Source organism: Hypanus sabinus, chromosome 3, assembly GCF_030144855.1.
Source record: "Hypanus sabinus isolate sHypSab1 chromosome 3, sHypSab1.hap1, whole genome shotgun sequence".
NCBI classification, from domain to species: Eukaryota; Metazoa; Chordata; class Chondrichthyes; order Myliobatiformes; family Dasyatidae; genus Hypanus; species Hypanus sabinus.
In genome coordinates this window covers 67,803,115-68,091,472 of record NC_082708.1, presented here as the reverse complement: position 1 = coordinate 68,091,472, position 288,358 = coordinate 67,803,115, and the positions used below count along the sequence as shown (strand labels likewise).

Genomic DNA, 288,358 nt, shown 5'->3' with positions numbered 1-288,358 from the left:
TGCTCTTCTTGGAAACCATAAAACATAAAACATAGGTGTAAAATTAGGCCTATTGGCTCACAGGGCCTGTTCCACCTTTCCATAGTGGCTGACTTATTATCCCTCTTAGTCCCATTCTCCTGCTTTCTCCTCGTAACTTTTGACACTGACTAATCAAGGACTTATTAACCTCCATTTTAAATATACTCAATGACGACCTTCAGATGTCTATAGCAATGAATTCCCTCTAGCTAAAGAAATTCCTCCTCATCTGTGTTTTATATGAATGTTCATCTATACTGAGGTTGTAACCTCTGGTCCTAGACTCACCCACTATAGGGAGCATTTTCCCCAGATTCACTCTACCTAGGCTTTTCAATATTCAATTGGCTTCTTTGAACTCCAGCAAATAATGACCAGAGCCATCAAACACTCCTCATATGTTGACCCTTTCATTCCCAGGATCATTCTCGTGAATTTCCTCTGGACCCTCTCTAATGCGAGAACGTCTGTTCTTAGATAAGAGACCCAGAACTGCTCCAAGTGTGGTCTGACCAATGCCTGATAAAGTCTCAGCAATACATCTTTATTTTTGAACCCTAGTCTTCTCAAAAAAGAATGCAAATGTTGCATTTGCCTTCCTTACCACTGACTCAACCTGCAAATTAACCTTTAGGGAATCCTGCACAAGGACTCCCAAGTTCCTTTGCACCTCTAGTTTTTGACTTTTCTCCCCTGTTTAGAAAATAGTCTATGCCTTTATTCTTTCTACTAAACTGCATGAATATACACATCTATACATTATATTCTATCTGCCACTTCTTTGACCATTCTCCTAATATGTTTAATTCCTTCTGTAGACTCTCTACTTCCTCAACACTCCCTGCCCATCTACCTATCTTCATATTTTTCACAATTACCAAAAAGCTATCAATTCCATCATCCATATCACAGAAAAGAAGTGGTCCCAACACTGACAAAGGCCCCCTTTATTCCTACACTTTGCCTCCTGCCAATCAGTAATCTTCTATCCATGGTAGTATCCTTCCTGTAATACCATGTTCTCTTACGTTGTTAAGCAGCCTAATCTCTGGTACCTTGTCAAAGCCCTCTGAAAATCCAATTAAATAATATCTGCTCACTCTCCTTTGTCCATTCTGCCTGGTATTTCCTTCAGGAATTCCAAGAAATTTTCCAGGCAAGATCTCCCCTTAAGGAAATCTCCCCATAAGGCCTATTTTATCATGTCCTTCCATGTACCCGGAAACCTCATCCTTAATAATGGGCTCCAACATCTTCCCAACAACTGAAGTCAGATTAACTGGTATCTTATTTATTTTCAGACCTTTTAGCTTCCCAAGCATCTTCTCCTTAGAGAGAGCAACTACACTCACTTCTGTCCCCTGAAACTCTTGGATTTCTGGCATGCATTAGTGTATTTTACAGTGAAGACTGATGCCTGATGCGCCATCAATAACTCTCGGAGACGTGAGTCGAGATAGATCTTTTATTAGCTGGAAGAAAGCACCGTCAGCAGTGTCAGCAGCAAGAGCCACCACACAACATCCTGGAGACTGAGGGAGGAGCAGTGTCTCCAATCGCCTTTATACAGGGGTCTGTGGGAGGAGCCACAGGAGCAGTCAGCTGGAGGGGGCGTGTCCAGACAGGTATATGTAGTTCACCACATTCACCGCCCCCCCCCCCTTTGTTTTAAAAGAGAGTCCCCATGAGGCAAAGTTTCTTACAAGTATATTTACAGGTTAAGTCTATCAGGTGGTCAAATCTGTTGCTGCGATCTACGTAGCACTGGCGGTGATTGCACTGGTGCCGATGGTGATTGCACCAGAGACGGTGGTTGTGCTGGTTCCGGCCTGACTTGAGGTGTCAGCCCATTAGGCATCAGTGATCCCTCATACATGTGCAAGGTGCCCGGTATATGTGAGGTGCCTGGTATGGGAGTGTCGTGAGGAGTTCATGTAGGGCTTGGTGTGCGTGGTGTCAGGTGGGTATACACCTCAGTGGGTACAGGGTTCATAGTTACCGTGGAGTGTTCGGGGTAGTGATCTGCTGCTCCTGCGGGTGCCAGGTCGCGGATGGAGTCCGTGTCCTCCCGCCCATCAGGTAAGACCACATAGGCATACCGGGGGTTCGCATGTTGTAGGTGAACTCTCTCGACCAGCGGGGAGTATTTATTGCTCTGCGCATGTTTCCAGAGCAGCACTGGCCCTGGGGACGTCAGCCAAGCTGGTAGGGTGGTCCCAGTAGCAGATTTCCTGGGAAAGGAAAAGAGGCGCTCATGAGGGGTGGCATTGGTGGACGTAGATAACAGAGAGTGGATGGAGTGGAGTGCCTCGGGGAGGACCTCCTGCCATCGAGAGACCGGCAACCCCTTTGTGTTAAGGGCTAAAAGTGTGGCCTTCCACACTGTGGCATTCTCCCTCTCCACCTGTCCATTTCCCCGGGGATTATAGCTCGTGGTCCTACTAGTAGCAATACCCCTAGCCAGCAGGTATTGGCGCAGCTCTTCACTCATAAAGGTGGACCCTCTATCACTGTGGATATAGCAGGGATATCTGAACAGAGTGAAGAGCTGGCACAGGGCTTTTATGACGGACGTGGCAGTGGTGTCGGGGCAGGGGATGGCAAAGGGGAACCGTGAGTACTCGTCGATAATGTTGAGGAAGTAGACATTGTGGTCGGTGGAGGGAAGGGGGCCCTTAAGTCAACACTCAGTTCCTCAAAGGGGCGGGTGGCCTTGATAAGTTGCTCCTTTTCAGGACGGTAGAAGTGCGGTTTGCACTCAGCGCAGACTTGGCAGTCCCTGGACATCGTCCTGATCTCCTCAAGGGAGTAAGGTAGGTTCCGGGCTTTCACGAAATGGTAAAATCAGTTGACCCCCGGGTGGCAAAGATCTGCATGGAGGGCGTATAGCTGGTCGAGCTGCGTGCTGGCACACGCTTCCCGGTATAGGGCATCAGGGGGCACATTGAGCCTTCCAGGCCGGTACAGAATATCATAGTTGTAGGTGGAGAGTTCTATTCTCCACCACAAAATTTTATCATTTTTGACTTTGCCCCGCTGTTGGTTGCTGAACATGAACGCAGCTGAGCGCTGGTCGGTCAGCAAGGTGAACCTTTTGCCAGCGAGATAGTGCCTCCAGTGCCTAATAGCTTCCACTATGGCCTGGGCTTCTTTCTCCACCGTGGAGTGCCATATTTCAGGGCCTTGAAAGGTACGAGAGAAGAATGCTACTGGCCTGCCTGCCTGATTGAGAATAGCAGCCAGCACGAAATCGGAGGCGTCACTCTCTACTTGGAAGGGAATGGTCTTGTCCACCGCATGCATCATTGCTTTGGCAATGTCCCCTTTAATGCGGCTGAAGGCCGCGCGGGCCTCGGCAGAGAGGGGAAATGTGGTGGACATGACCAGGGGGCGGGCCTTGTCTGTGTAATGAGGGAAATTAGGCGTAATAGGAAAAGAAGCCCAGGCACCGTCTGAGGGCTGAGGGTGGTGGGAAGAGGGAGTTCTAACAGAGGCGCATACGGTTGGGATCAGGGCCAATGACCCCGTTCTCCACGACATACCCAAGGATAGCGAGTCGGATGGTTCCAAGTGTCCCTGTTATAGGTAAGGTTCAGAGCTTTGGCCACTTGGAAAAATTGTTGGAGGTTGGTGTTGTGATCCAGCCAGTCATGACTGCAGATGGTGATGTTATCCAGATATAGAAATGTGGCCTTCAGTTGGCACTGGTCCACCATCCGGTCCATTTCCCTCTGGGAGACAGAGACACCATTCGTGACACCGAAGGGGACGTGCAGGAAGTGATAGAGCCTGCCGCCCGCCTCGAAGGCAGTGTAGGGGCAGTCCTCTGGGCAGATGGGGAGCTGGTGGTAAGCGGATTTCAGATCTATGGTTGAGTACACCTTGTACTGAGCTATCTGGTTGACCATATCCGCGATGCAGGGTAGAGGGTACATGTCAAGCTGCATGAACCTACTGATGGTCTGGCTATAGTCCACGACCATCCTATTTTTCTGCCCGGTCCGAACAACAACTACCTGGGCCCTCCAAGGACTTGTGCTTGGCTCAATGATCCCCTCCCTGAGCAGCTGCTGCACCTCCAACTGAATGAAGGCCCTGTCCCCCATGCTGTACCTCCTGCTTTTAGCTGCCACAGGTTTACAGTCAGGGGTCAGGTTTGCGAACAACGGTGGGGGAGGGATCTTGAGGGTGGAGAGGCTGCAAGTGGTGTCAGTAGCTCAGCTGTCGGCATGGTGCTGGATGGGATGTGTGTGTGTGTGTGTGTGTGTGTGGTCAGTAGCGGGGTATATGACGAAGTCCCACAAAACTGAGGATTCCTGACAGTGAGTGGTGGGAGGGGCTCGTCATATGCCATAGTCACACTTTTTAGGTGGCTCTGGTTGTCCAGCCCCAATAGCACAGGCGCACACAGTTGAGGCATGGCCTGTAGCACAAAGTCCTGATATTCTGTGCCCTGCACCACCAATGTTGCTGCACAACCCCCCTGGATGTCTGTGGAATGCGACCCAGAAGCCATGGTGACCCTCTGGCTTACCGGCTGTGTCACGAGTCCGCAGCGTTGCACCGTGTCTGGGTAAATAAAACTCTCAGTGCTGCCAGTGTCAAACAGCCAGCTAAACCTGTGCCCGTCCACCAGGATGTCCATCATTGACCTTGCAAGCTGGTGTAGGGCACTTTGGTTGAGTGTTACGGAGGCCAGAGTTGAATCGCCGTCTTGGTGCCCGGTTAGCACCCGTTGGTTGGAGGCAAGGTGGCCCCGACAACGATGGCCGACCCCATGCCTCGCACGAGGCAGGCAGGCAGGCAAGATGGCGGCGACCAAAATGGTGACCCTCATGCCTTGCACACTGCTCGACCCCGCTCGTGGATTAGACTTACAGACCTTGGCGAAATGGCCCTTCTTTCTGCAGCTGGAGCAAGTAGCTTCTCGGGGCAGGCAGCGTTTTCGAGGGTGCTTTTCGAGTCCGCAGAAGTAACACGGCACAGACTTGTGACTGGCAGCAGCTGTGGTCACTTCGCCGGAGGGTTTTGGGGAGTTCGTGGACTCACGAGTGGCCGGGTCTTGGGGTCTGCGGTGTCCACGGGGCCAGCGGGAGATCGCGTGGTTGGACAGTGTCAGCATTGTGCAGAGCAGCCTGCAGCGTGTCGGCCAGTTCGATTGCCGAGCGTAAGGTAAGATCAGTGTTTTCCAGCAGCCGCTGGTACACGTTCACTGACCTGATCCCCGTAACGAAGATGTCTCGTACCAGGAGCTCCGCATTCTGTTCCACCGTCAGTCCCCTGCAGTCGCAGGCCTGCACAACTGTCTGTAGGGCCCGGATAAACTCAGCACTCAACTCTCCTGCCTGCTGCCGCCATGTCACTAAGCGATGTCTTGCATAGATGGTGTTCACCGGCTGCAGGTACTGTCTTTTGAGGGCGTCCAGTGCCCCTTGGTAGGTCGGCAGGTCCCTGATAAGGGAGTATATCTGCAGACTGACTCTGAAGAGGAGGATTTTGTGCATTGTGGCAGGCTCAGTCATGGGAATCTCTTCCAAGTATGATTGGAAGCATGCAAGCCAGAGTTCAAAGGCAATAGCTGCTTCTGAGGCTTGAGGATCAATGTCCAATTTTTCCGGACGTAAAATACTTTCCATGTTTTAAAATTCCAGCTAATAAAATTGATGCACCATCAATAACTCTCAGAGATGTGAGTCAAGATAGGCTTTTATTAGCTGGAAAAAAGCACCATCAGCAGCAAGAGCCCACCACACAACATCCTGGAGACTGAGGGAGGAGCAGTGCCTCCAATCGCCTTTATACAGGGGTCTGTGGGAGGAGCCACAGGAGCAGTCAGTGGGGGTGGGGGGGTGTGTCCAGACAGGTATATGTAGTTCACCACACCAATACTTAAGTTTGTCTGCCAATTCCTTGTCCCCCATTACTAACTCTCCAGTTTCATTTTCCAGACATCTGACATCCAGTCTCACCTCTCTTTTGCTCTTTATATATTTGAAAAAGAACTTTTAGTATCTTCTTTTATTTTATTGGCTAGCTTTCCTTCATATTTCATCTTTTCTCTCCTTATGGCTTTTTAATTCCCTTCTGTTAGTTTTAAAAACTTCCCAATTCTCTAACCTTCCACTAATTCTTGCTATATTGTATGCATTCTCTTTTCTATTTATGCCATCTTTGACTGCCTTTGTCAACCATGGTTGCCCCATCCTCCCTTTAAAATACTTCCTCATCTTTGTGATGTATCTACTGCACAATCCGATTTGCCCCCAGAAAATACAGTCATTGCTGTTCTGTCACCATCCCTGCTAGAGTCCCATTTTAATCAAATTTGGCCAACTCCTCTCTCATGTCTCTGTAGTTCACTTTACTTTATCTCCTCCCTCTCAAACTGCAGGGTGAATTCAATCATATTATGATCACTGCCTCCAAAAAGTTCCTTTACCTTAAACTCCCTAATGAAATCAGGTTCATTACACAATGTCCAGTCCAGAACTTCTCTTCCCCTGGTGGGCTTAACCACAAGCTGCTCTAGAAATTCCCTCTCTTGAGATTCAGCACCAACCTGGTTTTCCCAATTTACCTGCATATTAAAATCCCCCAAGACTATCATAACATTGTCCTTTTTATGTGCCTTTTCTATCTCCCACTGTAATTTGTATCCCACATCCTGGCTACTGTTCAGAGGCCTGTATAAAGCTCTCATCAAAATCTTCTTACCCTTAAAATTTTTTAACTCTACTCACCATGATTCCACATCTTCTGATTCTCTGTCATCACTTTCTAAGAATTTGATTAAGTTTTTACCAACTGAGCCACCCCAGCCTCTCTGCCTACCTGCCTGTCCTTTTGATACACTGTGTATTTTTGGATGTTAAACTCCCAACTATGATCTTCTTTTAGCCAAGACTCACTGATGCCTGTGTCATACCTACCCATCGCTAAATGTGGTACAAGATAATCTACATTATTCCATTTACAGTGTGCATTCAAATACAACACCGTCACTCCTGTGTTCATCACCCTTTTCAATTTTGTCCCCAATATTACACTTTATCTAATCTCAATGAATGCAATTTTGCCCTATAATCTGTCTACCCTTCCACACAGTCTTACTACACACTACATCTATTTATATACCAACTGCCCCATCCTCAGCCCTATCACTCCAGTTCCCACCTCCCCTAAATTAGTTTAATCCCTCCCAAACAGCTCTGGTAAACCTGACTACAAGGATATTGCTTCCCCTGGGATTCGGGTATAACTCATCTTTTTTGTGCAGGCCATACTGTACCTTCCAGAGGAGTAATCTCAATGATTTGGAAATCTGAAATCCTGTTCCCTGCACATCCTATACTTACATTCAATGGCACATGGCACAGGTAGCAATCCAGAGATTACTAACCTGGAGGTCCTGCTTTTCAGCTTTCTACCTATTCTGAATATTCTCTCTTTAGGACCTCCTCCCTTTTCCTACCTATGTCGTTGGTACCAATACATATCACAACTTCTGGCAGTTTACCTTTCCCCTTTAGAATGCTGTGAAGTCTATCCAAGACATCCCTGTTCCTGGTACGTAGGAGGCAACGTTACATTTGAGCATCGTTTTCACATCCACAAAATCTCCCGTGTGCTCCTGTAACTATGAAATCCCCTTTCACTACTGTACTTCTCTTCTCCTCCCTTCCTTTCGGAGCCACAGAGACCTCTCCACCCCACCCCTCAACAATGCATATCAGTAACCAAAGCATTATACTTCTTTATCGAATTATTATTGAAAAGAACAGCCATAGGGATTCTCTGCACTGCCTTCTCATTTCCTTTCCCTCACCTGACAGTTACCCAGACACCTGCCTCTTGCAAGTTAGAGGGGACCACATCCCAGTAGCTCCTATTTATCACCTTCTCATTTTCCTGTAGGAGCCAAAGGTCATCAAGCTGTAGCTCGGTTTCCTTAACATGGTCTCTAAGGAGCTGCAGTTTGCTGCACCGGTATGATTGATGTCCTTTTGAAGTAGTTGGGAATCTGTAACTGCGGCACTGAGAGGCTCAAGATGTCCTTGAACACCGCAGCCAGTTGATCAGCACAAATTTTCAATTCCCTGCCAAGTACACTGTCAGGGCCTGACACATCACAAGGGTTCATCCGTTTAAGTGATGTTCTCACATTAGCCTCTGAAATGGAGATCACCTATGCTGTGCAATGGCATATTGAGACCAAAACTTAGGCTGGATACTAAGGATACAGCCCCTACATCTACATGACAGAAAATACTTACATCATTCAATATCCCAGACCAGATGAGGGGTCTCAAAGCAAAACATTTCTCTCCACACATGTTCCTTCAGCATCTTTTTGCTTCAGATTACACTATCTATAGTGTCTTGGGTTTTTGTTGTTCAATATAGCATGTTGAGAAATGCCATAAAGTCAACATTGCAACCTTGAAAGGCAGTATGTTCTCCATTATATAACTGATGTTAGAAATATTTAGTAAGTCTGACAATATCTGTGGGGTATTGTCAACAACATAAATGCTTCGGATCAATACTACTGGAAATTTCCGTTTCCGAAGATACTGCCTGATCTACTGAATACTCTAGAATATTTTGTTTTTCAGATTTTAGCAACCACAGTTTTTGATTCTTAATACTAAAATCAACTTTGACTGAATTAGTGTTAAGTGAAGAATTACTGTACAGATGAAAACATTTGGGGTGTGAAAATAATACTGCTTTAAAATATGTTCATTGTAAATTGCAATAATATGTAAAGGCTCCTATTAAAGATGGGGCAGTACTTGACCTTATCCTAAGAAATGAAACAGGGCATATATTGGAAGTGTTGGTAGGGGAACACTTTGGGAACAGTGACCAAAGCTATTACTGCAGTTGTGGAACTTGAATTTACACCTGAACTTGAATTAGATAAGATTTATCCTTAAGTTAAAGTCTTGAAGTGGGGGAAGGCTGATTTCAAGAGTGTAGGAGAGGACCTGACAAAAGTAAATTGGGAGAGGAATAAGTTGAGGAGGATAAATGGAGCTGGGGTGGGTGGAGGCAGAAATAATGGCTGGAAGGTGGAAGGGAAGACAACAAGGGCATCAGACTCTGGAATCTGATAAAGTAAAGGAGGTGATAAGTGAAACTGGATTAGGAAGATAGAAATAGCAAAGGGATTGATATCCAAAAATCACTGAGGGCAAGGGAACTAGATACACAGAATCTAGAAGCTCTTTACCTAAGAGTCCCATAGGAGTAACTTCAGCAAGAAGATTACAATCGTTTAATAAGAAGGCACCATCTATAATGTAGTCAGGTTGACCCTTGCCAATGATGCCAGCAATCCATAAACAAAAAGTAATTGTAATAATTGTCACCTACTATATTTTGCACCTCACAATCTACAACAGATTAAATACCAGAAATCTTTATCTTAAGACCATAAGAACATAAGATATAGGAGCCGAAGTAGACCATTCGGTTCATTGAGTCTGCTCCACCATTCAATCATGGTCTGACCAATTCTTCCAGTTGGGTGAGTGTGAGTCTAAGATGTGGTTACACAACCTCAGAATAGAGGGCCGTCCTTTTAGGATGGAGATGGGGAAGGATTTCTTTAGCCAGAGCCAGAGAGTGGTGAATACATGGAATTTGCTGCCACAGGTGGATGTGGAGGCCAAATCATTGGGTATATTTAAGGCTGTGGTTGATAGATTGTCGATTAGTCAGGACATGAAGGGAGAAGGCAGGAGATACAGGCTGAGAGGGAAAATGGATCAGCCATGATGGAGCAGACTCAATGGTCCAAATAGCCTAATTCTCCTCTTAAGTCTTTTGATCTTGTCTAAGATTGGCTGGCTGACGGGAAGTAAATTGTGGGAATAAAGGTGGCCTTTTCTGGTTGGCCTCTGGTGACTAGTGATATTCCACAGGGGGCAGTGTTAAGACCACTGCTTTTTACTTTCTATATCAATGACAGAATTGATGGCTTTGTTGCCATGTTTGTGGATGATACAAATGTAGGTGTAGGGGGGCAGGTAATATGTAGGAAGCAGGAAGCCTGGAGATGAATTTGGCCAGATTAGGAGAATGAGCAAAGACGTAGCAGATGGAATACAGTGTAGGGAAGTGGATGGTCATGCACTTTGGTAGAATGAATAAAGTAAACTATTTTTATAAACAGGGGGCAAATTCAGAAGTGAAAGGTGAAAAAGGACTTTGGAGACCTTGTGCAGATCGTGCTAAGAATTAACTGGCGGGTTGAGTTTGTAGCAAGGAAGGCAAATGCAATGTTAACATTCATTCAAGTGGACTAGAATATAAAAACAAGGATGTGATGCTGAGGCTTTATAAGGCATTGGTCAGACTGCACTTGGAGTATTCATGAGCAGTCTTGGGGCCCCTTATCACAGAAAGGATGTGCTGCCATTGGAGGTGGTCCAAAGATTGTTTATAATAATTAGACTGGAGATGAAAGGGTTAATGTGTGAGGTGCAGTTGATGGCTCTTGGTCTGTACTTGCTGACATTTAGAAGAATGGGGGTGATCTCATTGACACCTATTGAATATTGAAAGGCCTATATAGAGTGTATACGAAGAGGTTGTTGCCAGTAGTGGGAGAGTCCAGGAACAAAGGATAGTGGGAGGGTTTAGGAACAGAAGGCGCATCTTCAGAATGCAATAACATCCATTTAGAACAGAGATGACAAAAAATTTATTTAGTCAGGGGATGATGAATCAATGGAATTCATTGCTACAAACAGCTGTGGAGGCCAAGTCATTGTCTGCATTTAAAGTGCAGGTTGATAGGTTCTTGATTAGTAAGGGTGTCAAATATTAAGGCAGGAAAGTGAGTTTGAGAGGGATAATAAATGAGTCATGATTGAATGGCAGAGCAGACTTGATGGGCCAAATGGTCAAATTCTTCTCCTATGTCTTATGATCTTAATGGCATAGTCCAAAACAGAATGAAGCCAACTGTAGCAAAATCAGAATATGTTTGTATTTCTGTAGTTTTGTAATTTGGGATATGAGCAGAAAGTCATTTTGATGGAATAGTTTTCATATTTTATTTTTGAGGAACATAGAACAAAAACTGGATAACTAGAAACCTCTGAAAAGTATTTAAATTCAAACAGTTAGTTAAAAATAATTAAAGGCTCTTGCTTATCAACTTGGTTTAAAACTGTTACCAAGGGTATAAGAAGATGTTGAAAAACAGATGCTCAGAAGTTATTCAGTTACCAATTTGTAGCAATTTGTTCTGTTCTGAACTAGTATGAAGTTTCATTTTCTGCAAGTTCCTTATCATTTCATTACTAACTGAAGTAGTCAATGGAATTTAGTTTTCAAAATATTTATAACCATCAGGTGAAAAGTTCAATTCATAATATCTTGCACTGTTTTACCTTTCAAACCCTACTGATCATATATTAATTTGTTTCATGCTGCTCTTTAAGCATTCTACGCGTACTCACTTACCTTCACTAATTCTTGTCCAAGTCTCTAAATATCCTCATCTATGTTTTCATGTCTCTCTATGGCCTTGTCTGTCTCTGAGCCTTTGAGAACTCTGCTTTCTAGTTCCAGTCTCTTGTATATCTCCAAGTTTTAATCCCAACACCAATGGCAGATGTGTTTTCAGCTGCTTTAGCCATAAACTGTGTAATTCACTTCTTAAACTTCTATTGGATATCTTTCTTAAAACATACCATTTAACCATGTTTTAATTCATTTTTCCTGATATATTCTTCTGTAGCTGAGAGTCAAAGTAGTTGTTTTTACTGATGGAGATCTATTGAATGCCTTGGTATGTAGGAAGACAGACTGTAATCAGAAGTTTTTGTTAGCTGATAACTTGCCTTGAATACATTGGTTTTCATCTGCAAGATGAATGAAACATTTTCTATATTATAGATGTAATATCCAAGCCTTGAACTTCTAAAATTGTTTACATGTATCCTCAATCAACCTTCTTCGATGCTTTTTGCACTCTTTTGAGAAAATTCTGCAAGAGGTCTTTATAAGAGGATATCTGATGGGGACAGGAATTTTATTCCCCAGCACTGTCTTTTTTGATTACCCCAGCTGAATCGCCTGCTGTCATATCTCATTTGTCAGTAATTTCTACTCATTGCACTTGGGAGCATAAAAAAGAAGTTTGAAATGTGTTGAAACTTGTTATGAGTAAATCAGTAATTTATTAAACCCTAAGACTAATATATAAAACAATTACAAACATTTATTTGAAATAAGTTAAGACTTGGGCTAAAGTAGCTCACAGAGGAAAGACTAACAAATGTATTAATCAATTATCTTCTAGAATGCTTGGAAATAATTTATAGGTTTCTAAGTTGCATTGGTTTGTAACACCTCCCTATGTGTTTGTAAATTCAAAGTTTATACCTTGCTAGAATGACTCACTAATCTGCCTTTGACCACAACATAGGTTACTGAAAATAAAAATAAAATATTGTAATCTTTAGGCAAAGCTTACATATCTTGTGACTTGACTAGCCAACATTTGCACATCTGCACTTTAGTTCATAGCAGCATCCTGAAAATGAATGAAACCTGACTTTCAAAGCTGACAACATGTAAGTTGCCAAAAACATAAGAAGAGAAAAAAAAATAAAGCCCTTCAGAGATCAAGCCAAAATTGAAATGAAGGGAAACAGACAGAAAGTGCTTAAAATTGATTTGCAAGAGAGGACTTGTGTTGGTTTGGCATTACGACAGCTTGTTATTTTTAAGGATTATTGGTTTCTGTGTTGTGACAACGGAAGATATTCCTACAGCTGGTACAAACATCTTCTGGAAAGCATATGCACATACATTTGGCATTTGGTCTTTGGTTGTTGTACTGTTTTGCAGTTTGCAGCATGTTTGGTTTTTCCAGTGGTTATATTGTGGTTTGTATTAAGCATTTCAACAATGATTGGCTATTATTCTAAAATGTAATCCATACAGGGAAAGCCTAATAAGGAACACAGGAGGCCACTTAGTCACAGAAAATCTGCTTGTGTAAGCATGTGTTTGGCAGTTACTTGCATGCTATCAAAGTAAGCTCAGGAAAATGAGTATACTTTGTTGTGGGTTTTTGCTATTAGTAAAATAAAAATTAATACATATTCTTTAATGCATCTTGCAACGAATAATGTATAATTGAATAGCAAGAAGCTTGTAGCAGAGAAATAAACCATTTGGCTCCTTAAATTTGTTAAATTTTCTTTTTCTATGGGATACTAACTCTGATACTGATCTTCTGACCATGAATCATAGAATTATATGACATAGGAAGAAGCTACTTGGCCTTTTATGTTTGTGTTGGCTCTTTGGAACAGCCAAAAATTCACCAAACTAAGTTCCTCTTTCCACTCAACTCTATCAAGCTTTTATACAAGCTTTTATGTTATTTACTGTATCTGTTACTACCATTCCAAATAATGCAATTGTCCAAAAGAAGTGTGTGGCTGTTGCACCTACTGTACCAATGCCATTCTGGATAGATACAAAGTTTTTCACTATACCTCAGTAAACTAATACTTAGATCCTTAAAAAGGTCATAAGACCATAAAATGTAGGAGCAGATTTAGGCCATTTGGCCCATTGAGCCTGCTTCGCCAATTCATTATGGTTGATCCATTTTTCCTCTCAGCCACAATTTCCTGCCTTTCCTGCCCATATCCCTTCATGCCCTGATCAATCAAGAATCTATCAACCTCTGCCTTAAATGTGCATAAAGACTTGACCTCCATGGCTGCTTGTGGCTACAAATTCCACATATTTATCACCCACTAGCTAAAGAAATCCTTCCTCATCTCCACTCTAAAAGGACATCCCTTTCTTCTGAGGCTGTGTCCTCTGGTCATAGACACTCCCAACATAGGAAACATCCTCTCCACATCTGCCTGATTTAACTGGTGTATTCACATTGCAGTGAGATAGAGAGAGACAGAGATAGAGCAGTGAGTATACATAGACAATAGTATTAGTACATAGTACTAAGGGGAAGGGTCAATATTCTAAAATAAATTAATTCATACAGTACAGGTATTGGCTCCCTTGGGTTCAGGTGTAACCCATCCCTTTTGTACAGGTCATTCCTTCCCCAGAAGAAATCCCAGTGATCCATAAATCTGAATCTCTGCCCCATATCAGTTTCTCATCCACACATACACCTGAAAAATCTTCTATTCTTACCCTCACCAGCATATGGCACAGGCATGAATCCAGAGATCATTATCCCGGAGATCTTGTTTCTCAGCTTTCTACCTAGCTCCCTAAAATCTGTCTTCAGAACCTCCTCACCTTGTCTACCAGTAGTATGGCAATAATAAATCAATTTACCAATTGATAAAGATATATAAAATCATGATGGGAAAGATAAGTTGAATGGTCAGTCTTTTTACTAAGAGTCTGAAACTAGAGGGTATAGATTGAAGCTGAGGAGGGAGAGAGGTTTATTCTTGGGTGCAGCAGTTACTTTACCTGTCTTAAAGCTCTCCATTTCTTTCTACAATGTGACATCAAGCACCTCGACTTCTCCACTCCCCTAGCTGACTCCAACCTCACCTCCTATGAAAGTGCAGCTTTTGTACCTATCACAACTTTGTCATCAAGCCCACAGACAAAGGTAGTGTTGCTATAGTCAGGCAGACTGACCTTTGCTTTGCAGAGGCCAAGCAATGGCTCTCAGATAAATCCTCTTACCAACTTCTGGACAATAAGCCTATCAACAAATACCAGGCTATCCTCTCCAGCACTGTCATAATGCTCATCAGATCAGGAGATCTCCCCTACCTACAGCTTCTAACCTGAGAGTACTGCAACTGTGTACTTTCCACTCTATCTCTTACCCAAGATCCACTGGTACTGGTACGTTCATTGTTTCTGTTTGCTCTTATCCTGCTGAATTTATCTTCTCATACCTCAACTACATTCTGTCTCTCCTTGTCTATTCCTTACCTCCCTGCATTCAGGATATATCACATGGTCACCATTTGGTCAACTTCTTATTCCTTTGCCCCTATTATTTCATCTTCCCTATGGACGTCAAATCTTTATACACATCCATCCCCCATCAGAAAGGTCTTGAAATCCTCTACTTTTTTATGCAACAAAGATTCAACCAGTTTTCCCTCGATCAGCACTCTTATCTGCCTGGTCAAATCCTTTTTTACCCTGGTCAATGTTCTTTTGATTCTTCACACTTTTTCAAAATCAAAGGTGTAACCATGGCCACCTGCATGCGCTCAAAATATGCCTATCTTTTCACTGGCTATGTGGAAATGTCCCTGTTCCAAACCTACTTTGGTACCAGTTCCCAACCTCTCCATCAATTGTTGACTGTATTGTCACTGTTTTTTGCATCCATGCAGAACTCATCAATTTTATCACCTTTGCCACCAACTTCAGCCTGCTCCCAAAATCGCACAGACTGTTTTTGAAACTTCACTCCCTTTACTTGATCTCTCTGTCTCCACCTTGGGAGACAAACTATCCACTTATATTTGTAATAAACCTATCAACTCTCACAGCTGCTTTGGCTACTCCTCTTCCCACCCTATCTCTTGAAAGAATGCCATTCCTTTCTGCCAGTTATTTTGCCTCTGCCGCAGTTGCTCTCAGGATAATGTTTTCTGTTTGAAAATATATGAGATGTCCTCCTTTTTCAGGAAGTATGGCTTCCTTCTGCTGAGATTGATGGAGCCCAATCTTGCATATCCTGTTTCTCGTACTTCTGCTCTCACCCACCTCCTCCCAAATAGAACAGAAATATACATCACCTCATCCTCATCTTTCACTCTATGAAACTCCAAATACAGCACCACATCATGCTTCATCATCTCTGCCAGCTATAATGAAATCCCACTGTTGGTCACATCCTTTCTTCCCCACCCTGTTCCATGTTCCGCGGGGACCACTCCTTCCACGATGCACTGGTCTGCTTATCGCTCCACACTCATCCATCGCTAACCCCTGGCTCTTTCCCCTTCCCTTACAGTACCACTAGTCCTTTCAGCTCCACCCTCACCATCATCCAGGGAGCTGAGCTGTACTTCCAGGAGAGGTAAACGTTCAAATGCATCTCCTCCAACTCAATTTACTCCATTAGATGCTCCCCCGTTGTGTCCACTACATTGGCGAGACGAAGCACAGACTTAGTGACCTTTTCACTACATTGGAAGTAACCCGATTGTTGTATTATGGTCTGGTACAGCAATCTGAATATGCAAGATTGAAAGAAGCTGCAGAGTAGTGAACTCAGCCCAATACGTTACTGACACACTTCTTCTCACCATTCGTAGCATCCACTTGAGGCACAGCCTGAAGAAGGCAACAATGCAGCCACAATAGACTGTTTTTTATTCTAATAGAGTCATAGAAAAGCACAGCACAGAACCAGGTCCTTCAGCCCATCTATTTAGTCTGTGCCAAACCATTTAAACTGCCTACTCCCATCAATCTGCACCGGGACCATAACTCTCCATACTGCTCCCATCTATGTACCTATTCAAACAAAAGGTAAAACTGAGTTTGCATGCACCACTTGTGCTGGCAGCTCATTCCACACTCTCATGACCCTCTGAGTGAAGACATTTCCCCTCATGGTCACCTTAAACTTTTAACCATTCACCCTTAACCTATGACCTCTGGTTGTAGTTCCGCCCAGCCTCCGTGGAAAAAAACCCCATCTATTCCCTCAATTTTGTATGCCTCTATCAAACCTCACCTCAGTCTTCTACATTCTAAGGAATAGAGTCCTAACAAAAAATCAATCCTTCCTTATAACTCCAGTCCTCCAGATTGGGAAATGTCCTTGTAAATTTTCTCTGTACACTTTAAATCTTATTTACATTTTTCCTGTAGGTAGGTGACCAAAGCTGCACAAAATACCCAAATTAAGCCTCACCAATGTTTTATACAACTTCAACATAACATCCCATCTCCTGTACTCAATACTTTAATCTACGAAGGTCAATGTACAAAAAACTTTCTTTACAACCCTATCTACCTGTGATAGCACTTTCAATGAATTATGGACTTGTATTCCCAGATCCCTTTGTTTCACTGCACTCCTCAGTACCCTACCGATCATTGTGTAAGATTTACCCTGGTTGATCCTATCAAAGTGCCATATCTCACACTTGTCTGTATTAAATTGCATCTGCCATTTTTCAGCCCATTTTCCCATCTGGTCCAGAACCTGCTGCACACCATAATAGCATCCCTCAATATCTACTACACCCCTAATCTTGATGTCATCTGCAAATTTGTTGATCCAGGTAAACCACATTATCATCCAAATTGTTGACATAGATACAAACAATGGACCCAGCACCGATCCCTGTATCCCTGTAGCCACAAAACTTCAGTCAGAAAGGCAAACATCTACTAGCACTCTACCACAAAATCAATGTCTAATCCAATTTACTACCTCATCTTGAATGTTGAGCGACAGAACCTTTTTGACCAACCTCCCACGTGGGACCTTGTTAGATGCTTTGTTAAAGTCCATGTAGACAACATCCACTGCCTAGCCTTCATCCACTTTCCTGGTAACTTCTTCAAAATCTCTATTGGTTAGACATGACCTACCATGTGCACAGCCATGCTGACTATCCTTAATCAGTCCGTGTCTATCCAAATACTTATATATCCTGTCCCTTAGAATACCTTCCAAAAACCTTCCCACTACTGATATCAGGCTTACTAGCCTATAATTTTCTGGTTTTTTTATTAGAGCCTTTTAGAGTTAAATAGCAGAACAGTATTGGCTATTCTGTAATCCTCTGGTACCTCACCTGTCACTAAGGATTAATTAAATATCTTTGCCGGGGCCCCAGCAGTTTCTGCACTTGCTTCCCACACGGTCCAAGGGAACACCTTGTCAGGCCCTGAGGATTTATCTACCCTATCTTGCCTCAGGACAGCAAACACCTACTCATCTGTAATCTGGATAAGGTCTGTGAAGTTGACGTCACTTTGCCTCACTTCAAAAGACTCTGTGTCCAGCTCCTGAGTAAATACAGGTGCAAAAAAAATGTAAGATTTATAACTGTGTTCTTTCTTGTGAAATTTTTGTATAATTTATATTTTTCTTATGAATGATGTGTATGTAATGTTATGTACCCATGATGCTGCAAACAATAACTTAATGTCCTGGCATATTTCTCATTCTGCTATTGCTATCAAACCAATGATCAACCCTAGTTCTATCAAGAATGCAGGTGTGCTTGCTAGGGTGCCAGCCCAGTGAAGAAGCAGGACAGAATTACTTGCGTGTTAAACTGCAAATACAGCATGCAATAGACAGAAGAGTAATCCCACAACCAATGAAGTTTTAAAAATAATTAATGGTATTAAACAATTAAACAGCAGAAGTGAGAAGTTTGCAAGCACTTTGCCATCTTCAGTGATGACACAAACCAGCACATGAGTGCTTAAAAAATAGACTGAAGCATTTACAATTGTTTACCTTGGCTTTCTTTTAAAATCTCAGCCAATTCAATTCACTCCACATGACATAAAGAGGTGATTCTTTAATTAGGGTAACTTTTTTGTCCCTGGAGTAGATGTTCAAGAAAAAAATAGTTTTTACTAAAACAGGTATTCTGGTTTTAAAAGTAATGTAATAGTAACTCTAAATTTTTTTCAGTATGCTTCATAATAATATTTTCTTAAATTTTGAGTGAATGAAAAACTTAAATGTGCCAGATGTCACTATTTTGGGCTTGTTCCCTACCAAGACTCCAATTTTGTCTTCAAATTAAAGTATTAAATTCATGAAACTTCTAGTTTGTATTTTCTTACAAGAGCTTTTAAATCACATGTCAATTCATGCAGTTATTCTTTATACAATTTGTACATTTTTTATGACAAAGAACTGCTTTCCCAAACAGTCAACACATTTTAAAAACCAATCAAGTTTTTTCAAACAACTGCTTATGCCGTTGCCATAACAATGAGAAGTGACAGGGGAGCATATGGCTGTCATGGCAGAAGACTAACATTTTGATGTCTAGGAATGTGAGTAATTTATACCTCCTGATCAGAGAGGATGTTTTTTTATGTGTCATTACCAAACGAGTTACTATTTGTGCTTTAACTGAAAAATCAATAACTTCACTTTATTTCTGTATATTTAAATTATATTTATAACCTAACTATCCAGTTGAGTTAGCAAGTGCAAGACTTAACCAACTTTTTCTTTAAAAACTGAGAAATATCATTAGCATCACAATCCTTTACCATCACACAACTGGTTGTGAAGTTGTCAAAATGGCCCCAAAATCATCAACAGACCAATTAAAAAATACTGAGACACAATTAAAGAAGACCCAGTGGAACATCACCAGTACTTTGAAAGAGGAAGCAAGAGATACAAAAAAAAGGGTGACAGGAAAACGTAAGATCATCTTACAATTATCAAAGCACGAACAGAGACTGAAGAGATAAGTGAGAGTTAATCAAAAAAACAAAAGGGTTGCTGATAAGAAAAGATAGTAAAAACTTTTATATCAGCTGTGTGCATACATCTACTGATGCTTCTGGACACATCATCAGTGATGTTCCTGGAATCATCGGGTGTTTCGGGTCTTTCAACATCATACACCCTTCTCCAGGTGACCCAGCCGGGGCTGATCAGACCCCAGCTTGTGTCCAGATGGCTAGCTACACATGACTCCATGGCTCCCCTCTCTTGAGCCACAGCCACCATGAGGCTCTCTCTGCCACCTTGAGGCCCTCTACTTGTGCCTGAGTCTACGAAGCAGGTGGTGATGCTGGAGCTGACAGTCCCACGGGAAGATCACGTGGAAAAGGCCTTTGAAAGGAATCTATCGAAGTACGCAGGACTGGTCAGCATCTGCCAGCAGGCTGGATGGAGAGCGAGGAGTCTTCCAGTGAAAGTTGGTTGTAGGGGATTTGCAGCCCGTTCCTTAGCCAGAGCCTTCAGCAATTTGGGCATCGAGGGAGAAAGGAAGAGGAGAGCCATCCACAGTACCAGACATGCTCTGCCAGAATCTCCTATAGGCCAGCTACAAGAACAAAATGACCTCCATCTTCCAAAGACTTCACCAATGCACCAATAGAGACTATAAGAAGGTGCTTTAAATTTCAAATATTGTTTTTTACAGGTTGCTGAGATTTCTGTGAATGTTTCATAAGACTTACTGATTTAAAAAAAATGTGTAGAAAGCTGAGTAAATGTTTTGTCAGTGTTAAAAAAAGTGTTTTCTCTCTTATGGACAGTTGAAAAATAATGATTTTTATAATCTGTTTGAAATTTGAATTGTAGCTTTTTCCAGAGTTGAGGAAAGTTAGGCAGATGTTTTGTAAGCAATATTGTGATGAATAAATTCTTCTTGGACTTCCAGCCAGGTACAGGTATCAATTATAACAGATGTTTCAATGACAAATTTGTTGCCAGCTGTTGCTAATTTCTACTTGGAGCACTTTGAGGACAGGGCTCAGAGTTCATTGTCCTTACACCCCAAATGAAGGAGAAAAGAGAAACTACCTTTCAACTCACGAGAGAGTTTAGGCCATCAACTTTTTTGCTGTTGATGTTTCTGTAACAGGCAATTTCTTTCTTCATGAGGTCAAGTTGCTAGCTCGACGGTCAACCCTGCATGGATGGAAAGTGTGCAAGGGAGTGGCTGGATTCAAACTTGGGACCTTCCACCCCGAAGTCCAGTGCTGATGCTACTACGCCACCAGCTGGCACACCCCAAGCGCTTCTTCAGATATGTTGTTGACACCTTTGTAGTGTGGCCTCATGGACACCAGGCACTCCAACAGTTTCACGACCATTTGAAAGGTATTCATCCAAACATTCAATGTATGATGGAGATGGAGGAGGATGGATGCCTCCCATTGCTGGACTTTCTAATATGATGGAAATCAGATGATAGCCTTGGACATGGCATCTATTGGAAACCCACTCACATGGACTTAAACCTCAACAATACCACCCAGCATCATGCTTCCCAGTGTAGATCAGACCTTTCTACTTTGATTAACCACACAAAAGCTATTTTGGAGAGTGTCCCCAAGGAAATAAACAATTGTGTACAACATTCCTACAGAATATCTACAAAGTGAAGGAAATCATTCAGGCCCTTAAAAGGCCTGACAGAAAAACCAGGAAACCTAACAACAAGGAGCAAACTGTTGCTACTGCCTGTTTTCCCTATATTTCCACAATATCTGGGTCATTAGGATCGTGAAGAACTACCTTGTTAATGCCATCCACAAACATGTAAGAAAGCTGAAGTCACAGCTTACGTGGGTCAAAGATGACCTGGGATTCAGGTCAGCTGGCGTTTACAGATTCCCTGTGAATGTGGAGCAGTGTATATTGCCCAGCTGAAACACACAGTAGAAACCTGCATCAAAGAACACAGAAGGTGTAACCATTTGGGTTACCCACAGAAATCAGTGGTTGCAGAACTCTGCATTTGCAATGGCCATGGGATTTACTACGGCACAAAACTACTGTGCCATGACAATGGCTTTTGGGACCACCTAGTCAAGGAAGCCATTGAAGTAAAACTAGAGGGAAATAATTTTAACAAAGACGAAGGTCTTGCTCTAAGTAAGAACTGGAATTTGATTGTAAACAAGGTGGGAGAGTGGAATCCTGATTGGATGAAGGCTGACCAATCAGGAGGGAAGGACTACGGGGATATAAATACCAACAGTTTTGACATGCCCAAGCATCATCCCTGAAGAAGATGGCAGAGTTTGTCATCAAAATGTTGGTTATAATTGATACCTGTACCCAGGGAAGGTAGGGGAGAGCCCAAGAAGAATTGATTTGTCATACATGCTGGGAAAATACTAGATCTTTATTTGTTGTTGTGTTTTTTTTCACAAGACTAGACAATGCCTAGTTTAGCTGGGCTGCCTATGTTCATGTTTCACATGGATTTTTAACTGAAGTTCTCTAGCCGCCTGCCTAATAGTGCAGATGGTAGGGATGTGTTTTTAATTGTGTTGCTTCTTCCAGATGGACAGATGTTTTGTCAGAGTTAATGTTAAACTAAATCCATTGCTTGTCAATGTCAAAAGTATTTGGTCATTACCAACACAGTTTGATGGGAAATGAAGTTTTGTTTTATAGTATTGGTCTGAACTCATTTGCTGGAGTCTAGTGTTTTGATGCCAGAATCAGCATTCTGTCAAAAAGCATCAAATTTTCAATAGTCTAATTAGTGAACAAGTGTTTCGTTGTTTAGCCAATGAAAATATTGACACGCAAAAGAAAATGTGTCTCAAAAATATATTCTGAATGTACTTAAAATGAGCTAAAATGAGTTTGAAATCTTTGTTTGTCGTTTCATTTTACATTAAATTCAGTATTTTGATGGTGTGTTGGTAATGACATCCATGAAAACTCTGCAAAAACACTTTAAAAATATAAAAACTCTTTAAGGTTGATTAATGCCAAGATCTGGTCTTCATTCCAGAGCCTAAAATAAAGGTTATAACATAAACAAAACAGAGTTCAAGAAACACACTCAAAATACTAGAAGAACTCAGGAGGCCAGGCAGCATCTATAGAAAAAGTACAGTCAACGTTTCGGGCCAAGACCAGTCGTGATGAAGGGTCTCGCCCAAAACATCAGCTGTGCTGTTTTCCATAGATGCTACCTGGCCTGCTGAAATCCTCCAGCATTTTGTGAGTGCTGCTTGGATTTTCATCATCTGCAGATTTTCTCTTGTTTCAGATTTCAAGAAATTTCATTTTTCAGAATTTCAAGTAGACAAAAGAGCCCCTAATTGAAGAATCACCCAAAGACATTGCTGAGAACACTGAATACAAACACATTAGGAACAGACAACATCCCAATTAAAGGCATACATCTAGAAACTAATTGTTTCAGTGATTAAGTTTTTCCAGCACTGTTAAAATGCTGGCAACATGCAAACCTGTCCAGACTTTCATGAAAAGCAGGAAAAATCCAATTTGGCTAGTCTACTCTTAATCATTAACAGTGTGATGAAAGCTGGTATTGACAATATCATTAAGAGGGACTGAGTTGGGGAAAATAGTGCCAGTGAACAACATGACAAAGGGTGACATCCTTCAGATTGGACAGATTGAATGGGTTGCACCTGAACTCGAGGGGGAGCAATATCCTTGCTGGTAGGTTTGCTAGCATGGTTTGGGAGGGTTTAAACTAATTTGCAAGGGGATGGGACCTGGAGCGATAGAGCAGTGAAAGAAGTGCATGGAGTAAAGTCAGATCTAACATATAGAGAGGCTTTGAGGAGAGAGCAGCAGAATAAAGGGTAGAAAGGTAGTAAGGTAGAAGGGCTAAAGTGTGTGTACTTCAAAGCAAGAAGCATCAGGAACAAAGGTGATGAACTGAGAGCTTGGATACATACATGAAATTATGATGTAGAGGCTATTACGGAGACTTGGCTGGCACCAGGGCAGGAATGGATTCTCAATATTCCTGGATTTCAGTGCTTTAAAAGGGGGGAAAGGGGAGGAGGGGTAGCATTACTGGTCAGGGATACTATTACAGCTTCAGAAAGGGTGGGTAATTGATGCACCATCAAGAACTCTCTGAGACGTGAGGTGAGATATCGGCTTTTATTGACTGGAAGAAAGAACAAGCAGCAGTTGACCACCATGCTACATCCTGGAGACTGAGGGCTGGGCTCAGGCCTCATTCGCCTTTATACCGGTCTCTGTGAGAGGAGCCATAGTCAGTGGGAGGAGCCACATGAACAGTCAGCGGTGGGGGGGGGGGGGGCGTGTCCAGACAGGTATATGTAGTTCACTACAGTAATGTAGCAGGATCCTCTTTTGAGTCAGTATGGGTGGAAGTCAGGAACAGGAAGGGAGCAGTTACTCTACTGGGGGTATTCTATAGGCCCCCTGGTAGCAGCAGAGATACAGAGGAGCAGATTGGGAGGCAGATTTTGATTTTGGAAAGGTGCAAAAATAACAGGGTTGTTATCATGGGTGACTTTAACTTCCCTAATATTGATTGGCACTTGATTAGTTCCAAGGTTTAGATGGGGCAGAGTTTGTTAAGTGTGTCCAGGATGGATTCCTGTCACAGTATGTTGACAGGCTGACTACGGGGAATGCCATACTAGATCTAGTATTAGGTAACGAACTGGGTCAGGTCACAGATCTGTCAGTGGGTGAGAATCTGGGGGACAGTGATCACCACTCCATGACCTTTAGCATTATCATGGAAAAGGATAGAATCAGAGAGGACAGGAACATTTTTAATTGGGGAAGGGCAAATTATGAGGCTTTCAGGCTAGAACTTGCGGGTGTGAATTGGGATGATGTTTTTGCAGGGAAATGTACTACAGACATGTGGTCGCTGTTTAGGGATCTCTTGCAAGATGTTAGGGATATATTTGTCCCGAGGAGGAAGATAAAGAATGGTAGGGTGAAGGAACCATGGGTGACAAGTGAAGTGGAAAATCTAGTCAGGTGGAAGAAGACAGCATACATGAGATTTAGGAAGCAAGGATCAGATGGATCTTTTGAGGAATATAGGGTAGCAAGAAAGGAACTTAAGAAGGGGCTGAGAAGAGCAAGAATGGGTCATGAGAAGGCCTTGGTGAGTAGAGTAAAGGAAAACCCCAAGGCATTCTTCAATTAGGTGAAGAACAAAAGGATGACAGGAGTAAAGGTAGGACCGATTAGAGATACAAGTGGGAAGATGTGCCTGGAGGCTGTGGAAGTGAGCGAGGTCCTCAATGAATACTTCTCTTCGGTATTCACCACTGAGAGGGAACTTGATGACGGTGAGGACAATATGAGTGAGGTTGATGTTCTGGAGCATGTTGATATTAAAGGAGGGGAGGTGTTGGAGTTGTTAAAATACATTAGGACGGTTAAGTCCCCGGGGCCTGACGGAATATTCCCCAGGCTGCTCCACGAGGTGAGGGAAGAGATTGCTGAGCCTCTGGCTAGGATCTTTATGTCCTCGTTGTCCACAGGAATGGTACCGGAGGATTGAAGGGAGGTGAATGTTGTCCCCTTGTTCAAAAAAGGTAGTAGGGATAGTCCAGGTAATTATAGACCAGTTAGCCTTATGTCTGTGGTGGGAAAGCTGTTGGAAAAGATTCTTAGAGATAGGATCTATGGGCATTTAGAGAATCATGGTCTGATCAGGGACAGTCAACATGGCTTTGTGAAGGGCAGATTGTGCCTAACAAGCCTGATAGAGTTCTTTGAGGAGGTGACCAGGAATGTAGATGAGGGTAGTGCAGTGGATGTGATCTACATGGATTTTAGTAAGGCATTTGACAAGGTTCCACATAGTAGGCTTATTCAGAAAGTCAGAAGGCATGGGATCCAGGGAAGTTTGGCCAGGTGGATTCAGAATTGGCTTGCCTGCAGAAGGCAGAGGATCGTGGTGGAGGGAGTACATTCAGATTGGAAGGTTGTGACTAGTGGCGTCCCACAAGGATCTGTTCTGGGACCTCTACTTTTCATGATTTTTATTAACGACCTGGATGTGGGGGTAGAAGGGTGGGTTGGCAAGTTTGCAGACGACACAGTGGTGTTATAGATTGTGTAGAGGATTGTCGAAGATTGCAGGGATATATTGATAGGATGCAGAAGTGGGCTGAGCAGTGGCAGATGGAGTTCAACCCAGAGAAGTGTGAGGTGGTACATTTTGGAAGGACAAACTCTAAGGTAGAGTACAAAGTAAATGGCAGGATACTTGGTAGTGTGGAGGAGCAGAGGGATCTGGGGGTACATGTCCACAGATCCCTGAAAGTTGCCTCACAGGTAGATAGGGTAGTTAAGAAAGCTTATGGGGTGTTAGCTTTCATAAGTCGAGGGATAGAGTTTAAGAGATGCGATGTAACGATGCAGCTTTATAAAACTCTAATTAGGCCACACTTGGAGTCCTGTGTCCAGTTCTGGTCGCCTCACTATAGGAAGGATGTGGAAGCATTGGAAAGGGTACAGAGGAGATTTACCAGGATGCTGCCTGGTTTAGAGAATATGGATTATGATCAGAGATTAAGGGAGCTAGGGCTTTACTCTTTGGAGAGAAGGAGGATGAGAGGAGACATGATAGAGGTGTACAAGATATTAAGAGGAATAGACAAAGTGGACAGTCAGCGCCTCTTCCTCAGGGCACCACTGCTCAGTACAAGAGGACATGGCTTTAAGGTAAGGGGAGGGAAGTTCAAGGGGGATATTAGAGGAAGGTTTTTCACTCAGAGTGGTTGGTGCGTGGAATGCACTGCCTGAGTCAGTGGTGGAGGCAGATACACTAGTGAAGTTTAAGAGACTACTAGACAAGTAAATGGAGGAATTTAAGGTGGGGGGTTATATGTGAGGCAGGGTTTGAGGGTCAGCACAACATTGTGGGCCAAAGGGCCTGTAATGTGCTTTACTATTCTATGTTTATATGGTTCACAGATCTACTTCTTTCACTTCTTTTTCTTTCAAATGTAGTTCTGGTACTGTTGGAGCTTGTAATTTACATTTTGGTGTGTATTTCAGGCCGATTGAACAATCTGGTGCTTTGTTGCCTCTAAGGGAGAGATGGGACACGAGCCCATGGTCAACTCTATTTTTTTTGCCAGTCTCAATGATTAAAGCATCGAGGAGGACTGAAAGAATTGAGAATGAGAGCGAAATGTGAGCGGGTGTTTGCACCGTCTATTTATGGGTGACTGTTATCTTGCTTGCTGATGCCGGAGGAAGATGTCTGCATGTGATGATTTCTTTCTCTCTCTCCCTCGCATGTGCTGTTCCCAGAGGAAGGTCCCTGCCTTCAAATGGTCTCTCTCTCTCTCCCTCTTGCTCAATGGTGCCAGAGTCCTGTGTCTTGGGCAAGGTTTAACAGATCTGGTTTGTGGATTGGGTATGAAGTGTTTTTGATTTCTGGTTGCTCCTCTTTTGCTGCTGTTTTGGGCGAGTTTCATCATGGCAGACTGGCTCAGTGGCCTGATGTTAACGAACAACACACTGCTAGATTGAACTGAACTGAATATGCCTGGACTGGTTCGATGATTTGTGCTTTGGTGTTTTATATCTGTGGTTTTTCTTTTTTTTTGCCATTAGCACAATTTGTTTTTATTTTGTGCGTTGGGGGCGTGACATGTTTCTTTGAACGGGTTCCATGGTTTTCTTGCTTTGTTTCATGGCTCTCTGTGGGAAGACGAGTCTCAGGGTTGTACACTGCATACGTACCCTGAGATGTAAATGTATTTTGGATCTTTGATAACATTCACCAATGCCCAATATGGATCTGCCATTAACTCAAAGAGCTGAATACTTGAGATGACATGTGGCAAACTTGACATCAAGCAGCAGTTTACCAAATACAGGTGTCCCCCGTTTTTCGAATGTTTGCTTTACGACAACTTGCTGTTACAAAAGACCTACATTAGTTACCTGTTTTTGCTAACAGAAGGTGCTTTCACTGTTGCAAAAAAAGGCAGCGTGCCCTGAGCAGCCAAGCCCCTTCCCAGGAACTGCATTGAAGCTGCCACTGCTTCAACACATACCTGTGAGCATCTGTGCTTTATGTCAATTTATTTTGTGCATTCGTTAGTATGATGAGTTCTAAGGTATCAGAAAAGCCTAAAAGAGCACGTAAGGGTGTTACACTTAGTGTAAAACTAGACATAATTAAACGTTTCGATCGTGGTGAACAAAGTAAGGACATTGTGAGTTTGGCTAAGGAGACTGAGTCTGTGGAAGTTGACAAGGATGATGTTGAAGTGGTTTTGGCATCCCATGACCAAGAAGTGACAGATGAAGAGCTGATGGAGAGGAAAGGATAACAATTGAAACCAAACGCAGTAGTGAATGGCCTGAAAGTGAAGACATCCAGGAACTGAATGTGAAGCAATTGTGTGAGATTTTTGCTGCGATTGACAATGCTGCAATGATTGCAGAAAAGTATGACTTTAATTTTGAAAGGGTACGTAGGTTTAGGGCATATTTGCAGGATGGTTTGAGTGCTTACAAAGAACTGTATGATAGAAAAATGCACAAGGCCAAGCAGTCAAGCATACTGTCGTTTTTCAGGCCTTCTACATCAGCTACATCAGACGACAAACCTCGACTTTCGACATCGAGGCAGGCAGACGTAGAAGAAGGTGATCTGTCTGCCCTGATGGAAACAGACAACGATGAGATGACACCCCAGTGTCCCACCACACTAACCGCCGATGACTCAGCCTAACACACCATCATCAGTGTGCTCGCTGTCTTCCCGATTGCAGTAAGTGAAACTACACTGTACATAAGTTATTTCTACTTTATATAGGCTGTGTATTTTTATGTGTTATTTGGTATGATTTGGCAGGTTCAGAGCACTTGCGCAGTGTGTTTCTGCAGAGAGTGCTTGCGCCGAGTGCCTCTGCCAAGAGCGCTTGCATGAGATTTTCACTGCGGTGGACAGTGCTGCAATATTCCTACTTTATATAGGCTGTGTATTTATCAGATCATTCCTGCTTTTACTATATATTACTATTATTTTAGGTTTTATGTGTAATTTGGCATGATGTGGTCGGTTATTTTTTGGGTCTGCTAACACTCACAAATTTTTCCCATATAAATAAATGGTAATTGCTTCTTCACTTTATGACATTCCGCCTTACAAACCATTTCATAGGAACGCTCTACCTTCGAATAGTGGGGGAAACCTGTATGCACAGAGGAGTCCTGGCAAAGCTACAGTCGATGGGTATCAAAGAGAAAAGACTGCAGTGATTAGAATGATAATCTTGCACAAAGGAAAATGGCTTTGATAGCAGAGATCAGGTCATCTCGAGCCCCTGGACAGGAATTCCTCAGACCTTGGCCAACCATATTGTGGTGCTTCATCAACAAATTTCTTTGTATCATACGGCCAGAAGTGTAGGTGTTCCCAATAATGGTGCTAGTTTTAAATTCTTAGATAGTGTTTCAAAATTTCTAGTCAAGAATTTCAGTCAACCAAAGCTCCATGAATACAGTGCTGCTGAATTCTTAGACAAAATTACTTTTAATCTGCCGGTAGCAGAGTTAACAGCAGTGTTTAACTAATTAGGGAATTTACGGACTCTAGACCCAGCAACAGCAACTTGGCCTGGGTGGCTCAGCTGAGGAAGCAGCAGATACAGATGGTGAAAGAAGAAGTAAAAATGCAGCAGGAGAGCCAGAGCACTAGCTAGGCTGAGAGCTAAACTGACTAGGCTGGAGGTAACATTACTTTCCTGGCAAACATCTGATTGCTAGAAAATAAAATGAACTCACAGAGACTAAGAATGAATCCATAGGAAGAGATGTGAAACTGCTGCATCTGGTTTTCACCAAAATGTGGCAAAACAACAAAATGTTTGACTTGGAGTTTCATCTTGACAGGATGGTGGAATCTCTGTGTACATCAACAAAGGTTGGTGCACAAACTCATCTGTAGTTAGCAGTCACTGTTCAGTGGCAATTGAACAACTTTCAATTGGATGCTGGCTACAGTACCAGCTCAGGGAGTTTACTGTTGTGTTCATCACCCCCTGCAGTCTACATTCCCCCATGTGTGAACACCAAGGACACACTGGGAGAACTTTACAGTGTTATCAGCTTTCTACAAATCAAGCATCTGGATGCTCTCTTCCTAATTGCAGGAGATTTCAGTCATGTTAACTTGCAGGACATTTTACCCAAATTCCACCAACACATCACCATGGCCACTAGGGAAACAAATGGACTTAACAATGTTATGCAAACACATGCAATACTTTTAACAAAGCAATCCCACACCCTCATTTGGCCTCTCTGACCACATCTGCATAATGTCAATCCCAGCATACCAATCTCTGCTGAAGATGGAGAAACCAGTAAAGAGGACCATCATTACATGGCCTCATAGAGCAATCTTTATGCTTCAGGATTGTTTTGAACACACTAGTTGGCAGATGTTCAAGGAGGCCACCACAGATGGAGAAGACACAGTGTGATAATCTTCAGACAAGCAGACCCAGGTGTGGACCAAACTCAGGACTCAATAGTAGAAATTAATGATGAAGATTTATTTGGAGAGTAATACAAGGAATATGACCATGAGGCTTAAGAGTAGACTTGGGCTATTCAGCCCATTGTGTCTGCTCTGCTGTTCATTCATGGCTGATCCCGGATCCCACTCAACCCCACACACCTGTCTTCTCGCCATATCTTTTTGATGCCCTGACTGATCAGGAAACTATCTACTTCCACCTTAAATATGCCTACTGAATTGGCCTCCTCTGCTGTCTGTGGCAGAGCATTCCACAGATTCATGACTCCTGGGCTAAAAAAATTCCTCCTTACCTCTGTTCTAAAAAGTCTTCCCTCAATTTTGAGGCTATGCCCTCTAGTTCTGGATATCCCCACCATAACAAACATCCTCTTCCTACTCTATCTGGTCCTTTCAACATTCAGTAGGTTTGAATGAGATGCACTCACATTCTTCTAAATTCTATTGAGTACAGGCCCAAAGCTGCCAAACGCTCTTTATATGTTAACCCCTTCATTTTCAGAATCATCCTCATGAACCTCCTCTGGACTCTCTCCAATGATAATGCATCCTTTCTGAGTTATGTTGACAATTCTCCAAGTGACAAGCATTTTATAAAGCCTCAATGTTATCTCCTTGCTTTTATATTCTGTTCCCCTTGAAATAAATGTCAACATTGCATTTGCCTTCTTTACCACAGACTCAACCTGTAAATTAACCGTCTGGGAGTCTTGCACAAGGACTCTTACATCCCTCTGCACTTCTGATATTTGAAACTATCAAACTAAGAGCTCACTTACTCAGGTCCTCAGCACATAGAACAGTAGTTCACGCAGATCTCCAATCCAGGACTCAGCAATGCGCAGTGATCCAATGAGAATGGCATGGTAGCATAGTGGTTAGCAGAACGCTTTACAATACCAGTGACCTGGGTTCAATTCCCACTGCTCCCGGAAAGGTGTTTGTAAGTTCTTATCATGTCAGCATACAGCATAGGTTTCCTGGTTTCCTCCCACAGTCCAAAGACATTGTCCAATGGCCAGGATTAAATCAAGGGATTGCTGGTCGGGGCAGCTCGAATGGCTGGAAGGGCCTATTCAGTCTTGTATCTCAATCAATCAATAAATGAGTAGCCTTAAATAGAACATAAAACAGGAAACCTCTGTGGTTGAAATCAGAAATTAGTCGCTTAAGAACGAGAAGCATAAGGAAGCTGTAATTGCATAATGAATATTACAATAAACATAGCGACAGCTTAACAATAGAAGGAGTCATTAAACAAATCAAATAAACTCAAATGATGTTTAGGTGTGCTCCCTGGCGCTCCTTGCTGGTCCAAAGGGTTCATGACACATAGACCTCGAGGAATGTGCCTCATCTATCACCGGCTACATCAGTAAATGTATGAATGACCTTGTTATCTCAAGAATCATCATCTGATGGCCCAACCAGAAGCCTTGGCTGTACACTGAAATGCATTTCCTACTAAAAGCCTGGTATGCCATTTCCAACTTTGGTGACAAAACAGCTCTCAGAGTGGCCAGGAGAAACCGTAACTTAGATATCAAGAGGACCAAGACTGCCTATGCTCAAAAAATTCAGGAACACCTGTAAAATAATGATCACTGGCATATGTGGCTAGGCAGCAAGGACATTACTGACTACACAAGGAAAAGCAGTGCAGACTGTACCAGTTATGCTTCCCTCCCTGTTATGCTAAACAACTTTTCTGCGCGCTTTGAGGCACGCAACACAACACCAGCCACAAAAGCTATCCCCCACTTCAGGTAAGCAGCCATCGTCTGTAACGGCAGCAAACTGAAGAAAGCCACTCCAGAGGGTAAACCCCTATAAGGCGGCCAGCCCAGACCAGATCCCAGGTGGACCACTCAGGGAGCATGCACACTAGCTCATTGCGTCTTTACGGACACCTGTCATGCAACTGGCCCTGACACACCTTACGTCAGACTGCTGTTTCTGGATTTCAGTTCAGCATTCAACGGTATTGTCCCACAGACCATGGTAGACAAACTCCTACTCCTCGGTCTAAAAACACCAGTGTGAAATTGAGTGTTAGACTTCCTAACAAATGGATCTCAGATAGTCAGGATGCACAACCACTCCTCCTCAACATGAGCTCCCAGGGTTGTGTGCTGAGTTCATTGCTGTACACTGCACAGTTAGACACTCAAGTATTCACATTGTCAAGTTCGCTTATGATATGACAGAGGTGGGGCTCATTACCACTAACAGTGAGATGGCCTATAGAGAGGAGGTGGAAGACCTTAAGCCCTAGTGCCAGGCAAATAACCTCTTCCTCAATGAAAAGAAGACAAAGGAGATAGTTACCAACTTCAGAAGAACTCACGTCCCTCTTTACATCGGCAGCACAGGGAGGAAACTGTGAACAGTTTCAAATTCCTGGGTGTGCACATCACGCATAAACTCTCATGGTCCCAGAACACATTCTATTTAATAAGGAAAGCTCACCAATTCTTCTTCTTTCTGAAGAAGCTGAAGAGAGCTGAACAATGCACATCTATCCTCATGTCATTCTACAAATGAGCAGTAGAGAGCATTTTATCAAGCTGCATCTCTGCATTGTACGGAAACTGTACTGGGGTGGACAGGAGGGCTCTATAACAGCTAGTCAAAACTGCCCAACACTTCACCAGCACCAGCACACTCACCATCAAGGACAAATACACAGAAAGGTGCTGGAAAATGACCAGTAACTTCATGTTCATCCCACCTACCCTGCTCGTGGAATGTTTGTCCCACTCCCATCAAGGAGGCTTGATATCTTGCCAGGTCCACCGGACTTAAAACAGTTGCTTTCACCAAGCAGTAAGGTTGATCAGCACCTCCACCCACTAAACCACCCTTCCAAAACCCCAAGCTACTTTATCTTTTCCTGTCAGTCACCTTACATACAGACACTCCTGTGCTATCCGATGCAGCAGAACCGAGGCGAGGTTAGTGGAGGTGGCGGGGCCTGAGACCAAGGAAAGACCCGAGTTTAATTGATTTAAGCACTAGGTCGATTTGGAAAGGTCAGGTGCAGGCCGAGCAAAGTAGCTGGAACCGAGCCCGAGAATGTATCAAAGTGGCAGGGCCTGAATCCAAGAGCGAGAAATGAAGTGAGTTTTGGACGGTTTAAGTGCTGGGCCAGATTGAAAAACTCAGGATGTTGGGGCAAGAGACAAGAGATGGACAGTTCAGCTCACTGCTCCTTGAGGTTTACTCATCTTTGCACTGAACTGAAGCTGTGGCCTGCAACTAATGACCTCCTGAATTGGCTGCTGTGATGACAGGCTTGTGGCTGTGGACTCACTTTCATGAACAACATTAGTTCTGAATGTTATTTGCCTACTTTTATTGTTTGCATGATTTGTTTTTTATCTGCACATTGGGCGTTCAACAGTCTTTTTTAATTGTTTCAATTGTATTTCTCAAGGTTATATATAGTATAGTGTACATACTTTGATAATAAATGTATTTTGAACTTTGAACAATTATTTCATTCAACTTTATACTTGTGTACTGGAAATGACATTAAACAATCTTGAATTCACTGCTTATCACACTATGTTCAAATCAATTTGCAAGTCCCTATCAAAAGATGCATTTCATGCCTTCATACTGTTAGACATAGATAACATTTAAATTGGGATGACAAGTGGCAAATTAAATTTGCACCCTAAAGGAATAGTCTCCAACTAGAAGGAATCACCACTACCATTGAGATTCAATGACATTATCATTGCCCAGTTATCCAGTATTAATATCCTAGGGATCACCTTTGACCAGAAACTCACTGAGAACCAGCATGGGAATTCCGTGGTTGCAAAAGGAGGTTGGAGCAGTAGGTATCCTGCAATAAATAACTTATCTCCTGAAACTCCAAGGCCTTTGCATCATCTTTAAGACACATGAGCATGGTGGATTATTCTTCAACTATCACCCAAGAAACTTAACACCATGCAGCATATAGATCCCACTTAACTGGGGCACGGTGTAAACTACCTTTAACATTCATACCCTCCATCACCAGGACCATCATCTGCAGTATGTACCTTCAACAAGATGCACTGTGGTTTCTTATCCTGACTATTCTGACAGAAACTGCCAAATCAGCAACTTTTACTGTCAAGAATGACAAGGGCAAATACAATGAAACACACCTATCTGCAGGTTGCCATGGAAGTTACAGGCCCCCCGATTTGAAATATTGGTCAAGCCTTAACTGTTGCTGGATCTAAATTCTGGAACACCCTGTTTAAAAGCATCATGGGAGTGCTTTGCAAGACAAGTTGCAGTGGTTCAAGAAGGAGGACCACCAACATCATTTTAAAGGATAATTAAGATAATGTTCAGAACTTGAACATAAATTTTAAAAGTTCTTACAGTTTTCAAAAGATAGTGACAGGGTTGGGGTTTCTCCTAGAAGGGGTGACTAGAATCAGGGGTCAGAGTTTCAAAAGAAAGTGGCAGGCATTCACCCAGAAAGTTTTTCAACATAGAGGCTAGATAATTCTGCGGAAATTTTGCCCCTGTATATATTGAAGATTGAAACTGATAGATTTCTTTGCATTAAGGAAATGTTTAGTCAAAGCGAGAAAGAGACTGATGCTCTGACCCTGTTGAATTGTGGGATAAGTATGAGAGGTCAGATGGTCTCTTCCTGCTTCTGTCTTTTGTGTTTAATCTAAGATTTTTTAAAAAGGAGAAGTGAATTATAAACACAAAAATTATTATAGAAAAGATTATCTTAAACAAAATTAAATAATTAAAAATCTCTTCTATTCCATTTTATATTCCAGTTTCCTTTATAATTTGCAGCCTGAGCAAACATGGTATCTAATAGTGTGGAAAGTCTGACTTATTGGTGAATCAAAAACATGCTTTGTAGTGTCCTAGTAAGCCTGTGGTTCACCTGTCCAGAAGTAAAGTGCTTTAATACATTTGGCAACATCTGTCAAATAGTAAGCTTTAGACTTCCATGCTTCAAACAGCTGACTAAGGTGTCTATGGTTGAAATTGCTGAGAAAACCCAATGAGAGAATTGATAGAGCTGTACATTATTGTGAGCGATATAGACAGGGTAAATGCAAGCTTGCTTTTTCCACTAAGTTTGGTGAAACTAGAACTAGAGGTCATAGGTTACGTGTGAAAGATTAAATGTTTTGGGGAACATAAGAGGGAACTTCTTCACTCAGAAGGTGGAAAGAGTGTGGTATGAGCTGTCAGCAGAAGCGATGGATTTACGTTTAATTTCAACACTTAAGAGAACTTTGGATAAGTACATGGATGGGAGGGGTATGGAGAGATATAGTCTAGGTGTAGGTTGATGGGAATAGGCAGAATAATAGTTTTGCACAGACTCGATAGACCAAAGGGCCTATTTCTGTGCTGGAGTTCTCTATGACTCTATGATTCCAAAAAATCACTTCCAAAATTCTCCCTTAATCCTCTGTTGTGCTAGATCTTTTCCACCCTTGGAAAAATAAACTAACATTTTCACTGTGACTTCTTGCATCACTAGGTTTGTCTCTTTTCTGAAGACATTAACAGTGTGAGATATTTTCCTATTTCTTTGTCTAGCATCCACAGTTTGCAGAAATCTTCTGTGCCTTTTATATTGATGATGATGCAGGATGAGTAAAGTATACTGCTTTGTTTCATTTCATTTTTCAATCTTTTTTATTGATTTCCAAATAAAGAATATACAAATTGGAAGAGGAGTTTAACAAGTAGATAATATAAAAGACATATAAACAGCAATAGTGAAAACAGAAAGTATATAATGTCAAAATCAAATCAGTAAAATATTATGCTGTTATATATACAATTGTAAAAAAACTACAACTCCTCATAGCAATCATAAAAAAATTGGAAATTTTATTGATAAGGAAAAAGAACCCACTAAGTTGAAACAAAAAAATAAAGAAAGAGTAAAAAAAGGAAAGACGAAGAAAGATTGGGCAGTCCAATTGAGGATAAAATTAGAAAAAAGAGAGAGAGAAAAAAAAACACATCCTTCCAGTCATCTCCGAACCTTCATGGACAAGGATTTTCTCCAAAGAGAATAAAGAAAAATAAATAAATAAAAATAAATTAAATCATGTGAAAATATTGAATAAAGGGTCGCCAGACTTGTTCAAAATTAAAGGATGTATCAAATGTCCAGCTTCTAATTTTCTCCAAGCTTAGACATGACATAATGGAGGAGAGCCAATAGAAAACAGTAGGTGGATTAGATTCTTTCCAGTGTAACAAGATAGCTCTCCTAGCCAGTAAAGTTGAAAAAGCTATCACATGTTGGGCTGAAGCAGACACTTTGCTTGCTTCCTCTGGAATAATCCCAAAAATTGCTGTAAGTGGATTAGGTTGAACATCCATATCTATAACTTTAGATAATATTCCAAACACATCCTTCCAAAAATTACTTAAACTTACACATGACCAAAACATATGAGTTAGAGTAGCCATTTCTGCATTACATCTGTCATAAATAGGCCTTATATTAGGAAAAATATGCACCAGTTTATCTTTGGACATATGGGCCCTTACTGCTTTGTAATGAAGCCTGCATCAGAGGGACACAAAAAATGATACACTTCAGAAAAGTGACCAAGGCAAGCTTCTAAAATTGTAACCATGTGTAACATTGAAGCAGGTTTACAGGTTTGCTGAGTGAGACAGAAAACACTGACTATGAGTAAGCATATTAATCATTTATTTACAAACAGTAAAGTTCTATCAAACATTTAAATTCCCCCAATTTACACAAACTGCAGAACTAAATATTCAAAGAGCAGACACTTGGTTAAAAGTGTGTGTGAAGCATATCTTCCCGACGGTCTGGGGACAATGGAAAAGAGAGAGAATTTCTCACATGTGCTATTTGTCATACCCCTGGTGTTTAAAACTGGACATAAGATACCATGGCATGCAAGCCAACCGATGGGAAGAGCGGCTGCAAGTTTTTAAACCGACCACTCATAATCGATACAATGGAAGTGAAATTAGACAGAAATAAGCCATGCCTCTCCCAAAGGACACCATGGCATAAAATAATATATATTTGCCTTAGCAGCTACAATGAAAATAAACATACTGTAATGTGATACACAAGAATCACTTCAACATGTCCTCCACCAATAAACTCAGTAGTGACACTTTTTGTAAAAGATTAGCAAAAGTTCACCAAATATATCTTTGTCCATTTAACTAGATTCTGTGACTAAACACCAATATTGAAAATAGGTAATTGACAATGGCATGCTGCAGTATGTTCTTGTGATTCACATTGCTTCCCTGTTGTTACATCCTTCATGATGTCCTAAACTTAGTTTCAAAGCTGCATTTCATTAAACTCTTAAAAATGTTTCACTATAGAAACAAAACAAGAAAGAATATTAATTATCTCCTACATTATGTATGTTCAAGTTTTTGTCTTTGTAGGCCTTGTAACTTCATGGCCTAGACTCAAACAATGAGTCATGTAAATTCACATTTAGCATATCTCTAAAGTTGTTACTTCCAAAACATATTGACTCTCTGGTTGAGGACTCACTCTTTAATGACTCACATCAATACAACAGCTCTCTTTAAAGTTTCAGGGCCACAAAACATAGAGAAGATCAGCTAGTGAATATGACTGTACTTCGCAGCCAGATTGTCTTGACTCCTGGTTCTCCTCAAAATCACAGACTAACGTGACATGAAAACGTAATGCTGATCCTCCATTATTGCTGGGTTTAAACCTTGCAAAATTCTTCCAAACCAGAATGCGGGGATACTTTCTCAAGAAGACTGCATTCCTTTCAGAAGGTGATTTGCCACTTTAATGGCAATATATATAACTCTTTTAACTGACATCCACAGGTTTAAAAATTTCAAAGAACGACCATAAATTACTGTAACTGAAACTCATAAGAATCAAGGAGGATTTTCAGTATTTTCCCCGATGAATTAATCAAGCATCCTGGTTGGAAAAGATACCCTTGTAGGAAATATTGATTTCTTTCCTCTCTTGGTTTGCTGCATTGTTGCTTTTTACTTATTGGGCACAATCTTAACTCAGTGCATCCAACTGAGGTAAAGTGTAATAAGCATTCTGGCTGGAACAGTAAGGAGCTAACCAATCAACCGAGCTGCTATTAAATATGAATATGAAGATGTTGGCATAGGGATATAGTAATGCAGTAGCTAATGGTGCTAGCTCACAATGCCAGTGTCCTGTGATCAATTCTGACTTCAAGTATTGTATGTGCAGAGGTTGTACTTTCTCTTCACCATCCATGTGGGTTTCCCTTGTGTACTCATTTCCTCCCATATCCAAAAGATGTTGACTTTGCATGACTAAAGAAAAAAAAAATCAAAGGGGAGCTGATGAGCAAACCTAAGAGTGAAAATTATACAGGGAAATAAAGACAGAGGATATATAGGAATAGAATTGTAACCCCAGGGGTTAGCTTGTACCTAATGAGCTGATGGCCTCTTTTTGTATGAGATAAGCTGGTAGAATCTCTCTTTTTTATAAATAGCAATCATTTCCCAATGACCCTCTTCTCCTCATGTTCCACTTAAACTTTTCACCTTTCATCTTTAACCTATGACCTCTAGTTGTAGGCCCACCCAACCTCAGTGGAAAAAGCCTGCTTGTACTTACCCTATCTATAACCCTCATAATTTTGTATTCCTCTATCAAATCTCCTCACCAATGTCTTATACAACTTCAACATAACATCCCAGCTCCTGTAATCAGTACTTTGATTTATGAAGGCATATGTGCCAAAAGCTTTCTTTACGACCCTATCTACCTGTGTTGCCACTTTCACTGAATTATGGACCTATATTTCCAGATTACTTTGCTCTACTACAGTCCTCATTTCCCTATAACTCACGGTGTAAGACCTACCCTGGTTGGTCCGACTGAAGTGCAGTAGTTCATATTTGTCTTCATTAAATTCCGTCTGCCATTTTTCAGCCCATTTTTCCATCTGGTCCAGAACCACTGCAAGCTCTGATAGTCTTCCTTGCTGTCCACTACACACCCAGTCTTGGTGTTATCTGCAAGTTTGCTGATCCAGTAAACCACATTAACATAAGCATCAATTGACTCAGCAGTCCAAGAATCACAGGCCTCCAGTCAGAGACACAACCATCTACTACCACTCTCTGGTTTCTCCCACAAAACCAATGTCTAATCCAATTTACTACATCATCTTGAATTCTGAGTAACTGAACCTTCCTGACCAACCACCCATGTGGATCCTTGTCTAATGCTTTGCTGAAGTCCATGTAGACAACAACCACCACCTTATCTTCATCAATTTTCCTGGTAACTTCCTCAAAAATTATCTGACTCCATTTTAAGTTTTTTTGACATAATTTCTACTATACCATTTTTCTTCCTCCTCTTCTAAAAGCACTGATTTTATTTCCCGACAGATATAGTTGTTATCTTGTACATTGCTGACTTAATTACTTTTCATATTGTAAGCCAAGGGAATTAGTGCTTGAAAAGCTGTTTATTCTTCGATGGCACAATGTCAACAAGTTATCTTGCCTTTACCTGATATTCAGAAAAGAAAGGTTTTCAATTGTTTTTACTCAATTCTAGTCAAGATTTGAAGACCTATAATTTCCTGCCATCACCTACTGTAGCTTTACAAATGTACTAGTTCCCACTAACAATAATCAAATTAGGAGTGAGCTATGGAAGGCTGTGAGAAAATAAATAGCAATGATAACCTTATATTTAAGTCCCAAGGAAGGGTCTCGGACTGAAACATCAACTGTTTATTCATTTTCTTAGATGTTGCCTGACATTTTGAGTTCTTTCACCAGATTGTGTGTGATACGATATTTATAATTGACTGGCTAACTTTTAGAATAGACACATATGAAAGCTTTCTGGTAGCTAGTCTAAAAAGGAGAAGAGCATTTCAGAGCTTGGATATGTTATTCTCTGTTCAATGCATGTTAAAAAACCATTAAAAGCAACACACTGAATTTTTATCTACTCTACCAAACCCATTCATAATTTATATTCACAAATGAATGTAATTGTAGTGCAAACATTATTTTAAACTTGCATCAAAATTGGTTCAGCGCAGTTTGGATAACCTTCAAGAGGACCACAATCTTGTTGTGGTTTGGAGGCTTGTGTGCCTCAGTGACCTGGAGAGCTATACTGGCTGGAGTATATGCTTTATGCTTTGGCTCTTGTTAGGGTCACCCATGCCAAATAGTCAAAGGGTAGAAGCCAGACTAAAAATGGTCCACCAATCCTCTAGGTTGGGGCATTCAGCTCAGGGCTAACAAGTCTGACTGGTCAAACAAAACTGTTACGGAGACGGCATGAAGAATATTTCTATAGTACATCTGTGTGCAATGGTATTCATGAGTCTCCACCCTGGGCTTGTAAACTGAGAGGAAGCTACTGACATGATGAAGGAAGCTATGAATGCCACCAGAGATGGAAGACCTTCACTGCTGTCCTAAATGCCAGTGGTGTTAACAGGCAAAAGAACAGTTTGGGTGAAGGGTATAGATTTGGTCCTATATAAGAGACTTAGAACCACCAAAGAAATAATAAAAATGAAAAAGGTTATATCAGATTGAGATGTTGAGTTAAGACATAGCAGGCTTGGTTACTTTTCAAGAGCATTGAAAGCTAAGAGATAACTTAATAGGAAACATAAACTATGAATGGGTTTGGTGGGGTAGGTAAAAAGAAGATCTGGGACCAAAAATATAAAATAGTCTTCAATAAATCCGATAAGTAATTCAGAAGATATTTCTTAACTCGAAAAGTGATTAAAATATTAACACAAGAAGTCATTCAGAGGAATGTACTTAACAACATGAGATGAACAGAATCTGCTAAAATGATGAAGGTAAGTGTAAAGAAGTTAATGTGGAACATAAGTTACTGCAATAACCAGATGTGCTGAAAGAACTTCCATTTGGCTAAAAACTCTATCATATTCAAAATTGACAGGAAAAACAATTCTCAGATTCCCTGGTTTAAATGGTCTAGTTTCAGTGCAGTAATACTGGGACTTCTGGAAACAGTTTATAACATTTCAAATAAGTTTGAAATTTAAATTAGTGAACTGAATGTTTACTGTGGAATGTAATTTTTTTTTAAAAAAACAAATCCATTACTACTGTATTCTGGAGGCATATTATAGAAGCAAGTTGGTGTTTGTGGCATTAGGAACAGGAAGTTGTTCACTAAACACTTAAAGCTCTAAATTTATTAGTGGCTGCATCATACAACAATGCCCTGATGACTATAACAGCGCTAAAAGTGAAGTTCAACAAAAATTACATACCAGCCAAAGTTATGTACTGGGATACTGTTTTACTTGCATGTAATGATTTTAGTAACTCGTGCTATTCATGCACACTTTGGCAATACAATGTGTTTATTTCAGCATCATCAGGATTAAACAAGTAAGAGTAAGACCCGGTGATCTAAAAATAGGTATTTACATATGACATGTTTGTTGGTTCAGTCAACACGTACAATCAAGCTGGATGAACTCAGCAGGTCGGGCAGCATCCGTTGAAAGGAGCAGTTGACGTTTCAGGCCGTGACCCTTCATCAGGACTATTTGACTTGATTTGACCACAGCATCTGCAGTGTACCTTGTGTTGCTTATGTTTGTTGGTGTTGTGGCCTAATTTCTCTCCTTTTTTTACTGATCAGAAACATAAGTAATTAAACGTGGATTGCCAGTTAGTTACTGTGTGTGTGTGGTTGATAGCCAGCATATGGAAAAGACAGATGCAATATTAATGAATTGAAAGAATATACTTCAGTTCTTCAGTTGCCATTTCTTCACAGCTCATCTTTCTATTTGATTGATGTATCTACTCACAGCTCTGTAAGATTCAAAGTTGTTATGGAAAGTGATAGAGATGGCCTGGAAATTAAATTCCTGAATTGTGGGAAAGCTGATTTCAAAATTGTGAGAAAGGATTTGGCAAAGGCACACCAGAAACATGTTTCTGTAATCAAGAGCTAAGGAACAATTCCGAGCAAGGTTGATATCAGATGCACGTCAAATCAGGCAGGGTTTACTGGCCATTACTTCCTGCAAAGCGAAATCCAAAATCATGAATGGCAGTGATGTTTCACCAACAGACGAGCTCAATGCCTTTTATGTTCGCTTTGAAAGGGAGAATAAACTACACCTATGAGGATCCCTGCAGCACCCAGTGACCCTGTGGTTTCAGTTTTGGAGGCTGATGTCAGACTGTTAAAGAGGGTGAATCCTCGCAAGGCAACAGGCCCTGATGGAGTACCTGGTAGGGCACTGAAAACCTGTGCCAATCAACTGGCAGGAGTGGTCAAAGACATTTTCAATCTCTCTTTGCTATTTCAGAATAGTTCAGAATCAGGTTTATTATCACCGGCATGTGATGCGAAATTTGTTAACTTAGCAGTAGCGGTTCAGTAGACCGCAAAAGGTTTAAAAAGGCAAGGAATCTTCAAGAGTTTTTAATTCAGAGCAAGAAGGCTGTGAGTGAACTGCTGATTTTTCAGAGCGAAGGGAGTTTTTTACTACTCAGGTTAAAGAGAGGTGAGACTGCACAGTCACGTGACATCAGCTAGTAGAGCGCAAAAGGTTGAAAAAGAAGGCAGCCATATCCAGCGGGCAGTGGAGTGAGAGGCAGCAGAGTGGTAGGGCTTTGGCTCAACGGGCTTAGGCGGTAACAGGATGAGGAGAGGTAGGAAGAATGTGCGTGAGGACAGTTTTCTGTGCTCAGTGTCAGATGTGGTGTGTCCTGAAGTCTCCCAGCCTCCCGGACGGTCATATCTGCACTCAGTGTGTCGAGCTGCAGCTCCTGAGGGACCACATTAGGGAACTGAAGATGCAGCTCGATGACCTTTGCCTAGTCAGGGACAGCGAAGAGTGATAGAGAAGAGTTACAGGCACGTGGTCACACGGGGGCGACAGGAGACACACAAGTGTGTCACAGTCAGGAGGGGGAAGGGGAAGAGTCAGGTACTATAGCCCTTGTGGCTGTACCCCTTGAAAGTAAGTACTCCTGTTTGAGTACCGTTGGGGGGTGTGGGAACAGCCTACCTGGGAAAAGTGACAGTGGCTGTGCCTCTGGCACAGAGTCTGGCCCTGTGGCTCAGAAGGGTACGGAAAGGAAGAGGAAGGCAGTAGTGATAGGGGACTCGATACCTAGGGGATCAGACAGGCGATTCTGTGGACGCAGGAAAGAAACTCGGATGGTAGTTTGCCTCTCAGGTGCCAGGGTCCAGGATGATTCTGAACGCATCCAAGATATCCTGTGGTGGGAGGGAGAACAGCCAGAGGTTGTGGTACATATTGGTACTAATGACATAGGTAGGAAAAGGGAAGAGGTCCTGAAAAAAGACTACAGTGAGTTAGGAAGGAAGTTGAAAAGCAGGGCCACAAAGGTAGTACTGTAATCTCGCAACAGTGAGAATAGGAATAGGATGAGGTGGAGGATAAATGAGTGGCTGAGGGATTGGAGCAGGGGGCAGGGATTCAGATTTCTGGATCATTGGGACCTCTTTTGGGGCAGGTGTGACCTTTACAAAAAGGACGGGTTGCACTTGAGTCCCAGGGGGACCAATATCCTGGCGGGGAGGTTTGCTAAGGCTACTGGGGAGAGTTTAAACTAGAATTGTTGGGGGGTGGGAACCAAACTGAAAAGACTGGGGAAGAGGAGATTAGCTCGCAAATAGAGAAAGCTTGTAGACAGTGCGAGAGGGAGGATAGGCAGGTGATAGAGAAGGGATGTGCTCAGACCGAAGGCTTCAGATGTGCCTATTTTAATGCAAGGAGTGTTGTGAACAAAGAGGATGAGCTTAGAGCATGGATCTATACTTGGAGATATGATGTGGTGGCTATTACAGAGACTTGGATGGCTCAGGGACAGGATTGGTTACTTCAAGTGCCAAGTTTTAGATGTTTCAGAAAGGACAGTGAGGGAGGAAAAAGAGGTGTGGGCATGGCACTGTTGATCAGAGATAGTGTCACAGCTGCAGAAAAGGTGGACACCATGGAGGGATTGTCTACGGATTCTTTGTGGGTGGAGGTTAGGAACAGGAAGGGTCAATAACTTTACTGAATTTTTTTTATAGGCCGCCCAATAGTAACAGGGATATCGAGGAGCAGATAGGGAAACAGATCCTGGAAAGGTGTAATAATAACAACAGAGTTGGCATGATGGGATATTTTAATTCCCAAATATTGATTGGCATCTCCCTAGAGCGAGGGGTTTAGATGGGGTGGAGTTTGTTAGGTGTGTTCAGGGAAGTTTCTTGACACAGTATGTAGATAAGCCCACAAGAGGAGAGACTGTACTTGATTTGGTATTGGGAAATGAACCTGGTCAGGTGTCAGATCTCTCAGTGGGAGAGCATTTTGGAGATAGTGATCATAATTCTATCTTCTTTACAATAGCATTGGAGAGAGATAGGAACAGATAAGTTAGAAAAGAATTTAACTGGAGTAAAGGAAATTATGAGGCTATCAAGCAGGAAATTGGAAGCTTAAACTGGAAACATATGTTCTCAGGGAAAAGTGCAGAAGAAATGTGGCAAATATTCAGGGGATATTTGTGTAGAGTTCTGTATAGATACATTCCAATGAGACAGGGAAGTTATGGTAAAGTACAGAAACCGTGGTGTACAAAGGCTGTAATAAATCTAGTCAAGAAGAAAAGAAAAGCTTAATAAAGGTTCAAGAGATCTCGGTAATGTTAGAGATCTAGAAGATTATAAGGCTACAAGGAAGGAGCATAAGAAGGAAATTAGGAGAGCCAGAAGGGGCCATGAGAATGCCATGGTGGGCAGAATTAAGGAAAACCCCAAGGTATTCTACAAGTATGTGAAGAGCAAGAGGATAAGATGTGAAAGAATAGGACCTATCAAGTGTGACAGTGGGAAACTGTGTATGGAACCGGAGGAAGTAGCAGAGGTACTTAATGAATACTTTACTTCAGTATTCACTATGGAAAAGGATCTTAGTGATTGTGGTGATGACTTGCAGCAGACTGAAAAGTTTGAGCATGTAGATATTAAGAAAGAGGATGTGCTGGAGCTTTTGGAAAGCATCAAGTTGGATAAGTCGCCAGGACTGGACGAAATGTACCCCAGGCTACTGTGGGAGGCAAGGGAGGAGATTGCTGAGCTTCTGGCAATGGTCTTTGCATCATCAATGGGGACAGCAGAGGCTCCAGAGGATTGAAGGGTTGCGGATGTTGTTCCTTTATTCAGGAAAGGGAGTAGGGATAGCCCAGGAAGTTATAGACCAGTGAGTCTTACCTTAGTGGTTGGTAAGTTGATGGAGAAGATCCTGAGAGGCAGGATTTATGAACATTTGGTGGAGTATAGTATGATTAGGAATAGTCAGCATGGCTTTGTAAAGGGCAGGTCATACCTTACGAGCCTGATGGAATTTTTTGAGGATGTGACTAAACACATTGATGAAGGAAGAGCAGTAGATGTAGTGTATATGGATTTCAGCAAGGTATTTGATAAAGTACTCCATGCAAGGCTTACTGAGTAAGTAGGGAGGCATGGGATCCAAGGAGACATTGCTCTGTGGATCCAGAACTAGCTTGTCCACAGAAGGCAAAAAATGGTTGTAGCCGGGTCGTATTCTGTATGGAGGTCAGTCACCAGTGGAGTGTCGCAGGGATCTGTTCTGTGACCCTTACACTTCATGATTTTTATAAATGACCTGCATGAGGAAGTGGAGGGATGGGTTAGTAAGTTTGCTGATGACACAAAGGTTGGGGGTGTTGTGGATAGTGTGGAGAACTGTCAGAGGTTACAGCGGGACATTGATAGGATGCAAAACTGGGCTGAGAAGTGGCAGATGGAGTTCAATCCAGATAAGCGTGATAAATTCATTTTGGTAGGTCAAATATGATAGCAGAATATAGTATTAGTGGTAAGACTCTTGGCAGTGTGGAGGATCAGAGGGTTGGGGTCCGAGTCCATAGGACGCTTAAAGCAGCTGTGCAGGTTGACTCTGTGGTTAAGAAGGTGTATGGTGTATTCATCAATCGTGGAATTGAATTTAGGAGCCGAAGGATAATGTTGCAACTATATAGGACCCTGGCCAGACCCCAGTTGGAGTACTGTGCTCAGTTCTCGTTCCCTCAGTACAGGAAGGATGTGGAAGCCATAGAAAGGGTGCAGAGGAAATTTGCAAGGATATTTCCTGGATTGGGGAGCATTCCTAATGAGAATAGGTTGAGCAAACTCTGCCTTTTCTCTTTGGAGCGAAGGAGGATAAGAGGTGACCTGATAGAGGTGTATATGATGATGAGAGGCATTGATTGTGTGGATAGTCGGAGGCTTTTTCCAAGGGCTGAAATGGTTGCCACAAGAGGACATAGATTTAAGGTGCTGGGGAGAAGGTACAGAGGAGATATCAGGGATAAATTTTTTACTCAGTGAGTGGTGAGTGCATGGAATGGGCTGTTGGCAACGGTGGTGGAGGCGGATAAGATAGGGTCTTTTAAGAGGCTTTTAGATAGGTATGTGGAGCTCAGAAAAATAGAGGGCTGTAGGTAAGTAGGGACTCTACAGTAGGGACATTTTTGGCACATCTTTATTGTACTGTAGGTTTTCTCTGTTTCTAAGTTTAATGCAATACATAATTCAGCAGAGAGAAAAAATAAATAAAATTAAACAATAAATAAACCAGTAAATCAATTACATATATTGAATAATTTATTTAAAAATGTGCAAAAACAGAAATACTATATATTAAAAAAGTGAGGTAGTGTCCAAAGCTTCAATGTCCATTTAGAAATTGGTGGCAGAGGAGAAGAATCTGTTCCTGAATTGCTGAGTGTGCACCTTCAGGGTTCTGTATCTCCTACCTGATGGTAACAGTGAGAAAAGTGCATGCTTGGGGTGCTGGAGATCTTTAATATTGGATTCTGCCTTTCTGAGACACTGTTTCCTAAAGTCCTGTGTACTTTGTAGGCTAGTAACCAAGATGGGGTTGACTGGACTTACAACCCTCTGCAACTTCTTTCGGTCCTGTGCAGAAGCCCCTCCATACTAGACAGTGATGCAGTCTGTTAGAATGTTCTCCACAGTACAGCTATAGAAGTTCTTGAGTGTATTTGTTGACAGGCCAAATCTCTTCAATCTCCTAATAAAGTATAGCTGCTGTCTTTATAACTACATTGATATGCTGGGACCAGGTTAGATCCTCAGAGATTTTGACACCCAGGAACTTGAGGCTGCTCACTCTCACCACTTCTGATCTCTCTATGAGGATTGGTATGTGTTCCTTCATCTTACCCTTCCTGAAGTCCACAATCAGCTCTTTCGTCTTACCGACATTGAGTGCCAGGTTGTTGCTGCAGCACCATTCCTCTAGTTGGCATATCTCACTCCTGTATGCCCTCTCGGCACCACCTGAGATTCTACCAACAATGCTTGTATTATCAGCAAATTTGTGGATGGTACTTGAGCTATGCCTAGCCACACAGTCATCACTGTCATGTGTATACAGAAAGTAGAACAGTGGGCTAAGCATACACCCCTGGGGTGTGCCACTGTTGATTGTCAATGAGCAGATGTTATCACCAATCCACAGTTGAGGATCCAATTGCAGAGAGAGGTACAGAGGCCCAGGTTCTGCAACTTCTCAATCAGGGTTGTAAGAATGACGGTATTAGGAATTTTGAGGAGTTTTGGTATGTCACTTAAAAACACTCACTAATTTCTACAGATGTACCATGGAGTGCATTCTAACTGGCTACATCACAGTCTGGTATTGTAAGGAGGGAGCGGTGGTGGCTACTGCATACAGTGAAAGTGAGCTGCAGAGTTGTAAAATTAGTTAGCTCCATCATGGGCCATTACTGCAAATCACAGTTTTCTTTCTTCTCTCTGTTATCATGCATTGCACTGTACTGCTGACACAGAGTTAACAAATTTCATGACTAATGCCACTGATATTAAACCTGATTCTGTTATCCTACATCTAACAAGAACTAGCCATGCAAAGGTTTGGAATGAGTTTGATCACTGGGAAAGATTGACAAGAGCAGTGGTTTGTTTTTTTTGGAGTAGAGGAGGCTGAGGGGGAACCTGGTAAATATTTGCTAAGTTATCGGGTAGATAGTAGGCAATGCTTCCTTACAGCAGAGGTCTCTAAAACTAGAAGGCAAAAGTTTGAGGTAAGGGAGACAATTTTAGAAGGAATCTAAAGATGAAACTTTTTGACACAGGCAGTGGTTGGAATCTATAGGCCCTAATGAAGTGAGCCATGGAGGTAGATACTCTCACAATATTTGATAAATCTAGATGAGTGCTTAAATCGCCAAGACATGTTGTGGTTTCTTGAAATAACCAGGAGACGCAGAAGATTCTTCGAGAAATTTAAGCCTTTATTTGCAAACAAAAGCTGAGACAATTAATGAACATGTCACTAATCGCCTGCCGAGCCTAGTTCACAGTATTCTTTATAGTAATTTCTTATCTTAGTTTCATTGGCATATACTTGTTCTAGTGCCTTGACTGGTTCTCATTCCATCACACCATCACACGATCCTGTCTAGTCTACTCCTCGGAACACGTGTCCCCCTTCCCGGCTTTGACTGGTTCCCATACTATCACACCACTCCATGACCCTGTCTACCACCGTTAACTCTACATGCTTACTTTCACTATTAGCTACATTCTTAAGGCACTGATGCATTCAATAGTACAGAGTCAATACAGAGATTACATTCTGGCCAATAAATTGGATACATAGCAAATAGCAAACACAAGGCTGGTCACATAGTTCTGGCCACACAGCAAACATTACAACTTTATTCTCCAATAGACATAGAAGGTTAAAGCCCAAATGTTGGTAAATGCAATCACCAAAAATAGGTACTTAACAGTCAGCATGGAAATCTATCATAATATAATGGAATTTACCCTGCAAATGAGGGAGAGCAGCTAAAATAAAATATACCAGTATTACAGTGGAGTAAAGCCAACCACAGAGGCATGAGAAAGGAGCTGGTCAAAGTTAATTGGAAGGGGACACTAGCAGGAATGAAGGCAGAACAGCAATGACTGGCGTTTCTGAGAGCAATATGGAAGGTACAGGATAGATATATCTCTAAGGTGGAAATATTCCACAGGGCTGACAATTAAGTTAACAACAGTATAGAGCAAAATATACAATACAATATATTAGTGGGAAACTAGAGGATTAGGAAGCTTTTAAAAATCAACAGAAGAGGTCATTAAAAAAGCAACAAGGAGAGAAAAGATGAAATATAAAGCTAAAGTAGCCAATAATATAAAAAAAAATACCAAAATGTTTTCAGATATATAAAGAATAAAAGAAAGGTGAGAGTGGATATCAGACCAATGGAAAATGACACTGGAGAGTAACGATTGAGGACAATGAAATGATGGACAAACTTAATAGTATTTTACATCAGACATCACTGAGGAAGACACCAGCAGTATGACAGAAATTGGAGGGTGTCAGGGGGCAGAAGTGAGTGTAGTTGATATTATTAAGGAGAAGATGCTTAGGAAGCTGAAAGATGTGAAGGTAGATAAGTCAACTGGACCAGATGAACTACACCCCAGGGTTCTGAAAGAGGTTCCTGATGAGATTATGGAGGCATTAGTACTGATCTTTAAGGAAAAATGAGGGAGATTTCATTGAAACCTATCAAATTTTGAAAGGGCTAGATAGAGTGAACGTGGAACGGATGTTTCCTATAGTGGGTCAGTCTCGGACCAGAGGGCAGAGCCTCAGAATAGGACATCCATTTCGAACAGAAATAAGGAGCAATTTCTTCGGCCAGAGGCCGGTAAATTTGTGGAATTCATTGCCACTGGCTACTGTAGAGGCCAAGTTATCAGGTATATTTAAAAGGTTTTTGATCAGTCAGTGCATCAAAAGTTCTGGGGAGAAGGCAGTAGAAAAAGGTGAGAACAGACTTGACGGATCGAATGGCCCATTTCTGCTCTTCTCTCTTGTGTTGGGCTGAAGGGCCTGCTCTGTACAAAGTTACTCTATTTAATTGTATTCTCTCATGTGTTTCCCTGCAAATTTTCCTCACCTTTTGCTTTGAAATAGGCTATAATTTGTTCTTTACTTGTTTATTAGTTGGGATTCAAACTCACTTGATGGTGAATTCAAAACACCAATACTACACCTTTTTTTGGAGTTGCATCTGCTTTTGTGCAGCGACTATTTTGTTCCCATGTTCCCAAATTTTGGCTCTTCTTACACTAAATTGTATTGGTCATTCATCTGCAATGTTGCCTTTCTGTCCAGGACTCCATACTGTGCTTAGATTTACTTTTATTCATCATTTTGCGACGTTAATTATTTAATCCGTTCTCTATTGTTCTTTTCCGATCTCTGCACGAGTTCCTTCCTGCCGGTTGAACCCCCCCCCCCCCCTCCCATTTAGAAAGCTTCAGTAGAAAGGTTTCCGTTTTAATTTAAGGAGATGTTCTGATTTTACCCCGGCCAGTTGGTAAAGATGTAGAGGAAATGAAGCAACAACACAAACTGTGGGAGATCAAAGGGGGCTGAGGGCGGAAGAGCGCCATTGCAGCGCGGAGTCTGGGAAGGTATTTAATGCCGGGGAACAAACCTCGAGAGCCACCACAGAATCCGCACACTCCGGCAGCATGGCTTTGTCCTGCAAAAGCTGGTTCTCTAACGAGGGTGGAAAACATCTGCTTTTGGTGGGTCTGACGAGTTCGTAAAGTACTCCTCGTTGTTACATTTGCAATTCATTTTACAATATTTTTCAATTTTTAAGTAAGGCGAACGACCTTCAAAGTCAGGATTGTATTTACAATGAACTTTGGCTAACAACACCCCTTTCCTTTTTTTCCAGATTTTGTGGCTCTCGGTCAACGTGCTGCTGTTTTGGAAAACTTTTACACTTTATTACCACGGTGCACAGTATTACTACTTGCATCGTATGCTTGGGGTAAGTAGAACAAAAGACGCGTCCCTCCTTCCGTTTATTCGCGAAGAGACTCGGCGAGGAACTGGGCGCAGTGAAAATGACAGATGAATCTAATGAGCTGCCGTTCGTCCATTAAAAGCGTTATTGTTGGCAAAGATGATAGGTGGATACACTTCCACTTAACATTCGCACTTTTTTCCATTCGACTGATGCTTAGCAGTGTCTGTAAGAAACAATGGGAGTTGGGGTGGGTGGAGGATAGTGATGGAACACCATCCACTGTAGCTAGATGGAAAGTAACTCCCGGTTATGTTTGGAACGGGGTGGGGGAGGTTGGTGTGGTTGATCAATCTCTGGATATCTGTCAATGGAAATGGTCTGATCTAAATAACTATCTGACCCCGTGGGCTAAAACTCAGTCGGGGTTACAAAAGTTCCAGGCATCTACAACATTAGAATGGGGCGGGTTAGGGGAAAATATTTCTCGGTACAATGAACACTGTGAAGCAGTGCCCACGGCTGTGCGCTTTAAATCTCGGCCCTCCGTTGGGTACGTGTAGTGCGTGTATCGAATGTAGAAAGTAAAACAGAAAAAAAACAGACGCACGACAAGTTGTCGAGCCACTTCGCGGTTACTCTTTATACAAGTTTGGTTTCAATTCATGTTGGTGCAGACATCTGTTGGAGCCAAGAGGCGCATCGATTTTCGACTGAAATTACGGAATGCAGCCGGGCTAACTAAAGAAACCGTTGGCTGCTGTGATTATATCTCACCGAATGTTTTTATCTGTAGAAGTTGATAATGTTTTTTATTTTACCTCATGGCTGTACATAGGAAAGGAATAACTTGTAAATTTATGAACTAAAAAGATATACTATATACATCCACGTAATACTCTGTGATCTGTAAGATTATTAAGTTTTGCTGTACTTGTTGATTTTTTTAAAACCTCTACTTCTCGGTGAGCATTATATCGCTATTTACGTGACCACCAACAATAGGCAGGAGATGTGAAATGTATTTGGTCATAAGGGAAAATAAACCATTTCAGCCTTATTTCCGAATCTTAGGACTATTTAATATTTAATTGCAGGTCTTTGCTGTTCTCCAGTTTCTCCTGCCATATTGCCCTGAGTGATTTTAGACAACTGGTAATGTGTTTTGTGCTGATATCTTTGGAGATAGAAGCTGGCTATTTTTAAAACTGGAACACTTTTTTTCTGTAGCATAAATAACATTCTAAAGACAACATTAGTCTTATAGAATAAATTTGGTGGTTTCATTCTAATTTGGAATCCTTGTAAATAGATAGAAGTTGTGATAAGGATCAGATAAGAGTACATATATAAATATTAATTATTCTAACCAATTTTCTATAATGGTTTCTGCTTATGCTCCAAATATATTTAAAATTAATTGTATTTCATTTTGATATTTCATCTGTTCATCCCTACAGTGACATTTCATTTCCAAAGCTAAGGCAAAATAATTTGGATATTTATTTTCCCAAATACACAGTCAGGGAGTCATAATCTGAAAGTTGACACTTGTGATGGTGCTGCACTCTTAAACTGGAACTTTTGGTCTCAAGTTGAGACTTAACCCCAGAGATGACCAACTGTGGTAGTGTTGTCATGCTTTATAACTTCAGCATGTTCTTGATACTTCTCAAATAATTAGTATATTTGAAGTCTTGACAGTTGTAATGTAGGGGAAAGAAACCTATCAAAACCACTTAGGAGCCTCCATATCCAGCACATCATTCTCTAACTTCTGTCATCTCCAAAAAGATCTACCACCAAGCTCATTTTTCCCCTCCCCACACTTCTACAGGGATTTCTCTCTGTGATTCTCTTTTCCACTCATTGCTCCCCACAGATGTCCCAATGGACTTTGTAGGGGAGCATTTGGTGCTCGCTACATGAACTCTATACCCTGGAGAAACTAAATGACTGCTTTGCTAAACATCTGTTTGTCCATAAGGATGAGCCCGAGTTTCCTGCCACATGTCATTTCAAATTTTCATCACTCGCATTCTGATATCTCAACTTTTAACCTCTCATCTGCACTGGAGCCAAGAGAAGCTCAAGGAGTTTCAGCTCATCTTTTGTCAAGAATGTTGTGCCATTAGGAGTCGACTTTGAACCTAACAGTTTCAGATGAGATTTTCTTGCTTCTATCAGAACTGGCCAGTTCTGCTGTAAGATCATTCTCATATTGGTTCAGTTTTTTTCCCCCAGACATGCTGTCTGATCTCTTGCATATTTTCAGCAGTTTCAGAAATTGTTTTGTCCTGTATCTTACAATTCCAACACATTCCCTTTTTGAACTCTCTCTAACTGCTCTGAATCACTGATTAACTAGATGGCACCAAAAGTTTTTGTCATCTGGGTAATCTTGGCCTCCACTTTATCGCAATAGATTTACTCCCTCCATCTCTTCTGCTTTCTACAATTTAGAATGCATTTGTTTTCTCACTTTTCAGGTTTCTCTCTCCACGTATGCTGCCTGATATGCTGAATATTTCTACCACTTTATTTGACTTCCAGATCTGCAGCAAATTTTTCCTTTCTGAAAATAAAGAGTGCCTATCTTAGTGAATGACAACACTTGAATGTTGGGGTAACAAAGGATTTGGTAAATATATGGATTTATTAGAATCAGGGAACTGAAATATAACTGTTCATGCACTGTGGAAGTTATAGACTATAGCCCAGTGAAAATCATTGATGGAAAGGTAATCAAGAAGTGCTGAAACAACTGACTTTAATTTTTAAGCTGGGTGAAAATTATGTAAATTGTAAAGAAAGGGTGGTTAAATTGATTGGGTCATGCAAAACAAAAAGATTAAATAATGCATCAATTTCTAAGTACTGATAACCTGAGGAGTAAATACATAATATAAGGATTGGAGGACATCGGCAAAATGGAACCAAAATAGATCAAATATTGAAGTCAACAATTAGAGTTACTTTTTCTTCATTGGTTTTGTTGAAATGAAATGCATAAATTGGAAAGAAAAACGATGAAGATGGGTCAAATAATACATAATCAGAATTTTTGAAGCATGAAATAGTTGGGTTAATAAACAATTCCCATCACCAGCGCCTGCTTGTAAACTTATTTTCCTCATAGCTCATTTATTGTGGATGAAAGCCAGTTGGCCTAAATGAATTCTGCTAGTGTTTATACTCTACATAAACCTGCAATTACATATGATAAGAAAAATATCATTTTAAATACTTGAGGTACTGGTCCTCTTTTAATACAAATCCCTTCACTCTGGACTTATCCACATGAAACCAGTTTCTCCATATTCACTGCTGAACCTCTTCATAATTTTACTATCCTCTTACAGATCTGACCTCTTCCAGATTAAGGAAAAAAAAGGCTTGTTCAAGCATTTCTGAGAGTTGCAGCCTCTCAGTTTGGAAAACATTCTTGGAGAACTTATTTTGAACCCTTGGTAATACTGGAAAGCCCTTTACTCATGGGTATGTGAGACCGGAACTACACATAGCTCTCAAAGTGTGACCTAATCAAGGGTCCATATAAGTAAGGTTTCGTATTCAATTCAGAATTGTCTATAAAAGGTTTTGCAATTGAACATATGCCTATCATCACACTATAATGAAATCTTCATTTGTTGCTTGTACTCATTCCAGTTGCAGCACATGCACACCTATTATATTGGAAGTGTCGTACAAATAATGGCATGACATATTTCATAGGTTCTGCCAAGTTTTATTTTGCACACTGGTCATCTTCTTAATTAGGAAATAATATCCCTGAGCCAAAAAAGGATTTGTCACTTTGAAGAGTTTATTTTCCTATATCTTTGGTAAATGATTGTTTGCCAGCCACACAGTTATTCCCTCTTTGCAGTGCTGCTTCTCTCTTCACAGAAGAAAATAAAAATGTTAATAGAAAGCTGCCTTTGTATTCTCAGCAGTTTGGAGACCATAATCTTGGTAGTTCCAAATTTTCCATGAGTCACTGTAAAGGGGGAGGGGGGGGGGAGAAACTCGAATTTAAATGTTTCCTTTCAAGTGCTTTTCAGAATAATCAAAGATTTTGAGAGCAATTACTTTTGTAATGTTTCAAAGCCCTGCCAGTTTGCATACAAGCTCTTGAGTAAAGTGCAATGAACAGGAAATATGTTTTTTTTTAAATCAATGTTTTGAAGAGCAAAAAATTCACTGAAGGATCAGGGGCCCGGCTCTTCAAAAGTAGTTCCAAAAGATCTTTTTTATCCATAAAAGACAGCTGACAGAACAATATCAGTCAGTACTGCATTGTGGAGATGGCCCAACTTTGGTCCCCATCTCTGGAATCAAACTTGAACCCAAACCTTTAACCATATGATTTCAAATCAAGAAATACTTTCAACTGAGCCACAGCTGATACTGTAAACTGAATCTTCTCACCCATGGGTCTCTTTGCTGTTCTCCTAGAAAAAGAAATGGCGTAGTGGAGATTTTGGAGATAGGGGATACATGGAATTTCAGAATGGGGAATATGGAAGGGAGCTGGTTGTCTGAAAGTCTACTGAGCAGGAGAAGCCTGATAGTTGGGAGAGATGAAAATCATGCAGTATTTATGTGGAAGATTACAGGAGGTGTAAATCAGGAATGCCAGGTAGAAAGAGAATAGCAAATGAGGTAGAGAATTGCATATTCTCCTCCTGGTCCATTTGCAGTGCTCCCAGCATATGTTACATCATGGATCCATTTGCTGTTTTCTGCCTTGTACTGATTTCCTTCCTTCCTTTAGAAATCTGTGTAACATTGGTTAAAATAAAATTAAAACACAAGGTGGCAGTCCTTGGGTCTGTAAAAGACATCAGTGACTGGTACATCTCCTGGGAACAGATTGCTTACACATCAGTTTTACTAGTAGTAGTATAAGTGGTTTGTACACCACCTTAATCAGCCTCTCAACAGGCACAGCAATTTTAAGGAATCTATGGATATGGGCCTCACGATCTCGCTGTTCCTCCACACTACTAAGAATCCTGCTATTAATCCTGCACTCTGCCTTCAAGTTCAACCTTTTCGAAATATATCATTTCCTACTTTTCTGGATTGAACTTTTTTTGCCACTTCTCAGCCCAGCTCTGCATCCGGTCAATGTGTTGTCAACTACAACAACCTACACAATCCAAAACGCCAGCAGTCTACATGTCTATGTCATTTGCAAACTTTCTATCTTTCTACTTCCTCATCCAAGTCATTTAAAAAAACACAAAAGAGCAGTGGTTCCAGAACACCACTGGTTATACTTCATTGACTACCACCCTGAATCTGTGAAGAACCCTGGACTTCATGCCTCCTGACTTTCTGAATGAACTTGCCATGGGGACTTGTCAAATGCCTCACTAAAATTCATATATACCATATCCACTCCTCTACCTTCATTGATTTGTTTTGTCTTTCCTAGAAGAATTCAGTCAGTGCTAAGGCATGACCTGCCCTTCACAAAGCCCCACATACAAAATGCTGGAGGAACTCAGCAGGCTAGGCAGTATCTATGGAAAAGAGTAGTCAACGTTTCGAGCCGAATACATGGAGGGCAAGGTCTCAGCCTGAAAACTTGACTGTACTTTTCTAAATGCTTGTAACTCCTGTCTCTAAGAAACCTCTCCAATAGTTACCCTCCCTCCCCACCCCACTGTTCACATAAGACTCACTGGTCAATAATTCCTTGTGTTACCCCTATTACCTTTTTTGAAGAAAGGTTTAACATTTCTTGGGGTTTTCCTTAATCCTACTCGTGACAGCCTTCTCGTGTCTCTTTCCAGCTCTCCCAAGTTCCTTCTTAAGGTCTTGGCTGAATATATTGCTCCAGTGCCCTGTCAGATACTTGCTTCCTAAATGTTAAGTATGCCTCTTTCTTCCTCTTAACTAGATGTTCCACATCTCATCACCAGTGGTTTGCCTGCCTCAGTGTGACAGACCTGTTCAGAACCTCATGCAAGTGCTCCCTAAACAACTTCCACATTTCCGTTGTGCATTTCTCTGTGAGTACATCTGTTCCCAATTTACACTGCTGTTCCCACCTAAAAGCATCATAATTCATCCTTCCCGATCAAATACATTCCCGCACCTTTCCCTGTCCAAGGCTATGGTAAAGTCAGGGAGTTTTTGTCACTGTCTCTGAATTGCTCACCCACTGATAAATCTGTCACCAGACCAGGTTCATTGCATGACACCAGATCCAGAATGTACTCCACTCTAATCAGCCTGTCTACTTATGGTGTCAGGAGCACCCATTTAAACTGTTTGCACTAAAGTGGTGTCAATTAATATTAGGTAGGTTGAGGTCACAATGACACCAATCCTGTTATGTTTACACCGTTCAAAAATCTGCCTCTTGATCTGTTCCTCAGTGTCTCTGTTGCTTTTGGGAGGGGGAGAGGGTGTTCATAGAATACTCGCAAAGAGTGATTGTTCCCTTCCTATTTCTAACTTCCATAGAAGATTCTGCCATGGCATCTTCCCCTTCTACTGTTGTGATGCTCTCCTTATTAACAATGCCACTCCTCCACCCCTTTTACTTCGCTCCCTATCTCTTTTGAAACACTAAACTCTGAAACATTTGGTAACTGTTCCTGCCCTTGTGACAGCCAAGTCTGTAATGATTTCAGTGTAGTTCCATGTACTGATTCATGCTCTTAAATTCATTACCCTTTTTCATACCTTTTGCATTAAAAAGACACATTTGAACCCAACCAACTGACTGCAATTATACTCTACTGACTGTTTATCTTCCCTCACAGTCTCTCGAGACATTTCATCTACTGATCTTCATCCTCTGAATCATCACTCTGGTTCCCATATCCATCCCAGCCTTGTTTAAACACTCCACAACTGCTCTACTAAACCTGCCCACAAGGATGCTCATCTCCCTTGAGTTCAGGTGTAACCTGTCCCTTTTGTACAGGTCATATCTTCACCAGAAGAGATCCCAGTGATCCACAAATCAGAAACACTGACTCCTGCACCAATTCTTCAGCTGCACTTTCATCTGCCATATCATCCTATTCTTACCTTCACGGACACATGGCACAGGTAGCAATCTGGAGATTATTACTGTTGATGCTCAGCTTTTCAGCTTCCCATCTCACTCGCTATTTTCTCTCTTCAGGACCTCATCCCCTTCCAACCTATCAGTATGTACCATTATTTCTGACCACTCATCGTCCCCCCACCCCCGAGAAATGCTGTGGACCTGATTTGAAATGTCCCTGACTCTGGCACCTCGGTGCCTCATGCCATCCGGTAGTCTCTTTCACGTCCGCTGATTTTCCTGTCTATCCCCCTAACTGTTGAATCCCCTGTCATCACTACTATCCTCTTTTCCCCCTTTCCCCTTCGAGCTACAGAGCCAACTCAGTGCCAGAGACATGGTTGCTGTGGTTTTTCCTTGATGGAATCTGCCCATAGCAATCCAAAGAGGTATACTATATCATTAAGTATATTATAGTTGGCACGTGGCCTAGTGGGCAAGGCATCAGACTAGTAACCTGAATGTCACTGGTTCGAGCATCAGCTGAGGCAGTGTGTTTGTGTCCTTGATCAAGGCAACACATTACTCTGAGACAACACCGGTGCCAAACTGCATGGGTCCTAGTGCCCTTCCCTTGGACAACATCGGTGGCGTGGAGAGGGGAAGGCCTGCAGCTCAGGCAACTGCCGGTCTCCCGTACATCCCTGCCCAGGCCTGCGCCCTGGAAAAAACCTTCCAAGGCACAAATCCATGGTCTCATGAGACTTGACGGATGCCTATTCTATACTATATTATTGAGGGGAACAGCCACAGGGGTACAACATTGTCTATTCTTTTCCTCTCTTGACAGCCACTGGGGTTCCTGCTTCCTGTGTGACTGCCTCCCTGTAGTTCCTATCTATGAACTCCTCAGTCTCCTGAATGATTCCAAATTCATCCAGCTCCACCTCTATTTCCCTATCAAGGTGTCTGCAAGGAGCTGATCCCAGATGCACTTCCCGCAGATGGACCAAACAGCGAGGCTGGAGGTCTTCCAGGTCTCCCTCATCTCCCAAATCCCAAGGACCATTCTCACAATTCTAGTGAGGTAGTAATAAATAAAGTAACAAAAACTTGATGGAAAACCTCACCCTAACCTCTGCATATTCTTGTCAAAGCCTTTTGAGCTAAAGCCTCAGTCCTCTGCTCTAACTCTGTCCCACTAATATAATGGCTGCTCTGCTCACATTCTTTATTGGCCTTTGCAAAGTATCTGATAACACAAGTGATTTCAAGCTCAGCAGAAAGCCAGGACAGGCCCCGCTTGCTTTTTCTGTCTGGCACTACTCATCATAAGCCATGGCACCCATGATTTCAGGCTCTGCTGAAGTTCCCATTGGGCCCTGTTTGTTTTTTTAAATCTACCACTTACTTATATTTATTTTAATATTTTTAAACAGAAAATATTATATGGGTTCTACCCATTTATTACATCCTTGTTGAAAATAAGTGTTACAAGGAACGGGGCGAACTTAAACGCAGGACACTGGTACGGAGATAGAGTTAGGATGTAGACAAGGGTGTGAGCGTAGCTGGAACCTGACACAAAGCGTTGCTGGAGTTGAACGGCAAACAGCAAGCAATACTTATCTTGACATGAAGAGACAGAGTTACACAGGTAAACCTCGGTACTGAAGGAAAACTTAGAATACACAATCCTAAGTGGTCGGGAACGTGAATTACCACACTGGCTAAAACAACGATCTGGTGATGAGTAGATGCAATGCCGGGATATTTATGCTGCAGGTTTTGATGAGAATCAGGTGTGCTGCAATCAAAGGGAAATAGGAGAAAATGGGGAATTAATGTTCAGGACCGTGACAATAAGGGCTCCTTTTATCAATCCCTTGAGATTGGAAATTCCTTTTTCAAGTTGATGTTCCATTCACATAATTATTACACTTTATATGTGTTTGTGTTGATTCTTGCAACAGTAGCAACAGAAACTTTTATTTTGTCTTGGCTTATCACTGAGCTCCAAGATCTGGGCCTCACTACTACCATGTTCAATGGTTCTATTTACTATCAGATAATGTATACAATATACAACCTGAAATTCTTGCTGTCTGCAGACATCCTCAAAGACAGAACCATTCCCAAAGAATGAATGACAGAAAAGAAGACATCGGGCCCCAGTGCCCCTGTCCCCCTCCCACCAAAGCTCCCAAAGAGAAACCATGGTCTACAGTACATCAAAAACTAACTGTTCAATCCAGCATTTCAACATCTCATAGGCTCCCTCTCTTACTAACAAGGGAAAGATATATATTGCTCCTTCCACAGCAAGAGGGAAGACAACAGATGCTATTTTGATGTTACAGTCCGTCTGAAGTGTTGCTTTTTATTTTGAGTTCCCTGACTTGAGAATTGGCAGCAAACTCTCACTCACCATCAAGAGAAAGAGAATGATTGATCCCAAGTGCAGTGCCCTCTGACAGCCACTCTCACTCTCTTCAATATTCTGGCTCAGTATGTGACACCGGCGAGAATTCATGTCCACAGGGCTGGGAAAGGCCCGGAAGGCACCCGACTTCAGTCCAAACCTGACAATATCAAAATGCGGCCAATCAGCGAGATCTGAGAATGTGAACACTGCCGTGCAGAAACAACAGTCTGAGTGCCACTGTAGATCAAAGATCCTGACAGGACCCCAGCCATCCCAAAAAGGAAAATGGTAACATTAGAATAGGAAGAATTTAACTGTTTCACTGATGAGCTGGGAGAAATCACCCCTCTGGTGTTATCTTTAGCTCTGTCAGGTCTGCAGTTGCATCCTCAATATCCTCACTGACAGACCCAGTCGGCATGGAAGGACAATAACAGCACTTCTTCAGTCACCATCAGCACAGGGGCATCACAGGGGTGTGTGCTTAGCTCCCTGCTTTACTCAATTTATACCTACAATTATGTGAATAAATACAGCTCCAATGACACATTTAAGTTTGTTGACAGCACCACTGTTGTTGGTTGAATCAAAGCTGGTGACAACTCATTATATAGGAGGGAGATTGAAAATATGGTTGAATGGTGTGCCACAATAGCAACCTCTCACTCAATGTCAGCAAGACCAATGAACATAATATCAACTACAGGAGAAAGAAGACAAAGGTCCATGAGCCAGGCCTCATTAGGGGATAGGAGGTGGAGAGTATTAGATTTAAATTCATTGGTGCTACCATGTCAGAGGATGTCCTGGGACTAGCATGTAAGTGCCATCACAAGGAAGGCACCTCAACTTTCTTCGAAGTTTATACTGGAATAGATTTGGCATGTCATCAAAAGCTTTGGCAAACTTTTATATACACAGGGGAGAATATCCTAACTGGTTGCATCATGGCTTGGCATGGAAACACCAATGCCCAGGAATGGAAAAGATCACACAAAGTGGTGGATACAGCTTGATTTATCACAGAAAAACCCCTCCTCCCCATTGAGCACATACACATGAAGCAGTGCCACAAGAAAGCAGCATCCATCATCAAAGACCTCCAGCATCCAGATCATGCCTTTCTCTTGCTACTACCATCAGACAGGAGATATAGAAGCGTTAGGTGCGATACAACCAGGTTCGGGAATAGTTATTGCATGAGAAACATCAGGCTTCTGAACTGCATGGATAACTTCACTCACCATAAATCTGAACTGATCCTACAATTTACAGACTCACTTTCAATGATTCTTTACTACTTTTGTTCACTGTATATTTTTATTATTTCCACAGTTTTTCTTCTTTTGCACATTGGTTGTTAGTTTTTGTTTATAGTTTTTCATAAATTCTATTATACCTCTTCATTTTCATGTAAATGAAACTCCAGGTAGTATATGGTAAAAGTTCAATAATTAATTTTATTTAAAATTTTGCTAGAAAGTTTATTCAGCTTGAAGAATTGGCATTTAATTCAAGAGTAATTGTCTCTGGTTTCAGTATACATTGTCATTTCCATTTGAAAGAGTTAAATACAATTGCTACCCATGAATCAGAATTATAGCATTGTTGTACTTCTTCCAAACAAAGAGAACTAAAATGAATGAGTATGTACCAAGTGTGGATTACTTGGCCTGACTGTTAAATATGTAAAACATCTGGGCAAGTTTTCTGGAAGTCTCACTAACTCATTGCTGTTATAATAGAGTCAAGACTGGAAAATGCATAGGGAATTCTTTGTCTTGCTTCACTGTTTAATACCTTCTTGGCAGTGTTCATGTGGTTTTATGATTGAAGACTGTTACTAATTTCGGATGTCTGTTTTGCAAAAGAGTTGGCAGCTTTTGTGAAGCAAGTTTGTTTATTAAAATCCATAGCAAACTCGATTGCAGACATGGCTAAAACCATTTCTCAAAATGTCTGATTAAATGCTTTTCTAAGTAGGAAATCTGTTATTATTCATGAAAAGATAAAATTACATCCTTTGATTTGCTCATGATTTTACAAGTTTCGGAAGTAGAAAAATGTGCAATTATTGATCACACTTAAGAATATGTTGAGAGACAAGCCAGCTAGAAGCTGAAATTGCAGTTCCTTTCTGTATTTTTGATCATCTCCCAGGATTCAGCATTGCTCTATCACAGAGTTTTATATTTTTATTGAAAAGCTTTTTGCCTCCTTTGTTACTTTGCCAAGACCAGATTCTGTGCAATGCGTAGATTCAAGATTCATTGAGTACAGAAGTGGGATGTTATTTTGTAGTTACTTGAGATGTTGATGAGGCTGTATTTAGAATATTGTGTTCGCCTTACCTTAGGGGAGATGCCATTAAGATAGAAAGAGTACAGAGGATATTTATGAGAATATTGTCAGGACTTGAAGTACGTACTGTGTTATGGAGAGAGGTTGAGCAGGTTGGGACATTATTCAATGCAGCATAGGTGAATGAGGAATAATGTTACAGAGGTGTAGTAAATCACAAGGGTGAATGAGCATATTTTTTCCAGGACTGGGGCCTCAAGAACTATAGGTTTAGAGTTGGATGAAAGAGGTATATAGGATCTTGAGGGACAACCTTTTCACCCAGAGGATGGTCTATATATATGGAATAACCTGTCAAAGGAAATAGTTGAAACAGGTACACTAACAACATTTAAAAGATACTTGGACAGGTACGTGGATGGGAAAGGTTTAGAAAGATTTGGGCCAAACACAAGCAAGTAGGATTAGTTTAGATGCAGGTCTTTGATGGCAGTTGGGTTGAAGGACAACTTTTTGTGCTGTATATTGCTATAAAGTGATCATGTTTTCTGTGTAGTTTCTGAGGTCTGATTTTTGTGTGTAGTCTTTTGGATTTAAGTGAAAATTGTAAGAATGTTCTGATGAAAAGTCATGAATCTGAAATATCAATTCTCCACAAATGATGCGTGAGAATTATTCTTAGATGCATTGTTTATTTTTGGTTGGCACAGTGGTGCAGCTATGGAGCTGTCTCAGAGCTCCAGCAACCCAGGTTTGATCCTGAACTCTAGTGCTGTCAGTGTGGAGTATGCATATCCTCCCTGTGACCACATCATGTGTCTTGGGTGCTCTGGTTTTTCCTCCCATGTCCCAAAGGTACCGCTTATCTCAATTGGTCATTTAGTTGGCCACTGTAAATTGCCCTGGTGTGTAGGCAAGTGCGAAAATGTGGGAGGAGCTGATTGGAATGCAGGGAGAACAAAATGGATTAGTATAGCATTCATGTAAGTAGGTGCTTAAGGGCCCATTTTCATTTTGTATGACTTTGCTGCATCAACAAGTCTGCTTAATGAACCCTTACCTTCTGTTCAGATGCCCTGATTATTATTAACCCGCAGCTTCGCTTGACCCCAGCTTTAGTCCTCACCTTTAGCCCTGTAAAGTTGAAGGCTAAAGGATATAGTTGACAATAGATTTAAGCCTTGATTGTCAGATGTAACTTAACCGCATATAAAGCTATAGGGCTTTCTGTCAACTGCCATAGCTATTACTTTTCCTGAATTTATTTTATTGTGTAATGCTGTAATGCTAATATCTGACCTTTTCCTGCACTGCAGGCCATATTTTCTCCTTTTTATCTTCAACTCTTACCTTCAACAAGTATCAGTAATTCATCGATTCATAGACCATCTGAATAGTTTCCTGTGCTTTTAGTCCGCAAGGCTAAGCTTGCCTAACATCTTTTTTGTTTCTTTGTCACCTATGTTTATTCTTTCAAGGTTTTCCTCAAGTTAAGTTGCACAGAATACCCATCTCCTGTTCGTTTGGTCCTTTTCTCATTAAGATGATGACTATCTTAATTCTTTGTCTGGACTCTAGATGGCTAATTTTATTAATGGTTCCCTTTCTTCCACATACTGCCCTCTTTTGCAATCTGCTGTCTAGGCATGTTGTGAAAAGAATCCCCTGACTTTTCTGTTTTTACAAACTTCAATCTATTTAATTTACTTTTAGTCCTCAAGTCATTGAATTAAAAAATGTTTCAAGTTACTGAAAATGTATCATATTAGTTATGAATGTTTGTGACTATGTCATTGTGATGAGGGTCAACTATCTCTCCTCATTGTTCTTGATTGATCTGCAGCTTTTTAAGCAGTTACTACATTTTGCTGTGTAACCTCCTTTTTATCTATGCCCAGGATTCACACTTGTCAGTTTATTTTTTTTTTCACTAAATTTGTAAGCAGATGATCAGCAGGAACATCTTTTCTCCCACTGCCACACTGTCACCTCTCAAAAGTTCAAAGGTTCATTTATTATCAAAGTATGTATACAGTTATGCAGTATACAGCTCTGAGATTATTCTTCTCCAGATAGCCATGAAAAAAAGAAAAAGCATGGAAGTCAGCTCGGGGAGAAACAGCAAACCTACCAACATGATCATTAATCCCCCAAACACCCTACCCCCACGTATGAAAACAACGGGAAAGAATGGGGAAAACACAGTGTTTAAAAACCATAAGACTGAAAAAAATTCCATAGTCCATTGTCCATGTTACTTTGGTAAATTCACCAGCATTATCAGTAGAGGGGGACTTTGGGCACATAGGCTGCTTCTGCTGCAGAACAATTCTACCAGTGATCAGAAGGCTATCTGTGCTTGCCCTCCGCATTTGCCTCAATGTTTCAGTTTTCCTGGTCACCTTAATCAGCAAAGAATGGAAGCTTTAATTGGCAAAATAAAGTTGAACATCGTCTTATAGTTTCTTTGCCTTGAGTTTCATGCTTGCTGCTCTTCGGAATTTTCTCGGAGACAACAAAGCACTGGGTCACTCAATTGTTCTCTAAACTAATTCTCTAAATTGCAGGCTCCAGCAGTGCCAGAAACACATTCCTGATGAAGAACAGATGTAAAAAAAGTGAAATAAATGGTTTTGTGCTTTATTCAGAAGATGTTGACCAAAGGAGCATTGTACACAGGGGCCGTCTAGACGACATATCCGAAGTTTCATCCCTTCCATATCTAAATGTTACCCTTTTGCAATTTTATCAGAAAACACGGCATCAGTTACCACATGCAAACTGATGATATTCATCTCTATCCCTCTGCAAGCTCTCACAAATATGGTACTGTCTCGAAAATGTTAAGTCATTTGTTTGACATCTATTACTCTTTCAGCTGTGTGATACATCCTGGGGGCTATATATCACACAGATATATATAGGGGTTGCCAAATTTAGCTTTTACAAAACAACAGAGAATACTTCAGACATAACAGATATTGAACTTCTCCCTTCTCAAGGAGAAGTTACAATTTAATACTTACAGTAGATACATATGCATAAAACGTATATGTCAATACATTGGAATGATAACTATTCATAGTGATTATGTAATACTTTGCTAGCAGAAATTCTTAAACAGTATTGTAAACTGAAAAATCTTCATATACGCAGTGGCCACTTTATTGGGTACATCTGTACAAGTGCTTGTTAATGCAACTATTTAATCAGTCAGTCATGTGGCTGCAACTCAATTCATAAAAGCATGCAGACATGGTCAAGACGTTCAGTTGTTGTTCAGAACAAAAATTAGAACGGGGAAGAAATGTAATCTAAGTGACCTTGACAATGAAATGATTGTTGGTGCCAAAAGGGATGGTTTGAGTATTTCAGAAATCTCCTGGGATTTTCATGCACAACAGTTTCTAGAGTTAACAGAGAATGGTCTGAGAAAAAAGGAACATCCAGTGGGTGGCAATTCTGTGGGTGAAAGTCCCTTGTTAATGAAATAGGTCAGAGGAGAATGGCCTGACCGGTTCAAGCAGACAGGAAGGTGACAGTAACTCAAATAAACATGTGTTACAACAATGGTGCGCAGAAGAGCATCTTTGAACACATTGAACCTTGAAGTGGATGGACTACAGTAACAGAAGACCATGAACATACACTCAGTGGCCATTTTATTAGGTACAGGAGGTTTTGTTGAGACTGCCTTAATCTGTCCTGAGTCTGATTTAAAAAATAACATTCTCTGACAAGGCTGACTTTGACCTACTTTAGGAATCTCCACTTCAGGTACATTTGCCTGATTCTGACTGGGATTTGGATTTTTAATTTTTCTTGGATTGGCTTCTAGCTTCTCATCAGATGTGATCAGGAAATCTATGATGGAACAGATAATTCATAAAGGCTGTAAACCAAAAAGTCAGGGACAATATTTCTCCTTTGAGCAGCACGCAAGATACAAATACAATAGCTTTTATTTCTTACATTGTTTTGCAGAAGTAAAATCTCTGCTACATATCTTTAAGGAAGTGCCTCACATGTTAGCTTGTTCTTATGATTACAACATGGTGAATAAATGGTGTTTTCAGAAGATTTTACACATCTGACATGTTTTCCTCTCTTTTGTCCAATTCCGTGGGGTGTCTTTCCTCAAACACATATTCAACGGATACAGCAATATTGCCTAATTTGCCATGAATGTATTATAGTAAATCACTAAAATTCAAAGGATTCTGGTTCTGAGATGTCCTTGAGAGCAGGAGCATTCTTCATGGCTTCATAGCCTTTTCTTTGTAGGATGTAAACTATCCTTTTCAATTTGTCAGTCCAAATATTCTGTAGACTTCTGAAACACGCCATGTTTATGTGACTTATTACATATACAATACATTTCTAAAGTCTTACAGTATGTCATCATAGGTCTGTCTTTCTGGTGTTGCCTTTTCTTGCCTAATTCCTGAGCTGAAATGTCACATGTCAGCCCATTGAGCCGAGAAAGAGTTAGGTTTCTGATAATGGTTAATTATGACAGACTCATCATCATCTAATTCAGGTTGAAGCCAGGTATTTGTCAGAACTAACTTTGAATGTGTATGGCCTTTTGCCCAAGTTTGTGATTAACTCCTGCATATATGGAAAAGTACCAAAATGAATCATGTTCAAGAAGCACTATCATCTCAGTTTAGCACTGCAGCCGTAGCCCAATTACTTCATTCATCTTGGAAGTAATGTTAATGTTTCTTGCCTTTGCCTTCCGAGCACAGGGTTTCACAATGAATAGGCCTTACACAACTCAGTGTTAAACTTGAATCCTTTAGTTGGAGTGACTGTTTCATGTAAAACCTTTGGATACTTTTGTATGTTTTAATGTGCATTTTGCTTCAATATAAAATATCTCATTCCAACTTCATTGAGCCTAAACATTTACTAAAAATTTCTTTTCACTGCATGATTGTCTAAAGTTGTAGATCACTCTTTCTAAGTGGCCTAAGCACTTTCAACTGTGGGGATCTTCTCCAGTGTTGCATAATTATTGATTTCTCCAGCTGGTGATTGCTTTTTATGGCAAAACAATTATGAGATGACATTAACCAATGCACTGGTGTTAATCTCCTTGGCAACTGGAGCTTTTGCTCTTCAATAGCAATGATCCAAATTGCTGTTGCACAATCTTGCTCTCCTGATTAATCTTGTGGAAGTTCTTCATATGCTATTGATTTTTTTGTCTTTATTCAAAAACATACTTTACATCTTGCTGTGTTCTTTGGCATACCGTAGCAAGGTGTCTGGCCTTATTGCAGCTGCAGCATTCTGTGCCAAATACTGACACAATCAGAATGTAGGCTTGCTTATGTCACCTCCAGCATTACTACAGTGATAATCTTAAGCACTTACAGTTTTCAGAGAAGCACTACCACCAGGTGTACTCTTGAAGTCAGGTTGACATTTTCATCTGAAAAGTAATTCACTTATGCAGATTTCTGTTGATTGTTTCACAAATAATGTGTATCCCTTTCAATTATGCCCATATCAAATATCATGCTGTAAATTGTGAACAGTTTTCAAGAAGTGTATTCATTCTTCAGCATACATGTACAGTTGTCACAGATTGCTCTCTCATGAAAGTTTCCAAAATGGAAGATCAGTGAAATATTTTCAAATGCTATAACCCCTCAACTTGGAACTTATAGTAATGTCCATTAGCTGAGAGTTGTAATGCTGGTTCACCTTTGTCAAATTGCCCTTCCACAACAAATTTATTTAGAGATACAGTGCGTAACAGGCTCTTCTGACCCTTTGAGCAGCCCCCATATTTAACCTTCTGGTAAAATTATATTTTCATCAAACTTAGTGCCTGCTTCAAAAAAGAAGTTAGCCCCATATCACAATGACATCGTCTGATTTCTGTGTGAGATTTTGCAATTTTCGCAGTGATGGTTGTAATGAAAAACATTGCTCTATCTGTTAGGAGTATTTCTTCTGTACAATTGTCCAATCATTTGTCTAATCATTCACCTGCATTTTTACCTTCCGAGTGTCCAATTATTCATTTAGGCAGAGACATTCTCACCCTTCAATAGTCCAATTGTTATCCTTGGCACATCCAACTTGGAACAACAGAGTAATCCCTTGAACACCAATTTGCTGTCCCAATTTAGTCTTAGGTTCCATAGATTTTTAAAATAAAATGAGATTTGATTTTCATTTTTTTATTAAAAGGGCAGCACAGTTGTGCAGCAGTTAGCGGAACACTATTACAACACCAGTGACTGGGGTTCAATTCCTACCGCATCTGTACGGAGTTTATTAGGTTTCCTTCAGATGCTCCAGTTTCCTCCCATGCATGGATTAGTAGGTTAATTGGTCACATGGGTCTAATTAGGCGATGTGGGCATTTTGGACCAGAAGGGTCTGTTAATATGTAGTATCTCTCAATTAAAAAAAAATCCTATGCTCTATAATTCTATTCCATTTAATGCCAAAATATTATTTTCAAGTGGCTACATATCACTTCTGAGTACCCAACGGCTACCAGTTTCTATTTGTCAGAGCAGTACTTTATTCCTCTATCTCAGAGAGCATTTGATTACAAACAGAACTTTTCCCAAGTAAATACTGCCTCCATTACAAACTCAGTTCCCAAGCAATCAGGTCCATTCCACCCCTAGTAATTGTTTGAGCCAAAAACAGCCTGTGTCGTATTTAATTATAGGATGATCTTTGAACTGGATATCTCAAAATTTTGTTTTAACCTTTATCATGTTTTATGATTTGGCCCTTTAGTTCATGCTGCAGAAACTCTATAGTCAACTGGGACTGGGTGACTCCAATGGCTTCTAGCTATTCTCTCCTTAAAAATTTGAGCTTATCCAAACTCTGCTACCTTTAGGAGTCAGGAGCTCAATAAAACTCACTTATGTACCATCTCTGTCCCACTGACCTGCACTTGTTGTATCCAGCTTTGTTTCCAAATTCTTATATTTTATCACATTCCCTAATCTTATTCATGCATACAACTATCTGAGTTATTTACACTACCCCATTTTATGACCATTTGAACATTCTTGATAGCCATTCCTTTAGTTGCCAAGACTATAAGCCTAACGATTTCTCTCCTAACTTGCTCTGATTTTCTACATATCCTGTTTCTCACCATCTTTAGGGTAATCTACTATCATATTCCTATGTATGATTTGATGACAATCTTTTAAAAAAAACTCCTTCAGTGAGTGAAGGCAATCATGAGTCATTCTCATTCATTAAGATTAGGCCAGCATTGTGCATTTTGCATGGGGCTTTGGGAAGTTTCATGAGATTTAAATAGTTGTTGTTTCAGAGCAATCTATGGAATGTATTTCCATAAAGTCAATCTACTTTGAATATGGCGACTGGTTCGGTGTGATCCCAGGACAGGCAAATGGGGAATAGCAAGCACAGCAGCTGGTATTCTGGTTGTGTCTAGAGTAAAGAAGCTGATCAGATTTGTTGCAGAAAAATGAACTTAATGGGATATTCTAAAAAAAAATCCTGTCATATACTCCAAGTATAGACTCAAAGCTATTTTATGATGATGGAGAAGGAATGCCTTTGAACTGAAATGGTTATGATTGCTGTAGGGTTTGTAAGTAGTATAGGGAGTGAAATCATAGTGGAGTAAATCCATTTTTAAATGGGGCATTGTGGTAACTATATTATTTTTGTTCAACTGAACAGCTCTTGCAATGATGTGAGAGATTTTTGGCAAAGACTGTGGCTGCAATATTAGGAAGTTACAGGTTGAGAAAAAGGTATTTTAAGAGTGAAGGCAATTGTGGATCAATTTTATTCATTAAGGGTAGGCCAGCATTGTGTATTTTGCACTGAAACTTCCTAATTCTCTAGAGCCTTTCTATCACTTGTAAAATATATCCAGATGTGAAGAAATGCTGTCCACTAGACTGAATGAGTGAAGCTGTGCATTCAAGAAACTCAACATTCAGGAAAGGGCAGTAGCTTGATGCCCCCCCCCCCCCCATTTGCCAGCTTACTGTATGTATTAATTTCCCTCAATGCTATAAGGTGGCTGCGGTTTTTACATTTACAAAGATTGTAGACATTGTAAGTAGGGTAGATGTAAACACTATTTTGCAAAGTGATATCAATAGTTAAAGCAAGTGGTCAAGTAGATTCTAACATAGACAAACAAATCATGTAGTTTGTTCACAAGGAATGCAGTACTTCATAAATGAAGAGACAGTGGAGGTCCAAATATTCTTAGTGATTCACATGCATGGATTGTTAAAACGTCATAAACAGTCCAGAAAATGATCAAGGAAGGTTAATGGAATACTAATTCTCTTGTACCTGGATACCACATCCTGCAGCAAATGCAGATTTACCAGAAAAATACATGATTGGAAGGGTTAATTTTTCAGGAGGAAATTATGTTCCCTGGAGTTCAGATGGTTAAGGGGTGATTCGATTAAAATTATTGAGATTATAAGGAGAAATGATAATCTTTAGCAGCTGTGTAATGTAGGGCTAAGGCCACAGACTAAAAACGCAAAGCATGTGTTCAGGGATGAAATTTGAAAATTCTTCCATACTCAAGGGAATTGCAGAAATTTAGAGTTCTCCTTGACAAAAGTAATTTTGATGCTGAACCTGAGACTTAAGGTATCAAGAATATTTGACAAATGAAGCATGAAAAAACTGGGTGGAATCAGTTATGCTTCAAGTTGGTCAAGATCACATTGAATGGCATGACATGTTAGGGGGCTAATCAAAGTAGATCTTGTTCCAATAGTAGTTAGAATCATGGGTCAAAGATTGCATTGGGATGGCAAATTTCTTTTTCCAACAATTGAAAACATTTAGATGGAGAGCAATAGACAGGAGAAACTCTTCCCTTTTGTTTCACTTGGTTTGGGTCACTGAAAGATGATGGATATGCAGTTATTGAGGAGGCATTCAATGATGAATAAGACCAAGGAACTTATCCAGGTCCTCCACAGCTTAGTAATGGCTGCCTGGTCTGAATCCTGTACATTAGAGTGAGCATTGGGACTCTAGTACAGGTTTGCTGGCTGCTGTGGGTCTACAGGCATCTTCTTGCACACCAGCTTTATTTATCACATGAAACATACAGTGAAATGCATTGTTTGTGCAAATGCCCAACACAACCCAAATGTGTTGGGGCAGCCTGCAGGTGTGGCCATGCTTCCAGCACCAATATAGCATGTCCACACCACTAACCCTAAGCCGTACATCTTTTGGAATGTAGGAGGGAGCCAGAGGAAACTTCTGTGTTTATGGGGAGAACATACAATGGTGGGAATTGACCTCAATCTTTCTATTTTATTTAGAGATGCAGCACAGAACAGGCCCTTCCGGCCTAATGCGCCGCACTGCCTAGCAGCTCACTTATTTAACCCTAGACGTACAAACAAGCTGGATGAACTCAGCAGGTTGGGCAGCATCCGGTGAAATGAGCAGTCAACGTTCCGGGCCGAGATCCTTCATCAGGACTGAAGAAGGAGGGGGGAGTGTGGAAGGTGCCAGGTGAAAAACCAATCAGAGGAAAGATCAAGGGGTGGGGGAGGGGAAGCAGGGAGGGGATGGGCCAGAGAGGTGAAGAAGGAATGAAAGGGGGAAGCACTATGGGTAGTAGAAGAAGGCAGAATCATGAGAGAGATGATAGGCAGCTTGAAGAGGAGGCAGAATGAAAGTGGGATGGTGGAAAGGAGAGGGAGGGAATTACAGGAAGTTGGAGAATTCGATGTTCATGCCAAGGGACTGGAGACTACCCTGACGGTATATGAGGTGTTGCTCCTCCAACCTGAGTTTGGCCTCATCATGGCTGTAGAGGAGGCCATGTAGGGACATATCCGAATGAGAATGTGAAGGAGAGTTGAAGTGGGTGGCAACCAGGAGATCCTGTCTGTTGTGGCGGACGGAGCGGAGGTGCTCGACCAATCTGCGTCGGATCTCACCGATGTAGAGGAGGCCGCACCGGGAGCACTGTATGCAATAGATGACCCCAACAGACTCACAAGTGAAGTGTTGCCTCACCTAGAAGGACTGTTTGGGGCCCTGAATGGTGGTAAGAGAGGAGGTGTAGGGACAGGTGTAGCACTTACGCTTGCAGGGATAAGTGCCGGGTGGGAGATCTGTGGGGAGGGACGTGTAGACCAGGCAGTCACAGAGGGAACGATTCCTGCGAAAGCAGAGAGGGGTAGAGAGGGAAAGAAGTGCTTAGTGGAGGGGTCCTGTTGAAGGTGGCGGAAGTTACAGAGGATAATATACTGGATCCGGAGGCTGGTGGGGTGATAGGTGAGGACAAGTGGAACACAGTCCCTGTTGTGGTGACGGGAGGATGGAGTGAGGGCCGAAGTGCGGGAAATGGAGGAGATGTGGGTGAGAGCATCATTGATGACAGCAGAAAGGAAACCACGATTCTTAAAGAAAGAGTACATTTGAGATGTCCTGGAATGGAAAGCCTCATCCTGGGAGCAGATGCGGCGGAGATGGAGGAACTGGGAATAGGGAATAGCATTTTTACATTTGGCAGGGTGGGAAGAGGTATAGTCGAGGTAGTTATGGGAGTCAGTGGGTTTATAGAAGATGTCAGTGGACAGTCTGTCTCTAGAGATGGAGACCGAGAGATCAAGAAAGGGGAGAGAAGTGTTCGAGATGGTCCAAGTGAATTTGAGGGCTGGGTGAAAGTTAGAGGCAAAGTCGATGAAATTGACGAGCTCAGCATGGGTGCAGGAAGCAGCACCAATGTAGTTGTCAGTGTAGCGAAGGAAAAGTTGGGGAGCAGTACCAGTATAGATTTGGAGCATAGGCTGTTCCACATAATCCACGAAGAGACAGGCATAGCTGGGGTCCACGTGAGTGCCTATAGCTACACCCTTGGTCTGAAGAAAGTGGGAGGAGCCGAAAGAGAAGTTATTAAGTGTGAGTACCAGTTCAGTCAACTGGAGGAGTGTGGTGGTGTTGGGGAACTGGTCAGGTCTATTGTCAAGAAAGTAGCGGAGGGCTAGGAGGCCTTTCAAGAAAATAGCGGAGGGCTTGATCATGGGACAATTTTCAATGACTAATTAGCCGACTAACTGGTACATCTTTGGAATGTGGGAGGAAACCCATCCACTCACTGGAAGGGTGTACAAACCTCTTACAGACAACATCGGAATTAAACTCCAAACTCCAACATCCCGAGCAATAATAGTGTAGCACTAACCACTATTCTACTGCAGCGCCCCTTTATGATGCTGCCCTTTCTGCTGCCTGGGAGCTCAGTTTGTGGCACACTTCTGATACGTGAATTGTTTGGTTTTATCCACCGTTAAATACATTTTGAAGCAGAATGATTGTCAGTATTTTTATTTGTACTGGGCAGAATGACTTTTTTGCCCTCAATTTTACAGGGAATTATTAACAAATCTGTCAGAATTTATTGACATTCTCCCAAGAAAAGTGACACTAACCTGTGCATGAAAACACAGAATCATTGATATTACCGATAGTAGTTCACTATTACCAACTGACTGCACTGCAATACTGGACTGCTGTTGGGAGTTTGGGGTGGGAGGGGAAAGTTTTGAAGAACCCCCACCAGATGAGTAGCAGAATTCCCATCCATAATGATGGTGTGTTTGGTTGGAGATGACGAATGGATAGCTTTCACATTCATTTGAAAGGAGGGAATGGTTGGAAAGGTCTGCAATAAATTTTTGCTCATTTAGATTTTTGCATATAATTTAGAGTGTTTTAAGGTGTTCTTCAGTAATTGAGATTTTTAATACAGTATGGCTGTTTTATATGCTGAGGTCCCACTTCTTTTGCTTCTTTGGGGAGGGGGGGAGAAAAGGAAAAGGAATGTTAAGATGGATAATGGTAAGTATGGGAATTCCTGATAAACTTTTAAAGTTGCCTTGCATTCCAATGTATTTTGCCTTGTGCTTTTATTTTCCTGATCACTATCTTATTTGTTCAGCTAGGATTATGCATTAGTAGAGCTTCTGCTTCAGTCCTGAATCTGAACTGCAGTCTTGTCCTGCTGCCCATGTGTCACACTTTACTGGCATTTCTGCGAGGGTCCCAGAAGGTGAGTAGGTTTCTTTTTTTTAATTTTTAGACTAATGAAGAATTTGAGTCATGCTTACTGACAAAGATCCATAGTTTTTTTTTGCTGATTTGCCCAACACTTTTCTAAGCATCTGCTGCTTTATACAAATTTTACAAAATCCTGGTTGGAGGACTGTGAATAGCTCTAATATCTGTAGTGTCTGGGCTCTTTGTGTAACCTTGTGTTTGATAAGCTAGACATACTCAGAAACTGTACCACAGCATAATCATTTATCTAAGAACCTCACTGGACAGGGTGATTTGGCCCCTGCAGATAATTACTACAGTCTTAAGTGTAGTCAATCACAAGCCGTAGCCTTAAAGCTGCAGTCATCCTTTGATAGTCAATACTAAATGCACAGGTAACTTTAGCAAAAATAGATTGACTTTGGAGAAATGCAACACAGATGTACTTGTTTCCCTAAGATTAAATTATAAAAATGGATTATAAGACCTGGGTTTGTATACTTTGAATTTAAAAGTTAAGGGTGATTTGATCAAAGCTTACAAAGTATTGAGGGAAATTGATGAAGAAGATGGAGAGAAACCAGTTCCTCTGGTTGGGAAGTCCATAACTCAGAACCGGAATTATCACTGGCGTATGTCATGCAGTTTTTGTTTTGTGGTAGTGGAACATTGCAATACCTAATTTAAAAAAAAACCTATAATTTACGATAAGATATATGCAATTAAATAAGTAGTGCAAAAGGAGAACAAAATCATAAAGTGAGGTCATGTACAATTGTCCATTCATTGTCCATTCAGAACTCTGATGGCAGAGGGGAAGAAGCTGTTCCTAAAACATTGAGTGTGTGTCTTCGGCTCCTGCACCTCCTGCTTAATGGTAGCCGCAAGAGGAGGAAATTCCCTGGATGATGCAGGTCCTTAAGGATGGTTACCACCTTTTTGAGGCATTTCCTTTTGAATGTGTCCTTGATGTTGGGGAGGCTAGTGCCTGTGATGTAGCTGGCTGAGTTTTTAACTTCCTGCAGTTTTTTTCTGATTGTATGTAGTGTCCCAATTTGAATGCTCTCCAGGGTACATCTGTAGAAATTTGCGAGTGAGTCTTTGTTGACATACCAAGTCTCCTCTAAGTACTAATGAAATATAGCCGTTGTCATGCCTTCTCTGTAATTGCATCAATATGTTGGGCCAAGGATAGATCTTCAGAGATGTTGACACCCAGGAACTTGAAACTACTTACCCTTTCCACCGCTGATCTCTTGATGAGGACTGGTGTGTGTTCCCTCAATTTCCCCATCCTGAAGTCCACAATCAATTCCTTGGTCTTACTGACACTGAGTGCCAGGTTGTTGTTGCACCACTAAATCAGCTGATCAGTCTCACTCCTATCTTCTTCCTTGTCATCGTCTGAAATTCTGACAATGGTTGTTGTATCATCAGCAAATTTACAGATGGTGTTTGAACTATGTCTCGCCACACAGTCATAGGTGTAGAGAGAGTAGAGCAGTGGGCTAAGCATGTACCTTAAACATAGATTTCTCGAACTTCCAGTTATGCCCCCCCCCCTCCCTTCACTATGGTCCATTCCCATTTCTGTCTCTCTATCTCCTTACCTGCCTATCACCTCCCTCTGTGCTCTTCCCCCTTTTCTTTCTTCCATGGCCTTCTGTCTTCTGCTATCAGATTCCACCTTCTCCAGCCCTTTACCTTTTTCACCTATCAATTTTCCAGCAGTTTACTTCACCCCTTCTGGTTTCATCTATCACCTTCTGGTCCTCTCCCCCCACTTTCTCACTCTGATTCCTCATCATCTTTTTTTTCCCCATCTTGATGAAGCGTCTTGACCCAAAACGTCAACTGTACTCTTTTCCATAGATACTGCCTGGCCTGCTGAGTTGCTTTGGAAGTTAGTGTGTGTTGAAGTGCACCAGTGTTGATTATCGGTGAAGAAGAGATGTTATTTCCAATCACCACTGGCTGTGGTCTCCCGATGAGGGAGTCAAGGATCCAGAGAGGGGTACAGAGGGACAGGGTTTGGAGCTTGTTGATAATACTGAGGGTATAATGGTGTTGAATGCTGAGCTCTAATCAACAAACGGCAATCTGATGTAGGTGTTGCTGTGGTTCAGGTGATCCAAGGTTGAGCGGAGTACCAGTGAGACTGCATTCAATATAGACCTATTGTGGCGATAGGTAAATTGCAACAGGTGCTTGCATAGGCAGGAGTTGATTCTGGCCAGGATCATCCTCTTAAAGCATTTCATCACAGTAGATGTGAATGCAACTTGGTGATTGTTTTTGAGGCAGCTCTCCCTCTTCTTGGGCACCGGTATGATTGATGTCCTTTTCAAGCAGGAGGGAACTTCTGAATCAGCAGTGAGATTGAAGGTGTTGTTGGACATTGCTTCCAGTTGGTTGGCATAGGTTTGCAGTGCCCTACCAGGTACACCATCAGGGCCTGAGGCCTTGCGAGGGTTCACCCTCATAAGAGATGTCTGATTTCGGCCTCCCTGACGGATATCACAGGGTCATCAGATGCAGCAGGGATCCACACAGCTTTATTCTCCCTTTCCAAGTGTGCATATGAAGGTGTTGAGCTCATCTGGGAGTGAACCATCACAGCCAGTCCTGTTGCTGAGTTTCACCTTGAAGGAAGTAATGGCCTGCAAACCCTTCCAAAGCTGAAGTGCATCTGATTCTGTCCCTAACCTCAATCTGAATTACTTATTGACTCTTAAGATAGCCTTCCATGGGTTGCACCTGGTCTTTTGTATACTTCTGGATCACTAGTCTTGAGTGTCACAGATCTAGCACTCAGCAGACTATGAATCTCCTGGTTCATCCCTGACTTTCGCTTTGGGTATATCTGGTATGTTCTCAAAGGAATACATTCACCCATGCAGGTTTTAATGAATCAGTGTCCATTGTGGCATATTCATTCAGACTCGAAGATAAATCCCTGTATAACGTCCAGTCCGCCAACGATAAGTGCTCCTCCGCCTCCCATGACCATACTTTCTTGGCCCTCACAACTGGTGCTGAGGTCTTTCATCTCTATCTGTAAACTGGGAGTAGAGGTACTGCGGCTGATTGGACTTTTCAAATTGCAGGCTTAGAATGACACAGTAAGCCTTCTTGATGGTGGTTTAACAGTGGTATAGTGTGTTGGCTCCTCTGGTTCCACAGGTGATATGTTGGTGGTAGTTGTTCAGAGACTTCTTCAAGCTCACCTAGTTGAAATCCACTGCAATGATAGGGAAGACATCAGGATGTGCTGTTTTGCGACTGCTGATGACCCTGCGCAGCTTCATCAGTGCCTGCCGGATGTTGATCAGAGTTGGAATGTACACGGCTACCAGGGCGACGGCAGAAAACTCCCTCAGCAGATAAAATGGATGACACTTAACAGCTGGATGTTCCAGGTCGAGTGAGCAGGACTGAGATAAATTAATCAGAAAGGGGTTGAGGGAGATAATAAATCAGCCATAATGGAATGGCAGAGCAGACTCGATGAGCTGAGTGGCCTAATTCTACTCCTATGTCTTATGGTCTTATCATGTCTGTGCAGCATGATGAGTTAATCACGAAGCATAATTCATCTCCTCACCTTCAAGGGACTCACCTGGCCTGTCTTCACAGTGAATGGTGAAGCCCTTGGGCTGCAGCGCTGTATCTGAAATGGCTAGTGGGTGAGGCATATTTCTGTGAGCTAAGTACACAGCAGTTCCTGATGTCCCTCTGGTACTGCAATCTTACCTGAGGTCATCAGTTTTATTTTCCAGAGACTGTTCATTCGCCAGCAGGATTTCCGGAAGTGGGGTTCTAAGGTCTCTGCATTTCAATCATACCTGCAAACTTGCCCACATTCCTGCTTCTTTTACTTGAGGGGAGCTGCACTCATGACTAGAGTCTGCTGTCCGGGTTCTACCAATTTTAAGGATCAATAGATGTTTTTGGAAAGGCCTTATTGAAGTACCCATGACTGTGACTGTGGATTTCAGCTATAGTAATCTTAAATGGGAATATTTGATGCTTCCCATCGGAGCTGCATGGAAGGAGTCACCACCTATCTGTGCCATCTTGTAACTTTGACTCGAGGGCATATTTGAAGGGTTAAGTGATTCTTTTACGAGTGAGATTAGGAAACCACTCCAAACAAATGGGTGGACATTTAGAAATTTCCTCAAGCGTTAATTGTAAAATTGGGAAAATGGGATTAATCTATTTTTGTTAACTCTAGAAATTGATATGTGAGGAAAAAAAACACCCAGACATATAAACTTAAAATAGCTGCTGTCCAGCTGAACAAGTTTCAGGGGCTAATGAATATGTTCTTCTATGTCCGCATGTTCTTAATCATCTTATCGGGGGAAGAAAGTTGTAATATTTATGATACATTTATTAATGATCAGAACACTAAGTCTGCAACAACTATAATGAAGCAACTAACGCTGCCAGTAATAATGAGCATTGAATGAACATATTTACATTAACTTTAATTCTTTTGACCAATTTTTGTCTGATAAAAAAAAATGGAGATGACATTTTAAGTTGCAAACCATTGTTAAACCTGAGACAGAAACAGGAAACATTTCTATTTGATGGCAACAACCCACATTACTAGCTTACTGGACCAACATTTTGTGTTGAGCCTGAGGATAAATTCTTAATAAAAGATAAGTGCCAATTCTGTATTCTAAAGACAGCTGTTTCTCTGGTCTAGCTACTGGTATAGCCTGTAGTCAAATCAATAGCAAGAAAATAACTTGCCAAACACTACTCCCATCTGCTCACTGCTTTTTTTGTTGTTCAGCTTTAACTATTGATAATCTTTGTCATGATTTGGATTGTCCTAAAACAGATGGTCGATGGGGACAGACTAAAGATAGATTCCAGAAGAATTATTAGAGGTTTAGCTAGACCAGAAGTTGGTGCTGCTTTAGTTTTTCTCTGAGAGTCACAGAGTCATGCAGTCTGGAAGCAGGCTGTGTAGCCCAGTTGCCCCATGTTGACCAAAATGTCCTGGTTAGCTGCCATACATCATCAAATCTACAGCTTGGGCTGGCTGTATTTTAAGTTAACTTACCTATGTGCTGGGTGTGAGGCAGGATGGTGATATGTGTGGGTGCCAGCCACATATCTAAGTAAGTGACTTTAATCCAGTCACAGCATTAATGTATCATTACTGGGATTTCTGCTTTGTGTGGTTATGACTCATTTACAAATTGTAACGTACCCCGTAACTGGGTGTCTGACCAGCAGAGAAAGAAGAATCCGTTGGAGTCTGGTGGTACCAAACTAAAGGTGTTTATTAGTAAACTACACAATACAACATCAAAAATGCAAATTTACATATAAAACAAGTTGGCAGTAATAAACCTAAAAGTGTAGGAATAATAACAAGCAATAATAAACAAGCTCTATCGATGTCTAGTGGTAAATGAATTGTCATAGGAAAGTATAGAGTTCAGTTCATAAATGCTGAGGTGGTTATGGTTGTTGTGTTGAAATCGTTGGGGGGAGAGAGAGAGCGAGCGAGATGTAACAGCAACAGTTGCGGCAGGCAAACCTTTTTGTGGCTTTCTTAATTCGTTGTGTTTTTGTGGCCATTCAGTTATAACCCCTCTGGTCTTCAGCTAGACCGTTCTTCTGTGATGGATTCGTCACTCTGGCATGAGTGGACACACACACACAAGTCCCCACCGGCCCTGCTGTAACACTGTGAGCTTTACTGACTGATCTCCTGGTTCGGTCTTCGAAGCCCCCACCTTCCCGTGGGTTCCCAACACTCAGTGTCCACTGGTGTGTTGAAGGTTGTCTCTCCAGACCTGTCTTTTATTCCCACTCATGGGATCTCAGCTATCCATCAACTCTGAATGACCGTGTCCATCTAATCAGGCCACTCCTGCTATCTCCTGAGGAATGTTAATGAGCAAAGTAAAGTCCTTGTAGTGGAAGGTGAATAATCCAGGAAGAGTCAAAATACAGTAAGTCAACAGTCTCTCTCCCCTCTTAACTGTAGCAGATGTTATTGCCTGTGTTTCATCTCTGTCTCTCATGAGCAGCATTGCAACAGCAATAGTTTGTAGTTCTCAGGAGGGGGGTTGGGAATGGTTAACTCTGCACCCCATTGACCATCATGTCTGTTCATCACTCATACCAAAATGCATAGTTCAAAATCACATTGTAAGATGACCCAACACTAGGAGGTGTTGTGAATTTTGAGGAGGATAGTAATAGATTTCGAGACACCATAGATAGGCTGGTGGGTTATGTGGTAAGTGTCTGCTGTTAGTAGAAAGAACGAGAAGAGGCAATATAAACTAGAGAGGACAATTCTAATAGGATACAAGAACAGAAAGACCTAGGGGATACGCCTCCATAGAACAAATGTTCAGAGTTCTAGGGAAACTGCAGGACAGTGTGATTAACTGGATTAACTGCATGTAGAGCCAGTGCAGACTTCTTTGAGTCCAGTAGCATTCTTACAATTGCATTTGATAGAATCTGCTGATGGGCTGTGACTTGGCTGAATAACAGAGAGGAAATAGACAGTGTGATGACCTAAGGCGTTAGGTCTTGGGTTGCAACGCATCCTAAGATTCAGTAATGCGTTGTCTGATGTTACACTGTAAGGAAAGAAAGATTTGACTGCAGTTGACCCCTGAAGCAGCAGTCAGAATGTGATTGCCCAACTGATGAACTTGATGCCTAAGGTACTTTAATAACCTATCAAATTGGGGAAAGTGAGCGTCGCACCTTAATGGTATTATTGCTACCCGTTCAGTCAGTCCCCTAAATTCCAGTGCGCACTTGGCACCCTACTGTGGGTCACTACGCTAACTTAACGCAATGCTAGGAGTTTGCAGCTCAATTCCAGCACCATCTGTAAGGAGTTTGTAGGTTCTGCCCATGGCTGTGTGGGTTTCCTCTGGGTACTTCACTTTCCTCCCACAGCCCAAAGTAGGTTAATTTATCATTGTAAATTGTCCTGTGATTAGGCTAGTTGTAAATACGTGAGTTGTTAGGCAGCACAGATCTTTGGGCCAGAAGGACCTTTTCTGCGCTGTATCTCTGAATAAATAAAACATTATTCCTCTCGTGCACCTTACAAGTACACTCATCCACTTGTGTGCACTTCCTTACATTGCCATCCACTCATCAGATACTCAGTTTTATGGTTCAAAGGTCCAATTTGGTTTATCAAAGATATTCTTCAATGTTCCTCATTAAATAATCTGCAATCTGCAGAAAAGGTGGCCCTTGGCTAACTGGCAGATGGAATACACAGATATTGCAGATAGAGAGATGGAGGACGTACTGCTACTTGGTGACAGAATTCCATCTCACCCAGTGATAATTGCACCCAGCTTTAAGTCATTTGGACTTTGAAGAGGCAGCAATGTGCTTGTAAACTATTCTCTGGGGAAAACCCCAAGGTTGTTCATTTAGTAGGTAGAAAAGAAAAATGTTTTTAAATTGTATATCATTGTCTGTGATCCCTTACATCATTCAGCAGTTCACCATCTCAGATGTTTTCAAAAACTTTCGACAGAGGGGCTGACTTCCTGGATTTCTCTCCTGATACCATCTCTTGTATGTAGCTGCAGATGCAGATGGGCAAACCTGTTACAGCTTCAGAATCTTTTGGTTGTACTTTGGTGTTCTAGCTTGGTTTACGGAATATTGCTTCATTAGCAGCACCGTTGATTTGTGGGGAAATTGTCTAGTGTCAATGTATTGAAACTAAACAGCAGCAGTCCCTGAAATACTACAAAAACTTTCTGCACAAATTTCCTAAAAAAAAATCAAAATAATTCCTAAAGCTTTTCAGAGTTTGTTGAGGATGCATTACCAATTACCAGATTTATTTATGTATTTATCAGCCCTAACACAGTCCTGCAATGGCCTTTCTGTGATTTCACTGTAGTTTTCCAGGAAGCTTTGGAGGCTGAATTAACTTTTAACATTCTTGTTAAGGTAGTTCCCAATGAACATTTAACAGATTTGAACAAACAATCCAGCCCTCCTGAGAAGCATTCAAATACTTGGGATACATTCAGAAAATGGTAGGTTAATCGGAGCAACACACACAAAATGCTGGAGGAACTCAGCAGGCTAGGCAGCATCTATGGAAGAAAGTACTTTTTCCATAGATGCTGCCTTGCCTGCTGAGTTTCTCCAGCATTTTGTGTGTGTTGCTTGGATTTCCAGCATCTACAGATTTTCCCTTGTTTGTGAATGGTTTCTCCTAAACATATTTTCCATTAGTTTTAAACTCTCCTCACTAAGTAAAGCTCAAAGAGTAAGATAGATTAATATCTTAAGCATCCCTTGCTGCACTTAAATTAGGATATCTTAATGTTATTATTCAATAGGGTGTATATACAGTCGGCCCTCCCTATCCACGGGTTTTGCACGCGTGGATTCAACCAACCGCGGAATCGGGAAAACCTGGAAGTTCTCTCTCCAGCACTCATTGTTTGAGCATGTACAGACATTTTTCTTGTCATTATTCCCTAAACAAAATAGTATAATAACGATTTACATAGCATTTACATTGTATTAGGTATTATAAGTAATCTAGAGATGATCTAAAAGTACAAGCAGTCCCCAGGTTATGAATGAGTTCCGTTCCTGAGTCTGTCTTTAAGTCAGATTTGAAGTCAGAACAGGTACATCAGGTATTATTTAGCACCAGTTAGTCAAACGTTTGTCTTAGTATATGGTATATTTTACCTTTCTATGCATATAAAACACTTAAGAAATGTATGTATTTCAATAACTAAACCACTGCGTTGTTTAGTAATAATTGTAGCTTTCATCGGGGCAGGGCCTTTCACATGCTCCTTTAAAATTGTTCCGATCATTGACCGACTGTAGCCTAACACTTTTCCAATAACCAATGGCGTTTCACCTCTTTCCAATCTCTTTATTACTACCACTTTATTTTCAATCGTGATCGTGATTATTTTCGTGAACAGAAACACTGCGGATTCAGAGCTGTGCTGTGTCTTAAAGTCCACCGCACTGCGATAGGTTAATTAAAATCCGGGGTTCAGCTGGGTCCTAAAGACCACCTCACTGAGGCAGGTTAAGTAAGGGACTTGAGCAGCCGTGTTTTTTGGTATCCGCAGGGGGTCCCGGAACCAATCCCCCGCGGATAAGGAGGGCCGATTGTAGTCTATAGATGTGTTAGTTTCTACCTGTCATCATTTAGAACTTCGGTAAAGTCTTTCTGAACCAAATTTATCACTTCCTCATTTTCAAATATTTGTAATGATTTATAATTTTTTTCACAGATTATGAGTAGAAAAGCAAGAAGATTGCTGGATAAGAGTAAAACTTTTCATATTACATGTGGTTTTACGATATGTCTGTTTTCAGGTAAGAAAGCCCTGCATTGCTGAAGTAAAATGCAATAATTGTGCATTATGTATCAGAATCAGAATCGGGTTTAATTTCACTGACATGAAATTTGTTAACATTAATTCAGCCTGTTATTGTTCCTGAAGAAACAATTGCAGTTGGGGTTGTTCTCTAGACACGAAGTTGTTGGAATTCAGTGGAAATCTGAAAAAAAAACAGCAGATGCTAGAAAAACTACATAACAGGCTACAAAAATTCAGCAGGGAAGAGAAATGGAGTCAATGAAGCATCTTGATCTGAAATGTTAACTCTGTTTTTCTTCCCACAGATGTGACCTGACCTGCTATGTATTTCCAGCATTTTCAGTTTGTATTTTGTTTGAGTTCACATTGGTTTGTTTCTGTCATTCTACTTAACTCCCCTGTTGTGATGGACATAAATCTTTTTGTTTTCCCTGTTGTGCCTTCAAAGTCAAATAATATTTCTGTGCCCAATTTATTGTTCCTCTGTGGAGGTGGGGAGATGTGGAAAGATATTGGAAAACCCCATGACTTTTTAAAAATATCAACATTTTATAAGAGATTTAATAAACGTGTACCACTGGAGGAAAATGTGGAATTTAGATAATGGACTTAAAGCAATTTGTTACACTAAATAGGTGTCAGGTATATTGTAAACCCAAATCAGAATTCACAAAAATATTGTGAAATTTGAATATCCTTACTTTAAGTAGCTTACCTTTTATAGGAGATGTTACTGCTGCTGCTGGATCAACTTGTTTTACCTCAGCAACTATTGTTTTTTTGTTAATACACATGGAAAATATTAAAAGGATACCTCCAAGACAGCCTCAAGTTTGAGGAGATTTATGGCACAAGAGCCCTGAGCAATGGAATATCCTGATGGGGCTAGTGGACTGTGGGGTCAGAGCTGCAGGTTAGGGACAGGGATGAATGCTGTCTAGGGCAGGAGTTGACTATAGTGATGGGGCATGGAGTGCAAGGGACGATGGTCAGAGCATGCATGATCATGAACCTAGAATGCAACCTTGGTGCATTTTGCAGACATATTTCATATTTAAAAAATCTCAGAAGAAGCTATATCATACAGGGTTCATTACTTTGAACCTGATGTGTTTGTCATTTCATAGCAAGTGAATTCTGCAGATTAGAGCTTACAAACTTTTGATTCATTTTCTCTCCTTAGAAAGGCTCTATCCAAATTGCTATATAAGCATCAAAAAATCATGCTGAGCCAGACAAATTATAGAAAAGTAATGTTTACTTCCATTAAGGTCTGTCAAAGTCAGTGAGCGTGTTTGTTTTGGGGGAAAAATCACATTTTCATATTCTATTCAGTTCAAAACTATTAAACTATGTGTTTGGAAATTTGTACCTTGACATATATTGTTGTTTTTTGTTAAAACACATCACTGGGTGCAAAACAGTTTATTGCTCCATTTTGGGGAACTTATTAGTTTGGTCTTGGGTCTGGTAGAGAAACAGGTTATGATTCAATGGATAAGCAACAGGCTGCAGATATGGCAAAGACACAGGCTGGAGATCATGAGGTGAGTCTGAGGTGGAGGCTAGAGACCTAGGGATTGAATCAGAACCAGAATTACAATTCTCTTTAATATCACCAGCATACGTCATGAAATTTGTCATTTAGCAGCAGCAGTAAGAAAAATTATAAATTGCTGTAAGAAGTGTGTATGTGTGTGTGTGTGTGTGTATATATAAAAAAAAAGTAGCGGCAAAAGAAAGGGGAAAATGCCAAGGAAGTGTTCATGGTTTCATTGTCCATTCAGAAATCTGATGGCGGAGGGGAAGAAATGTGAAGTGTGTGTCTTCAGGCTCAGGTACCTCCTGTTTGATAGGTAGCACTCAGAAGAGGGCATGTTCCAGGTGATGTATCTCCATAATGATAATGCTGCCTTTTGAGGTATCACCTTTAGGCTGAGATGAAGGCCAGAAACCCTTAAATGGAAGCAGGATGGTGGCTCTGGCTCAACAGATACTGTGGAACTTACAATCTTTGCAGTATCACAATTTAGTTTTAGATTTGGAATTAAGTAACTGAAACAAGCTTCTTATGCAGAATGCATTATCATGCGTGGGAACTAAAATGTACAAATAACATCTGTACACAGGTGCAATATGACCAGGGGAAAGCACAAATACTCAATAGCACAGAGTTTTACTTTTTCTGCATGATTCACAAATAAAAATGGGCACAGATGTCTTAATTGTTAGTTGTGTGTAAATTTTAGATTATTAAGCAACTATTGACTTGTAGGTGCAATGTGTTTTTAAAATTAGATGGCTGGGTATATTCTGTGAAATCTCTTGGTCCAATCATGAACTCTTTTGGTCCAGCATTCTCTGTGCATTTCCTTATTTAGTTGACTTTTCCTAAAAATTGGATTTGTTTTGTTCTGCATGTGTTTGTCTATAAATACCAGGTGGTGATGAAAAGTGAAAGAGGACTAAAATTCGGAATCTATGGATGTTTAATTTAATTTAATATTGTTAGGATAAATGAACTTTTTGTTTCATCCTTTTGTTATTTTCTCACCATTGAGCATGCCCAGTCTTTGTTTGTATGGGATTTAATTTGAATTCATTGTTTTTCATTGTACCAATGTTTCCAGCTTTTACTGTACTTCAAAAATGTGTCCATGGTTTGACCACAAAGATCATTTATTCACTTGAATGGAATGAATTTAAGAGAGAAAATACAAATGCACAGTATACAATGTGCTGACATATCTATATCGTGCATTTAAATACCATCTACTGTGGATAATTTTCTTGGCACACGTTTCTGACTTGGAGTCCAGCAAACACTGCTGCCTAACTAAGGAAGAATTTTTAGGCTGGCTCATTGTCAAATGTAACCATAAGGGTAAATTTATTACTTTCTGTCTGTTTCTAGTACCTTCAAACAAAGAAAACCAAACAAAATATACGACTATCCTAAGACAATACTGCAGTTTGGATCATACCACAGAGCTGAATGTAGCCTTTTGCATTTCAAAAGTTCATTAGCTTGAGTCTGTACCTTGCCTGTGCTTGCCCTTGTAAAAACAAAAGTGATAGGCAAGAAGATATTGAAGTTTGTATGAAAGTGCTGTGGGGTCTGTGACAGTTTTTTAAATGCCGTTAGCTGAGGTTTTAAGAGGAGCATTTGGTGGACCGATATGTTGAAAAGTGGAGTTTGTTTCCTTGCCCTGTCTTGATGTATCAAGCAGTGTAGCAAGTGGTGTGATGTGTGAAGAGTTACTTAGGTTCATCCAAAGCATTATAATTGCTCCTAACATATAGTCTAAGTCCCTGGCTTATGTTTAGTCTCCATGTTTACAATTGTCCAAGTGTAATTTTCCAGTATTATTGGAAACTGACTTTGGTGAGGATGGCAGTTCCTTTTCAGGCTTGTGTGTACAATATGAAACCATGGAAAATTACCAACAACCATCACTCAACACACACAAAATGCTGGAGGAACACAACAGGCCAGGCAACATCATGGAAAAAAGTACAGTTGATATTTCGGGCCAAAACATGGTGAGACATGACATAGATTGGGAGACCACTTTGCCGAGCCAGAACAAGCGAGATCACCAAGTGGCCACCCATTTTAATATTACTTCCCATTCCCATTCCAATATGTCCATCCATGGCTTCCTTCACTGTTGGAATAAGGCACACGTAGGTTGGAGGAACAACACCTTGTATTCCATTTGGGTAGCCTCCAACCTGATGGCATGAACGTCGATTTCTCAAGCTTCCAGTAATGCCTCCCCCTGCCCCTTACCATTTCCCATCCCCATGTCCCTCTCTCATGTTATCTCTTTGTCTGTCCATCGCTGCCCTCTGGTGCTTCTCTTTCCCCCCCCCCCCCCCCCACCTTTTCCTTCTTTCTTCCATGGCCTTCTGTCTCTTTCAGCAATCAACTTCCTAGCTCTTTGCTTAATCTCTCCCTCTCCAAGTTTCACCTATCGCCAGGCATTTCTCTCTCCCCTCCCCCCACCTTTCAAATCTACTCTGCTTTTTTCTCCAGTCCTGCTGAACGTTGACTGTACTTTTTTCCATAGATGCTACTTGGCCTGCTGAGTTCCTCCAGCATTTTGCGTGTGTTGCTCGGATTTCCAGTATCTGCAGGTTTTCTCTTGCTTGTGATTTGAAAGATCATTACTCCCTGTGGAACCGAAAATTGTCTCCCAGATGATAAAATTTGGAGAAGGTTAAAGAAAAAAATGGAGAATGCGTAATTTAAAAACCATTTTACTTGATTACTGGATATTTAGTTTCTGATATAACCCAGGGAGAGTGAAGAGTAGGTCACAGTCCATAGTAATTGGTATCTTTCAGAATTCCAAATGCTGACCTTTACATGTGGGATCATGTAGGATCTGGCATATAATATTTTCCTTCAGGTACTTGACTTTGTGCTTTAACTTGCATAAGTATGAGCTGGTAATAGGATAGCATGGGACTAACTTTGTACCTCCTTAGCCAATGAGGTTTAATGATTGAAAAAGAAACTTTGTAACAATGGAGAATGACAAAGTCAAATTAAATCAGATATAGAGAAAAGGGGAAAGTTAAAAATGTGAAAATAATAACAAATCAAAGGTTACTTTTTATTTAAACTTGATTTTTTTTTAGGTTTTCCTTCTTATAAAATAAGTTTGAGTGGCATAAGATTTTGCTTTCTGAGCCAGAGGACTTCATTGATATTGCATTAACAATTATCACATCATTAAACAGGAACTGAACTGTTAAGGACCAGCAGTGAGTTTAATAGGCAATTATACCTTAAAAACAGCAATATTTTAACATCACCAGGGTGGCTTAGAATAAGATGCCATTAGTATGAAGCAACCAGTGTATTAACATGAATGATACATGCAGCAGGCTTTGGAGATTCATAACTCAAGATTGTTTAGTACTATTTTGAGTATACAAGTGTAAAGGGGAATGAGATAATAGTTACTCTGGATCCGATCAAATATAAAAACAAACAAAAGAATTTGTAAGTTCAATTTTCTAGTGAATTTATCTATTACTAGCAGTGTTTGTTAACATGCTGTTACTTTTCCAACCATGATTGTTAGGGATTTACAATTACGTTGCTGTTTGTGGAGGTTGACATCTATGATTCTTGTATGGTCATTCTTTCTTGCACTGGATAAAAAGGACATTTTCCCAATAGCTATTCACGCCTTTGAATCCACCATGCATGTATGAAAACTTTGCTCTCATTTCCGTTTTGGAAGCTGTCTGGACTTCTCATCATCCTTTCCTTAGTTGTTAAAGAAGCACAAGGCACCAAACTGTTGAAGGCAGTGGTGGATTTATTTTTAGTGGGAATAGTATGGAGAAGTAATGGGATAATGTAGAATAGGATTTCCTGACTCTTTATTCCAAGGAATTGCACAGGTGCAAAGATAAAGTTGAAATGATGTTATTTTTGGCAGTCACATCAGGAGAAAAATATTGGTAACTATTAAACTATGTAGCTGTGGAAATATGATAAAAGCAATATTCTTTGACTGTTTTTCAATTTCTTGAGAGATGACCTGTTGGATAGAGAGGAAGCCAATGGATTCCCACTGATTAGAAAAGCATCGGCATAGGTTGAAGGTCAAGTGCAAATTTTTTTTTGGCATTTGCTTCTTTAAGTCCAGATATCTTTACTATAGTTCGCGTAGATTTGGAAGATGTACATGTAGGATCCCAGGCATAGCTGCAGGCTGATGTGTGTTTAAATTTTCTGTTTCTTCCAACACTGCTAGACCTGGTTTTGAGGTTGATGATAGCGTCATTGGATCCTTGTAGAATCAGCCCACTTGGCTAAAATAATACTGCTCTGTACTGGAGCAGAAGAGATGACAGAGAACTATTACAAGTTAATTGGAATGATGAAGATAATTCAGTCTACAAGTATCCTTGCCTAGAAAGTTGGACCCATTTGCACTTGTTTTTTTTTTCCCCAGGCTGAAAAAGATTCCCTTGGAGAATGGCCCAAGCATATCTACTCACACATGCATGTAATAACAAAACATGCACAGCACATGTGTTGTCCACTGATGGTAGAAATTGGAGCTTCTAGTGAAACCTGTGGTCATTGCTCTTCATTAGCAAAATATACAACAGAGAACAGCACAGCACAGTACAGGCCCTTTGCACTATGATGTTATGCTGACCAATATAAACTTACTCCACGATCAATCTGAGCCTTCCCTCCTACATAGCCCATAACCTATAATTTTTCTTACATCTGTGTGCCTTGCATCCATCTGTAGAATGAACAGAGTTACCATTCCAGGTTGAAGACACTTTCTGATCCTCTGTCAGAACTGACCTGCTTAGCATTTATATAATTTTCTACTTGTATTTCAGATTTCTGAGATTTATTTTTCATTTTCATAAATGAAAAGGGCACCACGATAGTGTAATGGTCAGTGTAACCCAATAAAAATAATATAAATCTCAGAGGATTTGGTATAATGTTTAGAAATGAAACCAGAACTTTCAATATTGTTGATTGGACAAATTAATTCTATTAAAATTTATATATCTTTTTCAGGCTTTACCCATTTTTATTCCTAAATTCTCTTTTGACTCTCTTGATTCTATTTTATCTTCTTATATATGGAAAAATAAACATCCTCATTTAAATAAAGTTCATCTTCAAAAATCTAATAAGTCTGGAGGTTTAGCCTTACCTAATCTTAGTTCTGTGCAGTTCATATACAATATCTTGCATTTTGGCTATATTATATTAATTGTGTAGACTGTTCGGTATGGGTTTCTTTAGAAGCTAACTGTTAATAAATTTTCTATTATTTCTCTTCTTGGATCCTTACTTCCTTTATTTGTAAGTAAACTAACTGCTAATTTAATAGTTAAACATACTCTGAGGATTTAGAAAACAATTTTTATTGAGATTTTCCCTTTCAAGTCCCATTTATTCTAATTTTTTTTAAATCCATGACTGATTTAGATTTTAAAGAATGGGACAGGTTGGGTATTAAATGTTTTTGGGATTTGCTTGTTGGGGGAAACCTTTTTTCATTTGAGCAATTGTCAGCTAAATATAGCTTACTCAAAACTCACTTTTTTAGATATTTACAAATCAGAGACTTTTTAAGATCTCAATTATGCACATTTCTTATAAGCTCAGATAAGAACATACCAGACGTAATTTCTAGTTTGATACCTTTTCATAATGGTTCAATATCTAATATTTATGGTATGTTCCTGGAGACAAGGAATGTTCCTTTAGAGAAAATTAAGAATCTCTGGGAACAAGTTTTACAAACATCAATATCTGAGGAAACTTGGAATGAAATTTTCAAACTGGTTAATACTTCATCGCTATGTGCTCGTCATTCCCTCATACAATTTAAGGTGGTACATAGCGCTCATATGACTAAGGATAAGCTATCTTGTTTTTATTCAGATATATCTCCCTACTGTGACAGATGTAATAATAGAGAAGCTTCATTAATTCATATGTTTTGGACTTGTCTGAATCGTGAAAAATATTGGAAGGAAGCTTTTGGAACTTTTTCTTTTTAAAGTAAATTTTTCTTGTAATTTATTTTTTTTATTGAAGTTCATCATCAAACAAACATTTCCATAAGATGTATTTCAGACATTGTACATATATATCATATAATCATATATATCAGAAATCTCCACAAAGTATTTATCTGAAATATACACTTACAAATAATGAGAAAACAGGAGAACTAAATGCGTAAAGGTGGAATATTGTTTTTTTTGAACAACCTCACTGAAGTAAATAATTGTTGAATCAATTGACCTTGTCTATTCCTTCAAAAAACTTAATAACATCTTACTTGCTGCAGTTATGCTTAGTTCTAAGCTGCTTTTAAAATTCTTGAACAGAAATATAAATAATATGAAAGACATTGAGGTCACTGGTATCCCATTACGAGGTTCTGTTTTGGCAACAGCTTATGCTCTCCACACCTTTTCCACATAACAATGAGCTTTGTTTTATAATAGTAATGACTAAAGCCAGATCTAATATCAAATATGTCCTGCACTTGTGCAAATTATTCCCATTTTCTTTTTTAATAAAATGTTATGCATGACCACACACGGTTAAAAATTGGTAGACCTATGCCGTTATGTTTCTTACAGTGGAGGTTTGCATTCATCCTTGCTATTTGCCATCTTGTGCAAAATTATTACAAACAGTTGTGTACTTTGTTTTTGAGATTACCTATAGTAATGTCAGCGTGAATTTAGTTAACTGTGTTTATGAATTTGTATCAAACTCTTTCTTTGATATGTGAACATGTCTGATGTAATATAACCTTTTGTTCACTTCTAATTTCAGTAGTCCATGTTGCAGCTCATATGGTCAATGCCCTAAACTTCTCTCTGCATTACAGTGAAGAATTTCCAGCCCTCAATGTTGCTCGTTACCGGGATGAGGTCCGTATTTTGTGTGTTCATTATATTTTTACATGCTGAAGGATCACTTTAGAACTAACTATTAAGTTTGTTGCATTGATGCAGTCAAAAATTAAATAATCACCATTGTCATTGTGGAAAGATATTACTGCCCAAGGCTAATTTAAATTCTCTGTTACGTGAGATAATCTTGCCTGATCTGGTACAAATGACCATACCTGGAATATTTAAATAATATGCATCTCTTGTTGAAATATTCTATTTACAAATCCTGTTTGTTGCTTTAGCAGCGATTTAAAGTATACCCTGGGAAATATTCCATAACATTTTTCTGGGCAGGGGCTCATATTAGATTTTGGAATTTGATATGTTGAAGGACAGCTTGGATGGTATTTATAAGATATAGATATTAAAATAGGGTAGAAGGAACCTGAAGAGAAACATTAGAATTTTCTGGAGGTTTTTACCTTAGACCATAGTCATTTAAGTTTATGTGAAGATGATATTGAGGTGTTCGGTTTCTCAGTGGGATGATTGGGCAGGGTTTTTGCTGTAGCCCAAGGAATATTGTTCCCATAGATTGAGCTGGCAAGAGCAAATATAAAGACTTCCAATTTTGAATTTAGGAGCAGCTTTTCTTTGTTGAATTTTTTTTTTGTAACTAGCCTTTTTGTTCTAAGCATGAATTATGAAAAATATTCAGATCCCATTACTACTGTTTGTTGGGTTAAATAAATAATTTTCAGGTTGCAAGTGAGATGGCATTTAGATCACTAATGCACTTCAAAATTTATACCAGCTAATTTGAAGAAGGTACCAAACATTTGTTAAAACCAAGTTTGCTGATGACACAGGGAACAAGTTGTGAGGAGAACAGAGACTCTGCAAAGGGACATAGCTTAGGTGTATAGGCAAAACTTGGCATAAGGGGAATGTGATGTTATCTACATTGGGAGGAAACCAGAAAAGCAGAGTTTTATTTGAAGAGATATTTTGAGGTGCAAGAATACTAATGTTCTAGATATCTTCATACATGAATCCCAGGATTCCCATGGGCATGCAATGAATTATTTGGAGAGCGAAAAGATGAGATGGAGTACAGCTGTGGCGATATTTTGCAAATAGTGTCAGTGTACACTGCCTCCTTATTTATGGAAGGATATACTTATAGTGCAGGCAGTTTGGAAATTGTTCTTTGGGATAAAGGGAATGTCTAATGAGGCAGATTGGGGCTTCGAAATAATGGAGGTAATTCACTGAAACATTTAAGATTATAAGAGGGCAGTGATTATGATGTGTTTTCATTTGCGAGTAATCTAGAGACAAAGGGTATTATTTCAGCATAAAGGATCATATATTTAAGATAGAGATGAGGAGGAATTTCATCTCTTCCAGCTTGTGAATTGTTTGGAATTTTCTATCCCATCAAGCTGCAGAGGTTAAATTGTTTACTTTATCCAAGGCTATATTTTTTGGTCAGGAAGGAAGCTGAAGCTTAAACATACTGGCAAGTGGAGCAGAGGCTTAGATTAGGTCAGCCATCATTTAACTGAATGGCAGATCAGGTTCAAGACACCATCTTCTGGTCCTAATTTTTTTTTAATGTTTTTAGCAAACTACCGTCTATTACCAATGAAAGATGCTGCCTTCAGTCTGTTGTGCCACCCTGATCAGCTTTACTCTTAACACACTCCTTTAAGAATAAAGTTGGAAAAAGTGCAATCTGTTTAAACTAGTTGGATATTTTGAAGCCAAATCCAATGCTCTACAGTGTTTGAAAATGTTAAAGTTGTGTTTTTATTGCATGGGATTCTGTGATTTTAACAGTGTTCTGTGGATTTAGTCTATGGCCATATGTTTATATTTAGAGCAGCTGTGTTATAGTGATCACCTGAGAGGCCAAAGTCTCCACACATGATTTGGGAATTGCATTTTGCAATGGTGTCCATTTCTCTTTGTGGATTCATTTACTGGGAATTAAGAGAAAAAGCTAGCTAAGAATGATGATTTGAAGAAAAGAAAAGTACAAGTTATTGCACCCATGGCCATATTCTTATGAAGTGCTGATGTACAAATTGTCAAGCTAAATTTTCTAATGGTATTTTTGTACAGTAGCATTGTTATTTCTGTTTTGTTTCAGTATACATATGTTCATTTTCTTTTCCACCAGCTCACCAGCTGCTTCCTTTCATCCTGTCACCTAAATTAAATACATATTAGAAATCTGAACATGCAGCATAAATTGTGTGAATGAGCAGAAGGTTTAAAAATACCGAACAAGTTAAAATGTTCACAAAAATGTTTCCAACACCTAAACTGACTAATTGGGCCTCTGAATTTCCCAGCCTCCCTAGCAAATGCATCCCTCAGGAAAACAGAACTGAATTCTTTGCCAATTTCACTAAAAAGGAAATTATTTTTTCTCTAGGAAATAGAGTTGAAAATTAGGATATTCAGTTACTTATTTTCATTAGGAGTTACTGGTTTTCTGCCCTTGCATGTTCTGCTCTTTGCTTTGCAGGCATATCACTTTCATTAAGGTGTTGTGTTGCTGTAAGGTTCCAAGATTGAAAGAGCATCATGCTAACTTCTCTATTGTGTACTTTGTATCAGATTTTCTTAAGGATGAATCAGGTTCTGTTAAATTTGGACATTGCATAAACTTGCCTTCTTTTTTGAACACAAATACTTAACTTTAAATATTTATTAAATCTCTGAGTAATTGTGCCCTTTGATGTGGCCATTCTTTCCTCTGTCACATCATTGCAGGAGGTGAGACAGGACATTTTCTGTTTCTTTTACAAACTTTGAGTCAGATTTCTTTTTGATTTAAATTTCTTTTTCAGTGAAGATCACAGAATTTCAAACTTCGAGATCAAGTACACCATAAAAAGACTTGTGCGTTCAATCTCTTTACAACAATAGATTGAAGGAACACAAGATCCTTACCTTTAAGTAGAGAAATAAAACCCAGTGATTCCACTAATTAATAGATAATGGATTTCATTCCTACTGAATGGGATCAATAGTCTTCGATTCTTGGTGCTGGGATGATTTTCTGGAGGGTAAAATATAACTGGAGAAAAGAATAGCTGCGATTCAAAAGTACTACAGATTCTGCAAACCAGAAACAAAATGGAACTTACTGGAAATACACATTAGGCCAGGCAACATCAAAGAGCAGAGAAACAAGTAAATGCATCAGCTCAATTCCAACGTAGTTTAAGTGAAATGCGATGGTGTCTGTCTCTACAGATTTTGCTAAATCTGCTCTGCTGAGTATTTCCAGTAATTCAGTTTTACCTTTAAATTTGTACTTTAGGGTTCTGAGCACTTCTTATAAAAAATACACAATGAATCCTCATAGTAACTGCCAGAAAATATCTGGAAGTATTTTTTACTTGTGTAGGAAATTAACCTGATTATTTTTCACCCATGGAATGAAACAAGCCTAGTGCAAAGTTTCTATCAAAACTGTCATGTTTGCACGTTGTTTTCAATATCAGTGGCCTGTACGAGATCACCTGCCATAATGTCCATAAGTTCTATTGTGTAGTTGTGCACTAAGCAAGTATTAAAGGTGGGGCTACCAACAAACTTCCTCTGTTGAAAGTAAGCATCTCTAATCTAACACTTGTGGCTTTTTATATTTTAATAATAAAAGTCATACCACGCAGTATATTTACAGTCTATATGTGGCTACCCATAAGCAAGCAAATCTCAAGTTATATAATTTATACATTTGTTGATGATAGATGTACTTTGAATCTTGGACCTTTACCTACCTCAAGTTGAACAATAGAGTTTTCATCTGTTCTCTGGCAAAACTGAGGTTTATACGGACCTTCTAAGGCCTGATAGTCCTATCACCTGGGGTGAGAAATCTGTAGCATGATTCAATTTAACTCTTACCTGAGCACTTCTAATTGTACAACTCTTTCATTTTTCAGGATCCCAGGAAAATTCTCTTCACAACAGGTGTGTGTTATGTTGCAAAATCATTTATTTTGGAAAAAAACTAATGACTGTGCAATCATATTCCCCTCAGCAATGACGGACAAAACAAAAATCTCAAATTTGAATAAAGTCTGGCATCATTTTAAGAAAGTGTGCTTTCTCTTCTCATTGGTGGCTAGTAAAAATAAATAATTTCAAACTTCTGGTTTAGTGCAACTGTTACACCAAGGTTTGTGTAGTCCACATACATCATAAGTTGTGCTTATCTGTAATTCAGAAGGTATTTATATCCTGGCCCTGAAATCACACTTTATAATTAGAGTCATAGAGTAATATAGCACTGAAACAGGCCCTTTAGCCCAACTGTACGTCGCTAACCATTGTATCCTCCCTGTGCTAGTCCCAGTTGTCTGCATTTGGCCCATAACCCTCCATGTATCCAAATGCCTTTTAAATGTTATAACTCTACCCCCCCCCCGACCAATTCCTAAATGTACAAACCTACTTCCTTTGCTGAACATAAATGAAATGTGTTGGACTGAGAAAGAACCTTTAATTTAATAAACAGCTTGTTCAGCATGCTTTCAAATTAGTGATAAATAAAATCCAATATATTGGGACTTAGTGGTCAGGATGCATTCCCAGGAATGAGAGCGCTAATGGAATTGTCATTAAAATGAGTCATAGTATTATATACAGAGGCTTGCAATACCAACATCGCTGCAAATGAATGGTAATAACATTATGTAGAGAGTAATGTGTTACCAACAGCACTGTTGTGCTGGAAGCCTGGTGTGAATTGAAGCTCTCCCCACCACTGAAGAGATTATAGGGGAGTCTACAGGCTGTGTCAACACATGAAGCAGATGCTGCTGTCCCCTGCCTACACCCCGCGTCAGCTAAGCTGCAGCCTTGAGGCGCACATTGTAGTGCTGCTAGTTGTACTGCTTACTTCACAGCTCCCAGCACCAGCCTTTAGTCTTTCCACACTGAGCTGTGGGCAATTCTTTGCTAGTGAGGTAAAGGGGTATGCACCGGGGTCCAAACACAGTGGCATACGGCCTGACCAGTGCCTGTGAGTGCTTAGACAGAATGAACCAGAATGCCATAATGAATCTTCTGTCTGTTGGGTAATGTTACATAGAGTGCCAGTATATACAACCAACTATTCTATTTATTGAATTTGTTATTAAGCTATTGCCTTTTAAAAATTAATTATGAAAGCCTTTGAGATATTTTGCTAATTTTGGAATTTGACAATACTCAGATTCTGCTTCTCAATGCCTTGTGCTTAAGATAATGGAAAGTCTTCTGATTAAAATATTTTTCGGATGCTGTAGTTCTGAGAGGGTCACATGTTGGAGCACCTCAGGCACAGACACCTCAGCATTGGTTGTCGATAGTTATTGCTGGAGTACTGTTTGTTCTCAATGCTTAGTTTTCTTCAGTGGCAGAAAATGGATATTTCAAATATTTGGCTTTTGTAAGTCTAAACAAATGTGGTAGGTGGAGTGGGTTATTTCTTTTCCTTTGGCATTTTGAATGATCTCTAATTTCTCTGAACAGTTTTGTTTGTGAGGAGATCTGTGTTTATGTTTCCCATTCTTCTCAGTAGAACAAGGAGACCAATGTTCTAAGCAGGGAGGAACTACAAATGTTGGGAATTGGAAATTCAAACATGCTGGATATACTCCATATGTCAGGCAACGTCTAGGGAGAGTTCAACAAAATTTAACAATTCCAGTTGATGTCTCAGTTTTAGAGCTCTGGAATGGAGTTCTGAAGTAGGGTTATTAACCTGAAAAGTTAACTCTGCTTCTCTCAACACACGCAAACTGCTGGAGGAACTTAGCAGGCTAGGCAGTATCTATGGAAAAAAAGTAAAAGATGTCTGGCCTGCTGAGTTTATTTTGTGTTATGTTGCCTTGGATTTCCAGCATCTGTAGATTTTCGTGTGTTCAGTTTCTCTCAAGCTGGCTTCAATATCCCACAAGATCTGATCATTGGCCTCGGCTCCACTCTCTTGCCCAATCCACTGATTGAATTGCAGTGTATTAATCTGTCAATCTGAGGTTTGAAGATACATAATCACTTAGCAGCCATAGCTCTCTGGGGGAAAAACATACCAAGAATTCCAAAGGCTCAAAATCCTGAAAGATAAGAAACTTTTTCTTGTCTCAGCATTAATCAGGCATTGCCCATTCTGAGACTCATTCCATGTTCCACACTAGAATCTTGTATTTTTTTTATGAAAATCACTTTTCATTATTTTAATCTTGGAAGGGTTTGGAGCAACCTAAATAATCTTTCCTCATCAGGTAACTACTAAGAAATAGTCTGGCGAATCTTCTTTCATTGCCTTGAAAGGAAATATATGATTATTAAACAAGGAGATCAAAGATGTAAACAGCATTCAAAAGCACAAGATATTCTACGGATGCTGGAAATCCAGATTAATACACATAAAATGCTGGATAAATTAAGCAGGTTAGGCAGGACTTATGGAAATGACTAAACAGTCGACATTTCAGGTTAGGAACCTGCATTAGGACTGGAAAGGAAAGGGGAAAGGCTCAGAATAAGAAAGTGGGGGGAGGAAAAGGAGTACAAGCTAGAAGGTGATAGGTGAAACCAGGTAGGTGGTGAAACAGTAAGAAGCAAGGAGATGATAGGTGGAAAGGTAAAGGGCTGGAAAAGAAGGTATCTGAAGGGAATAGGAGAAACAGAGGGGGGAGGATATAGGCAAGAGAGGAGAAAAGGAGAAGTGAGTGGGCGATGAGGGAAGGGGAGGGGAAAATGACCAAAATTTAGGGAAATCGATGCTTGTGCTATCAGGTTGAGGCTACCAAGACAGAATATGAGGTGTTGCTCATCCAACGTGACAGAGATCTTGTCATGACAGAAGAGGAGGGCTTGGATCAACATGTTGGAATGGAATGGGGATTGGAACTAAGATGGTTGGCTACTGGGAATTCCTGCTTTTTGTGGATGAAGTAAAGGTGCTTGACAGGGGGGTCTCCCAATCCATGTTGGACCTCACCAGTGTAGAGGAGGTCACATCAGGAGCATTGGATATAGTAGGTAACCCCAAAAGATTTGTTGGTGATGTGTTGTCTCACCTGGAAGGACTGTTTGAGAACTGTCTGTCATCCTTCTCAAAAATCTGGGGTTTCCCTTCCTCTACCAACAAAGCAGGCCTCAAACATATTCCCTGGACAACTGCCCACACTCCATCTTCCTGCTGCCTTAACAGGGACAGATTTCCTTTTGTCCTCACCAGCTACTCATGAACCTCTACATGCAGCACATCATTTTCTGCAACTTCCACCATCTTCAACAGGATTGTAAAACCAAGCACATCTTTATCTCTCCCCACTCTCTGCTTTCTGCAGGGATCCCTCCCTCCATAATTCCCTTCTCCATTATATTCCTCCCCACTAATCTTCCTGGCACATCCCTGCAAGCAGAAAAAGTGCTACACATGCTCTTCCCTCACCTCCATGTAGGCCCCAAACAGTGCTTCCAGGTTAGGCAACACTTCACCTACAAATATATTAGGGTTGTCTATTGTATCTGGTGCGCCTGATGTGGCCTCCTCTACATTGGTGAGACCTGATACAGATTGGGAGAGCAACACCTCATGTTCTATCTGTGTAGCCTCCAACCTGGTGTTATGATCATTAATTTCTCTAACTTCTAGTAATGTTTCTCACTTCTTCCATCCCCTATTCTGGCTGCCCTCTCACCTTTCCTCTTCTCCTTACCAGGGGCCCCTCCTCCTTCCCTTTCTCCCATGGCCCACTTTCTTCTCCTATCTGATTCCTTCTTCTCCAGTCCTTTTCCTTTTCCATCTATCACCTCCCTGCTGCTTATCTCCTCCCCCAACCACTTGGCTTCACCTATCACCTTCTAGTTTGTACTCCATCCTCTCTACCTTTTTATTCTGGTGTCTTCCCCCTTCCATTCCAGGCAATTGTTAATTATTTTCCTAGATGCAGCCTGACCTGATGAGTTCCTCCAGCATTTTGTGTGTGTTAGTCAAAGCTCTGTACAGTTATCACTTGTCTACTTAATTCACTCTGCAATGAAGGCCATTTCTTCAATTTTTGAAAGTCTTTAACTTCACGGTTGCAAAAGCTGATAATTTGTAATACTGCTGTTGATAAAAAATCTTGTTATTTAGTTCCAGGTGTAACTGGCTTCCTCATGGTATTGGTGCTTTTTTTAATGTGTACATCTTCATCATATTCTCTAAGGTAAGAACAAACTCCGGCAATATTTTCTGAATCACCAAGTTAAAATATGTGGATTTTATTTATTATTAATATTATTATTTCTCTTTGTATTTGCACAGTTTTTTGGTACACTGGTTGTCTGTCTTATTGGGAGTAGTCTTTCATTGATTCTATTATGTTTCTTATATTTACTGTGACTGCACACAAGAAAATGGATCTCAGGGTTGTGCATTGATAGTAAATTTACTTTGAGCTTTGAATAATATTGATGAAGGCTTTTTTTTCTTTCTCTATGGGTTGGGTGCTATTACTGTGTACTGATTTCCCTTATGATTTGCAGGTACTCAAACTATGACATCTTTTGGTATACACACAACCTCTTCATTGTCTTCTATATTTTACTTCTGCTTCACGTGACTGGGTAAGTTATTTGAAGTAAGATTTTTTTCCAAGAAATTTTTCAGCAAACATACAATATCTTACTGTGCTTTATCATTATGAAACTTACAGATACTTAAGATTTCAAAATCTAGAAATTGTTCTGTCTTTGATTTTGCTGTTGAGACAATTACTTAAAGAGCAAGAATTTCACCAATGTAATTAGCTTTCCCATTGTTACAGTGCAGCTGAAATTCAGTTCATTGTCAATTAATGGTGCACATTTATATTGCCAAATGAAACAATGTTCCTTTACAAGTTGCAAGTTTGTCAGCATCTTGCTCAGCAATTCTGCTCTTTGTGACCAGCAAGGACATACCAGCAAGAAGACAACACACTTTTAGCACAAATAAATCCTGGTGCAAGATGACTGGTTGCTCTGAAGGTGGGAGGGAGTGGGAATTGCTCCCAAAGAGTTGGAGAACGGACAGATTTGTATAGAAGTGTCTGCAGTGGTATGTTCTTTGTACAGAGACCTTGTGGTGCTACAGCCAGACCAATCTTACAGGGGATTGCCAGGCAGAGTCCATTGAGATACAGTGTTATGAGAGCATAGTCTTTGAATTGAGGGGTAATCAAATTCTGTGTTCTTGTGTATCCGCTCTTATGCTAAAGGAGGTGTGTGTTCTTTTCTTGAAATATGAGGTTTAGATGATCTGTCTAAAACAGCAACAAACAGAAACTTTCTGATGAGGCAGACATTTGAAGCTGCAAACATGAGGAAATCTGCAGATGCTGGAAATTCAAACAACAGACACAAAATGCTGGTGGAACACAGCAGGCCAGGCAGCATCTATAGGGAGAAGCACTGTTGACGTTTCAGGCCGAGACCCTTCGTCAGGACTAACTGAAAGGAAAGATACTAAGAGATTTGAAAGTAGGAGGGGGAGGGGAAATGCAAAATGATAGGAGAAGACCGGAGGGGGTGAGATGAAGCTAGGAGCTGGAAAGGTCATTGGCAAAAGTGATACAGAGCTGGAGAAGGGAAAGGATTATGGGAAGGGAGGCCTAGGGAGAAAGAAAGGGGGAGGGGAGCACCAGAGGGAGATGGAGAACAGGCAGAGTGATGGACAGAGGGAGAGAAAAAAACAAACAACTAAATATGTCAGGGATGGGGTAAGACAGGGAGGAGGGGCATTAACGGAAGTTAGAGAAGTCAATGTTCATGCCATCAGGTTGGAAATATGATCAAGGGGTAAATAAGAGGAGGTATCAGAGAGTTGTCACTGTGCCTCGGCCAGGTAGAGGTCAGTACGCCAGACAACAACAGCTCCCCCCTTAACATGATCAAGAGGTAAATAAGAGGAGGTGTCAGAGTTGTTTCTGTGCCTTGGTCAGGTAGAGGTAGAGGTTTTGAAGCTGCAGCGTGGAATGATGTTGAAGCGTATTTCCATAGCTTCTAAAGTTAAATTGGAGCTTACAGAAGATCAACAATCTTAGTGATATGATTTGAAAGTTGGTGCTTTAAGTGACACTGTTTCTGGGAATTTTATTAACCTAAATACATGAGTAACTATGACTTTTTCATTCAATGAGATTGATAAGATCAAAGGCAATAAATAGCAGGACAGTTTTGTAGTTACAATATATTTACATTGATTACATATAGTTTTCAGACACTTCCATCTTCACACCAATACTCTACACACACAAAATGAATGTTAATCAGCATTGTCTGGTTTGCAATCAACTCTAGTGCACAGCTCTTGGAAAACTATTGTTCAGGGCTGATTTTCAGTTCAATCTACAATTCATGATCATGTCTGAAGATTGGTTGCTGGTGAAGTAAATATTTGCTATACACCCTAACAGTTGATAGCATTATGTGAAATTTAATACTGGGTAAACGTACTAGGACAAATTAAATTCCCACCAACAATTGATGAGATGAGTTTCCTACTGTCCACTAAGGCACCCAGGAATATGTACTGAAGGTAAACTGATTTTCAATAGTGTAACACATTTTTCAGAGTTGTGAAAATAAATTCCTACCCCAAGCCTTTAGTGCAATTTTGCTAACTGCAGAATCAACAAATAAAATGAAAAGTGTTTGTGTATTCATCAGAAACTGGGATGCTGAATGAAGCTTCTTGCAAATAGTTGGCATTAACTAACAAAACTGTGGAATGTGCTCCTTTAGTAGTCTGCTCATGAAGTTTTAGATTGATAGTTCACATTTAGCGTTCTCCTCATCATGTACACATCGATTTTTTTAGTAGTTGAGGGCAATGGCAAATGAACGTTGTATTACAGATTAAGCACCCTTTTTCCAACAGTCCAAAATCTGAAAACCTCCAAAATCTGAAATATTTTTGAGTGCTGACTTGATGTCACAAAAGGGAAATTCCAGAATGTGCTGGAAAGGTTCTCGGGCAATGTGCAGGTCTCTGTGCACCACAGACAGATCTGAGAAGTGACCTCACAAATGTAACAAACAGAAGTTAATGAAAATTAGAAAAAGACTGCAGAAAGTGAAACATGAAGATCCTGAATGTGTATTAAAGAATGGATTTGCAATGTCAGAGGGAACATGTGTTGATCATGACATAAGCACAGATCTTTCACAACAAACTAAGAATTGAAGTTAACTGTAAATATTTAACAGGCTGGTTGCAGAAATTTAAAGAAAAAGCATGGCATTTTATTTAGAAATAGAAACATAGAAAACTTACAGCACAATGCAGGCCCTTCGGCCCACAAAGTCCCTACCGTATAAATTACTAGGCTTACCCATAGCCCTCTATTTTTTCTGAGCTCCATGTACCCATCCAAAAGTCTCTTGAAAGACCCTATCGTACCAGCCTCCACCACCGTTGCCTGCAGACCATTCCACGCAGTAAAGATTTGTGGGGATGAAGTGTCTGCTGATCACAAGGCTGCAGAGAAATTCACTGATGGGTTTGTGTAGATTGTCACTGATGAAAAGCTAACACACAGCACTGTATATATGTGTGATGAACAAATGTAAGACAAATATTGTTAACCAGTAGCACATTAATTTAGTCCGGAATGATGACAATGCTGAACAGCCACTGACTGTCAACTAGGGCAGCCACGACAGTTATAACTTACTTTCTGATGGTTCAATTATTGTTTCCTACACAAAAATATTTAAAATATTATATAAAACTCCCATCAGGGTATATGCATAAGCTGTATATGTAATGTAAATAGGTTTCGTGTTTAGACTTGGGCCCTATCCCCAAGGTTTCTCATTATAAAGATGCAAATATTCTGAAATCTGAAAAACACTGAAATCCGAAACACTTCCCGCCCCAAACATTTTGTATAAGGGGTGGTCAATCTGTGATTGGTCTTCAGCCATTCACAGACTTCTTGTTGTCCTTTGCATGCCAATTTGTTATCAAATATTCAGCAGAGTATTAAAATCGAAAATTTATTGTTGATGGAACTGATATTAACATACAGAAAATGCTGAATAGCCGTGGTAGTTTCTGTGGAGGCACTTTGACCTGTAAAGAACTAACTGTATTTCTTTTTTTTGTAGATGCTATCTGACTTGCTGAATGCTTTCACTCTCTTTCTCTTTTTAATTCAGTAGAGTGTAGTGCCTCAAGAGGACACTAGGGAATTGGGTAAACAGGGTAAAAAATTAATATTTTATCAGTAAATATGTTGAAGATATTTGAATAAGTAAGAACAAAAATACTTAATTCTTCCTATTTTTTGTAATTTGCTGTTCTCCATTCAAATTAATATTCTTGCTGTTCCTGTGAAATTGTCTACAGGTTTAAGAGGCAAGTTTGGCTGTGTAAGTGCTGAGAAATTCAGAAATGTTGTATTCTCTTATTGGATCCCTTACAGGGTCCAACATGCAGATAGGAAGGCATTAGCAGAAGCTGGCTTACAACTTTGGGATTTTCAGAATTACAATGAAATTCCAAGGTTCCAGTGATGTGATGAATGCTGAAGGTTCATTATAAAACTACCAGCATGTGTAGCCCTTCTCTGGTCCTTTGTTCTATTGAAAGCCGAAGTGATTTGCCTTGTTTCCAGTGTGTACAGGCATAAATATGTTGCAGAAGAGAGAATGGAAATTGCTTAGAAGGAAATACTAGTCAGACAAACTGTTTCTGCACTTGCCATGCAATCTGTCAGTGTGGTTAATAGAGGAAATGTTAAAATCCTGAACTGCACTATCTTCAGTCCTTTTAGTTGTATTTACTTACTATGTTGAGCTTGCTGCTTCTCTTCCCCATTGTTTGGAAACTATTTTTCTGTCAACTGTAAATTCTTGCATCAAGGATTTGACTGCCTTTTATACCACTGATTCAATTATTGGTAAAGTGATTAATCTTACATTGGTAATAATGAAGTATTCCAGGCAACATCCTGTTGAATCCTTTCCCTTGCATGACATAGGTCTCCCTGTGTCCTTAGACAATCACCTTTACTATCTATAACTTACTTATCAGCCTACAGACATTCTTATTCAAGACATTTATATACTTGACAAACAACAAAAGATCTCTGGACCAGTCTCTGCAGTACGCCACTTTTTACAGACTTAGTCAGAAAAGCAACCCTGCATCACTTCCCTTTGCTTCATGTCACCAAGTCAGTTATGGATCCACCCAAAACATCTTGGATTACATGTGCTCTCACTTTCTGGACCAGATTACTTTGTGGGTCCTTGCCAAAAGCCTTGCTAATATTTTTGTAAACCACATTTTTTGCACTGCATTGATCAGTTTTCCTTGTGAATCGCTCAGATTTGAAATGCAGGAATTTCCCATACAAAGTGCCATCTAATCAGTATCCACTTCTCAAAGAGATCACATATCCTATACCTGTTCATAGTGGTGGAGGTTATCAAGAGTGCCGCATGTACAGATGGATGAAGGAAGGAGAAATAGGGAGAAGTTAGCTCTTTGGTAGACAAGCAGGCTGAAAAGACAGACTGACTGGGGCACTCCTGTTTGTAGTTTATTGAGACGAGCTCAGAAGAGGCTGGGGAATTAGGTGGCTGGAGGCGTTGGAGGAAATGAGGTCAGTGACTGTCTGGAAAACAAAACCATCATGTTATTTATGTGTCAGCCCTGGTGCCGTAATTCTGAGTCAGAACCATGGGATCAGCTCTCACTCTTAAAACTAAAGCAAACTATCTAGACATTTCACTGCTGATGGAGTGCTAGATAGTTGTAGATGCCATCATTCAAATGAAACTTTAAATCAAGATTCTGTCTTTCCACAGGTTCCATGGCATTATTCCAAGATGAACTAAATATGCCTCTGTGGTATCCTCCACTTGAATTAGTTATTTATGTAATATCACAATGTATTCTATGATCCCTTGCTCTGCCTGTATTTGTTGAGCCTTGATTTCTATGCCCATATAATAATGTTTCATTGCCTTTAAAGTATTTTGAAATAGTGCTGCGATTATGGATCTAAATTCAAAGATTTGCCCTTTTTCCCTTAGCCTTCTAATATTGAAAATGGATTGAGTTATTAATTTCAAGACTTATTTTGGAAATTGGTCAAAATGAATAGAACCAGTGGGGCTGTTCAGAAGGACAGGGAAAGATAAATTTGGGTCAGTCTGTGCTGTTGCACATAGAGAATGCTTCATAATTGTCTAAATGGCATTTCCAGTACTTGTTCAAAGAGTGTTACAAATAGGAATCTTTTAGAACAGAACCATCCTGATAATGGAGAAATTTTAAAATGGCTATGTGTTAGTTGTCTTGAGATACAACCTCTGTAAAGCTATCATGGATGCCAAGAGACAATAAAAGTCCAAAATCAAGTCCCAGATCAACCATCATTTGTGGCAGGGCTTACATTCTATAATGGGCTACAGAACAAAACTGTGCAGCATCACCAACAACAGTGCATCCCTTCCTCAATGCATTCTGTACACACTTTGAACAGAAGGAGATTGGAATGTTACCACTGGACAGCCATCAATGCACCTGACATACAGTCACTGTTTAGATGTCTTCCAGGGAGTGGAACATCTAGCCCAGATGGTGTCTTTGGCTGTGTTCTTTGATCCTGCGCAGATCTACTGGCGGGTTATTTGCAGACATGTTTAACCTCTCCCTGCTTTCCCCAAGAATCCCATCTGCTTTAAGAAAATCGCTATCATCCCAGTACCTATAATAAACAAAGTAATGATCTTTATGCCTACTGCCCAGAGGCCCTGTCATCTACCATCATGACATGCTTCAAGAAGCTTGTCACGACACATATTAATTTTCTTCTCCCAGACAACCTGACCCACTGCAATTCACATGTCACTGAACCAGATCCTGAGCTGCTACTTCTTCAAAGAAATTCAGCATGTCCCCCTTGAACTTCACCAAATTTTATTGAAGCCCCATTAAAATCGTATCCAGATACACCATGGCTTGGTTTGCAACTGCTCTGCCCCTGACCACAGGACCTGCAGAGAATTGTGGACATCGCTCAGCACATCATGAAAACTAGCCCCCCCCTCCATGGATTCTGTCTACATTTCTCACAGCCTTGGTATAGAAGCCAAAGTAACCACAGACCCCACCACCTCAGACATTCTTTCTTCTCCCCCATACCCCCCCCCCCCCCAAATCAGGAAACAGATACAAAAGCCTAAAAACAAACTATCAGGCACAAAGACAGCTCCCATCCCACTGTTTCAAGACTATTGAGAGGACCTCTTGTATAAGATGGACTCTTGACCTTACAATCTACCTCATTATGTCCTTGTACCTTATTCCCTGCCTTCACTAGACTTCCACTGTCAGATTTTATTCTGCCTTTCATTATTGTTTTCACTTGTACTGCCTGAATGCACTGTTGGAATGAAATGATCTGTACGGATGGCATGCAAAACAAGTTCTTTACTGTATCTGGGTACATATGGCAATAATAAAGCTACTTACCAATTCACTTTATTAATGTCTCCAATAATATTTACTGAATGTCTGCAGAGTATGAAGAGCCTTTCTTAAAAGCAATGGCCTGTGGTTTGTTTTACAGCAGTTTAAGCCTGTGAATTACTTTGGAGTTGGGTTTGATCTCTTCCCCTCCCCCTTTCTCTCTCTCTCTCTCTATCGCCTGTCCTCTCTCTCCTCTCTCTGACCTATTTGGCCTATGTAGTATTGGTTGTAAAAAAGAGGTGGTTGTTTGCAGGGAGTTATCCAATATTGTCTTGGAAGATCCTTTGGAACAAAAGAAACAGTTTTGAACAAACAAACCAGCACCAAAATGGAGCCCATTGTAATAGTCTCCAGGTTCAGGGACCTGATCATAGCAGTACTTGTGTAGGACTTTTAAAGTAGCATGACATCATTTGATCTGTTGTATCAGTACTATCAAATAAATCTGAAACAGAGCGACTTGAAATTTTAATCAAAGCTCAGTCAAAAAGGTTGGTTCTAAGGAAGGAAAGAACAGTGAAAGAGAAAGCTTTAAACTAGAGCATATGCTTTGACAGTTAAAAGTACAATGGTGTATGTAAATTCAGGAATGCTCGAGAAACACAAATTAGAATCTTTGAGTCTGAAGCATTGTAGAACTGGAGAAGATTAGAGAGTTAGAAAGCTACATTAAGAAGAAACAATATGAAAACAATTTTAAACAGAAGTTTGTTTAACTGGGCACCTGTGTAAATTAGCAGGACAATAGTGATGCTTGAACAGGATTTAATGTGAGTTAGGACAGAAATAGTAAAGTTTTGTATTAATGTCATTTTGCATTATGACTTTTGGAGATGGAATAAACTGCAGAAGAATATTCTCTAATTTTCAAGTTGATTAGCATAGCTACTTATTACTGAGAGAAAACAACAATCATCTGTGTGGAGAGATACGGGGCAACCAGGCCAGCATGAAGAAGGCTTTGAACAACTAGCGCCAATGTATTACTTCTGAAACCAGAGGACCCAACACACTTTACCTTTGTTACACCACCATTATAAATGTTTAACATGCCATCCCACGCCTACACTTAAAGTTTGAACATCTGACTTTTCCTTTACTCTCAGCATATAAAACCTGTGCCAACAAACTGGCAGAGGTGCTCAAGGACATCTTCAATCTCTCACTACTGCAGTCAGGTTCCCAGCTGCTTCAAAAGGACAACAGTTATACCAGTGGCCAAGAAGAGCAGGGTTAACTGTCTCAACCGACTGTCATCCAGTGGTATTCACATCTACTGTGATGAAATACTTTGAGAGGTTGGTCGTGGCTAGAATCAACTCCGACCTAAACAAGGACTTGGTCCTGCTGCACACATTTTATCACCACATTTGGTCTATAGCAGGTGCAAACTCACTCGCTCTCCATTTGGTCTTGGATTGCCTGGACAATAGTAATACCCATGTCAGGCTGCTGACAATTTGTTCTGCTCAGTGTTCATCATTATACCCTCAGTTCTAATCAGCAAGCTTCAAAATGTGAGCCTCTGTACCTCCCTCTGCAACTGGATTCTTAAGTAAGGGCTCCATGGACCCCAGGTTGGGAAACCCATGACTGTGTTGCTAGGCACAGCTCAAACACCGTCTATAAATTTGCTGATGACACAATTGTTGTTGGCAGGACCTCTATGGTGATGAGGAGTTCCAAAGAGAGAGAGATCAGCTAACTGAGTGGTGTTACAGCAGCAACCTTGCACTCAGCATCAGTGAGACCAAGGAATTACTTATGAACTTCAGAAAATGGACAGAAGTGGAAAGGGTGAGGATTTTCAAGTTGCTGGGTGTCGACATCGCTGAGGATCTATCGGGACCGAACATATTGATGCAATTACAAAGAAGGCATGACAGCAGTTATATTTCATTAGGAGTTTGAGGAGAATTGATCTGTTAACAAAGACACTGTGGACAGCATTCTAACTGGCTGCATCACCATCTGGTATGGAGGGGTCTCTGCAGGATTCGAAAAAGCTGCAGAGAGTTGTAAACACAGTCAGCTCCATCATGGGCACTAGCCTCCCCAACATCCAGGACACCTTCAAAAGCCGATGCCTCAGAAAGGCAGCATCTATTAATAGGGAGACTCACCACTCAGGTCATGCCCTCTTCTCATCAAGAAGGAGGTACAGAAGCCTGAAGACACACATTCACTATGTCAGGATTAACTTCTTCCCCTCTGCTATCGATTTCTGAATAGACAATGAACACATGAACACTACGCGTATTTTCCCTCTCTTTGCACATTTAATTTTCTTATATAGTATATACCAGGGGTCAGCAACCTTTACCACTGAAAGAGCCACTTGGACCCGTTTCCCACAGAAAAGAAAACACTGGGAGCCGCAAAACCCGTTTGACATTTAAAATGAAATAACACTGCATACAACGTTTTTTTTGCCTTTATGCTATGTATAAACAAACTATAATGTGTTGCATTTATGAAATTGATGAACTCCTGCAGAGAAAACGAAATTACATTTCTGCATGCAACAAAAACATTTTGAACTCCGAAAAAAAGACGTTGGGTTGAAGGTTACTTTTAAGTAAAATACTCAACGTCTATTTGAGTCCTTCTTGTATTTATGAAAAACGCCAAACTTAAATTTGCCGCCAGCAGCAAACCAAAAATAACATCAGCCAGCTGTCAGCCTGAAAAATAAAAGGACTATTTCACTGAACAATGAAAAAATATGAATATACATAAAATAATAGGCAATTAAAATATTTATCATACTTGGTTAATGGGATTTCTGCTCCTGGACCTCAGCGCACAGCGTCTGCACATCAGGGCTGTATGACGTCACCTTCATCTTTACACAGGATCGCAAGCTGTCATCTGTGAGGCGTGCGCGATGTTTGTTTTTAATAAAGTTCATGTTGGAGAACACCTGCTCACATACATATGTGGATCCAAAGATCGACAGGACTCCAAGCGCATACTTTTTCATGTTTACATAAATGTCGGGCATAGCATTCCATGTTTCGAACACAAGTTTGTCCGGTTTTGGAAGGTTTTCAATATCACTCCATTTGTGATTCTGAGCAAGAACGGCCTTCTGACGGGCAACATCTTCAAGGTCTGCTGTCAAGCGTCTAAACTTGGACACCCATATGTCTTTGTCGGCTATGTCGGCCAGTTCCATCTCAAGATCAGGTTGACTCACACCTGCCAATGCAGTCGTATTCAGTAGGGAAGGATCGATGCTTAAGGGAGTGACCGGGAAGGATAATGTGTTTTTTTCCTCTCTGAACTCACAGAAGCGTTTCCCAAATGATGTTTGCATTGCGATGATTGCAGAATGTAAATACTCCGAAATTATCATGTCGTGACCTTGTTTGAACTCTCTCAAATTGGGGAAGTGAGACAAAGTGCCTTTCTGTAAATCTCTGGCAAGCACTGTCAACTTGCGCTCGAATGCCAAAACATCCTCCAACATGTGCAGGGCTGTGCGTCCTTTCCCCTGAAGAGCTGTGTTCAGCGTGTTCAGGTGCGCTGTCATGTCTACCATGAAGTGTAGCTTTTCCAGCCACTCTGGCTGTTCCAGCTCAGGAAAGGTGAGCCCTTTGCTGCCCAGGAAAGTTTTCACTTCTTCCAGACACGCGACAAAGCGTTTCAGCACCTCCCCTTTGGACAGCCACCGGACTTTGTTGTGCAGCAGGAGATCAGAATATGCGCTTTCCATCTCGTCCAGTAACAAACGGAATTGACGGTGATTTAAACTTTTTGCCATTATTTTATTGACAATCTGAATGACAACATCCATTACTTCTGTGCATTCCGGAGGAAATGTTTGAGCGCACAGTGCCTCTTGGTGCAAGATGCAGTGAAAAGTCAGCAGCTTTCTGTCCAGCGACTTCTGCAGTAAAGCCACAAATCCCTTGTGCGTTCCCGTCATATTCGGAGCCCCATCAGTAGCTACTGACACCAGATGGGTGGTCTTTATTCCTTTGGCTCTTAAACAATTCAAGACAGCCTCACAGATGTCCTCCCCCCGTGTTTGGTCTTTTAGAGGTATCAACTCAATCAGTTCTTCCTGTGGCCCGGCAGAGTTTACATACCGGCAGAACAACGCTATTTGTTCAATATCACCTTTGTCTTTAGACTCGTCACAGGCAATCGAGTAGGCCACAGCTGAATTGATGTCTTTAATTTGCTGTCTTGTGATGTCTTCTACCATTTTTATGGTTCTGTCTTTGACAGTCTTTGCAGAGAGGGGCATATCCCTGATTTTCTGCACAATTTCACTCTTGTTTTTAAAGTCCATGAATAGATGTTCTGAAATCTTAATGAAAGATTCTTTTATATATTCACCATCTGTAAACTGCTTCCCGTGCCTGACTATTTCCTGAGCGGCAATATAACTGGCGTATGTCGTTGATTTTCCAGACTTCATCCATTTCTGGAAATGATTTTTGCTCAGATCAACCTTCCGCATCAGTTCCGAAACGGCTTTTTTTCTCTCATCTCCATCCGGATATTTTTGAGCAAAGGCTGCGTGTTTACTCTGGAAATGCCTTGCGACATTTGACTTTTTGTTGTTTGCTAGTTTCTCATTGCATATTAAGCATACCGGTAAACCAGTCTCGTCAACAGTGAAAGCAAATGAATCTGTCCACGTATCATTAAACGTTCTGTTTTCTTCAGTCACTTTTCTTTTTTTAGAATTCTCCATAGTTGGCTTACCTTGGATCGAAAAATTAAAGAAATCGCGCACTGGCGGGTGTCAGGTATTGGCAGTGGTGACGTATATTAATAGCGATAAAAACACGTTGTAGCGGTGTGCTCACGCAGTCAGTAAACTGCAGTCGAATAACTTTATTCGAACTAAACAGCCTTGCTTTTAAGCCTCCCTCAACCCAGCCCCCATGGATGCAGATGCTGCAAAAGACGCGTACTCACAAACCCCCGTAGGCTATCTCCCTTAGCCGGAATGCTGGCTAATAGTGAGCCGTTTCGGATGTGCCAGGAAATGTGTCGCCACACTTAGATTGTACAAGATCACCATAATCTTCAAATTTAGAATTACATTTCAAAAGCTAACAAACTAACATAAAATACATTTTAATTAAATACTGACCAATTATTTCCCAAAGCCACAGGGAGCCGCAGCACAGAGGTGAAAGAGCCACAAATGGCTCGGGAGCCGCAGGTTGCCGACCCCCGGTATATACTTATTGTAATTAATAGTTTTTATTACTATGTTTTGCAATGTACTGCTACTGCAAAGCACCAGGTTTCATGACATATGCTAGTGTGATTAAACATGATTCTGATTGTGACCTGGTTAATTTACGGGTTGGGTCAGTGGTAAGGAAGGCAAATGCAATGTTAGCATTGTTTTCAAGAGGACTAGAATCTAAAAGTGGGTGTAATGCTGATACTTTATAAGGCATTGGCCAGACTGTAGTTGAAATATGGTGAGCAGTTCTCAGCCCCTTATCTAAGAAAGGATGTGCTGGCTTTGGAGAGAGTCCAGCGAATGTTCATGAGAGTGATCCTGGAAATGAAAAGGTTAACATTTGAGGTGTGTTTGATGGCTCTGGGCCTGTATTCACTGGCGTTTAGAAGAATGAGAGTGGGGGGGGGGGGGTGGTTGGGATCTTATTGAAACCTATCGAGTATTGAAAGACCTAGAAAGAGTGAATATGGAGAGGGTGTTTTCTTTAGTGGGATAGTCGATGGCCAGACGGCCCAGGCTCGGAATTCAAGGACGTCCCTTTGGAAAAGAGATAAGGAGGATTTTCTTTAGCCAGAGAGTGGTGAATCTGTAGAATTCATTGATACAGATGGCGGCAGAGGCCAATTCAATGGATATGTTTAAAGTGGGGTTTGATAGGGTCTTCATTTGTAACGTTATCAAAGGTAATGGGGAGAAGGCAGGAGAATGGGCTAGAGGAGGATAATAAATCAGCCATAATCAAATGACAGAGCAGACACGATAGGCTGAATGGTCTAATTCTGCTCCTATATCTTATGGCCTTCTTTGAATATCTTCACTGTGCAAGCAGAAAAAGCCATTAAAGGATTATAATATGGTCTTTGTGAGCTTGCTTGTGGTAATATTCAATCACTTTGCTTTCTTTTTGGACACACTGGAGTTTTTTTTAAAGAATCTACAACACTGTTGTATATTTTTAATGTAAAAGTAGGAATGCCTTGCTGAGAATTTGTATTTCTAAACATCTTTGGTAAAAATCACCTGAGTAGAAGCTTGATAAAGACGATTATTTCTCTGTATGTTTGACTAACTGGATGGCATGGTTCTGTAAAGTGTGGCATCGGAACAGCATATTTGTTAATGGTCCAGCAATTGTGAGATTGTTATACAGAACAATATCAAAAGATAAGAATAACTGGTATTTTTAACTGATAATATTCAAATTGCTTTCAACTTGTACAATTATTGCTTTTATATGCAAACATGGAAGTAACATTGACAGATTGTGAAAGATTCAAAATAGCCTTGAGTTTTCAATACAGGTATTTTTCTCAACATAATTAGAACAAACAGTTTGAGATTCTAACTGGATTTTGTAACAACAATGTCGTAGAATTATGACATTTGAAACAAAGCTCAAATAATTTGTATGTTCTGATTCTGTTGGGAATTAAACAATATGCATACAGATGAAGGGTCTCAACCCAAAATGTCAGCTGTTTTACTCATTTCCATAGTTGCTGTCTGGCCTGCTGAGTTCCTCCAGAATTTTGTGTGTTTTACTTTGGATTTCCGGCATCTGTAGATTTTCTTGTGTTTGCATATAGACTGGCTGTTTTGAATATTATTAAACAATTATTAACTGAGAATGTGCTTATAAAGGAAGGGATGGACATTTGTTTATGTGTTCCTTATAAGGTTGAACCCAGAAGCAATAATTTCTGGATGATTTGCATAAAGTGTGAAGTATACTACATGTTTTAGGATAAAAAGAAACTTTTATATCAATTTCTTTCAGGGGCATGTTGAAATATCAGACGAATTTGAATGAACACACCCCTGGCTGCATTGATCTGAATAAAACATTAATTGATGATATCCCTATATCTGAATATCCACCAGAAAGCAATGTTGAGCCAAAGCCTGGGTTGGAAAACAACTTCCAGAGGATCTGTACTGAAGCCCCAAAATTTCAGTCTAATTTACAAGAGGTATGTAAGATTTGGGTATTTATACTAGAACATTCATAACCTAATTTTGCCTTATGATGAAAAATGTACAGCATAGCAATGACCATGAAGCCTACTCATTTTTTGAATCACTTCCCATTCTGCCTCATCTATTTTACAGCATAACTTGCTGTTTTCCTTTTGGACCCCAGTTCATTGAGCTAGTTTTAGCCATTTAGTCTGGGGGAAAATATAACAGGACAGAAACAGAATTAGAATCGGGATCAGGTTTAATATCACTGATGTATTACCTATGATTTTTCAGTTATTTTTGTTTTGGTTCAGTTTCAAAAATACTATTTCCCCTTCTAATTTGTTTTAAAAAGTTGTATGCATGCCACTTCTTTCAAGAAATTGTACATGCCAAAGATTATTTCTGTTGTTTGATACTTAGTGTTAAAACACCTTTAAGTTCAAAGGTCTAATTTAATGTCAGAAATGTATACAGTATGCATCCTGAAATGCTTTTCCTTCACCAACATCCATGAAAACAGAGAAGTGCCACAAAGAATGAATGACAGTTAAATGCAAGAACCCCAAAGTCCCTCCAGCTCTCCTCCCTCCCACATGTCAGCAGCAGTGAGGAACAATCCCCCCTCCCCCCCCACCAGCAAAATAAAGCCAGCATTGGCACCGCCACCAAGCACTCAAGCGTGAGCGAAGCAATAGCAAAGACACAGACTTGCAGTTACCCCAAAGACTTCACATTTCACCCGGCATTCGGCATACCTCAGGTTCTCTCTCCCGCTAATAAGGGAGAAAGAGGTGGCTCCATTTTCCCAGCGAGCGGGAAGACATAACAAACAACTCGCATGCTTATGAAGTTAGAAGTCTGTTACATTGCTTTTCTCGAGCTCTGTGCCTGAAGATCGCAAAGATCCCGGGTCTTCGGGCACACAGCAATAGATTTTCCAACTCCCCATGACACCGATCCTTGATCTACAATCCCAGAGACCCGAGATCTTAAGCTTCCAAATCTGAGCCAGACTCTCAGGCTGAACCCTTGGCGTGCTGACCAAACAGCCAGTCCTGAAGCTCCGAGAATGGGTCCATTCCCGCAAAGAACCGAAGTCAGTGTGTAAGTCCATGTCAGGGTCTTCAAAAGAGCCCTGAAAGGGAAAAATAGAGATTGAAGATGGAAATAGAACCAATTCTGAAAATGCAGGCAAAGGTGTTGCCGGTTAGCACCATTTTAACTTCAACTCTGCCTCCAGTGATCTACCTTCCACAACCCATCAGGGCAGGAAATTCCAGAGATTCATCACCTTTTATGAGAAGAAATTCATGTACAAATCAGTTTTAAATGGCTGCTCTTCCCTCTTATCTTGATTGCTAATTCAAGGGTCCTTTTTTCCTGTGGAGGCAAAGGGTTGGTTGTCATTTTGGGTCAGAACTAAGAGAACAGAAGGAAGATAAGTCACTATAAAGGTGAGAGGGAAGGGTGTTTCAGAAGCTATTAGGTGATAGAGCAGGTGGGACCAGGTAAGGTAGGAGATGATGTGTTTTGAGTACAATAAGATATGCACAATCTCTACATTTCGTATTTCCTTGCAATATTTCAGCCCATATAGACTATGTTGACCCAGGAGAGCAATCCCGTTCTTCATTAACTTTCCATGTAAACTATACAGCACTCATTCCCATTAACTCCACTCACATTCTGCTGCTCACCTGGGGAAATTTTGCAAAGGTTAATTAACCAAGCAACCTGCAAGTCTATGGATCAAAGGGGGGGGGGGGGGGGGGAACTGGAGTTCCTAGTGGAAGCTTGTGCAGCCTCATTGATAGTATGTAAAATCCGTACAAACAATTCTGGAGGTCTGGATAAATTGAGGGACTTAAACTGTGAGGCAGCAACTTTACCTGCTGTGCATTGTACCACTTAAAGTTTCCATAATTAGCTTAACATTAGCAGAGAATGTGCTTCATCTTTCAACACTCCAAACTTAAAATTCAATCAATGTTTTGAGTCCACAACAGATGTGCAACTTTTATAATGAAATGCATTTGATATTCAATGTTACAACTTAGATACTGATCACATAAATATCTCTAAAATTGACTAAGAATAATTTTTGTTATTGTGATTGCCATTCAAGAAGGCACCTTTTTTGTTCACCAAAAGCAATACGTACTTGTAATAATGACGAATATAAGTTTTGCCACTTTCCACTTAAATTATGAAAAATGCTCAACCTTGCTCAGATTTGACCAGAAGCTCATCACTGTTTAGGTGGAACTATGTTTTTGGGATGTAGATTTTTTAAAGCTCATGTTTGTAGCTGAAACTAACAATGAAATAATTGGATGAACTGATCTCCACACCTGGCTTGTCATTTTTTTCTAATCAGAATATTTTCTTTATTTTGAAGACATGGTTTTGGGTGTCTGGTCCTCTCTGTCTCTATTGTGCAGAAAGGCTGTATCGATATATTCGGAGCAATAAACCAGTAACCATCATCTCAGTGAATTCTCATCCCTGTGATGTGATAGAGGTACGAATGGTGAAAGATAATTTCACAGCAAGGCCAGGTCAGGTAAGTTCAAGTAACAAATGAGTCATCATTTCTAAATACTTGCTGTTGTACAGACTTGTAAGATAATGGGGCTGAAAGAGTAATAGGCACAAATGAAAGGTATCAATCTGTATTGTTGTGGGACATGCTTTGGACACCAAATTTTCCTTCTTTTGAATGTAGTCAATATCATGCCTTGTTTTAAAATAATAGAGAGAAAGCTGTATAGTTCAGACTTGTCAGGAGATTTAAATTAATGTTATACTCAAATAAACTCCCAATAGAAGGAAAACTAATGGTCATTTAATCTCCGAAATATTCACTGCAGAATTTTTCCAATGACCTGAATAAATCTTTTTGGAATACCACATGGACTACAAATTTTACCGAGCAGGAAAAGATGTGTTAAAATAATGCTGAACTGGAGGAACCTGGCATGGAGCCTCAGAGAGAACTAGCACTGAAATTTTGCTTCCCACAAAGAGCCAGACATTGTGTGTAATGGAATAGACCTTGTATACTTTGTGCAAAGACTTCATATTGGCCGAACAAACTGGCGAAATCAGATTGATTGTGGGATATTTGCAGAAAGGGGTCAGAGAGGACTGTACCTAGCATTGTGGGCCTGGAGCATTGGAAACATCAGAAATCAATGTTCTGGAGCAATGATGGTTTATGGGGGAGTGTGTGAGAATTCTCGTGTAGGACGTGAATGAGAACTTGGGCTGTCTTGACACATAGGAGATTGTGGGAGCTGGGCATGGGGTAAGAGTTGCTTTAGCTGAGTGATTTTGGGGTCAGCAACAGACAGGAAGCCATTTATTGAGTGAGTCAGAAACTGTTGGAATGTTAACGGATGTAAAACCGACTCTAAAAGAAGCTGAAACCTAATCCGAATGTTTAAATCACAAGGAGCTGTGTTTCAGAATTTGCAGAAAATTACAAGGTTTTCAGATCATTGCAACAGAAATATCGAGTGTCAAATTTCCAAAGGACAACCAATAAAAAATGGATGGAAAAATAGTGGCTCCAGTATAAACAGGATATAAAATCAGCTACAAATTATTCAATCAGAAAACAAAATTATGCCAAATTATTGTAAATGAAGACAGCCAATTAAAACTCGGATTAGTGAAATGTAATCTGTCAAGTGCTGTAACATTTCACTGGGAAATGTAGTAGTTGATTATGTTTTGGTTTCCACAAGGAATTAATTTCAAAATTTAAATGCGATGAGTAAGAATAAAAAAAAAGTCTAATTGTCCTCATCTTTCTGGCAAGAGGTAGAAGACTAGGCTTGTGTTCAAATGGTTCTGGCTGATTCAGTCTGATTTGAGTGTTTAAGATGATTAATAGAAATAAAATGAATCTATTACCATTAATGTAGAAGTGGAGAAACATGGGAAGAGAGGGTATAGCATAAACATTTGCAAAGTTCTGTCAAAAGAGAATATGCAACAGGGGTAGTAGAAATTTATAACTCGTTGCCCAATAAGATGTTGGAGCAAAATCAAAAGTAAATGTGAAAAATAAGGGTGATACATTTTATTGAGGCTGTTGTATTAAGAGTTTGCAGATATGCAGGAAACTGAAAATAACATACAGATTTAGCAAGATCTAATTGGAGAATGAAAGAGGATCAAGAATTTTAAGTCTTCACGATACTTGTCATATGGCCATGCCTTGGCTTTCTACACTTAAAGTGAATTGCAAGATTTGAATGTGATATTTAAGAAAGAAAAATCCAATTTTGTCCTAGTATTCCTCATAAACATCAATTATTTTTGGATTAACTAATTCTTTCTCTCCTTGCATTTTATTTAGTACATTGTTCTGCACTGTCCAAGTGTGTCAGCGTTTGAGAGCCATCCATTCACTCTCACAATGGTAAGTTCAATCCTTCCCGTTACACTTTTTAAAGTCAGATTTTAAAGAAGCACCCTTGCTTTTGAATTGTTAAAAATGCACATCTTTCTGATCATCCAAACTAGAATTTAAATTTTGAGTATCTTGCTAGTGAAAACTTTACTGCATCTTGAAGGATATTCTAATTCAAATTAGCCTTCAGCTGACATTAGTTGCAAGAACACTTTGTGACCGGAGTAAAAAATGGTGCTGCTGATTTGAAATATTTTTAGAACTTAACGGCTCCCTGTCTTCCAAATGAATAGTAGCAATGCAAGTCATCCCAGAGTTGTGAACATAGATGGCTTTACTACATTGCCTTTATTGATTCTGAAAGAGAGCCATTTATGGATGGCCATACATATAAACAAGATCCCACAGGTCTAAATTCAAAACTCTGCTGTACATTCATTCATACAAATGACAGAATTGTTTTCTTCTCTCTACATTTAATAATTGTACTTTCTTATCAGCTTTATGTGCCTTGAATGCCATTCATTACAATAATGGTTAGGTATGGTTACCATAGCCAGTGATTTTTGTGTGCTTTTGACGAATGGAAATAATCAATTTTTGAAAAAGAGACCTGTTTGCTGCAAAGAACAGTTGAATTTTGAAGATCGTTTGAAGTTAACATTTCATTAGTTCTGATTAAGCATTGTGATCGAGCATATTCACCTTTCTTTGCTCTCCATAGATACTGCCAAACTGGTTGAATATTTCCAGTATTTTCTATTTTTATTACAAATACCTGACTATTATAAGACACTTAGTAGTATTCTAGTCGATGCGCCAGAAGGCTATATAGGTTTAAGTCCCACAGCAGAAACTTGAGCATTAACTCCCATTCTGAAACTACAAATTAGTACCAAGGGTGTATTGTAAGGGTTGAATGAGGCACTACCATCCCAGTTTATGTAAAAGCTGCCATTTTAAAAAAAGGGTAATTATCAGTGTTATGGTACATAGTTTTTCCCCACAATCAACATGGCAACCATATAGATTATCTGGTCATGTTATTGCTGTTTATGGGTGCTTCCTTTTCTGAAATTGATTGAAATTTTCTACAGTAATATCTGCACTTCAAAATAATGCCTTGACAGTGAAGAGCTCTAAGATGACCTGAGGCTTTAGAAACCTAAATTGTCTTTTTAATATAGTATTGAAAAGCATTATTTCATGTCTTTGATCCAGGATATATTTTGTGACTGAACTTTTGAATACATGTTTACAAATCTGTCAGAATGAGTGTAAGTCAGTCTCTTGTTTCAGGGATAATGTGACATTTATATTTGCAGAGAGCACTAATGGTAGTTTTGTCAAATCATCACCAAAGAATAGGAGAACTTGAGTGTTATGTAAAAGCCTGTGTGTCATTTAAGTATGAATTGTTTCATCCTTTCTGTTAAAAATAATTTCTCAGTTTATCTGCACTATGATTCTACTGAAAAATGCAAGCAAAGTCTGAGATCAAAAAATTGACAAAACACCGATAAATGTCTGTCATTTCTAGTGAAGCCCCAAATTAGTATATTGTTCAAGTATGTAGTGATTTGAAACAAAACCAAGGATTTTTAAACCATTTGGAAACACTCAATTAGAAGTGAAAACAAGTGAATTATTAAGCTATATCCTATGAGGGATGATTGATAAGTTTATGGCCTAAGGTAGAAGTGGTCCAATTCTAGAAAACCTAGCACATTTTAGAAAAGCTAGCACATTTATTTTTCAACATAGTCCCTTCCTACATGTACACACTTAGTCCAGCGGTTGTGGAGCATATGGATCCCTTCTTTGTAGAAGTGGTCCACAGTGGGGTGATTCATAAGTTCGTGGCCTAAGGTAGAAGGAGATGAGTTATTAACGTCAAACTTTCTGCATTATCACTCAAAGAGTTTAACTGCACGTGCATGTACGAGAGCTGTATAACTCACCTCCTTTTACCTCAGGCCATGAATTTCTCAATCACCCCTGATGAGGACCACCTGGAGGTCCAAGACACTCTCATTACATGCACATGCAGTTCAACTCTTTGAGTGATAAATGCAGAAAGTTTGAAGTTAATAACCCACCTGCTTCTACCTTAGGCCACGAACATATCATTCACCCCTGCTGTGGACCACTTCTGGAGGTCCAAGACACTGACTTCTACAAAGAAGGGATCTATATGCGCCACGACCGCTGGACTAAATGTGTAAATGTAGGAAAAATAAATGTGTTAGGTACCAGGCCACAAACTTATCAATCACCTCTTGTATTTGTATCCCAGTGGAATGATATTTGTTGAATTGTGAACATACAGTATAAAGCATAAGTAAATGGTCTTTTGTGCCTCAAAACGTCTCTCCATGATGTTTCTCAACGCAAATATTCCTTCTCTTATTCCTGAGCTTTTACGAAAACCAAACTGTTTCTCCAATTTCATCGCTGATTGTACCTTTCATTCTGCTCAACACTATTTTCAACAGTAACTTGATGCAGTGAGACATTATGCTTATCGTCTTGTGTTCGTTGCATTTTATCGTCTTGGCTTTATTGGTAAGGCGATAAATACTGATTTGAGGAAGTCCTCCGGAAGATTTCCTGTCATATAACTGTTGTTTAGTATCGCTAAAAGGTTCGTTTTTCCCTTCGGACCAAGTGATTTCAGAATTTCAGTGGAAATCTTATCTTCACTGGCTGCCTTTCTGACTTTTAGACTCCAAGTCGCACTTTCCATCTCTGATGACCAACTACTTATGCTTTATTGACATGAAAATGCTTTTGATAAAGTAAGACACGAGAAAGTAATAGAGGTGCTGAACAAGTACGATCTGGGATGGGAGAATGTGCAAATAATAAGGAACTTGTATTGGAATCAGAAAGTGGCGGTCAGGGTAGAAAATTAACTATCACCATGGGCATGTATTAAGCGAGGCATGAGGCAAGGTTGTGTTGGCTTGCTGGATTTATTCAACTTTTACGGAGAATGGATTTTTCAGGAATGTGACCATCAGGGGACAGGTATTCCAATCGGAGGCTGGAAGGTAGATACCATCAGGTATGCGGATGACACCGCGTTGTTAGCTGACAGCGAATGTGAACTGCGAATCATGCTGAATGAAGTGAATGAGAAAAGCCTTGAATACAGACTAAAAATCAACCCTAAGAAAACAAAATCGATAGTGGTAATCAAAACAAACACTAAAGACTCATTTATGATGGTATCGTTACAAGTGAATGGACAAGACATTGAACAGGTGTGAAAGTTTGGTTATCTTGACAGTTGTCTGACAGATGATGGGAGATGTGAAGTTGAGATCAGAAGGAGAATAGGTATGGCTAAGACCCAGTTCATGAAGTTAAAAGATCTACTATGCAATCGGAAGGTAGATATCCACAGTATAATCCGCTTCCTCGAGTGTTACGTCTGGTCATTGCTGAGGTATGGACCAGAAACATGGACCCTGATGAAGGATGACATTAAATGAATTAATGCTTTTGAAATGTGGTGCTGTTGACGAATGTTGAAGATCAGCTAGGCAGAGAAAGTCTCAAATGAGAGGGTTTTGTCCGAAGTTGATAGACCACGGATACTGCTGGAGAAGATCGTAAAGTTGAAAGTTGCTTATTGTGCACACGTTATGCAGAGAGATGACATCTTGTCAGACTTGCTATATGGAAAGGTGGAGGGAAAGAAAGGAGGAAGAAGGCAAAGAACAACGTGGCTGGATAACATCAAGGATTGGACCAAGCTGGACAAGACCAGGAATGTTGTAGACAAGTGTTGGGACAGAGCAGCGTGGAGGGAAATCGTCCGCCAACTGGAAATCCCAGATGCGACCTAATGACAATGATGAACATACAGTATAGACCAGGGGTTGGCAACCATTACCACCGAAAGAGCCATATGGACCCATTTCCCACAGAAAAGAAAACACTGGGAGCCACAAAACCCGTTTGACATTTAAAATGAAATAACACTGCATACAACGTTTTTTTTGCCTTTATGCTATGTATAAACAAACTATAATGTGTTGCATTTATGAAATTGATGAACTCCTCCTGCAGAGAAAACGAAATTACATTTCTGCATGCAACAAAAACATTTTGAACTCCGAAAAAAAGACATTGGGTTGAAGGTTACTCGATTGAAAAATTAAAAGAAATCGTGCACTGGTGGGTGTCAGGGATTGGCAGTGGTGACGTATATTAATAGCGATAAAAAACACGTTGTGGCGATGTGCTACACGCAGCGCTAAAATAACGACATTGCAGTCAAAGATAACTTTATTCGAACTAAACAGCCTTGCTTTAAAGCCTCCCTCAACCCGCCCCCCGTGGGATGCTCCAAAAGACACGTTCTCACAAACCCCCGTAGGCTATCTCCCTTAGCCGGAATGGTGGCTAATTGTGAGCCGGTTCGGATGTGCCAGGAAATGGGGTCGCCACAACTTTTTATTTAGATTTTACAAGATCACCATAATCTTCAAATTTCGAATTACATTTCAAAAACTAACAAACCACGGGGAGCCACAGCACAGAGATGAAAGAAAAGCATGCGGCTCCGGAGCCGCGGGTTGCCGACCCCTGGTATAGACAAACATACAGTATAGATGTGGCAATTCATATGTTCAGTAATTTGACCTAGCTGTTCTATAATTGTCACTTTTACCTTTTAATATTGCAGCCAAATATGTATGCAAACAAAATCTGGCTTTGCTTCAGTGGATGTGGTGACTCGATATAATTTTATTCTTTACAAGCTATATCTGTAGTTTTACAATGCATGTCTAAATATAGGTTCTGACATTTTGAACACAGTAACCTGGATTTTTTTTACGTTGGTCAAGAAGAACTGCAACTGACTAGTTATAGTTTTGAAATAAAATGGGCTGGAGAGAAATCTGTAACACAAAATGTCATCCTATATTAATGTGCATGAGATATCATTTTGACAAAGGAAGATAATCATAGGTATGCATGTGCCCTCATTTTGTCTGTCATCGTCTTCATTATATACAATGTCATATGACAGAGGTGACCATGTTTCATGACCAATTTTGTTCTTGGCAAATTTTTCTACAGAAATGGTTTTCCATTGCTGCTTTCTGGGCAGTGTCTTTACAAGACTGGTGACACCAGCCATTATCAATACTCTTCAGAGATTGTCCACCTGGGGTCAGTGTTCGCAAAACCAGGAATTGTGATAGGCACCAGCTGCTCATACAACTATCCACCACCTGCTCCCATGGCTTCACGTGACCATCATCAGGGGCTAAGCAGGTGCCTCACCTTGCCTAAGGGTGACTTGCATGCTAGTGGAGGGAGCAAGTGCTTTGTACCTCCTTTGGTAGAGATGTATCTCCACCCCGCCACCTACATTTTGCATATATAGGTATCAAAAGGGTATTGTTCAATACTACTGTATATTTAGTGGTAAATTCTAACCTAGTAAGCTTTCACAAGCTGAAGAACAGCTACTGAAAAAGAAACACTCAATGACTTGTGATCAAAGGCCAACATTTCCTATGGTTTCTTAATAGATTAGATTACAGATCTAGATATATGAATGAATTTGAGTGAGCTGACTTAAACATAGTATCTGTAATGCTGGACCAAGCTGGACCTAAGATGCTGCTGAAATTCTGGTATGTTCTACTTGTACTAACAGTTAACAAGGTTTAGAAACTTCAAATGGGTGTTTACTTTATTCTTATAGTAAGCAATTCCCTGATGTGCTGTATCGACACACATGGCAATATCATTATAACCATTAGCTTCTTTAAACTATGAGTTCATTTCTGAGATACTGTAACTTCCAAAGAGAATCAAGTACCTTTGAAACTACTTCATCAGAGATCCATTGCTGGATCTTGTATTTGATTATTGATCTGATTATAGAGGATTTCAGTTAAATGGGCCATCGGTTCATCGGTACAGCCACTTACCGTAAATTCCGGACTATAAGCCGCTACTTTTTTCCCACGCTTTGAACACTGCAGCAACACTGCGGCCTATACTATGGTGCGGCTAATGCATGTTTTTTTTCATGCCGCCAAAAACATTTTGCCTCGTAACAGTAGACTGTTATGAATCCTGTAACTGGAGAACTTACCAGCAAAGATAGAGAGGTCCGTTGAAGTCTGATGTCACTATTTTCAAACGTTTTATTTATAAAGGGACACAAAAGTAGGGTTAATACATACATTCAGATAGTGCACATTGTCAACATTCAATCTAAAGTGCAGGTATAGTAATACTCATCATTAAGTGAGCTCTGTTGTTGTCTAGGGGTTAATAGATTGTCCGTTGGAAATATAAAAGTCTCTCAGAAGGCTGCCGGCCTCAGCCCTTTGAAAATCACTGGGTTTCACGTGGGGCGACCGAGAGAGAGAGATTGGGGGAGAAGAGAAAGAACTTGCCGAGTCTTGATGAAGCTTACGTGAAATTGGGGGAGCGTTGGTTTCCTCTCCCCAATGTTAGTTAAAAGCGGTTTCCTGTGATTCCAGCCACAAATTCCAATCCCGGAATCTAACGCACGTGGCTTCCTTCAGAATGGCATCCCACTGCTGCGGGACCACTCTCTCATGTCTTCTGGGTGTGTCTGAGGGGCTGTCCCCCTGAGACTCTCCTTTATACTTCCTCACGGGGTCGCAGGAGTCGATCAGGTTGGGATGATGCAATCTCTCTCTCAACCAGCCCACCTTGCCCGAGGGCTTTTCACGTGGTCTCCATGAGACAATAGTCGCTGTCGCCTTATTCTGTATCCCGGGTGGAACGTGCAATTTGTATTGTTATGATCCCAGCCCCCTCCTTTGTGAGAATCGCAAGAGCATCCATCGAAAGGTGGGGGGGGGGGGGGGGGTCAGTAGACCCAGTCGGAGAGAGAGAGAGAAATGTGCCAATTGCAGGTCCCACCAGGGATACAGAATAACAACAGCGACTATTGTCTCTGAATGTTTGTATTAACCCTACTTTTGTGTCCCTTTATGAATAAAACGTTTGAAAATAGTGACATCAGACTTCAACAGACCTCTCTATCTTTGCTGGTAAGTTCTCCAGTTACGGGATTCGTACCAGCACGTTTCTCTCTCTCTCTCTCCGACTGGGTCTACTGACCCCCCCCCCCCCCCCCCACCGGACGGGTGCTCTTGCGATTCTCACAAAGGAGGGGGCTGGGATCATAGCAAGACCAATAAAATTGATGAGTAGTTCACGGAGGTCCAATGAAATTGTACGATAAATCAAGCGCACTTTCACAATTAAATTATTGTAAATCAGTCATTTGTACTCACCCTCATCAACATGGAAAACACTCGAAGAAAAGCATATGATGCAGCTTTTAAGTTAAAGGCGATCAATAACTTTTCCTGGTAGGCTGCAGTATATATATTTTTTTACCAGTCGTTAGGAGATATTGGAATGTTGTTCGTGCACTGTTCAGTAAAAAAGTATACGCAATGTAATTTGTGTGTTACCGATACGTAGGTATATTTAAAAGTAGCTGTGTTACAGGCACTGTTCAAAAAAAAGCATTTGCAGTATGTATTTGTTTATGTTACCATACGGATTTAATTAAAAGTTAAAAAATCCTCACGTGTAATATCTTTCTGTGTAAATATCTCATATTACAACATGGGACACCTGCGGCTTAAAATCCGGTGCGGCTTGTACAAGTACAAAATTGATTTTCTTTCTAAAATTAGAGCGTGCGGCTTTTAATCAGGTACGCTCTGTAGTCCGGCATCTACGGTACTTGGATCAACTCTTAAAGAACAAAAACTAATTGAGAAAATAGCTGGGGTTCCCTTCGTTTGTTTAGGACACTATGCCACTTAGTGGGAGCAGGAGACTGTTGCTGAATAGTTTCTAACGTGTACTTGTTTGGCCATTAGACACTACACCGTGCTGAGAATAAACATTTCTTAAATACCATCAGTTGCATATATGTTCAAAAAGCCGTGATTTTTGTCACTGATAGCTGGCAAGAAATAAGCAGAAAGACAATTCAGAGCTCTTCTGCACGCTGCATTTTCAAGCATCCAGGCTTAGAGATGCCAGAAACAACCAGGAGTGAAAATAAAATGATTTCACTACTTCAACAAATTAGAAACTACAAGGAATTTGAAGCTAACAACAATCATCTTGAATGTTACAATGAAAATGAAGATTTGAAGAATGCAATCTTGAATAGCATTGTATGAAGTCATTCTGTTATCTGCAGTAGGAGTTTACACTGATTTTGTTCATTTACAGTCAATTAAAAGAATACGGCAGTGCACACTGAATTAATTTCTCTGATAATTATTAGGAACTAACATACAGTTTTATAGTACTGTAATAGTATTGATAGTGATAGAATTTGTTTTGTGTTTCATTTAAATACATAATTTGTTACTCAGTTAAATGGTAGCTTGTCTTTTTATACCTTTATAACTATTTCTATGAAACCAGCTAATTGGTTTTAATTGGGCCAAAATATACTGGTCCCAATGTGTCCCAATGAACTGGAATCTACTGTACTTAAATCTTCCCATCCATTGATGCTTTTTTAAATCTCAGTGGTAGACTTCATTCATGATAATATATATTATCTTGACCCAACTCTGCTCCTCTCTTTGTAATAGTGGAAGGACCATAGACTGTTGTCTTTCCTCACAGAACTTCAGCATTGGTTACACTGAGTGCATCTCTCAGCACATACTACTGCAGCCTGGAGACTCTGCCAGTCTGTAGTATTCTGTTACAGATATCTTCCTGTGCTGGATGACCAGCAAGATTTGGGCAGACCAATGGGTATCTTTCATTGAGTTGATGACCTTCCATTGGTGCTTGATATCTGTCTTGGTGTGTCCCATAGATCAAAGAGTTCTCTGTTACCCATTTGCTGGGGATGAACTGGGACACAAATCATTGTATCCATTTCCACACTCTCTTAGCAAATCATCATTCTGCAAAGAGGTGGGTGACTTTTTCTTCCCCAATGCAGCCACCCCAAGGGCAGGGTACATTCATTGGGTACATATGTTGTCTGAGAAGGAAAGCATTGACTAAGGGGGTACCTCTTACCAGCCAAGTGAGATCTTGGTGCATGTTGGTTAGATCTGGTCATGGGGTTTGAACCATTTGAAATTGCTTTTCGTTTCCTTGAAATACTGCTTTCCACTTCAAGTATTCTTCTTTCTCTTCTAAGTTAGGTTGTCCTTTGACTGTAGGCTATTATAGTTTGTGTGGTACAGGAAAGAATTCCCATCATTCTCAATATTGCCTCCCCCCCCCCCCCCCCCCACCATGAAACCAGAAATGCAACACTGATTGTGTCTAACAGCTTTGATGAAATTGTTTCTTATGCACAGGTGAATTTATCTTTTTTTGCATAATCCCCAAACCCTTGAGAATTATAATACCTTGATATGCCTCTGAGCTCTATGATATAATCATTTTCTCAATTTCTCAGTTTTTGATTCTGAGTGTTGAATTTATAATTCTCCATTTACTCAAGCGGATATGGGTTAGAGCGTTATTCAACTTCTGAACTACTGTATCTCTACCAATGGGATATCTGTAGCTTTCATCAGATATAGTAAAATAGTGCTGCAGTACACTTTGGAGTTAGTTTTGATGAATTATACTCTCTCTCTTTCACAGATTGCAGCATTCAATGCTCTTCATTGTTAGTATTGTCCTCCACAATAAGATTAGCAATGGCTTTGAAAAAACTATCTTCATTCTCTCTCTGTAGAATGTGAATGATTCTAAAATTTTGTTTTAGAACACAAGGCTGCTGAAGAAACCTATTTGTGCTTGACCTGCCATTTTCTTCCATTTCTGCCGACTGATTTTGCAGTATCAAACCTCCCATGTGTTTGTGCTTCTACCACTTGTATTAAATTGCAGACATAAAGTTACTTCAACTTTATTAGAAAACATCTGGTGCAGTTTCAAGAATAGCTGCTGCTTTGAAGGTGGCTTTTTGTATTTATCCTTATCCTCAAACATCAGGCTGATAGGTAACAAATGAAATGTATGTATGTGAATCTGTAGTCAAGAGGCTGAATCTTAAGAGCCCAATTTCAGTTATCTAGAAGTTTTTCTGTGCCATTTTGCAGAGTTTATGGGGTATGAAGATAGGTCTAAAGACAAAACAATTTAATTTTTATATTCTGATCACCAATCTTATTGCATCCTAAGGTTGAACACTGGCAGGTTCTACTTATCAGAGGCATCAAGTAAGAGTAATCTTAGCAAGGAACTCCCTACATACACATGGCTAGCATCTTGTGTACTATTACGTATTATTGTATTGATGAGATGTGTGTAGTTAATGTAGTCTGTGTATTTCAGTATAGTCTTTGTAATGGGAGATTAGTTGGACTGTAAGATGACAAGAATGAAAGACAATTTAGCAACTTGGATCTGAAATTAGTTTGATGATAGGAGGTAGAGGGCAATGTTCCCTCTAGGGGGGGGGGGGGGGGGGGGGTGTGTGTGTGTGTGTGTGTGTGTGTGTGTGTGTGTGTGTGTGTGTGTGTGTGTGTGTGTGTGTGTGTGTGTGTGTGTGTGTGTGTGTGTGTGTGTGTGTGTGTGTGTGTGTGTGTGGAATTTAAACCACACACAAAAGGTTGTCACCCTCTACCTCATTAGCATGTTGAATATATTTCATGATTGTTCACAATCACATTTCTTTTTCTGGTTTCTAATGTGGATGGTGTTGACGATGTGAAGTTTGAGACAATTTGTCTGCTGGTTTTTAGAACTGCCTTATTTATAGTTTTTATTGAAGACATTATTGATTCACTTCATCGATTCCCAAAGGAGCAAAGGGCATGAAGTGCAGAAGAACTGCTAATTCATTTAAAGTGGAATGGCTTAATGAAACAGTAGAAACTGCTATACCGAAAACTCATGAGGACAGGAATGTGCAGCTACGAGAAATATTTCTGTACAATACAGAAACTGGTGTTACCTGTGCATATTGTGGCGATGCAAAAGTTGCTGGAGAATTTGCAAGTGGGAGTGATATTTGGAAATTTTACTTTTTAAAGCATCATTTAGCAAGCAAATCACGTATGGATGGTGTGCTAAAGCTCCGGTGAGAAAATCCTTCATTAGCTGCTACAGGCCTGTTACGTATGTTTTGTGAGAGTGCAGATAAATGACAGTGAAAATGATTGAACGCAGAGGAGTTCAAAGTGTTTTGCTAGCTGTTAAAATGATTACCTCAATATATAAAATTCAGTGTGTACATGTTGCTGTCATTGGGCAAAAAATTGCACAGCACAAGATTTTGGCACACTCTGGTCATTACAAATTAGAGGGAATGTTGGTAAAGAGTGAGGGTTGATTTTTTTTGTTTCATGATCAGAGGTCTATGAACAGTGGTACACAGACACTTTACTAGGATGTATGAATGGATGTGAATGTAAAGGTGTGATTGTAAAGATAAGTTTGCAAATGATACTTGGTGATGTTGATAATCTTCAGGTATGATAATGGTGAATTTGTAAGGTGGACAGCAAAATGGCAGATAGAATATAGTCTTGTGGAATGTGAGGTGATGCATTTTAGAGGGCCAATAAGGTGAAGGTATACAAAATGAGTGGGAGAATCCCAAGAAGAACTGAGAAACAGAGGATCGTCAGTGTTAAGGATCCTTGACAGCTGCAGTCCAGGTAGACACTGTAACATGATTTAAAAAGGCATGCACAAACTTGACTTCAGCAGTAAATTATTCCTACATATTAAACATTAGCTAGGTGATATCTGGAGTTGAGTGCTGTTGTAGGTGCCAGAATGTAGGAAGGGTGTGATTGCATTGGGGGAGTACAGTGGAGATTTATTCGGGTATTGTTAGGGATGGAGGATTAATTAGGTTGGGTTCAATTTCCTTTGGCTGGAGAAGGTTGAGGGTGCCTGGTTGTGGAATATAAAATGATGAGGGGCATAGGTAGTGTAGACATCCCTTACCAAAGATGTCTAAAGCCAGAGGGTATATCTTTAACTTGAAGGAGATTTAGAGTGGATATCTTTCAGAATTTTTTCACCCAAGTGGTCGTTGAAACATAGAATTTATCACCTCAGAGAATCTCCCCACATTTTAAAAAAGAAAGTGTTTAATAGGCACTTCTTTCAGGTGCTCATCTGCAAGTCAAGTTCTAGAAAATGGGAATAGTAGAGGCAGGTATCTGATCACTGGCAGAGTTACAGGGATTAAAGGGTCAGATTCTGTGCTGTATGACTGGACTCTAAAATGTTAGGTGTCACCTTAAATAAAGAATTCAGTGAACAGAGAGACTGAAAAATCAAATAAATTAATGGCTAGTTGCATTTGCAACTGCATATTTATGTAAATAGTTAGCTAATTACATAATTGAATGTATAGTTGTATTTTTAAATTGAGAAAAATCACATCATGTAATCATCCAATTGCAGAAAATGAAAGAACTTTGACTTAGTAACAGAAAATGGAGAGTAGGTACTAAAGGATCGTTCTCTGGTTGACAAAATAATGAGCAGTTGCCAGAGGAATCGGAGCTGTGGCCTCATCTGTGTATAATTTATATGAATATCTTGGATATCATATATCTTGGAAATCTGCTGATGGTACATTATAGAAGAGGAAATTGTGAAGAAGATACAAAAGGAAATAGGTGTGTTAGCAGAGATCTCAGAAATGGAATATATTGAATTGTTAATTATCACAAAAAATGAATCATATTATCTGAATGGTATAATATTGCAGAGCCCTGAGGTCCAGGTGGATTTGGGTTCCCTCATGCATGGAGAATGAGGGACACTTGTGGAGTTTGAAGAATTGAACATGTGAGGCTTTTACTTGTTGGAGTTTGGAAGAACGATATACAACACACTTGACCACTGCTACATTACCATCATGCCTAGTGTTTCAGCTCTTGACCTCATTTCGGGAAATCTGATAATTTAGCTGCATAGCTCCTTCTAACTGCATAGAAATGGAGGCTAAAGAGTAAGGCACTAGAGGTAAGGACAACAAATTGCTATTCACAGGAGCTGGAGGAGTGGCTGTGGGAGTGCTTCGAGTCAGTGGACTGGGCTCTGTTCATAGACTCCTGCATTAAGGTCACCATATATTACCCTGAGATTAATTTTCTTGCAGATATTTAAATGAAAATAAAGAAATACAAAAGTTGTCAGGATCAGAGATGTCTCAGGTCAGGGCCTCGACATTCTAAAGGGTGAAGGTGAGCAGCCAGAAGTCTTGGTACATATTGGCACCAATGACATGCATAGGAAAGGTGAGGAGGTTCTGAAGAGATATTTTAGGGAACTAGGTAGAAAGCTGATAAGCAGAACCAACAGGGCAGTAGTCTCTGGATTGCTGTCTGTGCCACACTCCAGTGAGGGTAAGATTAAGATGATTTGACAAATGATTGTGAGGCTGAGAAACTGGTTCAGGGGAAGGAGTTGAGATTTCTGGAACATTGGGATCTCTTCTAAGGAAAGTATGACCTGTACAAAAGGGATAGGTTACATCTGAACCCGAGGAAGGCCACTAGCAAGGAGATGCTGATGATAGGGCAAAATTGCAGTCAACAGGATGATTTGCAATGTAAAAGAAAGGGGTGATGAATACTGGACTGAAGGTGTTATGTTTGAATGCATGCATTAAAAAAGTAAGGTAAATGAATTTGTAGCAGAGTTACAGATTGGCAAGTATGATGAACATCACTGAATCATGTCTGAAAGAAGATTATAGCTGGGAGCTTAATGGCTAAGGATACACATTGTATTGAAGGTACAGACAGGGAAGCAGAGAGGGTGACATGGCTTTGTTGGTAGAAAATGAAATCAAATCATTAGAAAGAGCGGACATAGGATTGGAAAGTGTGGGATCATTCAGGGTCGAGTTAAGAAACTGCAAGTGTAAAAAGATGCAAATAGGAGTTATATACAGACCCCCAAACAGTAGTAAAGTGGTCTACACAAATTACAAAGGCAGATAGAAAATGCATGGGCAATGTTGCGGTAGTCATGGGGGATTTCAGTGTACGGGAGTTTTGGAAAATCAGGTTGGTGCTGGATCCCAGGAGGGAGTTTGCAGAATGCCATCAAGATGGCTTTTTAGAGGAGCTTGTGGTAGAGCCCACGAGGGAGCAGGTATTCTGGGCTGCGTGTTGTGCAACAAACCAGAATTGATTTGAGAGCTTTAGGTAAAGGACACCTTAGGAGACAGTGATCATAATATGGTAGAATTCACAAGAGAACTCATAGCCAACATATATGCCCTCTGTTTGGCATTTATTAGAGCAAAAATTAGTGGTAAGTTAAAGGATTCATAAGCTTTTAAAAACCAACAGAAAGCAACTAAAAAGTTATAAAGAAAGAACAGATGGAATATGAATGTAAGCTAGCCAATAACATTAAAGAGGATTCCAAAAGTTTTTTCAGATATATACAGTGTAAAAGAGAGGAGAGAGTAGATATTGGACCTCTGGAAAATGAAGCTGGAAAGGTAGTAATGGGGGACAAGGAAATGACAGATGAACTGAATAAGCATTTTTTTTCATCCGTTTTCACTGTGGAAGACACTAGCAGTTTGCCAGTAGTGTGAGAGTATCATGTGGCGGAAGTGAGTAAAGTTGCCGCTACGAGGGAGAAGATGCTTGGGAAACTGAAAGGTTTGAAGGTAGATAAGTCACCTGGACCAGATGGTCTGCACCCCAGGGTTCTGAAAGAGATGCCTGAAGAAATTGTGGAGGCATTAGGAAGGATCTTTCATGAATCACTAGATTCTTGAATGGTTCTGGAGGACTAGAAAATTGCAAATCCACTCTTCAAGAAGGGAGAGCAGCAGCAGAAAGAGGATTATAGGCCAATTAGTCTGACCTCAGTGGTTGGGAAGACATTGGAATCAATTGTTAAAGATGTAGTTTCTGGGTACTTGGAGGCTCATGTTAAAATAGACTGTAGTCAGCATGGTTTCCTTAAGGGAAAATCTTGTCTGACAAATCTGTTGGAATCCTTTGAGGAAACAACAAGCACGATAGACAAAGGAGAATTGGTGGATGCTTTATTTTATTTTTTAATTTTATAATGTATGGTGTAGAATAGTCCCTTCTGGTCCTTCGAAATGCCCCACCCAGTAACCCCCCTGATTTTATTTAAACCTAACCTAATCATGGGACAATTTACAATGACCAATTAAGCAACCGGTATGTCTTTGGACTGTGTGGGAAAAAAAACATAGCACACGCAGTCACAGGGAGAATGTACAAACTCCTTACTGGCAGTTGCAGGAACTGAACCCGGATTGCTGGTACAGGAAAGCATTGTGCTAACCACTATGTTACTGTGCAACCCAATGCTCCCATATTGCATACTTGGATTTTCAGAAGGTCTTTGACAAGATGCTGTATGTGAGACTGCTTAACAAGGTAAGAGCCCATGGTATTACAGGAAAGGTACTAGCATGGATAGAGCACTGGCTGATTGGCAGGAAGCAAAGAGTGGGAATAGAGAGAGTCCTTTCTGACTGGCTGCCATTGACTAGTATTGTTCTACATGGGTCTGTGTTGGGACTGTGGAAGGGCAGATTATGTTGCAGAAGCAAAGAGGCTACAGATGGACCTAATTTTCATAATTATGAAAATGGGCAGAGAAGTGGCTTAAGGAATTCAATGCTGGGAAATGTATGATGATGCACTTTGGTAAAGGAGAGACTGGTTTCTAAATGGATTCCCTGAAGTTTCATTTGCAGGCTGAGTTAGTGGTGAGGAAGGCAAATGCAATGTCAGCATTCATTTCGAGAGTACTAGAAGATAAAAGCAAGGATGTAGTGTTAAGTCTTTATTAGGCAGTGGTGATATCTGACTTGGAGTATTGTGAGCAGTTTTAGGCCCCTTATTTAAGAAAGGATGTGTTAACATTGGAGAGGATTCACAGAAATGAAAGGCTTATCATATGAGGAGCTTTTGATGGTTCTGGGCCTGAACTCAGAAGAATGCGAAGGGATCTCTTTGAAACCTATTGAATGTTGAAAGGCCTTGACTGAGTAGATGTGGAAAGGATGTTTCCAGTGGGTGTGGGAGTCTAAGACCAGTGAACACAACCCCAGAATAGAGGGGACATACATTTAGAATGGAAATGAGGAGAAAATTCTTTAGCCAGAGAGTGGTGAATCTGTGGAAATCATGGCCACAGGTGACTGTGGAGACCAAGTTACTGGGTATATTTAAGGCAAAATGTTAGATTCTTGATTAGTCAGGGCATGAGGGATATGGAATGAAGGCAGGAGATTGATGCTGAGAGGGAAACGGATCAGCCATGATGAAATAGCAGAGTAGAGCCGATGGGCCAAGTGGCCTAATTCTGCTCCTATATCTTATGATTTTATAGTGTTATTTCAAGAAAAACTATATACATAAACAAAAACTGACAAACCAACTATGTGCACAAGAAGGCAAATCAATAATGAAATAAAAATAAGTAGATAAATAATACTGAGAACATGAGTTTAGAGTTCTTGAAAGTAAATCTATAAATTGGAGAATCAGGTCTGCATAGTGAAATTACCTACACTGGTTCATATGCCTGATGGTTGAAGGGTAGTAGCTGCTCCTGAACCTGGTGGTGTGTATTTCCTACCCGACGGTAGAAGCAAGAAGACAGCATGACTTTGATGATAGAGGTCTTGATGATGGATTATGCTTTCTTGTGGCAATACTCCTTGTGGGGAGGGCTTTGCCTGTGATGGACTGGTCTGTATCTGCCACTTTTTGTAGGCTTTTCCATTTAAGGGAATTGATATTTCCATACCAGCCTGTGAATTGAACAGTTAGGATATTCTCCGTTGTGTATCTATAGAAGTTAGTGGGCCAGGCAACATCTATAGAGGAAAGTGGACAGTTGATGGTTCGGGTTGAGATCCTTCATCTGGACTGAAAGACAGCCAGCATAAGAAGGTGGGGGAAGGGGTCTAACAAGAGCTGGCTTTTACCCTTCGAAGAATATGTTGTCCTGGAATTTGTTTTTCCTCTGAATGCTTCCCACTGCGTAGAGTTTTTCTACAAGTCAGTGGTCACAATCTACAATTGCAAGGTCTTTCCATATATTAATAAAATGGCCCCTTCCCCAGTTTAAGACTTTTATTACTCACCCATCCCTATCATTCTCCATAAGGGCTTTAAAGTGGGCACTATCTCCATAAAAGGTCCTCCACTGATGCTCCATCTTGTCTACCTACATTCTTCGAAATAAGGGCCAGTAATGCTCCTTTCTTCTTTTTTCTTTGTACTTATTGCATCAAAAAGCTCTTCTGGAGACACCTCAAAATGTCAATCCCTCTGAGCCTTTAATGCTGAGGAAATCCCTGTTAATATTTAGGAAGCTGAAATTGTTCAATAATAACAACCCTAGTTTTATTGCACCCCTCTGATATCAGCTGATATATGTATTCCCCTATCTCCTGTTTATTATTCAGAGGTCTGTAATGGACACCCAGAAATTGATAACACTCTTTATTTCCAATCACCCTGTAGCCTCATTTGGGGAGCCTTCTAAGATATTCTCCTTCAATACTGGAGTAATACAGCCTTTGACTAGCAGAGTAGTACCTCTCCCCTTTTCCTCCTTCTCCTGTCTTGCCTGAAATTTCTATGTCTTGGGGTAGTCCTGTCCAACTCTCAACTAGATCTCATTGATAACAACACTATTATAAACCCCTGTATTAATTAAAGCTTCAGTTCATCTACTTCACTAGGTATACTGGTTGCATTAAAATAGAATTCAAATCCCTTTGATGTTTACTAAATTGCTTACTGTCCCTTTTGGATGTGTTATTTCTCCTCTGTGATTGTACCTTTCAATCTGAAAACCTACTCAGAAAGCCCTTACCATTTCATGTTTAAGCCATCCCCTTCAGCTCCAGCTAATTTCCCAGAAATAAATGTTGGCCCCACACATTTCATCCTGCCTGTGAAGTTCGTAACTCCCCAGAAATGTTCAGAAATCCAGGAACAGAAAGCCCAGTCTCCTTCAACAGCCTCACATTTATCCAACCTATCCATATCTATAGTCATTAGGTCAAGGATGAACTTAGTAAAGTTAAATTGCATTTTGGCTGTACGCTAAAGAAATTTAATGTATCCCAGATGCACAGTTCTTTGTTGCTGCCTGCAACTTTGCATAGGGAAGCTGATGAATTCACTACTGCAGGTTAATATCCCTTATCTGAAATTCCAAAATATGAGATCTTGTAATGGTGTGCTACATGCAGCGCTAAAATTACGACATGGAGTCGGTAACTGCAGTCAAAGAAAAACTTCATTCGAAATACCCAGCCTTGCTTTTAAGCCTCCCTCAACCTGCCCCCCCCAACCCCCCCTGAGGCGCAGAGGCTCCAAAGCTCTGTGCTTGCAAACACCAGTAGGCTATCTCCCTTAGCCGGAACGCTGGCTAATTGTGAGCCGGTTCGGATGCGCCAGGAAATGGGTCGCCACATAACCACCCCCCCCAGAACCGGCGATACACCCCCCAATATCCACAGTCTGGGTCGGAACCTGTTTGGGAGGTTGGCCTCTGCGCAGCGGTGCCGGAAACTCGACCGGTTGCACCACGTCCACATGGGCCGGTTTGAGTCGGTCCACTGTGAAAACCTCCTCTCTCCCCCCGATGTCCAGCACGAACGTGGACCCGTTGTTCCGGAGCACCGTAAACGGCCCCTCGTATGGCCGCTGCAGCGGTGGCCGATGCCCGCCCCTTCGTACAAACACAAACTTACAGTTCTGTAGGTCTTTGGGTACGCAGGTCGGGTTCCGCCCATGCTGCGAAGTGGGTATGGGGGCCAGGTCACCGAGCCTCTCGCGTAGTCTGCCCAGGACTGATGCGGGTTCTTCCTCTTGCCCCCTTGGGGCTGGTATGAACTCCCTGGGGATGACCAGGGGTGCGTCATACACAAACTCGGCCGACGAGGTGTGCAGATCGTCTTTGGGCGTCGTACGGATGCCAAGTAGGACCCAGGGAAGCTCGTCCGCCCAGTTGGCTCCTCGCAGGCGGGCCATGAGAGCCGACTTCAGGTGACAGTGGAAACGCTCCACCAGTCCGTTCGACTGTGGGTGGTAGGCAGTGGTGTGGTGCAGCTGAGTCCCCAAAAGCCTGGCCATAGCTGACCACAGGCTGGAAGTGAACTGGGCGCCTCTGTCGGAGGTAATGTGGGCCGGCACACCAAAGCGAGATATCCAGGTGGCGATCAGTGCCTGGGCGCAAGATTCGGAGGTGGTGTCGGTGAGCGGGACCGCCTCCGGCCATCCTGTGAACTGGTCCATGATAGTCAGGAGGTGCTGTGCTCCTCGCGACACTGGCAGGGGGCCCACGATATCCACATGAATGTGGTCGAAACGCCGGTGGGTGGGGTGGAACTGCTGCGGTGGGGCTTTGGTGTGCCGCTGCACCTTGGCCGTCTGGCAGTGCATACATGCTTTGGCCCATTCACTGCTTGACCTGCTTGCAGAGTCTGTGCCAAACGAACCTGCTGGAAACCATCCGGACAGTTGTCCAGATGGAGGGGTGCGCTAAGTTATGAATGGAGTCGAAAACACGTCGCCGCCAGGCTGTCGGGACGACGGGACGGGGCTGGCCGGTGGCGACGTCACAGAGTAGGGTCCTCTCACCTGGGCCTATGGGGAGGTCCTGGAGCTGCAAACCGGAGACTGCGGTTCTGTAACTCGGAATCCCCTCATCTGCCTGCTGTGCCTCTGCCAGTGCCTCAAAGTCTACTCCTTGGGAAAGGGCATGAACGGTAGGGCGAGAGAGCGCGTCTGCCACGACATTCTCCTTACCCGAGACATGCCGGACATCCGTCGTGTATTCAGAGATGTAGGACAGGTGGCGTTGCTGGCGGGACGACCAGGGGTCGGACGCTTTCGTAAACGCAAAGGTAAGCGGTTTGTGGTCCGTGAACGCGGTGAAGGGCCGACCTTCTAGGAAGTACCTGAAATGCCGGATTGCCAGGTAGAGCGCCAACAGTTCCCGGTCGAAAGCACTGTACTTGAGCTCGGGTGGCCGCAGGTGTTTGCTGAAAAACGCCAGGGGTTGCCAGCGACCTGCGAAGAGTTGCTTCAGTACCCCACCGACTGCCGTGTTAGATGCGTCCACTGTGAGGGCGGTAGGGGCGTCCATTCTGGGATGTACTAGCATTGCGGCGTCAGCCAAAGCTTCCTTCGTTTGAACGAAAGCGGCGGCGGACTCCTCGTCCCAGGTAATGTCCTTGCCCGGACCGGACAGCAGGGCGAACAGGGGGCGCATGATCCGGGCAGCTGAAGGGAGGAAACTGTGGTAGAAATTGACCATACGTACGAATTCCTGAAGGCCTTCGATCTTGGTGGGTTGGGGGAAGTGGCGGACCGCATCTACCTTAGCGGGCAGAGGGGTTGCCCCGTCTTTAGTAATCCTGTGGTCCAGGAAGTCAATGGTATCGAGTCCGAACTGGCATTTGGCGGGGTTGATTGTTAGACTGTACTCACTCAGTCGGGCGCAGAGTTGACGGAGGTGGGACAGATGCTCCTGACGACTGCTGCTGGCTATGAGGATGTCGTCCAAATAGATGAACGCGAAGTCCAGGTCCCGTCCCACCATGTCCATTAACCGCTGGAACGTCTGTGCGGCATTCTTCAGGCCGAACGGCATGCGGAGGAACTCGAAAAGGCCAAACGGGGTGATGAGAGCCGTTTTGGGGATGTCGTCAGGATGCATCGGGATTTGATAGTACTCTCAGACGAGGTCTACCTTGGAGAAGATCCGTGCACCGTGCAGGTTTGCTGCAAAGTCCTGAATGTGCGGCACAGGGTAGCGGTCTGGTGTGGTAGCCTCGTTCAGCCTGCGGTAGTCGCCGCACGGTCTCCAGCCTCCTGTTGCTTTGGGCACCATGTGCAGGGGGGAGGCTGATGGGCTGTCAGACTGCCGGATGATCACCAATTCCTCCATCCTCTTGAACTCCTCCTTCGCCAGTCGGAGCTTGTCCGGGGAAAGCCGTCGAGCGCGGGCGTGGAGGGGTGGTCTCTGGGTCGGGATGTGGTGCTGTACGCCGTGTCGGGGCATGGCCGCTGTGAACTGCAGTGCCAGAACCGATGGGAAATCCGCTAGGACCCTGGTGAAGTCGTTGTCGGACAGCGTGATGGAGCCGAGGTGAGGGGCTGGCAACATCTGAAAGGTCTCGGCGTGTACCAGTCTCTTCCTGGGCAGGTTGACCAGTAGGCTGTGAGCTGCAAAAAATCCGCACCCAGAAGCAGTTGGGCTACGGCGGCCAGTGTGAAGTCCCACGTGAACTGGCTGGAGCCGAACTGTAGCTGCACCTGACGGGTGCCATAGGTCCTTACTGTGCTGCCATTCACGTCCCTCAGGGGGGGACCCGGTGCCCTGCTGTGGGTGTTGTAACTCGTCGGAGGTAAAACGCTGATCTCGGCACTGGTGTCGACCAAAAAAACGGCGTCCCAACCGCTGGTCCCACACATACAGGAGGCTATCCGATGGCCAGCCGCCATAGCCATCAGCGGCGGCTGGCGCTGGCATTTCCCGGGAACTTGCAGGGCGGGCGACAACGGCGGGCTTCTGTGCCCCACCGCTGGTGGTAGAAGCACCAGTGTTCGTTGGGCCCCCCACCCCTGCCCCTCGGGTTGGCGGGTTCTGCGGCCGGGCCTGGACTGGTTTGCTGCTGGGAGCGTGGCTGGGAGATCTGTGCGATGGACGCCCCGCTCACCTTTTTGGCGTTCCACAGCAAGTCCGTCCAGGCTGCCACCTTCCGGGGGTCACTGAAATCCGCGTCGGACAGCAAAAGGCGTATGTCCTCGGGCGGCTGCTCCAGGAATGCCTGCTCAAACATGAGGCAGGGTGTGTGTCCGTTGGCCAGAGACAACATCTCATTCATTAAAGCCGATGGAGGTCTGTCTCCCAAGCCATCCAGGTGCAGTAAACGGGCAGCCCGCTCGCGCCGTGAGAGTCCGAAAGTCCTGAGGAGCAGGGCTTTGAATTCCGTGTACTTGCCGTCTGCCGGGGGCGACTGTACGAACTCCGCGACCTGGGCCGCTGTGTCCTGGTCGAGGGAGCTCACCACGTAGTAGTAGCGGGTGGCTTCTGAGGTGATCTGCCGAACGTGGAATTGGGCTTCAGCTTGCTGGAACCATAGGTTTGGTCGCTGTGTCCAGAAACCCGGCAGTTTCAACGAAACCGCATGAACAGAGGCGGCGTTGGTCATTTCTGGTCCAAAAATCGTTTGGACCGTCGGGGTCACCAATTGTAGCGGTGTGCTACATGCAGCGCTAAAATTACGACACGGAGTCGGTAACTGCAGTCGAAGAAAAACTTTATTCGAAATACCCTGCCTTGCTTTTAAGCCTCCCTCAACCTGCCCCCCTGTGGCGCAGAGGCTCCAAAGCTCTGTGCTCGCAAATACTCGTAGGCTATCTCCCTTAGCCGGAACGCTGGCTAATTGTGAGCCGGTTCGGATGTGCCAGGAAATGGGTCGTCACAATCTGAATATCGTTGAGTGCTGACATGACATCACAAATGGAAAATTCCACAAGACACTGGGAAGGATCTCTGCACACCACACAGTTCTCAGAAGTGACCACATATATGTAATGAAGTTAATAAAAAATGGATAAAAAAACACTGCACAAAGCACAAAACAAAGATCTCGAACATATATTGAAAGAATGGATTCATCAGCGCCAGAGTGAACATATGCTGCTTTAATGGTATGCTTGATGCAAGCAAAGATCTATCACGACAAACTATAAATTGAAGGTAATTGTGAATGTTCAGTAGGCTGGTTGCAGAAATTTAAGAAAAGGTTTAGCATTAAAATTTTAAAGCATTTGCTGATCAGGAAAATCTAACACCAGAACAAGTCTACGATGCTGACTGTTTTTATGGCTTACATACCCATAAATTTTTAAAGCACTGTTGATGAAAAGCTAACACAAAAATAAGTGAATAATGCTGATTATTTTTATACTTTACATAAAACCTTAAAAGGTAAAATACAAATACAGTGTACTGTAGCCTTTTAATCAAACCACGGCATTACTGGTGAAGACTGAAAGCCTGCCGTTGTTGTTCAACAGCCGCTCTTCTAATGCTGCTCTGCAGCTTTGTTACCCTGCACACATAATAATTCCATTATATTAATGGTATGTAATAATTTGTACTGTTAAGTACATTTGTGTGATGAACAAATGTAAGACAAAGACTGTTTACTGGTAACATATATATTCAGAGTCTGAAATAATGGCACTCCCAAGCTGTCCTTATTATATATTCCAAAATCCAAAATACTGCCAGCTCCATGTGTATTGGATAAGGGTACTCAACCTCTATTAGAAAATTAGATTTATATTATGATTAAATCTAGGAGTGAAAGGCACGGTTGTGTGAAAAATGTTAATTATCTTCAGAGCTAACCTAGTCCCAACATATAGATGAAGGTATAAAGAAGGCAAGACAGCAGCTATACTTCATTAGGAATTTGAAGAGATTTGGCATGCCAGCAAATACACTCAAAAGCTTCTATAGTTGTACCGTGAAGAGCATTCTGACAGGCTGCATCACTGTCTGGTATGGGGGGGGGGGGGGGAATGGGGTCTACTGCACAGGACCGAAAGAAGCTGCAGAAGGTTGTAAATCTAGTCAGCTCCATCTTGGGTACTAGCCTACAAAGTACCCAGGACATCTTTTGGAAGCGGTGTCTCAGAAAGGCAGTGTCCATTATTAAGGACTTCCAGCACCCAGGACCTGCCCTTTTCTCGCTGTTATCATTAGGTAGGAGGTACCGAATCCTGAAGGCACACAGTCTGTGATTCAGGAACAGCTTCTTCCCCTCTACCATCTGATTCCTAAATGGACATTGAAGCTTTGGACACTACCTCACTTTTTAAAAAAATATACAGTATTTCTGTTTTTGCACATTTAAAAAAAATCTATTTAATATATAATTGAGTTACTTGTTTATTATTATGTTTTATTTATTATTATTTTTTCTCTTCTAGATTATGTATTTCATTGAATGGCTGCGGCTAAGTTAACAATTGTCACATCACATGCCAGTGATAATAAATCTGATTCTTGATTCTGATTCTGAGCTACCAAGCGAGAGATGCCTTTTTGAAGATGTTGCATTTCTAGTTGCAAGAGTGCAAAATACATCTAATGTGGCCATTTCTATGAATGTTATTCTTCACTAAGCCTTTGTCACAGCTGTGACGGAGATTTATGTGTGAAAATCAAGTACTTCCAGATTGTTCAATTTCAAATAATCAACATCTCCAGCATTTTTAAGTTTTAGATATTCAACATTCAATCCACATTCCTCTAGCAATTTCAGAATTTTTCTCGCCATTCTTTAGTTATTCATTCTTTCCTGCTATCTACTTATCACAGTCGTTTTTTTCTTCTCACTTCCACTATCCTTGCCTTTCTCGGCATCTTAAAACTTTTTCTTCTCTTAGCTTTTCTAAGTTCTAATGCAGGATCATTGATTGGAAATATTTCTTTCATTTCTTTCCTCAAGAGTATTGCATGGTTTGCAACATTGGCACTTACTGTTTATATTTTAGATATTTAGAATCTATAGCATCTGACATTTTTCTTGCAAAGGTCTTTACCTTGACCAAGAAAAGGCATCTAAAAGAAATCTCTCCCACTGATCAGGTATCTTGATTACTTATTTTTGTGGGCTTGAAAGGAAATAAAAGGTGGAAGGGAGAATGAAATACAAATGTTTTGACGTGCAGTCTTACCATAATTTGTGAGAATACAATTTTTTTTATACAATAGCACAATCTCAAAGCGATGAGAACCATATGTAAATCATGCAACATACACAAAATGCTGGAGAAACTCATGGGGGTTTCAGTTAATATTCATGTCAGTTTATTTTTATATAGGGAAAAAAAGACCAAACTTTTTCTAGTCTCTGCAATAGTTTGCTTAACAGCCTCTTGGGAGCTTCATTCACTATGAAAAATGGGATGTAATGGACTTCTGCCAGGCATGATTGTTTCCCATTCAAGAGAACTTTCTCACAGCTTGTTATTACATCTTGTCATCCTTTGATATTTTCTGGTTATGTGCATTGGGTTTTGTGTGTTTCTAATGGGCAATCAAGGAAATGTAGACATTCTAGAGCAGGTTTACTCCCTGAATAGCACATTTACTGCAAGTATGTCTATTTTTCTTGTTTAAATTAAAGCAAATTAGTAGAAATGTACAGTGTTCTGTTCACTGTAGTCATCTCAGGAAATTATTTATTAGCTACTTCTTGTAATAAAAGATATTTTATATTTATGATGAGGAATGAATTATCTTTAGAGGGATATTAGATAACCATTATCAGACTATTTTAAAGCATCTTCAAAAAAAAAGTTGGAAAGAAAAGAGATTGTAGACATTGGAAACTGGAACAACAAATAAGTTGCTGGAGGAACTCAAGTGGTTCATGCAGCAGGTATGGAACAAAACGGATCAGTATTTGGGGTTCGACCCTTTTATCCAAGTTCCTCCAGCAACTTGTTTGTTGCTTTATCTTTAAACAAGAAGTTTTTACATGGAACTATTTACTTCTAAGTACCTTAACCATTATGAGAACAAAAGGAAATGAATCATTAGCTGGCTCTATCACTCATGGTAAAACTGTAATTTATTTCCTAGTCTGGGGAACTGTTAAGTTCAATATTGTGATATATTTGGGTAATAAATCATTTGAGTTATTTGTCAAGTTGTCCAATCAAATTACAACAACAAACTCAAGCTGTGAGATGACTTTAGCAGAAAAGAATTGGTATCTTCAGCATGGTGTTTCAATAAGCAACTTATCCAAGGAAACATACAGTTTCAGATTTCCTAAGTATGCAGCCCCCTTGGGAGTCCCTAGTCTTAGTCTCAGAATGTTTCTTCCTGTGAATTAATTTTTTAAATGTTTGCAGATGGTTTTAGCAGTCCAATTTATTACAAAATGCTGTGAAGCACACACTTTCAGTGTTGATATTATTGCAGCCTTTTTCATACAGTACATCCGATGGGAATATAACTGTACATATAATGTACATTAACTAGGAATAAAAGGAGACTGTAAAATTTGTATCCAGTCTTAGTTTGCCAACTATTTCAAGTCAATTTCCAGGAGGTTACCTTTTTCAATTCCAATGTAATTTCTGATTTCTTAACTAAATTATATAAATCAACCTAAAGATGTGTTTGCAGTGATCTTTCAAATTTGCAAGGGACTCCTTTTCTTTTAGTAAACTGAGCTTGACCTGAATTACGCTGACAGATTGCCTGCTGTACCCTTTTGAACCGCCAGCTATTTGCAAGTAAGAAGCTTCTATGCAACCACTTACAGATGCAGAGGACTAATATTTGCAGAAGTTCTGAGGCTTTGTGGATGGATTAACCATTAGACTACTAACAATAATACCCTAGTATACTGAAAGGATAGATAAAAGAATAATTGCATTTGTTTGAAAGGTGGGAGGGGTAATGTGGGGGTGTGGGAGGTGTACTTTTTCTAAATTGTTAATATTTCAAAATTGGTTTATTTAGTTTGATTTTTTTAAAAATATATTGAAATACTTGAATAGACTTCACTGCTTTTGCCAATAGATATTTAACAATTATAAATCAGTTTTAAGAGCTGTCAAAGATTGTCAGAGCATTCAAGATCCAAGTGCCTGAACGCTGCTCACCCTTTGGAGTCTATTCTCTCTTGCAGATGTTTCTTGGGAGTTGGAAATAGTGTGTATTAGTTAGGCAAAACAGAATTTATGTCCTTATCAGGCTATCACATAAAGTGCATAATATGTATGAAGGGTGATTGATAAGTTCATGGCCTAAGGTAGAAGGAGTCAATTTTAGAAAACCTAGCACATTTAGTCCCCTCCTGCATATACACACTTAGTCCAGCGGTCATGGAGCATATGGATCTTGGACCTCCAGAAAGTGCCCACAGACGGATGATTGATAAATTCATGGCCTAAGGTAGAAGGAGATGAGTTATACAGCTCTCATTACATGCACATGCAGTTCAAATCCTGAGTGATTATGCAGAAAGTTTGAAGTTATTAACTCATCCCCAAGATCTGTATGCTCCACGACCACTGGACTAGATGTGTAAATGTAGGAGGGGACTATATTGAAAAATAAATGTGCCAGAAACAAAATTGACACTGTTCAGAAAGTTAGAGTTAGAGCAAAACTGCAAAGGTACAGTTCCTTTAGCCCAGGGGTCAGCAACCTTTACCACTGAAAGAGCCACTTGGACCCGTTTCCCACAGAAAAGAAAACACTGGGAGCCGCAAAACCCGTTTGACATTTAAAATGAAATAACACTGCATACAACGTTTTGTTTTGCCTTTATGCTATGTATAAACAAACTATAATGTGTTGCATTTATGAAATTGATGAACTCCTGCAGAGAAAACGAAATTACATTTCTGCATGCAACAAAAACATTTTGAACTCCGAAAAAAAGACGTTGGGTTGAAGGTTACTTTTAAGTAAAATACTCAACGTCTATTTGAGTCCTTCTTGTATTTATGAAAAACGCCAAACTTAAATTTGCCGCCAGCAGCAAACCAAAAATAACGTCAGCCAGCTGTCAACCTGAAAAATAAAAGGACTATTTCACTGAACAATGAAAACATATGAATATACATAAAATAATAGGCAATTAAAATATTTATCATACTTGGTCAGGTTGACTCACACCTGACAATGCAGTCGTATTCAGTAGGGATGGATCGATGCTTAGGGGAGTGACCGGGAAGGATAATGTGTTTTTTTCCTCTCTGAACTCACAGAAGCGTTTCCCAAACAATGTTTGCATTGCGATGATTGCAGAATGTAAATACTCTGAATTTATCATGTCATGACCTTGTTTGAACTCTCTCAAATTGGGGAAGTGAGACAATGTGCCTTTCTGTAAATCTCTGGCAAGCACTGTCAACTTGTGCTCGAATGCCAAAACATCCTCCAACATGTGCAAGGCTGTACGTCCTTTCCCCTGAAGAGCTGTGTTCAGCGTGTTCAGGTGCGCTGTCATGTCTACCATGAAGTGTAACTTTTCCAGCCACTCTGGCTGTTCCAGCTCAGGAAAGGTGGGCCCTTTGCTGCCCAGGAAAGTTTTCACTTCTTCCAGACACGCGACAAAGCGTTTCAGCACCTCCCCTCTGGACAGCCAGCGATAAAAACACGTTGTAGCGGTGTGCTACACGCAGTCAGTAAACTGCAGTCAAAGATAGCTTTATTCGAACTAAACAGCCTTGCTTTTAAGCCTCCCTCAACCCGCCCCCCATGGGCGCGGATGCTGCAAAAGACACGTACTCACAAACCCCCGTAGGCTATCTCCCTTAGCCTGAAAGCTGGCTAATTGTGAGCCGGTTCGGATGTGTCAGGAAATGGGTCGCCACAACGTCTTAATTAGGTTGTACAAGATCACCATAATCTTCAAATTTAGAATTACATTTCAAAAACTAACAAACTAACATAAAATACATTTTAATTAAATACTGACCAATTCTTTCCCAAAGCAACAGGGAGCCACAGCACAGACGTAAAAGAGTCATATGTGGCTCCGGAGCCGCGGGTTGCCGACCCCCGCTTTAGCCCAAGAGAGTCCATGCACACAAAGCCATACTGACTCCTCCTAATCAAACTCTGTCTATCCAACTGCTGGATCTACCTTCAGAATTCCGTCCAGTAACTTCTGCATATGTGATGTCAGACTGAGATAGGCCTGAGGTTCAGTTGAACCAGAAAGAGGTCAATATCCTTGCAGGGAAATTTACAAGTGTTACATGGGAAAGTTTAAACTAGATTGGCAGTGGTTGGGATTCTTGTTTTTGTCATCCTTGAACAATAGAACAATATCAGACACCTTTCAGTCACTGGGAACATTACCAGGCTTATGGTGGATGAAGCAAATACTGTATCTCCACATGGGCTTCCACAATTTTTCCTCTACCACTCCACAAAGTCTAAGGATGCACTTGATGAGGCCCTGGATATTCACCCACCTTTCTGCACTGCAGGGATGCAGAGACCTGGTATGAGCATAATCTGAAACATTGCCACTTGTTTGCCTTATCTCTTCAGCAACCATAATTTTCTCCACTGTAAAAATGAAGTAAAATATTTTTTAACAAACTCCTCCATCTTTGTGCGGACTGAGACATAGATGGCCAGGTTAATCTCTAAGGGGACCTACTCTCTCACTGGCCACCATTTAACTCGTAACATAGCTATCAAACCTTTAGGGATTTTCCTTAACCAGCCATAGCCACCTCATGCCCTCCTGATCTCTCTCGTAAAAATATTCTTAATTTTCTTTTATATAATCATTTATCCCTGACTTCCTAACCCCAAATGTATCTATCCTGGAATAGTGAGCTGCTGGTCCAAGCATGTTTCTGTCATGGTAACAACATCCCCGTCTTTAGAACCAATCCATGTTACTGAGTTCACCCCTCTTACCTGTTGAAGCTTGTCCATTGAAGTACATGCAGTTTTACTAGGTACTTCCTCATTGCCTTTACTAGCCTGATTACTAAACCTGATCTCTTTGGCAACTGCTCTATTTCATGACTTGCTCCTGCTCAGGGTCCCAACCACTGCCAATCTAGTTTAAACCCTCCCATGTAACATAATTTCCCTGTAAGGATATTGACCTCTTTCTGGTTCAAATGCAACAGGTATCCCAGAAGAGATACCAATAGCAGAAAACTTTTCTTTAGAGCAAAGGGGGATGAGAGGTAACTTTATACAGGGGTACAAGATGATGATAGGCATAGATAGATTGGGCAGCCAATCTTTTTTTTCCTCAGAGCAGCAATGGCTAATACTTGAGGGCATAAGTTTAAGCTGATTGGAAGAATATATAGTTGTGGGGGGGGGGGGGGGTCAGAGTAAAGAGTTTTAGACAGAGAGTGATAAGTTCATGGAACATACTTCCCAGGATAGTGGTGGTGGCAGATGCTTTAGAGACATTTGAGTCAGCACATGGATGAAAGAAAAATGGAAGGCAATGTGGGAAGGTAGGATTCAATTGATCTTAGAATAGTTTAAAAGATCAGCACAACATCATGAGCCAAAAGGTTTGTACTGAGCTGTACTGTTTTTGGTTCTAATCTTTTTGTGATTAATTGTTACCAGCTGAACTAGACACTGATTTATGGCACTTATATGGGAAAGGGAAAAAGAATGAGACAGTCATAGTTATTCACTGATCCTTAGTGTAAATGATCTGTTGCATCTGTAGGTTATTAAAGAAAACCATTGGGAAAAATAGGGAGCATTTCCTTACCCTTCTGGCTTGTGCCTTGTAGATGGTGGAGAAACTTTAAAGTGTCATACAGTACTATGATGGAAAAAAAAGTTCTGTAAAGTGAAGGTATTTTCAAAAAAAATATATAAAGATTGCTATAAAGATCAGTAAACAGTAAAAGACTAAATCAAATCAATATATTTGCTGTGACCACCCTTTGCCTTTGAAACTGCATCAGTTCTCTTAGGTATGGTGTTGTGAAGTTTAATAAGAAAGTCGGCTGGTAGGTTGTTCCAAACATATCGGAGAACTTACCACAGTTCTGCAAACTTTGGCTGTCTCACTTGCTTCTGTTTCTCCAGATAATCCCAGACAGCCTTGATAATGTGGAGATCAAAGCTCTGTGGGGCCATACCATCTGAAACCATCTAAATATTCTAGGGTGCCTAAGAATTTTGCACAGTGCTGTAGATGACACACTGACTTTAAGATATACATCCTTTGTCCTGCACTTGTAGTCATAGTATTTATGCACCTGGCTCAGCAGAGTTTCTGCTCAATAATGACTCCCAGGATGTTAATGGTGAGGAACATGCTAATGGAAATGCCATTGATGGTCAAGAGGAGTGGTAAGAATGTTGCTGCTACTGTTCAGCCAATACCTTGCTACATGCAGACATTTGCAGAGAAGTTGCAATTCAATTGAACCAATTGAATCAGTGAACATCCCCAATTCTGGCCATACAATAGAAGGTAAATTATTGATAAGCAATTGTGGATGGTAGTTTTAAGGACACTGTGCTGATGAATTCTTGCAGTGATGTCTTGTGGCTAGGAAGATTGACCACTAATAACTACAAACATGTTGCTTTATGCGATATATCAGTTTTTTAAAATTTACAGTGATCTTAGTACATGCACATTTTAACTGGATAGGAGCCATTCCTGTGGATATTTCAATAGGTACATTTAGTGTCAGAAATGTATACAATATACATCCTGAAATTCTTTTTCTTCGCAAACATCCACGAAAACAGAGTTCCCCGAAGAATGAATAACTGTTAAATGTTAGAACCTCAAAGCCCCCCAACTCCCCCTCCCACGCACAAGCAGCAGCAAAGCAATGACCTCCCTCCCCCATCAGTATAAAAGCATCAGCCCCCCCCCCCCACAAGCATTCAAGCAGGCAGCAAAGCATCAGTAAAGACACAGACTTGCAGTATCCCCAAGACTACTCGTTCGCCAACATACCACAGGGTCTCTCTCTCCCTAATAAGGGAAAAGGAGGTGTCTCCGTTTCACAGCAAGTGGGGAGACATCACAAAAACAGCTCACTGACTTATGGTGTTAAAAGTCTGTTGCATTGCTTTTTTTGAGCTCTGTGCCCAAAGAACTCGAGTCTCTGGGCCCAAAACCAGCAGCCAGCTCACTGCTTTCGATCTTCTGTGTACTCCCATGACACATTAGGCAGTGGTGGCACCAACCACAAATCCGCCTGCCTCCAGAGCCATTTAAGTCCAGCACCCTGAAGTCTTCCAGGTTGCATCCTTGGCCTATCAAAAAAATGGCTGGTCATAAGGCACTGAGAGCAGGTCCCTTTCCTGCAAAGAACTGAAGTCAGCATGTAACTCCAGGTCAGGGTCTTCAAAAGAACCTTGTAAAGGAAAAAAAGAGATATTAAAGATAGAAATAGAGCTGTTTCTGAAGATGCAAGCAAAGGAGTCGCCGTTAGGCGCCATCATCCTAAGCTCCACCCTCCATGCTCAAGTGATCATTTCAAAGTGCTTTATGTGATCTTCTAGAGATGTGTGTGGTGAACAGTGGAGAACAATGGAAACAGTGACACTGCTGCTGATTTTGCTGAACTCTCTTAGAAGGATAGAGTCGGGCATGTGTGCACAGTTTTGTAATAATCTGGAAAAGACACCTTAAACTGTGAAAGCTGGATTGCAAGTGGTTGACAGGGTATGAAGCTGAAACAGAAGTTTATGATAATTATTTCACTACTGCAATGCTCTACCTGCAATAAGAGGACAGATGTTTGCTAGATTCTGATGGGTAAAGTGTCAAACAACATTCACACTATCACTGGCTGTTGCAAGCAGGAAAAGCAGAAGGTACAATGTGATGTCAGATATTGTGGCTGCAGTTTTGATTTAAATGAGCTTGTGATAAAACCATATTTTTTTTTGTTTCCTACTTTGAAACAACAGCGTTTTACACAACTCAAGATGATGCTATACCATGAAGTTACAGCACCCTCAGTGGAGAAAATCTTCAGATGGAATGGAATTGTTATTGGGGAAATAGTTATTTTACATTTTTATTGGTAGTATTGCATTTTGACTGTATGTTCTCTTTGCATTATTTCATCCCAATTCAAAGTAAACAGATATGATAACCAAGGGACTACTCAGGACATGTGGGAACTTTAGCCGTTAGTCTCTTATCATCAGACTCCTATGAATTTGGAGGTTTCTAACAATGAAACGTGCTTTTATTAGGTGTTGAATTGTGATGGCTGAAAATCAAATTGGATATGTGAGCAATGACATGTTAATGTGCATTTATTAGAGAATCATTTCATTTCCCAAGGTTTAGTCTCAACATGTGTTTTCCTTTTGTAGCCAATGCTGAGTTCCCCTTTTATACTTTCTCACCTCCTTTCCTGAAGTTGGAATTTGCTGACTACCCTGTGGGTGTATTCATGTGTCTTAATTCTGATGTAAGGAAGAAAACTGATATCGGGAATATTTGACCTTTCCCTGAGCTGCCGTCCACATGTATTGTTTTGTGACCAACTGTGGAGCTGGTGCAGGATTTCGTCAAAGCCTGATCTGTTGAGCAGCTATTGGAGAAATCTTGCAAACACCTGAAACTTCCCATTGATGGTTTTTCCAAATTAATTTAGTGTTTATCTTGTATAGTGAAATAATACAGAACATGTCACAACATTGAGCTATGATTTATTTCCTAGAGCCCTGCAGAAAACAGAAGAACATTTGGCATTCACCTCCGTGTTCTTGGAGATTGGACAAGTAAGTCCAAAATTTACAATTAAATTCACTAATATTAATGTTTATTTAGTCTTGTCACTAGCCAAACTACACAACTTTGGTTCATTCCTTCATTTTTTTTCTGGAATTCTGAGCAGTAAAATTAATGCTAAATCATTTCTGTTTCTCTTAAGAGGAAGTTGGAGTGAGTAAGGTTGGAGAACTTCAGGTTGAAGACAGAATGCTGCAACATGCCCAGTCAGAAGATGAAGTGTTGTTCCTCAAACTTGTGTTGGAGCTAGTTGCACCATCATATCTAGCCCTAACACAGTCTGAGTTAAAATAGCTCTTTCTTTTGATTGTATTAAAACTGGCCCTTTCTGTAATCATTCACTTACGATCTTTGGATTTTTGGTTTAGTGCTTTTTCCATTAATATAATCTGGCCTGCTGGGCTAGACAAAAGATAATACTCCGTTAATTAATTGGGTCTCACCCAATCAGAAATGCACCACTTTTCTTATCACCCCCCTCCCACTTTTCTCTTGCTAAAAATTAAATTGCTTTCACTCATTCCCAGTTCTGATGAATATTCTTGGACTAGAGAAGTTATTGGGATTTCTTTCCATACATGTTTCCATTGCCTTGCTAAGTGCTTTAGATTTGCAACATCAGTGTTATTTTGACTTTAATTTACTATGGACAGAAAATATCAAATAACTAATTTTCCAAAAGTATCTGTTAATAGACGAGCAATTGTATGTTGACTGTTTTTTGTCAGCTGAACATTGTGGGCATGCTTTGTTAGTGCCAGAATGTGTTATGACAATTGCGGGCTGCCCCAGCACATCCTGATTGTTAATACAAACAATGCATTTCACTGTATATTTTAATGTACACGTGATTAATAAGCAAATCTAACCTAATAGTTTCTTAAACTAAAAAATTCAATTTGCAAAAGGATATGCGAAAGGCAAGATGAAATGGTGCTAAGCAGTGGGTTGCAAGGATTGTGTCTATATGCTTAATTCTACATCATTTAATTCAAAATTTAAGGTATGTAAAAAATAAGTTCCTGCAGTTAAATATTTTTCAATATTTTCAATATTCCTGTGTGATTGAAGCTTTTGACACTTGAAATTATCCACTTAAATACTTATTGCTACTCAGTTTACCGTACACCCCACCCATTCCAACTACTTTGTATAATGGATTCTGGATGAATTGGACACATCGGGCTCGTGCATTTTGGTCCAATTAGGTGGCTGCCCCAATTAGTTGAACTTTCATGGAAATAGTTAAAAAGCTATAAAAAAGACTGTTCAAGTGTGTAACGAATTATTTATTTAAAGGAAATCTAGAACAAATTAGAATACTACAAATACTGCTACAATACTATAAACTCAGTATTAGTTCCGAATGATTATCGACAGAAGAATTTATCCAGTGTACACTGCTGCATTCTTTTGACTGACTGTAAATAACAAAATCAGTGCAGACTTCTAGTGCTGATAATGGACTGCCTTCATTTAATGCTTTCTATGATTACATCATCTAAATCTTCATTTGGATTGTAACATTCAAGATGATTGTCAAAACCTTCAAATTCATCATAATTTCTAACTTGTTGAAGTAGTGCAATCATTTTATTTTTACTCCAGTGTGGTTCTGGCATTTCCAAGCCTGAGTGCTTGAAACCACAGTGAGCAAAACAGTTCAGGAATTGTCTTATTAACTTTCCATACACCAACGATCAGTGCCAAAAATCATTGCATTTTGAACACAAGTACACACATATGGTACTATTTTAAAAGCTGTTTGTGCAAAGCATGGTGCATTGTCTAATGGCCACACAAGTGCATTTGACTGATGCCAGTTGGAAAATCTCCTGACCAAAAAAAAGAAGCATAGTGTTCCAAACATACAAGCGGAATCCCAGCTATTTTCTTGATTAGTTTTTGTTCTTAAAGAGTTATCCCAAATAAACAGCTGTCTTGATTGGACTGAAGGTCCAGTTAACAAGAATCCACTGTATTTATGTCAGTGGATAATGGAATGGTGGGCTAGTAACCACTGAACTGGAAAACTCAACAGGTGATCTTAACCTGGATGGATAGTTGCTGCAAACATATTAACAAGGTGCAGCTGATTTCCTTTGCCTTTCTGTACACTCCATCAAACCTAGTTTTATATAAAAGTTATTTTTGTACTTGTTTTTTGAGTAGTAAGTAAGTAAGTATCTGTTCTAGGGATGACAATGATATCAACTGTGCCATATTTGAATTCACACAGTATTTTATTCAAGAGAACCCAGATATTCCATTAATGCCATGTTTTTCTGCAACTGGCTAATGACTGAAAAACAAAATAGTGCCAGAAACCCAAGAAGGAAAATGGAATGTTGTTGATAGACTTTACATACATGGAAGAATGAAGGGAAATTATTGATTGCTGTGCATTATATTGCAATAAAATAGTTCAGTTCTCAGGGACAATAACACAGATGTAATGAAATGTTATGGATTTTTACAAACCTATTTTTTACAGGAAGATTTAGAGAGCTGCTGCTGTCTGAAACAAATATGGATGCAGAGATCCTACCCATTCTGCAACAGAGGAATTACCCAAAGTAAGTCTGTGGAAATGTTTGCCAATCAACTTTCCTGCTTTCAGCTTCACCCCACCCCCTCCGGTCTTCTCCTATCATTTCGCATTTTCCCTTCCCCCTCCTACTTTCAAATCTCTTACTATCTTTCTTTTCAGTTAGTCCTGACGAAGGGTCTCGGCACAAAATGTCGACAGTGCTTCTCCCTATAGATGTTGCCTGACCTGCTGTGTTCCACCAGCATCTTGTTTGTGTTGCTTGAATTTCCAGCATCTGCAGATTTCCTCGTGTTTGCTGTGCAAATGTTACTTACTTCTATCACTAAAGCTAATCTTGTTTTAATGATTTTAATATTATGCATGCTTATTAAATAACAGATAAATCTAACCCTTCCCTTATTTCATTTCATCCATGTGCCTATCTAAAAGTCTCTTAATTGTTTCTAATATATCTACCTCTACCACCACCTCTGGCAGTGCATTCCATGCACTATCAGACTGCAAATGAACCCACCTCTGACATCCCCCTATATTTTTCTCCAATCACCTTAAAATGATGCCCTCTTTTATTAGTTATTACCACTTTTGAAAAAAGGCATTTGCTATCCACTCTTTCGTTTTACCATCTTATACCTCTTATATTCTTATACATTCCTATCAAATCACCTTTTATTCTCCCTCACTCCAAAGGAAAAGAAAAACCCAAGTTTGCTGAACCTTTCTGCATGCTGTCTAATCCAGGCAGCATCCTGGTAAATATCCTCTTCACCTTCTCTGAAGCTCTCTCAAACTTTCACACTTTCCTGGATTGAACTCCAGTTGCCACTTCTGAACCCAGCTCTGTATCCTGTCAATATCCAATTGTAACTTATGACAACCCTCTACACCATCCACAACACCATCAATCTTTGTATCATCTGCAAACCTACCAACCCACCCTTCCACTTCCTCATTTATAAAAGTCACAAAGAGCAGGGGCACCAGAACAAATCCCTGTGAAACACCACTGGTTTCTGATCTCCAGACAGAATACTCTCCATCTACTACCAGCCTCTGTCTTCTGTGGGCAAGCTAAATCTAAATCCATGCAGTTAAGTTTCCCTGGATTGCATGCCTTTTGACTTTTTGAATTATCCTGCCATGAGGAACCTTGTTGAATGCCTTATTAAAATCCAAATACTCTCTATCCACAAATCTGCCTTCTTCAAATGTTTTGTTACTTCCTCAAATAAGTCAACCAGGCTCCTGTGGCGTGACCTCTTCCTCACAAACTCATGATGACTATTCCTAGATACTTTAGGAGCTGCTACTATTTCCCACTAAAGCTAGCCTATTGTAATTGATTATATTCTGGATCTTTTCATGTAATGTTAGTTGGAGTTTCAGTCAAGTTAAAGAATTATTGTAAAAACAAACTAATTGCATTTCTGTAGTCAGTCAGAATCAGAATCAGGTTTAATATCACTGGCATATTTTGTGGAATTTGTTGACTTTGTGGCAGCAGTAAAATGCAATACATGATAAATATGGGAAAATAGCAGAATTACAGTAAGTACATACATACTAAATAGTTAAATTAATTAAGTAGTGCAAAATAGAAATACAAAGTAGTGAGGTAGTGTTCATGGGTTTAATGTCCATTCAGAAACTGGATGACAGAGGGGAAGAATCTATTCAGGAATCATTGAGTGTGTTCCTTCAAGATCCTTACCTTCTTCCCGATGGTACCAAGGCATGACCTGGGTGATGGGTCCTCCACAAAGAGCATGATGATGACGACAAATAATTTGTATATTCTGAAAAATATTCAGTTTCTTTGGTGGCCTGTACTTCACCCCGCTCAGCATTTTAACTAAATCAGATTGTTTTACATAATAAATAGCCTGTTTGATATTGCTTTTTATTATTAACATTAACTGGGTTGAGCAGGGCATGGAAAACATAATAAGTACTTGAACAGAGTTTGATTTCTTGTTGGCCATAGATCAAGTCTGGATAATGTTTTAATTTAATATCTGTGTGAAAGAAAATGTACTACTTTTATTCTTTCACCTGAAGAATAGGCAGGTAGAGTTTAACATTCGCCTGAAAGAACATAATGTTGGCAATGCCATTTACGGATGCAGGTATGTTGGCTTTCCAAAACCATTTTTTATATGTATAAGTAATTAATAAATTCTTAAGTATGAGTGGTCTGGCCAAAATATTTCTTATTGATTATTTTTGCCAGATTCCAGCTTCTGTAGTCTCTTGTGTGTCTCTCTTTTATTATCTTTGCTTTAATTCCAGTAAGGTTTTTTCATGCTTTATTTAAGCTTCCAGATGCTATAAATTTGCCTACAATATCGTAGCTGCACAGTGAAATGCTCTCCTATGATCAATATGTAGCATGTGCTGAGTAAACAGAAGTCAGCCATTGCAGAACTGTAAATGTTTCTATTGCTGGCCTTTCTCTGAAGTGCTAAAACCAAGGGCCTCCTTCCAGATTATTTTCTAATACAGTAGTCCTTGCTGGAAGTACTGATAAGTGCTGGATGAATTGGACTTGATTATGGTACTATAGGTTGTTCAATAGCTTAATGATATTTTAACTAAAAGAGGCAGAGACTCTTAACAACTTTTAATAAGTATATAGGCAAGCACTGGAATTGCTAATGTATAGAAAGTTGTGGACTATTGCTGGCCCAGTTGGAGAGGGTGTCTCTGTGCTGTATAATTCTAATTTCAGAAATTCAGAAATGCTTTCAAATAACTTCAGCAAAGCTTTGCATGTTTTAAAATGTATAAATGACTTCTTAAAGTAACAAATCTGAGTGTTACATACCCCAGAATATTTTGGCAATTCAACAAGTTAGTCAGCATAAATAAAAGGAAAGCACAAGATAGAATTATAGCCTTGACTTTTCTTGAGATATGGGGAAGCAATGGACCCAAAATCTTTATTTTTTTTTTCAGTTGCTGGCTGACCTCTGTCCTTCAAATTTAAATTTATCCTAACATCCATAGAAGAACCATAGATAGGCACAGTACAGGCCCTTCAGCCCTCCATGTTGTGCCGACCCATATAATCCTTTAAAAAAAGTACTAAACCCACACTACCCCATAACCCTCCATTTTTCTGTCATCCATGTGCCTGTCCAAGAGACTCTTAAATACCCCTAATGTTTTAGCCTCCACCATCATCCCTGGCAAGTCATTCCAGGCACTCAAAACCCTATGTGTTTAAAAAAAAACAACTTACCCCGATGTCTCCCCTATACTTTCCTCCCTTAATTTTGTACATATGCCCTCTGGTGTTTGCTATTGGTGTCCTGGGAAACAGGTACTGACTATCCACCCTATCTATGCCACTCATAACCTTGTAGACCTCTATCAAGTCCCCTCTCATTCTTCTACACTCCAAAGAGAGAAGTCCCAGCTCTGCTAACCTTGCTTCATATGACTTGTTCTCCAATCCAGGCAACATCCTGGTAAATCTCCTCTGCACCCTCTCCATAGTTTCCACTTCCTTCCTATAATGACGTGACCAGAATTGAACAGAATACTCTTAAGTGCCGTCTCACCAGAGACCTATGGGCTCATTTCAGATGAGAGAAAATATTGCAGATATTCCAAATCTGAAACAAAAAATGATTGAAGGTCAAAAAAGGGGTAACATTTAACAATGTGAACAAAATTTAGAGAATCAGGCAGTGGTTCTTATGGGATAGATGAACCAATGAAAAAGATTAAGGATAAGACCGTTGCTTGAAATGATGAGCACATCCCAGGAGTATTTGTTTTAGTTGTTGCTTCTTACAATTACCAATCTATTTATTAATGCAACAAATAATGAGTCATGTCAGAAAGCTTTATTTTCATGTGCTGCATTTCTCTCCCTTCTTTCTACTTGTAGTAACTTGATGCTTGAGATGAGCTGACAGCTACCCAATATGCACTGCGTGGCATGTGATCAAGGTTCCAATGATCCCAAGTGGATCCAGACCTCGGATTCCACCAGCAAATCTGGTTCCTACAACCCTTGACACCTTCAGACTGCAGATTGTGTGGCTTCTAGTTCTGGCTCCAGCCTGGCCCCTGGCTGCCAGCACCTCCAGACTGAAACTTCTCTCTGCCACTGGGCCTCGCAGGCTCCCCTTCCTCCACAACACTCTCCAACTCTGGGTCTTTCAGGCACTTAGGTCCCAGATCCTCCATATTCTATCCATCCCACCTTCTCTGAACACCTCAACACTCCCCTCTTCTCTGACACCACCAACTCTCCTTCCCCCTCTGATCCCAGCTCTAATTCTTGCCATGTTTTGACCATGCCTTCTGACCTATGCGTGCCTTTTTGTTTGCTACGTAGAACAGTCCAGGTACCAAGCCTTCCTCCGTAATCACCCCAACTCTTCTTCTACTACATTGATAATTACATTGTTGCTGCTTCATGTACCCATGCTCAGCTCATCAATTTAATCAACTTTGCCTCCAACTTCCACCCTGCCATTAAAATCACTTGGTCCATTTCTGATAGCCCACTCTGCTTTCTTGATCTCTCGTTCTCCATCTATGGAAGCAAAATGTTGGCCAACATCTTTTATAAGCCTACCAATTTCCACAGTTATCTTGACTATACTATACCTCTTCCCACTCTGTCTCCTGTAAAAATGCTATCCCATTTTCTTAGTTCCTTCATCTCCACCACATCTGTTCCAGGATCTTTTTCCTTTCCAGGAATCTGAGATGTCCTCTTTCTTATAAGAATGGGGATTCTCTCCCTCCAATATTGACATTGCCCTCACCTGTATCTCCTCCATTTCCTGAACATCTGCCCTCATCTTGTCTTCCCACTGATAGAGTTCCTCTTATCTTTACCTTCCATCCCATGAGCCTCTGCATTCACACATCATTCTCTGCAACTTCCGCCATCTCCAAAGGGATCCTAGCACAAAAGTATATCCTTACCTCCACCCCAACTCCCAGCTTTCTGTAGAGATCATTCCCTCCATGTTTGTCTTGTCCCTTCATTCATCTCTTCCGGCACTTTATCCCTGCAAGCAGTCAAAATGCTACACCTGGAATTTTGCTAGGGACATCTGAATGTGGCTGTCTCTATGTTGTTGGTCCATCGTAAGTTGGGGTACCACTTTGTTGAGCACCTTCACTCCATCGGTCAGAAGTGGAACTTCCCAGTTGCCAAATATTTTAATTCCAATTCCCATTCTTGTTCCAACATGGTGGTCCACGGCCTCGTCTTGTTCCACAATGAGGCCACCCTCAGGGTGGAGGAGCAACACCTTATATTCCTTCTGAGTAGCCTCCAACCTGATGACATGAATATCGATTTCTCCTTCCTATATAAAAAAAAAATTTCCCTTTCTCTCCCCGCTTTTTCTATTCCGCACTCTGGCCCCTTACGTTTTCTCAACTGCGTATCACCTCCCCCTGGGTGCCCTCTGCCTTCCATTTCTCCCATGATCCACTCTCCTCTCCTATCAAGTTCCTTCCTCTTCAGCCCTTTACCTTTCCCACATATCTGGCTTCACCTATTACCTTCTAGCTATCCTCCTTTCCTCCCCCACCTTTTTATTCTGGTTTCTTCGCTGTCCTTTCTAGTCCCGACGAAGGGTCTTCGCTAGAGACATCGACTGTTTATTCTAGATGCTGCTGGACCTGCTGAGTTCCTCCAACATTTCACTCAATAGTTCACAGTTCAAATCCAAGAAGACAAGGGAAAATATGTATATGTGGTGTTTTCCTGTCAGCAGTTTGCTGTCCATCTAAACTTCTTGCCCTGGAACTTTGCCTCCTGAGCAATTTACGCCTCATTTTGTGCTCACTGGACACTACATAGGGCTGAGTGCATTTTGAAAAGTGATGTGTCACTGAGAAATTATGAAATTGTATATTATTAAATCACATTTGTAACAATTATTTCACTGACTGAAAAGTGAGTTTTAAAATTGTCGCTATTGCACAGCTAGAGAGATACAAAGTTGATGATTGTGGTGGTGATTTTGGGACATCCTAGCAACAGCACTCTCCTCCAATTGATTTTCTTCGGTGGTTCTTGGGATTGAAAATGACTTGTTTGCACTCTGGTTCTGTGTCTGCCAGGTGACTAACATCACCAATTTGAGATGTGCAGACAACTACAGATACATACACAAAATGCTGGAGGAACTCAGCCAGACAGACAGCATTAATGGAGTCAATAAGCTGTTGATGTTTCCATATGAAAGGTCTTGGCTCAAAGTATCTATTGTTTGTTCCCCTCCATTGATGCTACTTGACTTGCTGAGTTCCTCCAGCATTTTGCTCAAGATTTCCAGCATCTACAGAATCTTTTGTGATAGGAAGGATAGGTAGGTAATTTGTGAAATAGTACAAATTCTGTTCAGCTCCTTCTCTACTTTGAATAGTTGTGGTTCATAAATTCCCAAAGGTCAGTGGGGACATTGAAATTTTCAAAAAGACTTTGATAACATCCTTCATCTTCTGTAGAGTTGTATTTTGGGAGGCTGATGTGAGGGATGTCAGTGAAGTGACCTTAGCAAAGGGGTTAATCACATGTATTAAGGGCTCAATGGTGTCAATGTAGGCCTGTGAGAGGATGCTAACTTTGGTTCAATTTTCCTTCCAGTGGATTTGGAGGATTTTATAGAGGCAGCATTGGTGTGTGTTCTCCACTACATTGACGACTGTATTGGTGCTGTTTCCTGCACCCATAATGAGCTTGTGAATTTCATCAACTTTGCCTCCATCTTCCACCCTGCCCTTAAAGTTACTTGGTCCATCTCTGACACTCTCTCCCCTTTCTCGATCTCTCGGTCTCCATCTCTGGAGACAGACTATCTAGTGATACATTTTACGAACCTACTGACGCTGCTATACTTACTATACTTCTTCTCATCCTGTCATTTGTAAAATTTCTGTTCCATTCTCTCAGTTCTTCCATCTCTGGTGCATCTGTTCTTAGGGTGAGGCTCCCATTCCAGAACATCTAAGATGTCCTCTGTTATAACAGGGATAGATTTCCCCTTGTCCTTACCTACCATCACACGAGCCTCAATACCCACTACATCATTCTCCAAATCTTCTGCTATTTTCAACAGGATCTTGCCACTGAGCACATTGTTTGCTCCCACCCATCCTCTGTTCCCCTACTCTCTACGTGACTCCCTTGTCCATCTTTTCCCTCCCGACTGATCGCTCTCATAGCATTTGCCCTGCAAACATGACAAGTGCTATACCTGCCCCTGCACCTCCTCCCTCACCAGCAATCAGGGCCCCAAACAGTTCTTCCAGATGAGGCCACACTTCACCTGCAACCAATTTCAATTTGATATTCCTTTCCCATTCTGACATATTGGTCCATTGCCTCCAGCTGCTGCCACAATGAGACTAAACTCAGTTTGGAGATGCAACACTTCTTAAATGGTCTGGGTAGCCTCCAACCTGATGGCATTGACATTGATTTCTCCAACTACCAGTAATTTCTTTTTCTCCATTCCCATTCTAGTTCCCCTCTCACCCCTTCTCCTCAGGTGCTCATCACCTCCCTTGGATTTCCCTCTTCCTTCCTTTTCTTCCATAGTTCACTATCCTCTCTTTTATTAGATTCTTTCGTCTTCAGCCCTTTACCTCCCATCAAGGACCTCCCATCTTCTAATCTCATCCTCACTCCCCCACCCACCTAACCCCATACCTGACATCACATGATGGCGGCATGCTGGCTCCGTTTAATGGTGAAATTTCTTGTGCTGTTTGTCTTTTCTATGACTGAAAACACTGCTATTCAGAAAGAACACAAAATCTGCAAGTCTACATCACTAGCAAGTGGAACAACAAAGGGGCTGCGCAGCTACAGACAAACACGAGGAGCAGGTCCATGCTCCGTGCCACAGTCTTTTGCAATAGTGTGCTGAAAGGCAGAAGCGTAGTAAGTGCACCAGTATTCAAGTGAGATTTGAAGCAGATCGCTGCAGGCCTGTGCTCCCAGTGACTCTACTCGCTAATGTCTAATTGTCAGAGAATAAGATGAATTACCTGCATCTGCTTTTCAACCAGTGAAAGATGAAAGATTCATCCTGACAAAAATGTGGCTCCAGGACACCTTTCTAAACGTGGCCATCCAGCTAGGCCTAACCTCCTTTCAGGCAGATGGAAATGCTGTGATTTCAGGCAAGATCCATGGAGGAGGTTTCTGTGTCTACATCAATAAGAACAGGTGTGTAAATGCCTCAGTAGTACCAGCCTACTGCTCACTGCAGATAGCATTGTTGAGGGTGAAGTGCAAGCCCTTCTGCTTACTGAGGGAGTTAACTGCTATTGTGATTATTGAAGTTTACAGCCTACCACCCCCTCCCTTCCCCCGCTACCCCCCCCCCCCCCCCCCCATTCTATTGCTGTGGAAATGCTGCAGGAGCTCTACGACACCATCTGCTGCCTCAAGGCCACTCACCCTGATGGTGTCTTCATTGTTACTGGTGACTTCAATCATGCTAACTTAAGAACAGTCCTGCCAAAGTTCTACCAGCTTGTCAACTTCTCAACCAGAGGAGAGAAGGCCTGGTTTTTACTAATGTTTGTGGAGCCTAGAAGACTGCCTCCTGCCCTCACCTTGGATATTCAGATCACATATTCATTTTGCTAATTCCTGCCTACAGACCACTGGTTAAATGAATCAAACCAGTTTACGGGGAAAGCAACAGTGCTGCAGAACTGCTTTGAAAGCACAGACTACAGCGCATTCAGGGAGACAGCTACCTACGATCATCAACATTGATGAATGTGCAGGAACATAGGAAACTGAATATGCAGGAACATAGGAAACTGAATTGAGGATGTTACTGTGATTAAACACAACACTGCCAGGGCAAAACAGAAACTATGGCTGACTGCAGAGGTTCATACACTGCTTTGGGATTGAAATTCAGCTTTCAGATTGGAGGGCAGGATGACTCTTGTGGTGAGCAAGAACAATGCTGTCCTGTGCCATCAGGGTGGAAGATCATGAGAGTGCACAGAAAATCCACAGGCATCTTTTGAAGCCAGGGACAGACAGCCTATGTGGCAGGATATACAAATCTGAACTGATTCGAAGTCTATACAGCGTGTCAACAACAATGATGCCTCTCCTCCTGAGGAACAGGCATTCTGTCTGGCCGCAGCTCAGATGAGGAGGCTATTAACTAGGGTAAAAGCTTGCAAAGCTACGGGTCTGGACAGGTGCTGAGGGTGTGCAGCCCAGCTAACAGAGGTCTTAACGGAAATCTTTAATATCAATCTGAAGAAGTCCAATGTCCCTGCAAGCCTCAAGGTGGGTGGCCACCATCATTCTGGTGCTCAAGAGAGCTACAGTAACTGATCTAAATGATTACCACCCAGTGTCTCTGACTTCAACAATCATGAAGTGCTTTGAATGGCTGGTAATGGATCTTATAGCATCCCATCTTCCAGCTATTATTGGACTCTTTCCAGTTCACTTACCGATCACACTATTTCATTGATTATACCATAGCCTCGAATGCAAGGCCAGATTCAACTCAAACCATATCATCAAGTTTGCTGGTATTATAGTGGTTGGCCTCATTAGCAACAATGATGAGTTGGCATACAGGAGGTAGAGTGCGAGAACAACAACCCGAGTCTCAATGTTGTCAAGACAAAAGAGATGATTATGGACTTCAGGAAGACACAAATTGACCACCCTCCATTGCACATCAACTGTTCTACTGTGGGGAGACTGAAAAACACAAAGTTCCTTCATGTGCACAGAATGGACGATCTAACCTGGTTCCACAACATCCCCTCACCAATCAAGAAGGCACAGCAGCATCTACACTTCCTGAGGAGACTGAGGTGTACAAGGCTCTCTGACTTTCTACAGGAGCACCATTGAAAGTTCCTGTCCGGCTGCATCATTGTGTGGTGTGGAAGATGCAAGGCATCAGACTGCAAGACCCTGCAGAGGACAGTAAAAATCTTCTTCCCTCATACAGTACTTAATTACTATCCATTACACTGTTGGTGTAAAGGGCTTCCTTCATCTAGTCAATAGCTTCCTCTCAGTTTTTACTACTGTCTGTCATGTAAGTCCTAGGTAGAGTGTCAGGAATACCGTTGGACTTAGATGTTCAGTAGAACAATTCTTCATTGCTGCCTTTGTAACAATTTTATTTTACCAGTTAGGATTGGTAGCCCTGAGCTGAGCCCCCAAACCTGGAGGACTGGTGACCACTTTTATCTGGCCTCTACTTTTTGACCTTTTTGGCATGGATGACCCTAGCAAGAGCCAAAGCATGAAGCTCTGACTCCAACCAACAAAGCTGCCTATTGAGACACCCAAACCTCCGGACCATGGCGAGGTGTGGCCCTCTTTGAGGTACTTCCCTCATGCCATGAAACTCCTGAAAACCCTGCCACCACCAAGGTCTTGTCACTATGACAGCAAGCCATTTACTGTTTTCCAGTGCTGCACACTACATGCATTTTGAATTATATTTTATTAACTTATTTATGGTAACATTTTGGTTTATGTGCTGTATATGATATGTTTTGTGGGTGTGGGTGCACTGTGGTGTTGAGGAACATTGTTTCATTTGGTTGTATATACGAACAGTCAGGTTGTTTATTCCCCTCCTTAGATGGAGCTTGATTTGCTGGGTTCCTCCAGCATTTTGTGTTTGTGTTACTAGTGCCTGATGTAAGTAATCCAAGGTTTATACAAGAAGGCAGGGATTCCTTTGCTTCTAGATATTGATTTATCCTGCTTTGATGTTTTGAGTTTCAATGTCCATTTCCTCAGTTGGCTAGAGGCAGTGGTGGCACAATCAAGGTGATGGTGACCTTTATCTTGAACGCCAACATTTGCCATGATCTGAATCATGAGATTTGGAAAGCAGTCCACAATTTCCAGGGTCTGCACGTGAACCTTTATTGCGGATTGGCAGTGGAGTGTAAGATTTTTGTGGTCAAACTGACAGTGGCTTCGAATTCGGCTTTTTAATATATGCGGTTGCACATGCTAAGTGCATATGAAAATTACTAAGGTTGAGATAATCTTGTTGCTTTGTTGAAGGTGATTATACAGGTGGTTGAGCAGCTTGCCATTAGTCATATCGATCAGTACCACTGCACTGCAAACATTGGTGAGATGTGGCATTGCAGCATTAAAGATTGAAAATCGTGATAGAGCTATGATGCCCCCTTGAACCCCTGTCTGCACTGGGGTTAGTCTTTCAAGAAACCTTTAACTATAGCCATGGCTTACATACTGTTGTGAAGCAAATGAAAGATGGAGATAATTGCTGTGGGCGTTTGAATTTTAGGAGGGTGCTGTACAGTCCCTCACTTGTGCAAATGGAAGTTTTAAGTGAGGTAGGAAAGGGCTTGAGGTGGTGGTTGATGTTGCTTGCTGCATTTATCTTGAATTTGTTACATTATGAATTTCTCATCTATAGTGCCTCTAGGTGGAAGGAATCCACACTGCATTATGAATAGTAGCTATTTGGCCAGTGGGAGCAAGTGGTGAATGACTTTCCCTGAGACAGACAGCAGGGATTTACAAAGCTGAATTTGAAGATGCTCATGATTACAACATATCTGAGGTCCTTTAATATATTGTGCTTTCCCAGAAGTGGAGGGTGTGCTTGTGGGATTCATGGCTGAAAATTTCTTCCTCAAACACCAACTGTTTGTTCATTTCTGTACATACGACCTGATCTGATGCGTTCATCCGGAAATATGTCTGTGTTATTTCTAATCTGGTCTGTTAGCTGCATTAGTATGGCCTCAGTGCACCGACATTAACAGAAATATTTCTGCAGGAAACCCAACATGAGAACTCTTAATTGACTGCACAAAGATATCTCTTCTTAGACATTACCTTACAGATAACCTATGACCTGGAGTTCACCATATTAGCATTTGGCTTTTCTACCAAGAACATCTAGGAGTGCTCTGATGAGCCTGCTGAGGGAATCTAGGAATAATTAACTGCAAACACAATATGTCTCTGGATTGAAAGATCTTGCCACAAGAGAAAAAAATAAACAATGCTATATGTACTGACAGAGGTTTAGCTGTATAACGTATGGCCAAGGTAATAGATGGAGAGTAAATTGCACAGCAGACTCAGCAGCTGTCTGACAGCACTGACATGCATGGACTCCTCAGCACTGCCAAGCTTACATAAGGCCTAGTATCCAAGCCACATTCCACTGAAAGCCAAAAGAAATGAGTGTATCGCGTACAGAGACCTAGTCACAGTTTGATGAACTCCAAATTGTGCCTCTTATGTTTGACATAAGTGCTCTTGATTTCATCCCAATGTCAATGAACTCTGCATTTTGTGTGAGTCATATTTTCTTGAATAACTTTTTGGTAGGAAGAATTAAACAGAATCAATGACCTTGGTTATATTTTACGTATAAAGACTTCAACAAGCTCTTCTGAGAAATGATGTTTCCTCTGACTGAGGAATCTAGGATCAGAGTGTGCAGCTTTAGAATAAGTGGTGGGTCATTTATCACAAAATAAATTCAATCAGGTAGTGAACCTTTGGAATTCTCTACTGCCTGTGGCTATGGAGGTTCAGTCACCTTATTTATTCAAAACACAGTTTGGTAGATTTCTGGACATTAAGGGTCATGGGGATAGCGGTCAAAATGGCAGAGAGGTAGAAAATAAGCTAAGACCCCCAAAATAGCTGCAAAATAGTAGTGGAAAGGGTGTAATGCAAGAGAGATGGATGATGAAACAAGAAATTGACCTTGATTCAGAGGTAATGTAAGCGGGGATGGCAGAGTTGTTAATGGAAGGTTGTATTCTGAAGGTGTAGTATTACTTACTGAGTTTACAATTAGCCTTATTAGAGCAGTGAAGAAGGTTGAGAATAGAGAAGTCAATGTGGGAGTGATGCAGGTAATTAAAGTGATTGTGACTAAAAGCTGAGGGTCACACTAATGTATTAAAAAAGGTAATTTGCAAAGTGGTAGCCCACTCTGGGTTTAATGTCCGCAGATAGTTCCTAAGATGGAATGTATTCTTCCCTTAGAGCTTTGTTTTGTTTTGTAAGATAAAACTCTTGCCATCTGCAAAAATTCTCTGATGACTCAGCAATAGCTGGGTGTATCAAGGAAGGACGGGAGGATGAATACAGAGCTGTGGTGGAGGAGTTTGTCAAATGGTGCAAGCTGAATCATCTGAAGCTCAACATTAGTAAGACAAGGGAGATGGTGATGGACTTTAGGAAGACTAAGTCTGCTTTGCTCCCTGTTACTACTGATGGTGAGGACGTGGATGTGGTGAGGACCTACTAGTACCTGGGGTGTACCTGGATGACAGACTTGTGTGGAGTACCAACACAGAGGCTATGTATAAGAAGGGCCAGAGTTGCTTCTACTTTCTGAGGACACTGAGGTCCTTCGGAGTATGCAGCCTCTCCTTCACATGTTCTACCAGTCTGTTGTCGCTAGTACAATCTTCTATGCAGTGGTGTGCTAGGGCAATGGCATCAACACGGGTGATGCCAACAGACTCAATAAACTGATTAGAAAGCCTGACTGTGTTATAGGTGTCAAACTGGAGGTTGTGGTAGAACAGAGGAATGATCCTACGGAAGATCCTGGTAATTCAGGACAATGTTTCTCACCCTCTGCATGCCACCTTGGCTGAACAGGGGAGCACTTTTAGTAATAGCCAATTGTAGCACTGCTCCAAAGAGTACTATATGGGGTCATTCTACCCTCAGCCATTAGGAACTATAATGAGTCAACCTATAGCTGGGAAAGTGATGACCCCCCCCCCCCCCCCATGGTAACTTATTTCTTATCCTTTCTACTTCTCTTTTAATACTTATATCTGTGCACTTGTAATGCTACTGTGACACTAATTTCCCTTGGGATCAGTAAAGTGTCTATTTATCTGTCGATCTTACTGTGCTTGTGTCTCCCATATTTAATCTGCCATATTGGTATAATGGGAAAGTGAGGCTGAAAGTCCATTGAAGAAATATTTTGAGAGCTTCTGCCAGAATCTTGAGAAATGGGTATTAATCAGCACAGAAACGGAGACTTTGGTTTTGAGATGGTCACCAAGGCCTCTGTTTTAAAGTGGCAGCATCTGTTTAAAAAATATGTTGTTGCTACATTGATACCAGTCTGACTTAGATGAGTTTGAGTGATTTTATTTTCCCCACCAGCATCAGAAGAATTGGCTTAAAGAAATAGTTTCCCTTTGAATGCTAATTAGCCTATATGCCATTATCATGATGTAATGTACTTACTCTGCAAATTAAAATGAGTGCACTAGGAACTCTCCAGGTTTACTTACAATATTTCTTGCATCATTATTCCTATGGTTGAAAGTGCAAAGTGACTGTTGTGGGTCAGAGTTCCCTTGGCACTGATGTTCAGAATACAAAGTACATCAGTTTAAAGGTTATTTGACATTAAAATTGGTCTGGATACCTCCATTGTTAAAAGGACATGAATTTATTGGTGGGAAGAAATAAAATCACAATGAAAACAGATGAGATATAAACAATACATCTTAGCCTTTGTTAAAACATGTGCAAATAAAGGAAATATTAAAGGAAAACTAAACTAAAATATAAATGCACACTTTTTCAGAATCTATGAGAAGGGGGCATTCATGGAATCTATAAGAAGGGGGCCAGCTTATCATTTCTGAAATGAAGCCATGAGAAATCTCCCCAATATCTTTTCCTTTGAAATTGGAGACAGGTGGTACACTCTCATAAATCATAGGAGCAGAAATCAGCTATTTAGCCTATCGAAACTACTTCACCATTCTATCATGGCTGATTTATTGTCCCTCTCAAATCCATTCTCCAGCTTTTTCCCTGTAATCTTTGACCCCCCTGTTAATCAAGAACCTATTAACTTCTGTCTTCAATATAGCCAATGACTTGGCCTCCGCAGCTGTATGTGGCAATGAATTCCACAGATTCATCACCCTCTAGCTATAGAAATTCCTTCTTACCTCTGTTCTAAAGGGACATATTTGTATTTTGAGACTAGGCTCTGTTCTAGATTCCCCCTCTATTCGAAACACCCACTTCGTCTCGGTCTTTCAATACTGAATAGGTTTCAATGTGATCCCCTTCGTTGTTCTAAACTCCATTGAGAACAGGACCAGAGCCATCAAATGCACCTTGTCTGTAAACCCTTTCATTCCCAAGATAATATTCATGAACCTCCTCTGGACCCTCTCCAATGCCAGCACATACTTTCTTAGCTAAGGGGTCTAGAACTTCTCACAATACTCCCAAGTGTGTTCTGACCAATGCCATATAAAGCCCCAGCATTGCATTCTTCTTTTTATATTCCAGACCTCTCAAAATGAATGCTAACATTACATTTGCCTTCCTTATCACTGACTCAACCTACAAGTTAATCTTTAGGGAATTCTGCACAAGGACTCCCAAATCCCTTTGCACCTCAGATTTCTGAATTTACTCCCCATTTAGGAATAGTCTTTATTCTTAAATGCATGACCCATACATTTGCCTACACAGTATTCCAACTGCCAATTTTTTGCCAGTCTCCTAATCTATCAAAATCCTTCTGCAGACTCCTTTCTTCCTTAATGCTACCTGCCCCTCCAGTTATCTTTGTGTCATCCGCCAATCGGGCTACAAACCATCAGTTCCATCATCTAAATCACTGACATATACCATGAAAAGAAGCAGTCCCAACACGGACCCCTGCAGGACATCACTAGTCACCATCATTCAACCAGAAAAGCCCCCTTTATTCCCATTCTATGACTCCTGTTAGTCAGCCAGTCTTCTATCTATGTTAGTATCTTTTCTGAATTGGCTCTTGTCCAGCACCTTGCCATAGGCCTTCAAGAATCTAGATAAGCAACATTTACTGCCTCTCCTTTGTCTGGGCTGCCAGTTATTTCCTCAAAAAATTCCAACAGAGTTATCAAGCAAGATTTCCTCCCAAGTAAACCATGCTGACTTTGGCCTATTTTATCATGTGCCTCCAAGTACCCTGAAACCTCATCCTTGATAATGGACTCCAGCAGCTTGTCAACCACTGAAGTAGGGCTGTCTGGCCTAAAATTTTGCCTCCCTCCCTTCTTCAAGAATGGAATGCCATTTGCAATTTTCCAGCTATCTAGAACCATTCCAGAATCTAGAGTTTATAGGCATCCGTTAGTCTCAAGAGACCATGGATTTGTGCCTTAGAAAATATCCAGGGTGCCGGCCTGGGCAGGGTTGTATGGGAGACTGGCAGCTGCCTACACTGCAAGTCTCCCCTCTCCACGTCACCAATGTTGACCAAGGGAAGGGCAAGGGCCAGTACAGGTTGGTATCGGTGTCGTTGCAGAGCAATGTGTGGTTAAGTGCTTTGCTGAAGGACACAACATGCTGCCTTAGCTGAGGCTCAAACTAGCAACCTTCAGATCACTAGACCAATGCCTTAACCACTTGGCCACACGCCAATGAATCTAGTGATTAATACCTCCACAATCTCTTCAGCTACCTTTTTCAGAAACCTGGGGTGTAATCCAACTGGTGTAGTCAACTTATCTACCAGCAGACCTTCCAGCTTCCCAAGCATCTTCCCCTTAGTAATAGCAACTATACTCACTTCTGCCCTCGACACTCAAATTTCTGGCATAGTACTGGTGTCTTCTACAGTGTAGTACAGTGTAACACTCTAGTGTTATTTCCAGTGGTTCAATATATACTCTCACCACTCTTTTACTCATAATAACTGAAAAAAAAATTTTGGTATCTTCTTTTTTATTACTGACTAGCTCACTTTCATATTTCATCTTTTCTCTCCTGATTAATCTCTTAGTTGGTATCTATTGGTTTTTCAAAGCTTCCTAATCCTGTAGCTCTATTAAAGGGGAAGAACCAGTCTTTGTTGTGTCCTTGGACAATAACAGCATTTCCTGATGTTCTGTCTCATGCCTCAGGGTTCAAGTAAAATTCAAGTGTTCTAAAACAGGCATTGCTTCCATTATATATGTTACTGAGGGGCTGAAATAGATACACATTCACCTACTTGGAAAGTAGTGCAAAGTTGTTAATTTCTTTGGTTGTTTCTTCTGCAGTGGATGTTCACTGGACATTTTTAGCACTGTGGGCTGGAAACAGTAACCATTTTGAAAAGGTCTCTTAAAACAATGTTTTGTGAGTGATCAGGCTGGTTTTGGTAAGTGTCACCAGCAGTGGAATATTTGTTCAGAAAGAGACTACTAGGCCTTAAACACAAAACTCTAACCTACCGACTCTCACAGCAGTCTCGACAGTACTTTCCTGTCACGAACTAAAATGTCATTCTTTTTTCTTAGTTCTTCTGTCTCTGCCACATCTGTTCCTGGGATGAGGATGTTCTTTCCAGAACATCAGAGATGTCGTCCTCCTTAAAAGAACAGGATTTACCATCCTCTACCATTGATGCTGCCCTCACCCACATCTTCTCCATTTCCTAAAACATCCATGCTCACCCCATTTTCCTGCCATCTTAACAGAGATAGAGGTCCTCTTGTCCTTCCACCCCTTGAGCCTTCACATGCAGCACACCATTCTCCATAACTTCTGCATCTTAATAGGATCCTATCACCAAATACCACCCCTCCACTCTCCACTTTCTACAGAGATCACTCTCTCCATGATTGCGAAGTCCATTCATCCCTCCCCACTAATCTGCATCTAGGCACTTATCCCAGCTACTGGAAGAAGTACTACACTTACCCATTTACCTCTTCCCTCACATCCATTCAGTGCTGTAAACAGTCCTTCCAGGTGAGGCAACGCATTGGCTGCAAGTCTGTCAGTGTACTGTATCTGGTGCTCCTGATGTGACTTTGTCTATATTGGTGATGCATGATGTAGACTGGGGCACTGCTTTGTTGAGCAACTTCTCTTTTTTCGCAACAATCAGGATTTCCCAGTGGCCACCATTTTGACATGTCAGTCCTTGGCCTCCTCTTCTATGATGAGGCCACTCTTATGATGGAGAAGCAACACCTCATATTCCACCTGGGTAGCCTTCAACCTGATGGCATGAACATTGATATCTCCTTTTGGTATTTTTTCTTTTCCCCTCCCCTTCCCTCTTCTTCAATTCCCCAGTCTGCCCTCTTACGTCTTCTCACCTGTAGATCCCTCCTTCTTCCCTTTCTCCCATGGTCTGTTCTCCTCTCCTGTCAGATTCCTTCTTCACCCCTTTACTTTTTCCATCTCTCACCTCCTAACTGTTCACATCATTCTCCCACCCACTTTTCTTCCCCCTCACCTATCACCTACTAGCTCGTCCCCCTTCCCCTCCTCCACCTTCTTATTCTGGCATCTTCCCCCTTCCTTTCACTCATGATGAAAGTTCTTGGCCCAAAATGTTAGAAGTTTATTCCTTTACATAGATGCTGCCTGACCTGCTGAGTTCCTTCAACATTTTGTGTGTTGCTCATGTTTTAAATAAAATCTTTTGGGAAGTACCATTAGTTTTAATCAGCCACACTTTAACATTTTTGAAATTAACTTAGTTACTGATACACCCATCGTATTGTCTTTTATTTGGATTAAAAGCTAATCCACTTCAGCATCCTGTTGTATTTATAACTAATGATTTTATATAGAGAACAAATGATTTGGTTTTGTTTTAACAGATTATATATTGATGGTCCATTTGGAAGTCCATCAGAGGAAGTCTTCAACTATGAGGTTAGCCTTTGTGTGGCCGGTGGTATTGGAGTGACCCCTTTTGCTTCAGTACTAAATACACTACTGTACGTGCATTTTCTTTTTGTCCAACAATTTTGTTCATGTATTCATGAGTAATAAAGGACTTTGACAATAACCTCATTGCCAAATGAGAAAACAAATTACATATTGAATTGTCATTTGAATGTGTCTAAAGAGCAACATTCTTATTTAAAGCACAGATATTATTTATTGTTCTTGCATTTGCCTTTCCACCTTGTGGATTATAAGTATAATGAAGTCTGGAATTCTTCTTACTTCATTAGGAGATGGCTTTCTTTCATATTTTTACAATGAATACTATTTAGTTATGAAATTTTCTTTATAATCTAAGAACTGCAATTTTAAACACTGCTATAGAAAACTGAATAGTCACTTATCTTCTGAATTCTTCAGATTCAGATTACAAGTGCAGTGGCCTTGTTGAATGTTAAACTAGAAATAGAAATTAGTGGCATATATTTGACTAAGTTATAATTGGATATCCCAGAATCTTAAAAGTCTTTACACTCCAATTGACTAATTGTCAGCCTACAGGCAGTCTTATCTACTTAATTTCAAAATATCCTTCAACTTATGGACTTGGTTGCCCTGTATTCCTGAAGCAAAGTCTCCTGGGCAGAATTTTATGCAATATGTAGAATGCTTTATGCGAAATAAATCTGCTGAATCCTGTCGAATGCATTGCTAAACCAATCCAGTTATTAAATCCAGTAATTAACATAAAAGGAATGGCCTTAGTCAAAATGTTCAGTATAATGCATATTATTGAAATAAGAGTAAAGGCAGCTTCATTCCAACTTAGGTATATTATCCACTGCCTATTGGTGAAGTTGACGTATTTCTTTCTGTCCAAGATGAGTCCAAACCCCAAGAAAAAGTTTTACTTTTTACATATTTTGCATTCTTCCTTTTTTCTAAACTCATAATAAAGTACTTATTAGGATAAATAAAATGTAAGCCCTTCAAATTTGGTTAGAAGGTCATCAGCTGTCACAGATATAAAATAATGGGAATAAATTTCAGATATGAAAATGGGGGATTTTTTTTGCACAGTGAATACAATAGTGTACATACTGTATCTCGGCTGAGGTGGTGGAAGCACATCTAGTAGCCCCATTTTCTAAAGCAAATTGGATATACTTAATAGTGGAAAATTTGCAGTAGTCATTCATTGTATCTGTCATCTCTTTGGAAGAATTGAATAGAGTCCATAAACGAAGCAATTAAAAATGTTTATGGAAGTGTGTTATTGGGTTGTATTTTGAAGTAAGCAACAATGACCTAGGCTGCAAGTTTAATATGTACCTCTCTTTTGTCAAGGTTTCTCTTAGCTGATACTAAAGTCAACATCATAAATGATGGCTTTTGCTCACCATATAATAAAGGAGTTTTGAATATCAGGCAGAAAGGTCATTTGGCCATGGAGTTTTATCACAGGATGTACAAGATATAAAACCAAAGTGATGTCTATATGAAAATCTTAGTGAGAACATTGTGAACTGTTTTGGCCCCACAGTAGATTCAGATAGGGTAATGAGTGTTTAGACAAGGCACTATGCAGATTCACTGAAACACCTCTTAGAGATAAAAATGTCAAGAAAGGTGTGAAAACTTGGGGTTTTACTTAGTACAATACAGATCATAAACAATAAAATGCAAGTGTTTAAAATTATGATGAACCAGGATAGGTTTAATATTGTTAAGCCGGTTGAATGATTATTTTGAATTATTAACATTATATTATAATATTAAGCTTAAACCTATATCTGGTTTAAACATTATTATAACTAGCTGAGGTTTGATAGAATATTATGCAGTATTTTTTCAACTTTACTGCTAGGATTAGATTGCAAAGATACTTGGCTTGATCGGTATTAACATATACATTTATAACTGCTAACAGAGTAGGCAATTGAGTAGCTAGGATGAACATTGATCAACATATTTAAAAGGTTCTGCTGAGGTAAAGCAATGTCAAATATAAAAATATTTAACATATATAATCTTTATAGAATTGGATTTATTAATAAAATAATATGATGTTGCAATATGACTTTTAACCAGTTATATTGCCATGGATTATTTAAGGAATCCTTTAAAAATAATCAGAACCAAATGTAAAGGGTATATTAGCAAATGAAATAAAAGATACTGCACAACACAGACAAAATGCTGGAGGAACTTGACAGGCCAGGGAGCATCTATAGAAAGGAGTGTAGTTGACGTTTCAGGCCGAGACCCTTCCCTAGTCCTGAGCAAGGGTCTCTGCCTGAAACATTGATTATATTCCTTTCCATAGATGCCGCCTGGCCTGCTGAATTCCTCCAGCATTTAGTCTGTGCTGCTCAGATTTCCAGCATCTGCAGATGTTCTCATGTTTGTGACAGGATATACTGCACTATCAACTTAGGCAATGGTGACCCTTCATGTAGGTAATTAATCAGGTTTTAAATTTTGTTTACTAGGTTAAGTGTCACTTCTCATAGGAAAGAGTAAAAAAATGGAACAAAACAATTTGAATTATTCTTGCACACTTCTTTGCAAGTGGTTAGAAAGTTTGATCAAAATCTAGGAACTAATTCCCAGAAACAGAATTAAGGGTGTGTGAGAAATATCAGAAGTATGAGAGGAGAAAAACATAGCTCCATACAGAGTTTTAAATATGACATAAAGAATTTAAACAAATACTTAAAGTGAAAAGGAAAATATTTCATAGAGAATTCTGAAAACATTGAATAGAGATTGAATTGGAGTGTTGCATAAAAAGGTGGGTAGGAATAAGTATCCTGTTTTCATAAATCCTACCAAAAAAAATATCGTACCTGACTTAAAAAGGAACAAATAAGCACATAATCCCAGTAATTTCCAACAATAACATGCAAATGGGAAATAAATAAATTTTTAGTGCTTAGAACAAAGGGACACAAATCACAAAAGTTGTTCTGCAGCTGGAACAGGTTATTAAGAAGGCAAGTGGAATGTTGGCCTTCATTGCTGTAGGGAGTGGTGTAACTTTACAGGTGAGACTGCACCTGTAGTATTGCATGCAGTTCTGGTCTCCTTACTTGAGGAAAGATATACCAGCTTTAGAGGCGGTTAAGAGGAGAATCACCAGGTTGGATCCTGATATTAAGGGGTTATCCTATCAGGAGAAACTGAGTCATCTGTGACTATATTGTAATTCAGAAGAATTAGGGTAGATCTTATAAATAGAAATATGAAAGGGATAGATATGATAGAGACAGGAAAGTTGCTTCCACTAGTAGGTGAAACGAGAACTAGAGGCACCAGTTTCTCTTTATCTCCGACCTAAGTCTATTCCCTTTATCCATTTATTGTATTCCCTTGTCATGCTTGTATCAGTCCCTATTGAAAGCCATCATTAAAATCAGTTAACAACCTTTTAAGATTTGGGGGAATAGACTTAGGGCGGATATGAAGAGAAACTGTTTTTCTAGAGAGTAGTGAATCTGTGGAATTCTCTGCCCAGGGAAGCATTTAAGACACAGTTAGAAAGGTTTTTGCTTTGCAGGAAATTAAAGTTTATGGGAAAAGGCAGGTAGGTAGAGGTGAGTCCATGGCCAGATCAGCCATGACCTTATGGAGTGGCAGAGTAGGCTCAATAGGCCAGATGACTCTTATTTTATGTGTTATTATAAACAAAGTATCATTTTTTGGTACTTGGTTATTGACTAATAAGCTCATTTTAACTTTTTTCATGCAGTTAATCTCTTTATGCAGTCAATCTCTCTATATTCATCTGCCATGTCAGCAAATATGGAGCCTCTACCCATCTGTGTAAGGTTGAAATTGTTTAAATTGATTAACCTTACTCTAAAAAAAAATCCCCATAAACTTGCTAAACTCCTTTGGGCTCAGGAAAGTGGATAATGAATACTAATTGTAATTTTAACATAATTGGCAAAGGAAGTTAATCCAATTATTTTTCTGCCACATTTTAATTTAGAATACATTAGCTGAAAGGTTGTTAATGGATTCAATGATGGCTTTCAATAGAGACTGATGCAAGCATGACAAGGGAATACAATAAATGGATAAGGGGAAATAAAACAAGTGAGTGTACATAATTTGATATTTTATCAAAGGGTATGAGAAGTCTGGTAGGCTGAACGTGCATCTCTTATGCTTTAAGATTTAATGAAATGTAGGATACTTGTGTTCATGCTTTCAGCTGTTGGGTTGCATTTTGGATATTCCTGATCGCTAGACTATTGGAAACCATTTGAAATGTTGTTGATGGTGCAAATTTTATCAATTTTGTTCCATCTCCCAGAGTTGATTGGAAGCAATACAAGCTCAGACGGCTTTACTTCATTTGGGTGTGCAAGGAAATTCAGTCCTTTCTCTGGTTTGCAGATCTGTTGTGCCTTTTACATGACAAGGTAAGAATAGATGTCAGGTGAGCCACAGATACAGTATGTTTCTTTGTAACGTACCTCTGTAAAATCAATGGTGTGAGAACAAGAATAGTTGTCAAAGACTTCAGTTGACACCAGATGTAAGTCCTTAGGAAGCAGTGAGCAACACATGCAGAAAACCAGAAATAAGATCAGAAAATGAAAGAAATATTCAGCAGATCAGGCAGCATCAATACAGAAACATCTTAGGTTGGTGACATTGCAAGAACAGTGAAAATTTAGGGAATGGGCATTTGGTATGTTTAGTTTCAACAAGTTGCCTAAACCAAAATAAAATAAAAACCAGGACCTATCTAACTTGTTTACTCAGTTTATGTTATATAAATATTGGTTAGATTTCAGGGCTTTAATGACTAGTAATATAGATATTTCCTCCATTGTTGATTGGATTTCTGTAGGGGTTTTATATATTAGTTGGAAAAGATGAAAATATCATAAAACAATCATAATTTCATATTTTGTTTGATTTTACCTTTGTGTATTCAGTTAAACAGTTATTTTAAAAAGTAGATTATTCCATTACGAGTGACACAGTAAGTGTTTATGTTACACAGCTGCAATAACCTGGCTTAAATCCTGACCCCTTGTACTCTGTGTAGCGTTTGAATGTTCTCCCTGTGGCTTTTGGGTTTCCCCTAGGTCTTCCAGTTTTTTTCACAACCTAAACATATGCTGTTCTTTTGGTTAATTGACAGCAGGAGAATCAGATAGGTTTGTTGGCATATAAAAGGCATTGGGAAATTAAGTAGAAGAATGGGACTGGCAAAAGTGCTCTGAAAGCCGGCCTGTCTCAACAAGCTGAATGGCCTCCATTTATATCATTAGGAAATATAAGGAATAAAACATGAGGAAATATAATCATTTTACTCCTGCAATAAATCCAACCTGTCAACAAATACAAGTTAGAGGAAATCTTGTTCAGTGTAACCATAAGGAATTAGCTAAGGGTTTGCTTATAGCCCTTATGAAAGATCATGATATAAATTCATGCTGAAATAATAGCCACCAGTCTCAAGCAGTGACAGGGAAATTGGCTGAAGGAGCCTGAGCCCAGTTTATGGCACAGCAGAGGCACAGTGGAAAGGCAACATATTTTTCACAAATAGTTCTTTTGATATTCATTGCTAGACCTCAAGACCTTATCTAATTATTCATAAACATTTTTGCTGGGTAAAATGAATCAAAATGCTGAATCAGTGTGCTGACAGAGGGGTTTAGGGTCACCGAATGATGTTAGTGGTGGCTTGAGTAATCTTGCTCTTGGAGGATGAATTCTCATCCATCAGCTAAGGAATCTGGCTGCAGGACCGACCAACCCACTGGCAGAGCTGCAGGGCATCACAATCTATTGTTGGGCATTTGAAGATTCTCCGATACTTTTTAATGGGCAGTTTGGGGATTTGGGCTGCAGCACAACTGCATTGATTTTTATTATTTAGCATTCTGAGGTGCCACTGAGGACCTTAGTGTTTTTCCAGGTTATTAAGCTAAACCTGCTTAAAAGGAAACAGATTTGCTGAGACATTTCTTAATACTTGATATTTTTCTATTTCTAGCTATGGCAGGAGAACCGTCCAGACTACTTGAATATCCAGCTGTATCTTAGTCAAACAGATGGATTGCAGGTAATTTACAGTTGTTAGCTTTTGCATGTCTATATCATTCTGATTAGTCCCATTGTATTATTCCTCAACCTTTTCCCTTCTGTAGGAAATCAATATAAATTAATCATCTTTGATTTTAATGGATTTATAATTTTTTTAATTATCATAAATTCATTTCTATTTTCAATCAATTATTTGTTTTTTTATATTCACTACCTCTACTGAGAATTGACTGCTCTTGTTGCAGGTCAAGGCGAAATACCATTTTTTGCTTTAAAAGATTATAGAGTTAGAAAATAACTAACTCATAGTTTTAAGGGAGTTTTCTTCTCTGTGTGATATCATAAGAAAAGAGTTTTTCCTGTTGTCTGGGTGTTCTTGAGTTAGGTGTGGAGACAGGTTGTGAGAATTATTTTGCCTGTCATTTTCACTCTGAGCATGTTAGAGGCCATTGCTTGTCAGTGCCAAAAAATGAGTTTGTTAAATTTTGATTGAAGCACCAGGTCTTGTATTCATTAAGCCCCTCTCCACCCAATCCTCCTTCCCACTCTAAGTAGCTGCAGTTGTTTGTTGTTATTCTGAGTGGAAGTTTCTGCTCAGAAGCAATTCCTAATGGAAGTGATATCAGATTAATCTCAAAAGTACTTTCTTCATCTTTGCATTCTTTAAAGTTTTTAAATATTTTTGGCCCTAGTGCAGATAATCTCAGACACCACTGATCACATTCTGGCAATTTGAATGCCTTTTGTTTTGAGCTTACTATTTAACTGCATCTCATTGAAATTTACCAACAGTTCTTTAAACTGCAAATATCTTTTATCAAATTTGTTTTCTCCCTTGAAAATGGATACTTGCTTTCTTTCTAACCAACTGGAGACATTCGGTCATTACATCCTCAATTACAGACTGATAATTTATGACAACAGATGTTAGCTTTTAGTTTTTCTCTCATAAGTAGTGGAGTGACAGACTTTTCCAATCTGAAGGAATGGTTTGAAAATCTATGAAACTCTAAACAATTATAGCAAAAACATCTGCCTTGTTTTTGCATACTTATTTTTAAAACCCTGGGAATGGATCATCTGGACTTTGTGGTGAGCATCTTATTCTAAACAATTATTTTATTGACACAAGTTTATGTTAATCTGCATTTATGTTTCAATATTAGGTTCCTTAGGACATCTGGCATGCTACATCTGCTTCTATTGTAAATATTTTCACAATTCAGTACTTATCCAATGTTTCTGCTGAGTCCCTAATTTCGGTTGCAGAAACTGTACCTGTTTGCAAAGGGTTCACTTTGCTCCTGCTTTCTCTTTCTATCCTTATAAACGATAGATTGCACTGATTCTAAGCACCTTTGCTAGTTTCATTTCATAGTCCTTTGTTATACCTTGTATTATCTATTTCTTTGTCTTCCATTCTACTATACATTTCACACCATGCTACGATCTATTCCAGATTTTTGAATGCCTTTTTCATATGCTTTTACTTTTAGTTTTTTGGTCTGGCATCTGTGGGGATTAAGGGGTGTTAACCTGAAATTATTAACCTGCTCAGTTAAGGAAAAATACCAGAGACACGAAATTACCTCTGAAACGGTTTTTATTCAGAGAGGAGTTCGCAGCCCCACGCACTTCGGGCATAAGGTAGCCAACTCCCAATTTGTCGGTTTACAAAGGTCATACTTATACCCAAAAGCAGGGTACTACGTTCGCAAATATGGTTACCGATTCAAATTCATCAATTGATTGGCTATCGCATAGCTAAGCACGCAAAATACTCGGAATAAGCATAGACACAAGCGTAATACTTGGAATGGGTATGGATGCAAGCAAAACACTCGAAATAGGTATATAGCTCAAAATACTTTGCCGAACACATTGTCTTGTGGTCGCAAGGTTCCTCTTCTTTGTGGTTGCCACATGCTGTCTGGTATCTTATTTTAGCTACCTCTTCCCTGTCCTCCTACACTTCCCCAATGACGTATCCTCTCCCTAGTCCTGTCTACATATTTTACTACACTTACCTCTCACCCACCCCTTCTACACGTACCCCTTACCCTCTTCACATTCTCATTCCCTCCTGTGATCATGAAATGGTCACTCATCAATATCATGAAAATCCTCTGGTGCAGGTTCGAGGAGTTCGGTGGCCTCAACGGTTTCCCATACTACCATCAGTGGCTTAGCCGGCAGCAGGTCCCCTAACGAGGCCATCATGCGGTTCAGAACACATCTGACAATGGCGATACAGACAAAAATCCCTATAATGGCCATCAACGCATAGATAGCCCCTTTGATCAACCAGTCCCTCCATGCTCTTAGTCCCCAGTCCCCCCATCCTGCCCAACCTTTTCCTTCCTTAATGGATCCTAACTGTTCATCTATTTTGGTCATATACCGCGTTATGTTGGCAGTAGCATCGTCTAGCCCCATTATGCACTTGTCCTTTACGAAAGCACAGAGCCCTCCCTCCCTGGCGAGGAGGTAATCAAGTGCATAACGGTTTTGCATGGAGAAGAGCCGCAGTTGGTTAAGGCTGTCAGTTATGAGTCTTAATACTCCCCAGGTGGCATTCTCGAGGCTCATGAGACCACAGGCCAGATAGTTCCGATTGTGGGCCGCCATAGTGGCTCCTGATGCTCCCAAAGAGAAAAAGCCAGCTGCCCCGTATCTGGCCACCTGACCTGCGGTTAGGGTGGTCAGGACTTGGTAATCTGCACAAAATTCTTGGGAGACCTCTCTCTTGTACCTCCCAGGTGGGCGGCATGAGGGACCCCAAGTCCCAGGGCAAGGGACCGTGGTGGGGGAGGAAGGTGCCATAGGCCACCGAGGAAGGGTATGGGTACTCCAGGAAGTTGGTGGCAATGCTGTTATAGAAGAAAAAATACCCCGGGAGTGTATACATGGTCTCAGTGCAACCCTGACCCTTTAGGTGTATGGCATCACTCCATTCTCCTATACCAGCAGAGGCATACACTCATTTGGTACCCCTGCGATATTCAGGTCGTAGGAATACATGATCATTGACTCGGAGGTGGGTGCAGTTCCCTCCCCACAAAGAAGTTGCATCCCCTGGGCCAGGGACTGGCACTTTGTCTCATGGCAAGAGCAAGAGATCCCTAAGGGGTCCTTGGTGGGGTGACACTCCCTTTTCCTACAGAGCTTGGTGGGGCAGGTGACGTCATTCGAGACATACACGTCTGAACATCCCCACCCTGTTCCGAAGTAGCAGTTCTCATATACTCGGTCACCCTTCCAGGGTTTGGGATTCCCCTCCCACCAGAGCTCTTTTCTCATCCGTGGGAGGAGTCGAATGGCCCCTATATGATCTGACCGCTTAATGATGGACGGGGGAAATAGGCAGTCCGCGACTGGGGCCGTGGAAGAGTCATAGGGTTCCACCCTCTTCCCCTCAGGCATTGTTTTGCTGGCGGGGGCACATCGGAAGGGTTGATCGGCGCGATCCCAGTGCGAGAAAATGGAAAAGAGCGAGGAGACACTGGCGGGGTGGGGATTGCAAACGATGGTTGTAGTGCCATACAGTCGTTTATGCACGTTTTGGAAATAGTTATCACTTATAAACCCCGAAGGAGGTCTTCCAAGGGTGGGGCCTTTGGGGAAACCCCAATCCCTTTTCTGCCTTGAAATGTCCCCCTTCGATCTCTTTAGGGGTTTTGGTTCCTCGTCCTGCTGTCCCTCAACCTTTGCCCTATACCCCACTATCCCTGAAAGAATATAGATAACCAAGAGCATCCTACCTTCCATTACCAGAGTACAGTTTCAAGGATGTGGCACCACAAGGAAAAAGAGATTTGAACACACAACTGTTCAATCAAGTCCGTTTATCAGTCCCTATATTTATCTGTAGTTTCTAGTGGGTACGAGGTCCAGCGCTTGCAGTCGCTCAGATGAATCCAACGTTCTTGTCCCTTCACCTTGACAGCAGAAGGGGTCTGCAGGAGGACCTGGTAAGGTCCTTTCCACCAGGGTACCAGCTTCGGTCGATCCCAGTTCCTTATTAGCACCCAATCTCCTGGTTCTGCTCCCTGCCACTGGCCTTCTCTGTCAGGAACAGGTCTTGAGGCTTCCTTCACCCGAATGTGTAGAAAATTAAGAGGCAAAGTTAAATGCTTGAGGTAACACTGCAATTCCTCGCCCATCATTTGTAGATCTACTTGTATTGGTGGGGGGGTTTTTGGTCACTGCCCCATGGGGTTCTATTTGGGCGCCCGTAAACTATTTCAGCAGCAGTTCGCCCGGTACCGGTTTGAGGTGTAATGTGCATGTGATACAATGCCAGGGGAAGGACTTTAAGCCAATTTAGTCCTGTTTCAAGGGTCAATTTAGTTAATTTATCCTTCAGGATGCCATTTGCACGTTCCACGATTCCTGCGGCTCAGGGGTGGTAGACACAGTGGAATTGTTGTTCAATCTTTAGTATTTCGCAGAGTTCTTTGTTTACTTTCCCAATGAAGTGCAGACCATTATCAGATGAGAGTCTTTGTGGGATACCAAAGTGAGGAATAACTTCTTTGATCAGTATCCGCACTACAGTGGAAGCCTTGTTGTTCGTTGTGGGGAAGGCTTCAATCCATTTACTGAAGACGTCGATTATAACTAAACAGTACTTGTAACAATTCACCTTAGGTAACTCAATAAAGTCCATTTGTAATGTGTCAAATGGCCCTGCTGGGGTTGGGGTGCACCCTTTATCACATCTAATAGATTTACCTGTGTTTACTTTATGGCAAATTAAGCAACCCCTTCCCCGTCTCTCCGCTGCCTCATTCAAACTGGGGGACCACCATGTTTTTAATAACAACATACACATTCCCTCCTTGCCGAGGTGAGTGTCAGAGTGGAGGCGGTCGACCAGGACAGGCAGGAGAGTATCAGGAATACAAGTCTGACCTGCTGGGTTCTGCCAGAGGCCCATTGCATTATTAATAATACAACCATGTTTCTTCCAAACATCAATTTCTGCTGCAGGGGCGTCGCCCTGTAATTGCGCAATGTCGGATATGCCTGGGCTATCAACGGGCTGCCTGGCAGGCAGAAGGCGTGGGGCCGAATGCACAGTTATTGTTTTAGAGGAGGAGGCTCTCTTGGCTGCCAGGTCTGCCCTGGAATTGCCTTTACTAACGGGAGAGTCATCGGATAAGTGGGCGGCACATTTTATAATAGCAAGCTTACCGGGAGCTGGATGGCTTTGAGCAAATTGTCAATGTAACAATGCTTTTGCCAGCAGACGTTTGGAAGTCCCGCTGTGCCCATAGCATACCAAAATCGTGTGTGACCCCAAAAGCGTAGCGTGAATCCATGTAAACATTGGCTGTCTGACCCAAGACGAGGATGCATGCGCGAGTGAGGCCTGTTGGACCGAGACTGGTGGGTGGAAGGCTGCCGCCTCCAAGGTGGTGTGTGGGGTCACAATGGCATAACCTGATTGCCGGACACCGTCCGGGGAGACAGAGGACGAGCTGTCTACAAAAAGTATCAGGTCCAGATTGTCGAACTCAATGTCCCGGAGGTCTGGCCGCGGGGAAGTGAGGAAGTGGTTTCGGTCTACGCAGGAGTGGGGAGGCTCAGATAGAAGGTTGGGTGGGTGATCCGCAAAGGTAGCAGGGTTAAGAGTGGTGCAATAGGGGAACGTCAGCAACGGATTATGGATAAGAGCAATCTCATAGCGGCTGAGTCTTGCCTAAGTGAGATGTTGAGTTGGTGCATGGTTAGAAGGGCAGTTACCGCATGGGAAGAGTAGACCGTCACTGGTTGATGCAGGGAAACTAAAAAGATCCCTTGGGTCACCCTGTAGATCTTAATAGTCCTCAGCAAATATTCAATAAATTGCTCCAGCTTCTGCTTTCTGTCCGGGGCGCCCTGCATCACTACCAGCATTTCACTGGGCTTCCGGCGATATACACAGAAACCATCAAGGGATTTTGCACAGCATCCTCAGCCTGGGCTGGATTGTGACGAGGGTTAGGGACCTCTCGCATTGGCATCTGTCGGGTGTGGGGTGGGGGGGGGGGCTTGAATCTACCTGGATCTTTGGTGGAGTAGGGCCAATCAGGGTACTTTCGAGCAAGGGCCGTGTCAGGATTATCTTTGGGGTCAGTATTATCACTGAAGGTGGTAAAGTCTGAGTCAGGGTCAAACTCATCCCCTTGGGGGTCTGTCAAAGGGCCGTCACCCACATAGAGGCTCTGTCTTGTAGTCCATTTACGAGCCATGCGGTTCTTAGGGGTCGCAGGTTTAGTACCTTGTGTGTCCCCTTTCCTGGTTTTAGCTTGGGTGCGGACCGCAATGGGGTTGGTGAACCGTGGGCTTGGGGTTGGGAGTGCATGGGGGGGGGGAACGATCATGGGTCAAGGGCACGGGGGGAGCGGAATGTTCTGAAGGTACAGGAGGGACGGGATCCACAGCCCCCGCAGGCGAAGGGACCTGCTGCTCCTCAGTGTCCTCATTAGGGTCAAATAGGGTCTGCAGCCCAGTCATATCCGGTGCCGGCCTTTTATCACCAAGTTTTACATTATGATCATCAATCCTATGCTTTTCATCATAGATTTCACATAAGGCCTTCAGTACCCGCCAGCCCCTGGGTTTTCCGTCACTATCATTTATGGGTATCTTTCTATATTTTGCATTCACCTCCCAGGAGGTCTGGTGGGAGCGCTCATTAAGTCTGCCGGCCACGGTATACCACGCGTAATTAGATCTTTCCATTTCTGTGAGACATTCTGTTGCCACACCTGTCCCTCTGCTCGCTTACACTTCTCAAGATCCCAGGTTCCCCCAAAGGCCAAAATTCATTCCCCAACTTCTTATTCATCCACGTGCTCAGTCTCCATAAATCTGTCTCATTTTCAGGGAATTCTTTACACATTTTCCATAATGGTGTATTTGGTCCTGATTTATCCAGAGTCTGGCCCATTTTGGTAACTTACTCTCGCATCCACTTAAGTGTCCTGACCTTTGCGTGGCAGATTTCTGCTCTTAACAACCAGTCTAAGGCAGGATGCAGTTTCAGTTAGATGTTGGGACCAGACCTTAATCAAATTAAATATGTATTGCTCCGGAGCTTCCAACCCCAAACCCCACGCAGGGACTCTAACCCTGCTTCCTATACCACGGGGCTCGAACCCCAAACTCTATGCAGGGCCTCTTAACCTCAACTTCTTAAACTAGGGGACTCGAACCCCAAACTCTATGCAATTCGTACCTGTTATCCGTGTCTCCCAACTGAGGTTCTCCGTTTTGTCCGTGGAGGCCGTAGGATGGTCAGCCGGAGCTGAAGGGGTCGGAACGGGGAGTCAGAGAGGGAGAGAGAGACCGAGGAAAATCTCTCGGAGGGCCCTTCCGTCTCAACCCGCTCGTACCTGCCTGCTGATCTCTTACACCGGACCCTGAACTGCCAACCGTTTGGCTCCTGGCTGGCTCGCCAAATTGTCAGCCTGAAATGATTAACCTGCTCAGTTAAGGAAAAACACCAGAGACACGAAATTACCTCTGAAACAGTTTTTATTCAGAGAGGAGTTCGCAGCCCCACGCACTTTGGGCGTAAGGTAGCCAACTCCCAATTCGTCGGTTTACAAAGGTCATACTTATATCCAAAAGCAGGGTACTACGTTCGCAAATATGGTTACCGATTCAAATTCATCAATTGATTGGCTATCACATAGCTAAGCACGCGAAATACTCGGAATAAGCATAGACACAAGCGTAATACTTGGAATGGGTATGGATGCAAGCAAAACACTCGAAATAGGTATATAGCTCAAAATACTTTGCCGAACACATTGTCTTGTGGTCGCAAGGTTCCTCTTCTTTGTGGTTCCCGCATGCTGTCTGGTATCTTATTTTAGCTACCTCTTCCCTGTCCTCCTACACTTCCCCAATGACGTCTCCTCTCCCTAGTCCTGTCTACATATTTTGCTACACTTACCCCTCGCCCACCCCTTCTACACGTACCCCTTACCCTCTTCACATTTTCAGAGGTACCAGTTTGTCAAATATGCTGGTTGATCAAGAGTAAAGTTTGATCTCACATTATCAATAATACTGAAGATTATGGAATAAGGGGACCAGAATATAGTACTCTGTAATAAATGAGCAGTTGTCATTACCCAATAGGCAAATAGGATTCATGCATTACGTAGCAACAGGGGATGCCTGTCACCCTCTTGGTGCTGCATCAGTGTTGACCCTGCTGCCCTGTGCTGCCTCATAATTGGCACATGTGCTCTTGTGACACTACCCCGATGCTGGTCTTGGCATCTCCGCAGTTCTGCATTCAGCCTGGCTGCTTTCATGACTGATAAAATACTTCAGTTTTACTCCAGGTGCTTCCTCTGAAATGCCACTTACTGGGATTGCCAGTTGAAGTCCCATTTAGCTGAACTTTCACTGCATGTTGCTTCTTGTTTCTATTCACCCCTGCATTTATTTTCAACCAACTGAACAACTTAAAGAATGAGAACAATATTCTAGAAAAGTTTCAATCAGGTTTTAGAGCAAACCACAGCATGGAGACAGCCCTTACCAAAATTATCAGCAAACTTAGGCTCAGCAAGAATGGCAACAGAGTCTCAGTTCTAATTCTCCTAGATCCGAGTGCTGCCTTCAACACAATTAACCATAATATTTTTCTAGATCGAATTGAGAATGGGGTTGGCCTTTCTGGTAGTGCCCTTAATTGGTTTTGCTCATATATCTTACAGATGAAATATTTTATCTGTCTTAGAAACCAGTTTTCTAAAAGATACACAATACGTTTTGGTGTTGCTCAGGGAAGCTGTCTTCTCCTTATACATGCCCTTCTTAGTAGACATCATTAGAGAGTATAAACTTGATTTTCATAGTTATGCAGATGACACTCGGTTGAGCCTGATGATGATAACACCCTACCTTCACTGACTTCTGGTATGGCAGTACTAATTTCTTAAAACTAAATGAAGATAAAACTTAAATACTTTTAGTTGGTCCCAAAGCCATAGGAGATAAAGTTCTTGATAAACTTGGGATCTTGGCTCCCCTTGTAAAATCAGAAGTAACAAGCTTAGGTATTATCCTTGATACTGATTTGAATTTTAAATTCCACATAAAGAAAGTGACCAGAGCAGCATTTCTACATTTAGGAAATGTTGCAAAGGTTAATCCATTTCTGTCATTTAATGATGGTGAAAAACTTAATTTATACCTGTATATCAGATAGATTAGATTACTGCAATGCACTTTTTACTGGCTTTCCAAAGCAATTTATTGAAAAGATTCAGCTCATTCAGAATGCCACTGCTAGACTTTTAACTAAAACCAGAATGAGGGAGCATATCACTCTGTCCTAGTTACTCTGCATTGGCTTTCTGTATCTTTTAGAATTGGTTTAAAAGCTCTCTTACTTGATTTTGAAGCTCTTATTGATATGGGACCAGAGAATCACTTTTGTTATCCTGCTTGAGCTTGCAGGTCTTCTGCCAGTCTCTTAAATTTAAACAATCCCCCTCAAAAGATAATTGGCAGGTCAGCCTTTTTGAATTATGCTCCAAAACTGTGGAATTGGATACCTGAAACTATAAGGGATACAGATGCAGTTGATAATTTTAAATGCTAGCTCAAATCTAATTTATTTAACCTTGCTTTTAACTATCATCTTTTTGTCTTTTATTTTCATATTATTTTTATGTTTAATTTTATTTCATATTTACACTTTATCCCACTCTGAAGCAATTTGAAGTACATTGCATGAAAAGCTCACTATAAATAAGTTAATATTATTTTTATTATTTTGGTAAACAGATCCCCTTAGTTACATAATGAGGCTTTATAAATGATTAAGTCACTTTTTTGAATGCTTCCCTCAGTTCAAAAATTTTATCCAACAGCAGATTTCACTGGTTTACATTGGCCTTTGGTTTCATGATATAGAAGAGAAGCTTACCTAAATCTTGAATTTTGTCACCTGTTTGGTATTTTTTCCTTCCTTACATCAGTTAACTTGATTACATTTGTTTGCTTTTAGGCTAGTAGTCCTGCACTGGTACTGTTAATTGTTCGTTATAACTTAAATAATAAGCTATTAATAAGTAATAGCTCATTATTGATTTTGTGCATTTTGCTGCAGGAAGCCAATGTACACTCAACTGAATCTCAATATCTTTCTGTCAATGATTCCTGGATAAACTCAGTGACCAATTTATTAGGTGCTTGTTAAAACAGGTGCTTGTTAAATCAGCCAATCATGTGGCAGCAACTCAATTGCATGCCGACATGTTCAAGAGGTTCGGTTGTTCAGACCAAACATCAGAGTGAGGGAAGAAATAAGATCTTATTGACTTTAACTGTGGAATGATTGTTGGTGCCAAGCTGGATGATTTGAGTATCTCAGAAACTACTAATCTGGGATTTTCATGCACAACATCCTCTGGAGTTTATAGAGAATGGTGTGAAAAACAAAAAAAAAATTCGGTGAACAGTAGTTCTGATCTGAAAACACATTATTAAAGAGAGAGGTCAGAGAGTAATGGTCAGACTGGTTCAACTTGACTGGAAGGTGACAGTAGCTGAAAAAAAAAACACGTGTTATAACATGCGCAACACATCGAACCTTGAAGTTGATGGGCAACAGCAGCAGAAGACCACAAGCATACACTCAGTGGCTACTTTATTAGGTACAGGAGGTCACAATCAGATTTAATATCACCGGCATAAGTTGTGAAATCTAGAACATAAAAACATAGAAATCTACAGCACATTACAGGCACTTTGACCCACAATGTTGTGCCGACCATGTAACCTACTCCAGAGACTGCCTAGAATTTCCCTCCCACATAGCCCTCTATTTGTCTAAGCTCCATGTACCTACCTAAGGTTCTCTTAAAAGACCCTATTTTATCGACTTCCACCACCATCACTGGCAGTGCATTCCACACGTCCACCACTCTGTGTTAACTTTGTTAACTTTACGGCAGCAGTAGAATGATGTACATGATAAATATAGAGAAAAAAACTGAGTTACATTAAATATATATGTCTATTAAATAGTTAAGTTAAAATAAGCAGTGCAGAATAACAGGAAAAAAAAGCAGTGAGGTAGTGTTCATGGGTTCAATGTTAATTTAGAGGCACCTAATAAAGTGGCAACTGATTGTATGTTGTAGGTGACGACTTATGACCTACACAAATGATTATATAGGCCTCACATGGGACATCCAGATTCGTTTCTGCAAGAGTAGTACATGCTATCCATATGCTGTATTTTACATTTCTAAGCCGGTGAATGACTGCATATCTATCTTTATTTGTAAATCATTAAATTATGACCAGAGATACTGCATTCCCATTGATTAAGTGTATTCTGAGATAAATGTGATGAAGCACTGAGTTAGCGTATGTGCTAAGTTGATGTGTAAAGGTGATACTCTGATGTATATAAATAATTTTCTCGGACTGAATGTTAGAATTGTAAATTTAAAAGATAGCTGAGAGAATGCATAGCATTTTTTCAGCATCAGAAGGAGAGAGACAAGTACACTTGCTTGCTGTGGAAATCAGTACTTTCTATGTGGGGCTACATTTTATTACTTGTCTCTAGCTGTCTTTGAAAGCTTAATACTTTGAGCAAGACCCTTCAGTAAGATTGATGCAAAATCAACTAATATTACTAACTGGACTTACTTCTTTCAGATATTTATTCACCAATATTGTATCAGTGTTCTTCCATGACGCATGAAATATAAGAACATGAAGAAGCCTTCTATACCTGTCAAATCTGTTCTCTTTTTCAATCAAATGTTGAGTAATCTGTGTATCACAACTCAATAATTAAGCCTTTGGCCCAGTTGGTCTATTTAGCCATTCCATCATCGCTGATTTATCATCCCTCTCAACCCCACTTTCCTGTCTTCTCCCCTTAACCTTTGACACTCTTACTAATCAAAAAAACCTATCAACCTCTGCTTTAAACATACCCAATGACTGGGCCTCTACAGTTGTCTGTGGCAATGAATTCTACAGGTTCCACCCTCTGGCTAAAAGAAAAATTCTCATCATCTGTGTTCTAAAGGGACATCCTTCTATTCTGAGACTGTGCTTTCTGGTCCTGGACTGTTCCACTATGGGAAATATCTTTACCGCTTCCACTCTGTCTAGGACTTAAAATATTCAGTAGGTTTCAATGAGATCCCCTCGCATTCTTCTAAACTCCAGGACTACAGGCCTAGAGACATGAAACACTCGTTATACATTAATTCTTCTTTCCCAGGATCATTTTCATCTCCTTTGGATCCTCTCCAGTGCTTAGAAATGCCCCCCACACTGCTCACAATACCCCAAATGTGGTCTGATTTAGGACTTGTAGAGCCTCAGGATTACAGCCTTGCTTTTATATTCTAGTCATTTTGAATTGAGTGCTAACTTTCATTTGCCTTCCTGATCACCAACTCGTTTGCTTTCTGTGTCTTGATTCCCTTGGATAACTCAGGTCCATTATTTGTAGTTGTGAGTATTCCAGTTGGATTACAAGGTTTGGTTTTCTGTTGAAAATAGTAATTCTGGAATTCACTTCAAGTTGATTTAATTGTAAAATTACCATTTTGTTAAAAAAATTGCTTGCAAAATGCTTATGGGTGTGCAAATTAATTCTATCCAGTTTTTAAACATCTGTTTTGTACTATTATTGAATGTTTCCATATATTTGTTCTGGACCCCAAGTATCAGTAAAACATTTTTCTTTCAAGCTAATCTGTTGAATCGCTTTATTGTTTTATACACCATTTTAGATTACTATTTATCCTTCAAAATGTATATTAATTGGGGATGTTCATACAATCTGTTCTCAACATTTAACCCTGTAAACCCTGTGTAAATCTAGTGTAACTCCACTTTACTCATTTTGATGCAAATAGATCTAATTGAAGATTTGGTAGCAAAACCAAATGGAGTCCTTCACTGAGGCTCTGTAAAACTAAAGCATTTCTACTGAACTTTGGAATGTCAGCTGCATTCAGGTAGATGCCAATATTCCATTATTTTGCCCAAACAGTAACAATGTATTAACCTAAATGACTTCAGTGCATGGACTAATCTTAGTCTCTCACTGCTCGAAAAATATTCCAATGTGACTTCTTCCAACAAGTTCAGCCTCTCTGTAGCCCTCTGTAATTACATATTTCTTCTGCCTAAAATACTTGTGATTTTGGATATGCAGATCTTATTGGGAACATTATTTGCAACACATTTCAAATTTGAGACAAGTCATTGAAATTCTATCACCAAACCCATTGTTAACCCATGACATATTGTATACTATTCCATCCATTGGGTAATATCTGGTGCACAGACTTCTAGAAGTCCATATTTGTACACTTAAATATTCTCAAGTTCTCGAAATATTCAACTTGTTAGACAACAAACCTGTGCTAACTGATTAGATGAAAATTGTACAACCCAGTTAATCTGTTTCTAATAATACAAAGTTGTTAATCAGAGTGATGTCAGATCTTTAATAGCTTTGCTCTCCTCCATTTTGTTCTTAAGTATAGTGAAATTTACAATTTTTTTCATTTGTATGGTATATTTATATTAATGTCTTTGAGTGGAGTCCGCAGTTCCATTCAGACCTGCTGGCACTCAGCTATTCAGATGTTACTATGTTTCTGAGTCTCTTGTTTGGTCAGTCAATTACAGAACTCCAACTGAATGATATATGCTGGGATCTCCATCTCTGTGTTAAATCCTGTGGCTGAACTCTCTCTTGTGATTCCCCAACATTATAATGAAGGAATTATAGTATTGTAATGAAGATTTCTTGCTGAGGAGGCATTATTTAAATGTGTTTCAATTATTTTCATTATGTTATTTTGCTTCAGTTATTTGTTAGTTGATAAATTACAGTCTGATTTAACAGAAGACAAAGTTCTGTGTCCAGGTTCAGCTTTGTCTCTTATTAAAGGCTGTAAGGCTGTTCTGGGGTGGGACCTTTCTGGTAGGTCAGTTGAAGATGATTTGCTGATAAAGCCTCATCACACTTAGCCATCAAACCTCCAAATGTGGAAATTCAATCAGTTCAGCTGCTGGTATTTGGGCCTGTAGATAGTGTACAGTGTTTCTCCATAGAAACTAAATGTGAACAGAATATAGTAACTTTAGTGAACTGGTAGTGAAACTCATTGAGTTGAACCAGTGCTTGCCTGTGGCCAATAAAATGAAGTAAAGTGAAACAACTACAGAAAGTGAAAGATATAAGGTGAGGTAGGTCAGAGGACAGCCAAGAAAAAGGGGGAGGGGTGGGATGTACTTCAGCTTAATATATTGCAAAATGTGGAACAGGCGTGAAATAATGTATCTTTAATGTTCAATCATGGCAAGAAATTACACGTAGTGGAACAGCAGAATGGCAACATGGATTTGAAGTGTTAAAGATGTTTATTTTTGAAAATCCACATCACTTCTCTTCAGTTATTTGTTTTCATTGATGTACTTTCTATTTTATCATCTTCTGTAGAACTTAAATGCAGAAAAATATCAAGTGCTGAACTCCAGGCTTGTTATTGGAAAGCCTCGCTTGAAACTTCTGTTTGGTGAAATAGCCAAGTGCAATAGACAGTGAGTAAACATTGAAATTGGGATGTCTATTTTCTGTAAAGTTTCATGTTGGTGTTCATTGGCATTTCTGCAGACAGCATGTACTGTTAGCTGGTACAGTTAAAAGCACCTTATGGAATGTTGCAGAGGAGTTGGACCTTTTTTTTCTGTTTCAGTGGTAGCTATCATTAGACCACTATAGCTTTATGAAAATGCTGGTTTGGGCAGTAAGAACATACATTGTTGCTGGGATATAAGGGGGTCTACATTCAGCTTTTGACAAAGGGAACTATTTGTGATTCCCATCTACTTAATACTGAAGGCTTAAAGACAGGAGAAGGCTCATACTATGTTGAGTTTCTTGAAGCATTGTTTGATGCTCAAGGATCATGGTTGAGTTGTATCTCGGTTCCTTTAATCACTTATGGTCCATACCAAATTAAAACCTACCTCCTAGTAATTCAGACATCATTTAAGATTTTACTTTAAAATATATAAGATCCTTGAAGAACTAACAGAAATTCTTCCCTTGGACCTCAAGTTAATTTTGAATACATTTCTTGGGGCAAAATCATTAAAGAAGTACATGTGTCAAAAAGTGGTTACTTTGATGATATATTCCAATGCCAAGGTATGCTTAGTGTAATCAGTTTTGTTTGAGAAGGTATCCACCTTAAAGTTTATAATTACTATAGTAAATATACTGTCCCTGATATTATTTCATGGGGTTACTGTATGTCGACTAAAATTTAAGATGCATTATTTTAGCAGTAGCATTGGCTCATATAGGTGAAATAAATGAAAAATGTTAGAAGGTCATTGCATGTGGGGTGAGGATAGGGGCATAATCATCAACATAAGTATGTTTAGGAGGGGGGATCATTTATACTTGTTACTGCTTTCAGGCAAACTAGTGGAAGCAGATCACTTCCATGCAATTTGCAATATGCAATGAACCTTGGAAATGCACAATACCATGCATTTAAATTAAACGTTTGTACGAAAATGAAGTGTCAAGGATCTGACCCTATCTAAGCTGAAGGATGTTTACTTTATGCTTGAACCAACTGGGCAATAATGTTAAAAGGCCCAAATGATATGTCTTCCAATAATGTGTGTGTGTGTGTGTGTGTGTGTGTGTGTGTGTGTATTTGGTGGTCTGAGAAGTATTCAACATAACACCATTGTTTTTCTCCATTTCTGGCAGAAAGTGTGTTGGTGTTTTTTGCTGTGGACCCAGCAAACTATCCAAAGAGCTTCACAATCTCAGCAACAGAACCTGTTCACATGGAACAAAATTCGAGTACAACAAGGAATCATTCTCTTGAAAACCACGTTGGAAAATGTGCAGTGTAAAATAATTAAAAAAAAACTTGAAGTGCAATTATTTTTGTTAATATGGTGGTCAGCAGGATTGGCCTTAGACAATCTCCAGACACCAAAGAGTGAATCATTGAATGCATACAGATACAGCAATTAATGTGGTGCAGGTATAAGTTTGTGTATTAGATTGTCAAAATCATTTTATGATCAACTGATACATTTTTGTAATTTTTGGGGAAAGCTGGATATCTTGTTTTTGTAATAACACTTGTGTGATTTTTATTGGAGTTTTAGCAAGTCTATTTCTTATAATGAAATTTGCATGTACAGAGACAGAAGTTGTTTAGTGTCATACATTGAGCTGGAGAAGGATTAAAACTACTGTGAGAGGTCGGGGAATTGGGAACTGTCTAAGGCTTCAGAACCTCCATCTGATTCCAGTACCTACAGTACATTGTGTACTGCGACACAGCTGACTCAATAGTTAATAGCCATGTCTATTTTCTCCTCCATGTTAAAGCATATGGTATGGTATTAGAATATTTCTGTGTTTTTCTGCACTCAACCCACATAAACTTGACCTTAATAATACATTTGCATTTCAGTCTGGTTGTCTTCAGTATTGAATTATGTCTCCACAACTCATTCTTCATGCAGAATTGTAGAAGGGCTATTGACTTAGTTTCATTACGAGACAGATGCATGTTAAATTGGAGAATTTTTTATTATTAAATAAATTTTAAAGACTGAACCTGTGGTAAATGTTGCATAACCTTTCTAGTTCCTTTACGTGGCTAGCAGCAGAGTGATTTAGAATCTACAGAAACATTTAAAACAGAAGCAAAATGATCTTATGATGTTGCACTTTAATGTACTTACACCTTGAGAAAAGCAATGTGAAATCTCAGAGAATTTTTACCTCAGCTGGTTGCTGAATATAAACAAAATAAAAATCTTAATATCTAAAGGGCCAAGTCAACCTTTTGTACTTAATGTACATTTGATTAGCTGATTAAATAACAGGACAGATATAAATCTTAAAGTGGGTTTTACAACAAGTGTCTTTAAAGAGGTTGAAGAAATACCGAGCTTCGGGAAAAATATTGAGAATAAAAATTTGGAAATGGGGGAAACAAAACTTATAATGAAATTTTGTTACAGTTACTCAGTTAAAATACCTTAATTGTTTTATAAAAGAGGTATCTCAACTTTTTACAAGAGACTGAAGCCACAGAACTTCCTTTGCTTTTTGCAATGTACAGCCAAAACTGCGTATTTGTAAATTCCTATCTATTTTAATTTTGATTGTTTTTGTTTCAGTGGTATATTTACAGGAGAAAATCTGAATGAACAGATCGATGAAGGTAGAGCAGAAGATGTGGATATGGATTTCAGCAAGGCATTTGACAAGGCTTATTGAGAAAGTAAGGAGGCATGGAATCCAAGGGGACATTGCTTTGTGTATCCAGAATTGGCTTGCACACAGAACGCAAAGAGAGGTTGTAGACGGGTCATATTCTGCATGGAGGTCGGTGACCAGTGGTGTGCCTCAGGGATCTGTTGTGGGACCCCTACTCTTTGTGATCTTTATAAATGTCCTGGATGAGGAAGTGGAGGGATGGGTTAGTAAATTTCCTGATGACTCAAAGGTTGGGGGTGTTGTGGATAGTGTGGATGGCTGTCAGAGTTTACAGCGTGAAATTGATAGGATGTAAAACTGGGCTGAGAAATGGCAGATGGAGTTCAACCCAGATAAGTGTGAGGTGGTTCATTTTGGTCGATCAAGTATGATGGCAAAATATAGTATTAATGTTAAGACTCTTGGCAATGTAGAGGATCAGAGGGATTTTGGGGTCCCGAGTCTGTAGGACACTCAAAGCTGCTGTGCAAGTTTACTTTATGGTTAAGAAAGCATATGTGCATTGGTCTTCATCAACCGCGGGATTGAGTTTAGGAGCTAAGAGGTAATATTGCAGCTATATAGGACCCTGGTCAGACCCCACTTGGAGCACTGTGCTCAGTTCTGGTCACCTCACTACAGGAAGGATGTGGAAACCATAGAAAGGGTGCAGAGTAGGTTGACAAGGATTTTGCCTGGGTTGGGGAGCATGCCTTATGAAAATAGGTTGAGTGAACTCGGTCTTTTCTCCTTGGAGTGACAAAGGATGAAAAGTGACCTGTTAGAGGTGTATAAGATGATAACAGGCATTGATCATGTGGATGGATAGAGGTTTTTTCTTAGGGCTGAAATGGCTAGCATGAGAGGGCACAGTTTTAAGGTGCATGGAAGCAGGTACAGAGGAGATGTCTGGGGTAAGTTTTTTATGCAGAGAGTGGTGAGTGCGTGGAATGAGTGCCAGTGACAGTGATGGGGGTGGATATAATAGGGTCTAATAAGAGACTCCTGGACAGGTACGTGTAGCTTAGAAAAGTAGAGGGCTATGGGTATCCCTTGGTTATTTCTAAGGTAAGGACATGTTTGGCACAGCTTTGTGGGCTGAAGGGCCTGTATTGTGCTGTAGATTTTCTATCTTTCTATGAATGGAAGGATTAATCAGTGGTTTGTATTATGCTGTCCTTTGAGTAATTAGATAAATCACCTCCCAATTTCTATTCAGTAGATTTAATTAGGCTGATTATCAGTATATAGGATGCAAGTTGGTTGTAATTCTGTCATCCTAGTCAGAGCAACAGTTAAACAAATTAATACTGTCCCTTATACTATAAATCATGTAGTATTATAATATGTACTTCCCCAAGAAACAGCAGTCTGTGGAACAGACCTCTGTGGAAGATTTGATTTGTGGTTCGATTACAATGTCTTGTAACTGGCAAATGCAAACTAAGGGCGCACCAAACCAAAAACAGGAATCTAAGTGGCTAATTAATGTGTAGTACTTATCTGGTCATTCTTATCTCAGATCAAAGTAAACTGGCAGCAGAGTTTCATACTGAGCCAAGAAGCATAACAATAACTACCATCATCTATTTTTTGCACAGCTGGACATTTGAAACTAATTGTAAATCAGCAGGTTGAGTTTGTTATGGCCATGTGACTTCTTTATCTATTTCAGAAATATATAAACAATATCTAATTATCCTGTATAAAAGCAAATAGAGGAGAGGCAAAAGGTTTTGCAACAATTTAATGTGTCACTGGTAAATAAGTCTGGAATCACACTTTGTGGTTGTATATTCCTGTAGGTCACATTGTAGACTTGCAGTGGATCAATAACAATAGTAGTAAAATATTTATGTGCTTCATATGATATATGAGCTTTTTCAGACCAGTTTTGTATATTCTATTTAGAACCAACCTCTGCTACTTCGGATCTGCATGTCATTCTTTGAAGGAAATCGGGTTGGATCAGGTTCCTACCCTACCATGATATGGAACAGATTGTAATAAAGTCACAGGTGGCAATTTAAGTAGCAATAACAATGAAAAACTATCTTTTTTGGCCTATTTGTAGCCTTTGACAAATTAACAACATCATCCACTTCCAAAGTTTCTCTTCTTCATTCCCTTATTTTTGGTGGGATAACTTATATCTGATTTTATTCTTAACTGTCTGTTGATGGCCAGGGCATTTTATGCAAAGGCTTCCCACTCTCCACTGAAATCCTCCAAGGATCTATTGGTTCCTCCTGTTTCTCAGATAAATGTTTAACCCTCAGCAAGATCAAAAATGCATAGTCAATTTCCTGATGTGAGTTCAGGACTCCTAGCTGTGTTTCTCCCCCACTAGCCTGGTTCTTACTGCTGTCACCCACAGTGTGTCAATGTTATCAGACTGCCCATCTCCTATCCAGTTCTATATAAGAAAATTTTTTCTAAATAAATTTGTGCCTACTTAAAATTTCATGCCTAGCAGCTTATTGGGATTTTTTACAATCTTAGTGTCATATTTGACCCTGTGATGAATTTTCAGCTTCATTCTGTTGCCATCACTATAATCCCACCTCCACAGCATGCCCCACTCTATCCTTTTCTTCAACACAGATGTTGTCAGCAGCCTCATCAATGACTGTTACTTTCAGGATTAATAATTCCAATGTCATTCGGGCCAATTACTCATGTTCCTTCGTTCATTATTTATTTTTCAAATGTCCTAACCTATGCTGACGATTGTTCACTCACCACCCACTGTTATTGGTTACTCTTGGTTAAGCTACTCTTGTTTATAGATTTTGTTTTCAAATCCCTCCCTGGCTTTAAACGTTCCTATCTCTAGTATCTCATTGTATTTTACAATATTCTAAGAATCCAAACTACTCCCTGAATTTAACAATGGTCACTGTGTTTTAGTTGCTATGGTTCTGAAATATGAGTTCTTTTCTCTCAACATCTCTACTTCTGTAACCGTCTTTACTGTTTTAAGACTTTCATTTGAAGCCTACTTAAATGACCGAGCTTTCAGTTACTGACCCTTATATATATGGCTCAGTGTTACTGTTTGGAAACAGAGTCATGGTGCATCTTACCATGTTCTAGGGTGAAATAAATATTCAGGACAGACATATTATTGGAGTTAACAATGTTATTTTAAAGTTGTCAAACACAGTGGAGGAAGAGCTTTCAATATATATTTTAAAGAATTGCTGCATCCTATTTTGTTGCTGATGCTCTGTTCTTGACTAGCAATGTGTTAAAAAGTGAGAGTAAATGTTAGGGAGCTAATAATCAGACTCCTGGTGACAATGTGTCCAACTGCATGAGTAGTTATAATTTTAAAACAAAAAAGATAATTGTTAATGTCCATACTATTCACCCCAGGAGACTGTAAATAAGTAATGAAGGCTATTGATTGGATCAAACAAGACCAAGACCTTTGAAAGTGGACATAATTGTTTCGTACATCAGTAGATTGATTCATTTCAATAGTAATATTCAGTAGTAAATGAATATGTTTAGTTTTGTTAAAGTTTAGCTGTATCCCTGGATTTTGAAAGGCACAGTGGCCTCCTGTGGCTTCAGCTTCTCTTTACCAGTGCCCTCAGCTGGCTGGCGAATTTTTAAAGCCGAACAGAGGCATTAGAGTGACTTGCTGGAGCTGGTTTGATCACATTGAAACAAAAACTGAAAGGCTTACTCAGAAATTTGAATACTAAATCAGTTTGCAAGTCTGCTCTTTGGCAATGAGAAAAGGCACTGAATTTTTACTGGGAAATTTATCCCAAACGATTTGTCATTTTCAACATATTCAGAGAGAGCAGTAGGATCATGTTTAAATATTCTCAGGGAGAAATGTTCTGTGGGATGGATTGTAGCTTCATATTTGCAGTGTTATTTATCTCCAGAAGCTTCAACCTGATCTCTGTTCTAATTATCTTCTTATATTAAAGTTTTATCATTAATAATCTGTGTACTTTTCTGAATTTGTTTTCAAATCTTAATGAAATCTCACTTTAATGTTTTATTTCTTAAATTGATATTTAATGCAGCAATTGAACATTTTATCTTTAGCTCTGAGTGTGTAAATCAGATGAGAAGACCTTTGTACTGTAAAGAACTACATTGGAATATTGCCACCCACTGGAATTTCAGCAGCATTGCATTGGAAATACAATTTCAAAACGTGCTTTTGCTTTGGATTAATGATGGTGTGTGGAAGTAGTAAAGGTCAACTGCTATTAACTTTAAAATATCTGGTCACAAGTTCAAACTTGCAAAAACACAATACTGTATCAGTTTTAAAGATTGCATCTAGCATTTCTGAAATTCCTTCCTTTAACTCTACCTTTTAGAATATTTCCTACAACACACTTTTTACAACACATTCTTCACAATATACTTCATACTCTGTCTTGATGTCAGATTTTAATAACATTACTGTCAGGTATCTTCATGTGTTTAAACAAGCTAAATGTGCTATGTAAATGCAATTACTTTTATATGTTTAATGGGACTATATTTCCAAATTTGGGAAGACTCCAATTATCCAACAGATCAATTCTCTTGGGAAACACTACCTGAAAATTAAATTAGAACAGACTGAGGAAAAATTGCAAACAATTACATAAAATTTAAAGTTTAGCTAAATTTCATTTAGAAATAAAATAACAACAATTGATTTATACCACAAAAGGTTATTGCTTGATAATATTTTCTTGTACAGACTGAGTTCCCCTTTTCTGAAAACTTCTGAAATCTGAAATTTTTTTCAGCTGACATGGCATCACAAATGGAAAATTACACAAGGTGCCAGGAAGGTTCCCAAGTGATGTGCAAGCCTTTGTGCACCACAGACAGTTTTGAGAAGTAACCTCACATACAGTACGTGTGATGAACAAGTGTAAGAAAAAGACTGCTTACTGGTAGCACAAAAATTCAGAGTCAGCGATCCCAACCTCTCCAAAATCCGAAATCAGATACCCTTCCAGCCCTGAGCATTTCAGATAAGAGGTAGTCAACCTGCATTTCTTAGGAGTCCTATTAAAACAATTTACCTAATAGTCAAAAAGAGTGTTTCATACATAAATATGCTGAAGTTTCAACAGTTAAGTTAGAAATCACTTTAAGTAGCTTTTAGAAATGGTGATAAATTTGAATATTTTCCCCTTTATACACCAACTGAAGAATGCTATGAAGAACATTTAAATCAGTAGAACTGAAACATACACTAATTATAGAGTTCTCAATTACATTAATCTGTAGCAAGGTTAAACAGCTGATACAAGAGCCACCAAGTGGAGAAAAAGAAGATAGAAATAAATGGAATCTCTTCACTCACTTTTCTACAAAACTTATTTAAAAATGAGTCTTCCAGCAGTGATAGAATGAGTGAACAAGGAGGAGAACACATTATAATTCCACCCACGAGACTTGCAACTCATATATAAAAGTCATATGGAATAATGGTATCTCTAGACAAATAAAATACATGTACATCTTTTGCAACAGACACAAAATGTTGGAGGAAGTCAGCAGCATCTACGTAGAGGAATGAAGAGTAAACATTGAAGGTCGGGACCCTTCATCAGGACTGGAAGGGAAGGGTGAAGAACCTAGAAGAAGAAGTTGGGGGAGGGGAAGGACTACAAGTTGGCAGATGACAGGTGAGACCAGTTGAGTGGTAACATGGGTCAGGGTTTGAATTCAAAAGCTGGGAGGTGATAGGTAGAAGAGATAAAGAGTCAAATAAGAAAGAGGGTAGTGGACCGTGGGCAAAGTGGGAATGGAAAATGCCATCAGGTTGAGGCAAAGTCTGAGGTGTTGCTCTTCCAACATGAAATCAGCCTCATAGTGGCAGTAGAGAAGGCCATAAACTGACATATGGCAATGGGAAGGAGAATTAAAATGGGTGGCCACAGAGGAATCCCACCTTTTGTGTCAGGCAGAGCAAAGGTACTCAACAACGTGGTTCCACTAATTTACATTGAGTCCAGTGTAGAGGAGGCTGCACAATGAGCACTGAATATGGTAGATGAACACTGTAGGCTCACAGGTGAATTGTTGTTCACCTGGAAGGACCGTTTTGGGCCCTAAATGATGCTGAGGGAGGAGGTATAGGGACAAGGCAATGGCAAGGAGAATGTATCTCTGTACTGGGAATGGCAAGATGGGGTGAGGTCAGAGGTTTGGTAATGGATAAAGTGCAGGTGAAGATGGGAAAAAAAGAGGACACCTCAGATGTTCTGGAATGGAAAGCCTAATCCTGAGAGCAAATGTGTTGGAGGCAAAGTCATTGAGAAAGGGGAATGGAATTTTACAGGGTACAGGGTGGGATAGTCAAGGTAGCCATGAGAATGGGTAGGTTTATAAAAAATGTTTGTTATAAAAACAGTTTGTCTCCAGAGAAGGAAACAGAGGGATCAAGAAGGGGAGAGAGGTGTCAGAGATGGACCAAGTAAATTTGAGGTCAGAGTGTAAGCTGGAGGCAAATTTGATGAAATTGGTGAGCTCAGCATGGGTCCAGGAAGCAGCAATAATTGTCAATATAGCATAGAAAGGGTTGGGAAGCATGACCAGTATAAGCTTGGAAAATGGATGGTTCCACAGAGCTAACGGAAAGGTAGGCATAGCTGAGGCCCATTGACTACACCACGGGTTTGGAGAAAGTCAGAGGAGCTGAGAGAGAAACTATTGAGGTTAAAGACCAGTTCTGCCAGATGGAGGAGGGCAGTGGTGGAGGGGAACTGGTTCAGTCTGTTGTCCAAGAAGAAGTGAGAAGCTTTAAGGCCGCCTTTGGTGGATCGAAGTGCGTAGGGACTGGTTGTTCATAGTGATGCGATCAGGGCCAGGGAACTTAAAGTAATAGAAGCGATCGAAAGAATGTGAAGTATCAAGGATCTAGGTGGGAAAAAAACTGAACCAAGGGGGACAAAACGAACTCATTGCAAATTCGAATTCAGTGGGGCAGGAGCAGGCAGAAGCAGTGGATCTACCCCCCAGACAGCCAGCTTTGTGCGTCTTGGGTAGGAAGTAGAAACGAGCAGTGCTGGATAAGTGAACTATGAGATGGGTGGCAATGGATGAGAGGTCGCTAGAGTCAATGATGTTGGTGGTGGTGCAGAAGCCAAAAGCCTGATGCACATCTTGTGTCACCAGATATTGGAATGTCTTGTTCAAAGTTAAGCATACTATTCATAAAACTGCACATCCCATTATAAGGAGACTTCCAAATGATTGGTTAAATCCTCATGAGGATTTTTGCAAGAAACTGGATTGCAAAGTCTTCATAATCGGAAATATCCTTAAATGGATATTCAGACCTTTATTGTTGACATAAAATACTTTCATATCTCTAGTTATTTATACTCTTTTTTTTTAAAAAAAAAGGAACAGGATAATACCATTATCTATTTCACAGAAAATCTTTTGACAATTACTTCAGAGATGCCCTTTGGAAGCTGAAATAGAGTAAAAGCGTTTGGAAATTGGGTGATGGAAGCAAAACTCTTGATTGTCTTGTTCCTCAGGAAGCTGAAAAGCCTTCTCCTTCAACTGCTGTATCCTCATACAGATAACATTTCTGTTACTATGTTATTATGGGCGTCTAGCTTTTTAACTTAGTGCGATAAAGGAATGGTGGTTATTCAGTACTGTGTCTTAGACACATAAATAGGGTGCCAAAGACATTTGCATAATAACTGTAGTCATTTTATGTTTTGCACTATACTGCTACCACCAAAAAAAAATTCATGACATATGTGAGTGAAGATAAACCTGATTTTGATATGTGTCTCTATTGAGGACTGAGAGTGGAAAAGGGCAGGAAGAGGGAAATTACGGTTCAGAAAAGGGGAAGGGAGTGGGAAGCATAGGAGACATATTTTGTAATGTTCAATAAACCAGTAGTTTGGAATCAAATGATGTTGCTTGGTGTCTCAGAGCTGGGTGTGTCTGCACCCATGCCACACACCCCTGCCTATGGCACTCCTTCTCTGCTACCTGTCCAACACCCCTCCCATGGTGCTCTTCACCCGCCATTCCCAACAGTTTTTGTTTCTGTCAGATTTACAAACTTGCTTTCTGATCCACTTTGACAAATACAGTACTGTGCAAAAATCTTAGGCACAAAGGCTTTTCTTGGTTTACTTGAAGCAACACTCAAGTAAAAACTAAACACTTGTTCTTTTGATGACTTTCAAAACAGGTATTTCTTTCACAGTAAACGACTTTTGAAAAATGCATTTCATAACTATTCAGAAATGTGAGATATTTACACTGTTAACAGTTGACTGGGAGTATTTTCAGATACTATATTATGAGAAATAGTATCTTCCATTCAATATTTCCATTATTTTATGGATTACTGTGAATGGGATGTGTAATGTATGGATCTATTTCTTTTAGAGCGATGATACCTCCCTTAGCACAACATATTGATTTGCCGTCTGCATATGCACTGTTGTCTATTCATGAGCATTGTTCCCTTTCCCTCTCCCTGTCCCTCTCCCAGCAATGTGAATATATCAGTTAAAGCCATCTCCCGTGTGTGTGCTCTTATTTAACTGGTATGTAGTTGTGCACAGATCTGACAAATTGGTGATGGGTATGAACCTTAATGTCAGAAAATATCATGAACTGCACTGACAGGCATGGGACGAAACAGTGAGAGTTAAGTAGCATGAGAAAGCTGAAAGACGTGTGAGTAATAGTGAAAGACGTGCTGAAAAGTGAAAATAGCTGGTTTCATTCGGGAAAGCTAATGAACTTGATAACACTAATGAAGGCTGGGAGTTGTATATCGAGAGGGTTGAATTGTAACGTAAACAACGTGGAGAAGCAAAAGAAAGCCCCCATGCTTCTTGGCTTAATGGGCCCAGGAATACAGTTCCTTATGCAACTTAGTAACCACTGCAAAGCCAGCAAGCAAGACGGTCAATGAAATTGTTATAATTTTTCAAAATTACTTGAGCCCTTAACTGCTGGTAACAGTTGGGAGATTTAGAATTTATAAAAGTCAAAAGATGAAAGCTCTTCTAAATACATTGCAGAACTATGCAAACTTTCCCAGTACTGTGACTTTAAACATGGACTTTCAGCTGCATTAAGGGACAGTCTTGTATGTGGGATACATAGCCAAAGCATTTAAATGAAGCTACTGGCAGAAAGAGACCTCCCTTAGAAAGGGCATTGACCATTGCAATATCATTAGAGACTTCAGCAAAGGATGAAGCAAAACTACAGAAAAAGAGGTTAGAATGTGAAATGCACCTGAATGGTGCAAAAAGCCAAAAATGTTATCGAAGTGGCAAATCTTCCAGTGATGCAAATGGCTGTTGGTACAAAGAAAACGTCTGCAGAAAGTGTCACAGACAAGGTCACGCAGAGAGTGTGCAAGGCAGACAAAAAGTGCAACTGAGTGAGAAGTCTCAAACACAAAACTAGGCAAGTGCATAAAGTTTCCAAATGTGAAACAGAATCAGACAACAGAGTCTCACAAAGGTGAACTGTCGTGTCTAGAACTGCATAGTATAACTGAAGCAGATTATAAAATCATCTGGATCACAATAGATGTGTCCAGTGTAAAATTGAAAATGGAGCTGGATACAAGCTCAGCTTTGTCCATAGTTTCAGAGGCTGACTACAACAGTTAGTTTTCTAAGATACCATTAGAGAAGACATCAGTGATGCTAAAGTCTTACAAAGGCAAACTGAAATTGAAGGTGACGTATGGAAGTCAAACACAGCAGTTAGAGCTTTATGTATTGAAAAGTGGAGGCCCAGCACTTTGCTAAGAATGGTTGAGAAAAATCCAACTAGACTGGAACTTAATTAAAGCTCTCAGTGTTGCATCAATAGGCAACAGCAGCCCAAATGGTAGCACTAACCAGAGACTGGCACAGCTGTTTAATGCTAATGAGAAGGTGTTTGAGAAGGAGGTTGGTAAACTCAAAGGCGTGAAGGCCAACACCAAGATTTCATAAAGTGCATCCGGTTGCTTATGCACTACGCCCTAAAGTGGATGCTGAACTGCAGAGCCAGAATGCTCTCCAAGATTGAGTGGGGTCGTTGTCCCGGTGATCAAGAAAGGGAAGGCCGGAGCCGCTTACAAGTGTGGGGACTTCAAAGTGAGCATCAACCTGGAGCTGCGTGCTGTGCACCAGAATGTTAGAAAATCGGCATGAAGGACACCTGGGTGCAGTCAAGGCGATGAGGCTCACCCAGAGGTACATAGAGTGGCCATGAACAGATAAGCAGATTGAAAACTTGGCCAAAAGCTGTTTCGGATGCACAAAAGTGCAAAATGCACCCCCACGGACACAGTTACACACCTAGGAGTTGTTATCATCACCATGGCAAAGAGTACATACTGACTTTACTGGGCCATTCATGGACTCCATGCTTCTGACGACTGTGGATGCTCATTTAAAGTGGCCAGAGGTCATACCAAAGACGTCAACTACGTCAGCAAAGACTATCACCACTCTGATGATTATCTTTGCCAAACCTTCAAGAAGTCCATTAAAGCCATGGATAAAGGAGGACTTTCAAAGGTCTTGTTGGATGCAGTCGACTCAGGTGTGTTCTTTGGTTGAGCATCCAGTATCTGCTCCACATGTCGTCTCCATGTCTGACCTCCAACATCCACTGTGTACATCAGAGATCCAGTTCTTGTAACTACCCTAACAGATGTTCACTTGTCTTCTCAGTAATCACACGCTAGGACTTCCTGTCCAATCTCAGAGCTCCGTGCTGCTTCACTTGGCAACTGGCTAAACTGTTTATTTTGCACTTCTCTCCATAGATCTGGTTTCAGGTGGTCTTTGTGAGATCTCAGATTCCTGTTCATGAACAGCATTGCAGGTGTTTGATTTGTCATCGCATGAACAGAGCTCCAATACACAAAAAGGAACTTGTCCACCTTGTGCAGTAGAGGAATGTTCTCCTTATCCAGGGCTTTAATGGACTTCTTGAAGGTTTGGATAAACCTTTCAGCTAATCTATTCATTGCTGGGTGGTAAGGAGCTGACTTGAAGTATCTGATGCCATTTTTCTTCATGAAGAGTTGGAATGCTTCTGATGTGTATTGCAGTCCACTGTCACACACAATTTGTTTCAGTAACCATTTCTGGCAAAGATAGACCTCAGAGTGGTGATAGTCTTCGCTGACGTAGAAGACATGAGGAGTGGCATCTTTGTTGGCATCTTGTCAACTCTGTTCATGTGATGCAAATCAAACACCGGTTCATGAGCAGGAATCTGACATCCCGCATAGACCACTTGAAACCAGATCTATGAAGAGAAGTGCAGAATAAACAGTTTAGCCAGTTGCCAAGTGAAGCAGCAAGGAGATTTGAGATTGGACAGGAAGTCCTTGTGTATGGTCGCCAAGAAGACGAGTGGGCACCTGGTAGGATAGCTGTAAGAGCTGGACCACTGACGTACACAGTGGAAACTGGAGATGTCATGTGGACCAGATACTGGATGCTCAACCGAAAGAAACAACTGAGTCGACTGTATCCAACAAGATGGACACATGACAGGTACTGGACTTACCTCTCAGTGACGATGTCACTGACAGTAACGTGACACTGGAAACGGAGAACATTGTCTTAGACAGGACACCTACCAAACCTGATGCCACTCCTTAGGTCCAGAGGCACTATCCTGAAAGAAACAAAGCACTATGAAAAGGATGAATCTTTAGAACTGTGAAGTTGGCTGTGGACTGTTACTGTGAACGCATGTTTATTTGAAATATGGGTTAATGAAAGGGAAATTGAATGTTTTGTATGGATACAGTTTTATGCTGCATTAATCTAAGGGGGGGAGGAGGTGTAATGTATGGAGCTATTTCTTTCAGGGCAATGACCCCCCTCCTCCCTTAACATTCCACATTGTTATGTCATTTGTGCGTACGCTGTTGTCTGCATGTGGGTATTGTTCTCTGTCTTGCTGCAATGTGAATACACCAGTTAAAGTCATCTCCCGCGTGCACGCTTTTATTTAATTGACATGTCGTTGTACACAGACACAACAGGATGCACTGGATAGTTTTTACCTAACAAAATTGTAACTTCAGTTTCTACAGTGTCCTACTCGGTCTACTCCAGACGTTCTTAAGTGCATAGATGAATCAATTAAACTTTGCATTGCTACTTAAATACTGTCATAATTTAGTACTTTGTTAAGACAATTTTCATCCATGCAATTTTTCTGTTCACCAATATAATCCAGCCTTGTTCTTTCTTTCATTATTTTATTTAGAGATGCAACATAGAATACCGGCAGACCTTTCTGGCCCTTCGAGCCACTGTCCAACAACCCTGGACAACCCCAATTTAACACTAACCTAATCACAGGACAATTTACAGTGATCAGTTAACCTGCCTGGTACATCTTTGGACTGTGGAATGAAACCAGAGCACCTAGGGAAAACCCAGGCATTCCACCAGGAGGATGTACAGAGACTCCTTACGGAGGATATCAGAATTGACCTCCAACGTCCCAAGCTGTAGTAGCGTCGTGCTAACTGTCATGCCACCATGGCATCTATTTAATAATTCCTAATCAATGAAAGGGCATTAATATTACGGAATGTGAGTGTTTAAATAATTACTGTGTACCTGAGAATTTCTGCTTCCTACTCATTATAATAAGATTTGTAATAGTTGTTATTACCTTATATCTTCATATGTTTTTATACAATAACACAAAATGATTACCTATTGAAAAAAACACTAAGAAACAGTTGGATAATCCAACTGTACTGGAAGTTAATACATTATTGCTTAGTAAAGAGCAGTAAAGTCTAATAATTATATTTTGTACTGGGCAACTTTTGAAAATCTACTTGAGGTCAGCATTTTTGGCATATAATATAGCTAAGAGTTTGATAGATATTAAAATATTTCTATATTTACCGTGCGCTTCAAAGTTCAGTGATTAAATAGAACGTTGAACACAGCAATAGCTATGCAAATCTTACTCTAAGGGCACAATTTATAAATGGTTATTTATGCATTTTGGTCAAATTGTGATGAGACTAGTTTTTTAATGTAGGCTTACAGCAGAGGTTAATGTGCAGTTAAATAGATCCAAAAGTTACCACCCAGATTGTTCCAAGCTCCTGGAGATGTCAGCTTGTCAATTAGCATATCTGGAGGCAAAGGCATGGCCTGTATTTCAGGATGAGACCATGCTCCAGGGCGTAACATGACTTTCCATGTCCCTTGGGCCCAGTTCCCTCACTGTGATGTAGCAGTTGTATTTTGAACAACTTGCTTTGCCAAAATATACTTGCTCAATGTGCAAGAAAGAATGAAAAAGCAAAATCTAAAGGTTATAAATTAAATGTCATTAATCTACCCTGAGAAAATCGGCAACTTTAGACATACTTTACCTTAAGCTGACTCATTATGACAAACAATGAAATTATTTATCCGTTATCTCTTGGCCATTCACATAATTATTAATGCATACAGCATGGAAAAAGGCCCTTTGGCCCAAGAAGTCTGCATTGTTCATTAACTGTTTACATTTCATCATCATTATAATCGCCTCTGTCATATGGCATGAGCAGTGTGAAGTAACGCCCTTTTGGAATCCATTCATTCGTTATGTGCTATGTGATATGATGTGGGTGACCTTGATCTTTCCATGACCATCATTGTTCTTAGCGAATTTTTCTACAGAAGTGGTTTGCCATGGCCTTCTTCTGGGCAGTGGCTTTAAAAGATGGGTGACCCCAGCCATTATTAATACTGTTTAGAGATTGATGTTAGTGGTTGCATAACTAGGATTTGTGATATGCAACAAGTGCTCCACCACTTGCTCCCATGGCTTCATGTGACCCTGCAGCTGGCGGTAGGAAGGAACATCTTACACCTCCTTTGGTAGGGACACATCTCCACCCTTCCATTCACCACTTATATTTATCGCATATTAAACTTATTCTTATATCTCCCCATAATCTCATTAGTTACCCCCCAGATTTAGCACCCGCCTACACACTGAGGTAACTTGCAGTGCCTAATTAACCTATCATGCTACACATCTTTGGGATATGGGAGGAAATCAGAACACAAGGAAAAAAACCATTGATGTTGCAGGGAGATCAGGCTCCCTCCCCACAGACAGCACCTGAGGTGCAGGGTGTAATCCAGATCCCTGCTGCAGTAAGGCAGCAGCTGAGTCACTCTGCTAATTCATTGTTCATGTGAAAAGTCATTTAACTACGTTTTCTGAGAAGATAAGGCCAGTAAAATGTTTAATCATTCCCTTCCTTTCCTTCCATAATTCTTTAAAAAAAATAAGTGAGATGGCAGAGGTTGTTTTGTGATTGGCTTGTTCATCATGCCAGATTTTGCTGCGGCTTCACATGATGCCCAAGCATGACGATTTAAAAAAAAAATTATTTAGTTATCCTTCTAGGACTAAACAGATTAAGATGATTGTTTACGCTCCACTTCTGAGTAGTACGTGTGAAAGTTTGGAATGCTTATCCTTGTACCAAATCATCAACTCTGCTCATTAACTGGAAAAGATCACCTTAGAGAATAATATTTCTCTTTTGGTTTCTTTCAACACATGGTTTAAGGGAAACAACAGCACATTGGTTTTCCAATTAATTAAGTGGCTTGTAATCTCAGTAAACTGAAAAGCCTTCAGTTTTCAGCAACACCCATAGTTTAGATCAGATGTCACCAACCTTTTTTGCACCACAGACCAGTTTAATATTGACAATATTCTTGCGGACTGGCCAACGAGGGGGGAGGGGGTATTAATCATGACAAGAATATAGATGATAAGTCAACTATAAGTCACTTATAAGTAGCTAATACACTCAATTTTGTTTCTAAAAGGGTTTATCTAACAAATTTAATATTAAACACACAGCGCAAATTTTCCTCACATGAATATAGTGATAAGTCAATTATAACTCACATAAGTCAAAGCATCATAACATTTTAAGTAATGTTTGGATATTAAACACACAGCGCATATTTTCCTCGTATGAACATATAAAATCATTGCAACACACCAATATCACTGAATAAGTTGGAGCCCTGCCCTTGTTTCCCTGCAACAAGATGGTCCCTTCGAGGGGTGATGGAGACAGCGATACTCAAAGGGGGTTACTTCTGTCCAGTCTATTCCACAATTTAGTTTTCATGGCTCTCAGCACTTGTTTCTGTCCCGCTTGCTCACGTTTTTTTCACTCAAAAAACTCAACAGATTTTTCTTTAAGTGCAGGGTGCTTGGACTCAAGACGCCGGAGCAGTTTTGAGGGCTTCATTGCCTCATTAGACAGCCTCCAGGCCCGAACTCCAGCCTCCCGCCCACCCGCCGCCAGACGCCTTGGCCAGGTGCGGCTGGTCATCGGTGGGGTGAGAGAACAAGGTCAGGGCCGGAGCTCCCCGTGCCAGGGTTGCGGCGGTCGCAGTCCAGAGAGAGCGACCGACCCAGCGAGGGGTGCGACAGGGTGCACACCTGACCCCCTTGTAGGTTGGTAGGATCTATGGGCTGACAAAAGTTTGTTTCAGTAGATCACAGCGAGGTAGATGCTGTGCTACTTACGAAACCCTGAGCCCGAATTAGATCATCTGCAAATATTTTAGCACCGGGTTCCCCACGAACACTCGGTGTGCTAAATAGGTTTAGAGGCGGCACCCATCTGTCCACGTCCAAGCCAGTATCAACGGCATTTCTTGCCAGCTGCGTGAGGCTGCCAGTTACCCGAGGCCAACCAGTGATCCCTGGCGCTAGGGTATCAGTGCGTTTAGGTGACTGATGACTGATTCAAGTTCAACAGTGGGTGTGACGGGGAATGAGGAAAGGTGCAGCTGACTCATATCGCTTCATATCGCCAAATCATATTGTTTGCTCGCGGCCCGGTAGCTCATGCTTTGCAGCCCGGTACCGGTCCGCAGCCCGGTGGTTGAGGACTACTGGATTAAATTGACATTTTCAGTCTTTATTAAGTGATGTTTTAGATATTTGCTGGTTTTGTAATTACTTTCAAACATTTGACTTTGTGAGGAAAATCTCCTAGTTACTTTAATGTAAAATTAGTTAAAAATTAAGACACCTAATTGGTGCCTGTTTTCTTTCCTGAAGTAGATAAAATTTGAATTCCTTGAGAAAAGTAAGAAGGCCTTCTAAAGCAGCAATGATTTCAGGGGGAACTGGAAACCCAAAGAAATGGACTAAAAATGAAAATATTACTTTTTGGCATTCTGACAGAGTATTATAAATTTTACCTAATAAACTTTCTTTTTCAAAATAAAAAGTATTTCTACCTAGTTGCAAAGGTTTTGCCTAGTACTCTTAATACAAGAAACCAAAATAATGAACAGCCAATGTTACAATATTCCTTGCTGATGCGAAGTTCCAAGTTCAAAGTTATTTATTTTTATTTTACATTTATTTTTAAAGTTTACATACATTATACAACCTTGAGATTGAGGCAGCTACAAAGCAAAGAAGCTCCAAAAGAACCCCTATATAATAAAAAGACCATCAAACACCCAATGTATAGACAAGAAAAAAACACAAAGCATGCAAACAATAAAGATAAGCAAGTCATATTCAGAAATGAAGTTTTACGAAAGACACAAAGCCTGTCATCACTGCAGCTGGAGCCTCACTTCATAGAAGAGCTGAGAAAATGATCAGGTTGAGAAACCCTTATTTGAAATGCTTGAGGCCAGCAGTGTTTCATTTTCAGATTTCAGAATATACAATGAGATAGCTAGGGATTGCCATAATTTCAGACTCTGAATTTATATGCTAGAAGTAAGCAGTCTTTGTCTTACACTTGTTCATCACACATGCTGTATTTACTGATGCAACCATTCAGCATGTGAGATTTTCATCAGCAACGATCTTGGCAACCTCATCAATGAATTTCTCTGCTGCTTCATGATCAGCAAACACTTTGTCACCACAAACCTTTAAAAATTTAATGCCATGCCTTTTCTTAAATTTCTGCAAACAGCCTGCTCAATATTAACAATTACCTTCAATTTTCAGTTTGTTGTGATAAATGTTTCATGATCAGTGTACCGTTAAGCAGTGTCTGTTCACTCAAACGCTGAGGAATGCACTCTTTCAATACATGGTCGAGACCTTTAATTTTCGCTTTATGCAATGCTTTTTTTATTTTTCATTAACTTCTGTACATTACATATGCGAGTTTACTTCTCAGAACAGTCTGTGGTACGCAGGGACCTGTGCATCACTGGGCAACGTTCCCAGCGCCTTGTGGAATTTTTCATTTGTGACTCCATGTCAACGCTCAAAACAAAATTTGGATTTTGGAATTCAGAATTTCGGAAGAGGGGTACTCAACCTGTGCTTACATTCAGATATTGACCTAGATTCATATAAATGATGTGGATACTATGTTATTAATGCAGAATTCAATGGTAGCATATAACCAAAAGCAAATCTGTGGCACTTACAAGAAGATACATTTCAGGGTACCTTTATTTCTTTGCTGTGATTGATGAAGACATTAAGCTGTTGTCATAGAATTGACAGAAGGGGAAAATGGTCAGTAGGAGAATGACTCTATGGTTTTGCCCTTAGTGGTTTCAGGAACAGCTCAATATTAGGGAAAGTATTTACCTAGAATTTAAATTTGATAAAATTGGTAGCTGTGTATGAAATTAAAACAATTTTATGGTTTCAGGTAAAGTGTGATAGTCATTTCACAAATGATTTGTATTTTTGTTAGCATCATTAATTTTATGTTGAACAGACAATTTAGATAGATGCTTGGTAGGTTACACCACGGTATTCATCACAAGTACTGAGCAAAGGCTGTTTCTCTTCAAGAGTAGAGATCTCTTTCTTCTTCCAATTCTGTATAATAATGCAGTTTAACAGCAAAGTCACCACACAGCCAACCACTCCAGCACTTAACAGCCAAGGCCAGATCTGCTTGGCTTCTTGTAGATAGAAAGACAGAATTTCTGCAACTGAAGGTGGTACTGAAATATACAAGATAAAAAAAAAATCTTTTAGTAAATGTTAGGGATAAAGCATTGATATTTTCATTGTGTTCTGATCTCAGGAAGATATACATACTCATTTTTTGTTCAGCTTCATGTAATGAATAGCAATGCCAGAAATATTTTAAAACATTTTAAGAACTTGTGAGTTTGATTTTATAACATGTTATATAAATCTTGATTTTTTTTACAGTTCTGAATTACTTTGACTCCTGAGTTATGTATAGAAGGAGGGTATGGAGAACATATTTAAATCTTGAACAAATTGACTGATGCACTAACTCTGTATATTTAGTGTTTTAACTGCATAAAGAGCTTTAGAAAACCCTGAAATAGTAATACAACAACAAAGCCTTTACTTCCATAAAATGCATATCCTATATTAAGATTGCAAAAGAATTTTTACAAATAAAGGTTTTCGTTTTTTTTTCTTGAAAAATACAATGTAACCACATTGATCAAGATGCATGCAAAAGGAGATACTTGGAGACAGAAATATGATTGTGAACTATTTTAAGTGTGAAAAGGGAATGCATTTCATGAGAGGTCTGTGACTAATTCAACATTGGTTTGTGAGTCTTGTTTGCAGTACTTTGTTAGCCACACCTATCCTGTGCAGACAGTTCATGTATTACTTTGATGAATTTCTGGTCACTTTCCTCAAAGAGCAGAGTCCCCACAGATAAACCAAAGATGGGTGCTACAGAGCTGAGTGGAGAGAAGCAATGATCTGTATTTGTATAAGCGCAAAATACCCGTCTCAAATAAATATAGAGAAAACGTATTTTTGATGCTACTCGGTTGCATTGTAAGTGAGCAGAGCTACTTGAAAAGAGTGTGTAAAGTAGATTTTGCTTCTTTTCTGCTTGTGAAAGTGGCTTCTGTCAAGGAACATAAAATGGGACAACCCCCATAAATATTGAAGCACTGGGAACAGTGGCAACACTGCTTTCACCAGTACAAAAGGGAGATAAAATTCAATTAAGAGTCACTTGATGCAGCTATATAAACAAGTAATATATATATATATATATATATATATATATAAAATGGTAATATATATAGAGAGCTCAGCTTTGAGGTGAAGGCAGGTCAATGCAAATTTTTAGTGCAAATTAATGAAGTGTTCAAACAGTAAAGAACCTTATATCAAGCTTTTCCTTGAGGTTTGTTAGGAAATGATGCAGAATTTTTATTCTTAATATTTTCCAGGACCTCATGCCCCTTCTGCCGTTCCTGTAGCAAGTATGAAAATTCCAGTTAAATGCTGTTCTATCTAGTGAATGACAACTACAATTCCCTGCCAACCAGATTTGTTCTTAAAGCTCTCCCTCTCCGATGTGCTACCATTTCAGTGACGGACCAGGTAATTTTAAGTGTGTGCATCAACTTTCTGGCGATCATTACTCCTTAATCAATTTTTGTCTTCCTGCCTCCCATTTTTTTTGGCAATTCCTACCATTTGCCCCAATATTCCCCTCCCCCCCCCCCCCCCCGATTTCCATGACATCTTTTTAACGGCACTGACTCACTTCCCTAGAGTCTGAACACAGCAGCAGCTTGCTGAGTCACACAGATCAGGTTTGAAGGCTTAAAAGGAACAAAGCATGATAAAGCAAGTATTTCCCTATATTGCAACTTTTATCAGTGATGCTCTATTTGATATTAGAACAAAATCTTCCACCCAATTAACATATGTATGTGATAAAATCCACATTTTAGACAAATATTTAAACACCATTTAGTTTAAGCAGCTTGTTTGATAAAGCATCGCATCCATTTCACTTCCTCTGTCACTGGTGCAACCAGGTTTTTCCTCTTCCCGATGGACTGCAACTGCTCTCTACAGCTTATGTTAATGCTTCTAGTGAACTTACAACCTCACAGAGAGGCAAAAGCAGACGGGGTATGGATACAGCACGCCTTTCAAGTTGCACCTCTAACTTATGCACCATTGAATCGTATGAAAATATATCATCAATCCTTCCTTATTAATCAGTCTAATTTCTTACCTAACAACATGATAGGATAACCTGGAGAGTAGGAGTTCAGGAATGAAGCTCGCCCCTGCCCCCTCCACTTTCTCCCGGGGAATTAACAAAAGCAATGTGCAAGGCCCATCTAAATACTATGGTGGAGATTCTTGTCAAAATTTTCTAGGGACATTGAGTTTAAAATGCCAAGTTTTGTATAAGTAACATCAAGGAGAGGATTTACAGATGAAGCCAAATATTATTCTTACACTGAAAATGATAGAAGGATTGACAAAATTTTGGCAGTAACGGTTAGCAGTGTAATCTCAAAGTGCAGGTTTTGGCTCAGAGATAGAACCCTTTCTCTAAACCAAAAGCTTGCAACATCAAGTCTGATTACATAAAATTAGTTAAAATTTTCAGGGCAATGCATCAATACAATGCTGAAGGAATGCACAATGTTATTCGGGTATTACACTGAACAACTGAACACTGAACAACTGTGGTGAAAGTCGCTCTCTTTCACCACAGAAATCCCATAGTATTATTTGAAGGGGAGGTGTAGAGTGGAATGTTTCTCCTGGTTTGCTGCCCAATATTTATCTTGTAATTAACACCTAATGCAACACATCTGGTCCCTTGTTGCTTTGTGAAAACCTGCTGCACTAAAATAAAAGCTCAGAAAGAGAAATAAGTTCCTAGTCTCCTTGAGCATTCCCTTCAGCTGAATAAAATTATGACTGATCTGATCTTGGCCTCAACACCACATTCATGATAAATCTCCAAAATCCCTTCACACTAGGAAGCAGCCTAATGAATCTTCTCTACACTGCCTCCAAGACAAGCATATCCTTCCTTTAATGAGGTAAATAAAATTGCTTGCAGTTTCTCAAGTGTAACTTTTCCAAAGCTGTACAGAGCTGTGACAAGACTTGCTTCATTTAGTACTTCATCCTCCTTCCAATAAAAGCAAGTATTGTATTTGTCTACTGAATTACTTGCTGTAGCTTTACTGACTTTATTTTTCTTGTATGGGGATACTCAGATAATAAAGGGCCAACATTTAATGAACTGTAAATAATGTTCTGCTTTTTCATTATTCCTTTCTGTGATCACACTTTGGAATTTAGCTTCACATTAAATCATGCTTGTATAATGCAGAAAAATGTTTAAGGAAATGTATCTTACCTGATTCAACTAAATAATCGTAATCATATCCAAGTTCTCTTGTTGAAACAAAGAATTCAATATTTCTGTAAATGGGAATGAAAGGCACCATGTAATTGTCACGGCTGTGGCCTATTGGCGTACCATTTGCTGGGAAACTTATCTGAGGAGGCTGGTGTCTCCGTAACCATTGCTCATATATGCTGTAGTTGGCAGAGAAAATACAATAGTTAGGTTTCTAATTGCTGAGGCTTATTGTAATTACAATCACATTCACTTTAAGAATTACTTTGGATAACTTGATACTATCCATTTGGATGATAGATTCAAGCCCTGCACTGGATTCATGTATCCTAAATCAAAGCTGCTTTATTGGAAGTGTTGAGACTTGGAAGAGATATTAAACTGAGGCCTAAATATCCATCATTGAGACTGTTTGGAGAATCACCTAATTCCTGATCTAAAAGATGAGCAGGACAGTTCTTTGGTGTTCTTATTCAATTGTATTAAAACAAGTAATCTTCTCATTTATTTCACTGGTATTATAGGACCTTACTGTAAGCAGAAAGAGACTTATTGCATGCAATTTTGTTTAATTCTTCCCTACAGCAATAACTTCAAATATATTTTATTAGTTTAGAGTAAATCAATCTAAATGTGGATCTAAGTGGCAGGATATGAAAAATCTTCTTGTTCTTTAAATAAAATTAAGTAATTTAAAAGAGAAAATATATAGTGGTCTTGGCTTATATGTATGCTTTAGCTAGTTGAATTGAAACATTTGAATATTTTAATTGATTTTTTAAAATATGTCATTCAAGGAATGCAGGCTTCAGAGGTTGAACCAGCATCTAATTGCATATCTCCAACTCTCTTAAGAGGTGATGATGAGTCTCTGCCTTGATTCACTGAGTTCCTGAGGTGTGGGTACATACACAATGTTGTTAGAGAGAGGGAGTTCCAGAATTGTAACTCAGCAATGGTAAAGGAATGGCAATATACTTCCAAGTTAGCCTGGAGAGCAACTTCCAGGTTGAGGTATTCCGAGGCTTTTGCAGCCTCTGGGTTGAGGTATTTTTATGATTTTGAAGCCCTTGTTTTTCTAGCTTGGAGAGGTCGTAAGTTTGCAAGTGCTAAGAGTCTTGGTGAGTAACTGCAGTGCATCCTGTAGTTAGTAGAAGCAGTCACTACTGTGTATTGGTCGTAGAGTATGTGGATGGTTATGGAAGGGGTCTCTATCAAGTGGACTGCTGTATCCTGTATGGTGTCAAGCTTCCTGAGTGTTGTTGAAAGTGCACTTAGCCAGTCATGGAGTGTATTCTTTCAGAATCCTGACTTGAGCCCTGTAGATGGTGGGTGAACTTTGGGGAGTTAGGTTAGCTACTCACCACAGGATTCCATGCATCTGACCTTCTCCTGTAGGTTAGAGGTACATGGCTACTCTGATTCAGTTTCTGGTCAATGACAATCTGCAGGATATTGATAGTGAAGGGAATTTAGTAAGGGTAATGCCTGTGAATGTCAGGGCATGACAACTGGATTATCTTCTGTTGGATATTACCATTGCCTGGTACTCGTGCAGCATGGATTTTCTATGCCAGCTATCAACCCAGGCCTAGGTTTCATTCATGTCTTGCTACATTTGGATGAGCACTCCCTCATTATCTGAGGCATCACAAATTATATTGAACACTGTAAAATCATCAGTGAACATTCCTGCTTCTGACCTTACAGCTGAAGGAAGATCATTGATGAAGCAAATGAAGATGGTTTACTTTGCGGAAGTCCGGAAAGGACGTCCTATGGCTGAGATGATCAACCCCCAACCATCTTCCTATGTACTGAGTGTGATTCCAGCCAATGCAGGGTTTCCCTCCCCATTCCCATTAACTCCAGTTTAACCAGAGCTCCTTGATTTAAGTCACAACATTTGTGTGGCTGGTTGTGTTTCTGGTCAATGGTAAACCCCAGGATGTTTATACTTGTAGTCAGAGAGTCAGTGATGGTAATGTCAAAATTATCTGAGAAACTGTGAATGGAATTGAACACTGTATCATCATCATTGAATATCCTCACCTTTGATCGTAAAATGCAAGGTGATGAAGCAGCTGAAGATGCTGCTGTAACGCTGTTCTGAGGGACTTTTGCAGTGATGTCCTGGAAATGGGATGCTTGACCTCCTACAGCCATTCAACTTTGTGCACAACTCCAGCAACTGACTTTCCTTGTCTTCAGTTTTTCCTGGGTTCCTTGATGCCACATTCAGATAAATGTTGCCTTGACATCAAGGGCAGATACACAGCCCTCAGTTCCAGAATTCATCTCTTTGGTCCTTGGTTGGACCTTGGTGCTGATGAAGGCTAGGGCTGAGAAGTACTGCCAACGTCATGCTGTAACTGTGCAAGTCACTGTGTGCAGTTCTGGTTGCCCAGCAACAGAATGGATGTCATTAAGCTAGAAAATGGCACAGATAACCTGAATGGTCACAGACATTCCCAGGGTAGAGGAGTCTAAAAATAGTGGTCAAAGGTTTGCAAGTAAAAGGGGAACGATTTAAAAGGGGCCTGAAAGGACAGTTTTTCACACAGAGGATAATGGATATATAGAATGAGCTGCCTGAGGACGTCTGAGAGGTGAGTACAATTACAACATTTAAAACACATTTTCACAGATAGGAAAGGTATATTATCTGTAGCTCTACCTATAATCCAAAACAAATATCTCCAAACTCCCAGATCTAAGACTCTGCACCTCACTCTGCAACTGGATCCTTGATTTCCTGGGCAGGAGACCACAATCAATGGAGAAAGGCAACAACATCTCCTCCATGATACCCTCAACACTGGTGCTCCACAAGGTTGCATCCTCTGCCCCTTACTATATTCCCTACATACTCATGACTGTAGCTAATTTCTGCTCCAACTCTATTTATAAGTTTGCAGATGACACTCGCACAGTGGGCCAGGTCTCAAACAAGAACACACCAGAGTACCGGAAAGAGATAGAGGGTTCTGTGACATGGTTTCAGGACAACAGCATTCTCCTTAATGTCAGCAAAATGGTAATTCGCTTCAGGAGCATGGATGGAGTACATGTTCCCGTTTGTATCAATGGGACTGAGGTGGAGATGATTGAGAGCTTCAAGTCCCTAGGTGGAAATATCACCAAGACATTTTTCCTGGTCCAGACGTGAACACTATGGCCAACAAAAGCACACCAACACTTATATTTTCTCAGTAGGCAAAGGAGCTTTGGCATATCCCCGAGACTTTTATAAATTTTTACATAGAAAGTGACCATTCCACATGGTTGGTATGGCAACTATTCTTCCCAAGGCCAAAAGAAATTGCAGACAGCTGTGATTGCAGTCCTCTTCATCATACAAACCAGCCCCCACTTCCATTGCCTCCATCTATACTTATTGCTGCCACAGAAAATTAATCAAAGGACCTCTCCCATCTTGGATAGGCAGGAGATACAAAAGTCAAAGAGCACAAACAAGAGCATCATATGTCTCACTGTTATTAGACTCTTGAACTGACCTGTCATTTAATAAATGATAAACACCTGAAGTTTTAATTTTCCAGTCTACTTCATCATTGCTTTTGTACTTTATTTATCTACCTGAACTGAACTCGCTCTGTAACTGTAACACTGTATTCTGCATTCTGTTTTCTTTCGACTACCTCACTGTAAGGCATGATCTGTCTGATCGGTGTGCAAAACAAAACAAAGATTTACTGTGTCTCCGTACATGTGCCGGTAATAAACTAATATGAATACCATTACCAATGCATGGAATTAAGGTGATCTCAGTTAAACAATTTGGTTGGCATAGATTAATTGGGCCTGCTTCCATATGGTACAACTCTATGAAAACCCAAACTGGGCATCAGTCAGTAGGTTATTAGTAAGTAAGTACCACTTGATGAAATTGTTCATGACACCTTCTAATTTTGCTGATGATTGAGTATAGAAGGATTGGGCAGTAATTAGTTGGTTTATATTTGCCTTGCTTTTTGTGGATAAAGATTAGTTGAAGAACTGCCCACATTTTTGATTAGATGTCATTAGACGTACTGGGACATCTTAGCTGGATGTATAGTTAGTTCTGGAGAGCAAGTCATCAGTATTGCAGCCACAATGTTGTATTAATAGTGTATATTGTTCATTTCTATTTCTTGATAACATTCTAGCTTTCTATTGCAGAATTTATTTGTACTCATATATTCCTGGGTATATCAGATTGATTAGTGATTAAAAATAATGTGTAATATTAATACTGTATTTATGTAGATTATATTATCCATATCTCTGCTCTCTTCTTCTGAGTCTGGTAAATCACTTAACTCTAGCCATGAAAATTGATGTGTCAGTCCCATAATTAGCAATGGGTGAATTAAGTTGACTGGAAACCGATTCCTTGTAATGAGGGGGTGCTTAGCAGGAAGCCAGAATGAATCATCCACACAGCATTTCTGGCTGGACAGGTTGCAAATGCTTTGGTCTTGACTTTTCCCTCATGTACTTGGCTCCATCATCATTTACATTGGAGACATTCTTGGAACTACTTCTCCTTGCTAGCTGCTTTAATCTGGCAGGATTGAAGAGGTGTCATCTGATTCATTGGTTCTGAGACTGCTTAGCTTTATTACATGTCCCTTGTTGATGTTCAGCATGCATCTATTTCTCTGTGCCAATTTACCTCAGCCTAGAACTGTACCTGGAGTATCCCACAGCACTCTGCATTAAACCAGGGTTTATCCTTGACTTGACAGTAGTTCTACAGTAGTTAATATGTTGGGCCATGAGGTTACAGAATGTGATATATTTCTGCTACTGCTGATGGTTCACAGATACTCTGTTCTGAGAGGCCAATTCCGTTCTGTCTCCAACCCATTTAGCACAATGGTGGTGCCACACAAGAAAACAGAGTAGCCTTGGTGTGAAAACTCTATTGACAAACATCACATGTTTAGCTACAAACAAAATTCACCGTCCGTTCAAAATCCACTGTAACATTATATTCAGAGAATAGCATCATACTACCACAGATTATTAAAATGTCATTTTGCAATTCACTTCTGCAACAGTGACAATATAGTTTGGTTTTTACTTCAGATATAGTTAGATTATTCCAAGGTGTCAATGGGTCAGCATGAATGTAAAGTTCCTGGCACATCACAAATATAAGAAGTCTGATTGAATCTAAATGATAATCAAACAGAAAAGAAACTGACAGACAATGGAAATCTGAAATAAATGGAGAAACAGTTAACTGATTCTCTGTCCACAGAAGCTGTGTGACCTGCAGAGTGTTCCAATATTTTGTGGTTTTCTAAGGTGTGACTAAAGGTGATGATAAAACTGGGATGCATTTTACACACACAGATGTCAACAGGGAATCCCAGGATAAAATTGTCTTAGCCATTTTAATCATTGGAGGTAGACAGGTGTAACTTACTTGTATCTTCTTTGTGTTCACTATACTAGAAACCGTGATAACCTGATTCTTTGTTCTGAATTGTTGGGCATATAAGACTGTCAAGCCTATTCACTCATCACTGCTAAATAATGAGTAATAATCCACCAGCACTGGATCTTTAAATCATTCCTTTATAGTTCTCTTGTTGCTCATCATGCATTCAGTTCATCCAGCCCATGTTTCCATGACGACTTTAATTACCAAATGTATATGGTGTTTTACTTAAATTGACATTGACCTAGAAAGTGGTGAAAATTTCAGAGTACAATAAAAAAATGCCATTGTTTAATCCTAACTAAATAAAGTAATTAAGAGATTTGATTATTTTCTTAATGTTTGGCTATCACACTCCAGAATTCAATGTATTTTTTTCTGGTGATGGTTTAACATATGATATATAAATGCATGAGGATATAACAGGAATTTTATATATGTATTTCATAGAGCCATAGAAAATTACTGCACGGAAACAGCCCCTTCGCCCCCATCTGGTCCATGCTGAGCCATTTAAACTGCCTACTCTCATTGATCTGCACCGGGAACATAGCCCTCCATACCCTTTCCATCCACGTATATACCTATCCAAGCTTCTCTGAAACTTTGAAGTCGTAGCACATGCACTGGCAGCTCATTCCACACTCTGAGTGAAGATGTTTCCCCACATGTTCCCCCTAAACTTTTCAACTGAGATTGTAGTCCCACCCAACCTCAGTGGAAAAAGTCTGCTTGCATTTACCCCATCTATACCCCTCATAATTTTGTATACCTCTATCAAATCTCTTCTTAGTCTTTTACGTTTCAAGGAATAAAGTCCTAATCTATTCAATCTTTCCATATAACCCAGGTCTTCAACATAACATCCCATCTCCTGTACTCGTACTTCAATTTATGAAAGCCAATGTGGCAAAAGCTGTCTTTATGACCCTATTGAGCTATGGCGCCACTTCTAATGAGTTATAGACCTGTATTCCCAGATCCTTTCGTTCTACCATACTCTTCTGTGTAAGACCTATCCCAGTTAGTCCTACCGAAATGCAACACCTCTCACTTGTCTACATTAAATTCCATCTGCAATTTTTCAGCCCATTTTTCCAACTGGTCCAGTTCCCGCTGCAAGCCATGATTGTCTTCCTCGCTGTGCACTACACAAAGTTTAGATATTGAGAGAACATTGGGTGCACAGTCTTGAACTAGCTGCCATGTAAGATGGTGGCATGGTCAGAGGCAGCAGCCTCTTCTTGGAATCAAAGGTACTTTTTGTCTTTTTTTAAGATCACAAGACAAAACTGGACATTCAGAACTTCAAGTATTGCAGGTCTACTCTTACCAGTGAGCTGCTCGTTAGTAAGCAGCTGGGTTTGCTATGGGCTGTGTTACTGCCTGCTACAGAAAGACATTGGAGTTGGTACATGAGGGCGGTGTGCAGTCTAACAGTGAGTGATTGTCTTGGATGTTGCACAACCCTATTGGACATTGATAAAATAAAATACTGCAAGTCTGTTTTGCTTGTTTACTGGCAAGACAGACAGTGGAGGAGCTGCATAGCCTCTGGTTTAGTAAGAACTAGGCTTCAAGCCATGGGCTTGCCTGTTGCAGCAGTCCAGGAGAGCAGACACCAGAGGCAGTGTTGCTGGGTTGGGTGCTGGGCCCTCCCATCAGTGCTGGCCTCCAGTATTTGTGTGATTGCTATCTTAGATGTGTATCTTAGATGTGCTATATGTGCCTTGTGCTGTATATGACTATTGGTACTGTGATTTGCACCATGGCCCCAGAGGGCTGTATTCATGTGTATTCATATATGGATGAGTGATGATTAAACTTGAATATTGTTATGATAACAGGTCAACCATTGATGACTGGGAGGGGTTATTTCCCAAGTGGGCTGTGTATTTTCTTATTTATTGAGAAGTTATTCAATAAACCATCCAAGGTTTGATAATTTGGTCAATGTGATTTTATAAAGAGCTTTTTCAGTGGAAAGTGATACTTAAAGAAATGTTAATATTATTCTGCAGGTATATCCTGTGTTTGTGTGTGTGTGTGTGTGTGTGGATGCTACTTTGAATGACATAAAAATTTAAATAGACATCAATCTGAAATCTAAGTTCCCTTAGCAAGCTGGAGGGCGGATAATGCGCAGAACTATTACTTTGAACGGAGGATTGGCAATCATCTATATGTAAGGATTCAATGTGAACTGAAGTCCCAATACATCTTCAGAACAATTTCAAAGCCATTTTAACTGCTGCTATTCTCTCTAGGGAAGGATCTGATTTCCTATTTAATTCTTTTCTGCATGCATGACTTTAGTGAAGGATATTATGAATCCCCTTGCAATCTCAAAGCAGCCAGAATTATACTTTGGGCAGCGAAGTACTTTTGAAGTACAGATACTTCAACCAATTTATTCACATCAGCTTAAAAAGCAATCACAATATTACAGAAAGGTTACAGCACAGAAGGGGACAATTTAGTCCATTTTGGCTTCCTTCTAACTTCATTATGCAACACAATCCTCATACTCTCCTATTTTTGATTCCTTTTAAATGCTTATCCAACTCCCTAACGAGCACTACCACTAAATCAGCCAACACTACACTCCTTTGTCTCTGTTTTAACTATTTACTGTGTAAGAAAGTTCTTCCTTATATCATTATTGCTCCACTTACCAATCACTCATATTTTTCTGATGCTTGATGTTTCATCAATTGGAACAGTTTCTTTTTAAGGAAAACATTAACTTCAATAAAACATAAGATATATGAGAAAATCAGACTATTCGGTCCATTGATTCTGCTCTGCCATTTGATCATGGCTGATTCATTTTCCCTCTCAACCCCTTTCCCCTTCCTTCTGACAACCTTTGACACCTTTTCTGTGGGTCTCACATCTGGTTTCTCACAAATGAAAACACAGTCTCTATATCTTCCTTATTAAACTTCTCAAAATTATAAACACAATACCTTCTCTTTACAAGAGGAAGGAGTGTCAGACTTTGAAAGTTCTGTAACAGATGGCAAATATCACAGACTTGATACCACCTTCAATGTTCCCTTTTGAACTCTCCATTGTGTCTCTGTTTATTTCTTTAATTTGTGGAGAAAAGATTTGTGCCCTGTAACTAGGTACTGAATAACAAGGTTTGTTACTAATTAGCATAACCTCCCTGCTTTCTAATCCCTTCCCTCTGAGGAAATGTTTATTTCAATTATTGATATACCTTTTCCTTAATCTCACTGCTAGCTGATTTTCTAATAACGTTCAATCACTGTGTCCGTTCTGAACACTTTTCTCTAGACAGAAAAAACAATTATTCGGCTGTTCTAGGTAAAGCTATCTGAGGATCCCCATACCAACGAAAATGCCCTTCCTTCAATTAGAGCAGTCATGAGCCAAAGATTCCCATGAGTCATGGAGATAAGAGACTGCAGATAATGGAAACCAAACCAAAAAGCAATCTGCTGGAGAAATTCATTGGGTCCAGCAACATCTCTGGGGAGAAAGGAATTGTTTATCTTTCAGGCCAAAACTCAACTGCAAAACCTACTCATGAAACCCACAGGCAAAGGCAGTGCCACTGTAGCCTGGTGAACTGACCTCCTGGGATGGTATACTACTACAATAATTGAGGGGCTTTCTCACCCAACCTGCCCAGTCACAGAAGAACCCTACCCTGGGTTCCTCACCAGGTCTTGCGGTGGTTGCACCAAGCTTCAGTACATCCCACAACGTGTGCTCCTGCAGCCTGGACTCTGACAGTCTGCCACATTCCTCCATTGGCATCTCCATGTGCTGGCAGGACAACGGGTTTCAGGCAGACGAAAGGGCGTCTTTCACTGAACTGCCAGCAGCACTTGATGTCCACCTGTGTGTGTCCCTGGGAGCAGTCCGTTGACTTAGAGGGTCAACTGCTCGTAATGAACACTACATCTTTCTCCATGCCCTCCTTGCAAACCAACAGCCCACAAAGAAAGGAGCAACAGTTTCGTCCCCACTACAGTCATCTTGGTGGCAGGTGTACTGGAAGTGATGTTCTGGGCTTGCAGGAGGGATCCCACTTGGAAGCCCTCCTACCAGCAGCCCAGATCTTGGTGCCAATTGGTAAGATCTGTCAATGAGATATTCTGCCAGATAGTCTTTACTTGGGGAATTACCCACAGCATCCACTGAAAACTTTTCCTGTGGCGTCTGCAGGATGTTCCCTGCTGACAATTGCCTTCTGGACTTGTAGTCAAAGGTGTTAATCTGGAAGAAATTTTCCATGAAGGATAGGCGTGTGGCAATGGGGCCAGACCCATCCTTCACAACTTTGGAAAATAGATAGAACTTCAGCACGTAGTGGCACTTGGTGTCTACGGTTTTAGGTTCTACACTCAGCCTGATGCATCCACACATGGAAATGGTCAACAGAGTGAGGGAAACATTGGGTGCATTTTTGCCCCATTGTCCAAGGACTTGTGCATCCATCTGGCTCCATCTGACTCACTCCATCTTGGACACCCAGATGAACCAGAGCTTGATCTTGCCACGTGAAACTTATCTCTTCATATATTGATCCTATCCAGCCTCCCCTTGTCCATTCACTTCCCTCCTACACCAAGAGACTTCACATTCCCATGAATATTACAGCTTTTTAAAAGCAGGCTTTAATAACATCCTTAAACCCTTTCACTGACCTGGTGCCTCTTGCTGTGATGGAACATAGAGTAGAACAGAGGTTTTGAGAGCTTGATACTTGCCATCAAATGACATAATCTGCCCGCTGATGTGGCTGAATGCAATTAAAGCCTTAATGCTAGGGATATTCCACAGGTCAGAGGAAACTTACTCTTCCAGTGGATTTGGAAGATGTGTGAAGATAGCGTTGCTAATACTGAACTTCACCAGCACTATGAAGAGCCTGATACAGACAATCCACAGTTCAGCAATGTGTAGGAAAGTTGATTTACTGCCACCTGGTTGACCATGAGCTTTATGCTGGGTTTGAGGTGCAGATTTTCAGTCTTTTCTTCAGATAGACAGAGTCTCTGCTCAGCCATTATAGGTGATGGTGAAATTCATTACTGATGTCTGCCTTTGCTGAGAAGTTGCTCACAGTTTTTAGGACATTGGTCTATATGTGGATTTTCATTGTTTGCATGCGTGCAGGGAGAGGAGGTTAGTGGAGATACACCTTGTTAAGTAAAGCCTATTCCTTCATATGCTTCAATGGACAAGTCATCGATGATTTAGAGCTTGGCCTTCAAATGTATGCATTCACAAGCATCGCCTGTGCTCAGCAGCTTGATGAATGGGGTTGGTGAGATCTTTGTTTTCCATTTGTCCAGAAGCTTAGCATTACTTCTTCGGAATGTTGTTGGAAATGAGGCATTGAGTGAATGGTGGGAAAAATTGAAAACAGTATTGGAGAGATGGTGTCACTTTGTTTGATACCAATCTAATCTGAGTTTGCATCCGAGCCTGTTACAGATCACTGATTAAGATCAAGGCATGCTTGCCATCAGGCAGCAGATGTATGATGTAAACAGAAATTTGCAAAGTATACTCCCAAATCCTTCTTGATTGACAGAGGTTTTGAAGGCTTTTCTGATGTGCACAGTGGTTACTGTTTCACATATTTTTCTTGGAGCTCTCTGTGAAGATCATGTCCATAATGACTCTTGATAGAATCCTGACCTCTATTTGGGGATGAAATTGTCCACACAAAAAAAGGAACTTGAAGAGGACTCTGGTTGTCTCCTGTGGCAGAGAGCAAGGAAAAATTCTCTGCAGTTACCACAGCTCGATGTGTTTCCTTTTCTGACAATGATATAGAATCTCTGAAGTCCAGGTTCAAGTTCTCCTCTTCCAAGCAATGAGGGAATGAGGCTGTGAATTTGTCTCTTAAGTTACATTCAGTTGAATTTTAAAACTTAATCTGTGATACTATCAGCCCCTGGGGTCCTGGTATTTTTTAACTGATATTTGGCTTTTTCAGGCTGGGATAGTGATGGGACTAGACTGGATAATATGCTGTGGGATTATCTGGTAGCTGGCTTCCAACAACATTGCATCTGAATATTCCACCTGCTACTCATGGGAACTCTACAGTCATTGGCCGCTCTTTTTGGTACCACTTCAGGTATTAGGTATTTAGGCATTAGGTAGCACACCACTTCTGTAATGAGTGTTTACCTGAGTTACCGTCACCCTGTCAGCTTGAAACAGTCTGACTTCTCTCATCAACAAGGCATTTTTGCCTGCAGAACTGCCACACACTGGATGCTCTTTGTTCTTGTTTTTGTTTGCACCATTCTCTGTAAACTCTAGAGACTGTTATACGTGAAGATCCCAGGAGATCTGCAGACTCTGAAATAGTCAAATCACCCCATCTGGCAAGAACAATCATTCCATGGTCAAAGACCCTTAGATCACATTTCTTCTCCATTCTGCTGTTGGGTCTGAACAACAACTGAACCCAATGAGCATATTTGCATGCCTTTATGTATTGAGTTGCTGTCACATGATTGGTAAGATATTTTTTACTAACTAGCAAGTGTAGAGGTGTACCTGATAAAGTGGCCACTGACTCTATGACCAGCTGATAATCATCTTGTGATCATTTGTCAAACTCTTGGTGGTGCTCAACGTGCAGTTTTATAAGACAAGGAACAGCTGGGAAGATAATGAGGACAACAACAACAAATGTGGTGGTAGTGAATGTGTGACTGAACAGATAGAGATGTGGAACAATAGGAAGGTAAATATTCAGAGGCTAAATTATTTCCAGTTTCTAATACAGCTTCAATTCAATTAGCTCAACAAGGAAATGGAAGAAAATGGAGGTTACTGTCAATTGCACTTACCTGTCAATGTAAGCATGATGAAGCAAAAAGATTGGGTCATTTGCTGAACCACCGACACTGGACATTGATCCATTCATGTAAATATGTAGGGCATTGTGCAGGCCACTCTGTGATATATTAGCTATTCCATTACCTGGGTTGGCAAAACCTGCTCATAAAGAAGTCACATTGATTTGGGTTATTATTAAGCCAGTTGTATAATTAACCTTTAACATGTTAACGAACAGTTAACATTAGATAGTAAATGGGTTACAACACAATATTTAAACTAAAAGCCAGCTAACAAAGGAAGAGGGTTCAGGCACCACCCTTTATACAGAAATAGTAAAATTATTGAGAGATGCATTTGCCTTGCATTTTGGTGATATTTTATCAAGTTCTTACTGTTGGCTAGAAGACTACATTCATATTATGTAAGTTTTCTTTTTCTAGGAATTCCCTTAATTCTCCTTGAAAGCTGTTTTGACTTAAGTCACCTCATGGCATAAGACAATAAGACATAGGAGCAGGATTAGCTCTTCAGCCCACTAAGTATGCTCCACCATTTCACCTTGGCTAATTTATTATCCCCCTCAAACCCATTCTCCTGTCTTCTTCCCATAACCTTTGACACCCTTACTAATCAAGAATTTATCAATCTCCTCTTTAAATATACCCAACATAAAAAGTCGAATCCCTCAGCAATTCCTGTCATGCTTTAGGATTTGAACGAGGGGAAGGAATTTGCAAGAAAAGAATAAGGGGGTCGACAATAACTGAGCACTGTGCTCATCAAAAATCTGAGAACCCTTGGACTTTTCTTGGAAATGCCAGCAAGGAACACTTCCTACCATTTCCACTTCACAGAGAGGATGGCATTTACTGTGATGGCTTTAAAGATTAATCTAGATCAGAAATGGTTGTCAACATAAATGTGAAGCAATATGCATGAAAGTTACTGGTTTCTTGAAGGGTATAGCAGGGGATATCTATCATATTGTCCAGTCTTTAGCACAGACATGCAGATGCCAAGTGCTCTATTAGACCATTAGACCACAAGATATAGGAGCAGAATAAGGTCATTCAGCCTATTGAGTCTGTCCCACCATTCAATCATGGGCTGATCCAATTCTTCCAGTCATCCCCATTCCCCTGCCTTCATTCTATACCTTTTGATGCCCTGGCTAATAAAGAACCTATCTATCTCAGCCTTAAATACTCCCAATGACTTGGCTTCCACAACCCTTCGTGGCAACAAATTCCACAGATTTACCACCACCTGAGTAAAGTAATTTCTCCACTCCTTAGTTCTAAATGGATGTCCTTCAATCCTGAAGTCATGCTCTCTTGTCCTAGACTCCCCTACGATGGGAAATAACTTTGTCATATCTAATCTGTTCAGGTCTTTTAACATTCTGAATGTTTCTGTGAGATCCCCCCTCCTTCTCCTGAACTCCTGGAATACTGCCCAAGAGCTGCCAGACTTTCCTCATATGGTAACCCTTTCATTCCTGGAATCATTCTTGTGAATCTTCTCTGAACCCTCTCCAATGTCAATATATCCTTTCTAAAATAAGGATATACTGCACACAGTACTCCAAGTGTGGTCTCATGAGTGCCATATAGAGCCTCAACATCACATCCCTGCTCTTATATATTATACACCTAGAAATGAATGCCAAAATTGCATTTGCTTTCATCACAACTGACTCAACCTGGAGGTTAATCTTTAGGGTATCTACTCAAGGACTCCCAGGTCCATTTGCACTCTGCATTTTAAATTCTCTCCCCATCTGAATAATCGTCTGCCCATTTATTTCTTCTACCAGAGTGCATAACCATAAACTTTCCAACATTGTATTTCATTTGCCATTTCTTTGCCCATTCCCCTAAAAGAATTCTCTGTTTCCTCAACTCTACCTGCTCCTCCACCTATCTTTGCATCATCAGCAAATGTAGCCACAAATCCATTAATACCATAGTCATACATCGTAAAAAGCAACGGTTCCAAGATCGACCCCTGTGGAACTCCACTGGTAACTGGCAGCCGGCCAGAATAGGATCCCTTTATTCCCACTCTCTGTTTTCTGTTGACCAGTCAATGCTCCACCCATACTAGTAACTTCCCTGTAATTCCATGGGCTCTTATCTTGCTAAGCAGCCTTGTGGGTGACACCTTGTTAAAGGCCTTCTGAAAATCCCAGTACACCATCACTTCCTGAATAGTAAATGGAGGGAGCCATTATCATCTGCTGTTTCCCACTTCTTGATAGATGAGCAAGGTGACAACTATAAAACAACAGTGGAAGACTCAACCATTTCTTTGGACCTTAAGGGCTTCCAGAAGAATTTCAGGCTGACTTTTAGTGACATATGTCTCAAATTAATGGGAAGTGGTTATGAAGTGCTCTACACAGATTGTGGAATCCTATTTACAATTGTTCAGATACAAGTGAGAGCTAACTTTGTACAAATAGTTTGTTCGTAAATGGGGATTACACTAATGCGATTGGAGACCTGATTTGTATTTGAAATTTTACTGCAGCACCAAATCATATCAGCTTCTTTGGGGAAAAAAAAATCTTCAGGAGAAGAATTTATAACTCTTTCAGGAGAAGAATTTATAACTCTTTCAGGAGCAGTGCCATTTTGAACAACTTAAGGTGAGTGAGGAAATCTAAGGAATGAGGGGAAGAGATTGAAAGGGACCTTAGGGGCAACTACTTCAGGCAGAGGATGGTGTGTATGTGAAGCTTGCTGCTGGAGGAAGTGGTTGAGACAGGTACAGTAACAACACTTAAAAGATATTGGGACAGGACAGATTGGATTGGTAGGTGCTTAGAGGAATAGAGGCCGAACACAGGCAAATGGGACTAGCTAAGATGGGCATCTTGATTGGCATGGACAAATTGGGCTGAATGGCTGTTACTCAATAGTTCTGTTTTCTGTCAGTTAAGTATGGCACTTCAAGAGCATCTGCCTATATGAACTTGGGTTGGCATGGTAATGTAGTGGTAGCACAATGCTTTACAGTACCAGTGACCTGAGTTCAATTCCCAACACTGCCTATAAGGAGTTTGAATGTTCTCCCCAAGTCTGCATGGGCTTCCTCGGGATGCTCCAGATTCCTCCCACAATCCATAGATGTGCCAGTTGGTAGGTTAATTGGTCATTGTAAATTGTCCCGTGATTGGGCTAAGATTAACAAGAGGATTGGTGGGCAGTGTGGCTTGAAGTTCTGTAAAGGCCTACTCTGTGCTGTATCTCAGAAAAAACTTTGTTTCTCCAGTTAACTGCTCTGTTGAGAAATCTCACTGGGGTTCATGAGGATGCAGAGGCTATGAAACATTAAGCATGCTACCTTGCTGGATCATTGGTCTTGTTACATGCTATATAACAAGACTTAGCTCAATCCTGATTTAGTCAATGCCAGGTAAAAATGAAACAAAGCAACACACACAAAAGGCTGTTGGAACTTAGCGAGTCAGGCCTCATCCGAAATCAATGGAAGGGAATAAACACATTAATGATTTGGTTTCTTCACCACAGATGCTGCCTCACCTGTTGATTTCCTCCAGCATTTGTGTGTGTTGCTCAAGATTTTCAGCACCTGCAGAATCTTTTGTGTCTAACAATGAAACTGATGTCTTCAAGACCATATCTTTAACTGCTTTCCTCCACTCCTTTCACCATTAAAGCTTCAACAAAAATTCTAACATTCGGTAGCCTAGATTCAAGATTTTTAATGTCATTTCCAGTACACAAGTGTAAAGGAAAACAAAATAATTGTTACTCCAGATCTAACGCAGCATATAAAAAGTACAATAAGATAATGAACACAATATAAGGTATACAAAGATTGAGTATACCAAGTTTAATTATCATTCAACCATATATGAATATAGCTAAACGAAACAGTGTTCCTCCAAGGCCAAGTTGCATAATATTACCAATAGCACACTGCACACTGCACATAGTCGAAATAGCACATATGGTTACGATTTCAGAAAAAGATATAGTCGCAAAAGAAATAAAAAATATAGCCCAATCACTGAGTTGCCCTGGTCCAACTTGTTCTTTCAGCAAGCGAACACTAGAGGGCAGTACCAATGGGTATAGACAATAGACAGTAGGTGCAGGAGTAGGCCATTCAGCCCTTCTAGCCAGCACCACCATTCACTGTGATCATGGCTGATCATACACAATCAGTACCCCATTCCTGCCTTCTCCCCATATCCCTTGACCCCACTATCTATAAGAGCTCTATCTAACTCTCTCTTGAAAGCATCCAGAGACTTGGCCTCCACTGCCTTCTGGGGCAGAGCATTCTACATATCCACCACTCTCTGGGTGAAAAAGCTGTTCCGCATCTCTGTTCTAAATGGCCTACCCCTTATTCTTAAACTGTGGCCTCTAGTTCTGGACTCACCCATCAGCAGGAACATGCTTCCTGCCTCCAGCGTGTCCAATCCTTTAATAATCTTATATGTTTCAATCAGATCCCCTCTCATCCTTCTAAATTCCAGTGTATACAAGCCCAGTCGCTCCAATCTTTCAACATATGACAGTCCCGCCATTCCGGGAATTAACCTTGTGAACCTACGCTGCATTCCCTCAATAGAAAGAATGTCCTTCCTCAAATTTGGAGACCAAAACTGCACACAATACTCCAGGTGGGGTCTCACCAGGGCCCTGTACAGCTGCAGAAGGACCTCTTTACTCCTATACTCAATTCCTCTTGTTATAAAGGCCAGCATTAGCTTTCTTCACTGCCTGCTGTACCTGCATGCTTGCTTTCATTGACTGATGTACAAGAACACCTAGGTCTCGTTGTACTTCCCCTTTTCCTAACTTGACTCCATTTAGATAGTAATCTGCTTTCCTGTTCTTGCCACCAAAGTGGATAACCTCACATTTATCCACATTAAACTGCATCTGCCATACATTTGCCCACTCACCCAACCTGTCCAAGTCACCCTGCATTCTCATAACATCCTCCTGACGTTTCACACTGCCACCCAGCTTTGTGTCATCCGCAAATTTGCTAATGTTACTTTTAATCTCTTCATCTAAATCATTAATGTATATTGTAAACAGCTGCGGTCCCAGCACCGAACCTTGCGGTACTTCACTGGTCACAGCCTGCCATTCCGAAAGGAACCCGTTAATCGCTACTCTTTGTTTCCTGTCAGCCAGCCAGTTTTCAATCCATGTCAGTACTCTGCCCCCAATACCATGTGCCCTAATTTTGCCCACTAATCTCCTATGTGGGACTTTATCAAAAGCTTTCTGGAAGTCCAGGTACACCACATCCACTGGCTCTCCCTTGTCCATTTTCATAGTTACATCCTCAAAAGACTCCAGAAGATTAGTCAAGCATGATTTTCCCTTCAATAATCCACGCTGACTCGGACTGATCCTTTTACTGCTATCCAAATGTGTCATAATTTCCTCTTTTATAATTGACTTCAGCATCTTTCCCACCACTGATGTCAGGCTAACTGGTCTATAATTCCCTGTTTTCTCTCTCCCTCCTTTCTTGAAAAGTGGGACAACATTAGCCACCTTCCAATTAGCAGGAACTGTTCCTGAGTCTATGGAACATTGGAAAATGATTACCAATGCATCCACAATTTCTAGAGCCACCTCTTTAAGTACCCTGGGATGCAGACCATCTGGTCCCGGGGACTTATCAGCCTTCAGACTCAACAGTCTATTCAACACCGTTTCTTACCTAATATAAATTTCCTTCAGTTCATCCTTTACCCTAGTTCTTTTGGCCACTATTACATCTGGGAGATTGTTTGTGTTGTTACGAATGAGGAGAAACACTGATGGGCTGAAGGGTACAGAATTACCAATGCCTGCCCCCCGCCCCTTTTGAGAATCGCAAGATCGCTATTATTTTGGGTCTGATACCCAGGAAATGAGAGAGATACACATCATGTCAGTGATGAGAGAGACAACGCAGAATATACAAGGTGGAATGTCTCCTATTGACAAAGAGAGAGATTACTGCTATTGTCTCTTGAAGGAGGAATTGTGTATTGAGTACTGTACTATTCATTGAAACCCCTCAGGGGACAACCAGAGTGGTCTGGTTGAGGGATTGCATCATCCCAACCTGACTGACATCTGAGACCCTGTGAGTAAGGATAAAAGTAGGGTCTGGGAAAACACCCCTCAGACGCACCAGGAGAAAGACGCTACGAGACCGGTGGGGGGGCTTGTGTGTGTGTCCACCCTTGCCTGGGTGTCGAGTCCTCTATGGAACAGTCTAGCTAAAGGACGGATACGGATCAAGATCGTAAAAAGGAAAATCAGCAAGTTAGTAGCTGTTACTGCTTTCTCTCTCTCTCTCTCTCTCCAACAATTACAACACAGTGATCAACAACGACCGCAGCCTGTATGAACTGAACTGAATTTTATATTTCCATCGGACAATTCATTATCCCCTAGACAACGATAGAGCTTATTTCTTATTTCTTATTATACCAGCACTTTTAGGTTTAGTATTGATGATGTATATTATCTGTATATTTGCATTGATATTATTTTTGTGTACTTTTACTAATACTGTTAAAAATATTATCATCAGACTTCAATGGATACTCCTATCTTTGCTGATAAGACACCCAGTTACGGGGTTCGTAACAGTGTCTTCCCTACTGAAGACAGATCCAAAATACGTGTTCAACTCCTCTGCCATTTCCTTGTTCCCCATAATAAATTCACCCGTTTCTGTCTTCAATGGCCCAATTTTGGGCTTAACTATTTTTTTGCTATTCACATACCTAAAGAAGCTTTTACTATCCTCCTTTATATTCTTGGCTAGTTTATCTTCATACCTCATTTTTTCTTGGCGTATTGCCTTTTTTGTTATCTTCTGTTGCTCTTTAAAAGCTTCCCAGTCCTCCAGTTTCCCGCTCATCTTTGCTATGTTATACTTCTTCTCTTTTATTTTTATACTGCCCTTTACTTCCCTCATCAGCCACGGCCGCCCCTTACTCCCCTTAGGATCTTTCTTCCTCTTTGGAATGAACCGATCCTGCACCTTCTGCATTATTCCCAGAAATACCTGCCATTGTTGTCCCACTGTCTTCCCTGCTAGGGTATTGTTCCATTGAACTTTGGCCAGCTCCTCCCTCATAGCTCCATAGTTCCCTTTGTTCAACTGTAATACTGACACATCCGATTTTCCTTTCTCCTTCTCAAATTGTAGTTTAAAACATATCATATTATGGTCACTACCTCCTAATGGTTCCTTTACCTCGAGGTCCTTGATCAAATCCGGTTCATTGCACAACACTAAATCTAGAATTGCCTTCTCCCTGGTAGGCTCTAGTACAAGCTGTTCTAAGAATCCATCTCAGAGGCACTCCACAAACTCCCTTTCTTGGGGTCCAGTACCATTCTGATTCTCCCAATCTACCTGTATGTTGAAATCCCCCATGACAACAGTATCATTACCTTTGCGACATGCCAATTTTAACTCTTCATTCAACTTACACCCTACATCCAGACTGCTGTTTGGGGGCCTGTAGATAACTCCCATTAGGGTCTTTCTACCCTTAGAATTTCTCAGTTCAATCCATATAAACTCTACATCCCCTGTTTCTATGTCCCCCCTTGCAAGGGACTGAATATCATTCCTCACCAACAGAGCCACCCCACCCCCTTTGCCAGTCAGTTTGTACTTTCGATAAGATATATATCCTTGAATATTCATTTCCCAGGCCTTGTCCGCTTGAAGCCATGTCTTTGTTATTCCCACAACATCGTACTTGCCAATTTCCAACTGAGCCTCAAGCTCACCTAATTTATTCCTTATACTTTGTGCATTCATATATAATACTTTTAATTTGTTACTCCCCTCTCCTTTCATATCTATTCCTATTTCACTTGGCCATACTGTATGATCTCTTCTTGAGCTTTCTACTCCATTGATTCTGTTGTTCTTTTTAACTTTTCTTATTTTCACTTTCCCTTTAACTCCATCCTTATATTTCCAGTTCATCCCCTCCCCCCACTACTTAGTTTAAACACATCCGTGTTGCAGTGGCAAACCTGTCTGCCAGAATGCTGGTCCCCCACCTATTAAGGTGCAACCCGTCCCTTTTGTACAATTCATCCCTACCCCAAAACAGATCCCAGTGGTCCAAGAATGTAAATCCTTGTTTCCTGCACCAGTTCCTCAGCCACACATTCAGATCCATTATCTCCCTGTTCCTGCCCTCTCCAGCACGAGGAACTGGAAGCAAACCAGAGATAACCACCCTGGAGGTCCTGCTTTTCAGCCTTCTTCCGAGTTCTCTGAAGTCCCGCTGCAGAATGTCCTTCCTCTTCTTCCCGATGTCATTTGTGCCAACATGCACTACCACTTCCGGCTGTTCACCTTCATCCTTGAGGATTCCGTGCAATCGGTCAGTGATGTCCTGGATCCTAGCACCAGGGAGGCAACACACCATCCTTAAATCTCACCTGTTGCCACAGAAACCCCTTTCTGTACCTTTCACTATGGAGTCCCCTACTACCACGGCTCTTCCTGATGTCTGACTCCTCGGCTCTGCTTCTGCACCAATTTTTGGCTCTCAGACCTGTCCAACTCTCAGACTGGCAGTATCTTCTGTCCTGACAGCTCCCAAGAGGGTGAACCTGTTTACGAGAGGTACATCCCCTGGGGTCTCCCGTACTTCAAGCATCCTTCCCTTCCTCATCGTCACCCCCTTTCTCTCTTCCTGTATCCTCGGTGTAACGACCTCACTGTAGGTCCTGTCCAGCAAACTCTCATTTTTGCAGATAAACCTGAGGTCATCCAGTTCTTTCTTCAGTGCTGCAACATGTTCCTTCAGAAGCTGAATCTGGACACACTTTCCACAGCTGTAGCATCCAGAGGCACCATCGGTGTCCCTGACCTCCCACATCATGCATGTAGCACACTGAATCAGCTCAGCAGTCATGTCTTCACCCTCTCCAATTGTGCCTGGCGTAGTCTCCTCCCTCAGCCTCCTCGCCGAAGACTCTCGAGACAAAGACTAGCACTTTTCACACCAGGTACTTCCCTCGACCAGACTGCTTCCCGACATAAAAAGTGATGCCAGGTATGTGAGTGTCTGTACAAAAACGTGACTGACAGGAAATGATAAATTAGTGGTCTGGAAAGGGTTAGTGGATGGAGGTGTTGATCTGCTTGGGAAAAGAAGCTGGTGGTTCTGGCATGGATTGTACAGAGTCTCCTCCCTGATGGGAGTAGGACAATTGGTCCTGAGCAAGGTGGGTTTAATCCCTTATGATATTGCTAGCCTTTTCCCAACACCTTTCTGAATATACCTCCTTGAGTGGCGGGTTGGTGCTGGTGATAAGTTGGTTTTGACCACACATTGTAAAAGCCTCCCTGTCCACTGCAGTGCAGTTTCCGTACCAGGTAGCGATGCAGCATGGTAGGATGCTCTCTACTGCCATGAGAGGATGTTCAAGATATGCATTCCATGCTGTAAATAAAAACAAACTACTGAACAGAGTTGAAACCTTGGGAGTGAACGAAGGACAAATGTATTAAGATCCAGTCTGGATGTATGTGCCAATGACTGAGTTTCCTTTTGGAAAATGGTGAATAGCCCAGAAAAAAATTTCCACGGCATTTGATCAGCAAACCCATCCTCACACCTTAACCAACCCTCACTCAGCCATCATTATCACACCAGAGTGTTGACCCTGGTCTAGTGACAAATGAGAATCTAAATTTGCGAAGCTGCAACACAGGACTACATGGGCATTAACGAGCCAAAGCAACATGCAATTAGCAAGAGCTAGGTGACCCAGGAGAATCAGATTAAAGTTCTAGACCTAAATGGTAGGAGACAATTAAACAGCCAAGAAGTGGAGCAGGCTCTATAAACAATAATCAGGGTCAGTATGTAAGTTACAGACCAGATCAAATGAATCAAGAGTTATGGGATTAATGCAGGAAAGTGCCAAAATTAATTATATAATTTTACACTCAAGCTGGAGCATTTGCAGCCACGTCCATACAGAACTGCTGATGCTCCAACCTGGTTTGCTGCTGAATTTTCCAGCATTCCAGAGTCTGTCTTTACCCAATCAGTTTTACCTGATTTGACCTGAAGAGATGGCTCAGAGCACTGGACTCAGCAAGGGAGCAGATGTCATCCCGGGTGAGGGACAGAAGATCTCCACTCCATAACTAGCAATGAGTACTTCTATTTGAACTGGTCAAGGGTAGACACAGATTTGCAAATCAGTCTGCCCTGATCATAAAAAGGACATACCTAATCTGGCTAATTACAGGCTAGTCAATTTATTCTCAATCACTAGAAAAGTGATGGAAGGTGTCATGTCAAGTGGCGCTAACTCAGCAACAACCTGCTCACTGATGCTCAGTTTGAATTTTGACAGGATCACTCAGCTCGTGAACTTGGTCCAAATATGTTCAAAAGAACTAAATATCAAGCATGTGGTAAAAGCAATTACTCTTGAAGTCAAGGTAGCATTTGACCAAGAGTGGCACAAAGGCAAAAGCTATTCAGCAAGTCATACCTTGCACACAGAGATGATTATGATTGCTGGAGATCAGTCATGCCTGTTGCCTGGACATCACTTCAGGAGATCCATTGGCACAATGTCCTAGACACAACCGTCACCACCCACATCACCAATGACTTTCCTTCCATCAGATGCAAGGATGTCCCTTGATGATTGTCTAGTGCTCAATTCCATATGAAGCTGCTCAGTAAAAGAAAGAGATCTGCATTGGAAGCAGATAATTTTTTTTCATGGAGAGGATCTAATTTAGCTTTTGCACACACGCTTGACAGCTATCCTTCCTGGTGTAAAACCTATCCAAGTCCTTCGGTTGAAACCAACGTCCTGTTTTCTGTCTATTTCTCTGGACTTCTTGGTGCATAACTACACATATTACTTCTGATTTTTGGCCCATATTGATGCAAAAAGTGTCAAGCAAAATAACAACCTACTGCATGTCACAATACAGATAATCGAACTTTCTAAAGCACACAATAACTAAAATACAAAATATAAAATAAAAACCTTCTAAGGTATTCCGGAAGCTGTAATTGGCAAACTTATCAAAGGGTGGAGTTTCATACTCGGTCAGACTTAAACAGTATTCCACTTCTGATGAGCTTGGAAGTTTTGGAGTCCGAGTGCTATCGTGGTTCCCCGGATTTCGACGAATGGGTCCTTCAGGAGAGCCATCACACAAAACTCCACGGCGATTGTAATCATCTGGTTTGGTGCAAATTACCTGTGTCAAAAATTTAAATATTTAACTTAATTTTTCTTACTATATAATATCAAGAACAAAGAATGGATATTTTTATTAATTTAAAATCAGTTTCACAAATTTGGAAAAGTTTTAAAGAACTTATGTATAATGTAAAATGTGTGCGTGCCTTTAACTGTGTACTCTGTCACAGACATATATTTTGCTAAAGGAATGTTAGACTTCCAAGAGACTCCAAGACAAGGTTGAATGTGGTAACTGTGGTAAACTATGTGTGTACCTGTCCGGACAAGCCCCTCTGCTGACTGCTCTTGTGGCTCCTCCCACAGACCCCTGTATAAAGGCGATTGGAGGCACTGCTCCTCCCTCAGTCTCCAAGATGTCGTGGTCATGTTTGCAGCTAATAAAAGCCTATCTATTGCCTCCCATCTCTGAGAGTTATTGATGGTGCATCAGTAACATAAATGTACTTAGATAATAAATTTACTACAAACTTTGTACTATGTTGTAAGGTATGTGGATTAATACTCTATCAGTGCTTCTATGTCTGTAATTCTTAATGTGATTGACAAAACAGTCAGCCTTTTGCTGTTGGTATTTGAAGGATCTGCAGCTTTCTTCTAAGGTGAATATTTGACTAACAGCAATGAATATTTCTTAATAAGAGCCACAGACAAGTTATAATTAATGCATATCTTGTCAAAGAAATAAGAGAGTTGAACTTCCTATCTTTCATGATATGCATGTGATTCACAGATGAACCAGTTTCCATGACATCCATTGTCTACTACAGTACTGCTCATGGGGTTTCTGAGTGACCTTCCACAGGGTCTTGCTGAGAGTGAGAAAATGGGGTGCAAGGAAGAAGTTCCTGGTGAAGACCACAGTTGGAAGTGGAAGATGGAGACTGTTACAGTGAATATTGTGAATAACAGTGGCAGAGAAGTTGAGGAACAGAACAATGAGTTAGGAAGTGAAAGGAACTGAGCACCAGAGTGATCCAGAATGATTCATCGTGAACATATTTTTGTATTCACACTTAATATCGCAAGGTCTCAAGAGAATTATGTATTTATTCATTTTGGGAATGTAGTGAATGGCAAATAATGTTATATTTCCTGAATGTAATTTGTAACTCATAAACCAAGAGAAAATTCCTTTCTTTCCTCAATGACCAACTAAAAATCTGACTGTGCCTTCTAATCACCATAACCCATTGATGAATGACAAGACGCCTATAAATCTTAAATTCCATTTTCCATAGTCTTTACCACGTAACAGCACACTGGCATATGCATTAGCCCCAGAGGATATCATGGCTCAAAATCTGACATTGATAGATTTTGGAACTTTATCTTCTAGATTCAAGGGCCTGCAAATCCACACAACTAACTGGCAAAAGACTTTCATCAGCATAGTCAACCAAATAAAACGAGTCATAAAGGCAACCACACAACTGGAGTCATAATTAACTTATTCAGAATAATGTTCCAGTCAGTTTTCTTTGTTGAGAATTTTTAATATACTTGTCTCCTGACTAAAATTCACTGACAGGGTTGCAAATCTTTTACACATTTATCACTTTTCAAAATTTCACATATGAGAATTATATTTACTGTTTGAATGGTTACTATGGAGATTTTTGCATCAATGTCACCAATGCTTCATAAATACAGAATAACAATAGCTTCTATTGACATTTTTATGGACAAAACATTAAAGGCCAATAAAAAGAAACTGAAAAGCCTAGGAAAGCTGTCAATTCACTTTACAGTCTGTCAGCTGTCTTATTTCACAGTTAGATGTATTGTCTTCTGAATTCTGAACTGACCTACATTCATTGAATTATAATTAGATAAAACAGTGCAGCAAAATCTGGCAGAATTCAAAATTGTTCTCCATTTAAACTTTATTGAAATATTTTAAAGATCACAGAAAATACAGATTATTCAGTATTATTTCATTACAACTAAGTAGAGATGCAATGAACCTTTCAAAGTTCAGCCCAGTAATATACCTTTGAAAGCTATTTGAAATCTCACTGGAATTCAAACCCATTTAACAGTGAACTTAAACAAAAAGGGAGCATGAAACCAGTTAACCAGTTTTAAGAAAATGGAAAATTAACATTTAAACATCATTTTGTGATGAACCCATACCTGTTCAATTCAGTCAGTGTGCCAACTTTGTGTTGCATGACTTGTACATGTAGCAATGCTAACAGTAGAGGATTCAAAGAGGTGAGTGTTACGTTTGTAGCCCCCTCCTTTGTGAGAATTGCAAGGTCATCATTGGGTTGGGTCAAGGGGCCCAGGAAAGGAGAATGCAACGTGCAAAATGCCTCGTTTACCCGGCGATGTAAAGCTACGGGACATGGTCATTGTCTCCGGAAGACCAAGTTGTGTATTGAGTATTGTACTATTCATTGAAGCCCCTCAGGGGATGACCAGAGTGGGCTGGTTGAGGGATTGCATCATCCCAACCTGATTGACATTGGAGACCCCGTGAGGAAGTATAAAAGAGGGTTTGGGGAACAACCCCTTCAGACGCAACTGAAGAAATGTTAAGCGACCACGTAACAGCAGGAAGTCATCTGAAGGAAGCCATGTGCGTTTGATTCCGTGGCTGGAACCACTGGAAAACAGCTTTTAGCTTTCAACGGGGAAGCTCGCTCCCCTGACTCAACGGATCGGCATCTTAGAAGACCTGGGGCAAGTTTAAACTGCATCACTTTTAAACCCAACAACGCTGCAGCTTGGATGAACTGATAGTGACTGTTATCTTTCCATCAGACAATACATTAACTCCTAGACAACAATAGAGCTATTTCTTATTGGTTATTATTATACCCGCGCTTAGATTTAGTATTGACGATGTATATTATCTGTATGTTTGCATTAATCTTATTTTCGTGCCCTCTATCAATAAATACTTTTAAAAATAGTACCATCAGACTTCAACGGACCTCTCTATCTTTGCTGGTAAGTGATCCAGTTACGGGAATTCGTAACAAAGTTGGGGTTCTTGTCTCGAGATTTGACACCAAATTGGGTGGCCAGTGAATCGGGATTGTAAGTCCAAAACTTGGATCTGGTTACGTGGGTAGCCAGACGGGAAAGCAGCAAAGATGGACGTGAGTGAATTTATAGAAAACCCGACTCTGGAGGCACTGGAGGTGGCCTCCAAATCGGACGATAAAATTGGTGAAGGAGTTAAACCTCGCAGGGGTGAGGTTGTCAATGAAAAAGCGGTAGGTGCGAAGGACAATAACTCAGTATTATATTGGGAAGAATGTGTTTACAGATGAAGTATTGGAAAATATCCCTGAAGAGGCTAGAGGGACGGCTCAGTTAGAGTTGGAGAAATTAAAGTTGGAACATGCAATTAAGTTGAAGCAGCTGGAGGCAGCCGAGAGAGAGAAAGAGAGGGAAAGGGCCGAGGGAGAGAGAGAGCATGAAATGAGGTTAAAACAGCTGGAAGCAGATGAAAAAGAGAAACAGAGGAAACATGACTTGGAGATGGAGAAGTTACGGCAGGAGCCACGAAGTCCGGGGTCAGACCGAGAGGAGCGGTTCAATGTTAGTCGAGAGTTGAGGCTAGTACCTCCATTCGAGGGGACGGATGTTGTTAGTTATTTCTTGCTTTTTGAAAAGGTGGCCGTGAATCCGAAGTGGCCCAGAGGTCAGTGGATGGCGCTGTTACAAAGTGTGTTAAAGGGGAAGGCACAGCGGGCATATACGGCATTGGCCATGGAGGAGGAAGAGAGGGAGAGTTATGACAAAGTAAAGGCGGCCATTCTCCGGAGTTATGAGCTAGTACCTGAGGCCTATAGACGAAAGTTTAGAAATTTAAGGAAAGTGTGGAATCAGACGTATACCGAGTTTGCCCATGAGAAGAGTGTGCTCTTGGACCAGTGGTGCACCACAGAGAGAATGGGAGAGAATTATGGGCGTCTCAGGGAGTTAATTCTGATTGAGGAATTTAAAGGTTGTGTTTCGGAGGATATCCGGACGTATTTGAATGAGAGGCCGCATAAGTCCATCTTGGAATTTGCTCGGTTCACAGATGAATATGCCCTAACCCACAAGACCAAGCTTTCCTCGAATAAAAGCTCCCAGAGAGACCGTGGGAACAATCGAGAAAGTCCACTGGCTGAGGCAGAGGTCCCGCCGGAAGCTAGTGGTAAGGTCGAGGGGGAAAGGCCAGATGGCCAGAGATTTCCAGGATTGACCTGTTTTAATTGTGGAAAGAGGGTACATATTGCATCTCGGTGCTTTGCTCCGAGGAAAGAGACAGGAAAAGGGACAGCGGCCGTCCCTATCGGATGTGCCATGGTAATCAGTAAATTGACAAGAGAGCCCCGGGTAGACAGAGTACAAGAAGGGTCTGTGACTTGTCTGTCACACGGAACCGTGTCTGTGAGGGAGGGCGACACACCAGTTCCCGTGCGGATCTGGAGAGACACGGGGGCTGAGCTGTCGTTGATCAGCAGTAAGGTACTAGAGTTTGGTCACAAGACAAGGATGGTAGCTGTGAAGGGAATAAGTAAAGGGACAGAAATGGTGCCCTTACATAAGGTCATTATGGATTGTGAGCTGGTATCTGGACCGGTTGAAATAGGGGTGCCATCAGACTTCCCGAGAACTGACGCTGACGTCCTTCTCGGTAACGATTTAGCAGGTGGTAAGGTTTGGTCGGCAATGCTGCCAACCTGCCGACCGGCGAGTGCGGTGGCCCCGCCCCTAGATTCCCAGACCCATCCCGCATGCGCGGACACTTGCAGCCTGCCGAGAGAGGCAGCTGAGAATGAGAGCAGTTTAAATCCGGCCAGTTTTGATTTAGCTGAGACATTTCTACCGACCCTGTACCACGAGGGTTTAGAGGGTGGTAAAACAAAGAGTAGTATGGTGGAAGAGGGCAAGGGAGTGGAGGTAGACCTGTCCTTAGCGAGGAGAAAGGTCCTAGAGGCAGAAAATAAAGATGAGGAACCGATAGAGCAGTTAAGAGGTCCAGAGTTGGACAGGGATGATCTGTCTGGTTTGGCAGAACTGTTTGACGAAGTTGAACATTCTGAAGGTGTTCCCAATAATGAAATGAGGGCAGTCCTAGATGAAGAGGGTGCCCTTACCTCGAAGAAGTCTGCTGGGTTGGCAGATGAGGTTGTTTCAGCCCGCAGGGTTGAGTTTACTCCGGAAGGGAGTTGCCCAGAGAGTAGCTGGGAGGATTGGGGGAACTTAGAATGTGAAAAGGGTACGGGTATTGAAAGCCTGGAAGAGGCCAATGTCCCGTTTGAGTGTGTCCAAGATGGGGATGCACTTGGTACTGAACCTAGTAACGGAGCTCAGAAAAAGTCTGAGGTATTTGATTCAGTGGAACGAGACGGCCGTCCTGGTGGGTCAGATAGACTTGGTTCAGTGAAGAAAGGGTTAACCTTGGTAATAGTGGGAAGTGAGAGTTCCCAGGTGTGTGTGCTCGAAGGTGTGCTGAAAGTTAATGCGGAGTTCACAAATGGGGAGATAAATATTATCATTGAAGGAAACGGGAAATCTGTAGTTCCCAAATCGAATGAAGAAATTTTAAACCCTGCCGATTGCTTACTGATTCAGCCGGAAGGTGACAGGACCCCCCACGCTATTATTATTCCAAAATGTGGTGTGAAGAGGCAGAATTTGAAATGCTGCTTGAGCAAAGCGGTCGAACAAGAAATACATAACCTGAAGGGTCCTGACGAGAGGGTTAGCCACCTGTGTAAAATTAAAGAGTTGGGTGGAAATTCAGAAGATGGTCTAAGTTTGGGACACGGTGTTGATAAAATAATTCCTATATCTCGCCACATTACCCAAGCTCCCCACGTGGGAAGTACCCGGAAACGAGGCAAGGGTTAATGGGACACCATTTTTAAATAACAAAGCCGGTTGTACGGGATTTCGACACAGCCTGTGAATAATAAAGACAACCCCCTTGAAGCCTGCCTGTTCAGCTTGAAAACGACAAAGATTTGTAGTTCCATAAACTTTTGTAGATGCACGGAAGCTGAGATCACACCTCCTTAGAGTTGTTGCTGAAGGAAAGAACAAAAAAAAAATTAGGTGGTTATTGAATTGAAGTCTGATGCTACAAGACTTTAGTATGGTACACGATGTTAAGATATTGAAGAAAGTGACACTGTAATCGTTAACTGTTTAGATACTGAAGTGAATGTATCACTGTATTGCTCTGTAGAAAAAAAAACTTTGGTGTTGTGTTAGATTCTAACACCCTGTGAGACTCTGTATTTGTTTTTTTCCAATGGTAAAAAACGCCCTGAAGAAAGGGGGTGTTACGTCTGTAGCCCCCTCCTTTGTGAGAATTGCAAGGTCATCATTGGGTTGGGTCAAGGGGCCCAGGAAAGGAGAATGGGACGTGCAAAATGCCTCATTTACCCGGCGATGTAAAGCTACGGGACATGGTCATTGTCTCTGGAAGACCAAGTTGTGAATTGAGTACTGTACTATTCATTGAAGCCCCTCAGGGGATGACCAGAGTGGGCTGGTTGAAGGATTGCATCATCCCAGCCTGATTGACATCTGAGACCCTGTGAGGAAGTATAAAAGAGGGTCTGGGGAACACCCCCTTCAGACGCACCAGAAGAAACGTTAAGCGACCACGTAACAGCAGGAAGTCATCTGAAGGAAGCCTCGTGCGTTCGATTCCGTGGCTGGAATTGGTGGCTGGAACCATGGGAAAACAGCTTTTAGCTATCAACGGGGAAGCCCGCTCCCCTGACTCAACGGATTGGCATCTTAAAAGACCTGGGACAAGTTTAAACCGCATCACTTGTAAACCCAACAACGCTGCAGCTTGGACGAACTGATAGTGACTGTTACCTTTCCATTGGACAATACATTAACCCCTAGACAATGATAGAGCTATTTCTTATTGGTTATTATTATACCCGCGCTTAGATTTAGTATTGACGATGTATATTATCTGTATGTTTGCAGTAATCTTATTTTCGTGCCCTTTATCAATAAATACTTTTAAAAATAGTACCATCAGACTTCAACGGACCTCTCTATCTTTGCTGGTAAGTGATCCAGTTACGGGAATTCGTAACATGAGTAAATTGAATTTCTCATTATTAGCCACCACAGATTAAAGACACTCTACAGCTTTTGAAGGCATAGCCAAAGATTGGAGGCATCCTTCGACTAACTTTGACCCAGCATACATTCAGAATTTCAGTCATTCCATCTAGAGTCATGATGGGTGAGGAGAAATGTAATAGAGAAGTCCTTTATTTGGAGGGGCTAATTGTTTCTGTGGTAGCAGTCTGCAAAAGCAATGAGAGAAGACAGCTATATTTGCCAATATGGATGGTTATGGAAGGCTATGGCCCCAGTGCAGGTTAATGGGACTAGGTAGATTTATGGTTCAGCATGGACTAAACAGGTGAAAAGTTTAAGGAGAATATGAGGGGAAATTATTTCACTTAAAGGTGGAATGAATTGCCAACAGAAGTGGTGCAGGCAAGCCTGATTTCAACGTTTAAGACAAGTTTGGATAGGTACATGGATGGTACGGGTATGTAGGGATGTGATCCAGGTACAGGTTGATGGGACTAGGTAGTTCAGCATGGACTAGATGGGCCAAAGGGCCTGTCTCTGTGCTACACTGTTCTATGACTCTATACAAAACTTAGCAGCAAGGAAGAGATAGATATACTATATATTGTTTTTCCCAGGACAGGGAAGTCTAAAACTACAGGGCACAGGATGTAGGTACAGAGAGAAATATTTAATGCACATCTGTGGGGTAAGTTTTCCCCACAGAAGGTGGTAAGGAGTTAGTGGAGGCAGATATGAACACAACATTTAAAACGTATTTGGTGACAAGGATTTGTGGTTATGGTCCAAGTGAAGAAAGAGAGACACTGAAGCAGATGAAAACTTCATTGAATATTAATAACTGTGCAGAATTAAACAGTAAATGCTAAGCCAATAGGGACATTAACTAAAACAGAAAGCTACTGTTGACACTACAGCTTGGATAGAGTAACTTAATACTAAATAAATACCACTCCTTTACAGTGTCAATCTCAGCGGTAGTCGTTTTTTCCCAGAACAAGGCCAAAGGTAAGCAGAGAGCAAGGATGTTGCTGTACTAGTTGGTCAAGATTTGACAAGAGTGAAATGAGAAGAACGAAGTTAAATACAATCAGAGAGAAACACTAATTGGCTGGGACGTGCATATTCATGAGTGTGATTGCCAACCCCACCCAACAGCCCATCTGAGTGGGCATCCAGATTCCATGGCAGAGTCTGTGGTTATGACTTTTGGACTGGCACTTAGATAGGAAAGGGGAGAGGATACAAGTCTCTGTGAGTAAATAGCGTTAGTGCCAAGGTCAGCATGGATGAGGTGGACCATATGGACCCAGTTCTGTGATGTACATTTCTATGGTTCGATGGAACACAAAGCTTACTTTCACTGTGCCAGTTAGCTTCAATTAGTGCCAGCCATCCATAAAATCAAATTGCTTGGATGTGTTCCTGTGTAGTTGGTGCTGGCTGGATGATAAAACCGAGGTAATGGAAACGAAAGCATTAATGTTGTGTCCATTCTGCATCAGGACAAATGAGTCCAGGTTAATCAAGCATTGCAATCCCAGCACATGCTTACTAAGGTCATTCAATCTATAATATAAATTGTAAGGAAATACAATTTATTTGTTAATTCATGGTTTGTGTATTACTTTGGAATCAGAGTTGCGTTTTATGTTTTACTGGTTCTCTCCTGCTGTCTTCACTTCATTGCAAACCAACAACCACTTATGCTGAACGGAACAAAGCTCTGCTATATCAAAGTGGAGAGTGACTGTCACTTTCATGGCACATACAATTTACCCGTCTTCTGATTTCATCTGTTACACTACATCAGGCTGCAGCTTTATTTCTTCTAAAAGCCAGAAGAGATTTTTCTTGCTGTCTAAAAACCACTATGAGAAATGTTGAAATCAAAGACAAATCCTTTGAGCCATCAATCATTGTTGGTATTTTATGAAGTCACTGCTTTGTATAGAATGTGATGGGCTGGTTCTCATTCAGCTAAGATCAGCTCACTAAATACATTGAAAAAATATACTTCAAATATATTCCAGATGTTTACAGATGAATGCTGGCTGTAAGCAATCAGCTCATTGCACAATGTTATATGCATTTTCAGCTTTGTTTTTGGTATTCAGATCAAGGATATAATCAATGCCATCAACAACAGAGTCTGTGTCCAGTTCCACAGACATGCAGTCCACAGTGATAGAGTCTAGCACAGGGGTGGGCAAACTTTTTGACTTGAGGGCCACAAAGGGTTCTAAGATTTGACAGGGGGGCCGGACCAGGAGCAGATGGACGGAGTGTTTTGGTAATACACCTCATAAGAGAAAATAAAATATCATGGGATATGTAGAAAACGTGCTTTAATTTCAATTGAAAATGAACACATGCATTACAACAAAATATCTGTCTTTGAAGTCCCATGGTATTTAGCTATTTATTGAAATGACTTTTAAAACACTGAAAATTAAATGAATAAAATACAGCTTTTTTTAATAGTAACAGTTATTATTTTAAAGCACTGAAAATTCTGTTATCCTTCCAGATATTATCATCATCACTCTCCTCCTGACTGTCTTTATTTCAAAAACGGTAGGAGATGCAGGTCTACTTGTCCTGCTCCTTCTTATTCAATTGTCCCCTGTGCCAAAACTCAACAACGACCCGCACAAAGACAGAACAGTATGCGGAGCGCGTTATTTGATCTGGAGCGCATTTTTTATTTTGAGAACGTACGTGCACCTGCGCACTACTCATGTCCATCACTTAACAGAAATGACATGTAACATGTAAGGCTTATTGAAAAAAATATTTTCAAATGCATTTTTTACATAACACAATGAAGAGACATTTTTAATTTCAGTGGGAACAGTGTTGTTGGTCTCCCTTTTTAGCCAGCGCATCAAAGTCTGGATTTAGTTTTGTTGTGGCGATTCTCAGGATGGATCTGAGGTGTTGGTCAGTTAACTTGGATCTGTGGCTGGCTTTGTTGATGTTCTTGACGCTGAACGCCTGTTCACACAAATAGGTCGAGCCGAACAAAGAGTAAAGCGCAAATGTGGAGTAATACGCTGCACCTCAACAAAGGTCAATGTGTAGTGGTGTGCTACATGCAGCGCTAAAATTACGACATGGAGTCGGTAACTGCAGTCGAAGAAAAAAACTTTATTCGAAATCCCCAGCCTCACTTTAAGCCTCCCTCAACCTGCCCCCCTGCGCACAGGCTCCAAAGGTCTGTGCTCGCAAATCCCCGCAGGCTATCTCCCTTAGCCGGAACGCTGGCTAATTGTGAGCCGGTTCGGATGTGCCAGGAAATGGGTCGCCATAAATGTATATAGAGTGCATCATCTGTTGGGAAAATGCCAGAATTGCGGGGAAAAAATGTTAACAAGGTTTATTAATATAATTTCATCAAGTTCTGCGGGCCGGATTAAAAAGCTTAACAGGCCGCATATGGCCCGCAGGCCGTAGTTTGCCCATGCCTGGTCTAGCATTATAGCTCTAACAGTTTTTTTTGGATAATCAAACTACTGTTATCTTGCTTTGAAATGCATCATGCTGCTTCTGAAAGAAAACAAAGGAAATGTGGAGAGAAATTCTAAAACGAGTCACACCAGCCCCCATTTAATTTTCAAAAGGAGCAGTGGAATTGCTGAGGGGTGATGCTCTCGAATAATGATAACAGTTCAAGGGAGAAGTACATGCTCTTGCCACTTAGATCTCTGTATTACTGCTCCCTTATCAATCTCGTAGCCAGTGCCTCTAATAGAGAAAGAACCAGCTATGCCAAGGAGCCTTAGTTACTTTTAAGATAGTAACACTGCACACATCCTTACAAGACAATGTGTCTTGAGTCACTTATCTAAAGAGCCCTCAACACATGTTCTACAAACCAACTCCTTTCCTAAGCTTCAGCTGCTGAGAATTCTTACTATGGGAACTTGTAAATTAGGAGAGCTTTGGCAACTTTTGCTCACTTGCCATAGAACTTACCAGCTGCAAAATGTGTTGCAATTGCTTACCTAAGCTCCTCCAAAACCGCTTCCCAAATCCATGGATATGATGCACTGCCTCCAAGGACAGAAGCAGGATGGACATGGGAGGACCTCCATCAGCTTCCTCCTCATCCTATCTGCCAGTGCAAACCCATTCATGCCCCTCCACTCCCCCAATGCACGCAATATATCCTCCTTCATCAAAGAAAGGGGCTTCTCCTCCACCATCAACACTGCCCTCACCCACATCTCTTCCATTTTGCACACATCTGCCCTCACACTGTCCTCTCACCATCACAAAGGGTAGGATAGTGTTCCTCTTGTCCTTACCTACCACCGCACAAGCCTTGCATCCAGAATATAATTCTTCATAACTTCCACCATCACCAACAGGACCACGCCACTAAGCACATCTTTCACTCCTGCCCACTTTCTGCTTTCTGTGGGGATCGCTCCCTATGCCAACTCCCTTGTCCATTCGTCCCTCCTTACTGATTCCCCACCTGGTACTCATCCTTGCAAGTGGAATGTGCCACACCTGCCCCTATACCTCCTCCCTCATTATCATCCAGGGCTCCAAACAGTCCTTCCAGGTAAAGTTACACTTCACTTGTAGGTCTGTAGGGGTTATCTACCCTATCTGGTGCTCCTGGTGGGGCCTCCTCTATATTGGTGAAACCCGACAAAGTCTGAAAGACCACTTTGTCAAGCAACCACTCTCCATCCTCCACAAAAAGCAGGATTTCCCGATGGCCACCGTTGCAGTTCTCCTTCCCATTCCCATTCCAACATGGCAGTCAATGGGCTCCTCTACTGCCATGATGAGGTAACACTCAGGTTAAAGGAGCAACACCTTACATTCCACCTGGATAGCCTCCAACCTGATGGCATGAAAATCGATTTCTTGAACTTGCCTCCCCCTTCTCCTTCACTATTCCCTTTTCTTGTTTCTCTGTCACACCTTCTCTACTTACCTGCCCATTTCATCCCTCTGGGGCTCCTCCCCTTTCCTCGTCTGCCATCGTCTTCTGTCCTTTCCTCTCAGATTCCCCCTTATTCAGCTCTTCATCTGTTCCATTGATCAATTTCCCAGCTCTTTACTTCACTCCTCCCCTCTCCCAGTTTCCCCTCTTACCTTGTACTTTTTCCTCCCCACTTCCCATCTTCCTAATCTGACTTCTCCCCATTCCTTTCCAGTTCTGATGAAAGGCCTCAGCCCGAAATGTCGACTGTTTACTCTTTTCCATTGATGCTGCCTGGTCTGCTGAGTTCCTCCAGCATTATGTGTGTGTTGCCTTGGAAAGTATATTATGCCTTTGTTGTTAAGTCTAAATCATGAAACTTGCCAGCCAAGAGAATTATGGAAGTTCTTTCACAACTTTTACAGAAAGCAATACAGAAACTCAAGGAGGTTGATTTCCATTACTTTCTCAAGGGCAAGTATGGATGGGCCAGAAAGGCTGATTTTTCCAATGATCCCTCTATCATGGAATAGTTAATAACAAAAATAACCTGACAGTCACACTGCATAGCAACTATTTCAAACTTCACAATTGTTTAAAATTATTTCCAGTTCACAAGTGTAAATGTTACGAATCTGAAGCAACTCTGAGGGGCCAAAGGGTACAAAGTTGCCCCCTCCTTTTTTTGAGAATCGCAAGATCGCTATTAATTCCGGTCTGGGACCCAGGAAATGAGAGAGAGACACTCAGAATAACAAGGTTTGGAATGTGTCCTGACCTCAGCGGAACGGAACCACTGATAACGGCCATTGTCTCTTGGAGATGGAATTGTGTATTGAGTACTGTACTATTCATTGAAACCCCTCAGGGGACAACCAGAGTGGTCTGGTTGAGGGATTGCATCATCCCAACCTGATTGATATCTGAGATCCCGTGAGTAAGGATAAAAGAGAGTCGGGGAACAACCCCTTTAGACGCACCAGGAGAAATGCTAGAAATCCCGTGACAGCGTTTTATAGCAAAAGCCGGTGGGGGCTCATGTGTGTCCTCCCTTGCCAGGGTGGCGGGCTCATCACGGAAGAATGGTTTAGCTAAAGGAGAGGTCACACTTGAACAGCCATGACAACGAGACACCTGACGGATCAAAATCATAAAGGAAAGTCAGCAAGTTTTTCTCCAAATCTCTCTCTCTCTCCAACAATTGAAACACAGTCGTCCCCAATGCCTGCAACCTGTATGAACTGAACAAACTATATATTTCCATCAGACAATACATTATCCCCTAGACAACGATAGAGCTTATTTCTTATTGATTATTATTATACCTGCACTTTTAGATTTAGTACTGGTGATGTATATTATCTGTATATTTGCATTGATATTATTTTTGTGTATTTTTACTAATAAATACTGTTAAAAATAGTATCATCAGACTTCAACGGACGTCTCTATCTTTGCTGGTAAGTAGCCCAGTTACGGGGTTCGTAACATAAAGCAGAACAAAATGATGTTACATTGGATCTGATGCAGCACAAAAAACACAATAAGTTAAAGAACACAATTCACAAAGTGACTCTGTCAGGAAATGATAAAGTAGTGGTGATAGGTTTGTAGGTGGAGGTGCTGATCAGCCTTACTGCCTGGGGGAAGTAACTGGATTTAAGTCTGCTGTTCCTGGTATGGATGCTACATCACCTCCTCTTTGATGAGAATGGGACAAACAGTTAATGAGCAGCGTTGGCCAGAAAGAACAACAGTCTACAAATCAGTGAACTTGAGTGAATCAAGGACAGTGGAAATAGACAACCTGCTTGTCTTCGTTCTTGCCATGTGCTTGAAGGAGCTGGAGGTGTCCTTGTAGTCCCCCATTCTGTGACCTCTTTCTTGCTCTGGGATAATCTAATCAGAGCAATTCAATGTGGACACAAGGAGCTTCAGCAAAGGCTTAGATGTTGAGGAATGGCAAGGAGAAAGGACAATAGGTCTGAGAAAGGGATCCTAGCACTTCATGCCTGCCTACCACTGGCCAGAGATTAGCTTCAGGATATGCACAAACAAATAAAGAAGGACAGCTGATTTAAGATCATAAAATCATAGAGAACCACAGTGTAGAAATAGACCCTTTTGTACATCCAGTCTATGCTGACCTGATCTTCTGCCCTGTTCCATCCACTTGCACCTAGTCCATATCTCTCCAAACCCCCAATCATTCTTGAACCTAACCCAATTTTTCTCAAATGTTACAATTGAACTTGTATCTACCATTTTCACTGGAAGCTTGTTGCACCCTCACACCGCCCTCTGAATGAAGCTGTTTCCTCTCAGATTTCAGGCTGACCCGGCAACATAGCAGTAACGCAACACTTTACAGCATCAGCAGTAAGATTGGGGTTTGATTCCTGCTGCTGCCTGCAAAAGGTTTGTACACTCTGCCTGTGACCATGTCGGTTTCCTCCAGGTGCTCTGGCTTCATCCCACATTCCAAAGATTTACGGGTTAGAGTTAATGAGTTGTAGGCATGCTATGTTGGTATCGGAAGGGTGGTGACACTTGCGGATTACCAATAACAATGCTCACTATTTGTTTTGTGCAAACAGCACCATTAACTGTATGTTTCAATATACATGTGACAAACAATGGTGATCTCATAATCTTCCAGAAATATTTGACCTTTCATCCAAACATATGTCTCACTGAACTTGAAGGGAGAAAGCCTAATTGTAAGTTTGTCGATTTGAGGGAACTTCCGGAGACAGGGAGGAGAGTTTATAGATCAACTTGAAACTGCTGAAGTGAATTTTGGATTGAAACTATTGAGCAACCAGTAGTCAATGGACTTGCAGTGAAGAAGACTTCAAAATAGTAAATATTCAGATCCAGAGTTCTCGATGGGTTTTAGAGTGGAATAATGGGAGGCCAGACAGGACTGAAGTTTAGATGTTGAGTTTGCATAATGGAAAAGCAGGGTGAATGGTTCAAATGGAGGAGGAACTAGGATGGCTCTATAATGGCATGGGTGTGTGGGTCAGATATTCAATAAAGTTCAAATACAACAGCAAAGTAATAAATGAGAAGGGTCAACCTGAAGACAACTCCCATGGAGAGGGCTGGAGTCAAAGTTTACTGAACAGATTTTATAGTGAGCACTGCAGTAAATGATTTTGCTCTTCCTGATATTTAATTAGATAAAATACATTAAAAGATTTCAGATAAACAGACTGATAACTTAACGTCAGTGGAAGACTTAACGAATGTGGCAGTGAGATGGAGCTGGGCATGCTTAGTGTCCATAAGTTTTCAGATTGTATAAGGTGACTGGCACACTGCCAAAGCTAATTAGGCATAGAAACTTCACAGACTTAATTAGGTACAGCAGTGCTATATTTTAAATACCAGATAATTCAGAATATAATGAAAAATAGCTACAGTAATGAGAACAACAGTAGTAATGTATCCAATTTATAATTATATACAAATTCTAACAGTAAGATATTAATCAGATGTTTAAGGGTTCTTCCATTCTCAATAAAAAATTATCCTGGTTAAGAATCAATCTGTTCATGTCTCAGGAAAAACAGACTAGAGTTTTGTTCCCTCAACACTGTCTGTGATCTACTCAGTTGCTTACAGTATGCCTGTGAGCCCCCATTCCATCTTTCTAGGGCCAGGCCAGTCCCTTGTTTACATTCAAAACAGCAATGAAAGAAATAGATTGCTACTGGTCACCATTCTATATTAGTTAGAAGGAAGAAAAAGATATGAACATAAATGTGCATATAAAAGATTTCTTTGCACAGTACCTGCCATGTAGAAAAGATGGATGCAAAGCTGAGAAGACTGGGGTTTGTGGAATGGCTGCTCCCCAGATACTCATCAGTACAGACAGTACAGTTTTGTGAATCTCTCCAATCCCAGTAGGGGATGGTAAAGTTGTCATTGTTCACCAACTTCCTGAGTTCATGTTCCCACAACAACATGTAGGCTCTGTGCCAGGTGAGGAATCCCGGGCCTTCATGGGCAAAGTCAATATTTGGCCAAACGCCGGACACACCCAGTAGAGCGTCTCTGGAAGTGTAGTAGTGCATCCAAACAAACAGATCGTAGACACTCACGTCTTTGAACATGGGATTTGAACCATTATTCATTTGAGCGTAAGTTCCTGTGGCGATCTGATAGTTTTCACTGACGGTATACTTAGCTTTGTTGAGGTAGGCAAAAAACTGGTTCTTCTCTGTGGTAGTTAGATGGAATATATTTTTCCTGATAGACATGCGTTGCTGCGTGCATTTCGCACCAGTATAGCCAAATCTGCAGTCTCCACAGTGGACGCCCATGAAGTTTTCTTTGCATCTGCAAGTTCTGTTGTAGAAGACCGCTGGCCAGTTTTCACGGTCATCCACCCCCGAGAACGGGAACTGAGGTCCATGGGGAGTGGAGATCACTGACACATCTTCACACGATCCTCTGCCAGAAAGCTCCCCGCACTGGGACCCATCTTCAATCCAAACTGGGCAACACTCCTTCCTGGTGAGTGAGTCCGTAGAGGTACATGCCCGAGGGAATTGCGAAGAGGAAAGTTTGCAAAGGCTCAGAACGCAAAGAAACAAAGCAGCCACGTTTTGGGATGATCGCATTCTGCCTCAACTCAGAGTGAGGATTCAAGTGCTTAGATTTATAATCCTGGACTTCACATCACATGCCCAGGATTAATGAAAAGATCTTTTCATCCCCGATGGCGTAAATGACGACCTAACCACAGATCACATCGTGGGATTTTTAATGTCTTTTTATTTTAATTTCGCGCTTAAGTATGTGTGAGAGCACCGTTTTTATAATTGATTAGTATAACAATTTATATAAATCCTGCTTTACTTCAGAAAGTACTCTGATTCTCAAAGTGAAGTGTCTGTCGATTCCACTCAACAAATGATCTTCGGATGAATGAAGCTCAAACAATCTTCAATTGAATCCACCAGACAGAATAAAGGAAGACTCGATAACAAAATCCAAAATAGCTTAAAGATAGTATGTGTATACAATATGTCGATTTATACGGTACCTAGGAACAGAGGAGGCATGTCACCTTCGCTATGCTACATATTATAGTGATTCTGTGCAGAATAAAGGTAGTGGCTATGAAGTTCATTAATTTAATGGAAATCCAACATCCCGTGTTCAGTCCAGTACATCAGAGAATTTTAAGAATTTGCCCTAGTGCAAGTCAGGAGGTTGAAATGGATGCCTGAACTGGCAAGCTGACATTCATCGGACCGTGAGACACAAAGCGAGTTCTGGATCACAAGCCCACTGCATGAATGGGGGCAGGAAGCACGTGTTTCTTTAATCCCCAGGCCCGCAACCGCAGAGAACATTTGAAGTTTAATGAAGCGTCCCACAATAATGTTCATTATTAGTCTCCTTCAACCCTGCCTCCACTTCTTTGCTAGTTCTAAGATAAGAATCTAGAATGAAGCTGCCTTTACAGGCAATTCTGCATTCGCCTCAGGCAAATGGCCAGGTTATCACGCGCATTTTAAAGAAACACGATTGGTGTCCCAAAATGCGGACGAGACAAGGAGATGTATGGATATTTATGGTCTGAATTCACGTATACTTCGAAACGTCAAATGAGGCTCTTGAACCGATGGAATCACCGGACTTTCCAAGACTAGGATATCAATCCGACTTCTTGTGAGTTGATTTTGGGACCAAGTTCCGGCAGAATTTGAGCAATTTGCAAAGCAAAGCTAAGACAGAGATAGAGGTAGTTTAACGGGTTTATACTGTAAGGAGAAGAACGAATGGTCAGGTAGGGAGAAATGCTGAGGGAATTCCAAGGAATCTGGATTAAAAAGCCATGGCAGCAGTGCCGGAATGAATAATAGGCAATGAATAGGCAAAAGGAAGAATTTCGGTATAGAGTGATCCCTGAAAATTGAGGCCATTTGTATTCCAGTAAAGATCGGAACGATGAATAATCGAGACTTGAAGTCGTGCAAGAAATCTGACTCAATCATGTGGAAAATTGGTCTGGTCATTAAAAGCAGCATGTTCAAAACAGCAAATTTACAATCAGTATCAAAGTGTTGTTGACAGAGCTAACAAGGGCTACCGATTCACGGACAACTCACTGACTGGGACTCCTATTCCTTCAGAGACCCTTGTCTTTTCATCACCCTGGTTCATTTTACTCTGTCTCCTGTACTTCCTCCCCTTTCTGTGGATTTAAATATTGATATGCCATTTTTGCCTCCATACTTCATCCATTTCACACCAGCTCTCTTTCCAAGTGAAAGATAGCTTATACAGACTTTTCTCTTCAATTCAGGACTCACAGATCTGGTTTCATTGATACCATTCAGCTCCTATCTGATCTAATCATGGATAAAATAACTAAACTCCACATGTGAATGTGATCACAAGTTAACACAATCAATTGTCACAATACCAATAAAGCTGAAGTCAATGAACATCAAGGAGAAGACAAGGGAGGAATTTCATTGCTCCCTGATGACAATAATCTAATCTAATCTGATCTAACAGAGTTTCATGGTTATAATCATTCATAGTTTCCTCCATCAGTAGACTATACCTACAGTGATGTACATCTACAAAAATGAGATACTCACCATGACTACACGAACAGAACTTCCCAAGCTCATGACTCCGACCACCAAGAAGAATACAAGGGCAAACATTTCATCAGAACACTAAAGGTTAACAGCACTCCCCTCACATGTCATATATGACCCTGACTCGGAGGACCTTTTCTAAAGGGGTTTAGTGATTCAAGAAGTGGCTTCATATTATTCAGTGATGTTCAATAATTTTTAGCATAGTCAACAACACCTAGGAAACAGAATAAAAGATGAAAAGGTAACTTGCGCATTGGAATGTAAATACGTAGTTTAGCTGATGGATAGATAGGCCGTTTTAAAGGTCAAGCAAGACCGGAAAGACTTAAGAATTTCAATGACATGATCAATTTGATGGGATGAGAAGAAACAAGCATGGCAATGCATTGATGTTTATGGTCACACCATAAACAATTGTCCAGAACAGACTGCCAGCTTGGAGGACCACACTGTGAATTTTATAACACGCATTCCAGGTTTTTGTACCTCGGCACCACAACACTGATGGCAGAATTCAGATGTGCTTGCTTGAAACCTTGAGTACTACCTCTGGACTCACAAATGAGCTGGATGTACTTTGCATCTGGCTCCTCATAGTCAGTGCATCTAGAACATACTATATTCTTTCATACAATAAGTTCAGTTAAGTATGAGTTAAAATTAACTTTTCATGTTTTTAATTCACTGATATCCTCAATGTACAGTATTTATAAGTAAAATATTATTTTTAATTTTTTCAAATGTTTCAAATATTATTTATTTATTTTATCATTAGTTCATTCATTCATTAATTCTATTGTTTCCAATAATTTCTGAACATTAGAGATGCTTGAAGCCAAATCCTTCTGACAGCCTGAGAAAGACAACCAGGTGAAGCCTTGTGTTTCCTGAGGATTAATTATTGTTTATGATCCCCTCTACTTTACAAAAGCAGAATACATTGAAGGCTTTAAAAACCGTTTAGCCATGAACATTTTAGTACAATGAAGTCTGTGGATTTCTTTCTTTATCAATCTTTTTATTGATTATATACAAGAGGAAAATTATCTCATATATATATATATATCAATAACAATAGATACGGATGGTGAAATAAACATTATCAAAATCATACATAGTATTAATCTGATACAGCATGTATAATAAGAAAAAAGATAGTTAATTCTCCTCTTATCAATTCATAAAAGAAAAAAAAGCTTTTTAAATTTTTTATATGAAAAAACCCCACTATTCTCTACAAACAAAAACAAAAAGGGGAAAAAAAAGACTGGGCAGTCCATCCTGAGAGTAAAACCAAGAAAAGAAAGACTTCCTGATCAAATCCATAACTTTGAAAAAATTATGGGAAGAGAGTCAATACAGAAATCAATAAATCAAAACATATGAAAATATTGAATAAAAGCTCGCCAGATTTCTTGAAATGTAAAGGATGTATCAAATGTCCGACTTCTTATTTTCTCTAAACTTAAACAGGACATAAAACACGTACAACATGCTGGAGGAGCTCAGCAGGCTGGGCAGCATCTGTGGAAACCAACAGTCAACATTTCGGGCCGAGACCCTTTGTCAGGACTGAAGAGGGAGGGGGCAGGGACCCTATAAAGAAGGTGGGGGAAGGGTGGAAAGGAGAAGGCTGGGAGGTGCCAGGTGAAAAACCAATCACAGGAAAGATCAAGGAGTGGGGGAGGGGAAACAGGGAGGGGACAGGCAGGAAAGGTGAAGAAGGAATGTAAGGGGAAAGCACTATGTGTAGGAGAAGAAGGAAGAATCATGAGAGAGGTTATAGGCAGCTGGAGGAGGAGACAGAGTGAAATTGAGATGGGGAAGGGAGTGGGAGGGAACTACCGGAAGTTGGAGAATTCGATGTTCATACCAAGGAGCTGGAGACAACCCAGATGGTATATGAGGTGTTGCTCCCCCAACTTGAGTTTGGCCTCATCATGGCAGTAGAGGAGGCTATGTATGGACATACCTGAATGGGAATGTGAAGCAGGGTTGAAGTGGGTGGCAACCAGGAGATTCTATCTGTTATGGCAGACAGAGTGGAGGTGCTTGACAAGGCAGTCCCCCAATCTGCGTCGTGTCTCGCCGATGTAAATAAGACCACTCCGGGAGCACTGGATGCGATAGATGACCCCAACGGACTCATAAGTGAAGTGTTGCCTCACCTGAAAGGACTGTTTGGGGCCTGAATGGTGGTAAGAGAGGAGATGTAGGGACAGGTGTAGCACTTACGCTTGCAGGGATAAGTGTCAGGTGGGAGATCTGTGGGGAGGAATGTGTGGACAAGGCAGTTGTGGAGGGAATGACCCCTGTGGAAAGCAGAGAGGGGTAGTACTTTGTGTTAAAAAGGACATATAACCATATAACAATTACAGCACAGAAACAGGCCATCCCGGCCCCTCTAGTCCATGCCGAACACTTACTCTCACCTAATCCCACTGACCCGCACTCAGCCCATAACCCTCCATTCCTTTCCTGTCCATATATCTATCCAATTTTACTTTAAATGACAATACCAAACCTGCCTCTACCATTTCTACTGGAAGCTTGTTCCACACAGCTACGACTCTCTGAGTAAAGAAATTCCCCCTCATGTTACCCTTAAACTTTTGCCCCCTAACTCTCAACTCATGTCCTCTTGTTTGAATCTCCCCTACTCTCAATGGAAAAAGCCTATCCATGTCAACTCTATCTATCCCCCCCATAATTTAAAATACCTCTATCAAGTCCCCCCTCAACCTTCTATGCTCCAAAGAATAAAGACCTAACTTATTCAACCTTTCTTTGTAACCTAGGTGCTGTAACCCAGGTAACATTCTAGTAAATCTTCTCTGTACTCTCTCTATTTTGTTGACATCTTTCCTATAATTCGGTGATGGAGGAAAGCCAATAAAAAAAAGTGGGTGGATTAGGATCCTTCCACTTAAGTAAAATGGCTCTCCTAGCCAACAGAGTTGAAAAGGCTATCATCCGCTATATGGAAACAGGAATATATTTTGCTTCTGATGGAATAATCCCAAAAATAGCTGTAAGTAAATTTGGTTGTAGGTCCAGATCCAAGACTTTTGAAAAAGTTTTAAAGACATCTTTCCAAAAATTGTCCACCTTTATGCAAGACCAAAACATGTGAGCTAAAGTGGCCACTTCAATATTACATCTATAACAAATAGGATTGATATTGGGAAAAATGTGGGCTAATTTATCCGTTGACATATATGCACAAAGCACTACCCTGAACTGTATCAAGGAATGACAGGCATAAATAGATGAAGTATTTACCAAATGAAAAATTTTACTCCATTGATTATATGAAAGTAACTCTTGAAATTCCAATTCCCAAGCACCTTTAATTTTATTGTTAGATATCACTCGTAAATTCAATAACCATTTATAAATTGTAGCTATCAGTCCTTTTTGAAGTGGTTTAACCTGAAAAAAGGGTATCTATCATATTAGGTGGATAAGCAGAGGGGTAATTTGGAAGCAAAATACGTAAAAAAATCCTAATTTGTAAATATCTAAAAAAGTATGCATTAGATAAATCATACTTATCCACTAACTGAGTAAAAGACATTAAACAATCCCCTATAAACAAATCTGAAAAAGTTATTATTCCTTTGGTTTTCCAAATTAAAATGTCTGTGGATTTCAGTGCTCCTGGTAGTCATTTGGAAGAAGGTGATTTATCGAAGGCGTGACTGGACACAAGGAGTGATAACATGCAGATGGTTGGTGGAGGTAGTGGTGAGGAGGATGAGTGGAGGAGTAAGCTTTAGGAATTTTTTTTATATACAATTTGAGTGAGGAGACAAATGGATAAATAAGGAAGTTGCCTGCCCACATTGCAACAATGGAGACCTAATTCTAACCTTTTCTCCTTGATGTATGTTTGTGCCTTCTGTGAAACCTATTAATTTGATCACAATGGCAGAATTTAATTTTTTTTAGAATTATCCAATGCAAACATGAAGATCCCTGATAAATTTGCATTCTTTCTTAGAGGGATGGAAAATAAAAAAATTCCCTGAAGGGTAAAACATTAACAATCCAACCACAGATAGCATTGCAACCCGAAGTATAAAGCTTCAATCCGATCCCTTGCCCTCCCTGTTTCTCAAGCAAAATGAAACTTGAGTGGTTGTTGGTGGAGTATGGTATTAATATAACAATGGCAAACAATTCAAGGCTATGCGGTGTCAATTTCATGCTGTTTAAATATTGCCAATCAGTGAAGCCTGATAGGGAGGGTCAAGCCCACAGGTTGCAACCAGATCATGTGATATAAAACCATTAGAACTAGGAGCAGAATTAGGCCACTTGGCCCATCAAGTATGTCTGCAATTCCATGATGGCTGATATATTATCCCTCTCAAGCCCTATCTCCTGCCTGTAACTGTTGAAACCCTTACTAATCAAGAATCCATCAAACACCACTTTAAGTATCCCCATTGATTTTCCCTCCATAGCTGTCTATGGCAATGAACTCCACAGATTTACCTCCTTAATGCTAAAGAAATGTTTCCTCATCTCTATCCTAAAAAGCTGGCTCTCAATTCTGAGGCTGGCCTTCTGGTCCCATAATTCTCCACCATAGGAAATATTCGCTCCACATCCACTCCATCCAGTCCTTTCAATGGGGTCCTTCTCATTCCTCTAAACTCCAGCCCAGAGCCATCAAACACTCCTTATATGTTAACCCTTTCATTTCTGGAATCATTCTCATGGACCCCCTCTGTGCTCTCCTTTTTCTTACGTTTGGAGATAAAGAGTTGCTCACATTACTCCAAGTGCAGTCTGACCAGTGCCTTATGAAGCCTCAGCATCACATCCTTGCTTTTGTATTCTAGTCCTCTCAAAATGAATGCCAACTTTGCTAGTGCGTTCCTTACCACCTGCAAGATAACCTTCACGGAGTCCTGCATGAGTTCTTCCAAGTCCCCTTGCACCTTGATTTTTGAATTTTCTCCCCATTTGCAAAATAATGTATTTCTTTATTCCTTTTGCTGAAGTGCACGACTGTACACTGCCCTACAGCCACTATTTTGCCCGTTCTTCCAGCCTGTCTAAGGTCTTTTGTGGGCACCCTGCTTCCTAAATACGATCTTCCCTACCATCTATCCTTATATTGTCCAAAATCTGGATACAAAACAAACAATTCCTTCATTGGAATCATTGACATGCAACGTTAAAGAAGTGGTCCCAGCACCGACCTCTGTGGCACACCACTAGCCATCAGCAGCCAAACAGAAAAGGTCATTCCCACTCTTTGCCTTCAGCCAGTCAGCCAAACTTCTATCTATTCTAGTATCTTTTCCATAATACAATTGGCTCTTATTTTGCTAAGCAGCCTCAGGGCTACATCATAACTGAACTTTAGTGAGGCTCAAGGTATTGACAATCCATAGTAACTGCTGAAGATCTGTTTCTTTAAGTACTCCTGCTGAGGCACGAGGAGTGGAAGTGTTCAAATTCAAGTTTCAGTTCAATTGTCATTCACCGTACACATGCACACAGTTGAATGAATCGTTGTTCCTCTGGGTCAAGGTGCAAAACATAATCCTTACAATCTCACACAGTGCATAGAGTTATGAAAGCACATACTGTCATAAAATAATATTAGCACAGGTTCTTGAGTGGCATGGCCTGAAGATGCATGGGGTGTTGTCCTGGAGCCATGTTTCTGCAAGGTCTCAATCCAGCAGCCTTCTATCTCTCACTTATCGCAGTTGTGATCACTAACTCTTGCAGCGCATCACTATTCCATAACCTCGCACAACCACTATCATTCTGCTCATTAACTACAAACCATTCAGGACCCGCATCTTCTGCATCCTGAGTGCCAAGCCTATCTATGCACATCCATTCATTACCCCCACCCCCTGCACACACAAACACCCTTCTACTCTGGCTTATCACCTCCAACTATTGGCTAGGAGTTGCATTAGGGTCACCCTGAAACTATTCAAATACAATTGTACTATTAAAATTGGGAGTCCCTCCATGTCCCTGGCCTCACTGGGTATTTTCTCTCTCAAACGTACCCTACCTCCTCTTTAACATCGAGCCCAATTCTCCTCAAACTTCCATTTCCACACAACAGCCTTCTTTCTGCTGCCTGTCCAATGAGCTCTCTGATATTTTAACATGACCTTCGAACATTGTTCCAATTGTCAAAGCAATAGTTCAAGCTCATAAGACTAGATGTTTCAATCCCTTTGAGATGCAGATCCTTACTGGGTCATAGCATAGAGATTTTGAGGTGGGGCTTGGTGGGTGGCGAATGCTTCCCAGGGGTCATCAGGTGGGCACCCCCCTTCTTAGGTGTTTCATCAGTTTAAGCGCACTACATCAACAGTGCAACCCAGTGTCCCAGGTGCACCCCCCTTCACATCTGGCCACCCGTGGGCCATTTTAGGGCCCAGCTGCCGTCACTCCTCTTCATCCATAATCAGTGGCTGCTTTGCTCGGCTGCCTCGGAGAGTTCTTTTATAGCTTGCTGCTGCCTTGGCCTCAGACTCCCAATCCCTTCAGTGATCTGACCATGGAAGCGGCCACAAATCCTCTGCAGCCAACCTCTACTGGGAAAATCTGCACCTTCCATCCATGCTGCCTAGCATCGGTGGCCAGCTCAGCAAACCTTGCATGTTTCTGCTCGTACTCCTCGCAGGCTGCCCCTTCTCAAGGCACTGTGAGCTCTGAGATTACTACAACTGCCAGAGCACAAGACCAAATCTGGTCTGCGGGTGGTAGTGGCTATTTCCAGGGGAAATATTAACCTCTTGTTAAGGTCACCAGGCATGTTCCCGTCATGAGCAGGCTCCAGAATGCTTGACACCAACTGTGTCACTGAGGCTGGCCTTACCTGTCTTTGACGGACAACAGGGATGGTGGTTCTTCCAGTCATAAGAGGCTTCGAGTTATTGATCAGCTTTTGTTTCTCCACAATGGATGCCTAACATCTGAGGACCTGGTTGTGTCTCCATGTGTATCTTCCTTGGGCGAGGCTTACTTTGCAAGATGAGAATATCTGCTTGATGTTTGCTGTTTTTCTACAGAGTGGACAAGCTGGCTCTTCACCAAGCCACTAGTTCAGATTTTTGGGAGTTGAGAGAACATCATGAACAGCTCTTATAAGGAAGCTAATTTTCCTTCCTTCTTTTTCCCAAAAGTCTTTCCAGTTGAATTTTTTTTCTCAATGTTTTCCCACCTCATCCACTGTCCCTGTTTGGCCTGAGACACTGCTTTTGCATACCTCATCTGCTCCTTCTGTCACTGTACTTTCTCCACCACCATAGTTTCCCTTTGCTTTTGTGTTGTCGCCTTTTGCCAAGTGGGCCTGTTTGAGCCTGTGCCAAGGCTCCCTCTTCCAGATTACAACTGGCCCACCATATCTGCGAACCTGAGTGCTGCTTTTGTCTGTTTTACTGACTCTTCTGGACACCACTTTCGTCCTATTACGGTCCAGCATGCAGGATCCGGTTAACACCGTCACAAGATCCCAAGAGAGTTACCGCAAGCTTCACCTTGGCACATTTGAACTCTTCAGTCAGCCCCGTGACACACAGGTAGATGTTACTTGAATTAAATTGACTTTATTACGTACATCCTTCATATCATTGAGGAGTAAAAATCTTGATGTTACGTCTCCGTCTAAATGTGCCATTTATATTAATTTATAATAAACAGTATGTACAACAGGATAGTCAATATAACATATAAATACCACTGTGTCAGCATGTAAATTAGTTAATGAGTTAATGGTGGAAGAAGCTGTCCCGGAGCCTGCCGGTCCTGGCTTTTTTGTTGCGGTACCATTTCCCTGATGGTCGCAGCTGGAACAGATTATGATTGGGGTGACTTGGGTCTGCAATGATCCTTCAGGCCCTTTTTACACACCTGTCTTTGTAAATGTCCTGAACAGTGGGAAGTTCACATCTACAGATGTCATGGTCCCGATTGTTAATTCCCTATCTTGCTCCTAATTTACTTTGATTATGCCTTGATTCCGACCGCTTAATTTCCCATTTACTGCTAATTCCCTTTGATGACAGAACATATGGAACTGCAGTATAAGGACCCCAGCGTCACACCACTAGAAGCCAGTTCGTTGGTCTATTCCCATGTGATAACTTTGTTTCCCGACTGCTTAGAACTGTTAGTGCTAAGTTCAGCTCCAGTATCAAAATATTCCAGAAAACCCCGTCTCCATGTCAAGACTCCATATCAGAGCTCTGTGTCAAGATTCCTCTGGGTTGCTGTTCCACATTCACATCTGCGCCAGTATCCCCAACTCAATCTCCGTGCCTGTGTCCTGCACGTGGGTTCATCTCAATCACTCTGTGCAACGGAATGAACTGGCCATAATGAAGCCAGCGGTCACAAATCCCCTGCAACAAGCCCTTGCCAGCCAGAGCTCCCTACTGGGCCCTCACGATCAGCTGCTCCGGGATGTCATGGAGAACCTCTGTTCTCTGTCAGTGAACAGGTCGATCGAGTATCTGCTCATCTGTCCACTTCGGGATCACTGTCTGACCAGCCCAGACAGCCTTTATTGGCAATGCCCTATGTGTCGACAACGTGACCACTAAGAGAGCTGCACGTAGCTGAACCAGAACCCTACGCTGGGGATCTGGGGAAGTGCTGGGCCTTTCTGCTGCAATGCTCCTTGGTGTCTGAGCAGCAGTCGTCCACTTATGCCATGGACAGATCAAAGATAGCTTACATCATGGGGTTGTTGCGAGGAAGTGCCTTAGCGTGGGCCACCACGATTTGGGATAATCAGCCAGAGACCTGCTCGTTATTCTCCATCTTCATCTCAGAAATGAGGAAGATTTTTGACCATCCGTCCACATTAGAAGTGTTGTTAAGCATCTACTCACCTCTATCAGGGCTCACACAGTGTTGATGTATACTCCATGGAGTTCCGGATGCTAGTGGCCGACTTGGGGTGGAATAATGAGGCACTCCAGGAGGTAATTTGGCAAGGCCTCTGTTACATGGTAAAGGAGTCCAGTCTGTATTCATTCATTGTTCTCCTTAGCCACCAGGCTGGATGACCGGCTCTGAGAACATCAGAGAGAGAGGACCAGATGTCCTACACCTTTGGTCACCCCATGGCGCTCTGTACTGTCTCCCACCAGCACAAGCTTCTCTTCTCCTCCTGCTCCTAGAATAGCTCCCAGCCCTGCCGTTTCCACCACCCTGGGGAGAGGACCCATGCAGCTGGGACAGAACCGTCTTTCTCCCACAGAGGGACTTCGGAGACTGAGATCAGGGGTGTGTCTATATTGCAGCCAGTCTGGCCCCTTCCAAGCTACTTGTCCCCTTTGGCCAAAGAAGGAAGGCTCACCAGCAGAAAGGGGGATCCTGGTGAGCCAGACAACATTCCCTTCCGTCCCCAGAACTCGGATGCAGATCCCGGCAACTTTATGTTACAGCAAACAATCCCTGCCTCTGTCTGCTCTAGTGGACTCCGGTGCTGAGGGCAATCTTCTGGATGAAGACATAGCTTCCTGGGCCGGAATTCCTTGGGAGCCATTGAGCACCCTTCTGGAAGCCTGGGCACTAGACGGCAGACTTCTGGCCCAGGTCACGCACTACACACCACTCATATCTCTAATTCTCTCCAGGAACCATTGGGAGCAGGTACAATTTAACTTCATTTCCTCCCTTCAAGCTCCTATCATTCTTGGATATCCTTGGTTAAGCTGTCACAATCCCCATTTTGATTGGTCCACTGGGAAGATAGCCAGCTGGAGTCTGTCCTGTCACTCCATTTGACTTCAATTGACCTGTGAGAATCACCGCCACCGTGTCTGCTGCTGAAACCCCTGACTTATCCAAGGTTCCTGCAGAGTACCACAATCTGGGAGAGGCGTTCAGCAAGCAATGAGCTCTTTCCCTGCCTCCACACCGTCCCTATGAATGACCTTTTCCCCAGAGCTCCTCTACCCACCAGTTGGCTGTGTAATTTGTCCCGGCCAGAAAGGGAAGCATCGGAGGTTTATTTAAATTAATCTCTCACGGCGGGCATTATCCAACCCTCATCCTCCCCTGCTGGCACATGTTTCTTCTCTTTGGGGAAGAAAGACGGTTCACTGCACCCCTGCATTGACTACCAAGGCCAAAATAGCATAACTGTAAAGAACTAATGTCCATTTCTTTTTACCAACTCTGCTTTCAAACCACTTCATGGACCCACTATCTTCTCCAAGTTAGACCTAAGAAGTGCCTACCATCCGGTCAGGATAAGGGAGGGGGATGAGTGGGAAACAACATTTACCACCGCTCTTGGTCATTTCGAATACTTGGTCATGCCATTCGGCCTCACCAATGCCCCCGCCATCTTTCAAGCTCTGATAAATGATGTCCTGAGAGACTTTGTTAACTGCTTCGTGTTTGTTTATTTGGATGACATTTTAATCTTCTCCAGCAATCTTCAGGAACACATCCACCATGTCCGTCAGGTTCTGCAGAGGCTTTGGGAGAACAAACTACTCATAAAAGCCAAGAAGTGTGAATTTGACGTTCCTTCAGTCAGTTTCTTAAGGTACATCTTCGAGAGTGGGCAAGTGAGGGCGGATCCTAAAAAGATCCAGGCGCTCGTGGAGTGGCCAACACCCACGAAACTCAAGCAACTCCAGCAATTTCTGGGGTTCACAAACTTTTATTGCCAGTTTATCAGGGATTACAGCTGGTTGGCAGTGCCCCTTACTCGACTCACCTCTCCTAAGACCCCTTTTCACTGGGACCCTGAGGTGGACGCTACCTTCTCGGAGCTGAAGGGGCGTTTAACCTCCGCTCCCATCCTGGTCCAACCTGACCCAACTTGTCAATTCATTGTGGAAGTCGACGCCTCCGACTCTGTTGTGGGAGCAGTCCTCTCCCAACGCTCCGTCCCAGACCAAAAACTCCATCCCTGCGCCTTCTTTTCTCGTTGGCTGTCCCTCGCCGAATGAAATTACGATGTAGGGAACCAGAAGTTACTGGCAGTCAAACTTGTTTGGAGTAGTGGAGGCACGGGCTGGAGGGGGCGGAACATCCGTTCATCATCCGGACAGATCACAAGAATCTTGCATGTATCCAAATCGCCAAATGTCTGAATTCCTGTCAAGCCCGTTGGGCATTATTTTTTGGTCGGTTCAGATTTATACTTACCTATCGACCGGGGTCCAAGAAAGGGAAGCCCGATGCTCTCCCCCATCAATACATTTCCAAGGAGGGCCATCCCAACCCCGAGACCATCCTTCCGCCATCCTGTGTGGTGGCTGCCCTCACCTGGGAGATTGAGGCCACAGTCAAAGAGGCCCAACGGACTCAACCAGACCCGGGCAACGGGCCCTCCAGTCGCCTCTTTGTGCCCGATTCCATTTGATCTCAGGTCCTCCAGTGGGGGCACATGTCCTGTTTCACCTGCCATCCTGGGATCGATTGGACTCTGTCCCTCCTGAAAAGGCACTTCTGGTGGCCCTCCATAGAAGCTGGCATCTGTTCCTTTGTCTCTGCCTGTTCTGTTTGTGCCCAGGGAAAAGCCACCAACCAGCCACCTGCTGGATTGCTTCATCCCTTACCTGTTCCTAGCCATCCTTGGCCTCACATTGCCCTGGATTTTGTTACTGGACTATCCCCTTTGCATGGGAACACGGCCGTACTCACCGTGGTGGACCGCTTCTCCAAAGCTATGCACTTCGTAGCCCTTACCAAGCTCCCTACAGCCTGTAAGACAGCCAACCTCCTTGTTCACCATGTCTTCTGCCTTCATGGTACTCCCTCAAACATTATTTCTGACTTGGGTCCCCAATTTGTCTCTCAAGTTTGGAGAATTTTTGTCAAGCCCTTGGAACATCAGTTAATCTGTTGTCCGGCTTTCATTCACAGACGACCGGTCAAACTGAGCAAGCTAGCCAGGATTTGGAAGTAGCACTGTGCTGCATAACCGCCAACAACTCGTCTGCCTGGAGCACCCATCTGGCTTGGGTTGAGTACGCCCACAACTCCCTGGTCAGCACTGCCACCGGAATGTCTCACTTTGAATGCTCCCTTGGTCACCAACACCCTCTGTTCTCCACTCATGAAGATGACATTGCTGTGCCTTCTGTTCAGGCCCATCTCTGCTGGTGCCACAAGATCTGGAAAGACACCCGCGTGGCCCTGCTCTGCTCAACTGACCATAACCGAAGGATTGCCAATCGTCATTGGATTCCTGCACCAGATTGTCAGCCTGGGCAGAAAGTTTGACTCTCTTCTAAAAATGTCTCTCTCAAGAATGAGCCCAAGAAACTCGCACCCCGTTTCCTGGGACCATTCGAGATTGAGAGCATTATCAACCCCTCAGCGGTCCGACACAAACTACCCAAATCTATGCACATCCATCCTACATTCCATGTTTCCCAGTTGTAGCCAGTATTTGTCAGCCCTTTGTGCCCTCCTGCTGAACGCTCCTCCACCCACCCAGATCATTGACAACCACCCAGCGTACACCATCTGGTGAGTACTAGATGTGTGCCACCGAGTCAGGGGTCTCTAGAGCCTGGTCAGTTGGGAGGGATATGGCCCAGAGGAACATTCCTGGATTCCCCACTCCTTCATCTTGGACCCTTCCCTCATCTGGGATTTCCATCGGGACCATCCGGACGAGCCTGGTGGGTCGCCTGGAGGCTCCTGTTTTGGGGGGTGTGGTAATGTCATGCTCCCGATCATTAATTTCCTAGCTTGCTCCTAATTTACTTTGATTATGCCTTGATTCCGACTGTTTAATTTCCCATTTGCTGCCAATTCCCTTTGATGACGGCACACCTGGAACTGCAGTATAAGAACCCCAGTGTCACACCACTAGTCACCAGCTCGTTGGTCTATTCCCATGTGATAACTTCATTTCCCTACCACTTAGAACCATTAATTCTAAGTTCAGCTCCAGTTTCAAGATAATCCATGAAAACCCTGTCTCCACGTCAAGACTCCATATCAGAGCTCTGTGTCAAGATTCCTCCGGTTTGCTGTTCCACGTTCACGTCTGTGCCAGCATCCCCAACTCAGTCTCCGTGCCAGTGTCCTGCACTTGGGTTCTCAATAGACAATAAACAATAGGTGCAGAAGTAGACCATTCGGCACTTCGAGCCTGTACCGCCATTCTGAGATCATGGCTGATCATCTACTATCAATACCCGGTTCCTGCCTTGTCCCCATATCCCTTGATTCCCCTATCCATAAGATACCTATCTAGCTCCTTCTTGAAAGCATCCAGAGAATCGGCATCCACTACCTTCCGAGGCAGTGCATTCCAGACCCCCACAACTCTCTGGGAGAAGAAGTTTTTCCTTAACTCTGTCCTAAATGACCTACCTCTTATTCTCAAACCATGCCCTCTGGTACTGGACTCTCCCAGCATCTGGAACATATTTCCTGCCTCTATCTTGTCCAATCCCTTAATAATCTTATATGTTTCAACCAGATCCCCTCTCAATCTCCTTAATTCCAGCGTGTACAAGCCCAGTCTCTCTAACCTCTCTGCGTAAGACAATCTGGACATCCCAGGAATTAACCTTGTGCACTTCCTCTACAGCCAGGATGTCCTTCCTTAACCCTGGAGACCAAAACTGTACACAATACTCCAGGTGTGGTCTCACAAGGGCCCTGTACAAATGCAAAAGGACTTCCTTGCTCTTGTACTCAATTCCCTTTGTAATAAAGGCCAACATTCCATTAGCCTTCTTCACTGCCTGCTGCACTTGCTCATTCACCTTCAGTGACTGATGAACAAGGACTCCTAGATCTCTTTGTATTTCTTCCTTACCTAACCCTACACCGTTCAGATAATAATCTGCCTTCCTGTTCTTACTCCCAAAGTGGATAACCTCACACTTATTCGCATTAAATGTCATCTGCCAAGTATCTGCCCACTCACTCAGCCTATCCAAGTCACCCTGAATTCTCCTAACATCCTCATCACATGTCACACTGCCACCCAGCTTAGTATCATCAGCAAACTTGCTGATGTTATTCTCAATGCCTTCATCTAAATTGTTGATGTAAATTGTAAACAGCTGTGGTCCCAATACCGAGCCCTGTGGCACCCCACTAGTCACCACCTGCCATTCCGAGTAACACCCATTCACCGGTACCCTTTGCTTTCTATCTGCCAACCAGTTTTCTATCCATGTCAATGTCTTCCCCCCGATGCCATGAGTTCTGATTTTACCCACCAATCTCCTATATGGGACCTTATCAAATGCCTTCTGAAAATTGAGGTTCACTACATCCACTGGATCTCCCTTGTCTAACTTCCTGGTTACATCCTCGAAAAACTCCAATAGATTAGTCAAGCATGATTTACCCTTGGTAAATCCATGCTGGCTCGGCCCAATCCTATCACTGCTATCAAGATATGCCACTATTTCATCTTTAATAATGGACTCTAGCATCTTCCCCACTACTGATGTTAGGCTGACAGGATGATAGTTCTCTGTTTTCTCCCTCCCTCCTTTCTTAAAAAGTGGGATAACATTAGCCATTCTCCAATCCTCAGGAACTGATCCTGAATCTAAGGAACATTGGAAAATGATTACCAATGCATCCGCAATTTCCAGGGCCACCTCCTTTAGTACCCTAGGATGTAGACCATCTGGATCTGGGGATTTGTCGGTCTTCAGTCCCATCAGTCTACTCATCACTGTTTCCTTCCTAATGCCAATCTGTTTCATTTCCTCTGTTACCCTATGTCCTTGGCCCATCCATACATCTGGGAGATTGCTTGTGTCTTCCCTAGTGAAGACAGATCTAAAGTACTTATTAAATTCTTCTGCCATTTCTCTGTTTCGCATAACAATTTCTCCCAATTCATTCTTCAAGGGCCCAACATTGTTCTTAACTATCTTCTTTCTCTTTACATACCTAAAAAAGCTTTTGCTATCCTCCTTTATATTCCTGGCTAGCTTGCGTTCATACCTCATTTTTTCTCCCCGTATTGCCTTTTTAGTTTGTTACGAATGTGATGCAACTCTGAGGGGCTGAAGGGTACAAAGTCGCCCCCTCCTTTTTGAGAATCGCAAGATCGCTATTAATTTGGGTCTGAGACCCAGGTAATGAGAGAGAGACGTCCAGAATACACAAGGTTTGGGATGTGTCCTGACCTCAGTGAAACAGAACTGCTGATAATGGTCATTGTCTCTTGGAGATGGAATTGTGTATTGAGTACTGTACTATTCATTGAAACCCCTCAGGGGACAACCAGAGTGGGCTGGTTGAGGGATTGCATCATCCCAACCTGATTGACATCTGAGACCCCGTGAGTAAGGATAAAAGAGGGGTCTGGGGAACAACCCCTTTAGACGCACCAGGAGAAACTCTAGAGATCCTGTGACAGCGTTTAATAGTGACAGCCGGTGGGGGGCTCGTGTGCGTCTTCCCTCACTAGGGTGGCGGGCTCACCACGGAAGAACGGTTTAGCTAAAGGAGAGGCCACAAGTGAATGGCCCCGACAAAAGAGACACTTGATGGATCGAAATCATAAAAAGAAAAGCTGGCAAGTTTTTCTCCAAATCTCTCTCTCTCTCTCCAACCATTGCAACACAGCGGTCCCCAAAGGCTGCAGCCTGCATGAACTGAGTGAACTTTATTTTTCCATCGGACAATATATTATCCCCTAGACAACGATTGAGCTTATTTCTTATTGATTATTATTATACCCGCACTTTTAGATTTAGTATTGACGATCTATATTATCTGTATATTTGCATTGATATTATTTTTGTGTATTTTTACTAATAAATACTGTTAAAAATAGTATCATCAGACTTCAACGGACGTCTCCATCTTTGCTGGTAAGTGACCCAGTTACGGGGTATGTAACAAGTTAAGTTCTGTTCTTCCTTAAAAATTTCCCAATCATCTGTCCTCCTACTCACTTTAACTCTGTCATACTTCCTTTTTTTTAATGCTATGCAATCTCTGATGTCCTTTGTCAACCACTGTGACCCCTTTCCCCTCTTTGAATCCTTCCTTCTCCGGGGGATGAACTGAGTTTGCACCTTGTGCATTATTCCCAAGAATACCTGCCATTGCTGCCCACTATCTTTTCTGCTAGGATATCCGTCCAGTTAACTTTGGCCAGCTCCTCCCTAATGGCTCCATAGTCTCCTTTGTTCAACTGCAACACTGACACCTCCGATCTACTCTTATCCTTCTCAAATTGCAGATAAAAACTTATTATATTATGGTCACTACCTCCTAATGGCTCCTTTATTTCAAGATCGCTTATCAAATCTTGTTCATTACATAACACTAAATGCAGAATAGCTTTGTCCCTGGTCGGCTCTCGTACAAGCTGTTCCAAGAATGCATCCCGTAGACACTCTACAAACTCCCTATCCTGTGGTCCAGCACCAGCCTGATTCTCCCAGTTCACCTGCATGTTGAAATCACCCATAACTACTGTGACATTACCTTTGCCACATGCCAATGTTAACTCCCTATTCAACTTGCACCCAATATCCATGCTACTGTTTGGTGGCCTGTAGACAACACCCATTAGGGTCTTTTTGCCTTTACTGTTCCTCAGTTCTATCCACACAGACTCTACTTCTTCTGATCCTATGTCCCCCCTTGCAAAGGACTGAATCTCATTCCTCACCAACAGGGCCACCCCTCTCCCTCTGCCCACATTTCTGTCCCTACAATAGCACGTATACCCTTGTACATTCATTTCCCAGGTCTGGTCTCCCTGCAGCCATGTCTCCGTTATCCCAACAACATCATAGTTACCCATTCGCACGTGAGCTTCAAGCTCGTCCGCCTTATTTCTGACACTTCGTGCATTCAGATATAGAATTTTTAGCCCATTTCTCCTCTCTCTGTTTAAATCGCTGCCTATTGTGCTTAACCCAGCTCCCCTAACTCCTTTCGGGCTATACACCCCTTTGATTTTGTTGTCCTTCCTAAATATACTTATTCTTTCTGCACATTTAACTCCATGTTCCGTCAGGCCATCCCTCTGTACATGTGTCCTCCTTATCACTTGTTCCGCCTCACCTTTCTCTACTACACACTTAATATTCCGGAACAATGTAGTCCCCACCTGTCCTTTATTCTTCATCTCGCTATCATCTCTCACATTCTGGATCCCTGCACCCTGCAAATTTAGTTTAAACCCCCCTGAGAAGCATGAGCAAACTTTCCTGCAAGAATGTTAGTATCACTCCAGTTCAGGTCTAAACCGTCCCTTCGGAACAGATCCCACCTTCCTTGGAACAAAGCCCAATTATCTACAAACCTGAAGCCCTCCCTCCTGCACCATCCCCACAGCCACGTATTAATCTGTATAATCCTTCTGTTCCTTGCCTCACTTGCACGTGGCACAGGTAGCAATCCTGAGATTGTTACCCTGGAGTTCCTGCCCTTCAGCTTTGCACCTAACTCCCTGAACTCACTACGCAGGACCGCCCCACTCATCCTACCCACGTCGTTGGTCCCTACTTGGACCACAACATCTGGGTTCTTGCCCTCCCTCTCAAGAATAACCTGCACCCGATCTGAGATGTCCTGGACCCCGGGCACCAGGGAGGCAACATACCATCAGAGACTCCCGATCTTCTCCACATCTTCTCCTCAGTTGCTCCATGCAACAACAGATACGATGGGCTTCTGCAGCACTCTCTGCAGAGTTCTGTGATTAAGGGAGGTACAGTTCCCATACCAGGCAGTGACGCAGCCGGTCATACTCTCGATTGTGCCCCTGTAGAAAGTTCTTAGGATTTGGGGGCCCACACCAAACTTCCTCAACCATCTGCGGTGAAAGAGGTGCTGTGGTGCCTTTTTCACCACACAGCTGGTCTGTACAGACCACGTGAGATCCTCAATGATGTTTATGCCGAGGAACATAAAGCTGTTCACTCTCTTAACCCCAGATCCATTTATGTCAATAGGAGCTAACCTGTCTCCACTACTCCTGTAATCCACAACCAGCGCCTTTGTTTTTGCGACATTGAAGGAGAGGTTGTTTTCTTGACACCTCTGTGTCAGGGTGGTGACTTCTTCTCTGTAGGCTGCCTCATTATTATTTGAGATTAGGCCAATCAGTGTAGTCAGCAAATTTAATTAGCAGATTGGAGCTGTGGGTGGCGACACAGTCAGGGGTTTCCAGAGAGTAAAGGAGGGGGCTTAGTACACAGCCCTGAGGGGCAGTGTGTTGAGGGTCAGAGCTGAGGGAGCCCACTCTTATCACTTTGCCAGTGATCTGACAAGAAGTCAGGATCCAGCTACACAAGGCAAGGTGAAGGCCAAGGTCTCTGAGATTCTCGTCGAGTCTGCAGGGAATTATGGCGTTGAATGCTGAACTATAGACCAAGAACAGCATTCCCACATAAGCATCCCTCTTCTCCAGATGTGTAAGGATGGTGTGTAGAGCTGTAGTTATTGCATCATCTGTTGATCGGTTGCATCAGTAGGTGAATAGTAGGAGGTCCAATGTGGGTGGTAACATGCTGCAGATGTAGTCCCTGACCAACCTCTTGAAGCAGTTACTTATTATTGAGGTGAGTGCAACAGGATGCCAGTCATTCACATATTTTCCTTTGGTCTTTTTAGGTACTGGAATAATGGTGGATGATTTGAAGCAGGAGGGCACTCTACACAGGGAGAGGGAGAGATTAAAAATGTCTGTAAACACACCTGCCAGTTGTGCTGCGTACATCCTGAGTACTCGCCCTGGGATGCTGTCTGGTCCCGCAGCCTTGTGACTGTCCACTCGTTGGAAACATCTAAGTACTTCGGCTTCAGAGACAACCAAGCTGCTGGTCGCATCATCTTGGTGATCTTGGTAGGCCTATCCATATCTTAATGAAGGAACTAACTGTCCTCTCCAGCTTTTCAACATGAGTGATGGGGACTTCATACGATGTCAGTGGCTATAACACCCGAGGGAGCAATCCAAACTGAAGGCACCAGAGCTTGAGGCTTCCTGGCAGCAAGGTCTTATCCATGGCTTTAAGCACTTTGATGATTTCTTCTCCCAGCACTTTCACTTGATTTGTATCACTGAGGTTTACATTGTACCAATGCCCCAAGCTTTTAACTGGTATTACCGACACAGTAGGAATTACTTTCCCATCGAAATAAAACTTCTAGCCTTCCCTTGACCAAAGAAATGCTCCTAGACTTCTTTGTTTTAAATGTCATTTGATGTTTGAATGGAGCTTCTGAAGCAACCATTTGGTACTTGGGATGGTAGTTGTCAAGATGATTAAATCATCCATAAATCCCTGGATTAGTGGTCGGTGTAGTCCTGACTTCAGTCGTTCTCCTCCTACTACCCATTTAGAAGCTCTAATAATTACTTCCACTGGCATGGTAAAGGCCAGCAGAGAGATGGTGCAACCTGCCATTATCCCTATCTCCACAGGCTGCCACTCTGCGGTTATCAATGAGAACCAGAGGTCTTGAAAGTAGGTTTTGACCAGGATGTACCACCATTCCGGTACATGGAAAAGTTCAAATGATGACTACAGGCGGTTATGTGAGAGCAACCCAAAGGCATTGGCTAAGTCTAAGGACAAGTCTCAAGGGATGTAATAGGGAGAGGATATTCTCTTTTTCCAATAGGATCGCTCGCAATAGAATACCAAGACTACAGTAATATTATGGGCTTTAGCAGAAAGCAAATGGAGCTAATGTCAATATTAAAATATTCACAGTAGCACAGCAGATAACACAATGTTATTTCAGTGTGGGGTTTGGAGTTCAGAGTTCGATTCTGACCTCATCTGTAAGAAGTTTATACATTCTTCCTGTGAGGGTTTTCTCCCACAGTCCAAATATATACCACTTAGTAGATTATTTAGTTATTGTAAATTGTTCCAAGATTAGGCTATGGTTAAATAGGTGGTTTACTGGGCAGTGTCGCTCGTTGGGCTGGAAGGGACTGTTCTGTGTTGTATCTCTAAATTAAAAAAAAACAAATATATATCAAAAATCATTTCATTTGTAAACTGCAAAGAGACCCTGTAAATGTAAGCCTTTAACATAGGAAATCTCTGAGAAGGACTCAAGAGATTCTGCAGGTGCACAGCAGCACACATAAAATGCTGGAGGAAATCAGCAAGTCCAACAGCATCTATGGAGGGGGATAAACAGATGATGTTTTGAACAGAGACCCTTCTAAAAAGGAGATGCTTTGACTGATTAATTTAAGATGTACAAAACTTTTACTAGTTCCCTTGTTAGAAGTGGCTTTTGTTGATGGACTTCAAACTATATCAAGTAGGCAGAAACCTGCTGGGTTATATGAAAGTTCAAAATTCAAAGTAAATTTATTATCAAAATACATATATGTCACCATATCCAACACTGAGATCAATTTTCTAGCAGGCATACTCAATAATCCAATGACCATATTAGAATCAAAGAAAGCCCCACCAGTAGGGCGTACAACTAGATTGCAAAAGGCAGCAAACTGTGCAAATGCAAAAAGTATAAAAGGAAATAATAATAATAATAATAAATAAATGAATAAGCAAAAACATTGAGAACATGAGATAAAGAGTCCTTGAAAGTGAGTCCATAGGTTGTGGGAACAGTTCAGTGATAGGGAAAATGAAGTTGAGTGAAGTTATCCCCATTGGTTCAAAAGCCTGGTGGTTGAGGGGTAGTAATTGTTCCTGAACCTGATGGTGTGAGTTTTGAGGCTCCTGTACCTTCTTGCAGATGGCAGCAGCAAGAAGAGAGCATGGTCTGGGTGGTGAGGGTCCCTGATGATGGACGTTGCTTTCCTGTGACAATGCTCTGTGTACGTGTGTCAATCGTGGGAAAGGCTGTATCCACTACTTTTTGTAGGATTTTCCATTCAGGGGCATTGGTGTTTCCATACCAGGCCGTGACGCAGCCAATCAATATACTCTCCACCACATGTCTACAGAAGTTTGTCAAAGTTTTAGATGTCATGCTGAATCTTCGCAAATTTCTAAGGAAGTAGAGTCACTGCTGTGCTTTCTTAATAATGGCACTTATGTTCTTGGCCCAGCACAGGCCCTCTTAAATGATAATACCAATGAATTTAAAGTTGCTGACCTTCTCTACCAAGGCTATTTCTTGTTTTTTAGCCAGAACCACTTACCCGATGCAAAATGTTTCAAGATTGTTAGCAAACAATATTAGAACCATTCAACTGGATGCTTTGTAGACCTATTGAAGAATAATTCTTTACTCCTTCTTCTATTTGTTCACTTGTCTGAGGCCATGCTGCTTCTGTGGAGATTGAGAACTGTCAGAATTTCTAGAAGTGTACTGGGTTTCACATTGTCAATGATAACATGTCTGTTCAGCATACCTAGTGTTCAGGTGCTTGCCATTTCACATCATTTACAATACTTTATTTTTGTACCCTGAATAAATTATCTAAGGGGCACCACCCTGAACTTCTAGCTAATTTTTTTTTTATATGTAATTGTCAAACACATATTGTAATAACATAAAATATATTAGATTAGGCTTCTACATCTCAAAAGTAAATCACTTCCATTTGACACCATCTTTATGGCTGACATTTGTTGCTTACACTGATAAGGGAACATTCTACTAGCTTTTAGCAAAATATCATTTTTATGATTTAATTTGCACAGTAAAACAAATATTCTAAGTAAATGGCTCTTATTTACATGGTGTATCTTCACCAGATGATCCCTAGCTAAGTTATAGAAATAGACTTTAAAAGTCAACATTTTAAAATTAGGTTTCCTTTCATGTTAGATTTCTATAATTGTTTAAACAGAACATCAATTTTCTGTTTGTAGATAAAATTATAAGAAATAATTACTACCAAGAACTAGAATGTTTTAAAGCCTTGAAGGATTGTTTAATTTTTTTATAAAATAATTGGGTTTTCAATTTGCAGAGCATTGGAGAATAAAATTAGATTCCAAGCAAGTAATGCAATGCTTCTGTGGGATTGCATGTGATGAATCAGAAATGTATGGAAATGAAAGGATTTCAGTATTAAGAATTGCTGTAATTTTGTTAACATCAGTATTCATTACTATTTAGATTGCTTGCCTTGACCATAATTCAGAGTATTGGTGACTCAAAATTAATTTTGGTTTCTTCCTCTTTTCTAGCATGTTGGGAGTTGATGTCTCAGAATTTGGAAGGTAAGATTTAAAAGTTATTAAATTTATAAGATCACTAAGTGCCAATGTGAAGATGATCTTTAGTCTTGATTTTGTAAAACTCTGTCCATGCCACAAGGATTAATGTGGATGGGAACCAGGGCTGTAAATGCAGGCTCATTCCTTTGTAGCAGATAGGTCAAGGAAAGAGTGATGTCCTGACAGCTGCTGACTCCTGAATGCTGTGACAACTCATGCTTCCAAATCTCACTGTTGATCAAAGATGTTCAAAGTAAATGGCTCTTATTTACCCGGTGTATCTTCACCAGTTGATCCCTAGCTAAATTACAGAGAGAGACTTTGAAAGATGCTTAGAAATAGTTAGAAAACAATTAACATTTCCTGCCATAACATTACTAAAGTTAACAAGTTTACTTTAACAGACATACACTGATAGAACAATAATACTGTGGGGTAACGTAACTGGGAGAAATGTACATAATTCACAACCACCGATATTGAGTTGGAGTTTCACCTTAAGAGGTTGGTCTGATGTGATGACATTGTTACATAAGGATTTTTAACGCACTTTTGTTGCGTAGATTTTGGAGTTCGATACAAAGTATTACAGGTTTCATTAAACATATAACCTCACATTTCATTTTATTTGCCTATCCCTACATTGGTGACCCTGATGCTCTACGACAATACCAGAGTTATTGAACATGTTGCCCAAGGCAGTCGCTTTGAAACTGCTGGAGCAAAATGCTGTTGCTTGGCTCGTACTAGCTGAGGCTCAATTCACTCTGCAAGTAATCTCCGCTGACAACACCGAATTTTACTACGTGGTATCGTCACTCAGAAGTTCCACAGCTGCGATTGTGGTGAGTCTGCTTGAATACTACCAAGTGCTGACCGCCTCATAACTTTAACTGTGCCAGCGCACAGAGATCTGTGAACACCATGGGTTCCAGCCACCAGGGTCGTTCACTGAACATTACAGACACCCTTTCAGGGCAGCGTTTCTTGTGTGACCCAGGTGCTCAAGTGAGTGCACTGCCAGCCTCGTCTATTGATGAGAAAGCAAAGAGCGAGGAGGAGGCCACCAAATGCAGGAAGATCTAGACTTACGGGACACGATGGGTGCGCTCTGCTTCAGTGGATGACGTTACGTATCACCCACAGTCCAATGGCCAATGCCAGCGGTTTCACTCCTCCTTAAAGTCTGTTCTGAACGTTTCCCTGACCAATGAATGTTGGCAACATTGTCTCCCATGGGTCCTTCTGGAGCTCAGAACTTCTCCAAAAGCTCAGAACTGTCCATGGCAGAGTTACTAGTCCCAGACGATTTCATTCCTGATACCACGACCACCTGGTTGGCCTCTCAACAGCCTTCCACTCCTCAATAAATTCAATTCCTTTTCACCTATTTCTACCTCCCATTATGGTGTACAGCACTCTTGGGTTTCTGTTGACCTACATTCCACCTTGTTAGATTTCTTCGACCATGACACAGGCTAACATCTCCTTAGGATGGCCCATTCTGAGTTTTGGAATGGGGAGAAAAGACTTTTATCATAGATAAGAGGGGTAAACCCGAACATACTTCTGTACATCACCTTAAACCAGCCCAAAAAGATTCCGCTACCATGCCCCTGACATCAGAGCATGACCATGAGTGTCAACACACCTCTGGATGAGCCAGAGGCACCTGCTGTTCCTCCACCCATGGAACACAGGACCTGAGCCAGGTGGCTCGTCCAAGCTCCAGACAGGCTCACAACGCCAATTTTGTTGAATTCTGGGAGGGTCAGTGTAGGGTTACATAATTGAGAGAAATGTGCATAGTTCTCAACCACAGATATTGAGTTGGGATTTCATTCTAAGTGGCTGGTGTGATGTGATGTCATTGTTATGTAAGGATTGTTAGTGTGCTTTTGTGCTTAGATTTTAGAGTTCAATAAAATGTATTACAAGTTTCATTAAACATCACACTTTGTTTTATTTGCAAGGGCCTACAATATTAATCCTTGCTTTCATTTACACTATCAGTGAAGGTTGGCTGTCCCACTCAAATGAATTCAGCTGCTCTAGATTTATCATCTCCGTCGGGCATGAAGCTGAGCAGCAAGATATGAAGTACATTTGCTAACTCACATGAAGGCATTATGAATAGCCCTGGAATTTCTGGGGTGGAATGAGAAATCAAATGCACCCGTGGAGCTTTATGTAATTCTGTAATCCAGCATTGCAACATGCAATGAAGAGTGTGTGGCGTAGATATATTGTAGCTAACTAGCAATTCTCAGTGGAAGTCTCAACAAATCTTCAGTTCCAATTTTGCCTCATGTATTGGACATCACCGCACGAACGTTAAGATTTTGTTTCAAACAATTAACGTTTAACATTTCTTGTCTGAGCTTTTGACTTTTTTGAATCTGTCATGATTGAGAAATAAATACATAGTAATACACACACAATTCTGGAGGAACACAGCATGTTAGGCAGCACCTATGGAGGAGAATAATCGGTAGATGTTTTAGGCTGAAACCATTCATCAGAACTGAAAGGAAGTGATAGAAAACAAAATAAGAAGGTGGAGGGAGGGGAAGGAATACAGGATGACAAGTGAGGGGGAAGGCGGGTGTGTGATAGTGGGGAGGGATGAAGTAAGAAACTGGGATGTGGTAGATGGAAGAAGTAAAAGGATGAAGAAGAAGTAATCTGATAGGAGAGAACAATGCACCAAGGGAGAAAAGAAAGGAGAAGGGACAGCAGAGGGTGGTGATGGACAGTTGAGAAGAAGAGAAAGGGTGAGAAGGGAACCAGAATGAGAAATGGAAAAAGAGAAGGGGGGAGAGAGAATTAGAGAAATTGATGTTTGTTCCATCAGATTGGAAGCTATCCAGATGGAATATGAGGTGCTGCTCCTCCAGTCTGAGAGAGGCAACATCATGGCGGTAATGGAGCCCATGGACAGACTATTGCATTGGGAAGTTGTATTGAAATGAGTGGCCACCGGGGAATGCCACCTTTTGCGGTGGATGGAGTGAAGTTGCTCAATGACGCTGTCCCCTGATCGACACTGTGACTCACTGATGTAGAGCAGGCTGCTTGGGAGCATCAATGCAGTTGGTAACCCCAACATATTCACAGGTGAAGTGATGCCGACTGCTTAGGACCCTTATGGGGCAAGGGTGAGGGAGCATATGTAGGGGCAAGTATAGCACTTGTTACACTTGCAGGGATAAGTGCCAAGAGGGAGAACAGTGGGAAGGGATGAGTGGATGAGGGAGTCACATAGAGAGAAATCCCTACAGAAAGTCAAGAGTGCAGCAGAAGGAAAGATGTACATGGTTATAGGATAGTGAAGATGACGGAAGTTATGGAAAGTGATGTACTGGATATGGAAGCTCATGGTGCAGTAGGTAAGGACAAAGGGAAACCTATCCCTGTTATGGTGGTGGGAGGATAGGGTGAAGCCAGCTGTGTAGTAAATGGAGGAGATGCGGGTGAGTGCAGAAGCAATGGTAGTGGAGGGGAAATCCCTTTCTTTGAAAAAGGAGGACATCGCAGATGTTCTGGAATGGAAAGCCTCATCCTGAGAACAAATGCAGCAGAGACAGAAATGGAATAGCATTTATTACAAGTGACAGGATGGGAAGAGGTAGAGTCAAGATAGCTGTGAGAGTCAGTAGGTTTGTAAGATATCAGTTGTCATGTACCTTTGCTAGGTCTTATAACGAGAACCAAAAAACACAGAGTGGATCTTGCAAGGAGAAGTACCTCCATTCCTCATGGATGGCAGAGTGCTTCTGATTTATAGCTTAAAAAGTTCATTTTTTATGCACGTTTTCAGGTGATTCTTTGGCTGTTATCTGTTATGGCGGTCAGCTCCTCCACTGCAGTACATCTGTAGTACTCAAAGCCATGCAGTATATCAATCTCCCCTTAGTTACACAATGAACAATGATCAAGACATTAGATGCCTCTTGCCATGTACACACTTAGCTTAATGCAAAGCACTCTGGGATTATACAGGTTCCATTTTGTCACATTACAACATTAAATATGTAAAATCTCCAAGTTTCCACACAGTAGGTAGTCTGTCTCCAGAGATGGAGACAGAAAAATTGAGAGAGGGGAGAGGATGTTAGAGATGGGCCAAGTAAATTTATGGGCAGGGTGGAAGTTGGAGACACATTTGAAGAAACTGTTGAACTCAGCATGGAGCAGCACCAATGCAGTTATCAATACAGTGGAGAAAAAGAGTTACAGTATAGGCTTTTATCTGCAACATGGATTGTTCCATGTAGCAGATAAAAAGACAGTCATGTGGGTGTTTAGTTTTGCCAAAGGAGAGTGGTGATGGAGGGGTGCTAGTTCTGTTGTCCAGAATGAAGCCAAGAGCTTCAAGGTGTTACTGATGAGCAGTGTACAGAGACTGGATACCTGTAGTGAAAATAAGGAAAGCAGGGCAAAGTAACTTAAAGTGATTGAAGTGATCGAGGATGTGTGAAATGTCCTGGATGTGGGTAGGAAGGGATTGAACAAAAGGAGAACAGAATGGAGTTAAGGTATATAAATGTGAGTTCAGTGGAGGAGAGGATGGGATTACAAAGACAGTCAGCCTTGTTCAGGTAGAAATGAACAGTGTGAGGTAAGGAAGCTATGAGGTTGGTGGCAATGAATGGGAGCTCTCCAGTGGCGATGAGGTTCGTGATGATGCAGGAGACAAAGGTCTGATGTTTCTTAGCGGAGTTCTGTTCAAGGGTAAGTAAGAGGAGTTGTTTGACAGTTGCCACCTTGGCTCAGCAAGGCGGAGGTCAGTCTGCCAGACTGCACCAGAACCCCTCTTGTCTGCAGGCTTGATGATGAGGCTGGATTTGGTGCAGAGAGAGTGGAGAGCAGTGCACTCAGAAGGCGTATTGTTTGAATAGTAGAGCAGAGTGTGAAGGTTGTGATGGTTGATGACTCGTTGGCAGTTAGAGATGAAAAGATCTAGAGTAAGCAGAAGACCAGAGCGGGGTGTTGAAGAAGAGGAGAAGGGTTGAAGACTGGAGAAGGAGTTATTGCAGCGGACAGGGAATCCATGCCAAAGAAGTAGCTTCAGAGATGGAGATGACAGAGAAGAACTTGCCGTCAATGCAAGTGCTG

The 288,358-nt window shown here is 41.1% G+C and overlaps 2 protein-coding genes and 2 long non-coding RNA genes across 6 annotated transcripts; 3 read left to right on the top strand and 1 right to left on the bottom strand.

Moving 5' to 3' along the window:
* Nucleotides 1-50,530: 50,530 nt before the first annotated feature.
* On the top strand, nucleotides 50,531-201,844 carry LOC132391419 (NADPH oxidase 4). 2 transcript variants are annotated; one of them, XM_059964597.1, is made up of 18 exons: nucleotides 50,531-50,757; nucleotides 50,913-51,008; nucleotides 74,688-74,798; nucleotides 84,085-84,169; nucleotides 92,531-92,628; nucleotides 96,558-96,585; nucleotides 100,748-100,820; nucleotides 101,140-101,220; nucleotides 115,114-115,306; nucleotides 117,697-117,861; nucleotides 119,665-119,727; nucleotides 152,991-153,051; nucleotides 155,556-155,637; nucleotides 174,255-174,374; nucleotides 178,646-178,754; nucleotides 180,347-180,415; nucleotides 194,900-195,000; nucleotides 196,187-201,844. In XM_059964597.1, exons 1-18 carry the CDS (start codon nucleotides 50,701-50,703, stop codon nucleotides 196,305-196,307), a joined length of 1,713 nt encoding a protein of 570 aa, XP_059820580.1. In that variant the 5' UTR covers nucleotides 50,531-50,700; the 3' UTR covers nucleotides 196,308-201,844. The 2 variants fall into 2 exon arrangements, with proteins under 2 accessions (XP_059820580.1, XP_059820581.1); XM_059964598.1 differs by having other exon boundaries at nucleotides 50,720-50,757; nucleotides 74,692-74,798.
* Nucleotides 201,845-214,094: 12,250 nt separating this feature from the next.
* On the bottom strand, nucleotides 214,095-259,477 carry tyr (tyrosinase). 2 transcript variants are annotated; one of them, XR_009511201.1, is made up of 6 exons: nucleotides 258,273-259,477; nucleotides 242,229-242,445; nucleotides 231,183-231,330; nucleotides 218,874-219,055; nucleotides 216,856-216,948; nucleotides 215,558-215,691 (listed from the first exon to the last, which is right to left on the bottom strand). XR_009511201.1 is itself a non-coding variant. In XM_059964596.1 (5 exons), exons 1-5 carry the CDS (start codon nucleotides 259,104-259,106, stop codon nucleotides 215,465-215,467), a joined length of 1,608 nt encoding a protein of 535 aa, XP_059820579.1. In that variant the 5' UTR covers nucleotides 259,107-259,466; the 3' UTR covers nucleotides 214,095-215,464. The 2 variants fall into 2 exon arrangements, 1 of the variants encoding a protein (XP_059820579.1); XM_059964596.1 differs by lacking the exon at nucleotides 216,856-216,948 and having other exon boundaries at nucleotides 214,095-215,691; nucleotides 258,273-259,466.
* Nucleotides 259,478-259,945: 468 nt separating this feature from the next.
* Nucleotides 259,946-274,277, top strand: LOC132391418 (uncharacterized). Its single transcript, XR_009511202.1, has 3 exons — nucleotides 259,946-260,163; nucleotides 271,543-271,659; nucleotides 272,988-274,277. It is a non-coding gene; the product is annotated as an uncharacterized LOC132391418 (long non-coding RNA).
* Nucleotides 274,278-279,244: 4,967 nt separating this feature from the next.
* LOC132390772 (uncharacterized) lies at nucleotides 279,245-285,117 on the top strand. The gene is made up of 3 exons (XR_009511004.1): nucleotides 279,245-279,921; nucleotides 283,211-283,243; nucleotides 283,916-285,117. It is a non-coding gene; the product is annotated as an uncharacterized LOC132390772 (long non-coding RNA).
* Nucleotides 285,118-288,358: the final 3,241 nt, after the last annotated feature.

Excerpts from the sequence above, each read along its gene's own strand:
- LOC132391419 (XM_059964597.1), top strand. The coding sequence starts at position 50,701 with ATGGCTTTGTCCTGCAAAAGCTGGTTCTCTAACGAGGGTGGAAAACAT. Across the intron at positions 92,629-96,557 it reads TTGCTCGTTACCGGGATGAG|GATCCCAGGAAAATTCTCTT; the intron begins GTCCGTATTTTG and ends TTCATTTTTCAG. Across the intron at positions 96,586-100,747 it reads GAAAATTCTCTTCACAACAG|TTCCAGGTGTAACTGGCTTC; the intron begins GTGTGTGTTATG and ends CTTGTTATTTAG.
- tyr (XM_059964596.1), bottom strand. The coding sequence starts at position 259,106 with ATGCGATCATCCCAAAACGTGGCTGCTTTGTTTCTTTGCGTTCTGAGC. Across the intron at positions 219,056-231,182 it reads CATCATGCTTACATTGACAG|CATATATGAGCAATGGTTAC; the intron begins GTAAGTGCAATT and ends TGCCAACTACAG. Across the intron at positions 215,692-218,873 it reads CGATTATTTAGTTGAATCAG|TACCACCTTCAGTTGCAGAA; the intron begins GTAAGATACATT and ends TGTATATTTCAG.